General features: G+C 41.6%; 3 protein-coding genes and 1 long non-coding RNA gene across 6 annotated transcripts; 1 reads left to right on the top strand and 3 right to left on the bottom strand.

Annotated features, from left to right (window-relative positions):
• Nucleotides 1–16,066: 16,066 nt before the first annotated feature.
• On the bottom strand, nucleotides 16,067–36,048 carry LOC125331829. 2 transcript variants are annotated; one of them, XR_007206229.1, is made up of 5 exons: nucleotides 28,591–36,048; nucleotides 27,752–27,800; nucleotides 19,671–19,856; nucleotides 17,372–17,747; nucleotides 16,067–16,285 (listed from the first exon to the last, which is right to left on the bottom strand). It is a non-coding gene; the product is annotated as an uncharacterized LOC125331829 (long non-coding RNA). The 2 variants fall into 2 exon arrangements; XR_007206228.1 differs by lacking the exon at nucleotides 19,671–19,856 and having other exon boundaries at nucleotides 28,591–36,043.
• A 50,549-nt stretch (nucleotides 36,049–86,597) lies between these two features.
• Nucleotides 86,598–211,175, bottom strand: EEFSEC (eukaryotic elongation factor, selenocysteine-tRNA specific). 2 transcript variants are annotated; one of them, XM_048315533.1, is made up of 7 exons: nucleotides 210,879–211,175; nucleotides 177,452–177,659; nucleotides 174,757–174,853; nucleotides 173,014–173,178; nucleotides 143,885–144,526; nucleotides 129,816–129,972; nucleotides 86,598–90,112 (listed from the first exon to the last, which is right to left on the bottom strand). In XM_048315533.1, exons 1-7 carry the CDS (start codon nucleotides 211,147–211,149, stop codon nucleotides 89,928–89,930), a joined length of 1,725 nt encoding a protein of 574 aa, XP_048171490.1. In that variant the 5' UTR covers nucleotides 211,150–211,175; the 3' UTR covers nucleotides 86,598–89,927. The 2 variants fall into 2 exon arrangements, with proteins under 2 accessions (XP_048171490.1, XP_048171491.1); XM_048315534.1 differs by lacking the exon at nucleotides 210,879–211,175 and adding an exon at nucleotides 197,676–197,776.
• Nucleotides 211,176–216,642: 5,467 nt separating this feature from the next.
• Nucleotides 216,643–233,400, top strand: RUVBL1 (RuvB like AAA ATPase 1). Its single transcript, XM_048315966.1, has 11 exons — nucleotides 216,643–216,869; nucleotides 217,612–217,698; nucleotides 218,303–218,435; nucleotides 222,339–222,490; nucleotides 223,753–223,842; nucleotides 224,683–224,832; nucleotides 226,174–226,237; nucleotides 227,346–227,544; nucleotides 229,285–229,387; nucleotides 232,415–232,506; nucleotides 232,811–233,400. Exons 1-11 carry the CDS (start codon nucleotides 216,729–216,731, stop codon nucleotides 232,968–232,970), a joined length of 1,371 nt encoding a protein of 456 aa, XP_048171923.1. The 5' UTR covers nucleotides 216,643–216,728; the 3' UTR covers nucleotides 232,971–233,400.
• A 22,064-nt stretch (nucleotides 233,401–255,464) lies between these two features.
• Nucleotides 255,465–267,637, bottom strand: SEC61A1 (SEC61 translocon subunit alpha 1). Its single transcript, XM_048315836.1, has 12 exons — nucleotides 267,551–267,637; nucleotides 266,233–266,300; nucleotides 265,499–265,564; nucleotides 265,331–265,409; nucleotides 264,371–264,502; nucleotides 262,890–262,999; nucleotides 262,540–262,693; nucleotides 261,565–261,725; nucleotides 260,726–260,923; nucleotides 260,226–260,417; nucleotides 258,558–258,634; nucleotides 255,465–257,794 (listed from the first exon to the last, which is right to left on the bottom strand). The coding sequence occupies exons 1-12, from the start codon at nucleotides 267,555–267,557 to the stop codon at nucleotides 257,608–257,610; spliced, it is 1,431 nt and encodes a 476-aa protein (XP_048171793.1). The 5' UTR covers nucleotides 267,558–267,637; the 3' UTR covers nucleotides 255,465–257,607.
• Between the last annotated feature and the right edge of the window lie 3,411 nt (nucleotides 267,638–271,048).

Here is a 271,048-nt window from a genome sequence, read left to right as displayed (position 1 = left end):
TCAGCTGGCATGACTCAACACAGCTTATTTGAACTCACACAGTGACACGCTGCTCCTCTGCAGCACAGATCCTGGCTCCGTCTACATAAGCAAGAGCCTGTGTTTGCTCCAGAAAGGTAAGATAGGATCTAGAGAGATGACACTACTAAAACGAGGGTGAGAGGGTAAAGACAGACAGCTGAGACAAGGCAGACAGTCCGTGACAAGCTGGAATTAATATATTAATTAAAAAATTTTTTTCTTTTCTTTTCTTTTTTTTTTTAAAGGAAGAGACTCCACTGATGGGACACTGATGTGTAGTTGAGACTGGAGTTCTCTTTGTCAAGAGCCCACGTGGAGAGCCCTTGAAGTTTTTGGCTGTGCTCATCCAAAAGGAGTTTTAAGATGAGTTGCTTCCAGCCATTTTTTTTCTGAGAAATGATCCAAGTCTGGAGCATCCTGCTCCATCAGAGACCAAGCTACAAAACCTTAACTCATGAGGCACACTCTCCTCCTCCCCTTAGCTCTTGTGTGCTGCTGATGTGTGTGGGCAAACTCCATCAAATGAAGAACCTTCGGGCTGCTCTCCGGTGATCCTTGTGCATGGGGAATATCTGCCAGTGACATGACATGGGGGCCCTGGGCCCTCTTTCCAAATCCTCCACTGCTTCACAGGCCTTCTTCATTCACAAAACTCCAGGACCTCTCCATGCCTCAGTTTCCCTGAGTATAAAGCTGACGAAAAAGAAATTCCCACTTCCCCACGCTTTTTCTTTAAATTATGATGTCTTCCTTTTACAATGGCAATGAACAGACACAGCCAAGATAAAAATCACAGAGTAAAAATATACAAGAAAAGGCAATCCTGCTCCAGACATGGCTTTGAACACAGACTGCAGTCAATTTGAACTGGATCTGTTCATGTTTTTGCCAAAACATGAGCACTTTGTAAATAATACTGTGATTCCCTGCTTCATAGGTTTGTTTTAAACCCACGGTCATCTTGTGTGGAAGAGCAGTGTGAGCATCAGCCTTTCCCATGCGAGGTAGTTTATACTGTTAAATCAGGGCACATGGGAATAGGCTCACGAGCATTTTACCTGTAGCTTCCACTGATTGCCCTGTTTCCAGTCAATGCCAGTCTTCCCCCTTTGGTTACATGGTGATAGTGGTCAGGGGGAGGTTGCTGGCAGTATAGAAACAGCCAGTATACAGAGCCAGAGATAAAGAGCTTTATGAAATAAAAAACAATACAGAAAATCCCCTTGCATTCCTGAATCATCAGGAATTGACTGACTTAGCTATACGAGTATGAAATAAATAAAGACGATGTTGTTCATTTTGTGTGTGTGTCTAATCCTATATTCTCAATAAAATGCATTTAACCTTGTTCCTTTAAAAGAGCTCTGGACAATCAGAATCATCTTTACAGAAGACTGTGCCTGCTTTTAAATTAGCTTTTTAAAACACAGCCATTCCCTCTTTCTCCTTTTCCAATTCCCATTCACACTTGGCACAGATAAACACAGGCCAGAGCTAGGAACTCTCCGAATGTTTAAATGGAAACCACACTCCAGAAGAGCAGTGCTTTTCCCCCACAGCAAGTACACAGTTTGCTGTCTGCCCAAGCCATCAGAGATTCAAAAGCTTCATTCGTCAACAGCCCCTCAAATACCAAAAGTTTAGATAAACCAGCTTGCAAAACAACTACACCAGTCCCTCATGACTTGCCTGGGAGATGGTTTTACACTCTAGTAATACCACAGAAAGCACCTCGCTCCCTCAGAAACATTCCTATCAGGTGCAGGTCAAATCTATTTAACCTAATTTTTGCCTATCCTGGCTTTACATCCAAAGGTCAAGTCCAGCTCCCAGCTGCATGGGGAGCTGTTCACAGCACTGACCTCCATGTCAAGCACAAACTTGGGAACTGGTGTGGAATTTGACCTGTAGCATTTGTTAATAACCTCCTTATTAATCATCCTTGTCACTTCTCCAGTGCCTCCCCTCTGTGGATGCAGGAGCACCTTGTGAGCTGTGGTGAAAGAAAATGATGGTATGAGTTAAGAAGGGTATCTCCATTTTCCACCTGGGAACAGAGGAGCACACGGGGCTATGTAATTAATGCTCAGGAGATGTGGGCTTCTGGCAGAACACATTCCCACAGCTGCAGACACACAAAACCTGCTCCCACCGTGATCCTGAACGCACAGGGGCATCCTCCTGCAGCGGGGCTGCGGTGTGGGAGAGGAGCCACAGTGGTGCTGTGCTGGGTGGCTGGAAATGATACAGGAAAATGAGCACGTTTGTGGTCAAGGATGGCATCTGCTGGGTGGGGGAATCGCAACACAGAAACCACCAGGGAAAAAGTTTCCCTCCTGCAAATGCTGGAATTGAACCACCCTTATCATCACCGGGGCTGCGTAACGGTGCGCTTGAATGATCAAATTACTGCTCTGTCTGTGAGCTCAGGTTAAAATCCCAGCAGAGATGATGTCTGGCTTTAGCACAGGGTTTTGCACTACTTGCAGGTAGCTCAGCTCAGGCAGGCAACGCTGTGCAGCTCCGCTCCCGGTGACACTGGCACAGCTGATGAGACTGATGCAGGAGGAGGTGTCTTGGTGACGTGAGCAGGGAGCCAGCAGCCAGGACCTCCGTGTCTAGGGCCCCTCCTGGGCTCTGTCTCTGAAGCCCTTGAGCCAGCAGGTTTGAGTCAGAGCCCTAGACAGACCCAGGTAAAAGGTAATGTTATATCCAAGCCTGTAATCCCAATTTTGCCACAGTGAGATCCCATCCTAACCCCTTTCAGTCCCTTGTAGCTTTGGAAAATAAGTATTATTCACTTGACATATTTCATCCTCACATTCAACAGCAAAGCAAAATCCACAGGGTGAGGTTTTCCCTTTTATTAGACCAGCTGGAAGCACTGGAGGGGAAAAAACAGACAAGTTATCAATGTCTAAGCTCCTCTTCAAACAATGTGTTTAAGAATATTCTGAACTGAGGTCTGCAACTGAAATTGCTACTAATTTAATAACATCCTAGACAGATTTCTTACACTCTTAGTTGAATATTTGTAGATCAGTACTGTTTTGCATGTCTCAGGAAAACAGCCCCACAAGTTAGCCATGGGGAAAGTGCAGAAGGAACCCTGGGTGGTCACACATTATATTGCACAAAGCCGTACTGGGAGTGGGAAAAAAAGAACTCCTTACATGACAAAACTAGTTTTTCAAATAAAAATGCTTTTTGAACAGAAAGTTTTCAGTTACATTTTGCTTCCTTTTCAAGAAAAAAAATTAAAAATTAAATGAAAGTGTTTTCTCAGTACCAATTCTGCTTTTTAGATAATATTTGTTTTTCAGTACTAAAAAATGCTTTGCTTTCTTCTGAAGCACTGAAAAAATAAGCATCTCTTTATACTTTTAGGGCAAATGCAGTATTTCCACTGCCCTGGCAGCAGTTTTCAGTACAATACAGTTTTTAAATGGGGGGAAAAAGCATCTGCATACTTCAGCAATGTGTATTTTCAGTAACACTGACTTGACACTTCACCTTGGAAGCCTCAGATTGCAGCTTGGGGCAGCCCAGATGGCAGAGCACCAACAGCAGAGGTGCCAGTTGGTACAGACAGGCTGGATCATGTATCAATCAAATTGGTCTAAGTGTTCAGATTGAAACACTTGTATTATAAGACATGGCAGGGAGGAAAAGAGCTCTGGATATCCCCCAGTATTTAAGAAAGGGCAGATGATTTGCAGGGAAGATGAGGCAGAGTATGGGCAGGGATCCCTGACTCAACTCATGCATCACTGGGCTCTTCCACAGCTTCCACGAGCTCCTGCTCAGAGCTGCTTTAAGGTGGAATTAACTAGTAGTTTTTCCACCCTGAAAGGTACTTTTAGTACAGCAGGGCTTGCAGAAACCCATGCTTTGGAGAATGGGAACAGTTGTCTGTTTTTAAGGATTGTTATGGTAAAACTTGGGCGACTGGATGGGTTTGATGGGCAGGGGGCCAGGGAGGTGCTCGGAGACCTGGACTTCATGGCTGACTGCACGTGCAGTGGGGGATCCCAGTCAGGTGCACACACTATCTCTGTATTTCACTTTCTGCAGCAGTAAAATGAGAGCATTTCTCAAGACCGTTAAGAGGTTAAATTCACAAATATTTGAAGTTTGCTTTGAGATCTCCAAGGGACGGGACTGCAGCATGCCAAACCATGGCAGCACTGTGCACCTTGGAGGCACAGTGAATGTTAGCCAATTAACTGCAGATTATTATGTTTAGAGGAATTAAAATAAACGCCTGGATTCTGACTTGGTGCAGCCAGGAGGGTGTAACAGTCCCTCTGCTGTGTCAATATCATCCCCAGGTCCATTAGTGAGGGGTCTCTGTGGTGCAAAGAAGCCAAGCCCCTCACCAACACCATTCAACAATTGGTCATCAACAAAAATTGTCCCCACCAGAGGCTGTCTGAGGAGAGCTGGTGGCATTTGCCTTTTATCCATCCTGATTTTGAGGCTCTCATTTCTTCTCACCCCCAATGTTTCCCTTCAATATTCCCTTCAGTACTGTGGGTGAGGTGAACATAGCAAACAGCACATCTGATCAAGAACTCTGTCACCCCTAAGTATTTGCTTTCCAGCCTGCCTGGCCACAGTGGGAGCAGTGGTCAGTTTCCGAAGGACTGGATATCTCTGACTCCGGGAGCGGGAATCAGAGCATGCAGATAAGGCTGTCATCAGAGATAACAGCAGTCAACAACCCTCAGTGTCATTATCTCAGCAAAGGGAAAAAGCAGGCAGCTCCCCTTAATATACAAAGTGCGGTGGTTATATATGTCTCCTTTAAAATGATAGATGGAAAGGGATAAAGGGGGAAATCTAACAGAAAGCCTTCAAAGCCAGCCTGCTTCACATCCTCGCGCTCCCAAACTGGAGCATGTTTCCATAAAGGCAGTAAAGAGCCTCCCCCCAGCCCGCACCCACACTCGCCCAGCGAAGTGGCTCCAGCAAAACAATTTCACCGACACGGATCCGAGCGAGGGCTGTTTTCCCTTCCTTTGGTTAGTGGAATTTCTTAAGATGGAATAATGAAGCAGTGATTGTCAAGCACGCCTTACTGGAAGGCAAACAAATTGGCTGGATCAGACCTTTTAAATTAAAAAAAAAAAATAGAATAAACGTGGATTTATTCGCAACAGTTTGATTGCTGTCTGAAGCCATTACACTGTTAAGCTCCTTTTTACCTTATAATCAAACTCCAGGAGCATAACACACTCCAGCGTGTCACTGCGCTGTGTGAGGTGCCCCAGGATTTACCCGGCTGCATCCTCCCCATGGCACACACAGACATGTGCAGTACAGGACCCAGCACCTCCCTGCCACAGCTGGCTGCTTCCAAACAGGGACCTGCGTGTCACCACCACCAACACGGAAACCCCAACACGCTGCAACTGCCCCTTTCAAACACACAGGCCAGTTTGCAAAGCCCAAGACGAGCTGATCCCCGAAGAAACACCTTAATCAAAGCCCAAGAGGAAGTAGGGCAAATAAATGAACAAAGACATAAGGAAAAGTGGCAAAATCCTAAATAAAACGACTGGGTTTGATTTCTTTATGTGCATTTCTGAAGTGAGAAGAAGCACACAGAAGGGCATTTAATTAAATCAAAGGGTAAAGGAAGGGGTTGCCATGCAGCTTGCTATTATGTTACAGTTCACTAAAATGAAAACTTATTTTTAAACCTCTGGTATTAATTTGAGATTATTCAGATACTTAATTAAAAGTGCAGCATGTGTTAAATATTATTTCAACAAAGATTATCATCAAAACCCTATGTAATAAGATCCTTCAATGCTTAGAGCGATATTTTATGCAAATTTTCTGTGCCACCAAATGAAGGTCTCTTCAATTTTTTTCCTCCCTTCTTCATTTGCTGCAGCAAAATGTTCCAGGGAGGGGGAAAAAAAAAGGTTTCTAGAATAACAAGGATACTACAGATAATGCAGTGCAACAAATAGCAGCTCGGTGGTAGTCACGTTTCTGTGCCCAGCTCCCATCCTGATACCACTCGGCAGTAAAGGACGAGATCAAACAGGCTCCCATTAGAGCTAAAGGGCTGAATTTTGCTCCCACCATGGTTACAGATGGTGTAAGCCAGGAGTAAATTTGCCCTGGCAAAACCCTGTCAGAGTGAGAAAGGCAGGAATTTGCCCTTCATGCATCAGGAATGAACCAACAGTTCATACCTGGAACATATAAGATAACAAGGTTTCCAGGGCAAAGAATATGTTTTCCTGTGTGGGATTTCTCCTGTGGCCTTTTCTCCTGCGGATGAAGTCAGTGAAGTAGATGGGAACTAATCCTGTAAGACCAAGGTTCAGCGCTAAGTTTTCAGTGTCGTTTACAGAGTTCCATTTTTTTTAAAGGGAAAAAAAAAAAAAAGATTAAATACTTGCTCTAAGTGACACTATTCTGCCTGAAAACCAGCAAATGAAACCCTTAAGAAAATAATCAAATACTTACATGGACTTCCCTCTTATATAATGGCTGCATCAGTCCTGCCACAAGCAAACTTCATTTATTGATTGGGGCCAGCATTGCACTGATTCCCTAACAAACCCAGGACTATTCCTGAGCAAAGACCTCATTGTTTAAAGTGAACGTAACAGTCGCGAGGAATTGCACGTACTGGTTTGAACATATCAAACACTGATACTCCACAATGCAGAACAACTTCAAAAATAGTTGTTCTTGCTATTCAGCATGCACTCAATACACTGATTTTCTAAACATTGGGAAGGACTTCCATTTATTAGAGGCTGCTGTCAAAATACATGAAAAACAACTACTTTCAGTTTGGATAATAGTTCAAGCCATCATCAAAAAACAGAATAAAAATCTTCCAGAGCACCAAAAGTCAAAAATAACATTTTCAGTGTATTAAAGAGTCTGCCCATATCCAATACCCCCACCATCATACACACACACAGCCTCTCTCGTGGATTCTTCACTTTCACGGCTGTCGCACAGTTTGAAAGCCCACACTGAAATGACGAGCCATGTATTCTGCTGAAATCACAGCCCTAAAAATCCAGGGACGGGAAAGGCTGAAGCTACATCATAGCAACTGTTAGCCAGCCTTGGACTGTGGCTGGAGGTGAGCTGCACCAGCAAGAGATAGTAGAGAAGAATAATTTTAAAATATCAAAGTCAACAAATCAGAGCAGCAGAATGCCAGCCGCGGCTTCAAGCTGAGAGCCAGGAGGGGGATTCCTCTGTGCTGGATAAGGATTATTAGTGTGGCTGTTCTCAGAACAAACTGCAGGAAAGGTGCAATAAAGTGCATTTAAGACGAAGAGAAAATTGTGGAGCTGAGGAGCAGCGCTCGTTTGTAACCATTTGCTCGGTCCTTCCTGCGGCTCGGTCGGTGCTTCGGCGGCAGCAGCAGCGGCTTTGGCTGCAAACTCAGCCGGGCAAGCAGCTCGCCCTTGTACTTGCCAGAAAAGTTCAGAACTGGCCACTGATGCTACCAACATCAGAGTAACAAATCCACGTGGGATCTAAAAGGATTTTGTTTTAGTTTGGTTTTTAAAGAATCTTGTTAATAGGCAAAGAGAGAGTTAGAAAAAGTAACAATCACAGGATTTTAATACTGAGGGTGCATGTGCTGAAAATAGCAAAGTTAGAAGCGATGAAATAAGAGATGTTCCATCGTGAAATCTACCCATAGCTGTATCTTGAAACAACAATCTGAGCATAACATGATATATCATCTTGGGTTTCATATGGACCCACATGCAAACAAAAAGCTGCTTTTACACGAACTTACATATTCTATATACGTATTTACTCAGATGTTCTTTGGGGGGTATTTTTGCACAAGCAACTCAATACTGTTTCTAGGTATCTTAGTGGTTGGTCGTTTGGTTTTTTGTTTTTTTTTTTTGTTTTTTGTTTTTTTTTTTTTTTTTTTTTTCTTTTTAATAGGTCTTTAGGTTTGTTTTGTGTTTTTTTAAATTACGGGGAAAGTTACCTAGGACAACACGCCAGAGCCTCCTCACTCTGCACTGCAGTTATACACGCACACACAAAGAAAGAAAAAGCGAACAACCGCAAATAACCTCCTTCTCGCAGGGGGCTGTTGCCATGAGGAGCAGGGCCGAGCGGGGCTCGGGGCTTTGCGCGGGGCGCTTTGCGCGGGGCCGGTGCGGGCTTTGCGCGGGGCGCTTTGCGCGGGGCCGGTGCGGGCTTTGCGCGGGGCGCTTTGCACGGGGCGCTTTGCACGGGGCGCTTTGCGCGGGGCCGGTGCGGGCTTTGCGCGGGGCCGGTGCGGGCTTTGCGCGGGGCGCTTTGCACGGGGCGCTTTGCGCGGGGCCGGTGCGGGCTTTGCGCGGGGCCGGTGCGGGCTTTGCGCGGGGCGCTTTGCGGGCTTTGCGCGGGGCGCTTTGCGCGGGGCCGGTGCGAGCTTTGCGCGGGGCGCTTTGCGCGGGGCCGGTGCGGGCTTTGCGCGGGGCGCTTTGCGCGGGGCGCTTTGCGCGGGGCCGGTGCGGGCTTTGCGCGGGGCGCTTTGCGCGGGGCGCTTTGCGCGGGGCCGGTGCGGGCTTTGCGCGGGGCGCTTTGCGCGGGGCGCTTTGCGCGGGGCCGGTGCGGGCTTTGCGGGGGGCCGGTGCGGGCTTTGCGCGGGGCGCTTTGCGCGGGGCCGGTGCGGGCTTTGCGCGGGGCGCTTTGCACGGGGCGCTTTGCGCGGGGCGCTTTGCGCGGGGCCGGTGCGCGCTTTGCGCGGGGCGCTTTGCGCGGGGCGCTTTGCGCGGGGCGCTTTGCGCGGGGCGCTTTGCGCGGGGCGCTTTGCGCGGGGCGCTTTGCGCGGGGCGCTTTGCGCGGCCCGAGCGCGGGCGGCTGCTGCCCCCTATGGGCCGCGCCGCGCACTGCCCGCCCGGTGCCCGGTGCCCGTCCCGCAGCAGCGCAGCGCGGCCCGGCCGCGGCACAGCGCACACGCTCGGCTCCGAGAGGCCGCTGAGCCGCCGCCGAACGCCCGTGCTTGGGCCCGCCAGGCCGGACAGAGCCACGCTGGCAAGAGCGGCTCTGCTCACGGCACCGATTTCCCAGCGCCGCTCCCGCGAACTTTCACTGTCGGAGCTGTTAAACAAAACTGCGGCTTTATCGCGGGCTCTTTGTGCTTTAGCTCACTGCTGTATGGTTCCAAAAAGGGATGGAGACCGTGCGGGAAAAGAAGAGGGAGCGCGAGATTCACACAACAGCAGCGGACTAGATATTAAAATAAAATTTTTAAAATTAAAAAAAAAAAAAAAAAAAAATAGGGATGGGACTTTTGACCACCAAAGTGGTGGGGGGAAAAAAAAGAGCACGGCAATGCACAAATATTGACTTGTGAAGCCCCACACTTTGGTGCAGTCATTTATCACATGGGCTGAAAGCAGCACCCTTGCCCAGTCCCTTACACAAATGTGTCCACACGAACGCTCACCTTCAAGGAGCGCAAGTGTTCCTCTCCATCCTGTCATCACTTCCACTGGTTATGAAAATCTGGAGAAAAGCCACAAAATTAAGTTAAACCAGCAAGAGTTTAGAATCAGATTTCCAAATATAGTCATTTTAAAGGGTGAACTTGCTCGTCCTAATAATGCATAAAATATTGGTGTCAGTCCTGTTTCCACTGAAGCCCTTATAAATATGCATATACAAATTGTGTATAAAGTGATGTCTAAGTAGGAAGAGAATCATGTATGTGTGTGCATCCAGACTGTATTAAAGGTAATAAATATGCATGTTCTCTCTGCACAAACATGCATATTGGGGTAAACACTGAAACATACAAGAGAGTATATATATATTTTTCAGGCACTTAAAGTAGTTAATGAGACCAGGCAATGAAAACTTACAGAGTAAAAGTTAAGACTGTAATTTAAAGCAACTAAGATTAGATGAATCTTTTCAAAAAAGAAGTCAGACATCAGCCTGTCAACATATCCTGTCTCTCAGGTAATAGCTGAGAAAAATAAACCAAACTGTGGGGTTTGTACTAATCTGAATATGTGGGGGTGCTTCTCTGATGGGGGCACGTAACTGCCTCAGTCCCAGAACAGAGGCAGTGCAGGATGAACTGTGAGGCCAGTCAGAGCTGAACACTCATCCTCTACCCAACACTGTATTTCATAAAAACCAAGCCAAGTTTATTCCCTTCCTTAAGGTCTTTCAGCCTTACCTGCACCAATCTGTTAGTTCATAACCACTGCAAGGGTAAAGGCTGCTCCTAATTCCTGCGTCTGGTGTGAGGCAGAGGACAGAGCTGGTTTTAAAAAGCAAGTCATGGTGAGAGCATACGGTGTGATGAAAACTGAACGGGGCCAGTAACACTTTGTGATACGCTTTGCAAACTTTATCCCATCTTTTTCTTCTATTGCATTTAGAAATAAATTAGCTTGCAGAGAAAGCAGGCAGTGACGGGCAGCTGGCCTAGGTGGCATGGGGACATTTATAATAAAGTCACCTAGTCAAGATTTCTGTCACATGAAGGTCAGTGTGCAGTGCACAGACACTCCATGAGCAGGTCCTGCGGATCATGTTTTTACGTTCCTAAAAGAATGCGTCTCTACAGTAACTGACCATTTGTTTGCTTGTATGGAACTCATTAACGGCTGGGTCATACTTGAAATCCCAGAGTTTATGGCATATGCAGGGGAAATTATTTTTCAGATGATCTCTTCAGTCACTTAGAGCCACCCACATAGCCCACACCCCACTGCCAGCCAAGCCACCTAACACTGATCAATCGGTGTTCTTAAACTACCCATGTCCATAAGCAGCTTCCCATGGACCAAAACGATAGATGTTAGTCTTCATCAAACTTAAAGGGATACCAACACATCTAAAATATATTTGTCCTTTTTTTTTTTTTGACTGAAACAAAACAAGGAAGAGAAAATGTCCAAAACAGCAGCATGTTGATTACTGACTGACAGCACAGTGTGGCACCAGGTACCCGAACCTGCTGTCCAAAACCTGCTGTGTTCCTACCATGACTATTAATTGCACTGAAAACCCCTTCAATTATTGAAGCCCTCAGTTATCCAAAATTCTCCCCTTCTCCACCATTATGTTCAGATAATTGAAGCTGTGTGGAGCACACTTGCAGCCAGTAAGAACAGCGAGCATTATCTTTCAGCTGATACAAGTATCAATAGCAAGTGTACAGCATATACTACAAAGGCTTTATTGTGCATATGTAGGGAGATAGAGATGAGATATGGTTCCGGGAGGCAGTTTGTCTAGTGGTTACAGTACAGAGTTGGGTGTCATGAGACCAAAGTTTTAATTACTACCTCTGCTACCGACTCTGTTACTCAGATAAACCACTCGCTGTCTCTGCATGCCAGCATTTCACCCTGCAAAAAAAGGGCACTGTGAGAATTACCCACCTTTGTCAAGCACTTTGATATCCTTAGATAAACAGCTTCTTATGTGTAACTGCTGAGTATTACTGTCCATTTAATTGCATTTCTAAAACTCTTTGGAAAGAAAGGACTGAAAAAAAATAGCTGAAAACATTTGAGAAGCATAACTTTAGTTGTCAGAGACTGGCACAAAGTTCAGCAGACTTAAATCAAGGCAGACCTGGCCCTTTAAGCATAGTTTCCCGAATGTGACATGACCAGTGTGAACAAGCCGTACCTGTGCTAGGTACAAACTACCAAATGCATGTTCATATGTACTGCTGCAAAAATCTTTATGTCTTACCACAAACTAGTACTAGTACCTGGTATTTGAACAAGAATAATTCAGCATTCATTAAAGCAATAATCTTTGTGCTCAGTATGCTCTGAACAAAGTAATTTTGTATAGAGAGTCCCAAAACTTTCCGCATAGAAGGATCGGCACCAGTGTGTGTCCTCCCCTCGACTGGAGCCAAGCGATGCACAGCACATCACACGCTGGCACCAGGAAAGGTGCCAGGCTCAAAGAGCACATCTTAAACCGCGGTGCCATTAATGCTTCCAGCACACAAAATGCACAAAGATAATAGAAAACAAAGGTCTTTGAATAATGATAAACCTCCTGATTGCAGGTGAGGGACTACACAAGCTCATTGTACAAAGCTGTAACTGCACGTACAGTACACCCGGATACGGTGCAGACGTATTTGTAATCACCATCCACCAAACTCCTTAAGAGCAGGCAGAACACGACCCTGTGAGGTAAGGAGAAGGCACCTGATGCTCTGCTATCTTTCTGCTTTGTCTTATAAGCATCTGAAATTCTGTTTTAAGGCTTTTCTGAGTGGCGATTTCTATAAATCGCCCTTCTCAGCTGGAGTGCTGAGGTGAGGGGAAAAAATCCTGCGCTCACTTAAAGCCTTTTATTTCTCTTGTAACATGGACATCTTGGAGAGCAGATTAGCCAAAGAAGAAAAAAATAAAAAGCAAATGGAATACCGTGACCTAATCCTTCCTCTCAGAAAAAGAAAGGGGAAAGAAAGCCTCTTGTGATCTCCAAGGAGGAACTTGCCTTGTAAACTAGTCTCCTGTTTGAAACGGAAACAAGAATGTGAATCCTGATACAGAGAGGCTACTAAAGGCAGGGAACAGCTTAACAGACCAGAGATTTTCCCTTTCAGTGCAACACAGGGTATTACACTGGTCCTGCCTACATTAGAAAAACAGGCAGCAAAACTTAACAGGTTATAAGATCCTTTGGCCACAAAGACATCCAAATGCGGTTATTTTTATACTCTAGGCAGGAGCATAATCTGTGTCCAAGTTTATAAACTGTGGGCTTGTAGTTTATTAAAAGGATTCTATTACTGGCTCCCCTCTCTTCAGTTATTGCATCCAACCCCCGTGACATGCAGTTACAGCCCTCTCAAGCCTGCCCCTCTATAAAACCAGGAATGCTGCCCCTGCCCCCTACTCCCCTTAGGGAATGGGGGGCAATCAGCATTAGAATAACTAAATATTTGAAGAAGAGATCCATTTTTACTGGCAAACATTATTTGGAATAAAAGTTTGCACTTCCTCGAGTGCTTAGATAAAAGGGCACGAAGGCAGGCACATGGGCTGCCATTGTCCTCTTCTATCAGATAAGAAAGCTGAGATCTGGGGTAAGCTCATGGCAAAATTGAGAAGAACCTCTCAAAACCTCCCAGACCCCTTTGCAGCACCAAAGGTCCACTGAGCCCAGTCTCTTCGCCAGCTTCAGCAAGCCAGATCACTCCTAACAGCCAATTCTGGAGGCAAATTTAATTTCCCCTCCTGCATGCACATGCCCGTGGCTAGGCTACTTTCACCCTCCATTTTTCATTGTCCAGAAATACTTGGAGGGGTGAGGTCTTTTGCAGTTTCTTTGAACTTCTCACTCCATTCTCAAGGAGCACTGTGAATGTGCTCTGAGCGCTGCAGTGGCATCACTTCTGTTCCCTCTGAGCAGAAGATCCAAGCATCACTGGCTCTGACACACAAACACAACTGGCATGAAAAGCTTCCAGGAATACTCACATGTTTATGCACTTGTTTTACTCTGCAGGAGCACAAACACCAGTGAAAACCTGAACGGCGAGGAACATATGCAAACAGAACATCATTGTGGCAGCAGCCAGTTCGTCTTTTAAATTCCAGGTATTATCTTCAGACTTCTTTTTTGGCATCCTTCCCCAGCTCCTATCCAAGTATCCAATGTCCAAGGCTTCCTAAAACATGGTGGCAGATGCCATTCAGATAGGAAACCAGAAATTCCTTCCTGATCCAGCAGATTACGTCATGCCTCTGAAATGCAAGATCAAATCCAATCCAGCTACCTGTCCATCTCCAGACTGCCTATCAATTAGCATTAGACACTAATTTGATTAAATTGGTATGTTGAAATTTTATTTGATTCCACCTGAGGAGTGTAATTCCCCTTGCGTGTTCTCTGTAACCCACTAATTTTCCAATGGAATGGGAAACACAGGTTGGGATTTGGAGGCTGTTTCTTCTACTTGTTAACATGTGAGCTTAAAACCACAGTAAAAAATAAATCCATGTGATTTGGTAGAACGAGACTTGCCAGTTTAAGAGAAAACGGCTTTCCACAGAATAACCCAGATGAGGAAAAAAAGTATACATTTAACTCTGAAACCTGAAGTGTTCTTTGAGGGAAAACGAATACATTTTAGCCTTAAAGGGATCACAGACTGCAATTATATAATTCTTGTCAACTGATGTTAAAGATAGGCTGGAAAGAATGTATGCTGAGGCCCTGCAATAAAACGAGCTCCTTTACTCCTTTCAAATGTTTGCAAGCCTTGGAGGTTATCCAAAGGTCGAATACAGGAAAAGTCTTGGTGAACAGAAAACATAATCATGAGCTTTTTTAATACGGGCTCTTTTTGTAATAAAATAAAATTATGGTAAGGGAAGGGAGGGCGGGCTCTGTCTCCTCAGATCTAAGGCCAGGGGGGCTGAGTTTTAATCAGAGACTGCTGTTCTCCCCTCCTCTCTCCTCCCCAGCCTGTCACTGCACAGAGAGAGAAGCCAGTGGAAGTGCATGGGCACTGGCTGTGCTGCAGAGGGGCAGGGGCACAAGCCTGCACTGAAACCCCTTGGCTTTGCTGCAGTGCAAGGACATATTTCCCAAGAGGGAGATGGATCTTCATTGCCAGCCAACTTGCACAGGGCAGCAGCAGATCCTCAACAACACCCTCCTCTTCTGAGGTCTGTTGGAGAACAGCTCCATACAGTGCTGAAAGTAATCTGCTGCCCCTTCTGGGGTGCACCAGGACAAATGGCACGTTTCCCACAGAAGCACCCCTGGAAACTGGAAGTAAGGGATATGGAGAATATCGCATTCAGCTGCAACTACACAGGAGTTTAGAGATGGGTTGTCAATACACTCATGGATTTTGGGGCACAATCCAGGCCTGCAGTCTTTACTCTTTCCCAAAGTGATATGGCTTTAGTCATGACCACCTGCAGTCAGGGAGCTGCTTTCTGTTTCACTTGGAGTACCTGGAGGCACTGCCTGGACACCCCACCTGGGCTATGGCCACAATTCACACACAAGTGCTTGCATCACCTCCTGCATTTGGTTCAGAAACTTTCTATCCAAGTACAGATTTGACCCCATCCCCTCAGTCTGCTAAACATAAACCTGGAGCAGCACACCATGAAGTACCTGGAGGGAATTCATGGAACGGGCATTTGCTGAAGGCATCAGGCACTTCTGAGTTGTGATCATCATCCATTGGAATAACCAGGAGGGGCTTTGTTCTAATCCCACACTCTGTAACACTTTATCACCATTTATCTCTTATGGTGACTGCTCCATCATCCAACTGTTGCTACAAACCTGTCTTACCTGTACCTCACAGGCTGAGAAAACAATCTTACAACAAACAATATTTTTTCCTCTCAAAAATCAGAAGCCTGTTTTAATGATCCATCTCTACTGCCTGGGGAACATCATTCATGCTGACAAGTCCACCACTGTTTTGAAGATATTTTTTCCTGTTTCTTGAATTTCTTCTGGACTTCCTCTGTCTGGCATCACACCATTATCAATCTGGATGGAGACACCTTTCCCATTCCATGCTTCATATGAATAAATAGAATTAGGGAAAAAAAAAAAAAGAAAAAAGAAAAAAGAACATACCTACCATTCCCATCTAAGCAAGAAACCCACTTCAGAGCTGGAGAGAGTTGGAGCAATGTGTTACCAAACTGACTGGTAAATGCACCCACTCTGTTAGGATTTGAAACTATTTCATGTTACCAGTGCTCCAATGGACAATCTCTCAACCTACAGACATGAAAACTTGACCGCATATTTAAAGTAAATTTAAGCCTTGGGGGTGTCCTGTGCAAGGCCAGGAGGTGACTTCGATGATATTAGTGGGTCACTTCCAACTCAGGATATTCTATGATTCTATGAAAGTATTTCTTTTTTATGTCATTTCATGCCTGTAGTATGTTTTCTGTTATGAACAGCACATTTTGTTCTTCCTCATCTTTGAGGAAGAGATGCAGAGCTACCTTTCACAAAACCAGGACACAAAGACCTTTGACAGACCCTCAACACTATTGCATGCAGAACATGCCATATATTTATTTTTAATCGTATAGTGGTTCACAAATGAGATGTGATTGGCAACCCTATTGCATTGCAGGCGTGATGGTACAAGCTCCCCATTAGGAGGTATGTCCCAGAACGTCACCTCTCCGTTTCATTTCACCTCTCCCTCTTTCATCCAACCTTCTTCCCGCTGAGTGGCATTCCTCGGCTTTATCCACATGCTCCTCCTCTTCCCTTTGAGCTGAAAAGTCAAGAGAAGAAATACATGAACACTGGAAAAGGCACTAGAAAACAAACTGCTGATATTAAAAATAAAGGTACCTATTCACATGAGAACACACCAGAAGTCAGACACCAAACTCAAACAGACATTGAGAAGCCCTTCCTGAGTGAAGCCACTTGCCCAAGCTGAGGGATAAGTTAAGATATCCTACAGAAATTCCATGTGCTCAGGACAGCTCTGGGGCCCCGGAAACAGTGATAGCAGTAAGCTGACCCTGCACACCAAAATGAAATCAGAGCCCAGGGAGATGAGATCCAGATTTTCCTGAAAGCAGGAGGTAGATGCTCAGTGGTGCTGCAGGCAGGCAGCTCTTCAAACGAGCTCCACACATGGGAACAAACATGTCCAAAGGCCTCACACCCAACGGGAAGCTGCTGGGTGCTGAACGCAGCTGAAAATCTGGCGCTTGGAGTGGCACTAAGCCCTGGCAAATCCAACTCCCATCCCTGCTGAAAATCTGTCACCACATCGTCAATGTTAAAAGACAGGGTTTTCAAATGGGAAAAGTGCATTTATCACCCTCAGCAAACTCACGAACAACACAAGCCATAATTGCTCAAATGTCAAATAAAAATTCTCGGCTGAGCAAACACCACACGTGGACCTTTTTTGATCCCCAAATATGAATGCTTCAGAACAGGATGAGCATGTGGCCAGCGGGGCTGGAATGGAGAGTGCTTTGTAACCTTAACTATACCAGGCATGATAAAGTGCCCGCTATCATGAAAAAAAGCTCATCTAAAAGACAGAGGGAAACCAGATGGGAAAAGAGCACAAATTCTCAGCAGGAATTTCAGATTTTTTTTTTTTTTGACATTGCTTTCAATTTTTCCAAAATAAAAATCTCTACCCATTGCTTGATGCTAAGTAGAAATATGGTCTGATCCACCTGAGGCGTTCTGAGGGCAAGGCTGAAAGGTCAGGGCTAGCTCTGGTGCTGGAGCTGCAGCCTCCCATGCCTCAGGATCTGTGAGCCCAGCCCAGGGGAGCGAGTACCCCCAGCCCCTTCCCCCATCAAGCACGTGGGGCTGCAGGAGTGCCTACCTCAGCTATTGCTGACTGCAACACCTTGGCAACTTCTGATACTGCAATTCTCTCTGCTGCCCTAGCAAATGCTTCAGCAACTCTTTCTGCCACTGGGCTTTCCGATTCTCCTGCCACAATTGCCGCTGCTCCTTCAGGAGTGACCACCTTCCCACCCAGACCTATCCCCACTGGGCTTTCCACTTCTGGCATTGCTACTGCTTTTTCTGCTCCTTCCACCTCAGTTTGTGACTCTGTTGCATCCTTCCCTGCTTCCTCTGGTGCTGTGACAGCCAGCAGCTCCATGTCCCCTGGCAGGTCACCGGCAGCCAGCGCAGCAGGAGGACCCTTCCCAGGAGCAGTACAGGCTGGCACAGTCGTAGAGCTGGCCTGGAACCTGTTGGTAGAAACAGAGTATGTGAAGCAGCACAACTGTAAAGAAATGTGTTTTCTGGTGTCACTGCAAGTGGACCAGTGACAGGTCCTGGAGCCAGCAAGGACTGCTTTGCCACAGCCTGTCTTGTCCGTAGAGGCCCAGAGCAAGGGACTGGGACCAGCAGCACTTGTGCAGTGCAGACTGTCATATCCCAGCCCCCTGTTCTCCTGTGGGTAGCAGCCACTTTTGCAGCTTGAACTGAGGCCAAGCTCACAACTGTATTCCAAAACATCTCAATGCCTCATATCAAGTGGTTTATGTAGCAAAAAGGAGAATAAAAGGAAGGCTGACTCTTTCCCTTGATCCATTTTTGCTTAGTATTCCAGGAAAAACCCCAACATTCTCTACAGAGAAAACAGCATAAAATCCATGGAACATGCAAGTCAAAGTGTTTTTTCACATTGCCATATTTTCCAATGAAAAGAAACTGAGGGTCATGCCCAAAGGTAGGGCATAGCAGGCTTGGGTCAGATAGACATGGTGTGTCTTGTCCCAGAGCTTCTGTAAATGCATCTCACTTCTGCACCAGCCTCCCTGCTGCAGTCTGTGCTCCCCATCCACACCTTGGGCTTCAAAATCTCTGCAGTCACACTAAGTTTTCAACTGGCATGTTCCTCCCAATGCCGTGGGAGGTACAGGTAAAATTTTGACAATCCAGTTATCTTTTCTGGTAAATACCCAAGGGACACTGGTAGAAGAGATCCATAACTGTCTAATATGTGTGTACTAATCACCTTTGTATTAGAAAGGTCCTCTACCAAGTGTAGCTGCTATCAGATCAAAATACAGGTTGCAGTGAGGTAAATGAGTAATTCCCATAAAAAACTGTGAGAGGTGTTGTACTGTAGATATTGCTACTCCTCCCCAGTAATTCCTACTCCAGTCTAGAAGTCCGGACAAGTCTGAGTGGTGATGCTGGAAGGACTAAATTGTATGAATTCAGAGTACAAGCTTAGGAGTCAGAAAGAGCCATTGAATCTGTCCATATCCACTGACTTGGGCAAAAAAAAAAAAAAAAAAATCTCCATTTGATTAATTCCCACATGTTTTGTCCCATCTCTCCTATAGAGACCAGCACAGGCACCGGATTAACACAGAAGTAACTTTTTGGCATCAGACTACACAGCAATACAAAGAGATTCCTGCAGCATGGAGGCATCCTCACGCTGGCTGTAACCCAGCCAGCACACCACCAGGGTTTGGCACAGCTCACAACCCCCTGCACACCTCCACGGGCAGTCCCAAGAAAAGGACAAGTAACACTTGACAGATGTGCTGAGAAACTGAGATCGGCGGGGGACCCTGATGCAAGCACACAGAGGATACTGGCTGTTCCCAGCTCACACATGCTCCATAAACCACTGGCAGGGAACTTGGGCAGGCCTAATGAAATAGTGATGACACCACTGTTCAATGCTGCTTAGCATCAGTAATTAGAAAAACAGGAGGGAAAAATAAGGTGGAGAGCTATGAAAGGACAGGATGGAATAAACAAGAGTTGCTAGGGTTGTTAAAAAGGGGAGAATAGTAGAGAAAAAAGGTAAAAGAAGAGCAGAGGAGGTATAGGGGAAAAACTGGAGAAGAGGGAAACAGGCTACAGATTGTCACTGCTGAGAGTTGTGCCCAACTCCACTTAGAGACAAGACCAGGGGTCGAAAGCCACCTGAAGCGTCCTGTCACACACACCTACATCCTTGTGGACACAAGTCAGTCACTTGCTCACTGAACAAGTTACCTGCATATCTGCTTCATTAAATAGTAACCCTGTAGGTCTGCTGACAAGAACATACTTCTCTCTCCTTTGGTAATTAGCCCTGAAGGCTGGTCATGCTCACTGGCCATGAAACGCTGCAACAAGCAGCCTTTTCATGCCTCGAGCTTTACCTTTGTCCCTGTCTGTTCCCGTCAGGCTGGTAAAGGCAGGCGCGATACCCGCCCGACACTGGTGCTCCCCAGCTGCATTCATGCTCTCACCCCGCCCAGAGGGTGCCGGCATCTCTCAACAGGGCAGATATGAGCTCGCTGGGACAGTCGTGACTGTAGAAACCGAGAACTTCCAGCCTTTTCCTTCTGCTTGGAAAAAAAAAAAAAAAAAAAACAAGGGCAGACTCAGGAGCAGCAATCTGCTGCCAGTCAGCTTGAGACAGCTGCAACTCGATATGCTGGGAAGAGGAAGAGTCTTACGAGGCTCCAGAGATACAGGAGAGGAAGCACAGGGTTTTGTGTCAGGAGCTGGACAGGAACTGGAGGCTCAGCCCTTCTGCACAGGCTGGGCACACTGTTTGCTCAGCAAACTTCTTCCTGGGGCTGAGCAGCTGTCTCTCACTTTTGCCACCAAGGGCAGGACTTTGCTACCCACTGTGTGTGCCAGCTGTGGCACAGCTCTGGCCCCAGCCAGTGACATAGCCATAGGAGCAGGAAGAGACCCAAACCAATTTAGAAAAACATAAAATGCCTCCTAAAGTTCCTGCAACGTGGGTTGAGTTAAGCTAAAGCTGACATGAACTCTGTGTAAGGGATTAAAACGGTTTTGGGTTTTTTGGTTTTTGTTTTTCTAAATTACTCTCCTTGTCAAAAAACAAAGGAGGCAGGTTACTAACACTTACCCCTTTCAAACCCGTTAGGAGCCTGAAAAGAAGCATGCATAGCCCAAAGCTTTAGCTTTATGATCACATTTCCCCTCCAAAATATTTTGGAGATAAATTCCAGGCACTTCAGCCTGGAGAACTTCACTGGAGAGCAGTGCAAAGATTAAAACCAAACATATTGCCAGTAATTCCTGGCAGCCTGTTCCAGCAGTGAGACCGTGGACCTGGGAATGAACCTTCAGCTGTGCTCTGGCTCCAGATAAGACCTTGAGTAAGTCCCACCTGCCTCTCTGGCCTGCAGTCGTCTGCAGGGGCGATGTCTGAGAATTAGCAAAGGTTATTCCTTATTTTATGGTGTCTGAGGTCTGGTCACTGCTAGCATGATTTTTCAAGAAGTTTGCTGCCTGCCTGCACAGTTTTTGTGTAATGTACATATTAGCATTTTGACCTACATTTGCATGGGGGCCAATTTCACCTCATAACCTCCAGTTTAACCTCATAAATTCCCTCTAAGCCACCAGAACATTATCCTGCTGTTCCCCCAGGAGAGCAGGCTGGCAGGATTTTGGATCAAGCCACCACTCAGCTGCACCATACTGTCAAAGTCCATCACCCTCTGCCCAGGTGACTCCGATGGCAGACCTGCACACTAAGAACAGTCCCAACCTGACCTCCTTTTCCCAAGCACTTGCATACCTGGCTCAAGGCTGCTATGTAGGTGAACTCCCTTGTGCTATACAAGCCCTGTTCCTTCCACCAGAGACCATTTCAAGGTCTGTTTTCTGCTCTGCAACAATTCTGTTCATTCAGGGACACAGTTTGCAAAGCCCCTTGTTAATAATCTCTCCCATCGTTTGGCACTTGTGTAATTTGCCCCCATCCCAATTGTTTATGTCTGACTACTGTTCATTGCTTCAAAATGAGTTTGTAGCTAATCCTGTGTCTACCAATTAAATGTTTGATGGAATGACATCAAAATCAAAACAGACAGAAAAAAAATTTTCCCTTTGGTATGCTGACCACATTGTACAAAACTCACTATTACAAGGCTCAGGTTGCTTAGAATTTTGCCAGACTTTAATCTTTTGAATTAAAGCTTTCGATGCTGGTTGTCTGCCCTGCTGGAATTTAGGATGAAAATTTCAGCTAATGCAGTTCTTCCACTACAGGAAAACTTTTTACGCCAGTTAAAAAAAGAGAAAACAACAAACAACTGATCTCTGATGCAAGCTTTTGGTTGAATTGTCTCAGTGCTATAATTTGGAGCACTGCTTTAAATTTTGGCAGAAAGGTCACAATGGTGCCAGGGAATAATTTTTTACAGGAAGAGTAATGCACCTTTGGCCAAGTTATGAGCCCCCGAAAAATCAGTTTGCACATGCTCTGTAGTGATTTGTGATAGTTAGGCAGCAAAAATATTTTTCAAAGTCCCGACTTCACAATCTGAATATTCTTTTTGTGCAGTTTTGGTTTACTTTAATATAATCTATAAAAATAACCAGTGACCTTTAGTGACATCTAAACAGGCTCCTGGTTTCCTTCCATGGTTTGAAGCCTTAAACAATAGCCCCAAAGAAATGACTCAGTACCACACACACATGTACTTGATGCCTGGGAAATTGCTGGTTGTTGGGCAGCAAGAACAAGGAGATTCACACAGCTCTAATGCATGGCAGATTCAGGGAATTTGGGGAACTCAGGCATCAAAGGCCGGGGATGCAGGAAGCCAACATCCCCCCAGCCACCACTCTGCACTCCAAGCTGTGTGAGGATGCCCACAAGTTTTGAGTGAAAGATAACAAGGGTAAAAACCTTTTGGGATTCCATGGGATGTAGTGAATCCACTCACTGAGCTGCAGGCACAACACTTTCCATGTGCTGAGCTCCCAACTTCTTAGCACAGGCTGCTGAAGTCTTTCAGTGTGGCAAGTGGAAGATTTGTGCTCCCAAATCAGTATATTCCTATAGTTAGGGCAGGAGCATTAAATTACCCTAGTTCTTAAAAAAGGAGGGAAATTCAGAATCCTATTAGGCAAAATTCACCTGACAGCAGCTTTTAACGTGTGTGTGTGTAACCTCAGCCAGAAAGAAACATTTGGCAGCTCAGCTGGTGGAACTGTTGCCTTTAGACCACAAGCAACATGTGTGAAACCTGAGAGGAAATAATGCAGGTTTCTGAATAAATCAGGATTCTGCAAGAGGGGTCAGCCTTCTGGCTGACAGTCACAATATGGCAACCACCAGTGTCCAAGGACAGTGGGCAGTTTGCAGATGAGTTATGTCATTGCTCTGAAACCCCTGTGTCCTAAGGACTTCTTGTCTCTATACCTGCCAAAGCTGCTATTTACCCAACATAGCCATAGCATTGGGTCATTAAACAATACTGATGGCAATGCCCAGAGAATTCCAAGCACCTATTGTACTATCACCGAATTCCTCCTTTGATCACCATGGTCAGAAATATCTGATTTTTATCACTCTTTAATAGCTCCCAATCAACTTTAAGAAGTTACCACAATGCTCATGGTAGAACCTTTGTCAGACCAGGCTAATCATTGACAAACCCAGAACAGCAGATCTCACTAGCTCCCCATTGTCAGTCATATATGACCTTCTCCATGGGCTTGAAACTCCAGGGACAAGGTTTGAGCTTCCATGTTGAAGATTACTCTGCCTGTGTCAGAGCAAAAAGAGCTGTAAATGTAGAAGCCTTTTTCTGAGCTTTCTGCAAAACCCACAGAGATTAATAGGAAAGAAAATTTGAAGTGCATGTGAGCAATCTCAGAAGGACACACACTTCTAAGCATGAAATAGGAACTTCCACGTTCATGCTGTTATTAGATCACTCAAGAGAAACACATCTTTCCTATACTTAAGGCACAACAAGACTCTTCCTTGTACAATTCTGCCACCCTTCACCTGTGTACCAGACAATGCTTACAAATAATCTGGCAACGATTCCCAGTTGCTGTTATAACCTAGAGAAGCCTGCACTCTTCCCCCTGCTGAGATGGTCTAATTCACACATATCTAACCCCAAGCAGCTGCTTATTCAGTATATGCTTAGCACTGACAGCTTCTGGTTCAGATTTGGAGGGCTCGTGCGCCTCAAAGTTTGCCTGAGCTCTCCAACCTTGCTGCTGCATCTAATAAAAGACACTATCTCTATGTACAAGCCTTGTCCAGCAGTAATCAGAGAAATGTATCTTGTCTGATTCCAAAATTTGTCAGTTGAAAGGAAATTAAAACCCAGTGCTCTGACGAATGCTTCTGCAAACAAAATGGTCAAAAGAAAGGAATCTGAAATCAAGTTTATAAATTAATAGAAGTTAATATTGTTTTACAAATCCCTGTTTTCCGTATGCTGCTAATGTTGCTCTCGAGAGGCTTATTCTTGAAACCTAGGAAACCCTCAAGAATCAAAACCATTGGAAGTGAGTTGAGACTTCTCTTGGTGAAGGAGACACACATCAACACCCAAGGCTGCTTGTTTCAGTGAAAACAAAAAGGGCTATCCCTGGTTTCAGATGCATTCTGTGAAACTAATGAAGATTATAACCCAGTTGCAACATTTTAAATGAATCACAATGTGCAGATGACAGGTCATTTCATCAGAGGAAAGAACAAATTTGCAACAGCCACTTGAAGAGGGAGAATTTTTAGGTAATCATAAGTTATGTAATTACATAATTAATGCTCTAGTTTGTAGGTAGTCAAAACATGGCAATAATACATATAACAACATGTCTAATCCAGCTCCATAATGTGCAGTTGTAACCCCAAGTTCAGATAAGAATTTCTTTCTTTATTACCTACCAGGTGATGCACACCCTGGGAATTCCTGGATTGACACTGAAGCGCCAGGCATTATCTAGAGGCAATACAGTGGATTCAAGGGACAGCTGTCCAGTGTATTGGCCAGTTTGGGTTAAACAATAATGGGAATTTACAAGACTTGCATGTTCCTGAGGAGTAAGGAAAAAAAAAAAAAGGAAAAAATCACATGTGTCTAAATGAAACTTTTAGAGTAGGCATATTGGTAGAAGCTACCTGGGGAAGATGAAATAAAAAGCATAGATTGTGTTCACCTCACCCAAGAAGCAGCTGTGTATTCTGGTGGAAGTGTTGGTTTCCTGCCTCTAACATGTGCACACATTCATGTTCCTCAGTTGCAGGTCACAAAACTATTAATCCAGTTAGTTGATTTGTATAGTTCATGAAATCATGAGGATTTTCACTCTCTGGTGTATTTTGGGCATTCTGCAGACTTTTCAGTGCTCTTACTCATGTCAGCCACACAACCAGATGATAAAGCTAAATTAAATTAAAAGAAAATCTTTATTTGATACTTCAACAAAACCACTGAGCTCTAAAATACTGAAGTGTTATTTAATGGCCACTTTGGCAGTGTGAGAGCCAGATGCAAGCCGCTCTGTGCTGTCCAAACTCAGCTCCCCAGGGATGATGCTCTGCATGACACAAACCCTCCTAGCAACGAGTCTGATGGCACAGAGTAGCTCCACAACATCTGAGTCCTTGACCCAACACCCAGCCAGGGAGAACATCCATCTCCTCTCACTCTGGGTGGGACAGAGGGGCCGAACTCCCCTTCACAGCAGCCTTATGTTCCATTATCCACTGAACTGCATCCACCTCTCTCTGCACTGGCTCACAGAGCTGCTCTTGGGCTCTGTCTCTTCCTACTGAAGCCACTGGGCATCTTGTAAGGAGCAAATGGGAAAAGGCCTTGGACTATGCTTATGCTGTATGGCAGCACAGTCCATATAGAGCACGCATATAGAACAATTGAACCTTTTCCACAAAGCAGCTGTCTCAGGCTTAGAAACCAATGTCTCTTTGCTAGTTAGCCAATAAAAAGATTTAGGGTTAATAAAGAATAAATATCCATTCTCTCAGGGAAACCTTTATATGGATGTACCAAGCTTTTCATTCAGTGAGGTATAATTACCGAAAATGCCACAGATGCAAGCAGCCAGACTGTGCTCAGACTCTCAGAGGGACACCTGAAAAGCTCTCCTCTAATCACCACACAGCATCAGAGAAGCAGAGTTGGAAAAATTCAAGCAAATCCTTTCTGGATTCTCAAATGAAGCTCTAATACAATCCTACCATCTATTGAAAAATTCTGGTTTTGAAGGAAAAGGACCTGTCTCCCATCATGAAAGTTTCCTCGAACATCTGAGCTGAGCCAAGTGCAAATGAAGCCTTGAACCTATGCCCAGAATGATCATCAGGAACTGAAACTTTTGAATTAGGACAATATAAAATATGCCAATAAAAATTTCTTTACTGCAGGTCCTGTTCTGATGTATAAATCCTGCCTCACGTCCCTCCCAGCCCAGCTAAAACCTGGGCTGTGCAAAACCCCAGGGAGACCCCACTCATAGTATTTCTGACACAAGCCAGGGAGCAATTGAAATTACAAAAGACAGTTCTCAGATCAAAGAAACCCACCTCCATTTGCATGGACTTTTAGATAAACACCAAAAAAAAGTTAAAAGTTCACTGAGGGACTGACCCTTTTCTGCAATCACCCTCACACAAATCCTATATTTGCCATTTGTCTTGATGGGTGGTAAGGTCTTAGGGCAGGCACCACAGCTTCCTCTGCATTAGTTAAACACCAGCACCATCAGCCTCTGGTTCTAAATGGAGCCTGTGAGTCCTGCCACAGTATAAATAAAATTCATAACCTATCCAAGCCCTAACATGACTTCATGAGGACCCTCCCCTCATTTATCCATGCTGCTCTAAGTTACTGAGGTCAAATTTAGTGAGGTTGGACATGTGAAATGGACTCATGCATGGTACATCCAAATGATCAGAGACTGGGAAACAAGATGAATGACCAGGTCATATCAGAACAGAACGGAAAAATTTATAACAGAACTCATCTCTCTCTCATTCCTCCGTTGCTTTAATCACCAGATGTTCTCCATTCAACCACCTGCTACCCTCTCTGAGATTTAAATTAGGCACAAAGTACTCCCAGAGACATGATCACAGCACTGAAAGGTTATAGGAGAAATACACTTTTGCCTTGGCATCCTACAACTGGTAAGAGATATGAAAAGAACTAAAAATCCTGTGATGACAAGCCAGCTTCGGGCACCCTAACTAAGAGCTCAGAAATCTCACTCTTTCCCTTGTATTAGAGAGAGCAGCTTCACAAAGACTCAAACCCTAGATTATCTTCAGGGTTATTGTGAGGTGACTGTGAAGCTTTCTCGTCAGGCTGCCAGTGGGGGGAACAAAAAAAAGCTTTCTGAATCAGGCCCTTATCATTTATACCACATTACAATCCAAAATGAAAAATGACTTGCTCCAGATTTGATAGAATAAAGCATCTTGAGATGCCACAGAAGTACCCAATTTTCAATAAAGACATTAAACCTAAGCTTCAAAAAAAGGGAATAATTACATCGTTTTTTGCTTTGAGTTCTAATGTTAAAAGTGTCAATTTATAAAACTAGGTGAACAACCACAATTCCTAAGCAGACTGCAGCTAATTAGACCCCTTTTGATCTTTTATTTTGCCTAGAAGCTTATTTAACAACTTTACACAAAACTCAAGGTTTTGACACACTAGTGGACTGGGGGAGGGAGGAGACCAAGGAAAGAAAATTTTTCTCTGCTGCTTGCTGAGGTGGGAGGCTGCTCTCTTCCTGAAGCACACTCACTCACAGCAAGCCTGGGAAACCTTCTAGCCATGAAAACAAACGCCTCTTATTTGAGCTGTCTTGATGGAGACATGATGCAGAAGAAAATATTAAAAACCAAATCAAAGCACAAACCAAGTTGTAAGAAATGCTCCAGCTCTACACACACAGTTTGTGTGTGAGAGTTACTGGTTTAGATGGAGGATTACAATGCAGAAGACCAAATGTTGTGACTCCAGAGCGCTGGGAGGGGTTGCCTTCACCTGCTACTGCAAATAACTGGGCACTGACATTGCAGTATTCCCCAAAAAGGCTGTGCAGTGCAGAGAGAGGAGGGAGCTGCAGTTTCCTACGTGAGCAACATCCATCTGCACTGCAGAGGAGGGGTCCAACAGGGTCTGGTGGGAGTAGGACAGGCAGAGCTGGTCAGAGCAGCAGAGCCCATCCTGTGCTGTGTTGCACAGAAACAAATCTTTGAGCAAGTTGATTCCACCTTGGGGCAGTGGCAGGCAATAGACAATATCTCCATGTCCCTTCTGGCCCTCCTTCCCATGAAGAACTGACATTAAAATAGCCATGAGGGCTGGGTGACACAGAAGCCACTAGGACTTGGGCCCTTTTCACTTCTGTGACCACATCACATACCCCTCCTTTCTGTAACTGGAGAGACAGACATCCCTAGCTCCCAGGAACTCACCACAGCAGCAAGGTCAGGAGTGTTAAGGGCAAAAGCTCCTTGTCCTGTCCTGAAATGAAACAATATCATTAGACTTGAAGGACTCAGGCTGTAGGGCTCATGTACACAGACAAAAGCAGAGGACACAAACATCCTTCCCCCTCAATACAACTGGGAGACCATTCCCCCTGTGGATAATCCCCGCCCTGCCCGGGCATACCAGTGGGTGTCTCTGCAATCTTGCCCAGAAGATGACAGTTCCACAGCATCCACATATACTGCAGCAGCCTTCCCACTCCCCTGGGGTGAGGGTCAGCCCTTAAAGCAGGAAGCCAGATGTGGAGAGGGAAGAGTAACAGAGGGAAGGGAGAGAGGGAATGAGCTGCTTCAAGCAGCATAGCTGTGTCTGCAGTGACATGCTCCTGTCTGTGAGCAGATCCCTTCAAACAGGGATCTGGATAAATCTGAAACAACCATAACCATCTTGATTTACTGATTTAGCTGTGTTAATCCTCTAACTAACAAACCTGGGGCCCGGTGCAAACCTCAGTCCGATGTTAGTAGCAGACCTCTGATGTTTCCCTGTCACCACTTCACTGTCCTCAGTCTTGAGGTGGGAAAATCTGAGCTTACCTGATAGCTGAATTTACCTAAGATTCTTTGTTCAAGCAGGAATAAACATGCTGATGGCAGCTCTCAGCCCCCACTGAGCTGCTACAGCCTCCCCACACCCACAGCCAGGTACACCCAGAGGATTCAGCCACAGCCCTTGGCTGTGTTCCAACTCCCCCACCCCAGGCTCACAACCACTAAGAAAGCTTTAAACATTGCCAATTTTTGGAAAAATTGTTCTTCCTCACCCCGTTCCAAGGCTGTCCTGGCTTGCAACTTCACTTCCTTTTCTCCTCACTCTCCTGCAGGTGCATCAGCTGAATGATGGCTCAACAGAGGAAGGGAAGAAGGAAGTGATCAGAGGTGGTACCTGCACAGCAGCAGAGCTATTTCCCCCTCATGCTGCACATTGCAATGTTAATGACTTCAAAGAAAACCATCTGCAAAGCTAAAAGCTTAATGTAGGAACAAAAATCAATACTGTGCTCACTGAAGTCCCCTGATACTGAAGACTCTAAAGCATCATTCAGGTAGACAGCACTGGGCATTCCCTCCTTAATGACTGCCTGCAGACCATTAGAGAGGGGATGCTGCTTTAATTTATTCTCTTTGTCATTCTAATATAGATCTTCCCTTTTAAAATGGTGTTTGTACTTTACACTGCAGTCTGGGTTCAGAAATAGAACAAGTCCTAAAAGCTGGGATCAATACATCCCACATCACCTTTCAGAAGGGAGGCAGAGAGCACAGTGGAGAGGGCCAAATGCCCTGCTGGCATAAACAGTGAGATCCTTGATGCTGCTGTTTAAAATATGAGTCAAAGTATGGACTCAAACCTAGCTAACTAAATGAAAAATAAAAAAGGGAATTAAACAATAAAAAAACCCAACCCAAGCCAAAAAACTATTCATCTTTTTTGCCCAGAACAGCTCTCTGCAAATAAATTCAAACCTTTTCCAAATGTTAATAATTTATAATGTATCACTGCTAATAATGCTGGCACACAGTACTGTTGGGATGCAGAAACTGAGCAGGGAGTCTGACCCACCCAAGGCAACAGGCCAAAGAGAGGAGCCAGCCCACCTCCCTGCTGTCCATGCTGCCTCTGGCACAGAAGAATCTCTTCTCCTTTCCCAATACTCCATGCTATCCAGACACCTGAGAATTTTAAGTAATTATCTGTAACTAACCACAAGCAAAACAGTAAACATAAAGGCTCCTTTTGCCTGCACAGGCAAATGCTGTTTTAAGGTACAAAATCTTAAGGTTCTGTGAATCCACAGAAATTATGATCCCTGGTTCCAGGAAACTTCAAATGCTCTGAGTCTGGACTGTCTCTTTTCAAGAAAGGATTATTCCCAAGGTTTTCTTGTTTGTTTTTTTATGCCAGACTCCTGCCCTCTGAGCAGAGGTGGAGCATAGGAAGGCATTTCCCTGTGCTGGCCACAGTGGTCTTGAAAATCTTCCTAAAGGAAGCAAGCTTAATAAACAACAGCAATCAGTCCAACAAGCCTCCTCCTTGGCTCCCAATAAACAAAGAGCAGAAGGAAGTAGGTTGAAACAAAAACCACACACTCCCCCCAAAATACTGGAGGGAAGATTTTGAAAAAGTGGCCTGTCAGTGTTTCATTTTGCTCTGTACATCAATGAAATTTCTAAGAATTTACGTGTTGTGGGGAAATTTCAGAATGAAAACAGATCCGTGCATGCAAGTTCCATGCAGCTGCAACAGTTAAACAAGAACTAGCTCTAGACAGTTTATGGACACTGGAATGATGTTCAGGTATGGAAGATGATCTCCAAAAGTTGCAGGGACAAGAGAGAGGTTAGTGCACAGTGTGATGATGTATGTAGGTCACCCCTGGGTGCTCTGAGGTATCCCTGTAACCCAAGACCATTCATGCATCCTTAGAGGAGAGAGTGCCACAGGCACAGAAATTTAACAATAATTTGTTTTTTTCTGCTCTAATTGATACAGGTTTCTCAATCTGACATTGCCCTAAGGGTCAGAGATACTTTCTACTTTTATTACATACAGATGCCAGATCCATATAGCTCCATTCCACAAAAAAGAAATCCCCAAGGATTCCAATTGTTTTAAATAAAAAACCTAAGCAAATGAAAAACAAACCCTCTCCTGCCACCTACTCAACAAGCACATGCAACCCTACCCAAACACACTGCTGCTAATGCTTTGCAGTAACACTTGCTCAACACCAAACAAAAGCACCTATAAGTCACCAAGTCAGTTGGTAAAATCAGATCTAATACATCAAAATATTTCAGTTTCACCCAAACACTCTTGGTTAGTTAGTGCTAAATATTCATTCCGTCTCTTAATCCTTCTGCCAGGCAAGCCAGATTTCCTGCTAGCAAACAAAGTCAAGCAACGTGTCTAAGATCACAGAGGAATGTTGCCTGGACCAAAGTAATAACCAACATCTCATCCCTCAGTCTGCCCTCCTCCAAAAAACAAGGGTCCACTCCTTCCACTTCAGTACATTTCACCTTGGCTTTTATCCACTGCTTATTCATCTTATTTCCTCTCTCCTAGAATCCAAATAAATCTGCATGGTGCTAACTGAGCTCCTACAAAACAAATGGTGGAAGAAAGGCATCTCATCCCCCTAATTCACTGAACAGCCCAGGCAACCCAGGACAGCCAGCTGCCATGTGTTCCCTGGGGCCTGCATGGCCCTCAAGGGGACTCCTTTGGGGGAGCACCCACCATTTCCTCAAGGAAGCCCCTGCAGCTCACTGGCTGTCCCTGCTTGAGCACTGGGGCTAGAGCCTTCAGTTTTGGCTTGCTGCGCTGTCTCCTGGGTTTGATCCAGTCCCTGAATCCTTCCACCCGTTCTTGGGAGCTGAGGTTCACCAGGGAGCATCAGGACACGTTTACAAAACAATGGCTGAAGAGTGTCCAGAAAGTTCTATGAGTACAAGTGCTTTTGTTTCCACAGGAGAAATGTCCACAGAGTTGCATTTGGGGAAAGGGCAAAGAAACATCTGTGTGCTCACAGCAGCAGCAGCAGCACAGGCACAAGCTGCAGCTGCAAAGCCTCTCCAGCTTGGCTGGTGCTGTCTGCTAACTGCTGGCATAAATATAGTAACGGGGTTGCACATATGGCAGGCTGTTTAATTTTAGAAATCAAAACTATCGAGTGATTAAGTTAGTCATCCTTCCTCAATTTGGGACCAATACAACACTACCAGAGGCAGTGGTCATAACCACTGTGGTTTGCCAGAGAGAAGGAGAGCGCATGTGCTCCCACGGCAGTAGGGAACACCAGAAACCCCGTCCTGCTCTGCCCAGCCTGGCTTCTCAAGGATCAGACAAAAGGAAGAAAATCCAACTTAAACCAGCCTTCAAATGAAAACTGAGAGCCTGCAGATTTGCACACATGAACATGCACAGCCTGCAACATGTTCTGGATGGGGTATGGCAGAACTGCTACTCTGAACATGGTGCTTCCAAAAAGTGAGATGAAAATCACACTGTGCCAATTGGTCTCTGGAAGTGAGATCTCACTCAGGGATTTGAATTTCCCGAAGGAAACTCATGAGGAGGGAAATGGGAGCCCAGTTCAGCCAGCATGGCTGTCTGGGTGCAAACATGCCTGGGTCAGCAGTAAGGGCAAGCCGTGTGCTGGGACACTGCACAGCCCCTTGTCACCAGCTGGCCAAGTCCTACCGTGCTCAGCAGCCCAGCCTGTGCCAACACACGAACCCAGCCCTGGCCAGGAGGGGCCTTGATGCACCCCAAAACCAGCTGCTTCCTCTGCAGAGCCTGTGGCTTATCCCCAGCTGCAGCACCAGTGGCACCAGGAGGATGCAGCCCTGCAAACCCCGCCGGTATCTTCCCCTTCCAGTGAAAACCAACAAATGGAGAAAGCAAACAAGTCATGGAGGGATTTTCTGTTTCTCTAGACAAACATTCTAAGAACAGTTCAAAAGAGGCTAATTAAATTCCAAAATCCCTGTGCAAATACATTAATAACGATTTTGAAATGAGCAGTTAACCAAGGAAGTTTTCAAGGTGGGAAGTGTTTGATACAGAAGAGTGTGTGAGGAAGAGCTGCCCAGCCTACATTAGAGACAATCTCTCTGGCCAGCACATGTGTTCAGGGGAGTGGGCATAGCAAATGCTCCTGGGCCCAGGAACAGCAGTGTCCCCAGGCTGCAGGGGGACAGAGAAGCCAATCCCCTTCATTCCAAATCACCAAGAAGCCACGCAAACACTAAATGACATGGCCATGAGTCTGAACTGTCACTGCATGGCCTCACCAAAGAGCTCCTCTTACCCATTTCCAGGATGGAGGAAAAGCAAAAGACCTTTTTTTCTGTTGTGCTGCAATTACAGGAAATTTCCAAACATCAGATAAATCTTTTTTGCCTTCCCACAAAATCGTAGGCAAATCAAGTCTGCCTGCCCTGTGCATGAAGCATGAAACAATGAAAAATGGATAACTTGTTATAATTGCTCATATGACAGTGGAAAAATCCAATATTGTTGCATGGTCTGCACTCCTGCGGTTCATGGAATCTCTCAATGTTAAATGCCATCATTCTCACAAGCAGGAAGGACAATAGTATCATTTTTTGTTTAATGATGGCAAACCAAGGAAAGAAGTGATGTGAAAAAAAACACAGAAAGGGAAATGATGAGTCCTTGTAAAGTCTGTGGCAGAGCAAGGACTTAAACCCACTGGCTGAGGCCCAAAGCACCAGGTCACTCATCTTAGTCAAATCTCCAACCATGGTCACAAGATTCTCTCTCCTATTATTCTCCTTTTGTTCTCTACATGTCTTTTCCCAGCAAAATACAATTATGTTTTTTTCAGGTAAGATCTCATGAGATACCGATTCATATGCTTGTTAAAACCCAGATCCATTATACCTCTTTTTGCTTTCATTCACTAATTTTATTGTGCTATAAAATAAAAGATTTTCTGGTGAGATACATTCACTGTGCCGCCACTACTGCTAAAGGCACAGAGCTGCCATCATCTTCCGGAAACAGGTTTGTTTAGTTCATAAATCCTGCTTTCAGTATTCTGCTAAATACAAAAATTACACATAGGATAATAAATTCCAGGATCATTCTTCCTTCAGATTTGACAAATAGAACTGCAGTTCTTTCCCCAGCCCAGAGGTACCTCTTTTAAAGAGCAGTCAGCAGTCTGATAACTTTAGATAAACCATTTAATTTCCAGAAGGAGCCTTGTCTGTATACACACAGTCTACTGGGTGTTCTCCTTTCTCCCTGACTGCTCCCTGTTGGGAAGCAGAGGCTTTGGTTGAATAACTGGCAGTCTCAGCTTTCTGCATCACAAAGCTGTCTCATTCAAAATTTAAGAATCACTTTCATGAACCACAAGAAACTGTGTTGTTTACCTCAGCAGCAATCCAAGTATGCTGTTCTACAGTCTCTCAGTCTAGGAGAAGAGGCTCAACATTTTTCTTTTCTTTGTTTTTATGAAACTAGGAGGGAAAGTGGGAAATAAAGATAGAATAAAAAATGACCAAGAATTATGAGGAACTGTTTTAGGAGGGAAAACAATGAAAGAGTGGAAAAGATATGCAGCTCTGATTCCTGTTAAAATGTTCCAAGAAAGAAGGATAACTTAGAGGTAAATCCAATTGTTAGAACTAGAAGAGAAGGAAGGAAGTTAACTGCCAAATTCAACTAGATCATGAGAAAAAGCCTCCAAGCAGTTTGATTCATTATGCCATGGTTAATCCTGCTCAGGGAGAGATTTCACATTTAAAAGCAGCTCAGATAAAAGAAACCAGAGGTGTGCTCACCACACATGAGCACACATAAGCTACCTTTAGCTAAAACTTGCACTCTGATAGCAGCAAAGGCAGGACAGGACAGCTCAGTGCAAACTGGTCATCAACATCCCCACAACTTCAGACAGAAGCAGCCCTTCAGAATACACACATTTTTGTGAGATCTCTGTCTAACAAAATGCATGGAAGAGTCAAGATGGCAGAAGAACTCCAGGATGCCAAATTTATTTCCTTGTAACCATCTAATTCTCTTTCAAGCTTGCCCTAGGGCTGAGGCAGCTGAGCGCAAGAACAAGCTCTGCCCAAGGTGCTCAGGGCAGCCATTCCCACTCACACCACTTATGTCCCCCTTTTGAAATTTCACGTGGGTAAATCAACCTTTTTGCCCAACTGCTGCAGCACACACCTGTCCTGCTAATGTGGAGCTGCTGGTCATCCAACCAGGAAAGCCAGTCACCTGGAGAACGGCTTGCACCATTTGGGTTTGCACTGGGGCCCTTTGCAGAGCACACAGAGATCCTCCAGAGATAGCAGCTCACTGCCAGTGAGGGAAGGTGGGCAGCAGAATTTCTGGGGGTGTTAATCTGTCATAATGGCAAAAGCATGTTTTGCCCATGCTAATGCTTCTTTTTGTCCACCTAAAACTCTCTAGGAACAGCCAGTGTTAAAAAGTGCAGAATAAGGCCCCATAAAACCTCCTGTCTGCAATCTAGGGACTATTAATCAAGAACACCAGTGCTTTGCACAAAAATATTGTTAGGTTTTGTTGTCTGTACCTTTTCATGCATCCTCGGGTAAGGATTTCCCCCCACTGTTCTCAGAGCAGTTAACAGGACTGAACTGCACAGAAGGAATGGCCACAGAGTGAAGATCCTCACTGCAGAGATTTTACAGTCTTTTCCAAATCAATGACTAGAGACATACTAGGTTAATCCTGATTACTAACAGACACCTTTGCTGCGATTATATTGATAATAACCACTTAAGGCTTCTTATGTCACGTGGACCTCATTTCATTCTCACAGCTGTGTCTGGTGGTTTTGCCACTTCTCCATCCTTTTTCTCACTTGTCCATTCTTCCACATACTGCTATAATTGAGGAAAAGAAAAAAGGAAAGAGCTAGGAGTAATTATCAGAATAGAAAACTCCCACTACCACTACTTCTCCCTCCAGCTGAGGATTGCACTCCTGTTGGCTCTCCCTTTCCCTAGCTGAGCTTGGAAGTGCTAAGCCACCCTTAAAATCGTCCTTGTTAAAACAGGTCTATCACATTGTCTGGGATATAATGGAGTTAAAAAAATCACAAACCAGCAAGGCCGAGTTGCCAGGAGAATGGTGCTATGCAAACATTTCAGGTACCTGCACTACACAGGTGTTTATACACCTTATGGGCTGCTCCTAGAGGCAACAACCTCTGGCCAAGCACCACTACACAAGGGCTGGGATGACAGGATGATCCAGCAGTGTGGTGAGTGTGCAAGCACTCAGCTAGATGTTGTGGGATAGCAATGGAAAGAGCTGGCACATGCAGAGCATCAGTTTTTGGGGAACAGAGACAATTCCTTGGCTGTGCTAAAGGTTGCCATACCTCAGTAAGCCCATTTGCAAGCTGGCTTTCATCATAGGCAATACAGCAACGTCAAATCCCAAGAAACACTCCACTTGCCTGCAACACATTGTAACGTGGAAGAACACAGAGGTTACTTGCAACAGACACCAAGCACAAGGAAAGCATCTGCTTTAACCAGCTGTCCTTTTTGCCAGAAGAGGTCTGATGTCAGAGCTGAGATGCCTGAAGGTCAGCAACATTGGTCAGTGGGCCAGAGCAGGGCATCCTGGTTCCCATCCTCTGCTTGGAAGGGTGGCTCTGTCTCAGAGTCAAAAGCAGGTGAACCAAGATCAAGATTTTGTTCCTCATTCAACACTGACTCACGCCATAACCTTGAACAAGATCCTACACCACACTTTCCCCATGTGGGAATGGTACAATTTATCAATTTCCCTGTGCTTGTGTGCCTGGTGCAGCCGGTGCCCATGAGGTACTGTCAGGTCACTGGCTCAAGTGTGCCAGGCAAGAAGAGAACCTGGCTGTTTTAATACATCCTGGCCTTGCTCCACACAATATTAGAGCCTGGGTCAATGCATGTGAATTTTTTCCAGCACTCCATGAGTTTTTCTGTATAGCAAAGTTAAAGCAAGCGAGAGAGAGAGAGAGAGAGAGAGAAAGAGAGAGGTTCCCATTTGATTGGCTGTGACTAGCTGCAATTAAAAACTATAATTTATTACCCTGGATTATGAGTATAATTTCAATGCAGAGAATTAAGGTTTTCTTCTGAGATGGAAATAAAGATTAATTTTTAATTTCCTTTCTCACTGCACATTTAAGAGCAATGGACTCCATAGAAAACTACAGGTCAAAATAGTTTTATGGAGGAATGACAATGTTCCATTGCCGAATAATTTAATGCTCTTGCTGCCTTTTTAATATTTGACTGCAGCTCCCTCATGCGAAGCAGCGGCAGCAGACGCTGTACACATTTGCTGCAGCACTCAGGTCAAAGTGACTTTGAAACAACAAAGTTTCAATGCTCAGGACGTAGGCAGCTTTTGGAGTTCCCTGCTGCAGGCAGCTGCCTTCCACAAGAAGGGAACAGACAGCCCTTGCATCTGGGCAGGCAGCTGGTCTGGGGATGGGGAAAGCAAGGATGGAATTAAAGCTTGAGGAGAGAGAAGGGCACTGGAGCCTGAATGGGATAGGTGCACAGCAGGTGCCTCGCAGCTGGGACATGGACAGGCAGGTTCAGATAAAGCAAGAGAAGTATTTCCACCCTGGAAAAGCTGCCATAGGACAACAAGACTCTGTGGGTTTGCCCGCACACAGACTGTGTTATTCCAGCCAGCACAGCACATCAGCAGAACACAGGGGAAAACTGGGAACCATGAGGTCATGAATTCACTTGGTCATGGACCATGACTAGGTCACTGCTTGCCAAAACTGCTCCCAGCCCCTGAAGAAAATAGCCTGGGAAAAGCTGGGAAATCCACACAATCACACAGTGCTGCTAGGTGACCTGTAAAGGAGAATCCAGTGCAACACGAGGAAAGAGAGGGAGGCTATGTCCATTCATTCCTCCCAGAACAAGCACCTCTCAGGACAGGATTTTCTGCTGGTGTTCACAGCAGGATGATACCAGCACATGCCTTAGGCCTAATATTTTACTCTGGGCAACTGGCAGTGAACAAAAATGTCACTGAAATTCAGGAACACTTTAAATCCTTGCTCTGGTAGTAGAATTTAACAAAAAAAAAAAAAAACCAACAAAACCCCAAACCAAACAATAAAACCCTGCCATACTAATTGCTTGGATTCCAGTTAATTGAATAACCCTGTGCTGACAGAACTGCATCCTCAATGGCCTGGTAATATATAGTATAACCTTTCCATTGCAGGGTTTTTAAAATTTATTGGCATCTTATACCTGGCATCTTGGGTTATAAATGCAATTAGATGCCTAAGTGATGCAACTGCTGAGCACTGTGCAGGGTCACCGGGACAAACATCCCCCAGGGACACTGTGGTGACAGTGCTTTCAATGTGGACCAGGTCCTCTGAGTGCTAAAGGTCCCCAGCTGTCTTGGTGGCCTTTAGAGGAAGTCTGTTTAAGGAGGGGAATGAAGACTTTTTGTGAAAATCTTTTCCCTATGTGAAATCTGTTCACAAAGAGATCTTAGGGGAGATTTGGACAGAATAATGAAACAAGTTCTCAAAGTTTTGGCAGTCTCTCTCCCTCCAGGGCTTCCAGGAGGCATATAAAGTAGATTCATTTTCAGTGCAGAACAACAACACAACTAGGAGCCCAGTTTAGGACAAGTAACACCTGTCTGTTACTCACAACTTGGCTTATAAACTGGTCCTGTGTGAAATGGCAGTTTCATGAGGCATCTCCTCAAAAAAAGAGGACAAAAAAAATCAAATGATGCTGTTGTTCGCCCAGAAGTCTCTACATAAGCTTTATCTCAACCTTTTCATGTTAAGTCTCAAAATAGAAAATATAACACCCACAGACACAGCTTCCCATAACCTTCACTGCCAAGGCAGCAGGACTGCTCTGAGTCTGCTGCTCCTGCAGGGACAGCTCCAACCATTTGATGCAATTCTGCTCATCAGTTCAGGGAAAGACTCCTCTGAGCTCTCAGGAAAAACCAAGATGAGCAGTTATTTGGAAACCCTCTAGAGAAAGCATAGAAGCTGAAAAAATTAAGGTCACTGAATGGGGAGTGCTTCTTCCTTCTAGTCAGCACTGCTCCCCAGACAAACCTCTTGCTTTGTGTGAGTTTGGAAAAGAGCTCCAGCCAACTAGAGTGACCAGAGCTGCCCCAGCACTTCTTGCAGCAAGGATGCTGAGTAACAGCTAGATTGATTTCTACCCCAGGCATTTATCACATCCTGACACCTTACAGAATTCCCTGTAGATTTCCAGTTGCCTACATTATTTTCTTGCACTGTCTGTCCTAAACAATTGTGCCCAGACATTGTTCTCTTTAATCAATCATGTTTCTATTCCCTCGTGGCTGCCCTTCAGCAGCAACTGAAGCACTCACTAACTACAACAAGTTTTATTCTGATGGCTGATGACTCACAAATCCTGCAAAGGGGATACACATGAGTCTGGATGTCACCAGACTTTGTGCGGGTCCAGCTTTATTCAGCACAAAGCACATAGAATTTTGGTGAGTTTTTCAGAAGTACTTCCCCCTCCACTGCTGCAATGCTTGTGGCCACCTTTGCCAAGCATCCCAGATATTTGGACCACTTGGGACTCCAGTTTTGGAGGTCCAGGGAAACAAAGGAGACCGGGAACCATGAGCTACAATGGAGCATCTTTCTCACGAGCATTCATCATCAGCCCTGTCTCCAGCAGCCCACCCCAGTATAACCATTGCCTGAGTGCAAAGACTGGTGTGTGTCTCCGGAAATGGAGTTTAGATGTTTGTCTTATCTGAACAAGTTCAGTGACTGAACACGCTGCACAAAGAGCGTGAGTAACCCTGACAAAGCAACTGCCGCCTCCTTATCACGGCCTCCAAAAGGACTGAAAAGAATCAAGCATCAGAGACTTATCTCTTGAGAGATGTTCAGTGCCCATGCCTGGCTTACCAATCAGCCCTAACTCCCTTTTTCACTAGGGTTCTTTTGCCTTGTTTTTGGCCACACAGGACAGCCTTGCCACTTCCTGAGTGTGGAGGAGTCATGAGGGGAAGGGGGGTGTGGAGGATGGGCCCCTTTGCCCATGTTATTTTCTTGTGTTTCTGGACAGTGGGATGTTTTTACCCATGACAACTTTACCGTTGTGATAACCATAACAAACGGCCATCCTGGTACCACAGAAAGGTTCTGAAGGTTTGTGTGATGACAAAAAAACAGAAGGTGAGGACAGGTTTTCTTGAAGCCACATTAATCTGGGGTCCCTCTGACAGCCTATCCATGCTCAATTGGGGGTCCTGCTGCCAGCGTGCCAGTTGTGTGAAGGAGAAGTGCTCACCCCAAGATGGGAGAGGGCTCCTGGTTGTGGCCTACTCCCAACTCCATATGCGCCTTTTGGGTTAGGGTGCTGCTCAGCAAAAACAGAGCCATCACAAGGGTCGCTCCATGTTAGTGGGACGCATCTGCCAACTGGCATTTCTACATTTTTGGTGCCTGGATCTAATGGCTCAACGCCTTGTGTCAGAACCTGCCTGCAAGAAACAGGTTGGAGCTGGTCCCAAACCAGCCCCATTGGTAACACTGTTGTGATAGTCATAACCCTCAACTGATCTCCTACATTAACAATGTTCAAGATGGTAGAAAATTGAAATGCAGAAAACATCAGCTCTAGAGAAGGAGGATTCTGATTTTCACTCATGTCTAAATCTCAACCAAAGTGTGCTAAACCACAGAACAGCCTATATCTACACCTAAAATTGTATTTGATCTCCTTTCACTGCCTCATCTCAAGTTCTTGAATTTCTACAAGCAGATGTGTTGATTTATACAGACCTATAAGCTAATACACACTCTTGAGACCACTCTGAGTTTTGATATTTCTTAAACAAGAATATTTTTCTTATTGTCCCTTCATTCTGAATGCAGTAAAGGTGTAAAACTAGCATCATGCTTTATCCTTAAAACCAGCAGCATCTATCTCCTCAAAATCTCAGGATGTAAGGCAGACACCATGAGAAGGATGGTAAAAACACCAGAGAGAGCTATAGCAATATTATCACTGATTTACAGGGCAATTCTTATTTGTCATTTGCCCACATAAGCCTGGGGGCACAGCAGTGTTTGAGGACTGGGCAGAGCCAGAAGAGCTGCAGCCTGGCCCAGCTTTGTTCCTACGTTCTTGCACGCAGCCCTGAGCAGGTCACCTTACCCCTCATGCTCACCCTCCCTCTGCTCAGCTGTCTGCCCTGGCTAGGACTGTCTCAAACTATTTGTAGCAAGGTGTATCTCCTCAAGCATATTCTGTACCTTGTTCAGTGAAGCCCTACTCTGACCTAAGATCTCTAAGCTCTTCTCTGAGACATATATTCAGTAATAACATGAAACGGATGCTAACCGGTTGTGCAAATACCTCCGTTCATTTCCATATTTTAAAATCCTTCCTCCAGAAAACCCACATAATCAACACAGATGTCTGCCTGTAATCATGCAAGGCTGAATTCACAACAGATGATGTTTATGGAGAAGTCTCACCAAAGGAGCTTTGCACAGCTAAAGTTCTTTTATCAGGCACTCCCCAAGCAGCCCCCCTCTCACGCTGTGCTCAGCTAAACAGATACAACAGGGGTTGGAGGGGAGTTTTCAGCTGGCAGATAATAACCAAGACTTGGACCCTTTTTTCCAAATCTGCAGATTTCAGAGTTTTGGCACACTGGTCATTACGAGCTCAACTTAGCTCATGGCTTCACCTCAATCCGTACAGGACACAGTGGATCTCCACAAGACTTGCTCAAACCTCTCCAGCAGCTGTACCAGAACCTGAACTATAATAAAAATTTCTCAGCTATTTGTCATTACGCTTTTTCTCTGGGAGGATAGGGACCAGGCAAGGCAGTGCTCCTCTGCATCTCCAGCCCCATCAGGGCTGCCCATTCAATCACAGTCTGCCACTTCCCACATTTGATAGGGTCACTTAAGGAATGACTCCAGAGCCTTGCCCACAGGGTCTATGCCACAGGCATGCTTCAACATAAAACGGCCATCCATCAGCCTTTGCTGCATAGCCCCAAAATAAGTTTTAAAGTTTGGATAACTGAGAACTTCTATTGAAAAAAAAAAAAAAAGAATTCAGCAGAGGCTGTAGGTAGCACTGGCTGGCCACTGCCCATGGGGTACCCATGTTCCATGGAAATCAACATGAGAAGAGACTTTATCGCAGCTCTGATCTACCAAACAGAGCTCTGAAGAAAAGGACATCTTGTTTTCAAATGTTTTCCTCTAACAGGCATTGAATGAAGAGAGGAAAAAACCCCAACAAAAACCCCAAGTTCTGATGAGAAAGATAAATTCTCAAAAACAGCAACAGACGCACAGAGCAGATACCAGGGGAAAAATGCCACCAAGATCCGATTAGCCCAGTGAATCAGCACTGTGGACAGTATCTTTAAACCAAACTACTCTTCCCTTTTCCCCTCCCACACTCTTCTTCCCATCATTGCAAAGTCCTCCCAGCCCAGAGCTCACACCCTGGCCAGGGGCCTGGTGCTGTCAGTGCTGGCTCACACAAGCCCCTCTGTTGAGGCCAATGAAGGCAATGCTGGTGTAGGCACTTGGGATAGCTCCTCTCTCCACAAACACAGTTGCTGATGCCTGCTTCCAACTTACTTTTAGACTGCATTTGGGATGATTTCTGAGCTCATGCAATTGGAAGGGATTGGGTTGGCATGTAGGGAAAATATCTTTATGTGAAAGATGAGAAATGTCTTCTTTTTATCAAAGGAGGACACACAGTTGTGAGATGGGTGACGTTCTGATGCATTTTCAGCCAGGGTGCACTGCCGATATCAACACAGGTTTCCTCCAGGGGCTCTTGGAAGTGTCTGAAGAAGAAGGAAATAAACCTTCTAGAAGGCTTGTTGATTTCATAGCCTTAGGGTTTGGAGGCTTGAGTGAAGAAGTGTCCGATTCCCTACTCCTGTGCACTGGTCAGTGATGAAGATATCACCAAGGTATCTCTACACCACCCAGTCTGCCATGGGCTGTGGTTCTTGGCTGGATGAGGAACCTGCACCAGGCTCTGTGAAGCCATAAGTACACAGGCAGATTGGCTCAGAAAAGTTGTGATTCAGCTACAGCCGAGGCAGATCTACCTCAAGTGCTTTCCACCAGCTGAAGCAAGAGAGGACAGCAGCATCCAAGTCAAGCAGCACTGGCCAGGCTGCCTCTGCTCTCAGCCTCTCCCTGGGAAAGGGAAAAACTACAAAGGGTGTGAAGGAGACTGAGAGAATACTGCTCTTCCATAGCACTGAGTTTCTTGTTTTCCTAGAGGGAACAAGTAACAGCCACAGTGAACCATAGTAGTGACTGGAGCAGAAGCTGTGAGAAGAAAATTTATCTCCAGAATAACCGATTGTGGTCAAAGAGCGAAGAGGCAGGAAGAGGAGTGGCAGGAGGATCCTGTCCTGAGCTGACAGAGGAATTCAGTCAGGTTTTAGCTATTTACAATCCCCCTGCTAATTAACTAGCAGACCTTTCAGTGACTTTTCCCAGCAGTGAGACAGTTCCCATACTGTAAGTTGCGTCATATCACTCCTGTGCCAGCCAGATCGAGTCATAGTTTCCAGAGCAAAGGGGTACCATTTTGGTCTCTCCAAACTCAAGAGACAAACCCAGAAACAAAGCCTGGAGCAGACAAATACTGCAGCCTTTCCAAACCACTGGCAGCAGCTTTACCATGTAAACATGAAGCTGGCCTCTGTTTGCCAAACTGCAAGGGGGCTGCTCGAGCCCCTGGCCACAGAGTGAGCCCAGTGCCACTAAGCAGAGCAGCTCTCCCAGGCCTCCTTCTTCTCTGTTCTGGGGCCAGAATCAGCAATATTTCTGTGGAAATAAGCCCTAATAGTTGCTCTGGGTCCAGCAGGAGGAGCTGGCTAAACACACATTTTTGTCTTAATGTAGGGCCTAAATAAACAGTCAAATAAGAACTCAATTTAAAAAATCCTGTAGTTTAAAGGATTCCCTCAACTCTCAGTATTTCTTTTATTCGCATGGCAACTGATACGAGTCTGATCTGCAGCCCAAATATTTTCTCCTGCCTCCTTTTCTTGTGTCAGTACAGTTGGCTTGTACAGTTTTTACAAATACTGTAACACATTTATTCTAAGTGATTGGTGGAAACACATTGCATTCTTTAAAAATACACATCAACTCCACTGAGGTACAAAGCAGAACATCTAGTAACTGAGAGACCCAGAACTACTCAGAGATATCCTACCCATACATCTGAAGGCTGCAGTGCAGGGACTCAGTTAACTCTTAGCTTCAGGCCATGGCAGAGTCCATTCAGGCAGGCAGGCGTGCACAGACCACTGCTTGGTTGCCCATACCAACCCAGCAGTAGCCCAGTTACTTCTGCACACTGACTGCACAGCCAGCAGAGTTCAGCCAAATGTCATCAACCCCAGGTTTCCTAATAACCATCCTCCTTTCAGGCCCTGCTGCTACTGCCATGGCATTTGGCACTTAGTGCAATAGTGTGGTCGGCAAGGTGGTGATCAGCCAAAGGTTGGACTCAAAGATGTTAGAGGTCTTTTCCCATGTAAATGATTCTATGATTTGGCAGGAACAGCAGTTTCTGGTTCCTCTGGTTAATGAAGGCCAAGTTCAACCACAATTCACTTGCCATGCAGGAGCTGGAACCAAATGGAAAGACCCTCACTTTAATTATTTGGTTTAAACAGAGACGTAGAAAACCATCATCTCAGTCTTCAGGTCACCCCTTGTGATTTTGTCATCTGCTGGCCAAACTGCCACGCTGAATCCTCTTAAATTCCTACACCATGGTAATAAAGAGCTTGCAAGACTCCCTTTTATTTGGCACACCGACCAATTTATTTAGCAGAGTTTGGATCACTTTTCAAAGGGTCCATGCTCCTGTCACCAAAATATACATTTCTTGAGACCTTTTAAAAGCTTTGTAAAATACCTTGCTCAGCACCTCCACCCCTTGCACGAGTTCCACATCCATTAAATAAGAATAAAACAGCTTGTACCCAAGCTGGGAGCAGGCTCTTTCAGGGACTAGGAGGAAGGCAGTAAGGACTTTGCAAAATTGTCAGATATGTGCACCTGCTTATGAGTGGATATTTTGTCCCATATTTTTGTAGTAGAAAAAGAAACCTGAGGTTTTACCTGACAGCTTCTTACAATCCGGCCAGTGTAAGGTATAATACAGTCTTTTTTTCCCTTGTTTCTCAGATCTCAGGAGCGTTTGCCAAAAGACTGTCAACTTGTTAAAAGTACATTAATGCAAATTCCAGAGCTTTCAGTTATGTTTATGCTAATAGAAAGCCTCCCGCTCTGTGACAGGCCCAAGTGAAGAGTCAGTAACAGGAAAATTAATTCCAGCTGTTGAAATTGATTTAAAACTAGCTTATTCATAATAATAATAATAGGGGGGGAAAAAAAGAATTCCTGAAATAAAAATAAAAAAGGGAAATACAGAAAGCACAAAATCATGTTTACGGCATGAAAGCAGAAAGGGTTCTCCTATTGGGAAGAAATCTTCCAAATTTAATCAAGCCTGGTTAGAAGAAAGCTGTAGCTTGTTATCAGGTTGTAAGTGTAGATTAACATGAAAAGAATTAGCTATGTGCACAGCCTGATTTTGCAAAGGAAACACAAGGGTTTTGTGCATGTATTTTGTTTTATATTCCTTATGTCTAATCCACATGCAAGGAGACCAAATCCAGGCTGCGACAGGACAGGTAATATTTTAGATGATAATGGTTGCATACTGAGAACTCCAGAGCTCTGGGTGGGGAGATTAGCTCCCCACGACTGCTGCATTTATTCAGTGCCTTTACATACATTTCTGCTGACTTGAGTTCTGAGTGATTTCCATGATGAGACAACTCCAGTCTTGGGATCACATACCCCAACTTTGCTGGGGTTTCAGAGTTCAAACCAAGATCTGGTGGTGAAACTGCTGGCTGGCCTGCCATTTTTAGAATGGTCTCAAATGTCCATATCCTTGATTTAAATATCCACACCATTTTTATCTGAATTTTTCATTTCCCATCAGTGATCCTCCTAAGTCCTTGACTGTGTGTACGAGTAGCCCTAAAAGCTGAAGGAACACAACACCTCGGAAAACTCAGCTTTGACATGGAAGGGGAGGCAGTCTTTAAAAATTTGTTCAGAAATAGACTTTCACTCATTCAACGCCTACAACTAGAACCAGATTTGAAAATGCAAGGTATTCTCATTTAGCCAAGAGAGGAGAATTTCCAAAGCACTGGTCTCAGACTGCTGCAAGCCTCCCTGAGTATAGGATCTGCCTCTTTCCTAAGGAGCACTTCTGAAAGACCTGAGGTCTTATTTAGGGTCCTACATAGATGCTAAGCCTTATCTTTTGCCACAGTGGCATCATCTGATTAGGTCCATATTCCTTGCTGCTTTTGAAGGGACTGATCCAGAGTTCACTGAAATCAATACAAACATCTCTATTGCCTCAGCAGTTTTCACATCCAGCTTTAAGTGACAGTCTTGCACTTCATTATTGAAATGGCCTAATAAACTCCACAGACTCTGTCTTCACTGTCCTCCCCTCTTAGTTCCATATCCCCACCTTGTATCTATTTGCATTTGCCTTCACTTTACACTCCACACATTTTTCACAGGGGTGGACGAAGGGGTAAAGACGAAGAGATGCCATGACTTACATGGATCCAAACCAACTTATGACACCGAGGAATTCACATGCGTGGGTGGATGTGAGGATAAAGTGTTGGACCAAATTCAGCAAGAACGTTGGGAGAAGCCAAGTCAACCCCATGGTTATGCAGGAAGTTAACAAAGGATGCCAGCCCCAACCCTGTAAGAAAAGAAATGGGCTGATGAGTTTGCAGGAGGTTGCTTCCTTTAGAGGTGAGGGGGGGGGGGGGTTGGAAAGAGGGAAGAAAGTTTCTCTAGAAATCCTCCTAGAATTTCAGAAATTTGTCCCTTTATTGTCAACTACAGAGAATTAAGACAAACCTTAGAGCATTCCAGAGCTCAGCCAAACAATGAAATGGGCAGATTAATTGCTGAAAGGGAGACACTGTTGGTTCAGAGACTGACAGTGCCCCTGACTCATGCCATCAGAGGAAGGAAACAACAACAATAAAGAAAGCAGGGGCTATTTCTCAGAGTGTACCCCATGATTTCTGCTAGCTCATGCCGGGAAAGAAGGACACTGCACATTTTCAACTGTGTGGGCAGCTAGAACCATCATTTGAACTTAAAAGGGCCATTCACTGCTTTATTTACCAACTATAGCGAATGTGTGGGGAAACAAAGCATTGCAGTTTAAATGAAAACCTGATTAATAAAGGAGAAGGAGGAGATGTCATACTTTGCAGGACTGAAAAATGAGGGAAGCGTGTGGAAGCAGGAAGGATTTTCTCTAAGGGCTGGTATTCCCCTCCACAGCGCTCACTTGGTCCTTGCTCACACCATTTTGCAGGCACTCACACACCAGGTGGAACAGGCTCAGGGCATTTATGAGCAAACCACCAGGTTCTGGCTTCTCTGTTCTAATGCAAGTCAGGCTTCTACCTGCCTTCATTTCCCTTGGCCCAAAACCAGCAATGCAAACCTAGGAATTCAAATACCATCAGTTTGGGGAGGGGACGGTGGTGTTTGTTTTTAATAACAATCAGCTTTGGGTTGTTTTTCTCTGCCTTCTGGATCCTGAGCCTTTCAGGCATAACCAAATCACACTTTCAAATTACATGGGGAGGTGTGTGGGGGGGGTGGACTTCACACAGGACTAGAAGCATGCCTTTGAAATGAAGTTAAAATTCTCAAGCAGCTATTTAATTCCCAAAGACCAGACACTAAACAATAAAAAATATCACTATCCTCACTGGAAAGCCTGGTGCTGCAAACCCCCTCCTCCTACATATTTCTTATTCACATAAAGGAAGTTTGACTTGAGACCTGAGGAAAGACAATCAGGATTTAGCCCTATGACTTAAAGAAACTGTTACGATACAAAATCTGTAATAAAGAGCAGAACCACAAGTCTCTTTTCTTTCCCCAAATAAACGGCGTTTTCTTGAAGCAGGCAAGAATCATGTGCTGCAAAAACTCAGGAAAAAGTCTGGATAAAAGCCCAGAAGGAATATGCACACAAGTAATGTTAGGAGGGCTTCTCTGCCTTGCTTTTCAGGGCTTTTGAGCCCACTGGTCTAGTCAGGATGATGATGATGGAACACAGGGATTGGAAAACAGACGAAAAAGTAACCATCACCTCAACAGTGTCCTGACTGGACCAGTCTGAAGTGATTCCCTGTGGGAAAACCAGAACATCCTGGATCCCACACATACAGGGTCAGAGTCAAATTCCCTGTGTGCTGCCCTGTTCCACATCCTCCTGCAGAAGGCCAGGCTGGCCAAAAAACCTGGAACACTTCAAACAACCCTCACACTGCCCACAGCTGATCAGCTGTTTCCTCAAAGCCTCCCGAGGCTGTGCAGCACAAATACACCTCCTGCTGGACCCGGCCTTCCATTCAAAAAGCTGCAGCTATGGGAGAAAGGAGCTGAGCTCTTTTACAAGGCATTAAGTTTCATTTGCAATTACTTGGGATTTTATTGCACTACTGAATGTAACAGGTTCCTTAACTGGGCCAGCAGCATTGTACCCATATGCCTTTTTAACAGAGCTTTTCTGTTATTGTTTCCTTATTGGTCTTTTCCCTTTTGCTACACACAACTGGATTTTACTGGCGTCCAGCTTGTGCAATAGGCCCCAGGTGGCTCCTCCAAGAGCCTTATTTGTTAATTTGATGGCTGAACCAGTGCATGAGGAATGAAAAGTACTGAAATGCAATGCCCAAGACGCTACTTCACAGCAGCGGCAACAACCCAGGAAATGTTCCCCAGAGTAAGGCTGCTGGGTGAAGTGGTTCCTTGTCCAGTCCATCGTTGGAAGCAAGGCACTTCTTGATAAAACACCTACTTTTTTCTGCAGCCAACTGTGACTCCAGTAGGATGTAAAAGAGCTATAACAAATCACCCTACAAGAGCCACAATGTGCTGCACAGGGATGGAGCCACAGGGAGAGATGGCAGGGCTCCTGCTCCTGCAAATCTAAGCTTCAGAGCACCTGCAAGACTTAAGTGTACCTTGGAGACAGACAACAAGTAAGAAAATGCAAAAAGCCACAGCATTTCCATAGAAAACACCTTTTTTTGTGAGGCAAAGACTCAGGAAAAACATCCTGGTTCAGTCCAACATCTTTCATTCAGAATGCAATGACCAGGTTTACAAAAGAACTCAGCACCCACCAGCATCAAGAGCTAAGTGCATTCAAGAACTCCAGCTCCTTTGAAAACCTGGTTTCCCTCACAAGATACCAGCAGCTGAAGGCAGATCATGAAGGGCATACACTGGGCTCGTACTCCTGCCGTGTTAAATAATGCATTTCTTTCTACAGTGGATAAGAACTGAAAAGCCTTGTGGAAGGAATACATCTGAAGGAGGGATTGGAACAGAGATAAGCCAATGGTGGAGATGGATTTCTACTTGCAGAATTCCACGTCAAGATTTTTTTTCCATGAAAAACACCCCACCCCTCATCAGAAATCTCAAATTGTCACAAAAAAATGTGTCTAAGAAAGGGCTGATTTTATTCCTGACTTGGGGGAAAATGGGGGAGAGGTTTCCAGTTTTTGTTTGCCATGACTCTTCATTTGAATGTTCTAATTTACACTTGGAGAGGACTTGAAATAAAAATAGCAAAGACTAAAATTACATGTTTCAGTCGTTCAGATCATATGTCACCTGGGCCTTTAAGCTTTATGGTGCGGAGGACTATTTTGTTTTAAGATTTTTGAGTAGAGGCATCACTATCCTGATTGAGGAGATTACTTGTTTTTGCCTATTTTTCTTGTGCTGAAAAATTCTTCTGAGATGGGAAATCATAGTGAGCTCTGTTCTAGACCCAAGTACAAGGAACAATATCAAAAGGCATCACCACCAGAGAGTACTTCCTTTTGCTGAAACAGAATCCCAAAACATTTGCTTTGCCAAGAATAAGAGAAAGAATAGAAACAGGATGCTCTTGCTGGGGTTAGAAGCCACCATTAACAAATGCAACCTCATATCCCAAAAGAGAGCATCTTGTGCAGCTTTACCGACTTAATGTTGCTCGAATCGAACAGAAGGTGCATTCCTGATAAACCACAGCAGAGATGAGACAATTTTGCTTCTCCTCAGCACTTCCTCCTGCCTTACCTCCTCAAGTTTTCCCTCACGTTATGTCAAAGATAACAGTGAAACACAGAAAAGGCTTGATCCAAGGAAAACCTGTCCTGGTACATCCCTTCAGCCCTCCCCACAAAACCCCATCATGTAATTCCTCACCTCTTCCCCTTCCCAGAACCCAGTGGAGCCCTGTCAGCATCTTCTCCACTGGTACCCTGGGCACCTGAAGCAGTGCAAGGCATCTCCACATGCAATTCCACACCAAACCCGAACCCTTCAGTGCTTTCTGGAACACCCAGAGCTATCTTCAAAATCCCAAACAAATACATTAATTGCTTTCAATTTATCAGCCTCAAATCATTCTGTCTAATTACCATTCATCTAGAGTTTGTGTTTTTAATGGTTTATGGGTATTGTTGGTAATCTTTTAATTTCTCATTAAAAACAATATCTTGTACGCACTATGTGTGAAAAGCCCTAATCCGATAAATCAAGCAAGAGTAACACAGTTAAAAGGAAATCAGTGGAACAATATTTGGGTTTATATATTTCTGCCAGTCAATTTGTAATTAAAAGTTGCTACTTTAAAAAACACAGTTGTTGCTGTGAAAGCCATTATCAGTCGGCATTTTCATATGAATACTGCTTTAATTAATTAGCAAAAGTAAATACATTATATATCAAAAACCGCTTTCCCACTGAACCCATGCGTTCCAGAACAAAAGGCTTAATAAACCATACAAAAGAGGGACAAATTAGCTGATCCCACCCTCCCTTTTCAGGTTTAGAGTCTTTTAAAGTTCTCCAAGGTTTTTTTTACCCCACACTTGCTTTTTTTTTTTTAAATACATTGTTTGTTTTTCTTTAGAAGTGCGTATGGGGGAGAAGATGCTACACAAACACAAAACATGCCATTCAAACTAAATTATTTGGAAATCAGTTTAGCTGGTTCTTAGAAAACAGGAGTGTTTATGATTATTAAAACCCAAATGTAATTACGATCACATACAACACAGTCCCTTTGGAACAAATTATTTGCTGAACATTAAGGGGTTAGAGTTTGATTCACAAAAGGAAATGATGTGTCTGAAAAATTCTTTTGTCTGGGGGCATTCCAGAGACTGGTAAGAGCAGAAGAAAATTCTCTATTTTCATCAACAAGCTGGAGAGAAAGTGTGGATGAGTAGTGTGGTTTCAGACTAAGGCCTATGATAAGAACACCTTGAAACATCAATGGCATCTCTTATCTTACAGGCCTTTAACAAGAGACAAGGGTCCTGCCATCTGACTAGCAAACAAATCACTCACCTCATCCTGTCCCTCTCCTGCTGAAGTGCTGTAAGCAGGCTCCATCTGTGGGTAAGGAGCAGAGAGGAAAAAGTGTCTCAGCTGAGCGATGACTGTGGCCAGGGCTGGGCTCCCTCAAGACAAGACTGGGCAAAGGCAACCCAGTGGTGGGACCACTCACACAAGTGTAGAACCTGACCTAAATAAAGAACTCAGTAAGGCTCTGTCTGATGGATAAGAGAAAAAATTTAATTACACTTACCCACAGAGCTGAGTGATGAACAGCAACCTCAGTAGGCTGAGCCCCACCAACTTTTTAACAGCATAAACAAGTATTGGTGAACAGGTGAGGCCAAGGAGTGCAATTACCAGACTGAAAGTGCTCAAGGTCAGGTTGGGTGGGGCTCTGAGCAACCCAGTCTAGTGCAAGGTGTCCCTGCCCATGGCAGGGGCTTGGGACTAGATGACCTTTAAGGTCCCTTTCAACCCAAACCATTCTATGATTCTATGAAGTACAAAAGGACTCAGTGGGAAAAAAGGAATTACTCAAGGAACAATTTTTCCATGAGAGTACTAGAGGTTTTCCACCAAAGGATACCTCCAAAAATAAAAACCAGCACTAAGAAGATGAGGATATTGGACTGGCTAATGGTATGGCTATATAACAACCCATGCAGACATCCAAAATTCCACTAACATAGGGAAAACAGGGGTGCATTCATACAAAAGCAATTTGCAGTCACCAAGTCCAACTCTCTCCACCAAATTTCCTCTCTCATCAAATATCTCAACACTCCACTCAGTCCTGACTCCTAGTCATCTTCACTTGCTCCTAGTCATCTCAGTCACTTGCTGAGATGCTCAGCATGCTTCCTTGCAAAGTAGATGGCAAGCAAGCTTCCTTCTTGAAGGAGTTACTGAATCCTCCTCCTCTAATCTTGGATGTATAAAAGATCTAACAACCAGTCCCAATTCCATAAGTCCTGCATTCTCATGCTTTCTCTTCCCTTGCATGCCTAGACTGCTATTCTTTGGAGAAGGGACAGTTTTTCACTCTGACTCACAGCTTTGCAGTGACACACACCCCAACAGGACTCAGAATTCATGTTTCAGGATGCCTGAAGTACCCAGATGATTTTGAAGGTTGTCCTCCTGCTCTCTCAGTTCCTTTACACCATCACGTTGCAACAGCAAATTTCTTCAGCCTTTTCTGACAGGAAGTGTTCATCTTTACACCTTGCTTCTCATCCAAGGGCTTCTGTACAACCCTGTGTCCCAAACTCCATCCCTCACACATCAACTCCGAGGCACAGTTTGACGAGAGACACCCCTGCTTCCTTGGAGTCCCAGCATGACCTGTGCATCAGAACACTGCCACCTTTACAGGGAGATCAAAGTCATGCTCGTAATCCATTGTTGGCTTCTTGTGAGGGCTGACAGACCAGCCCTGCTATAACCCCACTGCAGTGGGATGATTTCTCATTGTATTTGGGTGATTACTCTCCTGGACAGGTTTCTAGTAGGATTTGCACCTCAGTCAGTGTGAAGTCTCATTAGGAAGGTACCACTGAATCAAGCCAGAATCCCCCCAGAAAAGGGCACATTTGGGCAGACACAGAGGGGTGAGACAGCTTGGGGTGGGGTGCCCTGAGCAGCACCGTGCTGAGGGATGTTTCAGCACAGAGGAGCATGTGCCTCATGCACAGGCATTCTTTTCCCTGCACATAACTGCATTGATTTTTATCATTGTTATATTTGGTTGAGCCGCCCATCTGGAAAGTTCTTGCCTCCCCCAGCCCCCATAAATAACCAAACCCGGCTCTAACCAAAGGCAGTTGACAGAATCAGCCCCATTGCCCTTTGGCAGTTCTTCCAGGAATTTTTAGGGTTTTTACCAGTCAGGAAAAGGCTTTGATGCTTTGGAATCAGGATTTTATGAAGATCACTTTGTAGGGTTCAGCCAACTCATGAAGTGTCAAATGTGGGGCACTCTTTCATCTCATCGCTGGATGGGGAAAAGATCCTCCCTCTTACTGGAATGAGGACTGGAGAGAGGGAAAACACAGAGATGAAGGTTCATCCATAGAGGGGAGGGTTTCTCTTCTCCTGATAGAGTCCACCCACCGCATTCCCATCATACTGATTGCTGCAGTCCTATCTGTCTGCTCTCCAGGCTACATCAGATAAGAGGAGAACTGCTTGTTCACTGCGGTTCTGATCCTGTGCTGAGGGGCCTCCCAGCTGCAAGGCCAGGCTCTTCCTCACCCTCCTTTTCCAGCTGCTGTTTTCAATGGCTGCTGCATCGGGAGGGATGCTGTCAGGAAACCTGCCACATGCAAAGAATGAGACCGTAATTGAGACCAGCCTAGGGAAATTTCATCTTCCACTTCACACTCATAAACACCCACCTAAAAAAGAGAGCAAGAAAATCCCTGTTCTCTCTCAAAATTTATGTGCAAATTCCTATCCAGCCATGCCTGGGCTGTTGAGGGCTTGGCTGCCACTTCCCCCTGAACCAGGCCCACTGTGGATGGCATTCACACACCATTGGCCTTTTTCTGAACATTCTGAACATTTACAGTTCCACTGCCTCGATAATTGTTCAGAAGCTGCAGACACCAACTAATGTCTATTTGGCAGAACTTAAGGCTTCTGCAGTGCTGTGAGCTACACAGTCCATCTTCATCTAGCAGCTGATATCATTCCACCTGCTCAGAGCAGCTGAGCTGCTCAACAATTGTTTGCGTCCTCTCCCATGGATGGGCATGGCTGCATTGCTCCAGTTCACCTCAGTGCAAATACAGCTTCTTTGTCTGGGTGCTCTGCTCTGGTCAGACCACTCAGAAAGTATTCCTTTGTCTGGCAAACACACATCCTAGAAGAAGAGCGAAAACAGCAAGCAGAACATCCTACACCCAGAGCATCCACTCCTCTTCTGTAAAGTAGAAGCCAAAGGCAGTGTCAGCAACAGCCCCAAGGGAAACAACAGAAGAATAACCCTGATGATCTCTTTCATCTTGCTTCATCCATGTTCACAACCAAACACAGAGGCCAGTCCAGGGTTCATCAAACTCATGATCCAATGTGAGGCACACAGACAGCATGAACACACACACACTGCTGGCCAGGGAGGCTTCTGCTGTATCTGCACAGTGTTGCTGAGGTTTAAGTGGGGAGACCTGGCACAAAATGTTTTAGGATGCTCACATGCCTCCAACATACTGCTTTGCAGGGGTACATCCTCCACCACACCAGAGAACATGAAACAGCTACTGAAATCAGCCAAGCAGTCTCAGAGCCACTTCCCAGCCAACAAAATACCAGTGAGGGTCAGTGTGAAATTGGCCTTTGGTGCTCTTGCACGAAATAGGCTTCTGTATATTATGTCTTTTGGGTCTATTACTAAAGGTAGAAGACTCAGGTACTTACAGTGCTGGAATAGGTGTGCCTCCAGCTCCCAGCTCTGTACATATGACCTTGAAAAAGTCATTCAACTTTTCAATGGCTGAGCTGTTCAACTGCAAAACAAGGCTTTTTCAGCTTTTGGCTGTCTTGTCTGTTTAGACTGTAAGCTCTTCAGGGCAGGGACTGTCTCCTATTAAACAATCATAACTTTCACTTAATTAGGGTCTTCTACACATCCAGGGCCCTCACAAAAACGTCATAAAACAAAAGCTTTCTAATAAATTCTGGGGGATTCCAGACTGGGATCCAAAACTGCTCAGTGGTTTTCCCTGCTGAATATGATGCTGAATCCCTTGTTAGTTTGTGTGTGTGAGGGGGGAGGAGGGAAACTATAATTTAAAGAGATTGCATAAAAGACCGTTTAAGTCCTTGTGGCTGTATATTTCTTTTAATTAGTTTATGCACAGTGCATTTGCATGGGAAGCTGCACAGCGTGTGGACAGACTTAATTAGGAGAACAATACGTTCCCTCTTAAGATAATGACTTGAGGATTATGAAAATTATTATTCCAGATCCATCCATGGGTCATTTGAGGTTCAGTATCCAGCGAACTTTTAAAATGCATTGAGGTCAGCAGTTTGGATACTGTCAGTAAAGTCACTTGATTTTACTGTTGCTTAAATGATTAATTATGAACAGCAGCTGCAGGCATCCCCCAAGCTACACAATAGCCCAAGGACTCGCTGCATTTCACACGTGCCATCAGCTCCTCTGGAGAGCCAGATGTGCTGGATGGGGCTGTAAGATCCACTGCAGATGTCTGCCAGCAAAGTCTCCTTGTGAGCTCTCCCCACTCCCTTTCACCCAACCCTTTGCCTTTATATTCCTGGCTGGGGAGGCAAGAAATTTCCATCTCCACTAATGAATCTTTGGAGCTGGAGAACTAAGACAATTAGGTGAGAGTTTTAGGACACAGGTTCAGTAGCCCACATGAGATGTCCCATGTCCCATTTTAGAGCAGAGCACCATAGGCAACTGAGCTGAAGACGTCACCTGAGCGCACCTCAGCCTTAGCCCAGTTTGCTGGGTCTTAAAAAAGGCTTTTTTTCTGCTTCTCTCCAAAGTCCTATCAATTTTCCTGACTCTTAGGAAAGCACGATCATCAGGACAGAGGATAAGAACAGTTCTCTTTGAAAGAATTTCCACATGGACTGTATTTCACAGCCAACTCAGTTCAAATAATCTGAGCTCCCATCCTGCTCCCCCTCTTCAGAAATGGTTGCTGTAGGGTGAACAGACTCCCTGCTGCAGCAGGGCACCCTGGAGAGGGGCAGCCCTCCATCCCAAATTTCCAGCTCTAACTGTCAAGGCTATGGAAACTACTATCCTCAAATCTGAACCAGCAGGTGCAGAACAGACAGCAATCCCATCTTTCACCTTAAAAAGCAAAGCCACGTATGCAGTCGAGGAGGACAAGGTCAGCTCTTTCCACATCAAAATCCATGACTCCTTTAGGAATCACAGCAATCACACCTTGAGTATCCTTTCCTTCCTCTTGCCCTATAATGATAAAGCAATTTTTCCACTCAAATGCAATGACTGTGAATTAAATCAGGCTCTTTAGTAGCAGTGACAGCAAAACTGTGGTGAAACCATTATGTGTGGTGTTGCTTTTAGAGCTGAGGAAACAGAAGTTCTAGAAGCGGATGAAGCATCTTCAGTTGTACCTCCCCCACTGAAAAACTTTGATTTAGGTTGATGAAAAATTGACATTTCGCATCTGGAGGTGAGAGAAAAGTAGGTTTGAAGGAAAAAAAGAAAGAGTTAAGGAAAAGAAATTTCAAAGGATCATTGTGTGGATTTAGAACAACTGAGCTCAGTGATTAAATCCTTCACAGTCTTTGTACATCTTCTCCAAAACTTTAAACCAAGAGAAAGAATGAGATGGCATCTCTGCACTCACATTGGCAAAGGGAAAAATCTGTGACTGGTCCCAGCAGCTACAGATGCAAACATACTCCTGTGCTTTCCTTGCTACTTTCACTATTTTAAGGCTTTCTGAAGCCATAGTCGGTGCTTAAGGCCAACTGTGGAGAGTGAGTAGCACAGAAAAACCATGGTTTCTACAGCAGGACACGAGGCTGTGCAGAGGAGAGGGCACAGCTCCTGTCACAGTGCAAACACCAGGCAATAGCTCAGCAGCAGCTCCATGCCACCACACCTATGGCCAGAGGGTCCAGCAAGGCCCAGGTACTGTGGAGCAGGGGAAGAAAACAAAAGCACTATTAATAATAGGATGAGGAGAGAACAGCTCCTCAACTCTTCACAGTCAATAGACACAATTTGAGAGCATCACCCATTACTCAACCTCTGTTGTTGATAACATAACACCCAAAGCATGCCAGGCACTGTGCCGGGCAAACAGAGATGTCCCTGCCCTAAAGAGATTGCCATCTAATTCTGATTTTACAGTCATATTTCAAAAGCACAGTGAGATCAAAGCCCTGCTCTCCTCCCCCAGGCACTCATTCTCTCTGGTTGAACATATCTCGATTCATAAATCAGGGAAGCAGTGAGTCTCAGTGAGCACTGCCATTCAGGACACAAAAGGGAGCACAGAGATGCCAAAGGTAGTCCTAACATCATGCTAGTGCTCAGGAGAGTAATCTGGGGGTGCAAGAGGAGGGGAAACACAGCAATTATTATTTTTTTTTCCATTACCAGAGCAGATTTTTTGTCTGGCTGCAGCACATGACAATGATCCATGGCACTCTAGAACAAAAAATGTAGAAATTAAATGAAACTTCAGGAACTGTTAGGTGACATGGTCGGAAAATACCTTAAGAATGAAAACAAACATCGGAATAAGGTAGTGCTCTTTTGGGAAAGGACACTGAATTAGACAAGCGATCCCAAAGGCAAATCCCAATGTCCACTGCTTTCTGATTCATCCACAGATAGTACCGGCAGCATCAGGACACACTTAAGCACACAGGAGTAAAGCCAGTTGTCTCCCAAGAACAATCCCCATTGCAATTACCTAAGGGTTCTCCCCTCCCCCAGAAAAATCTGCAATTCAAAAAGTAAATTTGCCCCTGAACTGTTTAATCTGCAAGCTCCAGTGATCTCCTTGCAATGGGTGCACAGGCAACAGATGTTCAGCAACCAAGCTGGCACTTTGCACACCTGAACGTGTGACTGGGAGCAAGACAGAAAGGATGCACATTGCCTGGGAACATCTGATAAGGCCGTGCCCTTCAGAGCCTGCACAGCAGTGAAGGGGCAGGAGAGAGGCTTAGAAATAACCAGAAGCTTTCTTCTTCTATCATGAGTCACTCCTGCTTCAAGAAGCTGCAGCTTTGATTATTAACTGGGCTAGTCAGCTAGATATTTAAATGATTCCCAAAAGTCATTAAGAGCCCAATCAGATATGCAGTGCTTGACTCTAGCACAGGAATGCAGAGAGGGAATTATTTGCATAAACTATGCTTTAGAGAAAACCTCCATGTATTTTATATTTCAGGGTACAGGGGAATCTGATTTAACTGAGTTAAAGAGAAGAAAAAGAAGCTTAAGCAATTTAAGGGACCATATTAAACATGGAAGGGAGTAAAAAATATTAAATAAAAACATCAGCTACCTCAGGGATTAGGAATAAGAAAATATAATGTCAAAGCACTCTTCCTCTCTATTCTCTAAGCAACAGGCAGCTCCTTTAGATTTCCCCTGACTTTTCAGAGAGAAAATTTACACTCAAAGTCAAAGCACTGCTGAAAGTTGCATGCCTGATCAGGAGATCTCATAACCCTGCTGTCCTCTGTCCCAAACTGAGACCAGAGATGCAAGTTGATGCAAGAAGTGAAGGGATGGGCAGACACAGAAAGCCTACCTTTACCTTGTACTTACCTGGCCTCTACTCCAGAGCCATGACACAGACTCTCCCTCAGCAGAATCTCAAAGTACATCTTCGGTGGAACTGTTTTTATAGGAAATATGGTGTGGCAAAAACCCCAGTGGATTTGGTACCAGAAGACAATACCAGAACAGAAGCAACACCAGAGTGGGAGCCATTTCAGAGACAGGCAGAGGGTCACCTGACTTGGCTGCAGCTTTTCTGCTGGTTTGTAACTCACCTCACAACCCTGTACACCCAACCTAGCAGGTAGTTCCTGCCACCTCCAGCATGGAATCCAGCTCCTAGGATGGGGAAGTAGCACAGGACTCTGTGCAGGGGCTCATTCAGAGGAATCATACCCAGTATGTTGCTTTCTTGCTGTTTCGGGTTAAAATCAGAGCCACAACAAGCAAATCTTCAAGACAAACCAGATTCAGGGTGACTGGAAAGATGGACTAAGCTTGGAATTTGTAACAAAAGAAGGCAGCAGGCAAAAGTGGTGCTTGGAAAGTTCTGTGGGGGATCATCTGTTTAGAAGCAAAGAGCAATCAGCAACTTAACTTCCTAGCCCTGCTTTTCAGCAGAAAACTCAGTGTGTTCTCACAAGAAGTCAGTAAACAGCATAACCTGAGGCTGGTCACTGAAACTCTTTATCTATCAGTTCCCTCATCCATATATTGGGGCTTAAAGTATTTTACTTTCTTCTTTCCATCAAGGAATGGGAGCTGGCAGATTGAATGTGCTCATGCCTGCAATACCTTCCTCAGAAAGAAACTGCCATTAGAAACCAAAGTCCTGCCGTGCAGTTATTTAATTAAACCATAAATACAAACGGATAAGTGTCTAATGAGCCAGCTCTACACAGTGTATTTATATTCCTCTGCAAGAGAACAGTGCTTAAACTAGTTGCAAATAATAGTCCTCTCTCCCAGCCTGGTTTTCCCTGCAATCAGGAATCAGGATGCACAGTAGTTTGCTGACAAATTGGTTCATGTTATGGAGATAATGAAGGCATCAAATTACTCTGCACTCCTTCCCCCTGGAAGCAGTGAGGCTCTTGCAGACAGCGATTGCCAGGGTTTTATTTGTGCCTGCATGTGTGTCATTTGTGAGCAGATGAGCCCCAGAGGCCTGTCAGCCAAGGCAGGATGGCTCCAGCCCCGCTTCCTGGCAAACTCCTGGTGCTGCACTGACCTTCTGGCTGTGCACTTGTCAGGCTGCCAGGGAGGTTACCATGGCAAAGAGCCACAGCCCCTGAAAAGTGCTTTCTTCCTCCAGCACCCACAGAGATGCTCCAGGTTGTTCTATGAGAGCTTGCATGGGTACCAGAACCATTTAGGGATACTAGGGCAGCATTTCTCTAGCTCTGGTACACTCAGCTTTCCAGGAACAAAGCCTAAAGCAACAGATCCAGCAAAGCATTTAACCAAGAAGCTGAGCAAGGTCATCTCCAGAAGAAATAAAATACTTTGGCTGGGTCACAATCCTTTTAGACACTGGCTCTGGAATTTTTTCTGCCTCTCTTTTCCTTTCTACCTGCCAAAAGGAGGTTTAACTCCTCTGGAGAGGTTCCTGGAACTCAGGTGGAGAAGGATAGCAGAGAGGAAAACATTCCCATCCTGAGATGTTACTAATAAATATATCAATAGATTCTGAACTGGTAAGTTTTCACTAAACTGGATCCAAACAGCTTTTTAAAACCCCTTCAGCCACTATGAGCACCAACAAGCCAAGCAAAGCTTTTTAGTGATCCTAACAAATGTGTCAGGCTTTACTCTGCAATTGATTCACTTTTGGGAACATAAGTTAAGCTTTAAATCTATATTTCATATATAATCAAGCAGCCAAATCGGCCTTTTAATATAGAACCCAGACCAGCTGCTGTGTCTATCTCAGAAAGCAGGAGGGCCAACAAAGCTACAGCCAGGGAAGTGACAGTTCTTCATTATTATCCTCCCTGATCGTACCCATCTTCTCATCTCCCCTATCAAATTTCTGGGCCTTTTTGATAAAAAACAATTTAAGAGTGCGCTCCACAGGAAGCACACGAAGGTTACAGGTTGAGCAATGCCTGGGAACCCCTCTTTAAAAGGTGCAACCAGAAAAAAGGCCAGGGAATGGGGGCTGCACATGGGGATGCCAGGGTCAGACACTCTGGGAGAACTCTCCTCCCTTCGTGGTCACCAACAGCAACTTCTGCTGCTGGAACCCAAATGAGGGAGGGCTGTTGAGTCTTGCTCTCTTGGCACTCATTGGTGCTGCTTGTTTGCCTCGCTCTCTCCCCTCCTGCATTGCAAAGCTTCCCAAAATGGCCCACTCCACACTGTTGAGTCAGGCTGAGGAAGACTGAGCTTCAACAGTTTCGTATGAAAAAGGACTTGGGTTGTATTGGGGTTTTTTTGGAGGTTTGCTTTTTTTCTCACCAAGTACTTTCTTCAGCAAAACAGTTTTTCCCTGTTGGTTGGGTTTTTCTTTTTCTTTAAACTGTTCACAGAATCTTTCTCTCCTGCTTTGCTGGGGCTATAATTTCATGTTAGATCTGATGGCAATTCCAGTTTTGGGGATTCCCTTCCGAGTGCCTCTGCCCTGCGGTGTGTGATACCCTCCATGTGCTGCTGCAGTGGTCCACGACATCAGCCTGGCTGGAGAACTGATCCACTGTAACAAGAAACACACAGGACACACAAAAGCAGGATTTTTCTCTTTCTTCTGCAGTTGGATAAGCTCCCTGAGATATTTCACTGCACTGCCTTACAAAACCACATGGTCACCATCACAGGGATGGCTGCTGCAGGCTGGGAATGCCCCTGGACTGTGGTGCCAGTGAGCTCTGCAGATGAAGGCAGGGCTTGCCTTGGCTGGCTCGTGCCTTGCTTCATTCTTCTGCAAGTGAATCAGAGTGTGGTGTCTCCGGATCAGTAATTATATCTAATTAAAAAACACAGCTGTTTTGGTGAATCCAGATTTTTCTTTCAGACACCTCTTGTGGGACATCTCAGATTGAAGCTTCCCACAAGGATCAAGGAAATTTGAGGAGCTGGTTTAGATGCATTTCATAGCCAGCTACAGAAGTGACAGAAGATTCCACCCACCTATGAAAGATAAAATGGATTTATGTCCAAATTCACTGTTTAGCCCTCTGTGAATGCTCCACAAATCAGTGTGTTTTCACTTGCACAAATAACCCACAAATCAACATGGAACAGGAAATTTAGTGTTCAGGCTGGCACCTCCATCCATAATTTGCGCTGTCAAGGGGAAGAATAGGAGGAAAAGACCTAAAGGGCATATTTTGTGTATCTGGAAAAAATTGGACAGAAGGTTCTGCCAGTCATTCACAACCTTATTCCACATGGACCACGTCTCTGTTACAGACCAGCAGACTACAGCACTCCTATTCAATGGGCTGCATTCACAAATGCCAGTCCCTGAAAGCCAGATCAGCAGAAAGACGAGGATTTCTGAGCTTATCTCTTACCTCTCGTGCCAATTTCCCACCACTGCAATTTGCACTTAAAATTGGGTTACTTTACAAACTTTCGGCCTGAGAATAACGATGCCGTGCTGAAGTTAACACTTCACTTTGAGATACCAGGTGGCAACACTATAATGCCCTTCCCCTGTGCTGCAGGGTCCCACCACAAATGTATGAGAAAAGAGTATTTTTCCCCTCTAATGAGAAAAAGGAGTTTAATTCCAGTTTATTATGTTGCAGAGGAACTTCATTACAGTTTGAGCCTTGCCAGATTCAGCCTGGATTCTTTAGTTAAACAATTTCACAAGATGTGACAATTTCAGCACTTCCTATGCCCCGAGCAAAACTTCCTAACCTGATATTCACAGAGGAGTGGAGATTGCTTGGCTGTTGAAGGTTTTCACAGGTTTTTGTTTTGGTTTGGGTTTTTTAAGCATATTTTTAAGCTTTGCCTTGAAGTACCTTGGAAATGGGTTGCCTGGCTGATGGCTAACACCTGCAAGTCAGGGTGGTGGCTCAGAGTTTTCCAGCTCAAGCCAAATAATTTTCTAAAGGATGTAAACCATGATGATGATAAATACATGGAGTCAATTAGCAGTGTACAATTTTCTCAAGTGAGCTTGGATTTGGGAAACGTCCATTTTCATGCTACTAATTTCAAACACTTAAAAATAGCCTAGTTGCTTAAAAAGAGCTATTTTATGCCACTCTCTGAAATGCACCCCACTCCAAGAACCCAAAAAATGAGTGAGTACCTGAAATCCCTAAGCGTTTTTTAGAATTTTAGGAAAATTACAGGGGAGATTTTATTTTCTTTTTTGAGTAGGTACTACTTATGGCCACTTATTTGTATTTCCTGTGATTCTACTCTATGCACCTCCATCCTGTCCCTGCAGGGTATTTTGCTTTCCCAGCTTCAGCAGCCTCCCCATACTGCACCAGTGCTGTTTTGGGCCAGGTATATTCATGAAAAGGTCTGTCAAGTTCTTGGGAGCAACACATGGAGGAGTTTTTGCAATGTGCCTAATAGGATCTATTGCATAAAAAACGATGAAATTCACTTCAGCTGAAATAAAAGAAGAAAAGCTTAACCCTGAGGCTTCAACACCAAAACAGGCAGGGGGAACACCAAAACACAGAAAAAAAACCCCCAAAACCAAACAGCAAAAATGAAAAGCAAAAATTACTTTCTTGGTCTTGCTGTTTCCATGTAACCAGCACAGCCCTGCTCACACTTTATCCGAGGCTGAGAGAGCTGAGCACTCAATCATCATACATTGCATATAGTCCAGCATTAACTCCTCTCCTAGGTGGATGATTAAAAGGTACAAAGGCCATTTAATTAGCACCTCATGTCATACCTTATAACTTGCAGTCATCGTCTGGTAGCAACCAGACAGAGCCACAAATGTGCATACACATCCACCCACAGAGGCACACTGTCACCCTGCAGGAACACAAGTTCCTCCTAAGCAATTATATCTGTGTGCCCCCTAATTCTGATCTCTTGAGCATTTAATGCGTTTGCTCTGGGGTCTACACAATCCTGCTCTAATTTTGCCAGGGGCCTTTGTATCAAAGGCCTGAGTTGTGTGAAAGGTGATTTAGCAGAGATGGTGTCGGTGATTATTTTCAAAGGAACTGCTGCAGCCCCACCACGAGGGACACTGCAGCCTCCAGATAGGGGGCCCTTATCATATTTTCTATTCTCAGATAAGATTATGTTTCCTTTTTTCATCCTCCTTCCTGAATCTTCTTGATAACAATTGGGGGCCAGTTTAATCACGGAGGTTGAAATAACCAAAAGGGTTCCTGGGGTAGTGGTGGGGAGGGCAGGGAACAGGGCCAGGTGGGTGGGGAGGAGGGGGAAGCCTCACTGGACAGAAAAGTTGGGTAAGAGCAGCTAAGAAATAAAGCCAGAAAAGGGGGTATTTCAAAGGGAACAGCTGTTAAACTGCAACCAAACAAAAAGCACATGCGGCTAATGTTCCTGTGGTCACCCGTCAAAAACAAAAACAAAATGAGTTGTTCACGTGCCCATTCTGTGGTCTAAACAAATTAGAGTGAAAATGGGACCAGGACAGGGAGATGGATGACCTCGAAACAATGGGGACAGGCCCTTTGTGAAACAGCCCTTTCTGTGCTGGTAAGGGGTTTCTAAACATTAATAATATCTTTATGATAAGATGAATCACTTGGGCACGATGCGAATTGGTTCCAGGGGACCAACTCTGACCCCTGGGGTTTGAATCTACTTGGACTGAACATCAGAGACCAAAGAGAGCAGCGAGTGCCCTGTGTTACTGCCCCAAAAAAGGATTCAGACCTGGAGTCAGAGGGGTGCAAGGAGCTCTGTAGCTCTGGCCAACACTGCCCGTTCCAGGACAACTCAGTAATGTCACAGCACAGTGAATCCCTGGCATATGTCCAGGGAGGTAAAAACCCAGTCAGTACTCGAATGAGACCTTCTAAGAAACACCCATCTGAACTCCTCCACAACGACACCATGTCCTTCAAGTCTAGTCTGAATCAGCACCTAAATGTTGCATCAGAAGGTGCCAGACTTAGACAGTGGCAGTTGAGGGGCAGAAGGTGGGGTGGGGAGATAACATATTTCGGATGGGTTATAAATCAGAACTGTTCATCGCCTGTTGCTGTTTAGCACCCCCCTCCCATCTTTCTCCGTTGCAAAACACTGAAAAATCCCATTGTGCCTTGGCAGCATTACTCCCAAACAACCCCTCAATCATCAGTGTCTGTTGTGTCAGTGCCAACATCCCCACATGCCAAACCACAGGGGACTGTTGGCCCATCCCTGTGCGAAAGGGAACAGTTCCGTCCTTATGGACTGATTGCAGCGAGAGGCAAAGTGTATCAAAGACACCAAAGCACCTCCCTAGGCACGTCCTGCTTTCCTGAGCTTGGAACCCTTCCCTGGGGGCAGCCTGGACAAGAAGAAAGCATTGAGACATTGCCATATGACACTGGCAGGGCCAGCAAGAGCCATTCTGGCCATTGTCCCTGCTCAGAGCTAACACAAAGGTCTGGGTTTCCAACTGCAACACTGGAGGCACCTAGACCTGCCCAGGGACCAGGTCACACATCGTTCCCAAACACGGCTGGGTTGCAGGAGCCCATTGTCCAGCTTTTGGCCACTGATGTCAGAACTCTGTTCCCTCCTGAGCCTGGCTTTTGAGGCTGGAACCAAATCTTGGACCTACCTTCCCGCAGTGACTACCAGTCCCAACCGAGAGCACTTGTCCTTGAAGACACTCCCGTGCAGAGTTCAAAGCCAGGCCTGTGTGACCATGAGGCAGCGGATGGCAGCTTACCACAGAGTTCCTGGTAATAAACTCTATTTGAAGACTCTCAGTGAAAAGTGTGTTCCTAATAGAGGATAACATTTCATGGTCATTATGCGATACACTTAACTTTAAAAGGAACAAAAATGCTGAGAAAGTAATTTTCTGAAAAGGGCTCTCGGATTTCATTACTATGGGTCAAGTGCCTGGGGAGAAGAATTAAAGAAAAACACGAACTTGTGCACAAATTAATTAAAGATATTTCCACTAATAAATTGTCCCCATATCCCAAGGCAGAGCCTTCAGTTTGCAAAATGTGGTAATATTCAAGTTGTGGTTTTCTCCACCAGGCAAGCGGTTCAGCAACATTTAAAATCAAATGGACAGAGTTGGGGACGTGGGGTTTGGGAATGGGAGGGGGTTTGCTTTCTACTTCAGCCCATATAAAATTTACGGTATTTTAGTGCATTTCTAAAAAGAAAAAATGCCTTGTTATCCCCCAAGACCCCAAAACCATGATGACCTTTTAAATTCTTATTTTTCCTTGATGCAGCCAATTTCTCCAAATAAGATCCCCTCCTCCACATTCTTCCACCAAAATTGTGAAGGACTGCTCCTTTCAATGCAAAGGCAGTGCCAGTTGCTGTAACATGAGGAAATCACAGCACAAGGAGAAAGAAAACAAAAAAAAAATCCCAGAAGGAAAAACAGAATTCACTGTCAGCAGCTTTGAGGCATGGGTCTAATACAGCCCAGTGTTAGTGACCCCCCTCCAGCTGCAGGAGCAGCTACACAAGAGGGGCTGTATTTAAGCAGCTCAGAGCAACAGTGGGATGGCAGCTGAGCACCCTCAGTCTGAGCTGTTTTCAATACATGGCCAAGGCTTCTTGGTTGTCTTGAGAAGCTTAATAACATCAAGATCCACTGTCTGGGCAAGGCACCCCCAGCTGAAGGTCCTGGGCTGTGCTGAAGCCAGAATGCATCTCTGCCTGGAAATTGTTGGCTTGTGAGGTGGCTGGCACAAGGGGTGACAGCTGTGTGCTCAGACCTGTCTTCTCATTTTTCCCTGTAACCACCAAAGAAAAGTGAAGCTGAACCTAATTTTCTTTTATTCCTATGATACTCTCCCATTTTGTGGTGGTTTTCACTTGGAGGAAAGGGAGGTGGGAAGATTTGCAATCCTTTAGCAGCCCATCTTCTGCAAAGACCACCACTGCCTTAAAATTACTACTGGCCTAGTGACAGATGGGAAGAATTTGCTCTCCAAAGTAGGTAACCAACAAATCAAAAGAATAGTCTCTCAGATACACAAATACAGCTAAATACTCCTGTCCTAAGAGCTGGGATAGTTTATTTGGTTTGTATTGACCTGATCCCATTTGAACATCCCTGTTCTCACACTGATCAGGGGCTGAAACGGAAGGAAACAGCTTCAAGCTTCTCTTTTCCTTTATTTTTTTTCCCCCTTCTCCCCTCCACCACTTAAATTTCACAGGCACCTGAATCTGATCACAACTTCCTCTGTCCAGTGTAAAGTTTAGTCTGAGAGAGTGCACATACCACAATACGTTGGGATAATATTAATGTATAGTATTTGAAGCCCCAGGGCCTGTATGTTTCATTAATTTCCTCCCCATTAAAGTAAAATGAGGATATCCTGTAGAGAATTGCAGTGAACCATTCGGACTGTGAAACTCGTCCTGACCTTGCTAAGAAAAACAGACAGAAGAGGAAAGAGCAGCTGATCACAATATAGAGCCACCCAAACGAAACACAGGGGCTCCTTGCTCAGCCCTCCCTGCACCACCACCGTGCAAATATTTAGCTTAACAGGATGTGAAGAGCTGGTCAGCAAGCGTTAAAAAAATACGCACTGATTTTTATTTGTTTAAAATGCAAAACATTTCCCCTACATTCTTTGCAGTGCATTAACCTCAGGCACAATTTCCACTCTGGGATTGAGCAAGCCGGGGACCTGGGCTGCACACGAATAATTCAGATTACTGCATCTGTTTGTGTGTGGTTGGGGCATGCATACCGATCCTTGCTCGTTAACCCAGTGCATCCAAGCTCTGCCAAACCCTCGAGGGCTGCCATCCTAAAGGAGCCACCTCTTCCAGCACAACTGGCCATTGTGGTGGTGAATGTCAGCCCATGAATGGCTGTCAGGTTTAGGATGAATCCAGCAGAGCCCAAGGCCTCCTGAAGCACAATGATATATCCACCCTACTCTCTTACCATCCTGTTCTGTTGTTGTACCTCACCTAAACCCTCTGACCCACTCTATCCAGTAACCTTGGTCCTCACACTGCACACCACAGCTCACCTATCCCCCAACACACTTGGCAAGGAATAAAGGAGAAAAGTTCCCCCTTTGGACTTGAAAACCTAGGTGTAAGCACATGGATTTTATAAGCAGGAATGGTTTCTTTGCAGAGGACAAGGGCAGCCATTCAGCCAAGGTTCAAGTTCTACCAGTTCCTTTTTTTCAGCTGCTTCAACCAGCTCTGCCCAAATGCCTGAGCTCCACTGCTCCATGGCAGCTGGCGAGACAGGCGAGGTGGGAGGCAGAGCTGTGACCCTTCTGAATATCACTGAACAAGTGAAGAGACCCAAACAGAGCTCAATGCCTTCATTTTTTGGCAGGCACCTACCTTGCTCTGCAGGTTTTCCTATTTGTCCAGCAGTCTTCACGTCATGCCTGAAGTGATGCCTGGGAAGGCAGGGTGAAGCCTGGGGACCAGCCCTGCCCAGGGTACCTGCCATGGGCAGCACAGCCAAGGAACTTGCACATAAACTTGCAGTTGTTCTGGAAAACTAAGCACCCAGATTGGTCTAAATTACCTTCCACTGACACGAGACACGCTTCAAAAACACATCTGGGAAATGAATTTCCTCTTTGTAGCCCCTTCCAACACCAACACTTTGAAGACCTAATTTCAGTCCCAAGTAATGGCGCTGCCCTGCTCCCAAGGCTGCAGGTTAAAATGCATATTTTGGAGGCAGTGCGTGTCCTGCCCTGGGGGAAGGAGGCAGTTTGAATTACCCTGAACCAGCCACTCTGGATTGCTAACAGACCTGTGTGGCCAGGCTGCAGAGGATGCCCTGTCTGTGTCTGAGAGCACAGTGGGTTTGTGATGCATGGTATGGGGTGAACCCAAATAGGGGCAAATCTCAGCAGGACAGGGAAGGTGTCCCTTGCCCTCCCTACAAAAAAAAAAACAAACCCACCCAAAAACCAACAAAACAAAAAAGTAAAATTCCTCTCCATGCTCCTGCCTGTGCATCAGGGTACAGTCCCAGAGAACTTGACCTCTGTATAACTTCTGCAGATGGTGGTGAGACTCAGGGACACAGAGGTGACAGTACTACAGGGTAGCATGTCCCTCCAAGGCAACAGCCAGTTAAAATCATCCCCAGCATGCACCCCCCTGAGATAAAAGTTAAGACCCACAGAACGATTAGGGAATTTGGTTGACTACTCCCCAAAATCTTAGCCCAGCACCTCACATGTTCCTCACAAAGCCCTAACTCTAACTGATGGTCTTTACTTGCAAACCCATTGCCAACGCACCTCCCATGACAGAGGCTCATAAGAATTACCATTTGTACTTGCTTGAACTTTAAAAGTAAAGCCCATTCCAGACAAACTCTCATTCCCTTATTTCCCAGCTCCAGTTGCCATTTTCCTTCTCCTCAGCTTTCTACCAGCTCCTTCCAACAAAGCCCAACATATTCTTCTCCCATTTCCCTTCACATCTGCCCTTTGCCAGCAACTTTCTTCCTCCTTCTACCCTAGAAGCATCTTTCTCTTACCCATTGCCCAGCACACAATTCAAATGCTTCCCTAGCTTAGAGCTGGGACTAAAGAATGAAGGTCAAATCCAGATGTTGTGATGTTTCTGTGGCATTTGGCTCCCAGGCAGCCACTTGGGCCTGTCTCTGCTTCCAGGGCCCTAAACTGCATGAAAAATTTGACCTCTGGGCATTACAGGAATGCATATAATAATTAATCACAAAAGCCTCCAAGCACCATATACATGCCAGTGATCCCTTTTGCACCATTTAAGATTTGAAACCACGGCTTTTATGCTCATATAGGCTTGTACAGTGCCAAGCTCTCATTTGAGACTGTGAATGTATCATTTTCCCATTCTGCACAGACCCAAGCCTTCAGCCAGCTCTCATCAGGGTGGGAGTGTGTGTCGGGGGGGGGGCATAGTCATGATATAATATGCAATAGTCTGATGATTACTAGTATTTCTCAATAAAAAAGCACATATTAAAAAAACCCCAACACTAGAAAAACACAGCCCCCAGCTCATTATTTGAATAAGGGGGAGGGAAGAAGGTGTGGGGGGAAATTGTCTTAATTAAAATTCTCCCTTTCATCCTGGTAATTACATTCAAACAGGCAACAGCGGCAGCATCGCTGTTTGTCACCGTGCCAAAAAAAGAAATTGATTTGATCACTGGGACATCGTGTTGCATAAAATAAAATTCTTAAAAATCTGCCAGCTTTTTTTTAAACTGTAATTACTTCTAGAACACTGCAAAGAAGGGTGAAAACAGAGAAAAAAAGAAGAGGAGGAGGAAGAAGGAGACCAGTGGCAGATAATACGCCAGTAATGATGGAAACACCTGTAAGCCAGTGGAGATCTAGCAGCTATCAGCTCTGGCTGCATTCCATATCCATTAGCTACAAGAGGCTGCTTGGGCTCCAGGAAAGGAGGGTGTTAGCTCTGACAACTGGTGAAAAGCTGATGAAAACGTACCAAAGGGGCAGTCATGGCGCTGCCATTTGATAAAGAGGGAAAAAAAAATGAGAGAGGAAAGGGAGAAGGAAAAAAAAAAAGCCAGGAGTAAATCAGTCTAATTAATGGCTTTGCTCATTTATCAGGGGCAAATGCTAATTATTCTTTTTAATCAGTTTTCTGCCACAGTTGCTCATTCTCCCTGATTTTTTTTTTTTTTCCCCTGCCAGCTCCGCTTAGTGAGAGAGTCTGGAGAAAAGCAATCCAAACCTCAGGCTTATAAATAAGGAAAGCACAAGAGAAAATGAAAGAATGGATAAAATTGTTCCATGAAATCCTACCAAGCTTGTCTCCATGTAGAAATTCCCAGCACCCTTTCTGGTCTCCTACCTCCTTTCATGACCTACTGGCTAGAAACCAAAATGCAAGTGCAGTCCCTGACAGAGGCTAAAGAACCTGCAGGCAGCTTTTAAAGCCAACCCTCCAAACTCTGAACTGCTGCTCTCATAAAGCACATTTCTATCCCTCATTACTCACCAACACCTGCATGGACAGCTCTTGTTCATGCCAATCTGCAGGAAGCCACTCTCTGTGGCAAACCCAAGAGCTTCTGTTGTTTTATCCACAACGTGCAGGGCAGGGCACTCAAAAGCAGTGAGCAATAATGGTTGCAAATCTCCAGGCACCTCAAGAGCTTGGCTTTGAGAAAGCAGCGAACACACCACCTTCTCAAGCCTCTTCGAGCTGGTTACCCAAAAAAGCCACTAATTGCCACCATAAATCTTGTTCCCATTCATCAAGTGGTGAGCAGAAACTTGGGGTTTTGGTGACCAAATAGTCCATAAACACAGGGACTGAATCTGAAACAAACCCACAGACTTTAAACAATTCAACAAAACCACCCAGCAAATTGTCAAAAGAAGCAAAACCAAAAGCCTCCATGCAGAAGCAAAAGCCAGTCTGCAAACAAATCCCAGCAGAACAAGACTCTATTCATGGCTGTCTGCTTGGACCAAGATGTGATGAGCACCCACGAAGAGACAAAGGTGACCCATGAGTGCCAGGCATGACAGACTGTATTTGGGAGTGTGTGTGAGCAGCACTGCTCTACCAACACAGCCAAGACCTGGGATCCCGGTTTTTCTTGCCTTTAATTTGCAGAAGGAAACGAGCTGCTCATCCCAATGAGTCAGGAGGATCACCCTAACCTCCCCTCCCCTTAAGAGCCACGGTACCCATGGCAGCAGGACCTGGAGGAGCCGGGTGAGCTATTAAAGGAAACTCCGTCAGCAGAGCAGCTTTCTTCAGTCACAGTTTAAAGGTCTCCAATAAGAATTTAATTCAACAATCCAGTTACCGCATAGTAAATCCCCTGAGTACTAGATGTGTGTCTTGATAGCTGCTAAACCCCAGTAAACAAGTCTTTAATCATCCATTGGTAATTAATTAGCAAACAAGAACTAATTGCAACTAGATAGCTTCTTAGATTCAAGACGGTTGTTTTACGTTAATTAAATATAGAGGTCTGTGAGCTACATAAATACATTCTAACCAAAATACATGCAGGTTTCTAAAATGCATTTGGTTCCTAAAGAACCAAACCCCATGAAAATTGTTCAAAGGAAGCAAATTTCAGGGTGGTGCAAAGACTGGCACCTGTGACAGGTGCCCACAAGCACAGATATGTTCATCCAGCTGAAAGCAGGACACCACAAACAGGGATAAGCAAGCTCAGGCAGTCAGAGCCCAGAGCCCACCACTCAGTCAAAGGCTGAAAAAACAAGAAATGATAAATGAATGAGGAATTTGGACCCTACTACACTTCTAGTCTGTTCTATGCAAAATTACTCCAGGAAAAATTGTTTGCCTGGATTTGATGCCAATCCGTATGGCATTAAGTCAGACTTCTGTCACCAGTTTTGAAAAGAACCAAAGCTTTTACCCTGTGTCTCCAGACCTGACTTTATAACCCCTTAAAACAAGCAAAACCCTGGACCAAGCTAAAGAGGTTGTATTAAAACCAGCGAAATCAAAGCCCCAATTTGGCATAACCACACCAAAGATTTTGTGTAATCAAATGAAAACTCATGTCTCCTGCTCCCCCAGGTTGATCTGAATTACAGGTTTTTTAGACCCCTTTGTCTGTCTTCGAGGACTCTGGGATCTTCTCCCAGCTGTGCCACTCACTTGCCAGGCAATATTTACCAGCCATTCCCTGTGATGCTCTAGCAGCTGTTTACAGTGATACTTTGTAAGATTTGGTAAGATGCTGGGGTTATGTCAGCATAGCCTAAGAGGGAGAGATCACTTTGAGTCCAGGCAGGTTACAAACAAAATGAACTTGTGTGGCTCACATGGCTGGGTCTGCAGTGCTGAGGTTCCCAGGCGGGGAGAGACAAGGAAGGACAGATGCCTCCTCAGTGAACAGGTATAAAAGAGAGGCATGAAACTAGGCAGATAAAATTCAACAATTGTGATGTAAACACACAACTGAAAAGCAGCAACCAAGTGGTCTGGGATGCAAACCCCAGATGCTGCAGCTCTTCGCTGCGGGGAGGCTCTGTCCCCTTGGCATGGCCTTCCCAGACACTGTACTACGCACGGTTGTGAGATAATTTCATCCAAATGTGCAAATATGCAAAACAGACCATCCAAAGGGCTTGAGCTGAAATGCATTAATGACTACAACATCCCAAACTCCCCCTGTGCAGCTCAGACAACAGAACATTGCTGCCCAAACTCCTGCAAGAGGCCAGCACACAACTCCTCTTTTATGTCACAGCACGAGGGAGCCAAAATCTCTACATTGCAAACTCTTATCTGTTCATATTTACCCACCCAGCAAGAGCTGGACTTGAAGGGAAGTGGAGGGACAGAAGGTGAGATTTTTCATCTCAACTGGCAGATTTCATCTCACTCAGCAGCCTCCTAGCCCAGTGACACCCCATTTGGGCCCCCACATCCCCCTAAAACACACGCACCGGCATGTGTTTACAAACACACCATTTATGTGTGAGTGTCACATGCACCCAGACAGCATGCCAGGACAGAGATTTAAACAAAAAATATGTCTTTCTCTAAATACTGTATGTTCCCCTGGTCTATTCATTTCATTCTGCTTTATCTATCAAAAATATATTAACCCAAAAGCCTGTTTCCATCAAAGTCTCGATTCCATGAACATTTAAAGATAAGCCTTATCTTATTACTGGTGCATTAACAACAGAAATCTAAAGGGCTACTGTCAATCATCTCCTTTTCTCTGTTTCTTTTTCTTCTCCCCCCAAAACAGCTTTGCAGAGCACAACTGGGGCCTCAGGGGGGTTCTGGCAGACACAAATACACACAGACACCAATAAGCACAACCCTCCCACCCCTGCCCCAGTGAAAAGAACCATGGAAAAAACTGAGGGCTTGACCAGGGCCAAGCATGACATGGGAAGGAAAGAGAGCAGCATCAGGCAGCACCCACCTAAACCGGGAAGGAGCCCACATGAATTCCCACAGACACGTCCCTTCGTGCAGAGCCTCACAGCAGATGATCCCAAAGCAATTTTCAAGAAGTTTGCACAGGAGAAATTAATCACTTGAAAAATCCAAGGTCACAGAGGTCATCTGCACTTCCAACTCCATTGTATCTCTTGTTTTATTACAACAATCTTCTTCCCTTGCCATCCTTAATTCACTACTTTTTCCCGCTACATCATCTTCCCAACACCACATGTGTAAATTTTAAATGATTCTTATTAGAACACTTGCATCAAACTCAGGCAGCATCCAAGTATCTTGGCAGAGATGTTTGTTTGAGCTTTTAAAATGTAAAGGTTTTAGATTACTTATGGAAAACAGTAATCATTTTCTACAGTGATCTTCTGGGGCAGAGCAAACTCTGCAGTGGACTGCAATTCCATGCCTCTGGGGCAATTAAAATATTCACCTTAATTTTGCAGCAATGTGTTTTCCTTCCCTTGCAATTTTTTTGCTTTCTAATTAGAAGTTTTAATTCTGCAATGAGTGTCACTAAGAGCCTGAGCCAAAAATAACACAGCCTGTTCCAAAGGCCCTTTGAAAAGCTTTTATTTTTGAAAGCCAGAACAAGACAGACAATCCAAGAGCGATAAATCTAAGGTTTCTGAAAAGAGCTGAGGATAGCAGGAGGGCAAAGAGACAGCTAGGGATGAACAGCACGCACAACGCAGCTCATAGCAAAAACAAACTTCTTCTCATAGGCAAAACTGTCAACTGCACAAGTAATTCTCTACCAGAGATCTTACCAAGCCTTGTTACAGGCCAAAATAGTCATCACTGAGGACTTTCAGACTCAAAGCCTGATCCCCTCTAACAGCAGCAGCTGCTTGGGTTTGCCATCTTCTTCCCCAGATGCAGGAGAAAGCACAAACTTTGAATGTCTTTGCCCGAGGTCTGTCCCCTGAGCAATATGTGAGAGCACACACCCTCCTGCCATGAAAAGGAATTTCCCAGCCATTTATGTTGGATCAGTTTTATCTTCACAGGCCCAGCACAGAGAATCCACCACAGCCAGAGCAGCACCACAGATGCTCAGGACTGTCCAGCCCTGTGCACAGCTGGAAGCTGGAACCAGACCACAATTGCTACAAATGATGCCTCTAGAAGAGTTTTACTGCATCTTGTGTTCACACCTTTTTCAGCAATTTATCTGTTGTATGCCCTCAGTTCCAGGAAACATCTGATCTTCGGGTCAAAAATCCCACGATAGGAGGCTGACACAAAGAAGCAGCAATGAGAACAGTATGTAAGGATGATGTTCTTCCAAGCTACAGGAATTTCAGGGTGAACAAACCTGATTTTAACTACGGCCGCACATGGTCTAACACAGATTCATAGAATCACTCAGATTGGTAAAGATACTGGGAAACCATCTAGCACCAACCTCTGCTGAAAGCAAAGTTATTTCAGACCTGGGGACTTTATCCAGTTTGGTCCTGAAAAATTTGCAAGAATAGAGATTCCAGAATTTTGAAATGATAGCCTGGTCCAACCTCCGTGGCTTTCTAGACTGAAGCACTGTCCTTTCCCTCAAGTGTACTGACAGGGGGAGATAAGGTTAAATTGTGTGAAAAAAGTTTACAGGTCACTGCTGGAAAGAGAAAAGCATTTAAGTGTTTCTCTGAAGTACTGTTTGTTATATCACATAAACCTGCATTCAGATAAATGTGCCTACATCATCAATCAAGTCATGGCCAGCAGCTCAAGGCAGAATTAAAACCAGGTTATAATTTCTGGATTGTGGGAAAATAGAAGAATGAACTGTAGGTCTTCCAAAAACACTGCACAGGGACACAAAATTCTAACCAGGAAAACACATCAGATGTTTATGCATGTTAGGTGTTTATTTTTCAATCAGGTACATGTGCCCAGACCATGACAGGATGTTTGAACTGTGCACATCAGGTCTTTCACCCTCTGTTTATATGAATGTCATTCACTATCAGGCCTCTGCGGAAGATAAACAGATTGAAGAGAGATGTGGACATATCAGAGTTTTGCATTACTTCCGCCTCTAACTCTGCTCCTGGTGCTATAAGGAACAAAACCTCTTGACTAGAAACATGTCAGAAAAAACAGGGAAGGGAGACAAAGCATTGGTCACAAACCAGGCGGCAGAGAACAGTGCAAATCAAAGACATCTACCAAAATGTTTAGAGATGGGTATTCTTGAGACCATGGGACACCCAGGGCAATTTTTCAGGAGTCCGAAGATGACACACACAAAGTAGCTGCAACTAAGACCAAAAAAGACACATGATCCACTTACCTGGCAGAAAATATTCCACATGCACGCCAGAGAGACTCGCTAAGGGGGCTGCAGGATAGCCAAATCCTTGCTGACATTTGGATCACTGGGCTTCTTCCCCACTCCAACTCCTGTGAAGTCTCAGAACCCACAAAGTCAAGCAGTAGGCTTGGACCTATGCATGGTGCAGGGAGAAGGGCTTAAAGGCGAATCACAAACTGTATTTTTCTTTGATACAACGCAACACCATGGTCAAATTGACAAAAAACCTGGGCACAAGCTTTAAGCCAGAAGTATTTTTTGATGGAGCCATCCTTGCCCTGTTTTTGCAGTGGATCATCCCAAGGTTTCACACACTGTTATAACCAAAGGACAACATCCAAATGCATTCAGTGGTCTGTGCTCATGTTCTACTTTCCCCAGATGTTTCCCCTTCATTTTCCCCCCCCCTCTGCAGGAATACCAGAGTTTACTCTGTATGTGAGAGGTTTAGAGACTGTTGAACAGACATCAGAGTATGCCCTACAAATAAGACATTAAAACCCTGTAATTCAGAGGAAAATGCCCTAATTCTGTTGGAGATCAACCAAGCTCACTCCTGCAGCCATACCAAACCAGGTATAGCAGCTTGGTTGGGGCCCTCAGCTGCATGCTGTGGGTACACTCCTACCCCTGAAGTTAGCCATGAAACTCACTCTGACTGTTTTAAGAATAGGTTTCAGATTACTGCTTCTGAAAATCCCGTTCATGGGATACCACTTTTACCTGCAAAAAGTAATTAGAATAAAGATTCAACCTATGTACCCAACACAGGGCGGACAGCTAAGAGCAAAAGGATATTTGCAACATTCATTTCTATGTTCAAGCTTTTAGAGCACAAACTACTATCTTGGCTGTTATCTAAAGGTCACTCACACTGACTAGAGATTAAGATGAACAAAAGGCAGCTGATATAAGGAACTCTCCCTTTACACATTTTATAACATTGCCTGATAGAATTAACAAGTAAAAGTATAGCAGGACTATGCACAAACCCCCAACATCCCCAATGCTCCAGTGTTACTGTTGAGTAACAACACATGGACCCAGACTGCAAAAGAAAAGAGCAAGTAACAAAACAGCAGCATTTAGTGACAAAACAAGGCCTTAAGCCTATGACAAACAGCAACTTTTGTACCAAAGAGTTTACTGATAAAAACTGTTGGTGGAACAAAGGGACAGAGAAGCAGCAAGGATGGGGTCAAGATAACTTCTTCTGCATGGGAGAACCAATGAATTCACCACTCAAATATCTGCAGACTCAGGGTGGAAAGACCACTTCCCTTGCGTTCCCAGTACTATCATGCATTTCCCTTCAGACGACGATACCATCAAAGCCCAGTGTACTTCCTGTGTGGCACACTGTCCCCTGGCTGAAGGGTTGTCATTTGAAAAGATGAAAACATCAAATACTGGGTATTTCACATGAATCATCCCTAACCCCAGGTGTTTGAGGTGCAATCTAATTCTGCTGCACCATGGGAACAGAAGTACATATAACCCCTACTTTCTGTTTTGTGAGTAATCAGAACATCAAGGCATCATTTGAGCAGTCACATTTACTGGAAGAAAATGCTACAGGACAGCGTAGGCCTGAGCCTCCTTGGGGTGGGTGAGAGGGCAGTATGCTGCTGCTTAAGGGCATGGTTAAAAGGGTAGACCCTCTAACATATTATTGTCCTCATCAACTTAGAGTGGTAACTTACCCCACACCATCCCCAAGGTTCTGGAACGAAGATTTGCAGATGCACACCCCCATGTCACTACCTGGGGCCCACACCAGCCCCATGCATTATTCCCCATTCGCACAGATGAGCCCCAATCCTCCCTTAATGCATTGCACTCAGTGAATTTCCCACATGGCCCTTGAAGGCAACCTTGTGTCTCTGCTCCTCCTTGGAACAACAGCTGCAGGGTAAGAGCTCCGAGTCCCAGTTTCAAGCTTTTTGTTTCAGAGTCTCATCATTTCCCATCCTGAGCTGGGTGGGGGGAGATAAAGGCCGTCAGCCTGTCTGCAGAACAGGCTGGCTCTGTTTGCCCCGTGCCCCAGCCAACAGAGGTTGTCGACTTTTAATGGAGCACTCGGGTTTCCACCGATGCCAGCTGCAGATAGAACGGCCCAGCAGCAAACAAATTCAGTCCCTGGGGGCTGCTCAGATTCTCCTCTTATTTGTTAGTTTACCTGTAAAATACAGTTGGGCTAATTCTTGCTAGTGTGGCTGTAAAGATATGCTTCCCTCCTCTTTGGAGCGAGTAGGGAGAAAAACCAAGCAAGTGCAGGGGGGCTAATGGAGTAAGAGAGCATTTCCCATGGCTTAGGAAACAGCAGGCATTTTCTGCTGGGGATTGTTTGCTGAGCACCCTGTGCAGAGGTGAAGTTGTGCAGCAGTTTATAATAACTAAGACCCATTCATTACACACAAAGGTGCAGGAGGCGTCCTAATATCGCCATGTTCAGATGGGCTTAAATCCAATAGCTCCTCGTGACGTCAGCTGTTGAATTTATTATATGCTTATTACAAGGCCAAGAAAGGAGAAGGAATTATCAGAAAATGTCTTATTTGATTTTTTTAATGTTAACAAAAACATTTTAATCACACCTGAAAGCATCATGATACTGAAAAGGACCACAATACTAACCTGTAATTCAAATCTCCACTTATTCCATATGTGAAAATGACCCCGAATGTCTCCTCAGGCTCCTGTTAGGATTCACCCTTGTCACCAAAGTGTTGTTTAATTCAGCTGCAAAATTTGCTGCTTCTTAGCCCTGAAAGCCTTACAGGCTGTGATTCACGCAGGAGCCATGAGAGAGAAAAGCTGCAGGGCTGAAACTGGGTCCAGGCTGCATTTGGATGCTTGGCAGCTGAGTATTTGATGACAGCTCTGATTTAGGGCTGTGAGTGCAACATACTTAAACCAGGCTGTGAACACAGACTTGCAGGTCAAGATTAAAATGCGCCTACAGAACCAAGATAACTTGCATATCACCTGTGTACAGCATATTTTGCACTAAAGTGGTTCACATTCCTAAACATCCTCTTACACATTAAAAATTAAAATTTTTCTACGAAAAATGGGTTCTAGTAAAACCCAAAAACAAACACATGCCTTGGGGCAGCAGGCTTCACACAGGTCCAGTTTTGCAGCTGAAGCCAAACAAAAGCAGAGTGAAAAACTGAAAATATCACCTAGAATATAGGTGTGGGTAGCTTGATTTAGAAAAAACTTTTGACAGTTTTCCACAAGACATTTGCATAAGCAAGCTAGGGAAAAGTCACCTAGAGAAACTCATTATAGGCTGAGCATGAGACTGTTTGGAGACCATTAAGAGAAGAGTTATCAATGGTATGCTGTTTGAGAGGGTGTATTAAGGATGGTTCACAGAAGCCTGACCTTGAGCTAATTCTATTCAATATTTTCATTACTGATCTCAGTGACTGGATAGATCAGGTGGAAATGAATATGCTAGAGGAAATGACTAGAATTTGAACCCAGCAAACTGGGACAGTAATCTTAAAAAAAAAGAAGCTTTTTAAGAGGGGATGTTGAAATGTGTAAGTACAGAATGAGAAATGGAAGCCTGTATTAACAAACCTAGAGAGAGGCATCGTGATCTGAGCTCACACATTAGACTCAAGGCAATAAACTCCTGATTCTGCAAAACCTGCAGACAGGGAAGCATAAACAGGAAGATGTCCTGAGACACCCCTGAAGTTAAAATCCTGCTTGAATCAGTCAGCACTCATGAGGTCTCTGAGAGAAATGTACTTAAAACAAGACACTGACCATTTGGAGAAACTCAGGAAGACAGAAACAAGCCCAGGTCCAGGAAACACAGCCCCCAAGGGGAGAGACTGTACCAACAAAGAACATTTAGTCCAGAAGAAAGAAGATTGATCACATCCATGCTCAGTCTTTAAGTACATAACGAATGCTGCAAAGTGAAAAGGAATAGAGTGTTCTCTGTATCACAGTGGATAGAGATAAATAATAAATAAATAAATAGGCTTACACTGCAGCAAGGAAAATACTGGGAGAAAAAAATCTGTTCCCATGCTCTCCCAAACAACCCTAATGATAATGAAGTCCTGTGACAGCTACTGACAAAAATCTCTAAAACCCAGTTAGCTGAACACCAGAAAAGAACATACATACAACCGATCCTTCCTTTGGGTAGGGAGACGGACAAGATGACTTTAGGATTTCCTTTTAAACGTAATAGTTCCTGCCATTCTATCTACATCTAACAGATGACAGCTCCTTGCTGAAAAGGTGCAGAGAGATGCTTATCAATCACAGATTCTGAAGAGATCTTGCTAATGGAACAGGAAAAAATGTTTGCTCTCTTAATATTTTTATCCTGATAACAAAGCAAGCCACAGGATTCCAAGACAAAAATGGAGATGTCAGAAACAGAGTGGAAGCTCAGTATAGAGTACTTTCAATAGGATTTGGTGCTGTCTTAGACAGACAGTATTGTATTGTCCTCCAAGCCATAGAGCTCCTCCTCTTCACACACAAATGCCACAAGCTGGAATGGTTGTGGCATTGCTGCTCTGTAACCGACTGTGCTGGTGCTGACCACCCCTCCAGGAAAGGCTGCTCACCTGTGCTTAAGTGAAGGGATTCTCCTATTCCATAATGTGCAAGTCACTCACCTGGATTTGCTATTTTGAGCTCAGAGTGACAGAAACTCCAGTACCACAAGCACAAACAACGAGATTGGCCACAAACAGAAAGACATCTAATTTGCAAGCCAGGAGCCACAGGCTGTTTACACCAGAATGTCTCAGCCATAAACATTTAATTAAATCAGCCTTTTTTCAATCATGGTGTATTTTCTACACCACTGCTCATTTTCAACTTGTTGCAAAGCCTCTCCTGATGTTCCCTTTTTAAGACAGTGAAATGCTGGATTCAAAGTTACTGCAACAGGCAGGAGTCAGGAGCAGCCAAGTGCAGAATGGTGACACTGGGTTTGCTCAGCCACTCCTCAAGGGGTGCCCACCTCAACATCCACAATACCTGCAAAGGTCCTTCCAGCAAAAAACTCATTCCATGGTGCTTTCTGACAATGCTAGCTTAAAGTTCAGATGAAAATAGAAATTTTATCTTTACAAAATTGAAACAGAATCTGCCTTCACTATCAGGTAACAAACTCTAGAACTTGTGTTTGTGATCAACTTTGATCTAGAACTGCTCAGCAAAAAGTGGCGATGCTCGATAACATTCATTAATTATCCACTTAGTCACTTCTATTGATTGGTATAAAAATGACAAGTCCACTAATTAAGTGTGCAATCAGCAGAAAATGACAGATAAAATGCTTCACTGATTATTGACAGCATTTTAAAATATTTACACACGAACAGACATACATTTCTTAACTACAGTCAATTACCAGAGTTATCACTTTCTTTAAAACAGAAAGGGAACGACAAGGGAATTACAGACCAGTGTCAGCTTACTTCCATACCAGATAAAACCATGAGGCAACAACTGAAACTGGGCTGGCCAATCATCCTGATCAATGTCATCACCAAGCACCAAAAAAAGCCAAGGAAAACTGGGTACACCTCTACTATACTGGAATTATACACACACATTCATGAACCATTTGGTTACCAAAGACTTTCTGCAAGAAAATCAAGGAAAGAAAAGGACAGAAGTAAAGAATCTGGCTTTAACCAAATGAAAGATCCAACAAGTGCTAAAGAAGTCCACACTAACTCAGTGCTGCTTAACTAGTGACCCTCCAGAAAGGGAAGAGCTATAACTGGACAAGATTTGCAAATAGCAGGTTAATTTAGCTGTCAGGAAGAGGAGGAAGAACTTACATATTACCAAATCTAGGCTGAAACTGAGTATTGACAAGTGAAAGTTAACCACCAGTAACATACACATTGAACTACATGGATATCTTAATAGAAGAATCCACAACGAAATATTTGGGCATCAGTTTGAACACTCAATAGAACAGGGACCTTGCACAGCAGGACTCTGTGGGATGGATGCTTAAGAAAAGGGACAGATAATATTGAAATTATTAAAACTCTGCTTATCAGTCTTCATTTGGAAGAGCATATTGATTTACTAAAACCATTAGAAGCATAGATAGTTTTCTATATCAACAGAGCTTGCAAAGATTTGCACTTCTGAAGACAGATGACATCTGATAAACAAACTAACAGCAAGAAATAAAGGAAATCATGACTTCTGTTCCAGCAGAACATGAAATCAACTCAAAAGAGCAAATTATAATTGCAGTACCATAATTAGCTTGTGGGTTAGAGTGCCACAAGATATCTTGGAAAATGCATTTCAGCAGTTTTTTAAATGATTGTGTATTTGTCTGGTTAACAGAAAACCCCACACTTACTCTAGACAGAACAAAAATACGAATTTTCAGGCTCAAAGGACATAAGATACCCACCAAGTGTGAGGAGACTGGGGAAACAGTTCCCTTACATAGGTTATTCCATAATTATCCATGGCAGAAGTTTTTGTACTTTCCAGAAGTGTGATGCTGGAAATATTGAATGTTAATATTTAAGAATCTATCCTATCTCCCCTTGAATCTGCTTTAAAACAGAAGAGAAGAAAAATGAGGTAAGGGAGTTTGAGCAACTCAAAATACATCAGGACACAAGGCTCCCTCACACCCAGCAGCTCCCTATGCATGGTGTGTTACAGACAGCCCAGATCAGCAGATGGGATTTCTGGGATGGGGAAATCTCTTCAGGTTGCTCTTCTACATTACAGGACTGAAAATTGGAGCTGCAGAAGTGCCAACACAGCAACTGATCTCCAAAGGAACCGTCCTGCACTGGGGGAGCACAACTGGAGCGAGTGGACAAAGTTGCCAGGGTGAAACACTCCAACAACTGACCTGTTTGTCATTCAGGTTTGAGACTTTGTCCTTACACCTTGTGGATGTGAATCTGCAGCTCTTCCCTAAGCTCAGGCTCCTCGGAACAGACAAGGTCTGATCAGTGAGATGAATGTTTCCTACCTGGAGGAACATTTCCTGATGATCCGACTCAAAAAGCAAAACACACCTGCAGGCAGGAGGGTGCGAGCTAATCCCTGTTGTGCTGCAGCCCTACAGAGACAGCTGATCCTTCTGCAATTCCAAACTGCCAGTCAAAGCTTTAACATCTTAATACACAGCATGCTCTAATTAAAATTTCTAATTAAGGGGGAAAAAAACACCCCACACTAACCAGCAAAACTAATGTTGCAAATTAGCAAGTCTTATGTACAAATTGAAGGTGGTCTTTGCTGCTATTTCATAGATGACTTTAATGTTAGTATTTTAAGCAAATAACTGTGGACAAAGTTACCACAAGTCCCCTTCTGCCTGTTTTAGTAGTGGGGTACAAGCACCAATTCCTACATGAGCTTTCTATGTTAGGGTGGATGGCAATCCATAGACAATCCATTTTAGCATCTGCCTTGGCAAGATGGACCAAACCAAATATGGGCCATGTGGACAAACTCTGTCTGCACTGCCTCAGTGAAAGATAAAGTTATGACAGACATCCTCTTACTTTTGTCCCAGGAAAGCAATGTTCTGAGGAGTCCAGGCTAACCACCCTCAAGGCTGGCAACAGCAGCCTCATCAGTGCCCTTCACCTGGCAGCAAGGGAAACGTGGGAAGAGAAGCAGCAGGAGCCATACTCTGAAGACTCAGCTCTGGTCCTGTGACATCCCACATGTGACAGTGGACAACTGACCAAATTCATCCTCCCACTTTTGTACCCATCAGCTGAGCATGGATTTGCTGCACAAACACATCAGTGAGGGTAAGTTGTACATAATGATGTAGTTTTGAAATACATCATGTATCAAGGGCAAAAATTGTCAAATACTGTCAGCACTTAGTACTGAGAAAGCAAAATGCTTTGCAAGAGTTTTTCTCAATACTGATCTTGCAGCAACTTCAGCTTTAAAAGAAATTGTAGGTGTTAAGCTGTGATGCTTAAACATTTATGGACCTGTTGTAACAACAGAATTGCTAAATAAATGTGCTCAGATACCATTATTACAGCAGTTCTAGGTCTCTACAAATACATGTCAGCCTAAACCCATGCCTCACTGAGTTTTGTGTTCCCGACACTTTTATTTTCATTCCAATCTGGCAACCTCTGTGTTCTTCCACTGTTCTAAATCCAGATCTCTGCCTGAAACTGCCCAGTCACGCCATGCTTGGCCAGATGGCAAATGAGATTTACAGCTCAACTTAGAACTGGATGGAGCCCAAACTGTCCACTTACCCAGTGGGGTTCTAAGCACAGATCAATCCTCACAGTTAAAAACAACAGAAAAACCTCCCACACTGAGGTATAAAGTGATTTGCATTTCTCTCTGAACAAAATGCTTCTCTTGCCAGAGCTCTCCAACAATATTTTTAAAAGGCAAGAAAACACAACATCATCCCTTCCCTTTCTCTTCCACATTCACCAACAATTAAAACCTACCTTAGTTCATCTAAAGAAGAAACAAGTAAGAAACAAATGAGAAAACCCACTTCTCAGATGCTTGATATTTTGGGGGGAATAATTTTAGTTATTCCTGCACTGTAAGTAACTAAGTACCCCACCTGCATTTCTACTGTCCTCACAGAGAGTATGACCAGCACACTGCAGAAAAAAGAATCCCGCACCTATTTAACAGAGGTGGGCACCAATGTAGATATTTCAGTAACTTGACAGTGTCTGGAAGAGCTTCTGAAAGACCTTGATCTTTCCAGGTAACAAAACTGTGTTCTCAGAGAGTGCAGAGTTCAAGTCAGCTTTGGTTGAAGTGAGGCTTAAGAAAGAAAACTAGACAATGGATCGCTTACTTTAGCAAAAACTAAGAAATTTAGGCAAAACCTCTGTGTGGGGTCTAAGTTTCAGCTTGTCCTTATGGAATGCTGTTTTGGGAATGAATTCACCATGAGGGCATCGATCACTCCTAACTGTCAGACTGAAGTTATAGGCACTAAAATATCAGTTTTCACAGAAAACAGTATAAAAGGACTGGTTCCTACACGTCTGAATGGGGGCCACATACAGCCTAATAAAAGCAATTTTGTGGTCCAAAAAGGATGGAGTCTCCCTGATTGACATGAATGAGGCCCTTGAGAAATCTCAGAATGATCAACCAAAACACAAGAAGACTGCACGACTTCCACTCAAAGGAGAAGAAATTGATCTAAACAGAACATGCTAGAGCAAATGAACAGCCTAGCTTTCTTAAAGGATCAAAAGTAATCAGATCAGTTTAGCCAAAATGCCAGTACAAGGGTGTTAGCAGGCACCTCATTCACTACTGGGGTTGTCAGTTTAGCAGCACTTGATCCAGACCTCAAATTACCTTTTGGTTAAGAAATATGAACTAGAACAGGCAGGACTGGCAAGGACTCAATAGGCAAAAAGACAGTCACGTTTTTAAGACTGCGCCTTGTAAAGCAGTGCAGGGCTGAGATTTACCAAAGATCTTACAGTATTTTCTGATTCTGTTCCATGAGTTCCTTTCACAGCTGACTGCAAAATACAGAAAGAGAAGAATTTGACAATCTCTCTCCTGTCCTTTACAAGGAAAAGCATACAAAATACAAAAAGCTTAGATGCCCCTTCAAGGACTCACCTTTGACAAACAAGAGTCACCTTGAAGAGGAAGTGGAAGTCTTACAGACTGATTATACCATCTTGGAAAAGCACTTGTATCAGACACACAAATGAAAATAAAGAACTGTAACACTCATTGAGGAATGCAAACCCAACAACTGGAACTTCAACTAGCACAGCATGCACAGCAGGAGATCAGAGAGAGACTCCATAATCTGGCACTAACAATGGGAAATAAGCAGATCCACTGTACTCTTTTTCCTCATATATTGTCTACAGTGGAGCTACAACTGTGTAAAATGATGGCTTTAACCTATTTTTGTACAGAACAGCAGGAAAATTTGTGGGGAATTCCAGAAGACTATCAGTATTTTGCTTAAACACAACCTCCCCAAGCCCCTGGATTCCTTCTGGATGCCCATCATCTACCAAAACTGGCCTTACCACAGATTGCAGTCATACAGTATTTCCCCTTCTCCCAGGTTTGGCAGGTTAGCTCCCAGTGCTAGGCTCTATCTTAAAATTATTCTATTTATATCCTCAGTAAGTTTGTTTAAAACTCATGTGCTTGTAAATGAAGAGCTTTCCAGCTCACTGTGGATATTAAACTAAAAGGGAAACATGAAGGCTTTTTGAAACTGCTAATAAGGTAGCATTCCTCTGCTGCCTTTCATGCTTCATTTCACAAGATCCCAGAGCACTCTGCAGATGTAAACACAGAGCTGCTCTCCCAGCAGTGAGAGGCAAACAGTGCCGGGGTGGACTGTGGCTGCACCACTGCAACTCCCCATGAGCTCTGCTGGGCTCTCATTTTGCTCTGCCCCCCCGTGGCTGTTCAACTGCAGAGTCCAACGGGCAAGGAAAATGCTATTTCCCAGAAGGAGATGCCTTGTACACATCAAGAACTCCCCTGGTGCAGATGGCTCACTTTTCCATAGTCAGATACTTGCAACCAACTAACACAGGATTTAAGAGACAGAGCTGTTTCCAGCTGAGCCAGAAACACACAGAGAAAGGACATCAGTGCCTCAGGGTTTGGTCAACGGATTGGAGTTGATGGCTCTGTCCCAGGCATTAAAATGCATTGTAGTTTTTAACAGAAGCTGTTCTTTAAGAGCTGGGTTGCAAGCCTGATGCAAACCCTTCAGTCTCAGTTCCAGTGAAAACCCCCTTTTTAGGTGGGGAGACTCAGCTTTGATTCCAAGCAAAGGATGCCACCTACTGAATCCTTGCTACCATGAGCGCAGCTTTGACCCTCCTGGCTCCAGACCTCTGGCATGATCACAAGCCAGACTGCAGTCCCAAAATAAATTCCAAGGAAAAGTAGAGAACAGGCTTGTAAAAACAAAGCTTTTCTCCCTGCTACTCTCCCCACAACCCGAAGATGTATTACTCACCGAACATCTGCACAGCCATAATAATTTCTAGTTTTGCAACACTGACAACCTTAGCAGTATTAAAAAAACTCCTTACATCTTTATTCCATTTTGGATTCATTATAATACAGTCTGACAATATATGCTAGCACAGTACATTCTGCAACATTTAACCCGTGTTCTCAGTTTCCGTTCTTAACTTCACGGCTTAATGACACAGAGCCAGTAGATCACAATATTACCCTGTTAATATTTTTTTAATGCCATTTTTACAAATTACAGCATAATGCACTGATTATGAGGATGAAAGGAAAGTCTCTATGTCTGTCTGGAAACCAAATAAAAAAATGTTTGAACATCTGTTCATCCTACAAATGTCTTTAAAAGCTTTGATTTTCCCATAATCATTTTGTTCCACCATTTCACCCTTTTTCGAATGTGTATCCAACAGCCTCAGGACAGCAGCCAGAGATCTGCAGTAATAGCACATTATAATCAAAGTTCTTAGGCACACTTAGGTTCTCCTTTTGGAATTCTACATCGGGAGAAACACAAAACCAAGCCCCAGATCCCTTCCCAGCTGTGTGTCCTACACAAACCTCTGCAACAGGAGCAAAATGAGAGATGGGGCTTTGTGACAGGGGCTGTCCACAGAGGATTGCAAGGCACAAGGACAGGGTAGGGTGGCAGGTGAAGGCAAAGCCTGCTCCTGTGGGTCCATCAGAGCTGCCCAGGGTCACAGCCTGAACAGAGGCAGCACACAGGAGCTGGTGTGAGCTGCAGGCCAACAGCCTTTCCCACCTCACTGGGCTCCCAGCAACCATCGTGGGAGCCCTGCCATGGATCTCCAGGGCAAGAGCAGAGCCAGAGCAAGGAGAAGCAATGAGCAAAGAAGGAAATGGGAGCGCTGAGAAGGAGGTTAGGTCTTGGACTGAGAAAAATGCAAAGTTAGCATGCTAGTCTGGAAATGAAATGGAAGATAGGGGGAAGATTTAAAAATATATTTACAAGAGACTGGATGAGAAAGGGATGTAGGTACAGCTCTGGAAGTACTGCTGCTCACTCCCTTGGAGCACCCCAAGCAAATAAACCAGGGGACTCCCTGCACTAGGAGTCCTTTCAGCCAAGCAGAGGGCTGCAAATCTAAGTGTTCAGGGTTAATGAGTTTTCAAAGGGATCAAGTTCCATAACAACAGACTTGCTGATCCTGTTAAGGGCACTCCACCAGGGTGGGGGGGGGGGAAACACTCATCAGATAGGCCTTTGTAAAAATACATATCCCCATTTACACGGACAACCTCCTCTCCAGAACTTCTCAAAAGTGGCTTAGAAATGAGAAAGACAAACCCCTGTAAGTGCAAGGATGACAACTCTGGAAGCACGTCTCCTGATCACTCCCTTTTTCTTTCCAATACTCCAAATCAGCAACCCATTTAAAATTTGGCAAGGACACTAGAACTATGCAGATACAAGTATAAGTTCCTTAATAATTAGGGTATTTTTAATTAGGGTTTTTTTAATACCAATAATTCTTAGACTAACCTGGAATGATAGTAACATTGTTCCTTCAATGTCATCTGTTTCTCTATGTTCCATCACTGCAGTATCTTAGGCAGGGGTAACTGTGCAGAGTACAAAACAGGATTTGATAAAGGCTTAAAAGAAAGATAACATTATAAATATTCTTTCCAAAGACTGCCTTTGGGGGTGTTTGGGAAGAAGAGAGAAATGGGGAAGGAGAGGTGACAGGGGTGTGAAATGCATTTTTTCCATTACAGAAGGATACATTTTCCAGCAAGGCTGGCAGCACAAGTCACGTTAAGCCAATAGCTGAAGTTGCCTGCCTAATTCCTCTGGGATCACACTGAAAGCATACCCCATAATCTTAAGGGATGTGCTAAAGCTTTGCTGGGACTCACTCAGCAGAAACTGTTTGGGATTATTACACAAAGCACTAATTCTGTTCTGATTTAAAGGGACACCATTAGCCTAGTTTAGACAGCAGGCTTGCCCTGTCTCACAGCTGTCCAGCTGTAAATATCCCCTCAATAGCTGATAGCTTTGCTATTTGTAGACACTTTGGCTACCTGGAAATTAAAAGGAAAAGACTGGAAAAAAATCAGGATCATTTTAACCTGATGGACTCATGCCCATCAAGGGATATAATAATATGATTAATAAGAATTAATGTAGCAATTATTTACCTCCATGTGCAACTAATGCACTTACATTATACATGTGGTCACCATCTCTAGCTGACTTCAGCAAATGGGTCACAGGCTGCTATTCAGCATCAACAAGCAGGTACTCTTTTTGTTCAAAAGGCAGGAATTAACATTGTCCATACTGCTGAGGCCAAGTCCAATTTCTGTTCCAGACTGCAACTTTCGTACCTGTGCAATTGCTGTTAGTTTTAATGTAAGGTGCCCTATACTTTGTATGCAAGAAGGGATATTACCAGTGCTCTCCTTTTTATGAGCCTAGGACATGAAATTGAGAGAAAGAGCTAAAGCAGCCATGAAATCCCTATTAAACAACTAATGGTTTCTAAAGCATCTTGGAGATACTCATTTTACAAGGCTTATGCAGCAATCTTCTATCATTATTTTAATGAAATAAAGGCCTTGACTATTTCCAGAGGCAACTTTTTCTCTCACACACAAAAGGCATTTTGGTTACAAAAAAAAAAAGGAAAAAGAAAGAAAACAGCTCTGCAATAGAATTCATTGCAGAACAGGCAGAAAAATCAGAAACGTTACATAAAATGTCATTGAAGGCAAGTTCTGAACCTTTGGAACAGCAAACAGAACAATTAAGACTCTCAGCTACACAGAACATTATGTTTAATATGAAAACCACTTCTAGATATAAATCATTTATAAAAAACATCCATACCATCTCTCAGATAGCATCTTACATAGTTGCAACTGAAGGAATGTGAAACACCCATTTTAGGTTTCATCTGTTAAATTGTGCGCTTTCTGTCTCCCACTTTGCTCAAGGAAGCAAGCCTAGAATAATCAGCTTCACTTTGTGGGTCACATGAAATTCACATCTTGACTTGATTTAGATTAATATTGGTGGCAAACTTCTAAATCAAGAGAAACTTCAACACAATTCTCCAGAAAAACAGTGCAATTAGAATGTACACCCAAATGTGCTCATCTGGCAGGTGAGATTCTCTGAGATGTCATAAAGATTCACATCACAAGAGATGACAAAATAAGAAAATTCAAACAGAACAATATGAGATTGCAGAGATTTTGGAAGGGGGCACAGTCAGCAGAAGCTTCCAGGCTCTGTTTGTGAGGAAGAAACAGGTCTAATGTGTTTGGACAAGAAACATGTTCCACCTCAATGCATTTCAGGGTCTGGACTTCCAGGTATAATCAGGGGCTTCTCTTGCTTCCTCAGGATTGAATCATTTTCTTCTGTGTGTCAAAAATATATCTTTTAAAGATAAGAGAGATAGTAACAGGTTGGGCTGAATCGTTCTTGCTGCTTTCATCCTCTTTGGTCATATCCCCCTTTCCCCCCTTAGATTTCTTCTTGGAGGCAGCAGTTAGCAGCATCTTGGTATCTGGCTTCAGCCCATCTGTAAAAGAACAAGAACACACACGACTTACGCACTCAACATCACATTTCATAGAACTAGAAAAAATGAGCAGGCAAGTTTACATTTGAAATCAACCAAAGAAAAGAAGAAAGTAAATGAAATGCATTAGGGAAGTCACATATCTGTGTAAGACTCCTGGAATACAGTAATTTACATAGAAAATAAGAGAAGTCATAACAAAGTTCACAACAGCGATACCACAAATCCAGTGCAGTATCCTGAATCTTTCTGTGTCCATCTACAGCTTTTAAAGTATTAAACACAGGCAAGAATTTAAACAAGCCAGACCAGCTTGCCTGGTCTAAGTCTTTTACTTGGCAGGCCTTTCCTATTATTTAGACACATACCCAAAGTTTCTTGTCATCACTAAGAATATTTATAAAAATATAAGTCATGAAAAAAACCCAACTGGTAAAATACTAAAATTATAGAGAGTCATAAGACTCAGAAGATTCTTGAATTTTTTTAAGTCTATTTTCCAGATCTACCAGGAGCACACTGCCTTGTTTATAACTTGCACATTGTAAATTATACAGGTTTTGTGTTTTTGTTTGTTGGGATTTTGTTTTTATTTTGTTAAGACAAAGTATTTGTTAGGGGTTCCAACTTGCATTGCTTAAGGGCACTAGAATTAAGCTGTGTAGTATTTCAGGGTTGTTTCTCCAGACATTTGTGCCAAACAAAACTATTTGTCCTTTTCTTCCTAAACGGCCAGGGTTTATTACACCTTTATTTTTTCTTATAACTCAACACACTGGTAACAATTTAGGTAAGAAATGCAGGAAAGCAAAGTCCAAAGAAAAGCTGTAAAACAAGAGAGATGCAGCTCCTAAAAGACCACTCCTGAAGAAGTGCTTGCGTAAAGCAGAAGACAACAAACTCCTCGGAAGCTTTTTCAGGGCTACCTGAATATGCTGCAATGTGGTTCTCAGGCATTGGGCCAAAATCAGTTCAGGTACTTTTAACCTGTGGTGTCACATAACCTTATCTCAAACACTTAATCAGCCTCTCTCCCCTCATATTGAAATTCAGCTGCGGATTCTCATATCAGGGCCTGACAAAAAGATTGAGATGCTTATGATTTACTGGAGACAGGAGGTCTACGGGCACAGGTGATTTGCTCCAGCTCAGACACATCCAGAGGCACTCCCAGCTGATGGCAGGGGGACACAGCCCCAGAGCCCACCTTCTCATCTTGCTGTGTCAGGGAGCAAATTGTTCCAGCAGCATTCCCACCGCATGGCCAAGGGAAGAGAAGAAACAAGGAAGTGTTGAAGCAAAACCAGGAAACTGCCTGTTTGCTATTTCACAACCAGAGGCTGTAAACCATCCCTAAGGCCCTGCAGTGGGGAGACTTTTGGAGAGAGAGGGGTCTTTTTTTTGGGGGGGGAGGGAAAACAAAAGGGGAAAAAGGCACAAGGGTCCAAAAGAGGAGAAAAGCAACAAGATTAGTATATAACTAAAGAAATTACAGCCCACACTAAGGTTGCAGGAGTCTAGCATTAAGCAGAATCAACTTTCTATAGTTCTGCAAGATCAGGCATTTCACAGTCATGGCAGCTGCTGGTTTCTCTTTCCAGATGGCAGGACACAAAAAAAGCAATGATTATTTCATTGTGAAAATAATTGAGACTGTTCTTCCTTGATGGCTGAGAAGTCTGATAATGACTATCTTTGCACATGTAAGGTTCAATTAATCAAACTAGGTAATATGGTGTGGCGGGACCACATATTTATTATATGATTTTATTACATTGTAGAGTCATGTTTGATGCAGCTGTTTCGATTTTTTAATTGGATGCTTTCATATAAATCCCATTAATATCATTACCCTTACAATCACTCCATCTTCACTACAAAAAATAATTTATCACTACATGAAAAGCAACTTATTTCCTATTTGGAAAGCTCTGAGAGTATCTTGGGTGCTGCTAGAAAAAAAAATAGCAACAGTCAAAAAACGGGAAAACAAAACAAAAACAGCAGAAAGACTGACCTCACGCAGCCCCACTCACTACCTTTGAAGAATTTATTTAATACTTTATGTTTTCTACTGTTTTGATAAACCTAATTGTAACTGTCCCTGCACAGGGTTTCCTCCGCTTTCCTGAGATGACCATTTATTTTTTGGACAAAGAAACATTTCATTTTGCTTTCTAGTTGGTTTCCCTTTCTGGGTCTTATCACTATTACTAATGTTGCTGTTACTGGCACAGCACTGTTTAAGAAAGATGTTTAACTAAATCCTTTCAGAAAGACACATTTTAATTAAAGCAAACAAATCCTAAAACACTTTTATTTATGTTAGCAGGCTTTGTGAGACTCTAATTTCCAAAAAATGCTAATTGGCGGAAAGGAGAGAGGAAGGGAGGAGATGTGGCATTAAAATTGTAGCCAAAATTTTCCCTTATGGGTATCTGAAGTACCCAGGCTGCCTCTGCAAGCCCTTACAAGGACACGGTGGGGGGGTTGGCCTCTCACCCCACAGAGACCCTCGGGTGCAGCAGCAAGCCAGGGAAGTCTCAGCCATGAGGGTGAAATAACCACCTTGGATAAATTGAGCTTCAAAACCTTCCAGTGACATCAGCTTGGATGGCCCAACACAACTGAAACCCAGCACAGCATCTGCAGTATTCAAACAAAGCATCTCATGCTTGAAAAGCTTCATTTTCAAGAAAAAAACATGTTCTGCATGTGAAACCCGGCTGGGGAAAATGCATTTAAAATGGAGCCATCTCACCTCCTCCACCCTATCACTAACTTCCACATAGAAGTAGTAAAGGTATACCTCACCTGCACCACTTAACACCTATTTGGACTAAATAAGGTATTCCAGGTAAGAAGTTTACAGAAGAAATGGCAGAACGTGGTAGTTCCTACCAGTGAAGTGACGGGCTGACAGCCAAAGGCCGCTCAGGTATTATTAAACTCACACGGTATCTAAATTACCTAATCAGATCCCATGGCCCTCATTCTCCAAACAGATTAGGTGGCTGGCATCATACCCTGACAAATGGCATTTTCTGTTTTTCTGCTCTGGTGCCAGGAGGTCTCAGGGCTGAGGAGGCTCTGAGACGGGGAGCAGCACAAAGGAGCAGGCAGGGAGAGACAGGCACAATCGGGGTTTCATCTACCTCCGTGGATTTCTCGCATTACACACAATGCATACTTTACATTTTACAAAACCAAGGAAATGAAGGGAAATATATCTGTCACCGAAGAAGACATCAGACCTTTAATAGCTGAAATGATGGGTATTTTTAGATGGAGGTCTAGTTTAACTTACTTACATTAAGGGTCTAATCTCTCCTGAACAATAGCTATGTTAACTTGAACACATAGTGAGAAATCTGTTCCATTAATTAAGTGCTGCCTGTACTACTCGGATTTGTAGCAAATGTTAATAGATTTTTTTTTTTCTTCCTCTGTTGGACAATTACTTTATTTTGCCAAGTTGCTAATGGATTAAATTGAAAAGGTCCGTGTGTTAAAAAAAAGACTTTAGCTTCAAAGTTCTAAGAAATGCCTTGCATACAACAATGGAAAATACCTATGTATTAATATTATTAATGGGCCATCCTCAAAGGCACATAAGATATGTGAAAGCTTAGCAAATTCATTCCCACCCATCAAAACCATGTCTGTAAGAAGCGCGCAGACAAGGACTTATGCAAAATGTACTTTTAGCATCCACTAACTCATGTTAGATATGAAAATCTAGTTGTAAAACAGTGTAATCTACTTCACTATTTTAATTTCAACTACTGTTAATAATTAACAAATAAAAATACAGACTCTTTAAAATCCTTTGTCTCAGAATGGCCTGAAGGATTTAGTCCAAACTGATCCATTTAGAAATAATATCAATTAAAAAAATGCATTTTCAAATTCAAATGAAAAGCAATACCACATCAGGAAAAATATTTTCCAAGTCTAAAAACAATTTCATGTGCACAAAATAAAGAATAAGCACAATATTTTATACAATTTTCAAAAACAAAAAGCTAGCAGCTTAGTGATTTGCAGTATCTGACACGGTGAAAGGAACTGCAGCCTCGAGTTTTACAATTACACAAGAAATTAGCGTAGAAACACGCAGATCTTTACTACTTCACATGGATATTCCATACTGTAGAACTCTGGACGCCTTCTTGTGTATAGATAAAATCCAATTTTATCTAGACACAACCCAGTTAGCTCCACTCCCTCCCTCTCTCCAATGAGGTTACTCCTAAGGATTCAAGTTTTGCCCTCCGGTTAAGCAGAGTCGGGCAGTGATCCCGCGGTGGGCCTGGGACAGGCTCCACGTCCAGCCAGCAGGGAATGCCAGCCCTGACACAAATCACAACACCCACACACAGCACCATAACCAGGTTTACTTTTGCTTGGTTTTTACTACTGCTTCAGCTGGAAGGAGGATGAAAGCTGAAATAGTATCCACTCCTCTAATTCCTTTGGCTCACCCAGCAGCAGGGTAAAGAAGCACTTCTACGCTTTTGCCCCATATACATATTTATTTCATCTATTACCTGTAAACTTGGATTCTACTTTGCCTTCTACACTTTTAGCTTCTCCACTAGACATCCTCCTTCACTTAATACTGTCATTCTTTATCAACATCCCTTGTCAGATTTGTTGATTTTTTTTTCTTATTAGCCTTCTGCTCCCCTGCTCCTTCAAAAGGTTGCCAAGGGTGGTCTCTGTTCTTTCTTTCTAAAGTCCAGCTCCTCCTTCCTTGACTCCCAATTGCACTTGCTACTCAGCCCTTCAGGAGTTTTATCTCTCTCTCCCCCTTTTCCAACTTAATATTTCAGATTTCCCATCTCTGTATTTCCATTTCCTATTTTCACAGTTCTCTTCAATATTTAGGAATAGTCCTGTCTCCTTCAAAGCTAACGAAACATTGTGTTTGAATGCAAGATTTTAAAGACTGAATGCCAGACACCCTTCAGATGAGAAGCAAGATAATACAGTATCTCCTTGTAGCCCAGCCAGAGACAGGAGTAATTTTTAAGCAACTGATAAACCCATCATTGAAAACAGGTGTAATAATATAAGTGCAGGACATGCTCTCCAGCAGAGCCAGGGAGAATAATTTATTTTGCTGAACTTCAACAACTCCCTTCTCATGTGCACACTCATAAAAAAAAAGGCCTATTTCTAACTATGCTGGTGAACATGAAAGTATTTCCAGGGATGATTACACAGTTTTCTTACAGCATCAAGAATTGTAATGGGGAAAAAAAAATAATGTTAAAAGATTTCAATGCTCCCAATTAATGAGAACTTTACTTTCAGGCCAAAATTAAAAGTTCATCCTACCCTGCACTGGTACTTGCCATGGTCTGCTGGAAAAGCACTGGCTCAGGATCCTCACCATGCTGTCAGGAAAAAGCACATTGAGGCCACACCAGCAGCTACTCTGGGAATAGAAAATATTCCTTTCTGCATTACATATTAAGAAATTGCTAGGCTATTCTTGACTAGCCAATACTACTGCCAAACCTCCCATTCCATTCAGGAATTTGTGAGCAGAGTTTCAGTGGGAAACTGAACTTGCTTTTCCCTTCTGTTAACAAAATATCCCATTCACTTCCTTCAAACACTGCAGGTAGAAGACTCAGCTTCTTGTTTCCTGTCAACATTCAAATGTTAAAAATTGACTGAACGCCAGAGAACAAGTTAACCTAGCACATTTGATGTTTGAAATAATTTTTATCCGAGGCACACGTAACCTTTTAATATGACAGGCAGACATTTTTCTTTCCTCCTGAGGGAAGGAAAAAAAGGGCAAAACTTGAAAGAGGCAAAGTGTTGGGGATAATCCTCACTCACAATGGATTATTCAGAACAGCTGGTTTGCACAATTTCGGGATTTCCTTAAATTGAACTCTCAGAACCTGAACCCAAATCACACAGTTAGAGAGTGTGCGCCTGCATCAACTCTCCTGCTAAGAGAGAGTACAAAAGCTGGTCGACCTGAAAATCAGAAATAATTAGAGGCCCAAATGGAGACATTCATGCCACAGGCTGATGCAGAAGGGCTGCACTGGAGAGTGTACAAAGACTAGCCTCTCCCTCAGCTTACTGCAATGACGGACCACTGAAAGAAAACAGAAACTTTTTGCCAGTACTGCAGGACTCTAGAATCCTGTACTTCAGCACAATACAATTAAAAATTAATTCATTTTTCTTTTCTTGCAACAGCTATATACATTCATTCATCCTTAAAAAGCATTCATACTTAAAAAACAGAGCTACCTATGTCCAAAGAAGGGTACAAGGTTCAAATAGAGCAGCACTCCCATTTTTTTTCACATTCTGATCAACTTTAAAATAAGAATAATAAATTCATCATTAGTTTCCAGCAAAATTAATAGAAATACCAACGTTGTAAGAACTGATTCTCAGAGTCCCACAATACTCTAGAAAGCACACATTTGTTTTCCAACTAGTCCCCAAACATGTCAGCAGTTCTACAAAACTGTTTCTATGCACCCTAAAAACTTGAAAAGCTCATGGAATATCCCTAAAGTAACACTCTGGAGTTTTGATTTAAACACAAGGCAGAAGCACCCCAAAATGAGAGGATCAGTTTGCCCAGCCTCTCCTGTTACAGTTATCTCTGCCATCAGGCAGAAAGGACAAGAACAACAAAATATAACATCCTGCTGCCTCAACTCTTTACATTAAGCCATCAGTTAGCAACTCTGCTTCTCTTCTCCTCTGCTAAAGATACCCCAAATCCTACTGTTTGTCTTTATTCAAGTAATTTCTCACCTTCAATATTCCAGAAAGAAACAAAACAAAAAAAAGAAGAAAAACAAAAAACCCCCAACCCAAAACACCAACAAAACAAAAACTCAAACCAAAAACCCCCCTAACTGATCAGGAGAAACAAGATCTTTGTGAGCCTTCCAAGGACAAAAGTACTGTGTGACTGTACCCATTAACACTGTAATAGGGAGCTCAGATGCACCACGCCACATCTAGTGGACTGGATGATGGATGGGTCATCTGGAGACTGCTGGTCCTATCTAGCTCAGCATCCCATCTGCCTGTCATGAATATACTGTGCTTTAGAAAGAACAGGGGTGAAACTGGGTCCTGAGCTAACTGGAGCCCAGGATCAGGCAGGAATTCTCTACCTGACATCAGGGTCAACACCTACAAACCTTTTCTAGGCAAAAGATTTAAGTACAGTCCTCTTACAGGAGCCAATCTACTCTGTTCCTAGGCGTTCATCACCATGATAACAAGTATAATATGATTACCAAGACAATTTCAATGTAATAGTTGACCAGAGATTCACTCAAGAAACAAGGGATACTCCTTTCCTTGCTACTCTCAAGAGCTCAGGATTTGAGCTTCAATTACTTTCACAGATCAGGCAACAAATTTTACTTATGTAAATCCCTCCACAATTCTCCAGTAATTCTATTTTGAATTCACACCACCTCTCCCACATCTCTTGTCAGCTCTCTCAAATATTCTGCTAGAGTTTCAAACTCCAGAGAAGAGTCATTTTTCTTTTCTGGCCAGTACAAGATCGGTTATATCACCTTGCCTGGCTTGTGAATATTAATAGGGCTACAGCAAGAAGTTGGCCAGGGAGCAATCAGCCTCCAAGGAGACAAGAAAGGAGACTCCTTCCTTCCAAATGTGCTAAATCCTCAGTGTGATGTTTGGGATCTACGCAAAACATTCATAATTCATTGTTCGATGACAGACAAGAGAAAAAAAAAAATCTTACAGCCACTTTAAGCAGAAGTAGACTGCTCCATGTCCCAACCAAACACTGTTGTGACAGCCAGCCTGCATCAGCAGAGCTATTCCTGCAGTCTCAGCATGGCAGACTGCTTGGAAATCCTTAACAAATAAAACATCTTCCCATAAATTGGGGAACAGCTGCCCTGTACCACATCAGAGAAGTCTGCAGCTCAGTGGTGAGCAGGATTGAGTCTTGTGTATCAATTTAAGTTTATACAGGCTTTTGGACTGAAAGACATCATTACAAGAAGTGGTACTACTGGAAGTAACATGGATTTCATTACGGGCTCCTACTTCACAGGGAAAGAGCTGATCTTCCTTGATGAGGAAGACAGAAGCTGTTTTAATTTAAGAGGCTGACCTGGGTGAAGTTCAGGCCAAAGACGTATTTGGAAAACTCTCCCATCAAACCGGACACAACCCTTCAAGCTCAGTGCCAATTCCACACAATGGCCTGAGCCGCGCTCTCCGGCAGTCCTTAAAGGCACATTTTGTATCTTGGCTTTTGCTGCAAGCAATCAAGAAAGAATGCACGAAAACAAAACTGTTTCCCAAGCACTGTTTGCTGGTGCCATAATTAATATAATCAAACAATTCCACAAATTGCTTCCAATTGCTGGCGTCACTTTCATGTGCAGAGCCAGACTTTCAAAGAAGGGCCCTTCTTGTCCTACATCCTTACACTGGTAACCCTCGCTTCACACAATAGTAAACAAGACCTCACTAAATAGTAGAGGGTAATTTGCACTGTAATAGGTCCCCAAGGCAACATGGACACAATTTGAAATGCCATCTAATTTTTCTTTTTAATTAAAAAAGCAGTTACTATATTTAAACAACAACACAAAAAAGTTCAGAGGGGACAGATTGGAGTTTCCCACAGCTCCCTGGGAGTTTTCTCAAGGTCAGGAAGAGTTTTATAGGCTCAATTGGTACACATTTTTTTCTTTAATTAGTCTGCCATACCCTCTACATGAAGTCAGCGTCTTGATTTTCAGTCTGATATTTTTCATATTGCTAAATGGAGCACAGATTCCAGCATCACACCATAGCTGCTGAGTGGGGTATCAGTGGTGCACTTCCCTGTGCCTGCCTTGCCTTCCCCTTCTCTCTCCTCTCTTCATCCTAAACCTGTCAACCACACCAAGGAGACCCAGCATAACACAGTGTATTGAGTATGCCATTCATTCAGCTTTATACATCTCAATTTCCAGCAAGATGACCAGCCTATATTATCTGATTTCCCAAATTTACAAAATACAATCACGTTTTTAACCTTGTTTTTCAAAAATAAAACGTAACTATTAAACACCAGGTATAAATGGACCACTGTCATCTGAAGCCACGTAGCAGGACAGATTTCTGAACTTGACAAATCCCCATCTTGTATCAAACCACTGGTCTGCACCCATGTCATTATTTAAGTCTACACAAGACCACACACACTTCAGAAAGATATTTGCAGTTCCCACAGTGGGTTTTCCAAAACACATCCTAATCCAACATACCCTTCAGCCCTAAATGACAGCATGGAGATGAAGTGAAATACTTAAGGTCTTCATTTCTTGGCCAGTTGGCCATCCTTCAGCACAAATCAGTTGAAAGTACCAAACCTGACCCCATTTTATAGGCCAACACAGCTGCCATTGCACAGCGCACCACAACCATCTGTTGGCCAAGCCGTCCTGGAGAAACTCCCCTAAAGAGCAGAGGACTTTCTACCCTGCACTCCTGGAACACAACTATGAATTGTATGCTCTACAAAACCTTGTGTTTCTGTGCAGCAGGGACTAACCTTAATACAGGTTACAAGGAGACTCCAGTGCACCACGGACTAGGTCTAGGCTACACAAATTAAGTGTACATACAATACAATGGATCAACTGTCTGAGCTACAAGACAACCACTATGATCATATTTCTGGCCTCAAATCTAACACTGTTCCACTAGCCTAGAGGAAATTTTCAAATTAATTTCTTCATGGGCTTTCAGTACAGTAACAAGGTTGCAATTATGCCAGCTGATGTATCATACCAGCAATTATTCAAACTCTATTTTCACTTGATGGCCACTCAAGGTCCACAGAGCCACTGAGATCATGCCTAAGTGCTGTACTTGCTCTCCCAGCATACTTGCAGGGAGAGGCACCACTCACACTGGTGCTGTGATTGCAGTCCACACATTCTTCAAGCTCCCTGAAACAAAAACTGAATGCATGGAAAATGCCCAGTGCACAACAGGAGCAACTACGAAAAAAAAATGGAACTAATAAGAAATCAAATTATTAATACATATAAATGTAATGTTGGAAGCTTGGTATTACAGGCAATTCAACAGTAGAAAAATTACAGGCAGGTCAACGTGAAATACCCAAGACCATTCAAAACACTCAAAGTCAGAACAGTGTCTTGAAATCACAATTACTGTCACTGGATCTCCTAAGTTCTCTCCCCCTCTCTCCTGGGAGAGTACTAAGAAACATGCAGATATAAACACAATGAGTAGAATTTGGAAGAGTCTATGACAACTATTGTACAGGACAGATTCTCACTACCTTGTTGAAGTAGTTCTTTCTGATTAAATTCTGAGATCAAGAGGAACAATATCACAAACATGTCCCTAGAGAGTACAGTTAGTTATGTAAAAACAGATCTAGGACCCACTAAGCGCAGGAGCTTTCCTAATTTTAAAAACCACAGAACATCCCTTTGGCACTAAATTTCTATCCAGTGAGCTAGTTTCTCAGCCCAGAGCCACACAGCAGTGGGCCAGAAGACAATTTTGATTGTTTTTGTCAGAACTCCAATACCTATTAAACAGTAAATAAAACCAACAATGCTCAAACCAAGGTGAGCAGAAACAACTAAAAACAGGTTTTGCATTAACACAAGGGACTAAAACTTCATCAGCCCAGTGAAAAGGGAACAACAACAAAACCAGCAGCAGCGCCCAATCTCTCCTACAGCAGCTTCTCAGAAACATATACAATGTGGAAAAAGTTCAGGTTAGCAGATCTGACACAGAATCAAAGGCAATTCATTACAAAGCAGCTCCAAATCAAAGTGCTCCATCCGCAGGCCTGTCTGTAATCCTCCCATCTCGCCTGCGACTCGATGTGGAGGAGGCACCGCAGCAGCCAGTTAAGCTGGACCAACTCTGCTGACATATCCCAGGCATCTGCTGCTCAGCACTGGTCCAGAGTTTAAGTTTGGTGATATTCATCTTCCCCTGGGCTGCCTTTTTAAAGCAATCCCGAACAATGGGACTTCAGAATAAAGAATAAAACATTTAAACATTTTTTTTTTTAAACTTCTAGGCAAGGGCCTTTAATGCGATTAGAAGGGGAGGGGGATTGGATAGCAGCTTTTGCTTTTTCATGTTATGTATATTGTGTGTAAACAAATATGCAATTTGCTTTAAAAAGATAAGGTGATTAAATTTTTATCGGGCTTGTACTCTGTTGTCACCACAACAAAGAGAATTAGGAGGAGGAAAGAAAGGCCTTTTTATTTGAATTATGCTCTTACCAGAGGTTCTCTACAGCACAGCTGTAAAGCCACTCAATGTTCTCCAAACAGGCCCTTTGATTGCATTTTATTCAACTTGTTTGCATTTGGAGCAATCGAAAGGAAAAGAACGCTCCACATTTTGATGTCTTAATGTTCCTTAATACCTTCTTTAATTTATATTAAGCTTCTTAACTAGGGTGATGAATTCTTCAAAAACAATAAAGACCTAGTGCAGAAATCTTTCACACACCATGAAAATTGAAATTATAATGTATTCATGGCTCTTTTTTTTGTTATAAAAAACATTATTTAGAATAAAGATTTAAAGCATATGAAAAAAAATCCCAAAGTTGTATGAAAATTACTTGATCCAGAGAAATAGAGGAAAGTTCAAACTAATTATTACAAGGGAAATAAAATGTTGTGGGAGGTAGAGGAGAATAAACAGCATAAGAATTTTGGGTTAGTATGAAGCTTTCAGTCTTTTTAATAAACTATAAATTTCTCCACTATGGCTTTCTACCAAAAAAACCCAAAAAACCCACTAAAAATTTGTATAATTTTGTTTTACCAAATTCAAATGTTTGCCAGTTCTTTCTCCTTTATTATTCATATACTTCTTCCCTAAAATGACTCTTCACAATTCCACAGTGTGTTCCCCTCCCAGTGTCTTTCACAATCTGCCAAGACCAACAGCCAACACTGAAATTGGTGAAGATCATGAAGGGCTAACTCAAACACCCTCAGATGCAGCAGCTCTGTGGGGCACACACGTGTTCCTGGGTGAGGTTCCCAGAGTCAAACCCCATCCACAGGTGGACCTCAGCCACACAGGAGGGAAGGCTGCATGAGAAAAGCAAGGCTCACTGAATAAGTAGAGGCCACTTGAGGGACAAGACTGGACAGGGTTGCTCTCACAGGCACTGTGTCTTCCAGCAATAGTGGACGCTCAAACACCAATTACCTGGCTCATGTAACAAAACTCACTCTCAACAATTCAATATTCTTTAAAAAATCCCTTCTGCAGAAATGAACACAGCTTTCAGTGAAAGTCCATTATGGACTTCTATGTACAAATTATGGACATTACATACAAAGCAGCCTTAGCAAGGAATATCCAAATGGGTGTATTCTGACTTTGCTTCCTAATTTGTCTACTATTTTACCTTTCTTTTTACTCAGAAATTGTACATTCTACTAAAACTACTTTAAAGTTTCCAGCAGTACATATGCATGCATATGTATAGCCACAAGCCCCTCACTTTGCTCCCCCTTATCCTCTGCAAAAGAAATCCAGAGGAAAAAAAACAAGCTGTGGCTGGTACTTCTCTGACCACCAACACAGTGCCCAGAGCTGTGCTACAGTGACTGGCTGCCTGGGTACTACAGCAGCAGAGAAAAGAACTTCTTAAATGAACACTGAACTACATAAAATCCTCAAAATATTCTTGAAATAATAGATTTGAAAGAGAACAGACATTTTGACCTGGAACAATTGTCATATTCCGTTGACATCCACTGACTGCTCACCTATGTTCCTAGAGTCATGTTTTTAAGCAAACTCCAGGAAAGCACAGTTTAAAACCTCACAATAAAGCCTGCCACGTTTACAGAATATTTGTGGAAAAGCTCACTTAGCTGTACCAGCAATCAAGTGGCCACGATAATTAAAACAATTTAAAAATTCACATGCTGCATTTACCATAGAGTAAAACAATGCAGATCCTAATCTAACACCGATGTACCCTGGTTGAAACGACACCTTCCCCTCCTGAACAAGTCACACCATACCAGCACTGAGAAGCAAAACCAGAGCTCAAGAGCCAATATGGATCAACACAGCAAAACTGAAAAACATCTTAAAGTACCAGGAAATTGCAGACTGCGACTAAGGCAGCACAAAACAGCTTTACAAATCCCGTTGTTGCCTTCTGCTACGGTGGGATGTTTTCTTCACAGCTGTCCTGCAAAGTAGTCGCTGCTTTTGCAGGAAACAAGAGAGAAAGAGACTATAACGATAGAATGCTAAAATAAACAGTTATTCAAGCACAGTAATTATTGTGTAAGAGGTAATCACAGCTGCATCCCAACTATTCAAACCCTCATCTACATTTTTTAAGGGAGCAAGTACAAAATTTACATATCCAAAACAGTATTTTATGTATGTAACCAGTTAAGTCTCAACTGTTGTATCTATAAAAGCTTGTGCCTTTAAGCAGAAATGATTCATGAATTTTAATTTGTTTTAAATGTTGAAAAATTCCATCCAAGCAAATTGAGTCAACAAGCCAAACGATGAAGACATGTATCTGGCTTTTATTTAAAAAATAAAAAACTCAAGTCTATAAATTTCTTAGTCATCCACAAATCCTCTAGCAGTGAAAAATACTTTCCAGCAACTAAGTTTCCTGCATTTCTTTTAATTAAGACACTATGCTTTTCACATGCTGTTGAACACTACTGAGCCTTAACTGATTCTTTGTGTATTATTTAACTACAATATTCTACAATGTTTTTATAGAAATAAATTAACCAGTGATTATCAGAAGAGGGGGGAAGATTTGCAGAATGGGACTCTCTGTAAGCTGCTTCAATATTGTTAATTTCAAAAATGCAAAGTCATCAGTCCACTCTCCAAATAAAAATGCTTAAAATTTATATAAGCATTATTCTAGAAGTAATAAATTATTTATATTTCCCTTCTAAATATCAAAACCTAGTTCCATCTTTTCGTGCTTTTTCTCAGTAAATGCAAAGACCAGAAACAAAACTTTGAATATAAAAGTTAATGTTTTCTAATAATTACTTTATAGTACTCAGGCTTCAAATAAACAGCAATGCCAACAAAGTTGAACATAAGCAGTGATATGTTTATAAAGGGACAGGCACAGCAAGTGAGACTTTAAATGAGATAGTACAAGCTACAGAGATAAAGTGACACAGACCTAGCACATATTAATAACTTAATACCTCTATCCATGCCACAGCAATACTTCCATTTTTCTAGGCAAGCACCCAAGGGCTCGGTTTCCTTCCTCATTACACTCTTCCTGGGGCACAGACTGTTCTAAAACCCAGTCAAGTAAAATATCAGAAAACAGGTACAGCCTCTGTCCAAGCCCAGGGAAGCAGATCATGTTTAGGCTGAAGGAGATTAGCTTTCCTGAACCATCACCCCAAAAGACTCTCTTCATCTTTCTGAGATTTCCAGGTGCTGATCACACTGTTTAGAAATGAGATGTAGGCAATTCACAGGGCTCTGATGCACAAATTATTAACAAGAGTCCTGATGAAGGTGGCTGGCTGGAACAGAACAAATTACAGTAACCTAATATACACAATTCCCACTACCAATGCAAAGCTGTTTGAGTGTCTGGATCCAAATTCAGCTGTGAAAGGGAAAAGGTTCACAACTGGTATTGCAGGGTACAACAGCCAACCCAGCTCCGTGGAGCGAGGACCTTGATTGAAAAGCCACTGCACATTTCCAACACACCAACTCACTCTGACTTGCACTGCAAAAAAATCCAACCCCCATAAATAAATACGGTGTTTCTAGGGAGTGCAGTAAAAGGCAGCATTGAAGGAGAGGAAAATTAAATTACAGAAGATGTAATATGACCAGCCAAAACACACAAACAAGTTAAGACTAAATTAGCCCCATTACCAAAACCACAAAGGCAGCATCTTGTGTGATGACTATTGATTTCATTAAGTTTAGGTTCTAATACAGTCCATTTCAGGAGCAGGGGCTGTCAGATCTCAAGATTTATTTTTCTTGACCAATAATTGTCAAACATTTGCCATGTATTAACATATCAATGTTTATGATATCCTAAATTACTCAAAGACAACACAGGATTTAGCCTATCAATATAAATAACTTGTAGACTGACCCAATGAAACCATGGAATATCTTTTGCCTACTGACTTTACCTAGAATACTGGATTTTTGAAAGGGGGCAATAGAAGAAAAATTCACACTCAAATTACATTTTCTCTGGTAGCCCCGCTACATCTTCCTCGTAGCTCCCATTATGTCGCTGCTCCAGTCAACTCTGCACTTCACAGCATCTGAAAAGTCATCCAATAAAAGGAAACCCTGTCCCTTCCAATACCCATCTGTGTTCTCTATTCAGAGCCCTGATGTCTCCAGTTATTGCTCAGGGCAGAGCTGATCAACTGCAGGTTCTATGACGGCAACCAAGAAGCCATTTACAATTCAACAGCTGTTACTGATTTTGCAGCAGAATCATGGCAAATCTGTGGTTCAAACCCTCCCTCCTTATGAGGAGGGGGAAACCAACAAGAACAAGCAAAAAAAAAAAAAAAAAAAAAAAAAACCAAGAAAAGGGAAGGAGTGCGGAAGTGTCATGGATAAAGGCCTGTCCGATAACAGCTTTGTCTGTGTAAAGCTTGGAACATAGAGACTATTACACTGCCTTAAGCCAAGCCCAAGGTCCTATCTTATCCAGGTTCCTTCCTTACAGGCAGGCAGCAGAGGGGAAAGTCTGCAACACACCACAATACTGAGCCTTATTCTCCTTCTAAAGCTTTCCATGCCCTGCAGACTGAGGCACAGTGCAGGGCTACCTGAGGCACTGCACAAGGGAAGATCTAGCCGGGAATCAGGTCTCCATGCAGGTTAATGTGCCAGCACACGCACCAGCTCCCAGTTTCATTAGGCTACTGCAGCTTTCAGAGATCAAAATGGAAGCATCAGCATTCCCTCATCCTGCATCTAGATGATGAAGGAATTCATAAAAGTGTTCATAACAGTTTGTGTTTTACATGCAGTTCATCAAGGCTATGGATCGACAGGAAGTTTATGTTAATAATTATGCTGCTAAAATTCAAGCTCTAGTAAAAACTCCAAGGAGAAAGAAAAATCCAAGTGTGTGCAAAACCTACCAGATGCACTCCCTTCCAAATAGGCTTAAACAGTAGATTTTCCTAAGGACAGCTATCATTGGAAGAAAAATGGGATACTGTGAGGAAGAGAGGAGCCTCTCTCTTCGGAAGGTAACCAGGTGCTTTGCCCAAGAGACAAGGCAGGTGGTTAGAGTGAGGCAGCCTCTTCAACTCCCTCTCTCTCGAACAAAATCAGCCTCCATGTCTTGAATGCCCCTATTTTAGTCAACCCATGTGGTACCCAAGGCTGCTCAGGGTGCAAGAGAAATTATCAGTCTGCAGACAGAAATGAACCGTATTATTTCCTGTACTGGGCAAAAATGAGCTCACCAAGTTCATTTTAGCAGAAGTCAAAAGAACCATAAAACAATTATTTTTAGCATTTTGTTTCATGTCTACATACATCAGCTTTGACCTAGCAACTTTTTAATAAAAAACACAGCAGAAATAAAATAAACATTCCAGATAAGACCTGCTAAACTTGCAATTCCAAAGTATACTTCTAGTGAACTTCATCAGAACAAAAAAAAATTCTTAATGTTAGAAGAGCCTCTCAGTCAGCAGTCCTGACTTCCAATGAAGGGTAGTTTGTGCTCTGCAATCTAAAATTATAATGGACAGGCCACTCTATTCCCAGCTTTTATTCAGTCCTATTTTACTACTTCAAATATATACTACCTTAATTTGTATACTCTTTAACAGTAGTTAATCTTCAATTAAAATACCTAGAGCAGAAACTAAGATAACTGGTTTAAAAGGTAAAAGCTTATTGACAAAAATGTATTCTTCATATTGCCTTTTTTTTTAATTCTGCATATTAAAAATGTCATTTTTATGACTTGGAAAAAATCTTCAGGAATAATGAAGGCTAACAAAAGACTGAAGAGCAGTAATTTAAAAAGCTCCATATGTAGCATCCTGATTACTGTATCAGTCCCATTTCCATAACGAAGGGAGAAGTCACCAAACTGCTGTCTGTCCTTTCTGGTGACAAGGAAAGGGCAAAGAGGACGGCATGTTTCCAAGGCATCATGCTTCAGGCTCTAAGGGAAGAACAAGAAGCCTCCTGCAGTACAAGATGTGGGTGTCAGTGTCCGGCACTTTTCTGGAATACGGTAACCCCAGCTTTGGTGGTCCCTGCACATGTACTTAATTTGGAAGCAGCTGGGTTCAAAAGTTTATCCTCCCTTTTTGACCTGCAAAGGTTTAGTGTGTGGGCGTGCACGAGTGTGTACATCATACCACACAAGCTGAAGATGTGCAGCCATAATATACACGGTGTGTGAACATTTATATGTCCAGGTTTGCACAGAGAACATGCTGCATCTTCCTAAATACCAAAACAGCATCCAGTATACACTGCAGTGATGCGCACTGGATGCAGCATTCAGCCATCCCCAACCAAACATGGCCAGTCTGCAGTTCAAAAAGCTCCTGGACTTTTTTACGCATAATTTCAAAAGGACAAACTACTGAAAAAAATTTAATTGCAATACTACCTACTTAGATAAATTGACTGAACATGCTCCAGAGAAAGTACACTGACCAGTTCTGCAAGCCTGACTAGATTTACACACTACCATGCCCACCACAGGTACACCCAAGTAATGAATTCAACAGACCAGGAGTTTTCTTCATATTTACAGCGCTTTCCATCACAGACCCTTCAGGATAAAAGTGTAAGTGAAGCCAGGGGTTAAGTAAGACAGGCAGGAAGACTAGAAAGCATGAGGAGGCTGGGGATCACTGAGCACAGTAAGTTTATGAGTAACAGTGACAAAAGTAGAGTCACAGACTGGTGGAATATTCACAACTTGGAAGAATGAATGTATTCTCCAGCCAACATCTGAATATTTTCTTGAATTGCTCTAAAGCACTCCACAGTTGCAGACAGAAATCTCTGATCTTGGCACAAAGGATATATTTTTCAACCATTTGTCATTTTACAGCTCAGACACAGAAGCCAGTCAGTGCCTATCAGCTGAGCTTCAGTAACTGTGCATATGCTCCTCAGCACATCGTATTCACAACAGAACATCTTCACTGGGATTTAAAGAGAGATCTGAGCTTATGAATTTATAGCACATTTGTGATGGGGTTTGAGCACTCAGACAGTCACTATCACTGAGATAACAAACAGTAACTCATTAATCCATGGAAATGTGACAGTATAGTTGAGTGCAGCAGTTTTCTCAGCACTTGTGTTATTTTGAAATCTTGAATCAATTGTTTACAGAAGCTCTTCACTTGTGTTCACAGCATTAAGTGCTCTACATACCAGTGACTCTTTAATACTTCCTAAGTTGCAGCATGTATGAAATAGTGGTTTCTTTTATTTAAACGATAAAAACCAGCACATAATGGATAAATAGTTCATGATGAGTGTAAAACACAAATTTTCAACCAGAACAAGCCCTTTGTGTTTGTTGATAAAGTTGTAACTTTCAGTCAGAATTACACAACAATAACCCTATTACAAACCAGTTCCAAACACAACAAGGGGAAAACACTCTGTATGCAACACAAATCAAATAAAGTATGTAGGCATAATGGCATAGAAAATAAAAGTTATTTAACAGAAGAGCCCATACATCAGCAGCAAACTGGGAATTAAAACACAAGATGGAGCCCCAGGGGGAACACTTAACATAAAGACACTACAGACGGCAACTCTATCAAGACCAGACTACTTGACCAATGCCAAAAAGTGCAACTCTCTCTTCAAAAGTTCCAGGGACAAAGCGAAAAGTTAATGTTCAGTATCCAGCTTTACAGGGAAATTTCCAGTTTTCAACAAAGATGCTTTATACAGTGCTTTAGCATCAGATGTGATGCCTAATATATGAAAAAAAAAAGGTAAAAGCTCTCCAAGAAAATAAAAACTGTATTTTCATTGTTATACAGTAATCATAACATCTAGTCAAAGAGAACGTTTCCTATTTTTGTCTCAACACAGTAGTACCCAATTATTTAAAAAAAATCCCTGAACAAATGAAATAATAAATAGTAACAACTCCAATATATTACAGTAAAGCAGATAAATAAAACTCACGAAGCAAAAAGAGAAGAACAGGCTCCCAGTGCCATGCAAGCCCTTGGGCTGACAGGTCTATGGAAGGGATACCAGCCCTTGCTGCTGTGTGAGCAGGGACAGCATGTTTATTCTCACATAAGTAAACTCTGACATAAGTAAACTGTTTTTTAAGTATAAGCTGGGAATAACTCTACACATTTGATGGCTGAAATGAGAGGACAATTGAACCAGTACCTGTTGCTCACAACAAGGTAAACAAAGGGACAGGCAGTGCCTTCCAGAAGCCTCCAAACTGTCACACAACTTGCTCTCAAATTTTTACAGCAGACATTTAGATTGGAAATTAAGAAACTCAGGCTGAGGCAGTTTTGCTTCTTTGGCTTCTATCAGTTCACAACATTTCACCTCTGTCTCAGCTTCCCCACTCAGAAAACGGCATTACTAATGCTACAGTTCTTTATACAATACCTTGGAATACAGAGTCCTTTTTTAACCTGAAGAAAAGCTACACATTCTGTGTAAGTTTACAAAGTGTCACTGTTGATGAAACAGCCTGCTCCTTTTAATTCCATGTTTAAACAACTCCGCTGAGGTCTGAGGATGTTGATTTATTTCTGATTTTACAAATTTTAAAAAAAGGCTTTCAGTGGAGATGTAATTCATGAGTTTAACATTTCATCAAATATGCTTTTGTTAAGAGTGGTTGAGCAGGCACATTACTCAAGGTCATAAACTTTAAGTCAAATCACAGGCAACTGAGCAGCTCCTGTGCTTTTTCTATGGTCTCTGCGCCTCCACAGAAGGCTAATTATTTTACAACAAAACTTGAGAGGTGTATTTTTTACCCCAGTCATATTTGTTCCTTGTTTCACTATTTCTGTTTCCACAGCAGGAACTTTTGCCTGCAGTTCATATTTTCTCATCAGAACCACAGTGCTTGAACTATCTTTACACCAAGAAGAATCATGTTGAAGGTAAATGACATCCTTAAGAAGCATTAGCTTTTGAGTAATGTGAAATTTAAACCACAACAAAAGAAAACGTAGACACAGAGTTCAAAAGTCAAATAAGAACAAGAAGTAGCTCTCAGCTTGCCTAGCTGTGGGTCTTTCAATGCTGCTGGCAAAGAAACCTAAACCAACAAACCAAAAACCTACTGTCCTGTCACAACACAATCAAAAGGTACCAAAAAGAAAGAGTGAAAAAACCCAAAAACTACTAAGTTGTATTTGCTAAAAACTTGATCTGTGTCCTTACAACTATAAGATGTATATATAATTATGGAGACTTATTAGATCATCCAGAGAACATCTCAATTTAGGATGGGATATTTCCTGAAAGTATACCTTTGGTTACCTTCCCAGACTCTTTTACAAATCTTAGGAATTAGACAACATCCAGTTTTCTTCTGAAGATTAATCCAAAATAGAGAATGAATGCAGGGGATCAAAACACACTATTATGACAAGCAATTAAAAAAAAATAAATTACTAAATTACTAACAGTCAATGCCAACAGGCTTCTGGCTGATCCAGTAACTAACCTGAAAGACAGCACACTGCCAGAGCTCCAGGAGATGGACCTACACTGGTGCTAAACCAAAACTCCAGAGTCTTCTTCACTGCACTGCCATGAATTTGCTGGCAACTTATCTAATATCTCTACATCTTTGCTCCACTGCTTTCTAGAGGGAAAAAAAGAATAAACTCCATCTGATATGAGACAGGCCCTAGCTGGGAGGACCACTACCAAATGTCAAGGAAAGGACTTGAAACAGTTACAATCCATTATACTCGTATTTACAAAATGGATATAGCAATAAAATTCACATGTGAATATACAAAAATTCAAACTGTCCAGCTTTGCCCAGAATTTTGCTGGACAAGAACTCTCCATATAATGTGCACACTGCCAGCACTCAACAGTCTTCTGCAAAGAAAAAAAAGAAAAGCCTTAACCTCTGTGCTTGTACTGAGATAGGCACATTGTGCTGAGTTACTTGAGCACATAAGCTGTTTGAACTCATTTTTACAATGAATAGTATTTTCTTGATACCTATGGGTTTTTTTCATCAATGTAAAACTTGCAGAAAAATGGTCCTGCAAAAGTAAACAGTTTCATATTCTAAGCAACAAATCAGATGGCTAAGATGTCCAGAAAACCATTATTATTACATCAGCTCCATTCTTAGGACAAGCCCCAAGATGTGCTGACATGAAAAAACAGAAGTCATGGAAATCCAGAAACAAAAGTTTCAGGGCATTGTTTTGTACAAAAATAGATATTCCTATTTTTAGAAGAAAAAAAAAAAACAACCCAGCAAATGTACTGCTGAACTATGACTGGTCTGGAAAAGGGAGTTCCCTGACTATATATATTGTCAACCTCACCCAAAATAAAGTGAGTTGGCTTTTTTTACATCTGTTAGGACCAAGTGACCCTCTTAAGGGAGATAAAGTCTATTTTAATCTCTTCAGTTGTCCTGAAGCTCTTATTTTATCTTTGTCTCTTCTATAGACTAGTCTTCCACAAACACCCCTGAACCCAACCTTTAAGTTGTTTCCTACCCATGGCACTTGTCTGAGTATGTCTGAGGGACCAACAATCACATATGCTGGAAAAGGGGCTCCTGCACAGAAAAATACTCACACCCTCAAAAAACTTGGGATGAGACAACAAAATGCCATGATACAATACCATGTGCCAGAGGTTTGCTGTTCAGGAAATCTGTCATTGAAAGTAGTGTCATAATACACAGCTGAGCAAATGAAAAAAGAAGTCCCACACTTTCCTTCTAGGCATTACAACTGTCTCTGTTAAGAAAAGAAGGGAGATCAGCAACTGTACTGGGATACAAAGAGACCAAAACATGTCATAGTGCTCCAGGTGCTAAAAACACTCACTTTTCAGGAGCTGGAACACATGGGAATCATACATGGCTCTCCCAGGGCAGCCAAAATGCACATGCTGTCTTGAGTCAGTGCTGAGCAAAAGCCCTTTCTGAAATCCATGAAACCTCTTTGGACACAACACAGTGAAATCAAATGGCAGGGAGGGATGCTCAAACTGCAGCTTCATCTTCCTGCAAGTACTACATATAGCATTCCTTTGTACAGCCTTGGCTGCAAGCCCACTGGCTTCCCCACTTAATGCTGAGACGAGCTTTAAAGCTTTTATATTTGTGGAAGCACATTGAGAAAGTGCCTGAAAAGTGTCAGTACATGTCTGACATGCCACCAGCCTATACCATCTTAAAATCACATGCAGCCTTAAGAAAAGACTGATAAGTAAGATTCATATAAAACAGGTCTAACAAAACCAATTTAATAAAAGAAATTAATTTATAACTACTGCAATCTTTCTCCTTTCATGATGACCAAATACGGGTACACAGCATCAGCTTTCAGCAAGGCTGGGGGAAGGGGAAAGACTCGTTTAACAGTTGGTCACATTTAGTCAGACAAAGCTGGAAGGAGGCAAAAGGGTAATAATTTAGTGATGAAGAAACTCCAAAGACCTAAGAAAGCATGGCAGCCTCCAGAGATGGGGCTTGCCAAAAGGCTATTCTGGGGACAGATAGGGCTACAAAGCTGCTATTAAGCTTCAATCCTTAAAATAAACCCATAAACTCAGAAAATATTTATCTGTAAGGGTGGCAGCCCAATAAAAGTTTTATGAATGTTTTAAAACTGCCCCGTCAGGGGCTAGCCGCTCAGTCACCTCCCTCCCTCCTAAAAAACAACACAAGCAAGAAAGTAGGCCCATGTGTCAGGTTCCCAAGCAGGAATGACAGGACAGCCTGAAAAACGGCTCTGCACCTCCTGCACCCCCTCAAGAAGCCAGCAAAGTACACACCTCCCTGCTGGGAACGGGGCCCTGCCACAGCCTTCCCCCTGCTACCACCAGCATGGGCATTTCTGCATCATCACCCATTCCTACACACCTTCTCCAACATCATCTTCTCCTTCCTGTTACCCACTGCATGTTGAGGAAGGGGGGAAAAGAAATCAGTGTATATAGAAATAAGGAACACCATGGACTATGGGAAAATACAAACCCAATCTGGTTTTAAAGTTAAATTTCTAAAAGCTTCTTGGATCCGGAGATGGTAGTAACGTACAGTTTGTGCTGCCCAAATGAACCAGTCACTGTTAATTTGGCACCAGCTTAGAGATGGACAGTGGGCTAAGTGTAGAGGATCAAGAAAAGTCCACTCTGGACTTCCACATGTCCCATTTTTGTTAACACCCAAAGGCTTAAGAGAAAATTCAGGCAGAAGTAATGCAGACAAAAAGAGTGAATTTAAGTAAAAGAACATAAAGTTCACTTACAAAACTGTGTGAAGCCTGGAAATACCAGACAGAAGAGCGATGCTCCTTCTCCCTCTTGCCACATATTTTTTCCCCTCTCCTATTCCCCACCATCACCAAATCTGAAACTCCACACAAAGCTTAGCCAGAGGAAGCTTGGCACATTCCTCAAAATCCAGGGGAGGAATAATCACTAGCAGCAAAATCAAAATGGGATGAAAGATAAGAACGAGCAATGAAAAATTGTTTGCAGCCAACCAGACTCTCACTGCTCACATGCAGAATTTGCCATGACAGTAATTAGGTCCAATTCAAAACAGCTTTCAAAAAAATGAACTACAGTTTGTTCACACTTGGTCCACTCTACCTAGGCAGCACCATCCTACACGGTTTCTTCAATTGCTTTTCAAGTAAAATGCTTATAGACTTAAAACCAATACAAAGCCCCCAAAGAAAATAACCCAAACCTCTGTGGCAGAACAGAGGGTCTGAAGTGTGCTCATGCAACGGAGCACACACAGCTCCCAGGCTGGTGGTGCAGATGTGAGGCTGTGGCCAGCCCAGGGATGGTTGGCAGTGCAGATGTTTCCTGTCACCAGTGTCATGTTTGCGCTGCTACAGATTTATTTTTTTAATGTATTGTGTTACTCCATCTATCTTAGTGAATTGCCCACCTTGTAAAATTCTAATTACATTATTTTCTTCTTGTTATCTGCATTATCTGAAATTATTTATACTATTATAACCTTGGTTTCAAACACTGGTTATAAACATTGTTGCAACAGTTATTAGATGAGAGTTCCTATACATACACACACTGAGATGAATAATTTACTTTACAACTGCTCTGAAATGCTGGAACATGATTTTGTTTCCCCAACATGCTTCTCTAGCAAAAACAAAGGAAAAAAAAAAGAGGAAAAAAAAAAAAAAGAAAAAACCCACCACAACTAGAGGGACAAGATCCAATCTGTCTTCCCTTGGGATCTCAAAGTAGCAGCTTTCCTGAAGATGGCACAACACTGTCCTCTATTTGAAGCTTTGTCGGCCACTTCTTTCTGGGGGCGCGGAGCAGTTGCTGAGCCAGAGTTTGGCAGGAGTAAGTGCTCTGTTAGATTAAATTTCAGCATGATGTTCTTGATATGAATCGGAGCACCATCCTCAAAGTGCAACGGGAGGGTAAAACGCCAGCCATCAAGATGGATGGTTTGTTTTTATTTTTATAGAGGTTTTCTAAACCTCAACTTTCACCTCTTAGCCCCCTCCCCCTCCTGTTCTCAGTCACCTCCAATACTCCATCTGTCCGCTTCATTTAATAGAAACCTATATTTCCTAGCTAATGGAGGCATTTGGCTAAGAAGATAATCTCTTTGTGTTCGCTTCAGTTGTCACATTCCTGTTATCATATTAATACTGATTAAATACGAAACCCAACATTGAAGTCAGACCCCACACATTATTTAAAAGCGACAAGATGTTCATATTTTGGCACTTTGAAACCTCAGCCAGCATGGAAGCGACCTCCCCCTCCCACTCTGAACACCCTTCAGCTGGGATGCCACCCATATGGATTTGTACAGGACAGAATACTTTAAGAGCACGGTCCTGCTTGAGAATACCAGACAAAGTTCAGGTTTCCTGAGAAGCTCTAGGAGCACACAAACTGATCTCAAGGAAACAAAGACATGGCAGGTCAAGCAGCACAACGCTGGGGGTTACAAGACAAGAAGGGTCAGTACAGATCTCTGCTCTCTCAAAAATGTCCAGCGGCCATTAACAGCTTGTGTTTGTGCCTCAGTTTCCCCATCTGTACAAGAGCATATTTCACAAGCTGTGCTGTAGGTGTGCAGCCAGTTTATTAATGTCAGTTTGGGTCTGACATTAATAACAGACTGAAGGTGCTGCAGAAGAAGTACGAATAACCAGACATCAAATCAGCAAAAACTAATTCAACAAATTCTGGGATTTAAGCCAACTTCATAACATGTCACATTTTAAAAGCAGCCAGGCCCACATGTGATAAAGCACACTTCTAACCCTGAGCAAAGTCATCCTCAAATTCCAGAACAACTCTACTCATCAGAACTACACTGCAATAAGACCCAGATGAATTTGCACCATTCCTTTCTCGTTTCTCATGTGACCGTCATCATTCTCTGTGGAGGAAGAACACTGGGATACAATAGCTATGAAAATGAGCCTAATGAGATGCATGCTTTAACTCTCTGTATTGTTCAACACGCAATCATCACTAATTTTTTTAATAAAAAATTATTAACATAGCTACTTATTTATTTGGGGTTTATCCCATTCAATTTAATGGACTACCACTGCCAAGTCAATAGAAGCACAAATTAGTAAGACTTAACCTCAAAGTTTTGGTGAAATTAGTCACGTATGTCACTGATTTCTCAGAACTGCAATTCAGTAAGAGCCTGAGTTGCATGCTGTTGTCATCTTTGTGTGCAAGTACCAAGTCTGAGAATGAAAGCACAGTAGTTACGTACGCTACACGTGCAAATTATTTATGAGTTCCTGAAGACAGACCCAGTGTTCCAGCCACTCTGATTACATCCACCTTTCCTCGAGACCAGGTCTGAGCTGCACACTCCATTCAGCCAGTACCTTTCCTAAAAGGCCATGTGACACCTCCTGAGCAACTTTGGAGCAGATGAGGTTATAGCATGGTCAGGAAAGCTCCCCTGGGATGTCAAGAAGGCTAAGCTAACCTTCTGAGATCCGTATAAACAAACAACCGAACATGGAGAGCCTTGAACCGAGGGACTGCTGTTTACCTAACCCCTGAACTGCAAGAGACATCAATCCCTGCCTTATTAAAGAAATGCATACGCTAGCCAGGCATGCCTGCTTGATCAGCTCTCTCTCATTCACAGCTTCTCTGGGGTCGGAGGAAGTTCCAACAGGCCCTGTTCCATAAATAAAATCCTTCTGGCTGGCGATAACTAAATTGTATTAAGACTGGCTCAGACAGCTTCAATTAGAAATAATCGGCAGGGGTGGACTGAAATACCCTCCATCAATTTGCTTACAGATGGTCTTTTCCTCCTTTTCCTCCCCAAGCCAATCCTAACTACCTGGTTCAATGAAAGTAGCAGGGAATCCATAACATGCTTCTACTTTTTCTATGTGTAATCCATATGTATGTGTGTCCTGAAATCAAAACCTAATATATGAGTAAAAGCTTTAAATACAGAGAGAATCAACAGGTCTTTAACAGAAGATTCCCAGCCATCAGCAAGCAAAACCAGGAAACTTCAGAGTCTGAAGAACACAGACCCTCCCCCACCATGTTTACAAGATTTCTCTCATTTCTCAGCCACCCGAAAAGCAATCATTTGTGTATACTACAAATCCATCCTTTCTTTCTGAAGATTAGTGAAAATAAGGTTATTCAACCAAAATCACTTGCAAAACTCTACAGCATAGTCTTCTTACAAGTATCAGTATTTATTAAAGCTCAAAATCTTACGGAAAAGACATTTAAGATCTTGTTAATCTACCTATAATTTTTTCCAAATGCCAAATGAAACTATTTTTTTTCTGTGCTTATAAGAAATAAGTTCTAAAAGAGACTCACTCTTGCTTTTGCCCCAGCATACATTTACTCTGAAATCTAATCGCATATTTAAAATTAAACATTAGTGAATTGCACAATGCTCAACTGAACAGAAATAGTCAAGCTGTTGTATTTTCACAGATGTGAAAAATTAATTTGATTTTTCACAGGAATAAATTAGCAAATATTAAATTATATACATATTTCAGTATTTTCTCAAAAAAACTTTCTATTTGACCTTGGTCACTGGAAAAATGTTCTTAAAAATATTCAACTTCTCTTAAAAGGAAGAGTAGCTCAACAGAGAGCCTAGGTCAATAAATCCAAACTTAAATCTCACTTCAAGTAAAAAATAAAAACACTGATAATTTACTGAATAAGTCAATCTTGCTCTGAATGTGCACAATTTCAAGACAGAAAAATAAAACCCACAACTAAATCCAATTACATTATGTCCGCAAACTACTCACTTCAGAGCATAACAAGGAAAATATGAAAAAAAACTAGGGGAAAGAAGTCTGGGATTGGGGAAGCAGGCATCCATTTCCACATGAACTCCAAAGGGACTATAATCTTCGTACATCTTCTAAGGAGGTACTTGTGAGAACAGTCAATTGTAATGAGCCATGAAAAGAAAATCCCCAGTTCATGATATACAGCCTGCTCTCATGTCAGCAGGAACTTGCATTCTTTAGCACATTTCCAGTTCTGAAAAAACATCTTCTTCTCTTAAGCCTGGCACATGCTGCTTGGCACAGCCCATGTTACCATTGTGGGAGCTTGAAAACATAATTCATTGCAATCATAAAGAAAACAAATGCATATTCTTCAGGCTGCATTCATGCTGTAAAACCAGTCCTGATGAGCTGATACTTCAGCAGGCAAACAGTCCCTTGCCTAACACATCCATGCATCAACTGGCCATATTAGGGAGACAGAATGTTGTTGTTCTTTCACAGATAGAAAGCTGAGAAGGTAAACAAATGCACTGAGGAGTAAATACATACCTGGCAGCAAACTCGTACTGAATTAAAAGTCCTCAGGTGCACAGCAAAAGCCTGCACCACACAAACAACGTTCTTCATTTACATACAATGGCATAGTTCAGGATAGAACAACAAACTAATCAAAGGGATGGCATAGATCATATATATACATTTATCTATTTACCTTATTAAAAAATCCTTAAAAAGCAGCAGAGGCTGCTCAGGGTTCTGTGGGAAAGGACAGGGAAAGGGGCTGCAGAAGTTAAGAAAAGGCAAATGGCCAGAGAGGAAACTGAGCGGAGAGGAGAGAGTAGAAATGGATTAGGGTTAAACATCAAAAAAAAAAAAAAAAAAAAAAAAAAAAAAAATCAAACTGGGTAACTCATCAGTTGTAAGAGGAAAGAACAGGTTCTCCAAATCACCAAGTTGTCTTGATTTGCTACTCTGGAATAGTTGAGGGGGATGAGGGGAAAGGGTGAGGGAATTGAGGGCTCAGAGGTTAAAAAAAATATTGTCATAAAACCCATAGCACAAAAGCATGCAATCTGGAATTCTTAGGATTGAAGTTACAACTTCAGATATTGTACGAAAGACTTTTCTAAGCAGGATGATGGTCTTCTCTACTTTACCTATAATTTTTATTCCATGTATTAAGTACTTTTAAAAGTATTTTTTGCAGATTCTTTTCTTTAAATGCAATAATACTGTAGCTACAGGCAGGAAATGCTTTTGTTGCTTATGTATAACATTATACAAAATCATGTTACAGCAGAGCCCCCCCTATCAAAACAGGTCTATTGAAGCTCCAGTTATTTCCTATTCTTTATTAAACACTCAAATCCCTTTGTGAAAACACAAACCAAAGACTGCTTTACACAGACTTCCTTGAAATCAATGCATACTATTAAGAACAACTATTTTTTTTTGTCCCCAAACTCAAAACATGGATCAGGCTCTCAAGGTTAACGTCCTTGTCACACAACAGTTCTCATCCACTGCGCACTGGCCACTGTTGCGAGTCAATACTTCAAATACTCTACAATTTGCAAACCACAAAGCTCTATGCCTCCAGGAAGCCCCTGTGGTGTATGTTTTTACTCAGACTTCAAAAAGCTATTAGAACAAACACTGGTGGAAAGGGAAGGTGAAAGGCCCAGGGGATGAACGATCAAAATCAAGTAAACGAGCACAAACAGTTTACAGAAAGGGAGAGAAATTTCATGGCAAGGAGGCAACCTGAATGCATGAATGACCCTTGTGGAGACTTTTAATAAGATCAAAGATATGTAAAGGCTTGGAACCTGAGTATTTTCCACCCAGATACTGCAAAGCCATGAGTGAGAACTGTAACATCCAAAAACTAGCATCCCGTTTTGCACACAAGAAAGCAGAAATAAAGATGAAAGAAATAATTCCTTCTTTGGTATTGTATAAATAAACTACAGACCTGGCAACACAAAATTTAGATTCATGGCTTCTACTTCCTTTCTCTACGTAAACAAGAGGACTCCTGGAGAAAGCTGCCCGCTACAAATAGGACAGAGCGAGCTCCTCCTGACCAGCTCATCCTGAGACCCTTGGTCCACCTGTCTACAGAGTATTTCAGTCATCTCTCATCAAAAAAAGTAACCCTTGAAAGTAGAATTCCACCTTAAACATCAAAAGAAGCAATTATAAATTGTGTAAATCCCCTGCACATTTTTGGGAGAATTTAAGGATCACTTTAAAAAGTACCATATTTGGGCAGTTTGGTCATGTACCCGAATCCACAGGGATCCTCTGAATCCCCCACATTTAGCTGTACTGACATCAGCTAAGTCCTCAGCAAGAAAAAGGGCCCTTCCTTCCCAGAAGGACAATGCTTAACTGAGCAGCAGTAAACCAACAGAAATTTTTATGACATCTATGTTTTTTCACTCTTCAGAAGAAACTGTAATTTGTTCCTTCTGTAATTTTTTCCAAGGCACTCACTGAAGTATCCCAAACCTGCAAAGGCAAGTATATGAGAACAAAATTAAATATATATATATATATATATTCCCATTTGTTCTAGGAGATACAAAGTATTACCAAATTATTATTTTTTGATGCTCTAAGGTTGCTCAGCCAAACTGTAGAGACACTTAATAAAACTCACTGTTAGTTATATTCTTTTTCAAGAAAAAAATATATTCACACTTGAAATTACAGCAAGCATGTATTGAATTTGCAAAATGAAACACCTAAAAAGGACAACAACAAAGAACAGACAGAAGGCAGCACATGCATCCTGCTCTTGTGTGCAGGATGTGTGGTACATTAAACTTCTCTACTATTTCATGAAAGTAAGAGCAATCATGTTGTTCCACGCCCTGTTCTAATCCAAACTGTTTGCAACTTCAGCAGCATAAAACCAGTGAAGCCAAAATTAAATGAAGAATTTGGTCTGTAAGGAACAGGATATTTGGGTTGTAGTGACTGTGCAAGGCACCTCCACTTAAAGTGAAAAATATCCAAAATAAAAATGCAGCAGAAATTTTAAAACCTGAATATGGTTCTATTCTGCAGCTGTGTGTTTATGGAACCATCACATATGCAAAACAGGGTAGGATTGCTTTTATAGGGGAAATAAACTCATTCAATTCCTCATTTTGAATATTTAATTTTGCCTCCCACTCACATGTTGGATTTTTTTCCCTGTTTTTTCTTCAAAAAAGGTAACCTTCAGCAAAGGAACCCCACTGAACAAAGGATTTCCGAAGCACGTGAGGCAAGACTCACGACAGCCCAACAGCAGCAGTTTACATAACAGCAGCATGGGGCCAAAAGGCATTAGATAATTTGGAAATGGTGCCCAAGTAAGTTAATGGTGGTGTGATGGCAAATACAAGCACAGAACAAATACAGGCAAATAGAGCTGCCTGTTTGGGCATATCCACTGCAGACATGTCCTGCCAGAGAGCTGCACTGGGCAATGGGCTCCAAGAGCTTACAGTCGCTGTTATAATTATTCAAAATTCAGCAAAGTAACAGCCCTAAATATGCAAGATGCTTATTTTCTCCCAGGGAATGCAACTTTCCACAATAACTACATTCCCCCAAAATAACAAAGCCTGGATTAACTGGAAAGACTTATGACCACAAGAGACTCTACACAGAAGTAAGGTTATTATACACAGCAGCATTCCCAGCTCTCAGTTTTACCACAAATCTCAAGATAAGTGCACCTCTTTTGAAATCCCAGATCCTAAAAACATGCAACTGAGTGCAAATCTCAGTTTGTTTAATTTATGTATCTAGCTCTTGTGGCTTAGGAGAATCTTATATATGACCTGAGTTTATCTAAGAAAAGAAACAATCCTTACAGATTTTTTTTTTTTTTTTTAATAAAAGGAAAATCATTCTTTGGGGGCTTACAATCATTGAGTACTTTGGACAGCTGACTACCAGTGTCACTGCCAACTGAAACAACTGTTCAGTTTCAAAAATACTTATAAAAACCCACAGTCGGCTCCCAAGCTCTCCCCACACTATCAGATCCCGATTTTATCCTCAAATTAAGATAAACAAATGCTATTATAGCATCTTTCTATTTTGCAACGGGGATTTGAAGCTTAACTTCAGGGTAACTAGTAGAGCAATTGCTGTTCTTGGAAGCAAAAAGGGAAACTTAATTAGAATGCACTTGGAGCAGACTATTTTGGCAGCTCAATTCCCAACAGCCTCCATCTGCAGAGGGCAATCTCAGGCACAGAGCTAGACTGGATTTTCCCTTCAGCCCTTCCTTTCAAGAGCTCACAATATTGCAGCACTAGAACATCCACAGGTCAGAAAATTCGCCTCTACCTTGCACATCCCTACAGAAGCCTGAAAATGCTGGTAGAAATATTTGAAGACAAAATAAGCTATTACTGGCATCCAACTTCAGGGACCAAGAAACATGGGCAGGGGATGCAGTAGCAGATGAATAAAGAAAAGAGGCAAACAGGAGAGAGGTGAGAGCATTAGCAAAAAGTCAAAGTGAAGGGAGACTCAATGGAGATTGGAAGCAAATATTAAGAAAAAATGTATGCAAGTGATTGCCAAGTGGGGTTTCTTTTGGTTGTGGGTTGTGGTTTTTTTCCGTTTCCCAAGTGGTAAAATCTGTAGAAGTTAAGATACCTTATGGTCAAACAAATCCCATCTGCTGGAATTCTTTTATTTTCTTAATAGGATTTTTTTTCCCCATAAATAGCACAAATAATTAATTTCATATTTACAGCAGGACTCCAGTGAAATGCAAAAAATAAAGCAGTTGATTACTCACTGAGGAGAAAAAAACCCCTCAGTACAGGGCAACAGGTCAATTACAAAGCACCACCCAAAACCAGCAAAGTTTTCCTTGTGTGTGTCAGCAGGGGGAATGCAATCACTTAATTAGAGCTGGTATCATAATGCATCTCACAATAAAGAGCTAATTAAGATATTCTTTTTTGTATCTGAAATTTTAAATGCTTAACTTCACCGCCTTGTTTTTTAAAGGTAATTTTCTTCATAGATGGAGGCAGCACCTACATCCTTACTGCTTTCCACATACAAACAATAAGCTCAGAAGAACACGCTCTACAGAGTAGGACAGAAATAAACTAAACACAAACCCAACAGGCAGCAAAGCTCAGTTTGCTTTGGGGCTGAGCTCACACTTGTGCAAGTGTGAGGTGCTTTGCTGCTTAGGGGAGCAAAAGGAGTTCAGTACACACTGCTCTTTACTGCCATGGAAGGATAGGTGAGAGAGCAATAGTACTTCTTCCTGAAGGCCACCAACAGCCCTGCCCTGGAGCGGAGTGTGATGGTTACTGGTGTGATGTGGTGAGTAGGGAAGAAATGCTGCAGTAGCACCATGTGCTGCAGAACCACCAATGTTCCTTCTGTTGCACTAATGACGCTTCCATTAAGCTCCTCTTGCACAAGAATAGAAAGGGTGGGTGGCAGTAAAATAAAAGGCTCCCTCTCGTTCTTTTCAATGACCCACAGGATCACTGTGTAGCCTATACGGTACCCAACACAAGGGCTTACACAGGAGCTGGACTCTTTTCTTGCCAACATACTCAAATGCTGCTACGTCACCTGATGCCTGATAATTCCATAATCCATGTCTGCTTGATCCCAGAAAAACAACCTGCTGGACACACACTCCAATGGAAACTTCAAATCCAAAGAGTCATAACCTCCCCTGGGAACAGCATCTGCCCTTGTGTGCAATGACCTGCTGCCTGTGAAACCAATCTTACTATCAACACATTCCCCCTTCAGAGCTCTGAGTTCAGAGATTCCTGCAATTCTGTCACTGCAGACAAGACCAGGATCTCCCAATCCTAACATGAACGAGGCAGACAGGCAGTTAGTAAATTAACATTTCCTTGACTTCTGTTTTCATTCAGAAGGAACGTGCACAAATCTTGACTTTGATTCCACAAGAACACTCTAAGGCCAATAAATCTGGTTATTCAGCTTCAAAGGTCAACATGGGCTCACACGATGTCACTACTCAAAAGGTAGGCTCGATTCCTTCAGGCCAACCTTTTTGTGTAAATGCAGCACAAACTCCTAGTTCCTATGTGGTCACCAGGACTTCCACATCACTACAGTTTAATCTGCTCAAGAGGGGATCACACAAGGAAGTGATGCCTCCCTGGCAGCAATCCTCTCCCAGCCTCTGTCCATAGTACACCAGCCAACTTTCACAAAACGGAGAGAAGGAGATTTATGCCTGAAGTACCCCTTAAGGATTTTAGGTTTTGTTTAGTTTAGAGGGTAGGGGAAAAGAGACTGTGAAAGAACAAGCAGAGCTAATCTCCAGCTTTTAAATAAAACACAGCTACACAGATTTCTTTGCCCTTGGGCTTTTGTTTCTCCTCTTGACTGAAATCCTGCTCAGCCTCACCTGATTCTGACAGGGATGGCAACCCACCAGACCCTTGCAGCCAACAATTTTTTATTTTCCTTTATTAAAACAGGAGCCAGGCTGGGAAAACAAGGACATTAAATGTGCCTAAATTCCATTTGGCGTAAGAGAAGATTATCCTATTCTAATGCAACACAAGCAAAGAATTCCAAATGTCAAGATCTCTCACAAAAAAGGTATGCTGCTTAGTGACAGGATGTTTAATTATTCTCTGTGCAATGAAAAAGTTTCAACTGCCCCATTCCTGCTGATGTCAGTAAGGAGTACCCTCTAAATCACAGAGTTGGGAATTTGACATTTATCTACAGTGAACCATTTAAAGTTTGTCTCCTACAGTTGTTAAGAAAAACCCAAAACCCTGAAAGTAACATTCCACAAATGCCAGCTATGCTGGGGTGTTGAGACCTACCTGAACAAAGTGACATACACTTTGAATAGTAATAAAAACAACCTGAATATCAAAAAAGAATACAATTAAGATAGGTCTTAAGGAGGAGATTACAGAAGACAACGTGATACACACATTATTTTACTGTTGCATTTTTCAATCTTCATATACCTTTAATTTCCCTCATGCTATTCAACCTCTAGTCAACTTCCTTGCTTAAGTGCTAAAAAAATACTGAAAAAAAAGTTGAATCCCACTTTTAAACCCTCAGTTTTAACTGGAATTGAAATTATGCAAAGTAGTGCTGTTCATGTACAGCTCTTACATCACAGCTCTCCCACTATGTCATTAAGTACTTTGCAAGCCAGTGTGGGATCTCATCCAATGAAAAAAGTGGCAAAATAAAAAACCACCAAAGATGCACCAAATCCACAATATGCTGAAAGGGAAACATATTCTGCATTTCTACCCTTGATTCCACACATAAGAATACAAGGAATTCTCAAGAACAAGGCACTTTGCTTAATTCTGACCCCTCTATGTCATGTTATACCAACACAGCTGGATCCCAGAGGTGCTGTGTCCTGGGTTAGGGAGCACATCTGTGCTGGTACTTCAGAACAGACTTTTATGGCACATTCAATCCCTCTTACCATGACAAGCAGTGGAAACACTGAAATGGACTTGTTCTCTCAAGTGCAAGGCAAAAAGTTACTGAACAAAAGACAAAGTCATAAACCAGTTTGTCTTCACCTGTTATAAGAAACTTAAAACTCCTGTTATCCTGTATGGCTAAAAAGAACAGCAAAGCTACAAAGCTTGTACTCCAATATTCTCATTTGTATCTCTTATGAAAAGTGTCTTTTATTACATTTAAATTTCCTCAATTCAGAAATGTGTTCAGCTCTAAGGAGTGTTAGATATGCACTGCTTCTTTCACATTAAGAAATAAGGTGGCTCTTAACTAAGTCATGTATAGCAATTTTTAGTTAGAAAGAGGAGAATGGCAATCAAACACATTGCAGTGCCTCAGAAAGGATGAACACTTCACTAGCAATTAGACAGAAAAGAAAGTGAACCACGCCTGAGATATCACACATGCTCCAATTAAATTTAAAAAGTTGCTAAGTTTTACAATAATCAAGCACAAGACAGATGCAATGAGCCAAAACCAAAGAAATGGGCATATCGAAAGTCAATCTCTTAGAAGATGTCAAGACACACATCAACAGATCATGATTTTGCAAACCAAGAAGAGTTTTACAGGGTCAGTTCTTGGGTGAGAGACAGTTAAATAAAATCCACAATTAGCACTAGGTTACTCAAAATGATTTGCTGAACTTTCCTCTAAATTTCTTATCAGCTGGCACAACATTCCTTGGTGCGAGGTATGTTGAAATAAGCATTTTCCAAAGACTGTCATTGTTAGCTTTTATCTTCTTTAGAATAAGACGCTTAAACATACAGTCCCTGTCTCCCCAAACTTGTTCTTGAACAATACTTTTCACTCATTTACCCTATACAGTCTTCCATTTACAACTACAACAGCTGCCACATATCACCCACCTCAGCAAGCAGTGCCCCATCAGTAGCTCGCTCCCTCATCCACACAAAGAATAACTTTAAAAGCAGTGTAGTTTAAATTGCCTTTCAAATCCTGTTTGCTTTTTAAGCACCTTGTTAAACTAAGCAAAACTCTCTTGTGAGTTTAGAGATTATGTCCCCCTTCTTATGCATTTGATCATGCAACCAGTCTGGAAAGGAAGCGTCATCCTGTCAATTAACAGGCCTTGAAACTTTGCCCTCAGTTAAAGCACAAACAGCTCCACAACGGAGCCCTACAGAACAGCAGATCTACCAGCAAATACTGGCTTTTTTCTTTCAGATGATGGTGCAAACATTCTAGAAAGTAGGTTGTACCTTGTCATTCAAGCAATAAAAGCATGCCTGGACACAAAACCAGAAGTGAGATGAAAAATAAATCCTACTTTCACCCACCACCCTGCTGCCTGCCCATTTTACCCTGCATGAGCAAACATCCAGGCAAACGACACATGAGTATTGTCAAACTGCAATTCATCATCTTCCTCTGCAGAGATGATCTGGCAGTGCACGACATCTCTGCTAAGTAACATCTTTCAATAGCCAAGTTACATTTTGCTTTATTTCATGTTATTAAGCTTTGCTTCCACCTCCTTGGACCACCCTAAGGGATTCTTCTCTGTTATGTTCTTCAAATACTTGCAGATAATCATATCTCCTGCTCAGACATCATTTAACCAAGTTTCATGCATTTCTTTTCATCTTCTTTCCCTCATAAATCAATCCCTTCAGCCTCTCCAGCATTCTTGCTGCTCTTCCTTGAATTTCTTCCAAACGACTGACATCTCTCAGCGACTGAGGAACTTCCAATTGCATGCTGTACTCTAGATTTGTTTTTTGTAATCTAAAGAAAGATAATTACATCTTTTCAATAAATATTAATGCTCTAAGCCTGGAACAAATCTAAATCAGGAATTTCATTATTTTGGGTTTTTTTCCAGAATGGATAGTAATTATCCCCATTTCACAGAGCAGAAGAGCAGAGAGAAGTATCTGCCTTATTGCTGCACACAAGCAGTGCCAGAATAAGAAACAGATCCACGTTCTGCCATTCCCAGTTGTGGTCTGCCAAGTTACAGCCCACAGATGACATAAGACAATGCTCTCAGGCTGATCTGTAAGCAAACACAAGCCACTTCCAAGTGAGTCTGGAACAACACCAGGGGAGCCCAACACTTGCTCGTGCGAGTGGGTGCTGTTGGCACCAGTGGGACCATGCAACACCCTAAGGTGTGCCATGGTCTGTCATTACCTTTAGTAGTCAGGACACAAATCTCTGACACATCTACTTAATTTTTACTGCTATGGAGAGGTTTGTTTCTAAAACTAGCCATCAGCTATCATCAGGTCAACTGGCTGAGCAAGCTAACTCAGCTCCAGAGTTCAAGACTGGTTTTAAATATGAGAGGACTGATTGAATGCCAGGCTGAGGCAGTACAAGGCAGTTTTTAACCTGGACATTTCCTTCCCTTCCCTCCCACTCTGATACATTTCCAAAGGAATCACAGAAAAATTACTTCAGAAAAATTTTTAAAAAGCTCTTTGCAAAAAAATCTGTAAGAGACTGTATGAGAGGAGGCAAGGATGAAGCATAGGTTGGGGGTTAAGGGAGAGAAAAGTCTGACTAGTTAAATTAAAAAAAAACCCCAACCCACAAACAGGATGCAGACACATTAAAAAAGCAACACTGATCTAACAAAGGAATGTGAACTGCAGTTGACTCAAGCAGCATCACAGCAATGGCCCTCCCCCTACACCCAAATCGCTGCAACTCTTAAAGATACAGGTTTTTAGGCTCTTTCAAATCCTGTGCTTCTTTCCCATTCCTTGATACTCTTAACCTGACTTAATTTAACCTATTGCCTTTTCTTTCCAGACAACAAGAGTACCCAAGTTTGACCCAGACTAAAGCAAAGCAAACTAAGTTGTATTATTCTGCCTACCTTAGAGAGGTATTAAATTCTAGCATTCTGCTACATATCCTTCTCATTGAAAGAACAAACCATAAAGGGTCCTCTGTTTTCAAGGTCTGCTGTTCAACATCAGATGAGTGTAACCAAGATTAGATAATGAACACCTTGGTGAAAGCTATCATTTCTTCCCACTAACTCAACAGACAGAGCAAAATGCCATTATCTAAATCTATATACTATTTTCTTCATGTTATTACTGGTTCACAATTACAGCTCCTGCTTACATCCACAAGGGTGCCAAAGACTCCTTATAAGGCTTCTCCCTGTCCCAGGAAGAACCATTTCCTCCATCCAAAAATGTAGAAATAGCAATGTAAATGCCATCCTCCTGTTCTTTTTGTTCATCAAATTTTTGCCTCCAGGAGAGAAAAGTTACTAAGAACATTACATAATTATATTTTAAAGCAAGACATCATCTTGATTTTCAGCTCTAAGGTCATCTATGCATCATTTCATCACCTACCTGAAGGGACCCTCAGTGAATCCCTACAAGCTCTTCTATACCAGAAAACTAAAAGCAAACATGTAGCTGGTGTAACCTTTTCTTTAAATGTGTATTTTTGCTAATTAGGCTCTCAGACCTATTTGAAAAGTCTAGCATTTGGTGACAAAACTAGAAGTACAGCTAGGATAGAACACATGAGATATTTTATATAGTCAGAAAATCTTATCTTGTAATAGGAAGAAGAAAGGAAACTTGCAGAGGGTCAAAATTAGAGCAGTTGCATCACACTGTAAGTTAAATGGAAAATAGACCATCTTCTGCAAGAAATCAGGAAACTTCACCTTTCTCTGTAGATCAATTGCTACGTTTATTGTTTGCTGTCATAGAACATAATAATTTCTTTTCTCCACTTGTTCAACAGAAGTAATCTTTCTCATCTCCCTAAGAGGATGGGGGATTAACTAGTGACAAATGGGTTGAAGACACAAGAGAAATACAAAAATACTGCCTCGTATCTTTAAAATCTTATCCTGCAATCTGAGTTAAATGCAACACCTATTATTGCCTTTTGAAAAGGCTCAGAACTACTCTCCTGCCTTAAAAGAAAGAAAAAAACCAAAACAGTAATGACACTTACAAACTCTAGCACCCATCATCTCCCATGCTCTAACCTACAGAGGCATAAATCCTTCCTGTAATTCACCAAGGATGAAAAATACCGTTGTACATAATATTATAAAACCAGGAGACACGAACAATAAAAAACTCTCAAGATGTCCAAAAACCCATTTATCAAGCAGTTCTTGCTTGAAGGCAAGTTAGGTAATAACATGCAGAACAGCCAATTTAAGGAACTTGCATCCAATATACTATATTTAATAAGTAGCTACAGGTAAAAATGATTGCAGGTTTGCTTTCTTTTACTTGTTCACATACATTAGGAGAGGAGAGATTACCACAAACCTTTCTGGGCACAGCATGATTTCTGTGTTACTGCCACTTAACAAGAAGTCATTTTGAGACCTGAGTTTGTTGACACAGGGGATGTGGCTTCAGGCCATTTGGTCTCACACTGTAAGTCACAGCCTCCATCACGTAATTAGAAGAGGTACAGTCCCCACCAGATCAGTGCTCCAACCGGGTACGAGCCGATTTCAAAACTTCAGGAGATTACTGGTAGCACTTTACCTTGCAATATGGAAACATCCTCTACACTTGACACAGATTAGTATTTGTTAGCTGCTAAGCACCTACCTGGAATTCGGATTTTAAATTTACCACTTTGTCCAAAACCACCGTCTATTATTCCATCTTCTCCTGTAGACAGTTTCACTTTCAGACCCACAAAAATTTGGATGTTTGTTTCCTTTTTAAACAACGAACGACCAATCACACTGTAATCATCCATCACCTGCAAAAAAAAAAAAAAAGGATTTATAAGTTTACAATCTAAAGTGACAAGACATTATCCATGATACATGCTAAGTTTGGCAACTTCTATCACTCTGCCTCTGACAAACCATTTATCCCCAAATGAGCAAAACTCTAGATGAGTCATCTAAACTGCTGAGTTTAAGGCAATTTGTGTCTAAAATCATAGAAGACTTTATGACTTAACCTATTTCTGCTTCTACCTCCCTTACCAAAACATCGGAAGAATAAAACCCGCATCAGAACATGCTGTAAAGATCAGTTAATTAAAATCTGTTTTCTGCTTTGAAACCTTTCCATGAAAGTCACTTAAGTACCTATGCTCACAAAAAAGTTTATTTCATTATTTATTCTACAGCTAAGTACATTATCACCTACATAAACATTCTTTGTCTTAGCTCCAGACCTGCACTCCAACAGCTACACTTCCAAAGAATGACAGTGTTTCTAAATAGAGCCTTTTAAATATTCACCTTTACATACATACTGATTTGTTAAACCAAGAGCCTTATGACCATTGTATCCAATTTTAATTTCAAGGTTTGTAACCCAGTGGGAAGAACCATTCCAAGTTGAATTCTTAATTAAGCTATCAGGAACAAGAGGCAGTGAGGGTGGTGGGTAAGGCAAGATAAACAACCCTCCCTTAGGCATTACAAAGTATAAGGTGCAGTCAAGTGAGCCTAATCCTGTAGGTGTGAATATCCTTGTATACCCGACGCCTGGAGTTACTCTACCTTGTAGATGAGGAAAGAACATTTATTTATCAGAATAAATATGGGGATATTACTGAAATCTTTCCAAGATTATTTTTTGTGGTAAAAGTTGCAGCTCCTCTTCATATCTTGGGAACCTTTTTTAGCTACACCTAAGGGTTTTAAAGACCAAAGTGACTTAGAACAGTAAAGAATTACAACCAGTTTTGAACACTTCCTTTCCTCCAGTTTAAATGCACTCAAAATATTGATGACTCAAAGTATTGCTGGTTTATTAAGCAACTGTCCTCCCCTGAAGCCTCCTCCATAAACTATAATGCATACAGAGACTCAAATCCCTAGGACTGTTACTGTTTTGTTACACATATATGCCTCTACTTTAATGCCAATCTCAGTATGGTAGTAAATCTAGCATCAGAAATTTCATTTTTGTTTTATTTTAAACAGAGCTTCCTTGCTCAGCTATAAACAGCCTTGAAAGGGCTGTGCAGTATTAGAGAGCACTGGCAGGACCTCTCCCTGTCCTGACCAGATGCAGGATGAGAAATATCTGCAGCCCTTCTTGCTTTTGTCACATGGACATGACAGCAGGACAAGCAGCTCTGCTCTGGGTGCAGCCAAGGCTGTAGGCAGAAACACTCAGATGCCTCAACAACATTCACTACCCGAACATCCACTCCTCATCTCTCCCCAAAATGACACATTTCTGGCTTTTTGTTGTGTTTGACCTCTCCCTCTGCTTCAAAATAGCTTGTGAACCACTGATGGCAGTATCACTGCTCAGCAACATCTTGGCTGAAATGTAAAACTGAATAGTATCTCTTCCTAGAGCCCCTGATAATAGGTGGTGTGGTAGAGGGGGCAGAAGCTTTCAGGCACACTCACCTTTCTTTGGGTCTGAAACAGAAGACTAGAAGAAAAAGAAGCTGTTAATTCCAACCTGAAGAAGTACTTACATTCTCAAAACCTACATTTTTTCCAGTTGCAGTAGCTGGAGAAATTCAAGTGTTACTTCACCCTATAAATCTTTTATTCCTAAAGCAAGAATTTCAAAACTGTTCATCCCTCTTGTTCCACTGCTGGCTACATGTTTCTTCCCCCCATGCTTGAAATACAGACAGTACAATATGCTCCAGGGAAGATCTCCAATATATCTATTATTTTTGCAGTTATCCCTCAAATGGCACAGGAAGCCAACTTTAAAGGCCACACAAACATCTTTTATTTTTCCAAGAGCACTTCAAAGTTATAGTTAACTTAATTAAAAATGGAATTACAGGGTGAGCAATCATACTAGGCTAGCATGGTTCAGTTTAGAGCCTCCCCAGCAAGGTTGACAGAAAAAACCCCAGTGATTTCTGTGAACAAGTGTTACAGGCATCATGTACCTTAGAGTAAACCAGCAATGATAACCTTTAACTGATTATTAGAACAGAAACAAAATCTATCACCATTTAGCTATGCCACACTCACTTAAAACCTTTGAATTAAAAAACCCTCATCTTTTATAAAGAAAGGTGCTTTTTAGGGTCTTGCTCTTGTACATTCAGTATAGCAGAGTAACCAAGGGCTCCAGATGCACTGTTCTTTTCACTCTAATGGTCAACTCCTTAAAAAAAAATCCCTCCTTTAACCAATCAATACGTTCTGTAGGTATCACCATGATTCCTTGGGCATCTCTACAGGCCATTAGAAACAAAACCACTTTAGTGGTGCTGAGATAGTAAGTGATCAGTGACTTGCCTGACTGGCTATTTGGAATAAAATCTTTATGACCCAAGGTCTCAGTCTCACACACTAAATACTACACACCCCATCCTGTGCCATCCATGCCCTCCGGTGAGCCTACCATCAATTTATCCCTGACAAAGACAAAATAACTAGAGAATGCCTGTCCTAACAGGAACTAAGATAACTGGATCAGTCTCTGCATTAAAATAAATGAGTGTAGCAGAGAATTGCTATGAAGGAAAGCTCATTTTCTGAACTTTAAGATTACATTAGGAAAAAAAAATAAAAGAAAAATTAAATTTTTGGTTTAGTTGTGCTTTGTAAAAAGGCAGAGAAATACATGTTGCTCTCTCTAACTGAAACTCAACACTTCCAATTACTTTACCAGCAATTTACCTCCAATCGTGGGATTTTAAGTTAATCCCCTTTGAGTTCTCAGAACATCTACAATGGCAATCACTTTGCCTATTAGCTGAACAGCCTTTTGGGAGAGCTTTCTGCTTTTCTCTCAAACACTTTTTTTCAGTATAAAATATTATGAACTTACAAAGCCAAACGCCACAAAGACAGTAAGGGATACGCAGTCTGCTCTGAAGCAGCAGCAAGGGGCCTAGCAATGAGGGCAGACTAATTTTATTAACTTCAGGGAAACTTCAAAAAGCTTTAGGGCTTTAATGCCAGACAGAGACGACCCCAAAAGTCAGTTTAAGTGCTGCATAAACAAAGGATTAGGGCAAGAAAAAGCTGAAGGCTCCTTGCATTTCTTGTTTATATTGTCATATGACCTAGTAGGAGTGGGAGAGGGCTGCCTCTCTGACTTTAATCCCCCATGGTGTACAGTGGCGTTTCAGTTCACTGACCTACATTATGATAATATTTTTTTAAATTTATGGGCAGAGGTGCAGCATCAAACTCACTTAAGGACTTTAGAAAAAGAAAAGGGGCGGGAAGGGAAAAATACCCAGAAGAGAAATTTTCTGGCTGGTATAGTCTCCCCCTCTCACTTAGGTTAGATCAGCAGCTTAGAAAGGGATTTCAAGTTCAAAGGGAACGTCTCTGTTACTCTTGTTTTATGGCTTAGACCAGAGGACACAATAGCACTGAGTTTATGAAATATCCCTTCCCAGTTGGCTTTTGTGTTTGCACAAAAAAAGTAAACAGTGCTTTATAACCATAGGTGAAGTATGTGCATCTCTGGCACATAACCCTTGTGCTAAAACCGAGAAGTTCACATAAAAAAATAACCAACTCGCACTCCCCATCTCAGGAGTACTTACTCTGCCTTAGACTGTTTGCAAAACCACAGTTCATGTTATGTGCTAGAATTCAGTGCAAACCATAGTATTAATTCCAAGGAAAAACAACTCCAGGATTCCCCCTGGAGCAGGATAGCAAGTTACACTGTCCAGCCTGTTAAAGGTCCTCCTTTTTACAATAATTTAGAAATGACTGTCATCTGAACACCCTCTCAAACAATCCATCACACACATTTTGAGAGCAAGTAACTCTCATCTCTTAATGTATCTGTAGGAGAACGAAAAAGTGGATCAGAACAGAAATACACAAGTGGTACCAGTATGAGAGGGAAATAAGGAAAGGTGTAAGACAGAGAAAGTAAAAGCACTGAATATTAAATACTAGAAAATATACAGAGAAAGAGAAGCAATAACCTTTTCTGATTTAATAAAAATTATATGAGTGTAAAAAGAAACATTTTTTAAAAGCCTAAGGATTATTCTCAGCAAACTGATAAATGGTTCATTGAAACTAAAGCAGAAAAACAACAGGAGAGGAAAAAGGAACAAAAAGAACCCATGACTAACACAGAAAATACAAAGCATTTTTATTACTTTTTTGTACCTCAGAAAAAGTACACTCGAGACATCTTCATCATGATCAGTGACAGCTCATTTATTTCTAAAAAACAGTTTCAAGCAATTTCCATTTCTGCGTCAGAAATGGGAATATTTTTGAGGCAGCAAATTCCAGTTCTTTTTTAAAACAAAGTTTCATACGTTGAGAAAATTATGGTACATGAGGCCACAAAAAGGGTGAAGGAGAAAGGAACTGAGAGAATTGCACCAATGATTGAATTTCCAGCTTTTTTGACTCTACAAAGACTCCTAGTTTATAGCTGGTTACTGAGAACTAGGTGAACAACTTGGTACAAAGAAAGAATTATTTGGTCAGCCACAGCTTTTTTTCCTCAAGAGCTTACTTACAGAAGCATAAAGACTTTTCTTTCTGCAACTGCCTCCAGCACTAGAAGCCTTCAGCTTCAGGTCTCATTACTGCTGTTTTCATAGAAGCCATCCCATCAACATCTCCACATATCCATTAACTTGGTTTTCAGATGTTCGTCCCATCTCTCACCAGTCCATGTTTCCTGTATCCAAGACACATTTTCCTTTCTCTGCCTTTCTGAGTAAAGGGACAATCGTGTTTGGGAATATTTAACAAGCAGCCATGAAATCCCCCTCTCTTTGCTGAGCATTGTGCCGCCACTAGAGCCTGGTAAAACCTTGCCTGGCAGCAAAAAAAAGGAGTGATGAGTACTGAGTCAGGACAATGAGTGAGAGGCGCACAACCAGACTGCTTTAGGTTCTAAAAGCTCCATACCTCCCCAACAACATTCTCCAGGCACATACAGGGTACCAACAGGGCACTATTCATTCATTATGCACCTTTACAGTCCAAGTTTCCTTCACCTCTATTTAAAGCTTAGAAGGGTTGAATCCCAAAACAAACACAGGCACTGAATTCCTGACATGGTCTGAATGAACACATTAGTTTTACCAAGTAAGAAGAAACTGGTTCGTGTCATGATTTCATTTTTTATTAATCTATGCTGCATTCCTGTTATGTGGGAAAGGCAATATCAACAGATATGGAAAAGAGGAGGCTCAAGAGTGTTACTACATCCTACACCATCTATCTCCAGATCAGCCAGCCTTGGCTTTCTACACAGATTAAAAACCCTGTGATGTTTACTATCCAAGAAAAAAAACAAGAAACGGGCTGTTCTGTAGACAAGATGGAATGTACAGGTCTTGACCTGCATTTGTAAGCACGACACAGAGAGGACTGCCAAGCTGAAGAGGGCTCCTCTTCCTGGAGAAGGTTCTGAGCAGCCAGGAGGACTCTGGTGGTACCTCCATGACTTAAAAACATACAGGCAATTTCTTAACTATTTTCAAGTATTTTAACTGTGGTGATTTCAGGTTCTTAGATCCTAAACATCCAAAAGGATACATCAGTAGGACATGGCAAGTCTCATTTGGAATATTGCATAGACCTGGCACGTAGCAGGAGGTCAGGTATAGTGACAGTAAGTTAAATTTCTTTCTAAAGGAAACAGCCCACAAATAGATTGAGGAGGGCAGGGGGAACAAAGAACAGAGGCTTACAAAATCCATACTGGAAATTAAGCAGGCAACAAGGACAGGACAGGCCTGGAAAGAGCTGCCTGAAGCAACTGATGCTGAGGAAGGGAGATAGCTGGCTCTTGACAGATTTGCATTCCCCTCTCATGACACAGCATAGACATACAAATATCCTGAGTCTGTCCCCTCCCCTAAGGATCTCTAACTCCAGTGTTGGATCTGCTACCTCTATTGGGTAACAGCTTCCTTCTGCCATTTGGCTAACAAGGTTTGTGCTATCAAGGAACAGAAGCCTCTGCTACACAGTCAGATATTTGCAATTCCAGCCCCAGTGAAGGTGTACAGCAAAGGCATGGCCATGCTTCAGTAATACGGAAGTTTAGTTTTACTTTATCTTTTTACTTTAAAAATACCTAGGAAATTAAATAACTTAGGTTTTATATAAATGTAAGTTGCAGAATTGGGCACTTAAGAAATGCCAGATGTCCATACAACCTTATCCCTGTTCCTCTTTGATATGCCCCATGATATAGTCTTTACATGACCACATCCAAAAAAATTTCAGAGGAACCTTGCCTTATTAAGTGCACAGGGTAGAGGCACAGGGGAACAGAATTAATGTTGCATAGGCAACTGTAAATCTGGTATTTCCTAACTTTCAAGTTCTTGATTTTGCAACCTACGTAACATTCTTAATTTATTTTTGTATCCAATAAATAAAATGGTGTATTGGTTGCCTTGCTGACAAACTGATTCCCCCACAGGTGACTCTTACACAACCTCAGAAAAATCAAGACCAGCTGTCCACACACTTGCAAGACTCAAAAGCATGTCTGCATTTTAAATTTAATAATATAAATAATAACCATAGGTGTTACTCAAACCTTGCAAAATTCTACTACCCAGTCACATGGAGCAAGCCATTCTTTTGCTGGTGAGTGAAAAAAAACCATTTTTTTTCCTATGGGTAAGAAAACAGATTCTGCAACTTACCTGGTTCACTTTTATGACAAATTTATTGTACTGTGTTAATCCATATGCTGAGTTAGGCTATATCAGGAAACATCACCATCCTTTTCTCAGCAGTGTTTAGCAGAAATGGTATTTCTGTTTAATGGGCAGTAAGCCCTCCCTTCCCCCTTCTCCCACCAAGCTTCTCAAACTCTTTTACTCAAAAACGAAACAAGAGGCAATAAATAAATGCATCTTTTATATTCCTATTTAGCAGTGCATTTGAACTAGTGAACGTGCTGTGCACTTTTATTCACCTGATTGCCTTAATCTCTGTATTACTACTGTATTTAGCATACCATCAGCAGCCAAGCAGAACCAAACAAACTCATGTTCAGACTTCAAAGCAGGAAAAATATTAATTGTGGCGTCTGCATGTTTATAGTAGATGATGGAGTGACATCCACCACTTCTCCCAGCTAGAGTCACAGAGGGTTCTGCAGACAGCCCAGGCCACTGCTTGTGCCTGCAGGCAGCACTCAGATTTCACAGTCTGGCCTTGTTACTCGCTTTGTGCCCCTATCAGCCTGCACAGCCCACCTCAGTCACCCAGAAAGCATCATTACCTGGCTGATGCAGGGTTTTACTTGCTATGCCCCTGGCACTACACTGTCACTATAAGAAAATAACAGATGCAACATTAGCTCCAGTAAGGCAACGAAACATCCTTTACCTAGAAATACGTTTGATGGAAGAATCTAACTATCCAAGAAGGTAAAATTTAATTCTCTTCATTCATAGCAGCACCATGCAACCACGCAAAAGAAAATTCAAGGAACAGTATTTTCTGTCGCACATGTTTTAAAAACAGTCTATAGGTACAACTCTGTGAAACAAATTCTAGTATTACAGTGGAAAGGATTCAGTGAAAAAAATACTGGTGTTGTTTATGCATGATCCACCACCGAGGAATGTTTCCAGACAGCAATACTCTGGTACTCCCACATTAACCTACTGCCTCCTCAAGCAAAGGTAATGTCCACAGAACTGGTCACATCCCTTAAATTAATCACGTCAAATGTTCCTATTCACTCATGGGCAAGTCCATTTTTCCTCCTATGCACCCTCCTTCAGCAGTCTGGTTAAGTTTGTGGCTGAGCTACTACAAACTTGGCATGTGCTCAGTAACTAAATGTTGCTGCTTCTACTCATAAAAAGCCATAAGGAATTAAAAGAAAAAATATGGCTCATAGTTTTTAAAAACCCACCATTTTCAAAACTGCTGCTTTTGAAAATGTCTAGGTCCCCAAGGGACAATCTGGGTCATTGCTGGTCATCAACAAATTTAATACCATTTTGTCACAGTTCCTGCAGATGCTGACTGGTACTCGTCTCCACAATATCCCATCCTTCTTCTGAAAGGCCAGAAAGATCTGCGAAGTGATGGAGACAAAGACCTTCCCTTTGACCACTCAGGTAATGCACTTGCTCTGACAAAGCTCTTCCTATCCTGCTGTAAGAAGAAGAAAAAAACCCAACGCTTTTTAAAGATGCTGAAAGATAAGCTTTCTCTCCTCCATTCAGGCTTCAAAAGAGATGCACTGATAAAGATCTTGATAACTTACCCTGCTTTCACATCTTGCTCTTGCAACAAAGAGTTTCTCCTTGGGGACACTTAGATCACAGCAATATCCAAACAATTAGTTACATGCTCTTATTAAGCAATAAGCATCCCTAGAAACTAAGCATGCTGGCTATGTGATGGCCTCAGCCCCCCAGAGAATGAGTACAAGAAGAAAACTCACTATCCAGAAACCCACAAAACCTGTGAACAGAGTGGCTATTAACAAAACCAGGACACCATGCACCATGATTACCATCATGTAAAGCCTAAGAGCAAGGCAAGTAATGAGAAAGATACATTAAAAACTTTGAAATAGAGAAAATTCTTCTAATTGTCAGAGGAACACAGATAAAGTATCTTTAGAAAGGACAAGCAATCTGCTACACTTAAAATGGGAAACCATTCCAGCCAACACGTGTGTATTTTTCACTACACAAGCCTGAAGTGCAGAAGGTGCAGCTCACACTGTGCAAGGCAGAGTTTTCCTTCTCCTTTTGTTTCTGCCACAGAGCTACTGATTTACGAGTACCCTTGACAATAGGACCCTGTGGCAACCATCCTAAGATAAATCCTGCTTGTGCAAACATTTTCAAAACAGGCAGAATATCTGAGTCATGCAGGAAAGCATGATGCACTCCTATGGTTCACCTTTTAGTTGAAACTCTCTCCACTCAACCTGTATGTTCATGGAAGCTAAAGAGCGAATAATGTGACAAATACAAAGGATTTATCCCAGGAACTGAGTAACTGTTTCATGAGTCAGACTAGAATTAACCTGCAATGCTGCACAGAGGTGAAATTCAAAGAAGGTATTTCAGAGATGATGTAGGATTAATACAAGTCTCTGCCCACAGAACTGTGAAGAGCTGAATGGTGAGCAGCTTGTCTCCAGAAGCGAAGCACAAGACCAAGGACAATAGTTGCCGCTAATCTTGGCCATTTGTCTCCAACTCCAGGAGCTGCTGACCTGCTGCAGCTCAGCAAGCCCACACCCACCACCAGCACTGAATGCCAAGTCAGAGGGACAAAACCTCCTTCACACTCGTTTACCCTTTTTTTACCAAGAATCCCACATCACACTCCTTAGAGCCACACTGGAGTTCACAATAACACTCTCTTTTACCTTTTTATCAGTACAAGCCACTTGTTGCCAGCCTAGCTTTTTCCTATTGAAAGCACATTTGTCAGGCAGCCAAGGGTTTGCAAAAATAAAGCATCCAGAGGGCGACAGTCTCTGTCTCCACATAACCACACCAGAAAGATGCTCTTGACAGAAACTTCGTCCCACTGAACTTCTCCCCTCTCTCAAGTCCTCTCTGCAAGAGGAAAGCTGGACTAGTATTTCATATTGTTTTTGAAACCATCAAGTTAAGCAAATACAAACCTCTGCCACTGCCCTCTTAGTTCTGATGGAATAGCGTATTTTGATTTTCCTTAAAACTTACCATACTTACTTTAACATAAAAAAAACCAAAACAAAAAACCAGTCTAAAGCAAGAGGGAGCATTCACACATTTCCATAACAGCTCAAAAATATCAAATTATATAATACCAGATAAAAACCATTACTGCAGTAGAATCACACAACTTTTTCATAACCAATATGCAATTCCAGCACCTCAGACAACACTAACTTCTTGTATACTAATTTGTCATAGACCACAGTAATACATATTCCCCTTTACCCTCCTTCCCCCAAAAAATCAGTGGATAAATAAGCAAGGATGCACTACAGACAGGCATACACAAATATTTTGAAGAACAACAGTAGTCAAGTTTGATTCTTTCTCTCCCAGTGCTCCACTCCATCTTGGCATTAGAGAAGTAAGATACCAAAAGGAAAAAGTGAGCAGTAAAAAATGCAATGACAGGGTACTTGAATTTTTGTAGAACATTTCCATTACTTCAGCAGATGAGAAAAAACAGGAAGCTTAGGCATAAGATTTCATGTAAAATGTACTACTTGAAGACTGTTCGCTAGCTTAAGTATGATTTTTTACTTTAAAATATGGTGTAGTAAATGCCATAGTTTCCATGGACTTGATTTCTATGTGAAACAGGAAAACTGTCACACTTCCTTGTAGAGAGACAAAAAAATGCTGGAGAATAAGTATTCTTGTTTTATTAAAAAAAAATTAACCTTACAATCCAGAAGGGTGCCGTGCACAAGGGGCACATGAGAAAAATACTGTGATGCTGAAACGTAATGAATTTACAGTTCTTGCTATTCCATCAGTGCTCAGAAAGTAATCAGAATAGGAACAAAAAGCCAAACCATAAATGCCTGATTTCTCCTGGGTAAACTGGTAGTTAAACTGCAGGGAATTTATTTTAATTCCAGCAGCAAGCAGGGGGGCTTGGGAGACCCCACATCAGATTAGCAGCAATGTTTTACAAATGGGCACTATTGAATTCCACTGCATCCCAGTTATGGGAGCATGTTTCTATCCCGAACCTGGGAAGGCGGACGTTACATGCCCCTGCCTCCCTCTCTCCCAGCCTTTCAGGAAGCTATGAAGCTAATTTTCCCCAGCAGTATTCTCTGAAGGAAAAGTTCTGTTCTTGTAAAGGTAACATGTATTTTTTAATTATTATTATTATTATTATTTTATGCCTCCCCAGGGAAGGTGAGGAGGGGGGAGCTTCCTTGCTCAACAGAGAAAGAAATTTTCCTGTATCAGTGCCAAGAATAGACACCCTAAATTCAGCGATCCTAATCTCCAGCCATCCATCAGCAGCAGGGTGGGACCAGCTGATTCAGATTTTCTATTAGCTGGTGACTTTGTGTACAAAAATAAGTCTCTGTACCACCCAATTGTTCCTGCTGCTGTGCTCTGCAAAGCAGACTTAACCAGCGGCTACCTCGGCTGTAAGTACTTCCCCAGCAGGCCCTTTATACCTGGCACAATCCTCTTCCCACCAACTCTTCCAAGTCCCTGAGTGCTCCTGGGACTTTACACCATGAGCCTTTCTTACATTATTTGCTCCATCATCCCTTCAGCATGCATCAGGGAAAATGCCAGCTCCAAGCATCTGCAGTACCACAGAAGGCAAAATCTGGGTGCAAACAAAGCTGCAGAAACTCCTTGATGGCAACTGTCCCTTTACAGGACCAATGAGTATCCATACACACAGTGATCAAGGCACATATATAGGGCACGCTGTGAGACAAAAGCAGGGTAAAACAATAAACCTCCCTGATCTACATTTTAAAAGGCACAGGAAGATAAAACAGTTCACTAACATAGCCTAATAAATTACTCTGTTGGTCAAATATTAAATAACCCATGTTCATTGGTTATTTTTTGGGCCAGAAAATAAAGTATGTGTAATTGATTAACATTATTCCATTATTTACACAGTAAAATCAAGAGCAGAATATATAAACTGGCAAACAGTTTGAAAATAACACTAAATAAAAACAATTGAAATTGTATGACCAGAGCTAACAGCAAACTCTGTTAAACCCCATCAGACAACTCACACAGTTGGTACTCGGCAAGTTTTCAAGTGCCATAGATCAGTGCCATGTATGGGGAGTAAAAATAAAGAATGTGGGACCAGCTCACCTCAGTTAGAGAAAAGCATATGTCTCCATGGCTCACACAAACTTCTGTTCCCATTCTTATTGTAAGCCAGGTCTCACTGGATCCTGGCAGCATGAGCCACACACAAGTGAGTCAATCTCTAGCCAAGATAAATGCTAATGTTTCATGAGTTCAGAAAGCTCCAGAGCACCAGAAGAATGACAGACATATATTTGGTCTAGAGCTTCTCCGCAGCATCGAGCTCAGAACACTCTGGACTCCTAGTTCTGATTCAGTATCTCCGCCAGCTAGAAAGAAAGGCAGCTGGACACATCAAACAAAGGAGACAGTACGCCTGCTACCAAAATTGTGAGGAGTGACTGCAGATTTTGGGTGTTTCAGATAACTCATATAAATAAAGATAAAATTTTCAGAAAGCTACAGACATCTCCCTCCTAACTACCTCCCTTCCTACTGACAAAACCAGCATCCAAAAAACCAACACAATGCCACAGGTCTGTTATTCCTTTGAAATAAAAGGCCTCCAAAATCAGAAGTGGAAATTCAAAGGAGAAACTCATTTTCTGGTTTGGTTGGGGGTTTTTTTTGAGCTAAAAATGCAACAGAAACCTCAGGAAAAAAAGGAAGAAATATGAATTGGCTATTTGATCAATTAATTTAGGGAGGCATTTTGAAGAACCTCACTAATCATGTCCTAGCAGGAATCTTCCTACTATTAAATTAGTAAAGCAAACAAACAATATTCAAGAAGTTTTGCATTATACTTTGCAAACATGGTATCATATGCCAAGTGTTTAGTCTTCTATAGCAAATTAAGCAGAGATGTTATGCAATCCTCAACTCAGCTTTATAGAATTTTGAAAAGAAGAATGCTAAACATTTTGTTCAAACTACGAAGTTTGAGTTAGGGAAAAAACCCTAAAAGAGTTCTTTATCCAATATTTAATAGATCACTGATCATACCAATACATCAAGTAAACAAACGCTGAAGTTTGCATCAACTCTGTTCATTAAGGGGTAAACAATTAAGTCATTTATATATTGTACATCTCCACCTAAACTACTCATCATGAAAAATTCCACTACGCTATGTACAAACAAGTGATTCCCCACTGTTGACTGAAGGGTAACTACCACCAAGGCCGAACCTATGCCATCAATGTAACACCAAACCACTACAGAGAGCACATCTCTCCACACTGATGGCAGAGTACAAACAAATCCCCTTTCATTTCCAGTGTAGCTGCTAACTCTTCCACCAAGCACCTCTGTCTTCTGCCACACTGAGATGGGTCAAAATACAAGCACTATAGCAGATGATGATGATGATGATGATGATTACTACCTGTGTGACATAGAAACAACATGCCTTAGGCACAGCTTAAGTTCTCCGTGTCATGAACCCAATTCCAACGTCAACATGCTATCACTTGTAAGGCATCCTGTAGGAAATTGCTTTTTTTTTGCATGCTAAAATAAATGCTCTTACTTATTAAAATGTAAAAATACAAAGAGATAATCACTTGTGTTCTTTGTGTTATTTGATCAAATGCTACTTTGTGTTTTCTACTGTCTTTATATTTTCAATGTACTGCAGACTGTGTAGAAGACGTCAGTGAAAAGCTGGAAGTTTGGTCACTTAGAAAGGTGCACAAAGCCAGTCTCTGGGAGGAACACACTGATCAGACTTCAAAAGGATCAGTGAAAAACCAGCCTCAAATTACTCAATACTGGATTGCACTGAATAAACCAGTCCCTTTAAACAGTGATTTCTGTTTGCAAGGAGACCAGATGTAATACATCTGGTATACGAACATCAGAAAAACCTGTGTAAAGGCTCTGGAACACAGCAGTGACAATTCTGTAGCCCACCAACATATGTACTTACACAGGACAAGTATTTCTAGTTCCCGTGTATAGCATTAGAGAGACAGCTTACCCTTTCCACTTGTCCTTCTTTGTGCTTCTGTTTGTACACTTTCAGCTTTGGAAGGAAAGTCTCTGTGTAGTTCTTGTCTTCCATGCCTTGGAGCAGTACCCCATGGAATGCCAGCCTGCAGGTATTGGCATGAATATCCGTATCCAGCTTAGAGCCGATCACAAGGCACAGTTTAGGACAAGTGACTGGTTTTTCAAACTCCAGCAAAGCCCACTGCTGTTTTGGGAGCTGGACTTCTCCTGCCTGGTCATTTTCTTTGTTCTCCTCTGAAGAAACCAAGTCCTTGGACAAATATTCCTCTTGATAAAGATAATCTTTTTCAAAATCAAAAACATTTTCTTGAATTTCTTCATTGAAGTCAGCAGGGGCTGGACTGAAAAACATCACTCTTCCCATAACTGTTTCATGACCAACTGTGATGTGGAACTTGGCCTTAGTCTGAAGGGCTCCTCGAAAATACTGAATTTTCTTCAAGGAAATTATGGCAGCGTGGATGGTGTGAAGTGAATCTGGGGTGCAAATTAGGCCTCGTTCCAGCAGTTTGGGATCAAACTGGGTCACACAGACACCCACTCTGTCACCCTGCATTGCATAAGTCACAGGAGTATGGAACATCTGCATGGACTTGACCTTCTTTGTCACCTACGGATGAAAGGGGAACAAAAAGAATGAAACAATTAATTGCACATGAGTGCATCATACATGTTTATGTCACATGATATGTACTTATATGGTGATGTATCAGCCACATATGACAGCCTGCTGTCTTGTAAGATGAGTGACCTTCTAGGAGAGTCCACAACTCAAAAAGTAGAAAGCCAACAGACTGAGAACTCCATCATTTAAAGTTACCACATATTTGTACCCCCTACCTTATTCTTTTTGTGTTCATGAGACTGGAAGATTGGCATGACCACAATTATGTTGATATTTACATCATCTATGCTGCAGTGCCCTCAATACTATCTGCAAATAATCAGACATACCCACACCATGGAATAGCTTAAATATACTCTCTCAAGCATCTGCAGCATCAGAAGTATAGCACTACAATACCCATTCATGCATCCATGTGCCTGTTTTCCCAGCCCTTCCATAAAAATCCCTTCACACACTTCCTTGACATAGTTGAATTAAACTGTAAAATGTTCAGAGCAAAAAAAACTTGTAATGTGTTTGCACAATGAACTCCTACGAACCATCCCTGCAAAATAATTAGTAATATAAAAGCCTACCCTCTCCTAGTCTATAGTTTTCCATATACTAAAAAAGAAAATCCTCAAGGCCTTCTTAGGAAGATTTGAGTGTTCATATATAGCTAGCATTGCTGTCACCAAAATGTGGGGCTCCATATCTCAGGAACATTGTAGGAAAAGTGAAGCGCCAAACACTACTTATACCAAAATTTCTCAGATGCTATCAAACTTTGACCTTAATGAGCTTGCTACTGTAATATTTATTTCAAGAAGAGGACAAGAATTAAATAGCTTTTAAAGATCAGTCTAGGCTGAGCTTGATCAGACTAAACCGGTTTAGTTTAACAAGGATTCATTTTGGCATTTTTTCTTTTTCAGTTCAGCAAACCATCACCCTTAATAAGTATCCCTATCCCCTCAAGTTGCATGTAACCAAAATTTTTTTCTGGTAATACAGCCACCTGTTGCATTTGTGCTAATGCTGGGTGCTTGGATAGGTAACCACTCTGCTTCAAGTCCCTACATTAGGTAGCTTTTAATACTGAAATTATATCTTTGGCAATAAAAAAAATATTTATCTCCTAAATAAATATTATATACTTGGACAAAAGTCCTTATGACAGTAAAGTTATATACAGCATTTTTAAAAGGCTGAGACCTCAACATTCAGATCCAAGAACTGAACTCACCATGAGAATGCTCAATTCCAGAGATAACTTTTTTAGTATGCTTTTATCTATATAAAATAGATTATACTGTGAGCGTATAGAACAACAACAACATTGCTAGGACAGATCTCAACTCTCAGTATAGTTTCTTCTTCCCTCTCCCTTTACTTAGCATCAATTCTCCAGTTCGTGCCAAGTGCTACTGTGCAACTCTCAGCATTCAAGCCTTTATTTTCTTACTCAGCTGGAACTGTTCTTAAATCAATCTCCAACCACTGCATGTCCCTTAGTAGCCCATCTTCTAATCCCAGCTCACCCATTTATCTTCTAACTCCTGAAAGTAAAAAAAAACAAAAAATGCAAGCACTGATGAAGAGAATGCCAAAACAAATGACTGGACTCAGCAGTGCTGGGCTTCATCCTCAGATGTCACACAGTGTCAGAGCACAGCATTTAGGTTGGACAGTTCAATACAGTCTAGGGAACTTAATTATTTTAATCACGGAGCTATTTACTCAGTAATTCATAATACTGAAAATATCAGCTTTTTTCCTGCATCTTAGCTGCAATAAGTAAGTGGAAATAAAACAATGTTTTTCACCTTCTCCTTTCCTACGAAGCCTGCTGCTCTGTATGGAGGACATCTCACTTGGCTCCAGATAATCTGTCTATGCCTATTCCCAACATCACTGGACTCGGAGGAGAACAAATTGCATAAACTTAGATCAAAATAGAGGAGCAGCTGGAAAGTCTTCTGGCTGAACTAATACCTTCAGTAACTGAAATATAAAGAGGCCTCCAAATAAGTCAGCAAAAAATGGTCACAGGCAATATACAGAAAGCTGTTAAAAAAAAAAAAAAGAGAGAAAAAATGTAGCAGCTACATGCCTTCTGGAAAACAACAAAAACCTTGTATTCCATTTGGAAATCATAATTATACAACCAACAATACCCATGAGTTTCACCACTACAAATATTGTTTGGGTTCCCTGAGCCTCTGGCTGCTAACCAAAACCAAAAGAAACACCCTTTTACAGATTATAATGTTATTGTTATAACATTTTTCAAATCAAATGCCACATCAATGCCTGTGAATTCTTGAAGAATCCACAAAATAGTATGAGAAAGGAGATCAAGAAGTATGTTCGTGTAAGAGGAAAAAACCCTCACTAAAAAAGCCTAAACCAAAATAGTTCGTCAAGATATTAATTAAGGTTAAAACAGACTTAAAAGGCCATTGTAAATACTTGGTAGTTTCAGTTTCCAGCATTTTTGTCCTCAAATATATTCATTATCCCTTTAGCTAAACCTCCTCAGCAGTACTACCCATATAGATAAACTGGAGAGAAACAATTTAGCATTTACCTCCAGCTTTCTACTGACTTACATAATTGTATTTTTAAAGGTTGGAAGTACAGGAGCTTGAATCAAACCTTTCCCAAACCCTTCCTTCTTTCATCCACTCCCCCTCCCTCTCCAGTTTCAATCATTGTTACAGTTGCAACAATGGCAATACAAGTAATGTTTACGGACTCCAAGAAGAAAAACAAAACGGAAAAAACCCAAAGTTTTCTAAACGTGTTTCAGAGACATTGCAAGCACTACAAGAATTAAACTGCCATATGAAAAATAACAGCCCAACCCATTTTCAAAGACTTCTGTGATTTCACATGTGATAATACTGGCAGTAAATCTTTCCTCTTCTACAACCATGGATGGGGTCAATAAATTGGCAAGAACTAAGGAATCTACCAGCAGTGTCACTCCTCAAAACAAAACTGGAACCAGAAGATGCACAAGAGAACTGTCTAGTTTTCTATTTTAAATGAAGTCACAAAGACTTTATTATTAGCATTCCAGTTATTATATTTATATATTATTATATATATAATTATTTATGTATTATTATTATATTACCCACCTAAACAGATGAATGAAAGTATTACAGAAACAGTCTACATATATTAATCTGAAATATCTTTAACAGAATTTAGATAACATTTAAGAATAAAAAATGTGATTATAAAACACATTGCGTGCATATACTCAGAACACATCTTTGTTTTTAATTAAGTATCCATGAAACTTTCCTCAGTGTTATGCCTACTCTCTCCTCTTAAATTAACTCAAATGATTAGGATTGATGCATTCGACATGCAGCCCATAAACAACGATCAGAAGGAGAATGAACAAGTACTTTTGAAATATTCACTTCACATGATTAATCTTTTTTAATTGTGATTTGCAGTTCTCAACCATGGCGTACAGAGCTGGCTTATATCAGAATATAAGGTGTGATCTGCCACATTCCTCAGTGTTCAACTACATTAAGCAATATACAATTGAAAAGTATCGCTTCCCATGACAGAAAGTTTGCTGTAATTCCTATGTGTAGGACAAACATTGCAGTGGAGTATGAACACAGAAGTATTTTCCAGTGTTGGATGAGGCTCCTGTTGATACATTTGCTCATGGTCTTCACAGTTTCAAATGCCAGTTTAAGAACAGTTTGGATCCTGACTAATTCTCTTTCAGAAAACATTATCCTAATTTAAAATACATTGAAAATTTGCAGAATCATATAAAGATGCACCCACCCCACCCCCCCACCAAAGCCGGTCATCTGTGCTGCCCCCAGCTCTCTCCCAGGAGGGAAGCCCTGCACATCCTGGCTGTGCTCTCCCCAAGCTTTAAGAATCACCTGATTTCGGTGTAGCTGTGTTTGGCTTTCAGACAGGTCTGCTTGTCCTCAGACATGAGGAGAAAATGACACTGCATCACTCAACCTACTGGGAATCACCACCCCATGCTGATCTATCCAGGGCCCTGCAGATTATTTTAAAAGCCCATCTATATTTGTTCTAATTAGCATCTATTATTGTATCTGAAGTTTCCATAGGCCTATCAGAGAAAGAACACATTTGAGCCCATTCCTTTCTTCCCCTCCTGTTCTCAGTGCCAGAACTGTCAAAGGAGCACACAGCACAGTATCTTAACTGACCATAACCTCTGTTCCAAGAGCATGAAGTTTGTAGGAATTCGAATCTGACCAGAACAATGCCAGAGTGTGACTGGGGGGTGGATTAGATCACCCAAAGTGAGTTGGAGTTGCATCTCCTTCAAAAGGTCAGACATGGAACCAGTACAGAAGTGAATCAGGGAGTTGGTCTGCACCCACTGGATCAAATAACAAGAGCCAGAGTAGCTTTAAATCATTGATTTCCTGTTTTCTGAGCAGACCATGAACATCAGTACAGTATTTCATTCCATTTCACTCTGACCCCGACTGACAGAGACATTTGCCCATGGTTTAAAATACTCCAAATGTAGGATTTGTCTTCAAGAGGCTCAAGTACATAAGTAAAATTCATCTTTGTTTTGTCTGGCCTTTAAAATACAAACCCAGAAGCACTGAAAAGGATGCAACTGACCTCCAGTATTAGATTTGTTTCTCCTATGCATATCTAGTTTCCCTATGTAAGGGATCCCTACAAGCTATAACACAGTTCTAAGCTTTCACATATTTTCTTCAGCTATACAGCAATGGATTTTTCAAGCAGGGAGCTGGGGCTGGATCACTCAGTCCACACCTCTACCACCACCAGAATGAGGTAAAATACTTCAGAGCACGGTCCCGATCAACAGGAATTTGTAACTGAGACCAGCTATCACAAGTATGTTTGGCATTTCTTTGCATTTATTTCAAGCACCCCATTTTAGTCCTCAAACTGCTGTCTGGAGAACAACTTCTATCTTACATTGTCCATGAAAATTGCACAAAGCCCATTTTAGCAATCCACTCACAGTGGGAAAATTAGGTCTACAGAGACAGAAAGTGAACAATGTTGAGATGAACTTTAAAGTGACAGGCTTTACTGCATGTGAACCATGTAGGTAAACATGGAGAACTTGGGTTACCATTACAAAACTTGCCACAGACTTTGCTAAGAAATTCACTCACATTTTGTTTTCTTATGGCACAGGGGAATTGATTATATGTCAACATATAAATCAAGAGCCTCATGCTGAAATCTTACATCATTTGCAGAGATTTGCTTCCCTTTTTAAATTTTAATTTGTATAATCGCAATAATGTTCCTAAAGCATTATGTAAAGAACCATAAAAAGGGTGAGAAAAACGTTTGTGTTCAAATGCAGATTGAAAAACGCAAAACAGAAATCAAAAGCACCCAACAGTTCAGCCCTTGAGATAAACAAATGTATCCAATATAAGAGAACCCGTTATTTTAAGACCAAAGGAAAAGCCCACTAAGATTTTCAAAGCAGTTTACTACGGACTAATAGAAAACAGGATACAGAAAAAGTCCACTAATGACTTTTTGCACTGATATGTCAGACTTTTTTTTCCTTTATTTATCCAACTTCCATTAAGTTATCAGCCATATGCCATTGCTCATAGCTTCTTTAGATAAAAACCTAGCCATCCTGCTGCCTCTCAATGCTGAGTGCATCTTTCTGAGATGAGATACAGCAACCATGCTTCCCTGCAATGCTGATGAGAAACTGCAAAGTTAAAATAATTAGTCTCAATAGTGTGTTAGAGAAAATAATGATTATGAGTGCAGTATTTATAAAAGGAGTATTGCATATACATTATAAAGAAAGACCCCACTTCAAATACTGAGGACCCCAACAAGTTTAAAAATAAAAATCAACTTCAGAGCCCAGTCGCTAAGAGCTGCATCTTTAAACTTACATCCAAGAATAAACTGAAACTAAGAAAGCACCATTTCAGCCTCGAGCTTTAAAAATACACCAAGTGCAAGCCTGGCAGAATCAGCACCCTAGCAAGAAAAAACACTCTTGAGAAGCACAAGCTGGCCATACATTGTAACAAAGTGCCAAATACACAAAACACTACGTTCAGTATCATCCAGAAGTGCATCTTTATAAGCAGAAGGGGAGCAAGCAAACTCCCAAGTGCATGACCAAAATGCATCCCATACCTGCTGCTTTTGAAAGCAAGAACTTCCTTCCTCCTATTCATCTACTAGAAACTCAAAGAATAAGGTACCGCGTTTTCTTTCTTCCAGTATCCTCTTTTGGTGGTCAGAAGATACCAGACTACACTGGCCTCTTGTCTGAAAGGCTACCACAACTTTTAGTTTTCAGTCAGCCTGTGTTTAAGCACATCAACTGAAATGAAGCAAAGCTCCAATTCAGACATAAAACTGCTCCCTACATGTAAGCAGATCTTTTTATAAATTCTCTTCTAAACACAAAGAATGTCAAATTCTTTGCTTTTTTGAGGATGGCAAAGCCAAATCCCATAGATGAGCAAGCAGCCACATATTCAGTGAAGCTGGCAAACCACTCCTGCTCAAAAGCATTGAAAGGACATACAGGCTGTGAAGGCACAAGAGAGCAACAATGAGCCACCAGAATTAAGAAATCAAAAAAACCTTTTATTTTAAGAAATTATGTACCAAGTATTTTCTAGATTCTCTGAGATGCCTTTGTGGTTCATGTTGTAACTCATGAGTTTGACAACTTTAACCGGGATTTCAAAACAGCATAAAACGAAGGTAAAACAGGTAGTGTCAATAATACAGGAGCTGTCAATAACACCATAGAACAGCAAATCACACAATGCAAACTTTGCCCACTGCTCAGGTTGTGGAAAGCCTTCTCTCCTGGGCCAACATCACAAAAGCAGCTAGGACCAGCCATAAAGAGTAGAAACCTCAAAGAGTCAGAAATAATTCCAAGTTTGTGGGTTCCAGCAAGATCATGTGGCTTAGTAGCAATTTTCTGAAAGACCTTGAATATTTCTAGAATCTATTATTTCTCCATGGCCTCACTTACCTCCATGTGGGAAAGGAATATAGCATCTGGAGAAAAAATTATTTCACATTGAATGATTCTTTTAACTTAATTTTTTTAAAGTGAGGTTTATAAGGGCATTCACCATATGACCACTGTGGTGCTTATGTAACACCACACACATGCTATCAGATTTTATTTAACATATTCCTCCTTCTGGATAAAATAACACCGTTGCCTGAAGAGCCTGCACTGCAACACCGGAATAAAGCAATATAAAAGGGGATACGAAAATCCATTTAGCTTATTTCCTTTCTCAGCATCTAAAATATGACTATGCACCCAGTAAATAAAGAAGCAGGTCAATGACCTTACTCTTATGATACTCTGCTTTAACACCATAATTTTAATTTATATTACATGTATGCTATATTTATGCAGACAATCACAAATCAGAAATTAGCAAGTGTTAAGATTAGGATTCTGCAGGTAAACTTAAGTGACCTGTGCTTAAGCAGTCTCCTCTAGCCTTTAAATATATAATCCCAAATTTTTTCAACAGAACCTAATCTATCCCATGTATAGGCTGGACAAATCTCACTGAACAAAAAAAACTATCCTCTATTTATTTTCTTCTCATGACTGAACTGCCCGGAATTCATTATTTACTGTAAACCATCAAATTCCCACTGTATTACACGTAGGCTATCTTATTGGAGTATTTATTTGGTAAACTCCAGTAATCTTGTCACCCTTGTGATATAACATGGCATTACACCTCACTGCAGATAAACTCAACTGCATCATTTGTCACGATCCAAATTCCCAAGGAAAGAAAACCAATGCCCAGTTTTTGAGAGCAAAAGGCTGATTTTCCAGAATTATTATAATTTTATAGCAATTTTCCAGAATTATTATAATTTTATAGCAATTTTCCTCATCCACAGCAAAGCTCCCAATAGACTCAACCACTCCAGGCAACTTTTAACTCACACTGAACCCCCTGGACCCATCCCATCCGTCCCCAGCTGCCACATGAGAATGCTGTGAGAGATGTTGCCCAAACCTCACTCAAGTCATGACTCTTCCTGCCTGTGTGTTCTGCCCCAGAAGACAATCGGGCTGCTCAAGCACCATTTGCCCTCGCAGCATTTCCCAGTAAAACACGTCCTTAACACACTCGTTGGCTCCCACCCCTCACCTCTGCCCAGCATTCAGCAGGAGTACCAAGCCCCACTGCACTTTTATTTTCTCTCTGCTTTGCCTCTTGTAGATTTGGGTCAATCTTTTCACCCAGGAGAGGACCACATCCCATTTTAGTCCTCAGGCCAGAAAAGCCTAAGAGCCATACACATCAAATGCCTGGTAGGTAGGGAATAGATCCCTACAGTCCCTAGATATGTGGAAAGATGCAGAAGGCAGACACCTACCATAATCCTTTCATCTCCAAATGACTAAAATATCTCATAGCAGGTTTTTTGGTAACAAGAAAGGAATATTAAGATGTCAAGTATCCTAAATTAAGTGGTACTGCTTGTGCCACCTATCACTACAAATGACAAAGTATGCATTTTAAAAGCACAGTATAATGCCAGTGAGTTTAGGTAGCAAGTATCTATGCAGAGAATGTCAGACCCATAGTAAAACCACGACACAGAAGCAGCTTAACATTTACATTCCAATTAAAATTTCTGCAACTTACCAAAAATATTTCAATAAAACATTTTTCAAAGAAAAAAAAGAAGTCAAAACCAATGCAAAATTACAGGTTAAAGAAAGCCTGTCTGGAATTTTCTTCTTCCAACAGAACAAACTGAATTATTTTTTCCAAATAGATTTAGGTTTAGAACAATAATAATACTTTTATCTGGAGACTTCAAAGTCACATGCAAAAGAATATATCACAGTAAACACAGAGTTGAAGGTTTTATAGAAGAATTTCTACTGGCATTTTTTTCCCCTTCTTCTTTAAAAGAAATTTGTTTACTACCAGTCTTTGAAAAGCATAAAAGGGAGGAAACTATAGGGAAAAGAAGTAAAACTTTTACGTGTAAGGAACATTTGGAGCTTTGTGAGAAGGCTGGTTTTGATAGAATATGCGACATGTAGCCCAATGTGAGTAATACTATATCTCAAATAAAAATCAGCCCATGAATATACATAATCCAAAAGGTAATTCTCCCAATCTCTGAAATGTAATGGAGCCACTCTAGATCACTGAGGCATGAATATTTACCGTATTCAGGCTTTACTGCTCTCGATCTGGGTTCAATTTTGCAAATTAAAATGAAGGCTCTGTGGATAGAGAGATTAAAGAAGAGCATCCCAAAGCCTGCCTGTTTCCTTGGTGTGGTAGCAGTGATCTGGTTACCCTTCTGTTGGGTTATTTCTTTTTACTTATTGGAGTAGGTCAAAAGCAATTGAGAGTGGAAAAGGAGGTCATTATTGGGTCACAACCTTGGAGTTAAAGGCTCACTAAGGAAAACAAACACAGAGTGAACATAAAGCTGCATTTAAAAATAAAACCTGGAATGAAAAATAATATTTTCAACTCTTCACTTCTATTTTGACAGGTCAAGGGGAGAAATAAAAAAAAAGTTGTTTTGCTCATTTCTTTCTCATGAACGAAGTTCTCCTGTCCTTTCTCTAAAACAAGCTTGTTAATAGAAGCCATGATTTATACAAAATGAAACAAAGGTGATGAATAATTACTGAGAGATCTGGTAGGCTTCATTAGCTGTGGCAAACGTTAACATTAATCGTGATGATTTGTACATTTTCTAGGAAATGCTTGGAATATAAATCCAGCAGCACTCGGGTGCAATACAGCAAACAAGCAAGCACAACACGCACAGCAGTACAAATCAAATGATATGGTGCTACTCCTGGTGAATTCCTTCTGCTAATTACAGTCAAAACAAAGGCTACCTTTGCTAGGAGAAGAAAAGAAAAAGGAATTAATTACTATCAGACGTGTATTTTTCACCATACTTTTTAGTTTACGAAATAAAAAACAATTGGCATACAAAATCTTTATAGCTTTCCCTCGAGGCAGGATTTTTTTAGTGGCAAATTTTAAAGAGTTCAACTGGTAAGCAATTTTCTATTACAAGTCAGTAACAGTGATTAAGATTAGATGAGTAAATTTATATCCTCTGGACTGTAGGATATTTGCAAAATCTAAGCAGCTAAGTCTAGAGTAAAGAAAAAATTTATTTATCCCTACCACCCTGGCAAATAACAGTAAGCTATTAAAGGAACAAAGCAGTACAGCGCAAAGTTTGATGCAGCAAAAATAAATTCTAATGCAGAGATACCTGGTAAAAAAATGTCAAGTTTACAGTAATGATCCTGATTACTTCATTCAAATACAGCCAAGGGAAAATGAGGGTAAAAGGTCAGAAAAATGGATGAAAAAAAGTGGGGAAAGAATGAAGATATTCCCTCTTATGAAACTGGACATAAAGGCAAAATGCAGTCGTCATCAGCTAACAAAAACTGCATTTACTATACAGAGGTGCTATGTGATAGCTTATGAAATAAAAAATTCACACTTTTTTGCCTCTGAGCTACATCATGGTACCAAAGGGTTACTGTGCTTTGAAACCTTCACCAACAGCCTTACTAAACATTTAATATTTTTCTTTCTGCTTTCTTAAAGGCCCCAGATGTGTTCTTGCAGATCAAAAGAGACCAACTTATAAAGTTAAACGAAATCAAGGGCTTTTGTTCCGAGGCATCGTTGCTGAACTAATTATTCCTGGATGTTGTTTAATGAAATAGCGGTGCCATATATTAAAACAGTTAACAGGATGAGTTGCGTGAGTTATAGGAAAGGTCTGATCTGGGATTATAAATTTTAGGTTTTCTTCAAAGGAGATGAAACAAACTACTCACAACTCCCCAGTCCTTTCTGTCACTGAAAGACTGAAATAAAAGAACCCAAAAACGTATGAAAGTTGAAATATCATTCTACGTATTTACTCTTCCCTGAATGATAGAGAACTAAAGATGGGGGAGTTCAAAAACCTCCTGAGATTCTTTGAGATGGAGAAATGAAGATCTAAGTTATCCTGTCTATTCCCTGAGTGCTACAAAGCATAAGTTAAAATTAATACTGGTAAGTCCTAGAAGAAACTTCATTTTAGACATACACGTGCAGAAAGGACTCCCATCTTAAAGCAACCCAACACAAATAGTTACCAGAGCAATCAAGTGTATTTATGATCAGGGGAAAAGGCATGGGGGTAGGTAGACAAAGAGGTATTCCAGCATTAAATTATTAGCAGAACTAGATCTTTTACATTATTCTGCAGCCCCTAACTGCACTACTATTTTTGGTAAAATGCATATTTAACTATACAATTACCTTACTGAGAGAAACAAAAGACCCTTAAGATCCCCAAGGACATCTCAGGCTAGGAAGGCAACTTTTCACTCTTATACATTCAGACAATAAACACTTTACTTCCCTACTGATAGTCTCTTCTGTGTTTGTATTTTACAGCCTGACACAGGCCAACCCAACACTTGACACCTAATTAACAGACCTAGGAGCTGGAGGTCCTTATATTGATCACACTAAATGGGATTAGTGTGAAATAAAAAGTTCAAAGGGTCTTGACCAAACTTCACCACAGCCCAGCTGTGACAGCTGCTATGAATTTGTGTATCCAGTGCCTCACGTTTTTATTAAGAGGGGTCTGGTGCACAAGAGTCTGCGGTAGCCTATGAGATCATGAAGGTTCACTAACAATGTCAGGCTCTGTAACTGTAGTGACTGACTGAAGAAAAAATCCTCCTGCTTGTTTGCATAGGTCTTTTTGATTAACTCATGAAAAGGGTCCCTCACCTCTGATACAGCAAGCATTTACAATAGACGTAGAGTTGTGACTTCTCTGCCTCTCAAGGATTTGTTAACTTGCTATGGAAGAGCTGTCCAATTTGAAAAACCCTAGGTTTGACTATAAAAGAAATAATTCCTGATACATGCTGCAAGCACACCTAGTATATTCTGACAATGACAGCCAGGAGCTGTATTCAAATGATGGAAGTACAAACTATTATCTTCTAAACACTTCCAATCTTCTATTATCTATTTGCCTAAACCTTTCAGCTGTAATCAGGTGAATAAATATTTCTATATTTTCCACACAGGCACTTTCTACTGGCAGTCCTATTGACATGATTTTTAAAACCTTCATCAAGATCCAAAGAAATTACAGCTATCATCAGCATATTTTACTATTTCTGAGTACCTATGCAAATTAATCTCTTATTTAAAACAGGCAGACTCATTTTCCAGTACCAAGTTATCACAGACACCTGTAACAGAAACACGGAAAATCCACTGCAACTCAGGGAAGGGAACTGGCCCATCGTGCAGAGATGTGCAAGTACCACTGAGGTACAGAGAATGCTCAACAGCATTCTCTTGGCTAATACAACATTTACCGAAAGATTCAGGATAAACTATGAACAAAATGAGATTTTGCTTTTGTTGGTGTTTTTATTTATTGTTTTGTTTTAGAACACACGCTATCAGAGTATTTTCTGACAAATAGGACAAATATCGGCGCTGGGCACTTATAATATCAATGATAAGGAAACAGGCATCAGTCAGGAGAAAGAGCTGTCAATTTATAAATAATTTTAATCCATTATGGGTCTTTTAAAAGGAAGCTAGACGTGGTCCATGATGAAACCTTAAAAATAGGCTGACTGGGGTTACAACACACATGTTTAACAGAGGAGGCAGCTCCAGAGCCATCCGTAAGAACACCTAACAGCAAAGCACCAAGCAGAGAAGCTCAGTAAAAGTAATGGGGGCAACTTTAAACCTATGAAAGAACAGTAGCCTGTTAATGCTGGCACATAAAGGTATTTCACAGAGTAAAGAACAAGTCTTTAAGTGGTATTGCAGCACACCAAAAACCAGCTTTTCATTTCCTTTATATTTTTTTACTATGTATCTCTCTTCTGCTTGATTTCTTTCCTTGCACAATCTGTCACTTCCTGTCCTTTAGGTCTCAGGACTGTAGCTGCCCAATCACACCTGCTGAGACAACTTTCCCTAAAATGGCCAATGACATTTCAAAGTAACACAATTAGGCTTCAAAATTAACATTCCAAGACTGGGAGAAGATTTCACATGTGAAATGCTCTGTATGCACTCAAGACTGGAAAACTGCAACTGTCACTCCCTTCCAAGTCCTGAAAGCTAGAACCTTTTCTTATTATAATAAAGTTTAAATTACATGTAATCCAGAGTGTGCAGGCTACAAAAAATTCTGAGATGACTGAATCCAGTCCAAAGAAGCTTATCTAGCCTATCCAGCAATGCAAAAATTTTTCATTATTGGAAACTAGATAGTTAGGGTTGGGTGTTTGGATTTTTGGGAAGGCAATGTCTTTTTAAAAGTTTCATACGATTTTTTTAAGTACTTCTTCATGATCAGGCTTCCTTATTTGCAGATTTTTTTCATCCTACTCACTAGCTCTCATAGCTCCAATACAACAAAAAGCACTGTGCCTTCCTCTGTTATCAGTTTATTTTCTCTGTATTAAAAGATGCATTAATGTTCATCTACAGTAAATGTAAACATAGAAGATACTCATATCACAGTGAGACTGCAAGATTCAGTTACTTGGAGACTGAATAAAGATGTAATTTGGGATGCACTGTCCCAGTCCTGTATGAGTTTTTTAGCACAATGCAAGGGGCTTGAAAGGAAAATATAATTTCACTGGAAGTGACTGAACACATTTAGGAAGTAAAATGTCTACTAGAAAAGCCTATGAATAAGTCCAGAGTGAATCTGAAACTAAAAACTGACCGCTATCATTTGAAAGAAAAATGTCAATGTTAGAAACTCTTGCTACTACAGCCAATGCTCCTTAGAGGAAATTAAGTCAGCAAGTTGGTACAACTGGTGGAAGTTTTATCACTGTCTTTCAACAGCAGGAGTGCAGGAAAGATAATTTAAACAGAGATGAGGCCAAAGATAAACAGAAAAATAAGAAAAGCTTTTAACTTGGCCAGTAAGCCAAGTTTCACAAGTTTCTCTAAGGAGATCCTTGCTTCAAACTGAAGAGACTGAGCTTCAAGAATCAGTAAAACAAAAATGAGAAAAAAATATACATGCAATGCTTAAGCATACCATTTATATCCCACTGGCTCTAGATTTCATGTGTAACATATGTACATTTCATATTCCTTCAGAAAATTAGATTTAGAGGAGAAAGTTTTTTACATAAAGTTTGACAAAACAGCTGCCATTAGTCACTTAACATTTTCATTTTTCTTTCTTAAAAGGCAAAACAGTACTGTACCACTGAAACATCCTCTGTTCAGCCATCATAATTTTTTGTATACCCTTTGGATATCATATTTTAAAACTATGAAAGTTGTTTTTCCCCTTTTCCTACAAAAGGTAGGTACCACGTTGCCTTTGGGGTTTATTTTATAAAAATGGGATAAATTGCACACTGTTTACAAAACATCACATCCCTTATTTTTATGAAAGTATTTTTTTAAATCCCAAAAGGATGCTAATATTTAACAAAAAGCATAAGGTTAGCCTGTTAGAATACCAAATCTGACAAGTTATCTAAGGAAAATATGAACATTTATATATATATATATATATATATATTTTTATATATATATATATATATAAAGTTATGTAAGGCAAAATTTCTTCTAAAATGACTTATTTCAGTCGTTTCAGAAGAAAAACATGAAACCCCAGTACCTTACCAACCATGCAACAATAGAAATGAGGTTGCAATGAATTCCAGTCTAACCCTCAATAGTGGATTCCAATTACCATGCTCACAGGAGAAGGAAAAATATTGACAAAATATAGCACCATTTTTTCTGATAAAGTAGTGAACGCTGCCACAGAAAACATCACACATGTAAATCTACGAAGAAAATCAGGTTCCCACTGAAACTTCACTCTTTTTAGTCTTCTTAGACCCCTGGTACATGAAGGGATGAGCTCTCACTCTGCACAGAGACAAGGGGATGAAAAAGGGATGCTAGTATAAGGTTTAGCAGCAAATAAATAGCTTTGCTGTTAAAAATTTTAGTAGAAACATTATTAGTTAAACTTACTGGGCTTTGTGGTTTAATACACATTCAGCACAAGTCATTTTTCTACAAGCCTTTGGCTCCATCTACTGACTTTTAATATTAAAAATAATTGATGAGGTTGAAAATGTTCATGCTTTTGGAACACCTACATTTTTGTAAGTGTGGTTCAAAAGGTACAACTAAATACCCCAAGTGTGTGGTCTTGTAAATTTGTCAGTTAAAATTACCTTGAAGCAACAACATTCCAGCTCTGAGGAGAAGGTACCTGAGTGAGCCTTGGATGTACAAGGGATAAACACATCTTGCTTGGAAGACTGGCTGGAATCAGATTTAAACAACAGGTAGACATCTGGATGTTTATGCCACAGAATCACCCAGCAATTAAGTACAAACCTGAGAAGCGAGATTCTGAGCAGACTAATAAAAACAATCAAAAATCTATAACACAACCCTTGTGAGAGCTCACTGGAGACATTTGCTCAACACCTGCCTGTGCTGGTTTCAGCTTCTCCCATTTGCAGAGAGATGTCTGCTTCAAAGAAACTAAAGCTTCTTTTATTTATGAACAAATAAAAAAAGATAAAAAATAACCCTGCAGGTTCAAAAGCACAAATATTTGCCTGTTCCAATTCTGATTTATTTTTCTTTATTGCAGAATTCTGATCATTATCAGAGCACTACAAACTCAATCTAGGTAGAACTGCCACATGAAAAATTGCGTATGAGAAATGCATCTAATGTGTTCTTTAAATATAACAGGGGGAAAGTCTTAGTCCCAAAATAAAACACATTTACAATACTTCATTGGCCATTTTTTACAATTAAGCAACTAAATCCATCATTAAAGCACAGCAGTCTGCTTTATACAAACACTGAGCTCTCACGGCTGCAAATTATTTGAGTGGTAACTGGGATAATCAGCATCTCCATGAATTTGTTTTCCTTTGTGACTTGAACTTTTAGTTTCTGTAGAAAAATCTAACAACCACACTCTCACGACCATCCCCTAAAAAAAAACCCCACAAAAACCAAAAAAACCCAACACACTCAACTTCCAAAACTTGCTGTGCCATCTCTGTGCACTCTGAAAAGTACCTTCCTGGTACTATCAGTGTAAGAGAGAAACTCAGCCTCTCAAACCAAATCCCACTTGCTGCAATTGCTACATTTGGAGAAGATTTTTTTTTTTCCCACATGCTGTTCTTAGTTTCTTTATCAACCTACCGGAGTCTTAGTATCTGACTTACAAACACAGGTAAAAAAACAATAGATGGAATAAATTACGTTGGCAAGGGGATTTAAATACAGAATTAAATCTTAACTAGGTTAAAGCTAAGATTAAACAGAATCTGAAACAAATCCTAGAGCTCACTCTATCACAAAAAAAGGCTCATCTTCATAGCTTTCTAGAAAAAAAAAAACCAACCCTCTTCTGAAATGAAAATATAAAAAACCTCTTACATCTAGCACATGCCACAGATACTGTAGTTTCTAATAAGTTTCTTTTAAAACTATTAAATGTTTATAATGTCTCCTTCAGATCCCAGGCTGAACCTAAGAAATCCACTACTTTCAAAAACTTAAAACACAGGAATCCAAATTCTGAACAAAGATTACCAACAAATATTAATTGTCCACAAAACATTAGGAAGATACAAGACTCATTTCTACATGGCCATGCTCAGATATAGGTATGGCTCCAATAGGTTTAAAACTATATTTATAACAATATTCACACTGGGGAAAATTATCACCACACAACTGAGACATAAATGAAAACTTAAAATATAATCACATTTCAACATAAATCTAACCTGCAAATTTGATTCTTCATATGTAGGAAAACAGCAAGAAACTCAGCATGTGTACTGTAAAGCACTGCACATAACTATAAAAATTTAAATCACATCAGTGCATTCTCTGTCCAAGTGTATCTAAATCCTGACTCAAATAAAAAGCCTTGGTTGGTGTCAGCATCACTAGATGACACAGAACAAATGAAAGGCAGGATTAAAACTTCACGTCCGAGCTGATCAGAAGGGACGTTGTCCATCAGGGACAACAAAGTAATGTACAAGAAAAAGCAGTAATACAATGTTTGATGTGCAGCCTTACACTCACTGTGCCAGAAAACGTGAACGTTATGGATTCAAAATAACATTAACTCAGCCCACTCCTCATTCTGGATATCTAATGGCATGTTTTTACAACTGTTTGTAATGTACATGTCAGAAGGACTAAGTCTTTCTTGTGAGTCACAGTATAACCACAAAACTATGCCTGAGCATTAAGTTTTCTTCCCTACTCCATTTAAATCTGACGTAAAAACTTCTTTGCCTATCTCTCTCCCCATATATGCACCTTCAAAGCACCTCGACAATATTGAATACATGCAATACATACAGAACCACCCTTGTTTAAATAAACAAAACAAACAAAAAAAACCCAAAACCCCCCTCCTCATGAAAATTTTAAAAAAACAAAAAACTACAAACAAAAAACCAAACACCACAAAACCCCCACAAACCCAGTGAATAGAACCCTTACCTTCACATTTTCATTTGTGTGTTTTTACTAGAGAATTACTGTCATTTTTAAAAAACACTGCTTTGTTTCCTGCCAAAAACATCCCTTTAAAAATTAAGAAAAAACACCTCAATGTTTCTAGTAATCTCCCAAATCAGTTCAGCATATACATGTTTTACAGAGGTAGAGGCTACTGAAGCCACAACTGCCTTCCCTAAACATGTTCTCCTTAATCTTATTAACCCCATTCTCTCTATTCCTAATAGTAAATCTCAAGTTGAGAAAAAATTCCCCCCTGCCCCAAAGACTTTAAAATCTCCAAGGACCTCTCCAGAAGGGCAGCCAGAGCCTGTGATCTCAGCTCTGACAAACAGGGATGTGCTGCCTGCACGGATCACGCATCTGGAAAGCGGATTTAAAAATGGAAGTTCAACAACCTCCTCAGAAAGGATGAGTAGGCAGGAAAAGTGAAGATGAAAACAAAGCAAAGACAAGTAAGAAAGACCTGAAAAAAAATTTGTACTACAAAAAAGTGTTTGACCACAATTGTATTTTCGAACTTCTGACTAATCTGTTAGTGCTTTCTGCAAGAAAGGAAAGCATACACTGTGATTTCTAACAACCTAGGAATTTTCCACTTTTCCTACTATTTAGGGAAATACATGCCCAAAAAACATTAACACACCAGAATAAATTATGTTGAACTTCAATTTTATGTAACATCTCAGACTCACCAGAGGGCTCAGAACAAGTTGGGGCCTTGCTCTCTATCCTATGTTGGAGAACTTTCTGCACCTCACCCATAAGTGATTAAAGACCTACCCTGGGGCGAAGATATCTAATAACCTCCTCTAGAGCCCAAACAATCAAGCAGCCTTTGACTAGACTAGAAGGAAGCATTAATATGAGAGTCCTTGCCACCTTAATACACTTTGTACACACAACAACTTTTGCCCAAACAGGAGCACCATGGCAGCAACAGAAAAGGAACATTTGAAACAGCAACACATGTTGTACAAAACATTATTCTTGTTCAATCACCACTTGACTCCAACTTTCTCCTAAAACTGAATGCAAAATAGTTTACAGTGGGATTCATTATTTTATTTTACTTTATTTTACAAAGATTTGCATTTAGACAAAACCAACTGGTGTTGCTCTGTGCTGTCTCAAGGCCAAACTGGACATTTATTTTAGTCTTATTGAGCATTTATTCCAATCCTTTAGAAAAAAATACGTATTTTCAAGCTTTCCTTCTTCTCTGTGGTTTTGAGTGTTTGTGGTATACCTGCATATTCCTCACTCCCTCAAGACTTCAAATTATTGGCAGCTAATCTCCACAAGCAGGATCAACATCATCAACTGGGCAAGAAAATACCACATGAATAATATCCATATTTCAAAAATGAACTGAGTGGTAACAGTACATATTTTTTCCCTAAGCCACCATTTAACTTTTTGCAGTCCTATGTACTAGGTGTTGCACATCAGACAAAAACCTCCTCTAGGGATGCTTAGCATAATAGTCTATTGAAATTCATTATATAATTAATATATTATTAAGGAAAAGCAACTACAACACAACAATTGAAATGAAGAAAACAAAAGCAAGTAAGTTAGAGGAATACCAAGAAAGAGCAGAAAAACTTCTAGACATTCTGAAGCCTCACACAAAACTTACATGACAAACAAATTTCTGAATTGTTTTCCATACCTCTAACCCCTTTCTGCTGAAGAAAAAACCTTGACAGGTGTATATATACACCAGGGTAATTTATTCCAATGAGTTAATCTGTTCTCATGGCTGATTCCTGCCACCCAAACTGCACAAGCATTAAGGCCACCTCTGCCATTCTGTTGCAGAATCTATTACACACATATATTGAGAGAATATATCTTAAATAGAGGCTGCCTAGAGAGAAACAGCTCGACTACTAAATCTGACTTTCACAAACACACGACGATTTTTAAGTCTACAGTTTTAGTATTTAAAAATGTATTAGCTACAGAGACTCTTTAAAAGGCTGTTTGACCTTTCCTTGTTAAAGTGTGAAATGTTTATTCTTGATTATTTATTCATCAGAGGAGAAAGAAAGGGAAGCCAATTTTACGTCATATGCCTTGAAGCTAATCTTTACTCCCATGAAGAGCCTGGGAGTTTGTAGCTTTCATTTCAGACAGCTGCAAATGAAAATCTGTATCTAGGCATTCGTATCATGTTCATCACAGTACTATCTGGGCAGCTAAACTAATTATATCATTCCAGCTGATACTGTAAGTATTGGCTCTCTCTAGTATTAACTTTTCCAATTCAAGCTGCACCAGCTATTATAACATGAAGTTATGGGAATATTTTAGTGAAGAGATGCATCTTACATTTAGTTTCAACAATACATGTTATTGTCACAGGCGTACGATGACAGATTCAGGTGATGAGCTGAATAAACCTTTAAAGAACGAAGTAAATTCTCATGTAATTTTCATAGCAGTATCAAAGAATAAAATGTAGAGTTCTCTAAGTTAAGTCATCTCAGAAACACACAGTAAAAGGCATGAAATCCAGAGGACTTGCTATGGTGTCATAGCAATACTTCAAGAAAGTATTCTGGTAATAGAGTAAATAGAGATTTCTGGGCACTTACGCACTAATCCACTTTCTTCTGTCTCTTGGTCAAATTTAATTTCAGCAGCATTGGTTAAGCAATGTTTTCAGTATTCAGATCCCTTCTTTGCCAATGGCCAGAACTGAGCAGAACTTTATAACATACAGACCACAGCTTAGTTATTGTGGCACTTGCTGAGATGTTCTGCTTCTAAAAGCCTCATCAAATGAGGAACTGTACTATGTATGGATGACCAAGGAAGAAGAGAGGTTACACTCCCTTCCTTCATTCTGGTTACTGAAATTCTGCCAAGGCCTCCTGCACTTGAATTTAAATATTTAAAACATGAGAGTTCCTCTCTGCCCTAACTAAGCCTTCTCATAACACTGCAGTCCCAGCAGGAATGCCATGTGAAGGCTGTGTGTACCATACAGGAGGTTACCTGCCCAATTACTACTCAAGCATCCCACTAATATTCCTGCTCAAACAGTTTGTGTACCTGCACGTGGGTCTGCTTTCAACTGAACTGCATTGAGAACAATTCTACCTGATAAATTAAAAGAAAGAAAAATAAAGTTAATGACCTGGCAGCAGCAATGCTTAAGCAAACAAGTTATGCAAACACAATCCAGCCATCCTTTCCCTTAAGGAATTACCATAAAGTTAAACAAAAAGGCATTTGGATGCAACTTGTGATTACTACAGCAATGTCCATTAACTTAGTTTCAAAGTGATCTTGAACCCCAGGGCACACAAAGCTAAGAACACAACATTTGATCCCTGGAGCTGCAATGGCTCAACAGGAAAGATGTTACCTACTAAGTCCCAGGATAACATGTGCCTTTTTGTTCAGCTGCATCCCAGTCATGGCTTAAAATTGCAACAGCAGATGAGAAAATGGAGAAAGAAAAAGGTTTCTTCAATCTATGGTGTAAGTAGAAAAGATCAATCACTTTGAAGAGCAAACTCTGAGACTGGAAAAGAAGCTAGAAATGGACGAAAAAGAACAGGCAGGAGAAAAAGTAGAGTGAGCAGAGAAAGGAAGTTGAGACAATATAGAAAAATCTAGATGTCAAGAGTAATCTTAACAGCTCACTAGATGTTTAGTTTTCTTTTCAACCTTGTTTTGGAGTAACAAACCTGCATATTTGTTTATCCTCGTATGTTGCTATACCAGAGCCAAATTGCTCACTCATGTAGCATACAAGAGCATCATCCATTTTTCCATTTGTGGCACACTTGAGCACTGGGATATGGAGGCTTTACCATCAGATCCTGCAATCCAGTTGGTAATTCCAAAAGAGCTACAGAATGCTCAGCATGAGAGATTACACAAGGATGTCACATCTGCCAGCAGTCTCCAAGAGTCCAGGGAGGACACGAATGTGGCAAATTAGTGGGGAGAATGCCTACATACATGGGGCAGCACGTGCAGTCACTAGTGGAACTATCCCACTTCAGTGCCAAGACCAAACTCTGAACAACTCTGCCTGTATAATTTTCCTGTCAGTACAATGGTTCCTTCTTCAGATCAGTTTCTTTACCACCTTGTATTTCTGTCACAACTTTCTTCAGCTTTTCTAACAGTTCTCATGGGACAAAATGTATACTGAAATCTTGACAGAAAAAAAACGTATCTTGACTTATCTAAGAAAATCGGTCATTATATCAAATAAAAGTATGACATTCACATCACACAGTATTTTCTTCTATTTAGAGTCAAGATCATCTTGCATTATTTTTTCATTCTAAACCCCACTGAAGAGCATACCAGTTCTCAGGCAGAAACAGCTCTCTGCACTAGCTAACTATTAAGGCAAAATTATCTGCATGGCAATGGCACAAAATAACACACTCCAAATTAATCTCACACATTAACCATTACCAGTCAGCATTGCAGATAACCCTGCACAAGCAAGCAGTGCCATGGAAATACTGCAGAAGTTAAGTCTACCTTGGAGAACAATATTGTTTCCAGCAATGCTGCACATTCATGTGGAGCTTTGATCCCAACAGTCATTTCAAGATTTAAATGGGTAGAAGCAATGCAGAAGTTACAAATCTCTTCCTTTTCAGATTCACTGTAAGAAGAAACTCATATTCTTTGCCTTCTAATGGATGAGAAAAAGTACCCCAATGATTGATCTTGTACCCCAACTGTCTCTGTCTGGCAGGGAGCACAGGGTATACCTAGATCTCCAAGAAAAGCTGCAGATGAATTTCAGTATTTGAAGAGTTAATTGGCCAGCACTGACTAGGCCACTTTTCTGCCTACAGAGATCACATTAGACACACAAGCTCCGAAAATACAGTGTATGGTTTGGATTAGCACTGCTCAGGTTGGCTGCTCTCCCCTGGCTTCCTTCCCTTCTGCTCTGACCAAGTAGAAAAAAAATTAAAAGCCCCATGATACATATCAAGATTCCTTTCTATTATGTATTATCCCTGGTCCTGAATAAAACAAACCTTAATGCACAAAGTCCTTTATCTTGCTCCCTCACTTTACTGTACCTACATGATACTCAATACAAAATTGCAAGTGATATGAACTAAACATTGTACTTCAGTAACAGGTAGTGAATGAATTGCAACATACAAATCTCTTCCTGAACATTTTTATTCCTGAGGATTTTTTGTAAGTCTAAAGTTTTTTCTACAATTTTATATGGTTTTAAATACAAACTTAAAATGAGTTTTGTGCTTTGCTTGAGGTTGTGTTGGCTTTTTTTTCTTTTTTTGAGGGCTTGGTGTTGGTTTGGTTTTTTTAAAATGTGAACTAAAACAGAAATAAAAAACAAAACCAAAAAACCACACAGTAAAAAGTTACAAAACCATACTTGAAAATGAGGGAATTGATCTTCAGAAAGAGCTCAGCATCTGCTACTCTTATTCTCTTAAGAGATCAAGCCAAAAAGATTTGAGAAGTTTTTATTGCCAGATCTAAATTTCATTCCGCAGGCACAGGATCAGGTCTTTAATCCTTTACTTAACCACAAAGAACTGTGCAGAGCACTTTAGTTCTTCCAAAACAACTGATAATATCCTAAACGCTGAAAGCAAAGTACTTTCCAGTATAAGCCAAATCCTGCATATTTTGCTTTTAAGTAATGCCACAGCAGATGCAAAACCAGTAGGATTCACACTGATGTTTTCTAGGAAAGAAGAAAATCTCCAAAAAAACATAACCCATGCTTTAGAAGCAGCAGACAAATAAAAAAACCAGTTTAATTCTTGTACTGAATTAAACCGCATGTATAACATTATGTTTATACATTTAATTTATTGCTTTAGGATTTAAGATTCTTGCATTTTTTCACCCACATCTTTTAATATGCACCATGAACTGCCTTTTCACAATTTTAGCAGCTACATTTAGGTGATTCTCCCCCAACCCAATTCTATGAACTGCCCTTCTTCACAGCATTCCAGTGAAAAGAAAATGTTCAAGGCAAGGAAAACTCGCTTCCCAGCAGAGGAACTGTTGCATCTTAAAGGCTGTTTACACTGGTATTGGGCAAGAAAAACCCAAGCAGCATAGGAAAAAACAGATGTAGAAACAGTATTCAGACTCTCAGAAAATTCAGCAAGGGTTCTCTTGATTCACAGTGCAAAAAGTAGTCAACATTAACTGCAATTTGGAAGGGGCATATTAGGAGGCCCAGAGTGCTCAAAATGGTAAAAGCAAAAACTTCTTTAAGATTGCACTATGAAAGTCCACACACAAATGTCTTTGTGATCCACTTCAGTGGGGTTTGATCTAAGTTTGTTTTCTGAGATTTAAATGTCCTCTGACAAGGCTTAACTGTGCAACTCTGATAAAAGTCCTTAAATAAACTAAAATTATTTCTTACTACATATATATACATACTAAAGCTCAGTAATCAGAGGTTCTGGGACATCAGATAGACTGAAGTACTCACGTGGACAAAAGCAGATCTCTCTGTTACAATTTTAATAGTTACAATGGTTTAAAGGAAACAGTCTTGCAAATACTATTTGAGTTATTCTATCAGACAGTGGAGAATTTTTTTGTTGTATGACCCACAAAAGCTACAGAATGTTTGCCAAAACACAGACCAAGGTTATCTAGCCAACAAAAAAAGCTTAGAAGAAAACATCTCTTTTCATATGGTTGAAAGCATATGAAACCATGAAGCTTCTCAGCATCACACTTACAAAGTGATGCTTCTTGAAAAGTTCATGAAGTCAGTATAATCTGACAGTCAACAGGCTCCTGCCAAGACAGAACCACTACTGGTTTAAACTAACACTCTCATTTACCAGGATACCTGACTACATAAACAGAAGCAAGTTTCTCACGTTTCTCGTATCTGAGTCTCACACGACCTTTTGAAAGTTCACCTGAGTACTGAAACAATCCAGATGATTACTCTCCAAATACGAGGGGAGCATTTCATAAATGCGCTTGCAACTCTTGAGACTGAGATGCTCTACACTGATAATGGCAACTGGCTACTGCCAACCTCCAGGATGGCCAAGGTTGGAGCTGGTAAGAATATTTCTCTTTCCTTTTAATGAGATTTATTACACAAGAAACAACTTTGTGCCATACAACACTAGATACATTATTCAGATTCAGCACAGAGTGAGAATCCCCACATGATGATCCCCCTAGAGAAAAACATGAATGTATCCACTCAGCAGGAACACAGCTACTCAGCCTTCAAGACACTCACAACTTCTGACACACACGGAGTACAAATGGCAGCACACTGGACTTTACAGAGGTTCCAAGTCATTTATTAACCTCCACCAGCCACTCAGCTTGCATCAACCTGCTCCAGCATTTGTCAGCAATTCATTAAACAGGACAGACAGGAACCTGACTATAAGACAAGGAGAAAAGTTTCTACTACTTACAATTCCTGAAATAGAGCCCCAGCAGTGGTCTTCGTACTTGGCTGCCATGTACATGCTCTGGCTTGTGTACACCCACAGCCCCTGATCACAGGAAAGGCAATGCCAAGTGGACTCTTTCAGGATAACCAGATCCATGAGCTGTGCACATCTCTCTCTGCCTCCTCACCCAACTCAGACCTAACCTCTTCTACAATCTTTCACAGCTCCTAAGACAGAGGGAGTGATTCTTACAAACCAACCTGGAACATTTTCCATGCCCTAAAACATCTTTAGATGATATATTAGTATGTCTTTGTTTCACCCAATCTTCCAGTATTTCTAATGTGCTTGCAACTGTGAAATCTAAAGATAGAATCATGAACTCTGATTTCCCCTCTCACCTGGATAAGGAAGGCAAAAGATACATTTCCCCCACTGAAAAGAAAACACTTTCCTTTTTCAGTTAAAGTGTGCTATGGAAAGATCCAGCAGCACTGGAGTTTGACATTCATCCTCACTTGAACTAAAATCTTTAAACAACATATACTTTAGATATCAGTAAAATAAAAACCTATCAGTAAAACAAAATGAAACTAAATTGCAAAAAATCCTTATTATTCAAACTCCCGCAAGTTTTATAAAGCAGAAATACAAGTGTCACAAGTTGTTGCAGTTTATAAACTCGAAGACTATAGAGATTGAAAGACCACTGAAATAATCTTAAGTGACATTCAGAATTCTGCCAACACTATGTTTTTGCTGCAGAAATCCTAAGTTCATGCTCTTCAAGGTGGATTTCAAGTGCTAAGGAGCAAATAGTACTAACTCGATTGGATAGTGAACTGTTTGCTGTGTCAAAGCTTTTTGCCAAACACATATATATAATTTTTCTTTTTGCTATATGGATAATCAACCCCAGATGGCAATTTACATAGGCAAAGCATAAAGGAATCCATGCACTGCTGGTGCTCTCAGCCTCAATCAGAGCAAGCATGGGCGTTTGAGAATGTCACTGTTTATTTTTAATTGCTGTGTCCCTCCTTTGTGCAGGTTCAAGCGGTCAAAGATGTCGAAGTCCATTAGTAGAACTGGGAGGTGATGCCACTTCATTTGGTGAGAGGGTTCTTCAAATTTAAAAAAAGCAGTTGGTTTGTAATGTCCCTAAATGCCCAGCGGGTACCAGCTGTCAATCTCAGTTACCATTGGGTCAGGGCAAAAAAAGGTCAGAGAGAGTCATAAACCACAATGTGTTGTGAAATGTGCTTCCTCCGTTACCTTGTAGGCCTGAGAAAGGTTTGACCTTTCATAGGTATCCTAACCCAGCTCTGCATGATGCTGGCAGGGGTAAGTACAACACACAGCTCAAACTCAGAAACATTGCTTTCCTGTCCTGTGCCTTGGTTTCCATACCTGTGCAACATGAAGGTGAATGTCCACAAGCTGCTAGTGCCAAAATACAAAACTCTGCCCACTGCTATTATCATTCAGAGGCATGGACACACCTTCTATTTCACACATAGCAGAGGAAGGTTTAATGTTAATTCATTAACAGCAATTGGAAAAATAACTAAAACTTTGAGGGAAGTGTTTGTTAATTTGTTAATGCCATAAGAGCCAAGTGATTTGGCTTTTCTTTGCAAATGACCTGTTTATCTGCTAAGTTGTCTGTCATTTCAGTGACTGCTCTCCCAGTCACCTGGGAAGAAAGCCCACTAAAAAAGTCACACTTAAAGCCTTTTCCACTGTCCTTTTAAACACCCATTTACAAGTTATTCTATATTTTTGTTATTTCCCCCTTCATATGGATTCTCAAAAAGCAGACTTACTCCTAAACATATTTCTTCAAAACATTCTTGGACTGTACATGAAAAGCAGAATAGTCATTTCGAGATACAATCTAGTGATGCATTCTTTCTTTGCAAGAAGTAATTACTCTGCCCTGTCTCCCCCATCTCCTGAAGCACAAAATGACAGGAAGTTTGGCCAGTGCTATGCCAAAAAGAAAGCAGTGAACTCGCTATGCAAGGCCCTGTTTGGGCAGGAGCCATCTCACACTCCTTGCACTCCTAACTACTTGTACCTCTTTGGACCCCAAGCACAGGAGGGCCTAGGACTGAGAACAGGACACAACAGAAAAGGAAGGAACACTGGCAAGTGGAAACCAGGAGAGGTTGAAGCTAGAGCTACAATCCCAGCAAGCATATTCCCTGCAGGAATTGAAAGCATGGCTCCCAAAATAGGCTTCATGCTGTAAATAAAAATATGGGCAGTGAGGAACTCCACTGGGGAAGCAGAAGTGTATCATAGAAGTGTATCATACAAATCACTTCTATGCAGAGGACAACAGGATATAAACTAGATGGCCACAGCTGTCACTGAGGAGGCTGGCCAGAAATGAATTGTCAGCTATCAGCCAAATACTTCAGGTGAAATCAGAATGCCTCACTAATCCTTCACTTGTCCAAACAGTACAGTCAAAAATGACAAAACAGCACATTCACTCAGTGAAACAGTAAGGTCCTTACAGAAAATGACTCGTAGATAATACTGGCAGCATCAAAAGAGTCCCACCCAGGCTTGTTAGGCCAAAACTTGCCTGCCCACAGAATGTAATCAGCTGGGTCCACTTTTAAGTGGTAGCTGCAAAATACTCCTCAAGTCTTGATCCATTTTGGGCAATTAATACTAAGGGAAAATCAGAGCAGTGCAAGTCAGCATCTGTGAAATAGATTTCACATGTTCCAAGATATGTCACTTTGTTTTCTTTTAAAGGATGAATATATTTTAAGAAATTAAATAGTAACAACAGTTGAGCAGTTCAAAGGCCACTGAAAGGTCTCTTTGACTTTCTACAGGCTCTCTAAAGAGCCCAATGGCAGCAAGCCACCTACTGCATCCCAGCAGTTCTCTCAGAACATGCTGACATCAATTAAAGCCTCAGCAAACAAAGAGAATGTGCATCAAGCATTTCAATGCCCTCTTTTTGTCATTTCCTTTGCTTTCAGACATTTCTGGAAGCCTACTTACCTGGATTCTTTTGCAAACCTTCCCACTGCAGCATATCTCAAATGAAAGTAACCTCCCTCAAACCTTGTTCAGTCCTTGGGTGCTTCCCATCTTGGAAACATGCCCACCTTGCTTTTCTGAATTTGAAAGCCTAACATGCTAATCTAGATCAGTCTTCATCCAACTAAATAATTGAGCAGGTAACCTTACTCACTGCCTTATTTAAAAATTACTATGCCTCTTCCTGTTATAAACTGGATTATAATAGAGTACAAAAATAAAAATTGAGAATAATTGAGTAATTTCAGATTGGAAGAGAACACACTCTTCTTTGTTGAGTGTCTCTTTCTATCAGGAAAAGCAGGGGGAATGAAAATGAGAGACTCACCTTCAGGGCAGGAATCTCCACATTGTCACCAAGGCTAACAGAGCCAGAAAGAATAGTCCCTGTCATCACTGTGCCTTGACCCTTGATAGAGAAACAGTGGTCGACTGCCATAAGGAAGTGTCCCGAGGGGTCTCTTGATGGCAGGTAAGCCTGAGACTTCAAGACCTGAAAAAAAAGATAAAAGCAGCACCATGCCTGGGTGAAAAGTCATGACAGCAACACAGCAGAAGGCAGGCAAGCAGATGATTGATTGAACGAGCTTGCAATTTTACTGATTTCAGGCATCTCCCAATGAGCTTAGAACTCACCAATGTCAAATTAACTGTGTGTGCCATGGAGGAGACACACACACAGCAGCAGGAAAAGTTCGATTTTCTGCCTTAGAAAGATTTGGTGCTGCACATTTAGCTTGGTTAGCAAAACCTCACTGGCGATAAAGTTGCTGCCAAACTCAATATAAACACTGCAGCAAAGAGAAAAAGAAATAACTGTACATGTGTCATCTCCCCCTCCCCACCCCCTCCCCAAAGTACAATTTTACAGTGTGTTTTGCTACTTCAGCTTTTTTGGATTCTGTGAAAATGAACTTATGTACAGATATTAGTGCCCCATAAAGCCCATCTCTGCCTCCCTCTCAGAAAAACTATAATACTGGGTTAAGTTTTCAAAGTCAACTTCCCCTTCAGATTTCTGTTAGCACCTCTTGAAGGATCAATCCACTAAGAAAAACTACATAGGTACCACATTCTAGAGAAATTCTCTGAGTTTAGGATTTTTCTTTTGCTGACAAATACTATGTTTCTTAAAACATATCATCAGACAAAAGATTTTCATTATAGAAAGGCAGTCATGTACTCAACAATGCTTCAAAGGAACTGGTTCACTCCTGTCTCAAATCACTTTTGATCTCTGTTATATCACCTGCATATACACTTGGTATTGCCTTTAACATCTGTTTTTAAGGTCAAAAACTGCAGCTCAAGCCCAAGCTGTAATGGCAGAACAATGGAAAGTCTCTTAGGAAGGACAGAAGGGATAATAGTTTGAAGTTCAATGGCAGGGCTCACACAGCATTTGCCAGCTCGTCTAATATTGGGTCTCAGTTGACAGAACAGCTGTAATAGGTGTTTCCTTTAAAGGTTTTAACCCTGAGGAACATCCCAGTAAATCTAACAGGAACCAGATGAAGGCAGAAGTAAGCACTTGAGTATCTCCTCATCTCTAGAAACTGCTGTGGGCAGACTGGTCCTGGCTAAGTTCAGTCTAAGGCCATACTACATCCCATCCCCATGCCCATCCTGAGTCACACAAGCCTGGGAGGTGATAGAGCATTCAGTACTCAGCAGCCCTGAGGAACATCCTGCCTTTACACAAGCCTGGGTGCCCAGGGCCAGACATTCTGAGATTTTTTGATGACTGATGCTGCACCTTACTGCAATTTACAAGTACTTTAAACCTGGCAGCATCCAAATCAGAATTTGACAAGTCTTCAAAGAATGATGCCTTTGTTTTGGGACTATTTTCTGCTGTCTGAAGCAACAGCTGCATCCTTCCAGGGCAAAGACATTCCTTTCCCTAAGCTAATTACAGAGAGGGTGACAAGTCTATTGCAAGCTACAAACTACTCTTAGTTATTTCAGGTGTCCTGCCCTTCACAGTACAAACTTCATGTGACATAACTAAGGGTTTTGAACATCTGAGAATGGATACTTTCATGTTATTAGTATGTTCTTCAGCCAGTACCTCAATTAATTCAGAAACACCCAGTGGATTCTCAGACTCTGGGGCTTCTGGTCCACCAGGCTTTGCTGCAACAGCAACAACAGGACACCCAGAGAACCTGAAAGAGAGAAAGACTTTGACCATTAGACCCCAGATCTCCTATATGTGTCAACATAAAGAACTTCCAGGCTCATCTGAAGGCTAGGAAACTCCCTCAAATTCCAATTTATCTGCTCTTCCCCCAATGTGACTGACAATTTCTTCTTGAATTACCAGCAGATCAGCACTACTGGACTTCACTACGAAAGCTTCAGTCCTGTTCCACATTAGCTACTGATTCAATCCTGTAACAGTCAAATGCAAGATTCAGTTTATTGCAGAAGCAAAGGTCTGTTGCTACCCAGTCTTAATGTAGTGGTTTGCATCCAAAGTCATTTTACCTGGAGACTAGCACATTCTTAACTTTCATTAAAACAATTATAATCCTAACTGTAAAGTCATACCCTTCAAAACAGGAGCCAAATGCAAGATACCACATGATGACTACCTGAGTCTGCAAGATCTGCAGACAACAGAAAGATGTGAATCTGCTGAAATCAAAGCCTGCAAAATTCACAAATCTCAAACATGCAAAGGTTCAGAGAGGCACAGTACAGCCAGCTGACCTCAGTTTACCTTTTATCCTACAATCAGTTTTATTCTTCAAATCCTTAACTTACAGCAGATTTTTTTTTTTTTACTAATTCAGTCAGCAGGCTTAACTTTTGCTCCCTAAAATGCAACCTAGTGTTGGTTATTGCATTTTTGCAAAAGTCAGGATTAACCACATAAAACATATATTAAAGTAATGGAATAATAAATACTAATTACACCAAAAAGGGACTGGTTCTCATAGGTACTTAATTCTTGCAACAGAATGAGACCAAAATTATTGTGGCCATCCTCTTGACACCCACCCCCCGCTGATTTTCTCTCAAAAGGGAGCAAACTGGAGGGAAGAGACAGTGCCTTGCTAAAGAAGAAATGTTAAGGTCTGTAAAGGGAGCTCACTCATTGACCCATCTGTAATCAGGCACATAAGGTATTTTCTTTGTTTACATGCCATAAGCCTGAGGCATCTAGGGACAAAGGGTAACAAAAATGTGCACTGAAAATTCCTGTGATTAACCAGAAAACTTTTGGAAATTTATTTTCATACAATTATTTCAGAGCACTGTACTGCGATAAACAAATTTATGCTGAACCAGATGCTTTACTCCTCTTCCCATACACCAGAACAAACTGGAGTAATTGTATACTGCATTTGGAGGCACTTCTAAACATGATCCAGCCCTACTGAAACTCTTACTCCATCACACCAAATTTCTTTAAAAAATAGAAATTCCATTCATAGAGGCAGCTTGCTTTTAGTTTTGGTATCAATTCACAGAAAACTAAGTTTTGATTAGGTAAATTTACAAGTATCAAACTACTCAAATATACAAGTTACTTTCCTCTGCCATTTCCTGACAACACTACAATAATTTCCCCAGCATTGGTGGCAACACCTACTCTACAACAGCCTTCAGCTTTGCTTACTGCTATGGAATTGCACATGCACACCTGTGTGTATAGTGAAAATATATCAACAAGTAAAATATTTTAAAAAGCCAAACCCCTCATTGCCATGCGTTTGGGGTTAGAGGCAATTGTCAAATAGTACCAGCATATATCCTGCTAATAAGAATAGTTTAGAAATAGAAAAGCATTTAAAAACCACGCATTGGGAGATTCAAAGTCAGGCGGGAAAAAGGCTGTTTAGAAACTCCACATGCCCAAGATACAACAGGACAAACACTTTGCAATCACACCCAGGTCAGCTTTCAAAGCACCGTCAAGCATGGACTGCACATACGAAACTTAGATTTGGTTCTCTCTCCTCTGTACTCTGAATCTTGTTCCTTAGATTCTTCAACTCAAAATGTGACCCAATAGTTATGTCCCCCTATATCCCTGAGCAAAGCAAACATGTGCGGCAGTTTCTGTAACCACTAAATAAATGTTGTGTGTATATTTTAGCTTCCCACTTCAAAACAGCCACATTCCCACTCATGAATTTCCCTGCACTTCACTCATCACATACCTCAACTAATGTGCCTAAACAGGGCTGTGTGCCAGCCTCCACTGTGCCAGCCAGAGCCATATGACATTATATAAACTTCCATCATTCTGCTTTCCCTAGTTGGGGAACATTTGTCATCCTCAGCTAAGGAAAATTCCTAACACTTTCTATGGAGTGAAACAGACTTAAAGATCATAACAGAAGTTGCAAGCCCATAAGCTAAAAAAAATCCAACCAAACAAAAAACCCCACCACAAACAAAAACAAAACAAAAAAACCCCAGACCACCAAAAACCCACCCCCACAACAAACACACCTAGCCAAACACACATCCATCAGTTCTTCACCTAGATATTCTGGCTTTGTATTATCCTACCCGAACTCCAAGCAGCTCTTTAAATTGAAAGGCTTAATTACAGGGAAGTATTTCTCTACACATGATACTTGCAGATATGAATTTGGAATTGCACCTGAGTTTCTGTAAATCTTTTCACCCTCTTCTCATCATTTTTGCTAGATGTGCTAGTATGTTTAGAAGCACACTGGAAGGGAAATGTTGGTATTTTTGTTCAACATTTTGTTACAAGTTACCTGTTAGTATTACTGCTCACTTACTTGGTATTTTCCAAGGTCTTCTGCATTTTCTTAGTCATCTTCTCAATGGCACTCTGTCTCTTCCCCTCTGGAAGGAGATCTATTTTGTTCAGAACTACCACCATCTTCTGGCAGGCAATTTGCCCAATTACCAAGCACTCTGCTGACTGTGTCTGCATCCCTTTTGTCACATCTATCACAAGCATCATTAAATCGATAATCTGGGCACCTGGAGGAGAACTCAGAGTTAGTATTGCCACAGCATAAAAAGATTAAGGATCATTTTCTCAAACAGTTTTCATTTAAAATTGTCAGCATATGTACAAATGCCCAGAAAGACAAACAAAACACGTGTCAAAGTAAGCACTGAATGCCACAGCTCTTTTGAAATTAAGACCTTGGGAATTTATGCTATTATAGGCTATCATTGGGTCATAAAAACCAGGGAAGAATATGATAGTTCAAGTCTAAGGCTGTTATCTCACTGCATTTAAAAAAATACTATGAAAATTAAGCTTGCAGCAACACAGGCATGACATTTGCCTCAGTTAAAAATTATAATCTAAGCAGCTAAGCAAGAATCTGATACAGCCAAAGAAATACCCAGCAACACTGCAGGGAGCTGCACTCTCAGAGCAACCCCAACAAGGGCCGACCATGTACTCTACAAAAATATCCACAAGCCTCAGTCCCTGCCTACTTACCAGCATTTTTCTTTCCAAGTCCAAAATTGGATAAAAATGAAAACAGTGATCACCATGAGAGACAGGTTTATCCAAAGTCTAAAGAAATTCTTGAGTCCCTCAATGTTAGGAAGAGGCAATTTAAAACCTGCAACATATCATCATTCACTCCCCATTCAGATCCACATAACATGAACATGTGATTTCAAGCACAGGAACAGAGATCTGATTCCTAGATCGCTTCGTGGAAAAGCTCCTACATTTTAGGCTGAAGTTACCTACCATGCTTAGGGATTATTTTTATTTTTCAAAGCATTGTTGTCATGAACCCATAATCTTTTGATTGAAGCAACCTGAATTTCATGGATCTAAATTAGTTTTCAAGGAAGATCTGATGAACATTGGGCCTTCCATTAATTACATTCAGAATTTTCTTGTTTCATTTGAGGTAAGTGAAATACTCTGAATACCAAAATAGAAAAGTGCAACAGAATTTAAATGTTGAGAAGTTTAAACATAAAGAAAAACAGAAATTAAAGCTGAACTAACTACCAGAAAGTCATATGCCAAAAAAAGCACATTTTGAAAGATGATAAAAGCTAGAAATCATGTAAAATTCCAGCATTCTAACTTAAGTACTTTTAATAATTGCCTTAAGATCAGAAGAACAAGAAATCAATACAACTGTTCCTTGTTCCTTCGCCCTCTCCAGCGTTTCCCTTGCCTTTTTTTGTTTTTAAGGCTTTTACAATGGCTGTGACAACAGCTACCCTTGTTCTTAATTCCCATTCATTCTTAATTCCCATGAACTCAGGATAGGAAATCATTCCAAGGTTGAAGTGCATGGGTGAATGAGCGGGTGGGAACTACAACAAGAAAAAAAATTATGGTTACAAATGACTATTCTAACCTACCAGAGCTTTCATCTTGTAATAATGAATGTTAAGCCCTTCGGAGCACTAGTTGGATAATTACGATATTTCCAGTGCTCCTGCAGAATCTTCTCCAATCATTTCAAATATCTCTGCCTGACAAACTGAAGATAGGCTTTATATCTTCAAAAGTAGTTTGCGTTTTTTTTTGTTTTGGGAATTGTATTGATTTAGAGCCTGCTTAAATTGCAACACAAACATCATCAAGACTGTACAAAAGGCTCAGACTTTATACACCACCCAAGTGCAGACCTAAAGGTCAGAAACCAAGGCAAACAAACGGCATGAAAATAGTTTGAGTGGGACAAAGCACTTAAGAATCAGAATGGATCCACCTCTGTGAATACTTACAGCAGGGCTTAACTATAAACTTAACTATAAACTTAAAATATTTTGTATTACACTATTCTACACAGCTGACATCCTCAATATGAATGGAAATAAATAATTAAAACCAAACAATCAAGTCCAATTCTTTATGAATACTATAAAAAGGATATTCTGGTAACACAACAATGCTGCAGCTTGAGCCGTACCAAACATTATTGTGACTACTAAAGCACAGCGATCCTCATGCTCCAAAACTAAGCCAAAGCAACCAGAACCAAACCTGGCCTTGAAAAGGGCAGCTCATAAGAGTCATTATATACAGTGTGGTATCTTTCCCTCCAAAAGAACACAAAATCTGCACTGAACTGTAATATGTAGTTTCAATAAAAGGGGCCACTTTACCTTGAAACTCTAAATTAACTGCTTTGAACGCATTTGTTATAAAGCAAATGCTTGCAATTGCTGTATTTATGAATCTATTAGCAACACTTTAAAAGAGCCATAAAAATCATCAACCCAGTTGCTAGAAGGTCGAGAATGTCTGCGTCAGGGCATTGCAGAGCAACGAGAAGATGAACAAAGAAAAATAACTGTACAGTCCATGGAAAAACTCCAGAAACACCAGAAGACACACCATGACACTCCAGACAAAAAAATACTTCAAGTCAAGGAGCAGCAACACACACAAGTTCACAAACACTGTTGGCACAATTACTGTGCCTCCTCTGAAGTCCCAACGTGCTGACTGGCCACAGCTCCGAAGAGATGGCACAAGATGGGACAGAAGGCATGGCAGGCAGAGCTGGCACACAAGCAGGGTGGGAAGCTGCTGCCCTTCAAAGGAGTCGTGGAGCCAAGGGAAAGATCATGACAGCATTGACAGAAATACTTGAACTGCATTCTCCCCAAGGCATGAGGATGTTTTGTAATGCCTTGTACGTGTCTACTCGTGCATATCAAGGCAGGAGTGCTCAGGTTTACAGGACCCTTGAGTAACAAGGTAAAAAAAAACAAACCTAAAATTTAGTTCCTCAACTTTCCTCATTGAGCTGTTTAATAAACCATCTTTGACAATTCACCTTCTTCCCAGTCCCCCATCTTCTCCTACACAGTTTTACATTTTGTTTTATTCTAGAACCCATTTCTTTCATTGCCCATCATCCATGCAGAATAGTTCATTAAATACTGAAACAAAATCATCTAGAGAAGTGTACAAGGATTCACCAACGTCACATTTCAAATCAGGAAGACTGGCAGGTTATTTGTGCCAAGATGACAAAACTGTAACACTCCCCCATCTACCATGGAACACCTCATTCAGTACATTTTCTCCTCAAAACATATAAATGGTAATAGCAGACAGAATATGTTTAACTTTATATTCACTATTTAAATAATCTCTAGTAAACAATCAGTTCACCATCATATCAGAGTTCAGTCAACAAAAGGCAAAATATTTCTGAATAATTTTCTACAGCTGAGAAAGATTTAACTAGGAACAGTGAAGTGAGGATGGATTATATGAGCATTCTCATGAATACAATCTCACTTGGAAAGATTTTTCAATTGGGGCATAAAAATGTTACAGAAATACTCTGTGGAGACTTGAAAAACAGTAACAAGAATAAAACAAGGTGAAAATATTACTCACACCTGCACTATATGACAACAAAATGCCAGCCATGGGTTCTTGTGCAAAATGAAACAGAAGAACTGAAAGAACAAAGAACTGAACTCCTCAAAAAAGGAGACAAAATATGGGCCTACACAGTTAAGAACAGTGATAGGGAAGACGTTGTGGATGATTTGAGTATTCCTCAAGCCTTCAGAGCAAGAAAATGGCTTGAAATTACTTTGAACAAAGCAGAGACACATGCAAAGGACAAGTCTGCGTACAAGGAAGCACAGCAATCAAAAATATTTTATCTGCACTGAAGCAGGTCACATAGAATCAATGAAAAAGTTAAACTAAGATACTCAAATTATTTCTACTACAGAGAAAATGGGTGTAACCTTTTATTTGCCACTTCATCTATGAAAGACACGTTCAAGAACATTTAGAAAGATAAATCCTGACGTGTGATTTCTCACTTTGCTTGAAAATGAAAGATCAATTATTGGAGTACCCTTTGTGTGATGACACACAGCTCAGATGAGGCCCTGTAAAAAGCAAATGAAATAAACTAGTTGTCATCAGAAAACACAAGGGGGTGGAGAAAGATGGGAATTATATTTCAAAGATAAGCAGCTGAACCACAGCAAAAATAAAGTAGATAGTCTGAGTGAAGAAAAACAAACAAGAAAGATAAAACATGAACTGAGAGATTCTGGATGACAGCCAGATACAGGAAAAACACAAGACCAGCAGCACAGCATCACAGAGACTGCAAGTGCCAGTTAAACCTGGAGGCAGCAGCACTCATTTGTGCCACAAAAGTGACAGGGAACACAAAGCTCAGAAAATAAGAAGAACACCTTCACAGACAAGATAAAGTCCAGCTACTGCTTTGAACATACAACCCATGCTTGCTCCTGAATTTTGAGGAGTATGAGATTATAAAAAGTCATCAAGGAAGTAATTTATTACTCTTTACTGAGGAGATTAGTTGAATCACAGATGTCAGAGGTTATGACATATTTCCAAAGAGCAGAAGGCAGCAACTCAAGCTTCCCTAAAGTGGCCACCAGTTCAATTTCTTCACGGGAAGAGCAAAATGATACCACTTGCAACATCATTCCTAGCTAGCTCTCACTCTTGGATCCTGAAAGAGCTCACCAGCTGCTGCCTGAGTACACTGAAAAAAGAGTATGCATTTTAAAAGTATGTATCAATGAACTTTTAGTCTTTAGGAGAAAATTCACTGCATTCTCTACATTTGCATTATTTAATATAATATCTCTTCAAACCTTTGCTAAAACAGGAAAAAAGGCCTACCCAGAGTTCTAGGCAACAAGGCTGCAGACCTTCATCCCCCCTCCATCAAATTCACTCCTCATAAATGTGTTTAGTGTCACACACAATTAGTAAAAACCAGCTCTTACACCAGCGTTCACAGGGAAACACCATGGGAGTACCCAACACATCAGACACATTTTCCAGAACAGTAGAGCACTGTAACTGCAATGCTTTATTCTGGAACAGAACATTACACCTTAAATAACAAACCTCCTTCAACCTCAATCACAGAGGCTGCTGTGGTTCTGTGTGTTACATGAACTCAGAGCACCTTCCATTCGTGCAGCCTGTTGCATGCTTGTAAACTTTATACACCAACTCCCAGACTGAGCTGTGACCCTACAGCAAAATATAACATTAACACTAATTCAGAAAAAGACGACATTATTAGATCTAGGAAAACAAACAAACAAACCCCCAAACACTTCAGCCTCATGTATTAGTTTATCAGCTCCAAAAACATATTGCTATTTTATTATACATGCACTGAGCCCATTTTCAGAACCATCCAGTTATAATCTCCAAGCACTAAATTAGCTACCAATTCCTTACTGAAAAGCCCACCCCAAAAGGCATTTTCAACAAATAGGCAGAATCTCAGTTGTTTTGTCTTTACCAAATGTAGATCAAGAATAGGAGAGCATTTTTAAGTTGTATTATTTTGGCAAGCATAACTAAAGCATTGCATTAGATTCCCCATAATACATCAATATAAAGCTGATTTGGCTTCAAAAGGTAAAACCTGGTGAATGGAGGGAAGAAGAGGGGATCAGGTCCCTGTGTGAACAAAGGGGAGGTTTTGCATGCCGCACAAACATGGAACACAGGCACAGATTCTGACTGGTGGCTCCTTTAAGCTACTGTGTCCTGTCCTGTTTGTGGTAATCTTTTTAGCTGACTTTGCACAAACAGTGCAACTCTTGTTCACAGGCAGCAAAAGGAAGCAGAAAATGGAATTTGAAATGTAAAAATAAAATAATTGTGGGCCATGAGCTATAATTTGATTTCATGCTCTACAAGGAAATGAAAGAGGACTTCCTTAAACATACTTTTTTTTTTTTTTAAATATGCTTTTTACCATGTTAGGATTTCCTCGAGTGCAGAAGAGAAAATAGGATTGTTGAAAATGTACCGTTCTCAAGTATCATTGCTACTCAGGGGCAAAGCTCTGTTTTAATGTGCACTTCCCATTCTGGGAAAGAGGAAATTCTTCAATTAATAAACCGGGTGGACTGAGGCGAGTTTTTAAGGTTTAATCAATTTCATCTGCACACGGGATAAAAAGACCAACTATTCTACCATTTTTACCTCCACTATTCCACTTTCAAAAAAAAAAAAAAAAAGAAAAAAATGAAATCAATGTTTTATTTTGAGTTCTTTGAGGTTAGTATCTCCTGTCTCAGGAAATATTGTCTATATCATGCAGTGAGTATCCAGCTTCCCCTTTCCCAGCCCCCTCCCCCCGCCTTTTTTTTGTTAAGAAACTTTATTCAGAAACAACTAAATTATTCCCTGTTTCCATATACAGTTACACCCCGGGAGATGTTACAAGTCACACAGGATTTTGCTAGTTACCTTAAGAAGGGAGGCACTGTGATGAATAAGGAAGATGTTTTACAGGATGTGGAATCTCCCAAAATTCAAACAGAAATAGGAGGTGTGAGGCAGGGAGAGGCATGCACTCAACTGGGGTTTTACATGAATTTACATTAATTACATATGAAGACACCTTCTGTAAAGCAATGCAAATCATGGATCAAAACCGATACAACTCCTGTTAGGAAACACTTTGAAAAGAAAAGGAACTCATGGAGTTCAAGCATCCCACCATCATTTCCGAAGCAGCCATCAGCAGCTCAGAGCACAAACAGGGAGCTGTGCAGCCTCAAACTCAGGATCCCTTGTAACATCTCTGATAGAAAGCATCAGACTGGCAACCCACAACACTTCTGAGTGCACAATAAAGCTTAAAATTAGAAGCATTATGTCATTGCAGGAATTCTCTTCAGATGAAAACCAGCCACTATGGTTGGTCTGTAACTGAGAGCTGGAAAGGGAAAGAAGTGTGGCCATAAGGGCATAATTGTAAGAAGTCCATTTCTTGTACGTCAAATAACCCATCTATTACAGTTATTTATCTGTATATGCGAATTCAACTCAACTACAAGTAGTAGGTGATAACTGCTAATAAGAAATAAAAGGTTCTTTTGCAAAAGACATCATACAAGAATCCCCTTGAATATACTTTATACTTCATCTGCCAGAAGAAACAGTGTGCCATATTGTTCTGAAGAGGACAAAGGCACAAATGCCTCTACCATATCCTTTGTCAAGTCATCCAAGGATCTATCTTGTTTGAATAAGTTCTAACTACGTGTCAGAAACAAGTCTGTGTTCTTCAAAGGGAGGAAATGCCTGTAATGATTGAGTATGTCAATAAGCTTGATCATGCTGAAGTAGCATGAACAAAGCTGATAAAGCCTCTATGAAGGTCATGCTAAGAAAGACTGAGGAATATCTTCCAATAACTTATTATATGCTGGTCAAGCTATTGCAATACTGTACACAGGATTAAGCTTATATTAAATGGATGAGTTATTGAGAAAAAAAATCACAAACAAACCTTAAAGTGAAAACGCTCTCAAAAAATGCAGTACAACACAGGAAGAAAGAAGGTTATCAAGAGATCCTTTGCAAGGATTTACAGAATGTAAGGAATCCCATGCTGTCTTCAGCCTCTTCAGAGGAAGGCCAAAAGCACCAGCCTGAGAAATGTCTGAACACCTTGGTAGTTTCCACCACTTATGGAAGAGACACTATTCTTAAGACAAATACTGGATGCCCTTATTGCAATCTGACTAGATTCACTGGTTAAACACACATTAAATTTACACATAATTTTGTAAAAAAACTAAAATTATAGAGAAACCTCCCTCCAAAGACTTCCAAATAGAAATTCACTACTAAAGAGAGATTGCTATGAACCTTTTTAATTAAGGTAACAAATTAATTTCCTACACTTGTCCTCCCCTCTCCCCAACACAAATGGAAGCTAAGTACACCTCACCTCCTCCCAGCCTGAGCATAAGCTGGAGCAGCACAAGTAATGGCCACTGCTAAGGATACATCCTTCTACAGCCAAGGAAAGGCCGCAACTAATATCCTTCACTTCCATGGTAAAGACAAAACATGCAAGGGAAAAAGGCATTTTTCCCCATGTGGTTTCAAGCCAGGGCAATCACACACTATTTTGTTACTGTGCTGATCTACATCACTACCTGTACATAGGCAGCGATCTAGAAGCAATTGTCACTGAAGCAGAGCAGTGAAAAGGCTCTGGCACCTGGTCATGGAGGCTGTAGCTCCTTGAGCTGGGAAGTTCCTGCTCCCAGCTTTGCTTCCCCAGCACTGTGTTTATTTAGGCCTCCCACAGTTCATGGAGGGTCTGATGAAAGGCAAAGTTGAAGCTCAGACCAGTCGGCTCAATCCAGCCACAGCGGAGAGCTCTCCCTGAGACTGGCGAGGTGGCCCAGCTGCTGCAGGGAGAGCCAGAGCCGGCACAAGGGAGGCAGCAGGACCAAAGATCCAAGAGCTGCCAAGAGAAAATGGGAAAAAGCAAAGCAAACCTCCTGTTTCTAGGGACAGGATGCTGCTGCAGGCCAAGAGGTTCATTGAACAGCAGCCTGAGGAACTACAGAGAAACTTAAAGCTGAATAAACAGTCCACATCTTGTTAGGAAGAACTGAAAGAAACTCAAGTACATGTGTATATACACAAAACTAGTGCTATTACCTCAGAAAATTCTGAAAAGATACAGTCATTATATGCTGTTCAATGCAAAATTGTTTTACGTTTAAAAGCAGCAAAAAAAGGCAAAGTACTAGACTTGACCTATATCCAACGTAATATTGAAATAAAATCCTGCGTTTAGATCTGGTCACTTTCTGGAGAAGGAATCTTGAGGTAGCTTCAAAAAAGGAAACAAGACAAATGCACTCAGGTCCTTCACATACAACTTCACTTACAAAGAAAAAAATCCATGTTAACAGCACACAGTGACAAACACAAATGAAGTTGAGTGAAAGATGGGAAATAAAACACCTCCAATAAAAGAGCACAATCAATTATGTAATTTTAAGTAGCACAACTTAAACTTAGTGCTGCTAAATAGCATCTGTCTTTAGACAAATAAAAATACAGCTTTATACATTAAGATTTTTAAAGCTACATCCAGCTAGATGAAACTTCATTTTTTAATAAAACATTTATGATTTTATCCCGTGTAAGGAGTATTAAGATGAAACTTAAAGAAAGGGACACTTTATTCCATCACTGACTTTCTTGTTTGTCCCTATAAAACATTCATTTTGACTATTTCCAAAGAAAAGGTAACAAACCACATGAGTGACTACTAGGGTCTGGCATTTAAATTCCTGTTCTTTAAATAAATATTTCTGTTGAAAACCAGAAAATCACCCCAAATGAAAATCCTATAGACAATGAGGGGAGAGCAAAGCAAACAATCCTTGCCTTGTAACAAGAAGTGCCATGTAATACATAGCATGTGTAAAAATGGAGGTAAAGTACCATATGAGAGAAGACGTCATCCTTCTTCCATATGCACAAAAGTCCTTTTCTGTAATATTACCTATTACTAGATCTGAATTTCTATATTGACAGGGCACAAACTGGACAGAGTCCAAAACAGACCTCTACTTATTTTAATGTTGAAAACATTAACTATGGTACAATTCAAGAAAGCCTACATATCTTGGAAGAGCAACAATCATTCTGAGTAGACACAGATGACTGCTACAAAAAAAGGTAGCATTTGCTGAGTTACACAACACCATGGTATTTCAGCTGCATTAATTTCTTTCTTGGCTTGAAGTCGAAAGTGCATAAATTGTGAATTAGTTAGCAAACATTAACTTTTTAAAGTGTCATTCATATATATGTATATGCAAATACAGACACCAGTAAAAGCTGAGAAGTTAAATGTTTAGGATACTGCACAAAACTACAGTGCAGTTACTTAGCATTTTAGACTGAATGTCACTATACAGCTCATCAGCCTTGAAGTACAATCGGGGCATACAGTAAAAAAAAAAAAAAAATTTCATACACTTGAAAGCAAAAGAAAGCACAGAAGAAACCAACTGAGTTATTACTATCCATGTTGTAAACCTGGTTTGTCCAGGGGTTTTTTGTTTGTTTGTTTTTTTTTTTTTTTTTGCACTACCTGCCTATATTACACCTAGCAGAAAAAAGGAAAAAAGTTCAGTTTCGTATTTTGGAATTCAGGTTATAAACTATTTCAACAAGAAACAGTCATGTCAAGTTTCTAGGTTCCCAACCTCATACAAAAATGGCACCTGTAATTCCACCAACTCATATCAAACCCAAACTTAGAAATTTGCAATGAAGTGCCCTGCTCCTTCTGGCTGGAGTTTTTTAGTTCACAAAACAAGGTTTCTGAAACAATGTGACAGTAAGTTGTGTAATAAATCAACACTTGACATTCATGCTTCAGGAGAAAAGGTGCAAAGTAGAAAAAAATGGATACTTGTAAAACCCTGCTTTGACCTCCTCAGACGATATTGTGTGCTCAGGGTTCTAGTAAGCTTTCCTAGGAGCCTAATGAGTGATTAGGTCAAGTTTCAGACTTGTTATTCAGAGGTATTTTGTTTTGGTATCAATGCCACGTGTGTTTTTGCACTGCTCTGAAGAGTTAAATGTAAGGTAACATTACACTTGGGCCTTATATAGTGACCATAAATGGTCCCTGATGGTCCATAAAGTCTTTACTATAAACACTGAAAAGCAAACAGGTCAGAGGACCAAGAACAAAAAAAATATCCTTTTTATAGTCTTGACCCGTATCAGCTTTATGTTTGCTCTCTACAAGATCTCCTGCCAAGTTTCAAGAAAAAAAAGTAATTATACTTGCATGTGATAATGTTAAATACATTGCAAAAAATATAACTCCAAGTATGACCATTCTGTCCTTTGCATCTTTCAAAGATTACAGACACTATCTTTGAAGCTATTTCCAAGACCTGAAAGAGAAAACAGTGGCTTAGAGGTATAAAAAGAATCAAACCTCTGGAAGAACTGCAAAGGCACTGAACCTGCACCAATGAGGACATGAGCCCATCCCCAGTTCTGATCGACTTCCACACATGTGGAGCCTTCTGCTCCATCTCTCATTACTCAGTTCACACCACACAGAAACAGACTATTCCCAGCTTCAAGAATGCTGCACCTGAGGTTTCTCCACTAACTAGAGTGTGGAGACAAATATCGAGTGAAAGCCTCTGTAGTACCTACAACCATGGGAATTCCTGCTACCTCCCTGATACTACAGGATCCTCAGGCCAGAGCCGACAGCAGCCTATACCAGTATGCCTTTTACTACAAATGACAAGTCATACAAAATCAGGTTCATACCGGAAAGAGAAAAGCAGTACAAAAATTACTGGAATAACTCTATATATTTTCCAAGATTGTTTCAGGGAGAGATGCACATAAACAGCCACCAGTGCACGTATTTTCCTTCAAAGCAGTGAGCTGTTTCAGTAAGTGAACTCCTGTATTAGCTTTTCAGACAATTTAACACGCTGATTTCCAAGAACAGACCAACTGAAATGTTTCCTAACCAATCTGTTCATATTTCTATCCATATTTGAATCTACTATAACATACAGGCCCCGTACTGGACTCAGAGGGGGCAAAACCAGACTCATGAACAATAACTACAACGTTTCTATAAATTCTACCCTCTATCAGTACTATTTCACACTCAGCTCTTCAACTTTTCAAGCTCTTTTAACATTTGTACAAGATGGTATCTTTCCATTAGCATATCTAGGATTCGATCACATCCATGCCCCCATGTTGTAACACAAAGAGAACCAGCACATCTCAGAAATCCTTACACAAGCAATACACAACTTCAGTACTTGATTATCTCAGGATAAAAAGAATGTGCTATGCTTAATGACCAACAAGTTCATTTTTTTCCTTCCCAGAGGACTGGAGAACTGTTACTACAGGGCATCTATTGCCTCCCTCTGGGTGCTTTGGAGAATTACTGAATTACAAACATCTTGGAACATCTGTTAGAATTTCTTCAAGCATGTTTTAATCAGTTTAATATTAGATGTCAAGGAGACTTTTTTGCTATCTTTGTGTTAACTTCTTCAAGTCCTAGCCAAAGGATATCTCACTGTAAATTCTTGTTCACTCTTCTGCTGTATCTTTGAAAGATCAGTCTAAGGAAAAGTTCCATGCAGCAGTCATTGGAGATAAGGACCATCACACAGGTAGACAGACCTGAATATACATTTAGATATGCAACTCCAAACTTCCAAAACCTATAAACAGCAGTTTGCATGCAGCTGAAAACGAGTATAGATATGAAAGTTGTACCTGAGAGATACTGCTGAACCACCTTGAAATTCTTGACTCCAATAAACTTTTCTCTACTTAAATTCAATGTTTTAGGCCAACTACTCTGAAAATCATGAAATGCACTGGAATCCCCAAGAAACACACAAGTTATCACCTTGATCAGAGATTTGCTACAGGATTCTCTTCTCTCCACCCCTCTGTCAATTCAAGGACATTAATCTTGTAGTGCACCTGCAGCTTTAGATACCTCAACCACCACCAGTAATAAATTGATTTAAAACCTTATACAGATCAAGAGCATGTTTCTACAAGACTGACAAAAATAAATTTTCTTAAACAATTCTGTCACCAAGTCATCAAGTCCACAAGTAAAACTCCAATTCATCAGATTCTAAATCATTATTCTGCAAAAAAAATAAAGTGTTCCATACCAAGCTGAAAAAAAATTATGTGATTCTGCTCTTAAATTGTTGCAAGCCCTAAGCTACCTTGTCTCTGTCTTTGAAATAAAGTAAGCAAATGTCTTGCACCCTGCACTAAAGGAGCTTGTTTTGTATTAAAATCCAGTCCTATTATGCTTTTTACAACACTGTATGCAACACACTGTCCTAACAGAAGAGTTATGGTAGAGTATGGGAATATTCCTGCACAGGTCTCAGATGTGCTTCATCTGAGAATGTGAAACAAGATTTTTTTTTTTTTTTTTTAAAATTAACAGTTTACATTTTGCTTTTTTTTTTTTTCTTCTCTGCTGTCCTCAAAAACAAAATAAAATTGAAGATTGCTAGGGGCAATGAAAAACGCATTCTTTAATTTTCTCTTCACCCTCCACAATACTGAAATAACATCAGTCAGGGTTATAAACATCTGTAATTGCCAGGGGAATGTACAATACATTCAGAAACTCCAGGCCCACATATCCTGTAGCTCTGCACTTCACAAACAAAAGGTTGGGGAAAGAAAGAGGGGGTGGGGTACAGGGAATAAAGGCTTAAAGATTAAAGTCACAGGCAGAGACAGACGGCTCCGTTTTTTAATAACTGAAAACACGAGTTGTGCCTGAATGTGCTCATTGTTTTATGGCAGGGGGGAGAGTCTCCGCATGCTGGACTGGCTGGCGACAGAACTGCCTTTGCATCAAAAATAAGATTTGCAAAAAAAAAAAAAAAAAAAAAAAAAAAAAAAAGACACCAAACCCATGCCCTAATTTCCCCTCTTGCAATGGTTAATGATGCTTTTAGGTAGCAAACAACAAATTATCCCACCTTACCTTTATTAAATTGGGGAAAACTTCATGACTGGAAGTATTACCTGATGGAAACAGTGTAAGGCACAGCTGTAGAGATGGCTGAAGGTTTTATGCTGTGAAGGAACACAGACTATGAACAAGAACAGTCGTACATAACAAACAGGCACATCTAGGGAACAACGAGCTTATAAATCTAATTCTGATAGGTTCTTCACACAATAAAACCAGTGCTGCAAGGCTGAATTATGGTATAAGCAGATTTTTATATGGTTTCAAGAAGTTTAGCTGTCATGAGGAAGTTCTTAAGTCCTTACTTTTTAAAAGCATCAGCAATACTTTTAGTGAATGAAAAGTTTCATGAGCTGGGTTCACTTCAGTCAATAAAAAATGCCATTAGTTTAAAATATTGCACTACAGCATGAAAAAATTGCAAATATTTCTTTTAGGTTTTAAAGTAATTTTTCTCTCAAAAATTTAGGAGTACAAGCACTTGCACACTACATGGCTATTCAGTATCGATGATGATAAATGTGTATTATTTTTAAATTCCATAATACTAATTTTTCTAATCCAAATAATCTAATACTTATCATGATCTATTTCAGTGGAAAAATTTTTTCGGGTTAGATCCCACCAGTGCCCAGGAACCCATCTTAAGGTCAATGCAATGAGGACAGTTCCACTGCTGGGTGCCAATGAACCACAGGTAAACAAGCAGCCTCAACAAACATACGTAAACAAAAAATATTAAATCATTCTTTCAGTTTTATTCTAATCTAGCCTCAGATGTTACCATAAGAGAGCTTTTGTTTTACTGCATTTTTTTTTACCTGCCAACTTTGCTTTAAATATAGACAGAAAGGAGATAATTCAGCAAGACAACAGGCTCTTTCATCTAAAACCATGAAACTCCCAGTCATAACTTCTTGGGGAAGCCTAAAATAAGGAGCAGGGAGGCACACAACAGGAGTCAGTGAAAAGTACTCTCCTGCCCAAAGCAAGCATGCTGTGCCGGGAGAAATCAGTGGCCACAAATACACAACTCCTCAGCCAAAAATGTCAGACCTGGAATGCTCCAGCTATCATCCCCTCTTTGTTGATGCAACACTTTTGCATCATCAGCCACTGGATGTCTTGTTGAGATTAAAAATATTGTGGAGAGTTACTGTCTGTTTAGCAAAGAAAAAAAAAAAGACAGAGTCCATGTCAGAAAGGGAGGGGAAGGGAAAAGCCGAAACATGAGCTCATAAGCCTGATGTGGAGGATAAAGGCAGGCTTTGTTTTACCTCATTCATACCAAGTATGAACAAGAGACTCATCACTGTTTTGAGCTTGAACTGCAAAATTTGTTTTGTATGCAGCACTGCAAATTTTTTTTCCTCATGTAACTCAACTACCCCTCTTTCTCAAAAATAACTTTTGCTGATGCTCTGATCAAGCATTTAAGCCTAGATGAAACCTGTATAATAACAGACTCTCATTCTGCCCACACTACACATTCTGACACTTCAGAAGCACCTACAAAGGCATTCTTACATAGTAAAGACCAGCCTTGGTTATACCACTGATGTTGCCCTGAAGTTCTCATGCACTCAAACAAAGTAACTAAAATTAAAATATAGGAATATTTAAAAGAAAAGAAAAATCACTTGGAGAACACACTGGCTATCTAGCCACACTAAGAGTTAGGCAACAGTTACTAAATTGGAGATACTTCTTTGGGCTAGAAGTATTAATTCTTTTTAAACTTTCAAATGCAGAATTCGGTTCAAAAATACAACACAATGTTTAAAAGGTACAGTCTTTGGAAGATTAGAGGTAAAAAAAAGAAACCACCAGAAAATAAGCCTGTCCTCTGAAAAAGACTACCCACCAGTGCTGTCCCTAAAAGAGCTCAAGGGCAATACCAAAAGGCAGCACAGGAAAGCAGAGCCTGGATTCTACTTTCGTGCTCCTAGGAAAAGGCAAAGAGGGTGGTAATTTACCGTGTACAACCAAATTGTACATGAAAGTTTAGAACCAGCCAATTAAAGCTAACATTATGGAATGGAACTGAGGTCCGAGTGGAATGCGTTAGACACGCATTCCAGACAACGGCTCCAGAGTCCGCCTGCGAGGCGCATACTGTACAAAGTACAAAGGGTCAAGAAGTTCCTCTCAAAGAGAGCCCCAGCTCCGACCAGGAGTCAGGACAGCTTGCCCAAAACACAGACGTGGTGCCCAGCTGCAGAGTGACACCATGGCTACAAAACCAAGTCATCACCTGCATTGACAGAATGCTATGGAGGGAGTTAGAAAATTTGTCAATCAAGAAAGGGCAAATCTCACAACAACTGAGAATCAAATGGACGGGGTAACAAGGAACAAAGAAGACACTGGATCTGGACACTGATCTGGACACTGGAGGAGAGGGTACAGTCCCCTACAACTAACAGCAATAAACATGCCTATTTCAGTTAAAATCTCTTACATATATCTCTTTCATACACTCAACCACAGCTTTGCTTCTCTTAAACAGGTCAATGTAGAACGAGTAGAAGAGTTACTACTACCTAGTGGGAAGTTGGAAGACAACTACCTCAAGTTATCAGGACTATATTACATTTTGCCTTAGAGTCTTCTGTACATTGGAGCACAGTGAACCCCAATTTTGATGCAAGTTTCTTGATTTCTGTGACAGTAATGAAGAAAAAAGTTGTGTTTGTATTCCTGCTGCAGAACATAACCAAACAGAAACACAAAGAGAGAACAATTATGTTACTTCTTGTGTCATATATTTCAACATACAACTCCATACACATGCGAACTGGGAAATTAATTCAACGTCATGATCCAAAATTCTGTGAGACTTCTATAACACTAACACTCTAACTTCCAAACCTTCACCATCTCCAAACACCGACAACAATTATAATCTTTACAAGAACAGTATTGGGATCAAGGATGAAAAACAGATTCATGTAGAAAAGGTAAGCTTGTTCTCAAGAAAGACACCCTGCAAACAATCTCAGTTTCTATGTCAAGCTTTAATTTCAAGCACCCACATTACTACACCGGTGCAGCAGTACAGCATGCAGAAAGAAATATCAAACAAATCAGTCCCAAACATATTAAACATGACAGTTCTGAGAAATAGATTATTTTCATTCTGTGCAGTGTGCACAGATAATTAGGGCCACAGTAACCAGCAATACTTTGGAAAACTAATTTTTCTGGACACATTCTAGGCAGCAGACAGTTATCCTGACTTGCCCATGCTAAGTATTAGGTGCTTTGCTAATTTACAAATTTCAGCGTAAGGGTAGCTGCAGAGTTAATGCTACCATTAAATTGTTCTGGCTAAGGTTTTAAGACTTTATACTGAACTACCAAGGGAAGTTTTTATATGCAAAAATCACCACAAACTCACCACTTGAAAACCAAAGTCAAAGCAGTGATCTGTTAGTTTCTTCGCAGTTCACTCTGAGTTTTCAGTGTTTGTGCACAAAGGCTGTAACTTCTGTTTGTCTTAAATTGGATTCACCACTCAAATTTCATTAAAGATTTATTTTGTATTTAGTTCTCTGGCCCTCAGTCCATGGCAGACATCAGGCCCTGCCTAACAATTCACTACCTAAACATGACAATAGCAAGCATTTTGCATAGTTTGTCATTCCACTAAGTCACATCACATTGTGCCAGAGACCCTTCTCCGAGGAGGCCATTATCGAGCACATGGTACTATTTCATACCTCCTGCCAGGGCAGCACAAGGGCTTCTGACAGTGTATTTATTTTTATTTAAATTTTTGCTGACTAGGATTGCACAAGATACACACCTCATTTCAGAGCAGTCCTAAGGGGTCAACAGCCATGTAAATCTCCCATCCCAGTACTTCAGGACAAAACAAACTATATCATGTGGATATGCTATCTAAATTGCCAACACCACAAAGCACTCCAGAAATTGCAGGGTGTATGGCATTTGTGGTTCACATTATTACATTCTCCATATAATTAATAAAACTCCACTAAAATATAAAAGGTGATGCTCACCGTAAAGGAGGAAAGCTGTACAAAGTTTAATTACTAAATAAAACTAGGTACAATACTTGCCAAGATTAGAATTTATACTGTGTTAAGAGGGGGTGGAATTTAATGATCTATAACCACACAGAGATAAGAGACAGTAGCAATGCCTGAGTAAATGTTTTCCAAAGTACTAATAGGAGGCAAGGTGAAAAATCTAAGTTATCAAGATTTATAGCCAGATGACTTCTTAAAAAAAATTTTACAGCAGAGTGAGTGCCGTAAAGATATTCCAAATTTCACTGCTAAAGTATTAGTTTAAAAATAAATATTTTAAGTGCTTTGAATTATATACTTTATTGTTTAAAATTAGATATTCATGTGAATGAAGTTTTACAGCCAAGGAGCAAAATACAGACCTGGTCTGACTTCATATTGGTTTGGACCTTAATCCTGCAGTCTCCCTTACTGAGTTCATTCCTACAAGGCTACATGGATTTAGAACACCCAGCTGGGCACTGAACTGGTACTTCTACAATGCTGCAAGTGTGCATGGCACTTCACAGATAAACACAAAACAAGGCCCTAGGTTTAGAAAGCTCACAGACTAAATTTAGAGCCATTGCTCCCTAAAATAATGAAAGTACTTTAATCTGTGACACAACCATGTTATGTTATTGCTTCAAGTTTTATACTTAGAAAAGCATAGATCTTGTGACGTGAACATATAGAAACCATCAACATAGAAAACCAGGCCCTTTATCTCCAAAAGCCCTCATAAATAAAGGAAAAAAGTTTTCAATTACATATTTTGAAGAATTTCCAAAAGCAAAGTTGTTCAGCACAACCCTACACAGAAATTTCATAAGACAGCTCAAACACTATATAAACCAGAACATGATTATCTAATCATAGATATTTCAGTATAATTCAGAGCAAGTCCTTCCAGCATTTTCTCTAGGATGAGTGAACAACTGAATAAAATACAAGTGTTGACACAAAGCTACAAGCATTTTACAAGCAGTAGTGGCAGTTTGTGTAAGCTAAGTTTGTGAGCACTAACACCTGTGGGTTAAACAAAACATCACTCAAGTTCAAAACCTTCAAAGAGAACAGAACCGTGACAAAGGAGGATCATCATAAGCGAAGTACAGCAGGTCTCCCAGTTCTGCATCCTACACCCACCCTCCTGTTTCATTTGATGATTAAAAACCACTTTTTTCTCACAAATCGAAATTTAAATTTTCAAGCTAAAACAAAAGCTGACAGCATCCCCAGGGAAGTGGGAAGAAAGCCTACAGAAAACAAAGTCTGCTCAGAATACACATTGCTCTGCCAGGCTCATATGACCAGCTCTCAGGAATGCTGGCACTGCTCAAGTTATTCACTGGAAATAAGCAACAAGCAAGAATCCTGGATAAATAAGAAAATAACATGGAGTGCAAAGCACTACTGCTGCTACTCCAAAGCTGTAACAGTAAATTTGCATTTAACTGCACATTTCAAGAGAACACCAGTCCCAGCAAAAATCCAAAGAGTAGCAAGTGCAGGCACTGAGCCATCACTCTCTAGCTTGGATGGGGTTCTAGAAAAGAAGTGCCCAGAAGTCCAGTAATGTCATCTGCCCTTGCCAATCTAACCTCTGTGACTGAGAGAAAAAATTTCTAAGCATGAATACAAAACAGGATCAAAAGTATATCAAAGTATACAAAGAATATTTAAAGATTACACACTTCCCTCTTCTACAAAACCCCTTCCGGGATGCTTTTGCCTTGTACGAGCCTTTTTTGTATTTTTCATTATTGCTTTTCACATTTTGTTAGGTCTTGTTTCCCATTCATATCTTGTAGACTCAGAGAGCACAATAGATTCTAAATTGAACTTCCTGACAGTAAGAACTAGAATTACAGAACAAGGGATGGAAAACTCAGAATGAGAATTTAATTTCAAATGAACTTAAATAAATATACTTCATTTGTTATCTAACCAGTTTGGCCTTCACATCAAATGATGGAGACAACTGCTGTTGAAGAATCGTATAATAGTAACGGAAGAGAAATACAATGGAACTTTATTAAGTATATTCTTACTGACAATTTACTATAGACTTAAATTAAATTTTGTTAGAAGATTTCCTTAAAGTACTTCCAATAAATTATTTTTATTAATTATGTTTAAAATGTCATAGTTAATTTGCTTTTGAGGAAAAAATTATCTTGCCATTTTGCAAAAATATAACATTGAAATAAAGCATATGAAGAGGGAAAAAGGTATGTAGGTACATAAAATGAAATAGTCTAATAACTGGTATACACGGAAGAAAAAAAAATCAAATAGCCATAGAAATGGATACTTAATTTTTTTCTTCCCTTAATAAAGTAATAACGGCATCCATTTACATGCTTTTTACCTCAAGGGTCCTGTTAAAAGCAAGGTATACATTGGGCCTGGGGAGTGACCTGAGACACCACAAGAGGGGAAAAAAGGTTTTAAAACAGTTTTCTCATCCGTAGTTCCCATGTTTTAAGCATACCTCATGCTTCCTGTTACTCAGAAAAACAAGAATTCAGCGTACAATGAGAAGATTTGCCTGTCTCTGGGACCTAGATTCTGTTGGTCCATGGAAAATTGAATCACAACATCTCAAAGTACACAAGTTTTAGGAAGGGCTTTACCAGCAAAATGAAAGCTTTGAAGTTTTCAGTCCCAAGAGAGCAGCAACAATCTCTTCCCTCTGCAGAAGCACTGGGCAGGCAGAGAAGCCTATTTCACTGCAGCTCTGTTAATAAGCTGGAACTCAGGCTTGGATACTGTTAAATCTGGAAGCAAACCGATCAGATAACTTTAAAACATGTAAACAGAAAACATGAAACAAACAGAAGTGAAGCAATGTGGGTTATCAGCAACCCAACTCCCTCCACAAACCACCGTAACTCTCAGCCCAACAGTGCCCACTTCAATTTAACCCCAGTTATGATACAAAACAAACAAGGGCAGTTTTTGAAAGTCGAGATCCTTTTCTTCTCCCTCTTATTCATACAGGGAAGGACACCATATAAACATCAAGAAATTGGTTTTCAATCCCATTTCACACTACGTTGTCCCTCCTCTTCTCCTTCTTCCTTGACATCCCTTTAGGTAAATAAGATCTTTTAACTCATATCTGGAACTGCCAGCTTATGAACATAGAGAAAAATCTATTCCAAGTACAAGCTTCCAGAGCAGCCTGCTACAGAGCTTATTCCCCCATACCTGAAAGAGGCACACCATGAACCATTGATGTTCAGCAGACAAAGCCTTTGCAGATGGACTTCAGAAAGGAATTCTAGAAGTCCAAAGCGGTGTGAAAAAGAAAACAACAAAAAAAAAACCAAATAAACAAAAATCCCAAAATCAAGCCTTGTTTTTTTTCTTTTTTTCATAAAAATCAGAATAGATTATCATTTAAAATGATGCCAAGGCTATAAAGCCCTCTCTACTACTTTCTTTCGTGTTCTTACATGGCAAGAAAAAAAATCTGCTGAAACTGCTTGGCATCAGCCAAATTCAATAAACCAACACTATCTCTAACTGTAAATGCATCACTAAGATAAATGAATGCATAATTGAAGAGTACTAATCACTCCTTAATGAAATGCTGAAATCACCAAGAAAGAATACAGCCTTGGTGATTAAAGCTCAGTTTTTTTAGGTGATCACAGCTAACAGAAAAAGAGATTACAACTCATGCATTTGAAGTATTTTACAATTATTGTTACCACTTAGCAGAAAAACATTTTTTCCAGAATGTATTTAATTTTGAAAAACTGGCTGGATATTTTGGTGGCCTATTACAAAATCACATTTGCCACCGATAGACTATGCCCGAGCTTCCCATATTTCCATCATGACTTAACCACAGAACTCTACTCTCATGACAAGTTCTCATAAATGGCCTCTTGCAGCTGCGCTCACTTTGGCTGCTTTTACTGCATCTATACTGTACAGTGCTTCTGACCCAGAAATTAATTTGTTACTGCTAGAGAACATCAGACTCCACTTCAGCATCCTCTTAGCAGAAACAGATTTTTCATTCACAGAACTTACTTATCCCACTTCCGAACAAACAGTGCATAAAGGGGAACTGGGACAAAAGTGTAACTCTTTCACATAAAGCTTCTAAATGGACTAACATCCTCAAAATGAGTGCATTTTGATGATTTCATCGTGTCATCCTGAAAATTTTCAGCATCCAACAACAACAGTAAATACAAGTACACTTGAGATGCTACAAAATTGTTAGCTCTCCAACAGAAAGTGAAACTATCATACACTACTAAAATAAATATTAAACACTATCACCTCAAACACTCTTGTAACTATTTTGTTCCAACTGTTCTTACAGGAGCTCATAAGTTACTGCAAAAAAATTTAAAACAGTACACAAGCCTTGAAAGGATACTGTCAACTAATTTAAATTTCACATTAGTCATTTCTTGTTTTACCTAGGATTGACTCAATTATATGCAAGAACATAACAAAACATTCCATAAACCTGACATCACTTTCTATGTGATCTGTTCTCTTCCTAGCTTCACTCCACCATTTTCTTAATGGGACAAAAATAAATACATTCTTTACAATGCAAAGGAAAAAGAACAAAGTACAGTGACCAAAATAACTTTCATCCACTGCATTAATTTGAGTGCAAGTCTTAAAAAAACCAGCATTTTCTACACAGTAAGTTTAGGGCTCACTGGTTTCTTGGTGCAGGGTAAGTAAAGAAACAGACGGCTAAATTTATCTTCACTTTGCTTTGTTTGGCTTCAACAAGCCAAAAAAGAAAGCATTAAACCCCACAAAAGCAGTGTTGGGTATTACTAGAATAATCAACTATTTTATACTGTAAATAAAGTTTAAAAATAAAAGCAAGCACATTTAGGGACATACGATGAAAGTACTCCCAAACATCCGCCTCCATGTAATTTGTTAGTGAAGACAGTTCAGTAATGAAAACACATCTGAGACAAACTTTCTGTAAAGACTGAATTTTCAGTCACTTGTTTTGGTTTTTTGGGATTTTTTTAAACACAATTTAGCTTCAGTTCAAAACTCTTTTGTTCCTTTAAGCAGAAAATTATTTTTTCTACACAAAGCTTGGTACAGTTCAATTTAATCAAATACACTTTTTTTTTAAATTTCCCCTAAAAGCTCTGTGCAGCACCACAGACAGGTGAATTGCTTCCCACAAGAGACTCCAGTTCAACACCAATTTTAGACATAAAAAACCATCATTGCTGGATATAGCAATACACACCAGAGAGAGAAAGGAAAGAGCTCAACTACAAACACATGGGCAAACACCACCAGCACCACAACTTTGTCACAGCACTTGAAATAATGGGAGAATCTCAGTTGTTCATCAGGCGAAAAATCCACTCAGAGAAAAAAATGCACATGATGGCCCCTCCCACAGGGTGAAAACCTATCACACAGCAAGCAAATCCAAAGAATAAAATTACTTCCTTAAAAAAAGTTGTCAGGGTGCCTAACTTGTGACTTTTGAATTTTTAGCCATACACAAGAACAAATATTAACAATTATTTCCATTTTTTAATTATTTGCTTTATTTATAAATATAGAAACAAACAGGTATCATTTCAGTGAAAAACCTTGCTTTTCAGGCTTTAAGGAATTTTTTAATTAGGCATATTATCATATTATTTGAAGTCATAATATAGCCAGACAGGGGCCAGGTTTCAGTTTCAAATGCCCAAAGCTAGTCCCTTAAGTGAACAGCACTGCTGACACTTGGTTGCTTTTTGTTGATAGGCTTTTTAATACTCTAAACTGAACACTCATCATTTCAGAGATCAGGGAAAGACTCTACTGCTGAATGCTTTTAAGAATGACAATGCTTTGGAATTTCTTTAGTCTATAAATACAACCTAGACACCTAAAATTAGGTACTATTTGAACCATTTTCCGTATTTTCTGATGAAATGTGTCTTGGTCAGTTCTTCTGATGTCTTTAAAGGACACTTCCTAAATTAGAGTACAAACTCAAAATGTTTTCTACTTAACACACAGTTCATCTTCTTTTTCATAAATCTTCAGAGTTAGGGGACAGTACAGTCCCAAAATTCTGTACATACAGAACTGCACAATAAAGCCAAACACCACAAAATACTTATCTGAATCATTCCATCACACAGCAACGCTGCTGCACACGTACATTCAGATTTTACAGGATGGGGCAATCTACCTCCACAAAGTTGTCTGTAATTCTTTTCAAATCTATGCTTACGTTCCTCCACAACCAGCACCACCCACACTGGTGCCGTCCTTCAAGATGCTGAACACCTCCAATAAGCACTGTGAGGGTTAAGAATAACACTTGCTGATGGGTCCCAAGCCTTTTGCAAGAGATCATTCACAGAAACCTCCCTCAGCCCACATTTACTACTTCTTCTCTCCTGTTAGCAGGTGACCAACACTCAAGAGCCGCTGCTGCTGCCGCGCTCACCTGACGGCAACAGCCCAGAGCCAGCAAGGAGCGAGCTGTGCCACAGCCGTACTTTGCACGTGCACTCTACGCCACACTCTAAATCATTTCACACACTGGAATGTCAGCGTGGATAAGCACTGCCAGAACACGACACAGAATCGCCCCAAGTCAACCACAGGTTCAGGTAATCATGACCTCTCTTTCTACAACATAAATGCATAATTTCCGCACCACTCTTTGATGAAGGGACCACAGACTTAAAAAGAGGAAACAATTACAGTCATTAGAATTTCACCCAAGCGTGAGATTTAATCTCAGGCCATGGTCTTGCCAATGGCTGTGGGGGTCTCAATGGAGACAAAATTGCTCTGTGGGAGAAAAAAATGCCTTGATGATGACATTAGTCAGCAAGAGAGACTGAGCTTTGTCTTCCATCCAACAGCACAGTCAAATACAAGGAAACCAGTTTCCCTCCCCCTCTTCTTGATCCTAAAAAAGAAAGCTACGATTTTGTTTTTCTCTCTGAAATGCAGTTTTTGCATACTTTGGAAAACTTTCTTCCCCAAAGTATTACTGCTGGAAGGCTTATTTTTAATATAAGCGAAGTCGATGTAAGCATGAATAAACATCTATGACAAAAAAAACCCATTTCCCATGCCTATCCTTATTAATATGACAGGATAGTTCTATCAACAACTCTCAAACACTTCTATAGCTTTTCTTTACCCAACAGGTTCTTAAAGACCACTTCAAATTTTACATATACAGGAGAATCATATCTAAAGTATGTTCACCTGCTCTACAATGCATTTAATGGAAGCAAGACAGGTAAAACTTGGCTGAAAAAAATTAAGGCAAAGTTTAAAAATTAAAAAGAGCTCCTGAGATCCAAGAATACCAGCTACTCTCATATGCCAATCGTACACTGCATCCCAAATAAGACAGAAAACAAAGGAAAATGTAAGCACAAAAGACAAGAAAGTGCTACAGGCAACTGTATTAAATTCATTTTTCCAGTACTGCAGAAAAGAACAGTTCTGCAGTGGACAAAAGAGTCATCATCATTCTTCTATAACATGAAGTAAAAAAGGAGTTTCTCAACAAAACCATAAGCCCAAATGAATCATCTCTCCTCTGGAACATGAGGTGAGCGAGCCTGGATTCTTACCCAGATCAACTTCAATAAATCTCAAAATTCAAACCTCAATTTTTATTCCCCCTTATCATCTTTTACCTCCAAGATGCTCCTGAATACAATTTATTCATTTTTATTTAAGCTACCCTCTCTATTCCATTTCCTCTCCTTCTACTATTCACCAATTCCCTCTGCTGTTACATTAAACATTTATATATAGATATAGATATATTTATTATTGTTTGTCTGGTCCCAACTACCCCTAGTGCTGGTAATGCTGATAATTACAATCTAATGTAGGATTAATCATCTTAAACTTGAAAGCAAGATTGTAATTCAATTTGGAAGCCAACACTAACCATTGCATGTTCACTTGAAGAGATTAGATAAATTGTGCAAGAACATTTTGGTAAAATAATTGATAAGGAGATGGGAAATAAGAATTATTAGTATTTACTTAGCCTGCAACACTTTCTGGAAGCAAACAGTTTAAAGGAAGCACTTCAGAACAGCTACCTAATCTGAATTTTACAGATAGCACATGGAATATTTTCTCACAGAATGCCCAGTATCTCCACAATCCCAGCTATCGTATGAGCTCTTTAAGTCTCTTCACTGAAGCTCTCATTCAGCTCTACCCTATTATGAGCTGGGAACCACGGAAAACAATGTGTTCAAGAACCCAGCTAGAAATCACCACTGCAGAACATCTGTCCTTGCTCTTCTGCTTGCCAGGCCAACCTTAGGGTTCCCAGGCAGAAAATGACTCACTACCACAAGGAAAATCAACTTTTTACTACACTTAATGGGCTGTAGCAATGACAGTGTGCAGGTTTGGTTTGCTCACTTAGTGAGATCTATTGCGCATCTGCTTCACAATTATAACCTCGATTTTTCTATCTGCATTTTGTTTTTCTAGGGGTTTTCATAAATAGTACTTTACAACAGCCACACAAAAATATGTATTATTATTTCTAGTACAAAAAAAACAAATAAATATATTAAGGAAATTCAGTTCATGGCTCCATCAAGCTAACTAGCTATTAAAAATGGGTTTATACATAAGCAACATATTCAGCTTCTATTTAGCATCTACTAATTGAAGACAACTTCTAAATCAAGAGGAAGAACAAATACAGTAGAACCTTATAAGGCTGGTTTGTCGATTAGCAGACCACTGAATTGCTAAATTGGACTATTTAGTAAGCAAGCATATCCATCATCAGTAAAAATGCTACTTTGAAAAATGTGCTTTGAATTTATTTTGACAAGGGTAATTTTAACTATAAACACGCTTCATATTTTACAGTAAGTTGTTCTAGATTTTATGCAGTTATTTAAAATACTTCACTACATTAGCTGATATTTTAAAACATCTAAAAATTGATTAACAAAGCTTCCCCACTCTTCCAAACAGCTTACAAAGTAAGTTAAAGCAAGAACAAACATGAAGCAAAAGTGAAATGAAACGTGGTTATTCAATGAATGCTTGCACACAGTATGATGGAACAAAGAAATTCTGTTTTTAAACCAGTAGGAAAAATGATCAAACAGACTTGAACAGCACCATTACAGTGCTTGGTTATTAAGTTTTCCTGAGAAGCTGTCATGGTTTTGTGTCAAAGTGTCAATCAGGATAATTTTGTTGTATACAAGCAAACAAACACAACCACTCAGAGGCTTTGTAGAAAAATTGTCATATAATAGTAAGGCACAATTTAACATTCAAAAAATAAAACCTCTCCTGGTTAAAATCTACACTTAAGTTGAGAATTCCATTATAAATCACACCTTCCAAACAAGAAATGCACAATTATTTTTACTTTTTAAACCGAACACAGAAACCAGTACATTTCTGACAGAATTCTAAGAAGAAGCAGAAGAGAATGTGATTATTCACTACAACTTCTGATATCAGGAGACAATGGGTCTCTTGCTCCTTGTAAACTTTTTGACCCAGAAAATGAACAGAAGACTCCTCCTGCTTTGGTCTCTAATATTACCTAAGAGTTATTGTGTAAGTTTAGGAAGTTGTTGAACATGTGTAACTTTAACAGGGAAATCAGCTTCAAGTCAAAATTGCAGACAAGGGCATAGAACAGAAATAACAGCAGCAGTCCCACTGTCACACCACTCACAAAACCCACAGAAAGGAGAAGCAATGCAATACACAGAAAGTTAGAACCATTAAAGTTATGATATAGACAGATAAAAATTCCACAAGACCTTATTTCAAAGTACCCTGGTACCAAGTTTCATTCTACCCAATCTCACACAACAAATCCTATTTCACACAGAAGTGGTTCAAAGCAGATTTAGCACAACTAGCTTGCTTTTGCCCAGTTATTAAAAGACATGGGGAAATGGGGAAGGAAATAAAGGAACTGTGTACACTAAATTCCATGGTTCCCACATCAAACTAGTTGGTTTTTTTCCCCTGTTACCTGTGTCTCATGTCACATTTAAAACAACACCCCATACGTTTTTATTGCTTAAGGTATAAAAACCACTACCCAAATTATAGACGAAATAAGACTAACCTTCCTTAAAACTCAGAGGATGTTTTCTTTAAGAATGAGAAAATTAAGCCAGAGTTGTGTTCCAAATCTTCTACTTAATTCTGTTTCGATTCACAGCGAGGTCACTCCCCCCATGCTGACCTGTTACCCTGAGTACTTATCCCTAAGATCCTACATTGTAAGCAAACACTGCCCTCTTGTGCACTGCAACATCCAGGAGACAAAGTTCCACTTCGGAGGTTGTGGAGACCATGCAACAAAATTTTTATACTGGTTGCCTTTCTGCACGCATAGCTCCTTAATTTAAAAAAAAAAAAGGTGGCTTTCATTTTAAAATGTCAATAAAAATACTCCTTTGTGTTGTCAGGCAACTATCAGGCACCAGCCAAATTCTAGTGATTAGAAAAAAAAGACAGTTTCAATTTCATTTACAGAAATAAGTTTATTTGAAATTTTAATACAAAGCAGTGTCAGCAATTCACAAGCACCATGACCCCAAGGAGTCTAATACATTTTAGAAAACACTCACACTAGTGCTAGCTGAAGTCTCTTGACCTGTGAGTACTTCCATAACATCAACCACTACATCAAGGTTTGTGAATCGAAATTACACTACCCAAGAGTTGTATGTTGTTTTAATTTTTTCCACCAGGACAGGGTTCATTATTATGTTACTCTCACTTCAAGCTGGCAGCCAAAGATCTCAAGCCTCTACAGTGACTGTTCTGACCAGAATGACAGCCACTAAACACAAGACACTCTTCCCTCCAGAGGTTTCTCTTCATTCAACATCTGCACTCAACAGCAAGTCATCCACATATACAACTATAAAATTCTACTCGCTCACTCACCTAGAAAAAAACAAGAACTGTCACATCTTCACAAAGGCCTCAACAAACAAAAGCTCACATCAACAGAAGTATGTTTTCACTGCAGTAATGCAAAGGTAACCCCGAGTTTACAAATCCTCTTAAAAGCTTACAACAAACTCAGCAAAACAAGTAATCTGTGATAAAAGGTGGGGGTTTTTTGTGATATGTTAATCTTACAAATAATCTGCGTCTGACTGAATTTGAATGCGGGTAGCAAGACCACATTTCCCTTGATCTCCCAAGCCTGTTTTCATTGTACTCATTTGCATCAGCAAGACATGCTTTTGCTATGCTCATTTCCCCCTCCCCAAGCTCTAGTGCAAGTTCAAAAGTCTTGGCCCCTCCAATGTATCAGGTATGAATTAATACCCTTCCTTAGCCGAACACAGCAGCAAAGTGGAAACAGACACTTGCAAGGCAGTTTTCTTTGAAAGGAACTGCAGGGACAAATGGTGACAATGAAGCTCTAGTTATAAAGTAAAAAGGTCAAAGGTTCAGACAGGCATAAGGATTACAAAACTACAAGTTTGTCAGAGTTCCCCCCAGCCCAGGTTTAGACAACCAGGGTCAAGCAGTAGCTTTCCAATTAAAACCCTATAAGGATACACTGTCCTTTGAACTTCATAAGGGGGGGGAAAAAAAAAAAAAAAGAAAAAGGGACAATTTTCTGATTTAGAAGTTCTTTTGAGGACCCATCTTGAAATCAAACAGATAAAGGGCAGCTGAAAACAGCTCACCTAAAGCAAACACTCAGTATCCCTTGGCTGCCTGTGTGGGGGAAGCTGGGATGAGGTAATCATGTTCTCCTGTATTAGTGTGCTGACCCTTTGTAGGGCATGAAATTAACCATCAGCAAGGAAAAAATCTGCTACTGCTTAAACTACTTTGCTACGCAAAGTGGTCTTAAAATGAAATACGGGGATTGAATTTCTTCTGGCAGATTAACTTGTGTAACCTCTCAGCAGGCATCCCTTCCTGCTGAACTCATTTGAGAAACTATTCCAGACCCTACTGGGTGCACAGGTCTGTGACAAACAAACGTATAAGCAACTCTTATTTTATTTCAATGACATTAACATCAGCTTTGTGGAAGATAAGGATCTGAACATTAACAAAAGAAGAGAAGCTTAAAAAACCCCATAATGCTGTGACAGAAACTACCCCATCTCAGTGTGAAATTTTACCAAAAATACCACCCTAAATCTCTACAGCAACAGAAGAATGCAGGAATGACAAAAGTATCAGTCCTGCGTCTTGCAGTCATTCCTTCAGTGCACAAACCAAGTGTAAGGCTGACGTGGGTGCTTCTTACTGCTCGGGACAAGCTAAGAATTGGCCCTTAAGGTTCAGTCACCCAGGCTTGCTTGCTCTCCATAGCAAGTCAGACACAAATGCCTGTAAATACTGGGTTTGTTGCATTGCTTGAGACAAGATCCCGCTAAAGCACAGGAAAAGTCTGAAATTTTATCTTACATTAAAGAGTTCTGTTCTTATTGTTTGAAAGAGTAAGACAAAAAGAAATACATAGCACAGTCCAAGCCATACAGCTACCCACTAAATTAATGCCTTCCTGCCACAGACACACAAGAGCCTTAAAAGAATATAAACCAGTAGGGTTTAAACACAAGTGAAAGGCATGATGTAGTGCACCAAGTGACTATTATTTATTCCATTCCAACCTTGACTATAACCTTCCAGTTAAAACTTAAACAAAATATCTTGGGTGAAACTGTCTGCAACATTTCCAATTCCCAGCATGCAGGTAAAGAAAAAAAAACCAACCCAAAACAAAACACTTTTGATTTAACATTTGATATGTTTTGTTTTCAAGGACAAGCTTCACAAGAAAAATGTAGCCACACAGAATGAAATACAACTTCCATTTTTCATTCCATTTGGTTACTGCTCAAATATTCTGCATTCATTTAATCCTAAGGTATTATGCCTGAACAAGCATCTTGTGAGTGACTCTGAGAAGTATTCACAAGGTCAAGCACTACCTGGCATAGCATGACAAAAATGTAATACTAGATTCTGACATGAAAAAAATCCACTTCAGGAATTAGCTACATACAGAAATATGTTAAAGAGTGGTAAACAGTAACATTTAATCTGTGAGCAGATTTATGAGCCATGTACAGCAAAGGAATTAACCCTTAGAGCACTCTGGGAGCACAGAAAAGATGACAGTTACACAAGAGAGATAACCTGGGACACCACTGGTGAAAATGGCACTCGAGAAGAGAAGAGCCAAAAAGTGACACCTCAGAAGGAAACCCTTGAGCTCCTCACCTCATGGGAGACCTGAGTGAACAATGCTGGTGCTACCTGGCCACAGCAGACAGTGTTTCCATGAGACGGGATCACCCAAGGGGAAGACAACTAGTTTATCCCACCTGCAGTGAAAAAAGAGCTTCAAAAAATAACATTTTCACAGCTGTAGCTTCTCCTGCAAACCCTGCATGCACCTGACTTACACAGAGGTTTGAAGCAGCCCTCTCATCTGCTGTCATTCCACCTTCCAAAACCTCACATCCAGCTCCCTTGCCCACAGGCACCCTACCTCCAGTTTTTCTGCAGATTAACTTCCACCTGTAGCTACCCTCAGAATTTGAATTCAGAACAGTGATAATTTAAAGAGGTATGGGAAATACGAGGTGCAGAATAAACACAGGAGGATAAAGCACTTTGCACTTATGTCTTATTTAGAAACCATACATAGAGAAAACGTGCAGTAACAGGGAAATCACAGATTCCATCAAGAAGAAAAGAGTAGTGGCATTCCTGGTTGCAGAGAAAATGATTGGAATGGTGAACCCTTAACGCTTAGTGACAAGGAAGTAGATGAAAATAACCTAAATTTTTCAAGTATCATTATCTGGGAGGGCTCACTTTCCATTCCTGAAGTGGTGAAAAAGTTGGCATTATTGAAACACACATGAACACCAAAGAATGCATCCTGTTACACAAGACATGCTACACTTCAGTTTGAGTTTCACCAAACCACACCAAATCTGTAAGCACCTAAAGAGTCCCACAGGCACAGATCAGGTTTTATCATCAAGGTTTCACCTTTCCAACCTGGTAGTAAAAAACAAAAAAAGCATCCACTATCAAGATACATCTATGTTATCAAGCAGAAAACTGAAGTTCCTAATTCTTTAAACTATTAACACAATACTGCATTTTCTCTACAACCCTTTCTTAACACACAGAATTGCAGTAAGTCACACTAATCAACTGTTTTCAATAAGAAACATAACCTTGTACAACTGGAACTAAGCGAGTTTGATGCGCTTATGTGTCTGAATTACCACCTGTAAAGAATTATTTTTGCTGGGAAGAAAACTCTATCATGTCATCTAATCCAGTCCATGCCTTCATTCTCCCTGCACAGCCCATCAATAACCAAATCTGAATAACTTATTCAGCTGATGTGGACAGCTGTGACTAAATACTTCGAAGATCTTCATAAAAATTACAGTAAGCAATAAGAAGTCTGTGTATCAAACAACGACCTCAAATAAGTGTTAAAGTTATTGAAAAACTGGTTAAAGCTGATTTCTAAGTTTTCCCATGTCCCCTTCATGAGGAAGTTTACACCACTGAGATTAGTTGCTTCTGGCAAAAAGGAATGTCTGACTACAAGTGACTCTTCAGTACATCCAAGAAACATTTGCCAAAGTAAACTTTGCTCTTTAGAGGATAATAGGTGCTTACAATTACTGACAAATGATAAGGGATTGTCAAGTACAAAAGATGACTACAAGACCGCAACTTTCTGGAATTAATCACACAGCCACTCCTCCCTTGCAGCTGTGAAGCACAAGTTGATGATACAGAGCACTTTACTGCTGGTGAAACTGACAGATAAGTAAATATTTATTATCCTACCCACAAGAAGCACAAACAATAAAACGCAGTTACCGCTAACGAAACTTACAAATAACACAACCGTTCAAAAGGGGGTTAAATTCATATATCATGAAAAGTAACTCAGCCTAAACCTCAGTCTAGCCAAGAAGAAACACTGTCCTACAAAACTACCACCAAGTTGTCACTAAAGAGACACTGGCAGAGGAAACGCAGAGGAACTGACCTTGCAGGCTGATCCCTGCAGTTGCATCAACCTGTGACTACTTTAAACTTGTGCAGCTGTGACTCCATCACATCCTTAGTCAAGCACCAACCACCTCTTAACACTTTTTCGAAGAAATAGAAGATAGAGATAGAACAAGGTGAACTAATTTAAAATGAGTCCTAATGCAAACCAGATTAACCTTCCGGTACCACCTACGAAGACTAAAATGTAGAGTTACCAAAATCCACGAAATTATTTCTAAGCCTAAAATTATCATGTTAGAACTCCCTGGTCCTCCAAGACAACACGAGCATGTCCAGCAACTACATCACAGCTCTCAACTACAGGCAACATAAACTCTGGCAGCTTTAACAGGTGAGAAAATAGAAATGTATAGAGCCGTTCAATGCCATTAATAGGGCCTCCATACGAAATAAATAAAACTTTTTTTTAAAAAGCGTAAGAAACCTGAGCACACTTGACCATCCAACCAGCACCCCAAGAACTCACATGTACAAAGTGCTTTTCTATGAGCACTGGTTCTTTGCTTGAAGAGTAACTACGATGAAGTGTAGCAAAGTCATAAGGCCCATGAAAAACCTGACACCCCCCGTTCCCTCGGCTGGGCGTAGCCGGAGACCCCGGCTCCCAGCGGCGCCGCTCCCACCACGGACACGGGCGAGCGCAGCCCCGCGGGGCGCGGACCCCAACGAGGGCTGGGGCCCCCCGGGAGGCGCGACAGCCACCGGGGCGGGCCGGGCGGCCACCCCCGCGCCCCCCTTACCGCCGATGATGGTGCGGATGAGGGAGGCGTGTCCCGGGCAGTCGACCAGCGTGAACTGCAGCTCGCCGGGCCCCGGGCCCAGCTGCGGCGGCAGCGCGGTGCGCAGGCAGGAGAAGCCCAAGTCCAGCGTGATGCCCCGCGCGCGGCTCTGCGGCGCCCGGTCGAAGGCGGCGGTGGAGCCGGTGGTGCTGAGCGCCCGCGCCAGCGCCGTCTTCCCGCTGTCGATGTGGCCCAGCACTCCGACGTTCACGTTCAGGACGCGGGCGGCCATGGCGGCGCTGCGCCCGCCCGGTCCGTCCCCACAGCGCCCCTGCGGCAACGCGGGCCCCGCCGCCGCCGTTCCGCCCGCCGGGGGCCCGCGCGCACGGTGACCGGCGGGGCCGGGGCTGGGCAGAGCCGCGCTGGGCTGCTCGGTGCTGGGCTGCTTGGGGCTGGGCTGCTCGGGGCTGCGCGGGTCGTGCTCTCCGCGGCCGGGGATGAGAACCACTGGCCCGGCAAACGCCCCAGCTCACCGCTCTGCCCCTGCCAGGCAGCCCCTATAAGGAGAGGCAATTTCAGCAGGTTACTTTGAAGGCCACATGCCCAACAGCTGGGCCCTCTCCCCGGTGTGTGCCCGGCCTGAGGGAGAGCTGGGAGCCAGCAGCCCTGGGAAGGGGGCACTGTAATTCCCCTGAGCATCCGCACCTTTGCTCTCATCTCGCCCACGCTAATTAGACATTGCAGGGCTGCTTAAACCCGCTCACTGTCACATCACCCCCTCCATTCTGCCCCCAAGCACACCCCGGTGTGACCAGGTTTGATTTCAAAGGCGCATGGACATTTGCAAACCCACGTGAAAAAGAAGGTCATTTACTCCCCGTAGACTTAATAAATTCTAGGCTTACATAATTCATTTTCCTGTAAAAGCATATTTAAGTTAGGTAAGATGCTGCTTTAAAAATCATATCCTTAGTGGATTAAGAATCCAAGATTATTAACAGTGATGAACAGCTCTCCTGGAAACCACTGCTACCACCACCAAAACAGACAACAACAGGTAGAGGAACACTGGAGAAGCCTGAGGGCATTTCAGAGGACAGGATAACTTCACTGATTTAAGTCGCCTGACTTTACTGATAACCCAGGGAGCACAGGGGCCAAATGCACTACAGGATAAAGCTTAACACCTGTGCTCGGCATTTCAGTAGAGACTAAGGAGCCCAAAGTACCTCTTCAAATGATAACAGCTCTTCATAAATGAAGAAACCAGGACCGTGTCATGGACTTCCCATAGGTGTCAAAGTAGACTAGACTTGTCCTATATTCTACCTTTTTCTTCTTTGAGAGCAGTGCTGTTGCTTTTCTGCTCACTCTGTGCAGTAGTACATACTGCTCATAGTAATAACATTCACATCTGAATAACTAATGAATGAGCCAGAAGTGTAAAATGACTTGCCTAAGGCTACTGTCAACATCATGCATTTGGTTTTTAGGCTTTGATTCCAAACTCCAGGCTTTTTCTTACAAAGAAAGCTGCTTTATATAACAACACTTTCAATATAAAAGAGTTTGTTTTAGAGCTGGATGCAAATTACTCCTCCTTCCCAAACATATGGAAGTCAAGATGACAGAATCAATGACTCAATGAAAAGTGGGGGGAGGAATTGCATTTCTTCCTAGCACTCAGTGCTATTTGAGAGACAACTGTCTCCGTAAAGGAAAGATGTGAACTCACAAGGAATACTGAGCTAGCCTGGCTAATCAGCTTCTTGAACAGAACAGTTCAGCCTGATGGAAGCTCTGTCATGGGAGCCAAATTAAGCATAATGTCACTTTTCAGACCAAGTTCCCAGGCTTTGAACAGTTTCCTGTTAAATCATAAGGCTCATATACACTTCCTTGTGCTGAATCTGTTACATCAATATGCACTTGCAAAGGGAAGGGAAAGTTTACATCAATTCCCATAAGGCCCTAAACAGTTAGAATCCACAGAGATATCCTTGTATCATATTACCCTTTACTTCTTTTCTTTTAGCATTATTAGATGAGTTCAGAAGGAAGAGGTGGGAAAAGGTCTGATTCTCAACCAGAAAGGTATTATCCAGAGATCTGGCCAAAATATCTAAAATAACAGCCATTTTCAACAAGCCTTGACAAAGTAGAAAGGTCTAAAAGTTTCTACAACTCTTGAGAAAATTGGCAGTGATGCCAAGGAGGTCCCATTTCAATACTCACAGTGTAAGAGGCCGCAGCAAAGCTCAGGCGAGATCCATTTTGGTCTGCCAGCCTAATGACAAGATACGTTTTGCTCAGCCAGAATTTAGAGGGATACTGGACAGAACTTAAGGGATGAAAAAAAGATAATTCTTTCTGTTAGGGATAGCTAAGGAAGGAGGATAAAAATCCACAGGAAAATGGATTTAATTCCACTGTTCATATAACAACGGTGGCCCTTCTTTTACTCCTCAGTGACCTGCAAGAAGGAGGAGTATCAGGTAGAAATGAGGGTTTGGTTTTCTCCCTTTAGACACAGAAAAGATTTGCAACTCTCTAGAGAGGGAAGCAGTTGTTCTTATGTAGAGGGAAGGAAAAAACCCAATGCCTACAGCTTTGTTGTTACCACTCAGAACATACCTCTCTCCAGGATTTTAGAGCCTGTGGATCTGATTTTGCCACATATCACTTGAGGACATATTAGAGTGCACATAGTACCTGTGAAATGAATGACTTAAATCACCAATATCAAGAAGAAATCTGATAAAGACAGACATAAGCACTTTCATTCAGCATTTAGAAAGGTCCATTCTGTTAGCTTACAAAGTTTTTGAATTAATTACAAATTTGGAAATTAAGATGTGGCATTCAGTAAGACACATCATTCCTATTGCTTTGAAGAGCAAAAAAATCAGCTTCCTTTGCAGGGAACAAAACAAGACACGATCACTACATAGTGATCAGTCTACACCACTCCCTACCCCCACATGAAGGTCTTGGTATTACTAAAAGGGAGAGGGGAACCTGGCAAAATGAAAGAATCCCACCTTCTCCGGATTTTTCTGTATCCCTCACAAAATGTGTAGCATTTTACTATTTTCCTTGTTTTCCCCTAAATACACCATTCTCTGTCCTAGTTGTTCTCTCCTATATGAAATTTCTTCCTTAAAACATGTTCACTTTAATTGCTAAAGTTTATGGACTCATGGGAGAAAGGGCAGGAAGTCAGACTTTTGGGATAGGGTAAAAATGTAGAGGTCATTCACACACTCACACACACGTACTCTCTCTCACTCCAAAAATAATACACTATTTGACAGTTTCAGGATTCAGCATGTCCCACTGAAATTTGAAAGCTTATGTGAAACTAGGCCACGTCCTGTAACCTCAAACATTTAGTCTAGGAAAACAGCTCTCAAGTCTCCAGCTCCCACATCGGGTATCGCATGACGTCTGTGCCAAATAGGAGACCTCAAACCAGGGGGCAAAAGAAACGTTGGTAAAATGAGTTGATTAAACTTGGGGAATAACAGTTCAGGCTGTTAGTGACAGGTATTATTTTTCTGGTTAGCTGGCTAGTGAAATGTTAAATTATACTCCAAGCATCCATAGAATGGGCTGGGCAGAATGGTCGCACAACCTACTTACGTTCTATCTGGTGGCCTGGACAAAGGAGAAAGAAGACTCATGCTTTGCAATTGAATTATTTTATCCTCCCCCTCTAATATGTTAACTATTCAAAAAATCACAAAAATCATGTAAAAGTTGAGTTTTGGTATTTCCTCATACTGATGCACCACAACCCAAGACACCAGCTATAAAAGATGATTTACACTATAGAAGCTCAATTCTAAACTTTCCAGTAGTTCCAGTTGTACTCTGCTCTTCCTGGGGAATAAACAACTAATCCTGTGTGGTCTAAAGGATTATTGTTTCTTTTCCCTCATCTGAATGTCCTCTTTTGCCCCTCTTTAACTGCAACTTCAGGACAACATTCAAAGAACAAATGGAATGAGTGAAACAATCAATACAATGAGCAATGCCAAACCTGGCACAGTTAAGTAATACTTGTGAGCAAAAAAGAGGGAGAAGCCAGCCTCACATTTATCCAGCAAACTATTTTTCACTTGTTCTTATTTCTATTCTACTACAAACACAAACCCAAATAATTTTAGTCACATTTTCTGCAGGTCAATATTAAAATTGTACCTTCATTGTGGCAGCAGATTTTATTTACTGAACAGCAATGGTCACTAGCAGACAGAAGTTTTAGGCTCTAAATTCTGGGTTTGAGACATCTTATTGCTGTAGAGAAACAATTAACACTCTGTTTGTTATCCACTTTAAGCAGGAAAAATCCCTAATTAGTATTTCTGAAGTTAAAGAACCTTATGTAGCATATCTGATTTTTATAGACATAGAATATTTCTATCCTTCCTCCAAGTTACAGTGAAGATTAACAGCAATTTTTTATTCCTGCCATCTACATTCTTGTATATTGAATTTCAACAAAAATAAATAAGCAAATATTATTAAATAGACTTTGAAATGCCATAATCTCAAAAACAGGCCTTGCTACAACATCAAACAAGATAACATGGACCATATGGACAGGTTTCAGTCTAAGTTAACAAATTATTATGTATTTCACCCTTTGGAAAAGGAGGGTCATACTTAAACTGAACCCCTTGATAGCAACATCACTGCCTTCAGAGCTCTTACCAGACTTGCTAATTATCCTTCCAGAACTGGCAGAAACTTGAACTCTGACCAGACTTACCCACAGCACTTGCGGCAGTTTAATGCACTGGAGAAATCAAAGTTGTATATTTGCTCTTTTACAAAGGAAAAAGTCAGCAATTCAGTACCTATTAGGCATTTGTGTTCTGTGACTAATATGACCCTGAGAGGATGTACCGTGTCTAATGGCATACATGCTTTTCTAATTATTTAAAGAATGGCTCATATTTGTTGGCCAAAATTCTTAGCTGAACAGTTGTATAGTAGGATACCCTTACAAAGGTGTTGAACCACACATGTGTGCAATTATATTGCAATTACAATTTTAAACTAGAATATGTAAATATAAACTGACAGAAAAATTAACAGAAAAAGAAAGCAACAAATAGCAAAGTCTTGTCTTTGCCAAATGACATTTATAACAAAACTAATGGAAGCTCTTGAACAAAGAGGGAATGAATAGCATGTATGTGGTTCACTGGGCTTTTGCAAATTGAACCGTAACTCCCATCCTCCCTAAAACTTCTCTAGAAGCTTGTGCTGTCACAGGACTGCTTTTGCAATTCCCCTGGCAGTGCACGGGAAAGCCAATATGCCACCAGGCATCAGTCCTGCTTCATACCACATTCATCGACAGGGTTTAAAAATTGCAGACACGGCCAGGGTTTTATAATCCCAGACAACTCTATATATCCATGGGAAGAATCCCCTGTCTTCTTTGTGGGAGAGATCACAATATCTACCAACAAGGAGAACTCACTGGAACTGCAGGTTCCCAGATCCCAGACCCTGGCACCGAGTGCCCCGTCCAGTGTTTCCCCGAGCACCCTCAGGGACAGTGACTCCATCACTTCTCCCCTTCCCGGCCCAACTCCTCCGCAGCGCCCGCGCCCGCCCGGACCCTCCGCACGCGCCGCACGCGGAAACGGGCGGGCGGACCCTAAAAACCTGCGCCCCTGCGGGTGACGGGCAGGCCCCGCGCCCAATGAGCGCCGAGAGCGCCGTGACGGGGGCCAATGGCGGGGCGGGGGCGGGGCGCGTCGGGCGCGCGCCGGGAGCCCCGGTAACGCGCGGGCCGCGTGCGAGGAGCGCGGGGCGGCCGGGCCGGAGCTGCCCCTGCGCTGCCCCTGCCCCGCCATGAAGATCGAGGAGGTGAAGAGCACCTCGAAGACCCAGCGCATCGCCGCCCACAGCCATGTCAAGGGGCTGGGGCTGGACGAGAGCGGCGCCGCCAAGCCGGCGGGGGCCGGGCTCGTGGGGCAGGAGAATGCGCGGGAGGTGAGCGCGGGGCCGGGCCGGGCCGGGCCGGGGCGTCTGACAAGTCCCGACAGCGAGTGAGAGTCGTGCCTGGGCTCCCCCGTGTCGCTGCTGCCGTGTGAGATGCTATGGGGGCGATCGGGACTGTACTTGCTCCGTTCCCGCCTGTGCGAGGACGGTGACGGTCTCCCGGGTGTCGGGCGTAGAAATTGGGGTGTTACAGGCAACGGAACCAACCAAAAGTTAACAGATTTGGTGCAAGTAGGGATTCGAGCATCCGTTTCAGTGCGGTGTTCGGATAAAAGCCTCACAGAATCACAGAATGCTTTGGGTTGGAAGGGATCTTAAAGATCATCTCATTCCAAGCCCCCTGCCGTGGGCAGGGACACCTTCCCCTGGACCAGGTTGTTCGGAGCGCCATCCAGCCTGGCCGTGAAAGAGGATCTGTAGAGGATCTGCGGCTCAGGCAGCGAAGATTGATCTCCTGCTTTACTTTCCAACCTCTCTCTGCGTGTGGGACTGCGGGAGGGAAGAGGAGTCAGAGCTCGCAGATTGAGTTATCTTGTCTGTGATTTTTAATGTCTGTGTTAGATAAAATAATTGTAGAAATCACGTTTTTCTGATCTTGTTTTTCTTTTTGTGTGCATGAAATTGAAATCTTTACTTTTTGTAAAAGCTATTTTTTCTAAACTCATTAGGTAGTGTTGGAACAAAAGATGCTATAGCAGTACTTGTGTTAACAGTGTAAATACTTAACTTATAGGCGTGTGGGGTTATAGTGGAGCTAATCAAAAGCAAAAAAATGGCTGGCAGAGCTGTGCTGTTGGCAGGACCTCCTGGAACTGGCAAGGTACTATTTTTCTATTTTGTTATGAAATAAAATATTTCCAAATCTATTCTAATTTGTTGTCAAAACTGTTTTAGGGTAGTGGTTAGAAAATGTTTTCATCTACCAGAATTTTTTTTCAATCGGTGTATTGGTATAGTTTCCTACTTTATACTTTTACTTTTGCCATGTCGTCGACACTTGCAGTATCCAGTGGTGTGTTCAGCATCTTTAGTGTGAACCCACCTCTTGTAGGGTAGTAAACACATAGGTAACACAGGCTCTGAAAAAGTTTTAGAAGTTACTTTTATAGTTAAAGCCAGAATAGTTTTTGTTTGGTTTACTTTTTTCCCCATGCTATTTAAGGCTTTTTGCATTCAAATGCCCAGTATTGGCTCTTTAAGGTTTTTTAAAAGTCTTTGGCCAAAGTCACCTGTGTTGAAGGAGGGTTGTTATATGTGAGAAATGTATGTCAGACAGAATAGTCTTACTATTAAATTGATAGTTGATATATAGAAAGTGATATAATGAGGAAAATTAACTTTGTGGAAAAAGAATCCTTAATTCTCTTCAAAATTAATATCTGGCTTTTGTATTTGGTTTTGTTTTTTTTTTTTTCCTTTTAAAGACTGCTTTGGCTTTAGCTATTGCTCAGGAACTGGGAAGCAAAGTTCCCTTTTGTCCTATGGTTGGAAGTGAGGTCTATTCCACTGAGATCAAGAAAACAGAAGTCCTAATGGAAAACTTCCGACGTGCAATTGGTAAGTTTCAGGAAAAGAAGAATTAAGTATTTGCATGATGCTTACTTTGCTTTTTTCCAGTCACCTAAAAAATAAGAAGTTTCCAGTGGTCACAATGTTCTCATATTTTTGTATGCTTATTTTCTTCAGTCCTAATTTAGTGAATCTCTTTCACACTTAGTGGAGTCAGGTTTTCTGTTTACAAACTGTAACTTAGTTATTGTATTATGGTTTATACTTCACCAAATTATTCTCTCGTCCTCCACATTCACCTCTCCGTTTTGCCTGTGACTGAATAAAGCTGAAAGAAAAAATAATTTTTAATTTCTTACGTTAGCAGAAATACTTACAGACAGAAATTCTCCTCCCATTTTTTTTGTTTTAGTGATTTCACCCTACTAAACAGTCTTAATCAGGAGCTCCCAAACAGCAGCATTAGCCTGACTTACTGTTCCAGCAAGCACACACTTCAACTCAATGTCTTCCTCAAGTCTACGGTGCATTTACAAGTTTGATGTAAATTGGCTTTATTTGCAACACAGCCTCAGTGACTGTCTAAAATCTCTTATATGATTGCTGCTGACAGCTGATAAATGCAGACAGAAGTGGCCCTTATTTGTGTGAGGATTGGCTAAAGAGAGCCCAGTTGATTTTAGTCCTGAACGTATTAACAGTTCATTTTCCTGTTTCAGTACCATGTTTCCTCTTGGACTTCATCTGGCAGCAGCAGGGTGAAGAAGTCTCTCAGTTCTTCAGTGAAACAAAAGTATTCCTTTGACTTATAAGAGAGCAACTTTCAGTAGTCTCTGGTCTTCTGGTTACCATGAAACTGGCAGGGCCTGGGGGAGGGAAGACGGAGACTCAGTAGTCTGCAAAATTTCCTTGATGTGATGAAGTTCCCTGTCAGAGATTTGGAAACCTGAACCAACAGATGAAACTTATGCCATCCATGTTGTCATTTCTAGAGATAGCAGTATTTTAACTCTCTGAGGTTTAACAGCCAGCTACATTGTTAGTTCCCTGCATTCCCTGAATGTCAATAGAGAGACACTTCTAAACAAATATTAGTGTTAATGAAAGATGGAACTTCTTTTATTCCTTTCTGTTGAATTGCATGTCACATTTTCATAACAAAGCCTTTATTGAATATTTTTATGAATGTAAGAAAAAATTCTATGAAATATTTTAAAGGACTAGTAATCACCATTTCTTGTAATGAAACACTTTCCAGTTGGGTTTTAATCTCAGGTAGGTTTTAGCTTCCCTGCTTGATAAAGAAATACTTTACAAGGGTGCATTTTTAAAAAAATGATTCTGTGCAGTGGCAGCTGGGTCTGGGTGCAAGGGAACCTTCAACTCACCCATCCATCAGTACTTGAAGTATTCATTTAGGTATTACTGAGTTTTGGCTTTTTGTATGGTTCCTTGGTAGCAGCTTCTGTGTACATCATCATTGCTCATATAATGGTTTTACTTTCAAGGGGTTTAGCCACCTGATTTAATTATCAGAGATGTTAATACCAATTTTTTTACCTAATGGTTGGGGTTTTTTTCTTGGAAATTACAGAGTCTGACTGGTTTGGACCCATCACTTTATAAGAAAGTAGGAGTTACTCTGACTTCACAGAATTGTTATTGTTTAGAGTCTTTTAATAACAGACTTGACATAGTCTCAAGGCCAAGTAGTGTTTGGGATGCAGTAGAGAGCTTATAATATGTAAGAAATATAAAAGGACAGAGTGGGAAATGAGCAGATCGAATTGCTGTATGGGTTAAAAGAAATTTAACCTGGGATAGATTAATCCAGTATAGGGCTCATTAGCAGCTGGTGAAGATGATGATAGCAGCTAATGTTAGAGCTCAGTTGCAATCAAAAATAACTGCTGCAGTAGCCACTTCAATAGTATGACTGTTCCTTGTGTTGCCAGGTTGTACCTGCCAGTGAGTCAAGCAAGCACTGTTTAGCTCCATGGAGTGCTGTTGAACCAAAACATGAAATAGCCCACAATTGCTGCCTTGGATTTGTGTCTGATTTGGAAGTAGATCTCTCTAAGAACTCTTTTGAGAATGAAGTTCATAGTTGAAACATGCAGATTAATTTGAAATCAAAGGATAATCAGCAGCAAGTTCAAAGCATCAATTACCTTTGTTCAGATCATGTTCATCTGTAAATATTTTCTACAGACACATCTCTTAAAAGCACATTAGTCTGGATTAGAGGCAGGCTTCTGAAGCAAATCCCTGCGTTTGCCCTTGCTGACTTGGCTTTGACTTGTGTTGGTGAACAGAATGAGCACGTGAACTGGATTCTTTTCAGATGTAATGGAACTGGAAGATTCATTGCATGCTTCAGCAGCATACAAATTGTACCCTAAACACAAACAGGCTGCCAGGTTTTCAGAGCAGAGTAGAACTTGTGCTGCAAGTTTAAAAGCAAAACAAAAAGAACACGCAAACCTGGTCCAGTTTGTGACAACAGCAGTTTCAATGTGCAAATTCCCATATTGCTTCACACTCCTTGCATATGAGCCAGTGTGATGCAGCCTCGTCTAGGTCAGTTTTATAACTCAAAGGTTCATTAATTTCTGTCTGGTGTTTTGACATACCTGAAAAATATTTTTAAAATTACTGAAATTAACTTCATACACAACTTTTTATGTAGTCTTAAGTAAGAGGAAGCAATCATTTCTTACCAAGAATTTGTCATGTTATCCACAGTTACGCTGTTTCTCGCATTTCATATCCTGGTTTGGATTTAGGCCCAGTAGAGGGAGACAGACTCGTATTTGTCAGTTCTTTATAGCCCCTATCAGCAGCTCAAAATTACTGGTGAAGTGTCTGATCTATTTCAAAGCAAAATGAAAAGTTACGGAACAAGGAAAGTTATAGAGTCACAATACCCTCAGACTGGGCAGGATGACTTCCTTATATCTTGTTCCAGCCCATTCATTATTTTTCGTATGGCATGTGTGTCTCATAAAATACTTCATAGAGTTCTTCAGATGTGGATTCTTTGAACTTCTATGTAGTTAGAACGTACATAATTGTAGTGGTGGTGGTGATGATAGTGGGTTTGCTTTGAAACGGTCTACCTGTAAATCTCATCAGCTCAATATTATCAATTTAAAATAACCTAGTTATTTAAACAGTAGTTGTGACTAGAGCAGAAAAACACAAACTAGAACCAGATACTCTAATGATTGCTTGTCTGTCTGAAAAGTAACAAAGTGAGGATGTAATTTTCAGCTATTTTGAAATAGTTTTAAATTTGCATTGTAGCAGTTTCTGCTAGATTTTGTCTAGCTCAGCTTTTGCTATTAACTTGAGAAATATTTGAAATTATACAATAACCCCTTAGTAATTTTATGATGTTCTAGCACAATACCTGTTAATCAATTTATGTAATATTTTTACCTCAGTTGCTAAAATGTCAAGTTTTTTATGGAGTTACTTTTTTTTTTTCTCCTATCTTTTTGTTAACTTTGCAGGGCTTTTCTGATGGTCCAAAAATTGTGTAAAACTCACTGTTAAATTAATGTCACTAGTTTCAGAAGATGATCTGTGTTTCTGGCTTAGCACAGGGGAAAAAAATCAAGCAAATTCCCTCTTTGTGGGAGGGAAAAGAGACAGAGGATCCTAACATTTGCTTCAAAAACTAGTAATAATGAGTTGGAAAAAAGTAATTTCTAAAAGTTTAATGAACTTCTTAGCAGGTCAGAACTTGGGCTGAGCTTTCATTCTGATGCACAGGATGAGTATTCTCACTTAAAATTGAAGAAGAGAACAATAATTCATCTTTCTGCCTATAAAAGTAAAATTTTACCATGAAATGTAATGCAGCCTAACCATATGTTACATTTTTTTGACAGTAAAGCAGCAGACTCCTAAGTGTATACTGAAACTATTCTAAACAATTTCTTGCAGGGCTGAGGATTAAAGAGACCAAGGAGGTTTATGAAGGAGAAGTCACAGAACTAACTCCCTGTGAGACTGAGAACCCTATGGGGGGATATGGCAAAACCATCAGCCATGTAATTATAGGACTCAAAACTGCAAAGGGAACCAAACAGTTGAAGGTACGTGTGGTAGAGTCTCAGAGATTTCCTTAAGTATTTCGAGTTAGCAGCTTCTATTTTTGGCACTTCTTATTTCCATTTCAAGCTCTTGATCTCCATCTCTGTCAAGTGGGGCTGCCAGGAGGCTGCTTTCTTTGGCTAGACAGCTTTATCCTGACTGTTCATGTTTATCTGCTTTATGTAGAATATTTGGATATTGGTCTTGTCTCCTACTAATTGAAATAGGAGATAAACCCATCATCACTTGGTTAGCAGCTGCTGTTATTTCTCTGGCAGCACATAACTGTATGTCTTCAGTGAGTTAAAGGTGAGTTTTAGTAGGAAGAGATCTTGATACAGTTTTGCTGATCTCTAGTACCACAAAAAATGGGCTGAGCTGGCAGTCTGAACTTTGTTCTGTCTCAGTCTGTGATACACTCTGACCCTGGCTATAAATTCATGTTCATGGTAATAAACATACAAGAAAGGCCTTGTTTGGTTTTGTTTTCCTAATTGTCAGGAACCAAATTTTTGAGGATTTGGCTAGGGAAATATTGCTTGTTTAAGTATAAATTGTTCTTTCTGTCACATCCTTTCTTTCTGCATGGGGTGTCATGCTCTAGTGAATATTTGATAGAGAACTGGAAATTGAGCTGGTGTGTTGCCAGCTCAGGCCCAATTTCCTTTTGTTTTCTTGTCTCCATTCAATTTCCCCGTCAGACTAGGAGAGAACTAAAAGCTGTCTCTGCTGTTAAGTATCATCTTTCATTTGTTCACTCTGAAGGAAATGAAGAGCAAAAGTGAATAAACATGTACCAAGAGAAACAAAGGCATCTAATGTATTCCACACCCACTCTCCCTCACAGAGCTCCACAGAGGATAAGGACTCAAGAAATCAAGGAACATAATTCAATGCTATAGCCAGATTTTTTTTATAAAAGTTTTCCTAGAAATCTAGAGAACTACTGTTTCCTAGGTATAAATACATTGTCACATTACTTAGAGGTATGTTTTGTAGCTGGTACCATTATGTTTCTGGCACTGTCACTTCCTTTTGGATAGCAGATTTTTTTGGTAAGACAGTGAGTTCTGTGCATCTTTCAGATTTATTCTCTATCCCTACTCCAAATGTTACAGCTTTATAAAATCCTAGAGGTGTTGTCGGGGTGAGTTGCAGTTTAATTTTGTCTGGTGGGAGTGAGCTTCAAACTGAATTTCTTTACCTTGATTACCATAACAATATGGAACTGTTTTGACCAACTGTGCTGTTTGCTTGTCTCCAGCTGGACCCGAGCATTTTTGAAAGCTTGCAGAAGGAGCGAGTGGAAACTGGTGACGTTATTTATATTGAGGCAAACAGTGGAGCTGTCAAGGTAAAAGAAAAGTTCTGTACTTTTATGCAGGTGTATGTTTCTTGTAGACCTTTCTCTGCCTTTGTCAGAAGGCTCTCTGATTTATTAACCTTAACTGACACAAAATGGTTACATGGAAATTTTAAAAAGAGCCCAGTGCTGTCCTTATCTGGAGAGAAAAGTCTCTTTTGCACCCAAAGAACATGGTGATCCGGTTCACAATTAAGGTCATCTGGCAAGGAAGCTATCACTGATGCTGTCTGGATGAGTTTTCTTTTCTGTAAGATCAAGGCATCTCTTAGGGAAGAGGGGAAAAACCAAGCAACTTTAGTCATTTTCAGGCTGACATGTGCAGCGTATTTAATCTTTCTTTTATCGCTCTGGTATTTTCTCCACAAGATATATACATGTAGAAGGGAATACTGCATTACTTAGCATTCTTTTCATATCTGATTTAGAAAGTAAGTGTATAGTGATACTTGCTGTTTAATGGATGAGCATAATATTTTCTATCATATAATAAATCACCCACCTACAAAGGAGTCTTGAACAGTTCTCCCAATCTCTGGTTAATCTGCTGGATTTGTCCTTTAGCAAGAATTGCATACGGTTAAAAGAAGGGGAGAGAGAAATGGAATATTCTTGCCACTGAAAATATCAGGCGTTTTTCAACAGAGTGTTTGAGCTTTGATCAGTAGATAGGGTATGCCTGTTGCTAAGCAGGGAGTGGGATGTCTGGATTGTCAGCTGAAGCTTGTCAGAACTGGAATTGTGAACTAACCCCGTTATCGAGTTCATGTCACTCAAGGTTTTGGAACTGAAATTAATTCTATACCTGGATTTCTCTTTGCTGTTCCTCAGAGGCAAGGCAGGTGTGATATCTATGCTACGGAATTTGACCTTGAAGCTGAAGAGTATGTTCCCTTGCCAAAAGGTGATGTGCACAAGAAAAAGGAAATTATTCAGGATGTCACCCTGCATGACTTGGATGTGGCCAATGCTCGACCTCAGGTATCTGACTTCACAGATGAAGTCTTTTCAGAAAAATTATTTGACATAGATGTGATGTTACGAGAATAATTGAGATGTAGGAAGTTGAGCTAACTCACTCACCCTCAAAGATTCCACTGTAGGAAAAGCAGTGGGTGTTACACCTTGAAGGCCAGTCTAGCTCTTCCCTCCTCAGGGAGGTCATGCTGCAGCTGCCTGCCTTCAGGGCCCTGCCATGGAGGTTAAAGATGCAGTTGCTTCCTGAAAATTCATGCACCTGATCATGGAATACTGGTCAGAGTAACACTCTAGCACTACAAAGAACAGTCTTGGAGTTGTAGAAGAGCTTCCACGTGGTTGGGATCCACCACCTTCACAGTTAATGCATAATCTAGACCCTGCTCTCTTTCCCTCCACCACTGTGCCCCATCACTTGCAGGAAAAGAGTGATGTGGGCTGTTTCCTCTGACCAGGAAAAGAGATTATTGCTTTCTCTCCAGAAGGAAAGCTGCCTACAGGTGTGAGGTAGCAGCAGCCAGACCTGCATCATTTCATTTCTTGGAAATTCTGAATGCAAATTAATTTATTCTGCTCTGTGTTTATGGTTTCATGGCTGTGAAATGGCAACTGCAAGGACTGAGGTACTAAGTATTTTTGTCCGCTGTGGATTCCACTGATGTCCTCCCTTTGTTCAGAAATGTTTCATAGCCACTTGTTAAACTTCTTTGTGAGTTTCAGTAGAGCTCTGCATGTATTGCAGAAAAAAAAAATAGGAGAATTACTTCTTGCTGTGTCTTGTTCACTCTTGAGAGAATTTTGTCTGTGTCAAAAACAAAGTCATTAACAAGTTTAAAGGCTGGAATCCCTACAGTATAACAATACAACTCTTTAACTTACTCAATTTCAAAATAAACCTCCTTATTTACAAAAAAAAATTTATTTGATAAAAATAATGGTATTCAAAAGTCATAAAATTTAGAATAATTCTTCCCATGTTGACAGGCTGAACACCTACTGTGCATGCAGGCAATCGAAGTCTCTGTGTTCCCTGACAAATTCATTCCTCAAGATTTTCTCTGTGACAGTTTTTTTAAGAGAGGATATCTCATTTTGATTTTTTATGCTCTCCAAATGAGCAAGGCTGAACAAAGGATGAGGAGGTAGATAGGTGATTATGTTTAGAATACTGTTGTGGTGAAATGGCCTAAACCTTGACAAAGACCTATTATCAAAGACTGCTGATATAAAATGTCAAGTTAACTGTAAGAAACAACTTCTTTGACCAATTCCTGATCTATAAAATTCCCCAGGTATGTGCTTTATACATGACCTCATAGCTGATCTGTAACTTTGTTTTTCTAGGGAGGGCAAGACATCCTTTCTATGATGGGACAGTTGATGAAGCCTAAGAAAACTGAAATCACTGGTATGAAACCTGTATGGTATTTTGAGACCAATATAATCTATGTGTTTTCCAGTTAGAAAAGGATTAGAAAATAGAGTAACAATATTGAAATGAATGCCTACATAATACATATTCATAAATACTCCGATTTCACAAAGCAGTGATACAGTTGCTAGAATTGCAGTGGCTGGAGACAGTGCAACAAGTTCATGCATATAGTGGGAAAAATGTATACACTGCTCTGCACCCATCTTCCTGGGGAGAGGTCGGAATGGCAGTGCCATCCCCCTTCCCACAACATTCCTGCCACAGTGTGAGATTCAGGCTTTCAACAAAGAGCCAAACTGAACAGCAGTAATACACAACGTCTAAAAAATGTTGTAGCAACCATACTGAATTTTGGTGGAATAGAAAAATGGCACCTCTGGAACAGCTGTCTAAGGACCTGATGCTCCACATGCACTGCTGCTCTTCCTATCTTAACTACAGGTGTTTGGAGAAAACAGTATCTACAGACAGATGTGTTCTCCTTTTTGCTTTGAAAGAAATGATGCTTCACTAAGTGACTATCTAAATTTAAATCAAAATCTGTTTCAATACCTAACTCAATGGCCATCTTTTGAAGTATTTTGTCTGTCCCAGAGGTTGCTTTGCTTATTCTAATACCAGATTTATTGATGTAATATCTGGCATAGCTTTGAGAGTAGTAGGTTCACAGAAACTTATATAGCCTTTTTTTTTGTTAAACACAACTTCTTTGCTGAAATAGAATAAAAAGATTTCATTCTTTCAGTGATGTTCTTTTCAGCTATGCTTGGAAACTTCAGTAAGTTTCATGTTTTAAACTGATGTTTGACTGACTTCTTCACTCCCCACACCAAACTCCACAAACCTCCAACAATCAATTCTTCGTAAGTGTGAGAAATGCAATTTTTAAATAGTTTGTTGCACAGATGGCTCCCCAGTACAGTATGAAATGCCACAAAATTTTAGTGTCGCAGATATTTTCCTTGTGGTAGTAAGATAGCAAACCATGAAAAAGTTTAAGAAGAATTTTCCTTGCTTCAGTCTTTACCTACTGACCTATTGTTCCCTAGCAGAACAACCAACAGTTTCTTTTTGTTCTCAGACAAACTTCGAGGAGAGATAAATAAGGTGGTGAACAAATACATCGATCAAGGCATTGCAGAGCTAGTGCCAGGTGTGCTCTTTGTGGATGAGGTTCACATGCTGGATATTGAGTGTTTCACATACCTGCACCGAGCTCTGGAATCTTCTATTTCCCCCATTGTCATCTTTGCTTCCAACCGAGGAAACTGCATTATCAGGTATGACATCAAAACTTGAATTTTCCAGTTTGCATTGGTCCATAAACCTTGGAATTAGCTGTATCAGTAGAGTTACAATCTTTGAAGGCTTTTGTCTGTGACACTGACACCTGTGATAATCCTCTGCATGAGTTGCAAGGTGCATCAGCGCTCAAAAGCTGCTCATAAGCTTCATGATGGGACAAGCATTTAATGCCAGGCTGACTGAAATTCCTCCTTTCCCCTAGCACATCTCTCCTCCTCTAACAGCTTCTGAATTGTTTCACTTCCTGGGTGATCTGTAACAGTTACCATTCTTATTGTATACCTCAGTACATCTGTTGCCTGCACATTAGTGACATCAAAAACACCAGAGCTACAAACCTCTAATAATCATTGTTTCCTGCTTCTGGATTATTTTGCTGTTTACTATCCTAATTCCATCAGACTTCAGCTTCTTGTTCTTACTCTTATATGTGTCACAGTTCAGCCTCTCCCTTTCCCTGCTATGTTGGTCTGGCTTTTTGTGATTCTTCAGTCTTGCCAACCAACTTGTTTTTCATCTTCATTTCACTTTGTGCCTTCACTTTGATATTTTGCACCCACAAAAAGCATTCTTTGCATGTTCAGTAAAAGTGCTCTCCTATTTCAGGCTCTTCTGTAAGTTCTGCTACTAGTTTGTGGTCTAGGTCTAATTATGTCTAAACAAGCTGTCATTAACAATGATTGCTACTCTTTGAATTAATTTAATTCAGCTGTATAACCAGCTTTTCCTTTCCCTCATAGTGGTTCATCTGGTATTAATCTTCCTCTGTTTGCATTGCTTAAAAGTGAAAATGATAAGCCCTTCGAAAATGTTTAAGGTGGACATTACAGCATTCTCTTTGCAAAGATACAAAAAGACTGTAAGAGTAAAGGAAGTAGAGATCTGTCAGCATGGATTCACTGTGGATCTTGTTATGAAAAAGCTGTGATTTAAGAAAGGAAGTTTTCCATATAACAGTGGCATCTAGTATTGGAGGACCATGGCAAGAGTTGCAGTGCCTAAATACTAACACTGAACTTAGAAATATAGTTCTTTACCAGCACTTCACTGTTTTTACTGCGATCTCTGCAATGGTCATAAATTGAATCTAGGTATCTTTCACTCTTGACTTCACAGCAAATTATGGTGGTCTTGGGAAACCAAGAGTACACGTATCTGCAGGCTTTGCTGTTGGGTGTTGTACATCAAACAAATAAAATGGTTGGGGATCTAGATCCTGCCCTGTCCTTCATACAGAGACCTGCACTTCTCAGTTTGCTGGATTGCAAGCATGGAATGTAAACCACTGAACTATTCACTGGAGGGACTGGGGAAAGAATGGCTTGCTCAGCAACAGGGCATGTTCTCCAGATGGATGATAGTATATATAATTTCTGCTGATCCTGCTAAACAACTTAGTAAGAATGATTTTTTCCTTGCTGGAAGATACCTTGGAACATTAGATAAGACTGTATTGTGAGATAAAAGGCAGGAAAGCACCTCTCACTATTTTTGAATGGCATGTTTAAGAGCTCCAGCAATAGTATTTGTTTCCTTGGGGCTGTCTGGAATGAACGTTAGACCAGAATATTTCCTGTCTCTGACCCATGGGTGTGTGTCTCTGTGGACACACAACAATTGTAAACTAGTATAGTCACTTTCTACTTATTTTAACCCAATCAATGTACTGAACTCAAACTAGTGTGTGATGTCTTTCTGTTTGGTTTCTCCTCTAGAGGCACAGAGGATATCGTATCTCCTCATGGAATACCATTGGACCTGCTGGATCGAGTAATGATTATCCGAACCATGCTCTATACACCCCAAGAAATGAAGCAGGTATGCACAGCGTTTTAAAGAACTTGTTACAAGTCCCCAAAGTTGTGCCCAGCTTCTGCCTGTTCTGTTACTGTAGAGCTGTCTGACTCTGTGGTCACCAGGGCTTGTGCCAGAAAGCTTCCTGCTTGTTAAAAGCCTGCTTCTCTAGGAGCCAATACAGTGAGCTGGTTAAAACTGCACCCAACTTCTCTGTCTGACTTCCAGCCACTGAGGAGTTGCTATGCACATCTGGGGCTGAAAGTGGCACCTCACTTGCGGGAAGGCATCAACTGTCAGCTGAAGAAATCTCTTGCACTGGTGTGCTTTCTATAGTTTGCAGATTTCAGCAGGTAGTGCTTTTTCAGGTGGTGTAAGTTGAAGTGTCACATAATGGGATCTTGAGTCCCAGACCTCGGGCTTTTCCCTCACATGAGATACGAAAGGGATTGAGGAATACAACCTCATGCGCTGCATTTTTGCCTTTATGCCCTGTACTGTAGCTTTAACGTACTGGGGCTGTCTCCTAAAACTGGGAGACTTTTCATGCTCCTCAAGTCAAGTTTGGAAATGTAAGCACAGCAAGTGTTGCAGAGATACCCTTCCAAATGCCTGGAAGTTTTCCTGTGGGGCCATCACAATGTATTGTGTATCGATTATAATGCTTGGTGCCATTATGATGCATTGTGTCAAAGATCCCCCCTCATTAGCGTCTCAATGCCGGGAAGTGACACAATGCAGAAGACATTAGGGTTTACCATGTCAATTCTTTGTATTATTTAAGAGATAGTGTCAGTGGAGGAGAGCATTGTCACCAGATAATGGTCTCCTGCTGCTGAATAAGTGCCAAGGTGAAGCCAGGCATTTATCGAACTTAAACGCAGAGGCAAAGCTTCATTTCACTTGGTTTGAGGAGCTTTTCACTGATGCTGTTCTGAGCTGTTCTCAGGATGATTTTTTTGTACCTAAAGGACACTTTGAAGCATTAGGGTGTAGATTGCAGTAGAAGCAGCCCAGTGATTTAACAATACAATTAGGTTTAGTCTCTATACAAAACAAATTTTCATGTGTGACTTTTACTCAGCCTGGCGGTATTAAAGACTGTGTGGACTTCCCTGTAGTGTAAGTGAATTCTGTGTAGTTAGTGCTGTATTACCATGCAGATAAGATTTTCAGAAGAGCGGGGTAAGTGCTGTTATTTCCACCCTCCCCAGGGCTGAAGGAAAGGAAATGTTCACAGTAGCATTGCCTAAAGCTAAAAATAGAGTCCAGACTCTGGGCCTCATAAATCATTTTCCCATAGTCAGATAATCTCATCTTCCCTTAAATTAAGGCTTTTGAATGGCAGCTTCTCATGGGAGAAGAGGAGGAGCTATTACATTTAACTCTGGCTTCTAACTGACTACAGCTGGGGGGGAAGGGGGATAAAAACAAGGCACCCATAAGTTTAATTCTCTATTTTTGCTCTCATTTGTCTTTCATGTTAGGAAGAGGTTTCTGCAGATGATGTTTCTGTGTGAGACCCTTGCCTTCACAATTGATTCCTTTATCAGCACAGAATCTGGTCATGTATCTACTGAAAGTTTGTTCATAACCAGTTCAACATACTTTTTTGTGCATGTTGATAAAGTAGAAATCGCATTGTGAAGTGCTGCTCTGAGACAAAACACACAGTAACCTTGGTGAAACCAGAATAGGGAAAAAATTCACTTTTATGCTTATTCTAGTCAGGTGTTGTTATAATCAAACTTTTTTGCATATGTGCCTCCTGTTGGATATTAGAGGTTATAACTGAGATGTTTTGTTCCTAATGTATTTTACCTGATAAACACTTGTTTTCCTATTCCATAGTAAATCCATGTGTAAGCAAGCTGGTGGGTTAATGGCTTGGGCCCCAATCCTTCAGTAGTGTTCTACCAGGTTGCTACATAAAAAGTTCTTTTAAAAAACATTGTTAAAGATGTGGCATTTGATACCTTGTTGTTTGTAGCAGAGGAAGAACAAAGTAGCAGTGTGTGAGTGAAGGGAAGGGGACATCTGGGTGATCTGCAAGTAAAAATCTTGAACCTGAAATTGGGATTTGCAGCAGCATTGCCAATAGTCAATGTACATATCTCAGCACCAACTTTCTGCCATTTCAAGCCCCTCTCTTACTCTGCTCCCTACCCTGGCTCCCTGAGCGCATTTTTATGGCTTTAATTTAAACGAGCTCTTCTTGATATCTTGTTTACAAAGCTGCCAAAGTGAAAAATACCTGTATTATATGAGGCTTGCAGTTCCAGAGTTATCTCAGCACTACAACACAACATCATTATCCAGTCTGCCCCTTATCACTCAGCTGGTAATACAGACTACCGAGAGACTTGTGCCACTTTTGTTACAGCTTTATATGCTCAGGCTTATTGGTGATATCTTCCTCCCCAACTTTGTAAAGATCTTCAAACTGGTACAAGCCTGAGACTGTTCTTGAAAGATTAGATTCTTCTTAGTGATTTTTTTTTTTCTTGAAGGAATAGGTGAATCATAGAAAGTAACTTTTTGATTTATTTTACTGTCTTCTTGTCAATTGAATAAAAAGTGTGTTGTGAGCTGCTATGGGAAGGGTGTAGCTTTCTGTAGGGCTTTTTGGAGGGCTCTGCTGTATAGCATCAGTGATACATTGCAGAATCCAGTAACTGGTGTGTCCACAAGACTCCAGCTGCCACTGATTTCTCACATGTATTTTCCATTTTCTTGTTTAAGTTCTCATATTCTGCTCCTTATTAGTAGGTAGGCCTTGCTGACCATGCAGAGTTACTATGAAGGGTTAGCACTCCGGATGTGTTACTTCACCTTCCTTTTGCGATAATAATTTTTTTAACATTATATTTGCCTGTTCAAAGACTTAAAATTCTACAAATTCTTGTTTAGTGGTGAGTTATACCAGGGTAACTCTCCACACCATCTTGTTTTGTAGCATGTCATCTCAAAGCTGACAGTTTATAGATGCTAATTAAAGTAATTTAGCATGTTAATTGTTTGGACTCCTACCTCACTTATTCTTCCCAACAGATCACAAAGCTCCGTGCTCAGACAGAAGGGATTAATATCAGTGAAGAAGCTCTAAACCACTTAGGGGAAATTGGTACCAAGACAACCCTAAGGTAAGTTGGGCACACTTTTCTGTTAAGCATGACTGAGTCTAAATCCACTCATGGTAAGATAACTCACTGTTGGAAGCAAGACAAACCTCTCCGTTACAATGACATGGTGTGTTAACAATCATTAAAAAAAGAGTGGTAATGCTCCTCTTTTCTCCTTTAAAGAATGCATGTGCTGGAGTGCTTGCTGACTTTTTCTTACTGGTGGCAGAGCTGTGTTTCCCAGCAAATGTCCCACCCCTCCATAGCTTCAGTTCCCTGGCATGTGCTGAGTTGTAATTGCTCATCTGCCTCTGTTTGATCACAGGTATGCTGTGCAGTTGCTGACCCCAGCTAACCTGCTTGCCAAGATTAATGGGAAAGACAGCATTGAGAAAGAGCATATTGAAGAAATAAATGAACTTTTCTATGATGCTAAATCCTCAGCAAAAATCTTGGCTGATCAACAGGAGAAGTACATGAAATGAAAAGCTTATCATGTTAGATGCTTTAAAGTAGCTTTAACCCTTAGCCAGGGCTGGCTTAGTTATTGAATGAGAAATGTTAATGGTTTGTCTCTTTTGGGACTGAAGAATATTTAAATGTTGGACTGCTTTGTCAGGCCAGAATTAACTATCGAGTGTTCCTACTTCATTATCAACAATAAGATGCTCCATGGTGTGTGTGTAACATCTTAGTCTCCCTTTTATCGGTATATATGAAATGAATAGCTCTTGACCCATCAGCTTTGTCTTTAGATTTCGTTACAGAAGAGCTCTAACTGAAGTTGATGCTTAAGAACAGTCTATTTTCGTTATGAATCCTGTTTTAAAATAGTTTCCTTTTACAGATGAGAGCTGTTTGGTTTTGAATCAAAGTTTGTCTGAAGTGCTTTATAATAAAAAAAGGTCAAGAATATTGGAAGTGTGTGTTCACTCTGGGTGTTGGCCTGTCAAAGGAACAGTCAAAATAAATTGGAATTAACAAAGCCAAGTATGAGTAAAATGGATCTGCAACACAAAAATAGATTGCAGCAAAGGGAAAAATAGATTAGGACTTTTAAAAAGTGTTTACTTCTTCGTAGGGTTTGAGTTTTATTTTCAGAAGACTTCCTTGAAGAATGCAGAAATACATAATAGTTATCTTGGCCCTATTGAAAGCCTTTCCCCCAGAGTAACTTAAACTTTTCTTGGGTTTTCCTAAAGCAGATTAAATAAAAATTGCTTTCCATCATGATTAGCTTTTTTTTTCCACTATCCCCACTTTCTTGATCACTCAGGATCAGGAAAAAATTTCAAATTAAAACCAAAATCCCACTCTGCACAGACTTTGGATGAACTTCAGTTTAGTCTCATGTTCAAAGTGTGCTTCCTTGTTTTGTAAAGCATGGATACCTGATTGCTTCACAGCACTCTGAATAAAGACTTAGATCCTTGTAACACTGAAATACAAATCTCTGTAACCACATAAATGGATGTATTGGGGAAAAAATGAAGCCTTATTAAGTGAATAACCTCACTAGGTTCCTTATTAGAATCTTTAGGGTTTAAAACTCTATGTACACTACTTAAATAAGCATTTCTTGGGGTAGGGTGGGAAGGGGAAAAATAGTAACTTATCACAGGAGCCCAGTTTTAAATGCCCTTTTTAGCATCTGCAGAGTGAAGAGGGTAAGTTTTCAATTAATACATTTAGCTCATCAGAAATTTAAATCTGTGTTCCTGAGTGAGACACTGTCTCACAAATACCAAACAGATACTCAGCCTTCCATGAATCCTTCACAAGATGTCAGTGTCTCAGTAATACTACATGAGGCAATCACAGGCCTTTTAGGGTTTAGGGGGTTTTCTGTTATGTTTTAAAGGTAAAATCCACCTCTGTTATTCATTTTGCTTTCCTGAGAGAAAGACTTTGTGGTAATTAAAGAAGCTAAAATTATCACAAAACCATAGCATGCACGTTTGTATAAAATATATTTACATGGCTTAATTGCTACAGAGCAAATGTAACAAAGCTCCCTTGTTAAATCAGAGAGTTCTGCCTTCTAAAACATGCAGGAGCTCAGTCATCATCTCTTTGGGGAAGGAGTCCAGCTGCTAAAAATCTCTGTCCTCACCCCTTTATGCTCTAGAGGCTTGTCTTCCTTGTGCTGAAGTGCCGTTAGTGGAAATTGCTAATGATTTTTCAGCTCCAGAAACTGGACTGGACAGCAGAGACTGCTGGGGAGAAAAAAGAGCTGGAAGCAAGCTGGGTAGTTTGGATTTAATAATGTTTTGATCACATTCTACCATCTTAGTCATGTAAAAACCTGTCTCATTCTTCAAAGTAAAATTCAGTAGCCTTGTCAGCCAGCCCTAATTAGCTTTTGTACTTTAAATAATCTATCTACTCCTTTCTCTACATCTGCAACTAAACAATAGTGACAGATACATTTAATGAATGATTTTTGGTTTATCTGTGAATATTTTTGGCCAAGGAGCATTCCTGCTTTCAAACCTAAAAATCCACTCTCTTACTGACTCCAAATGAACAAAGATTGCAATTACACCATCAGACTAATTTTCACAATGCTTCTAAAATCTCTTTTTACTGTGGCTGGATGGCACATCCTGTTTTAGTGCTATGGCAGCATAGAAAGAGACAGTGAATTAAGCTGCTGCATGATCAAAATTGAACTTTTTTTTTTCCTGTTGCAGTTTGAAAGTCCTTCTTGGCAATGATGAATGTAGTTATTCAAGAATATAAGTACCATTTTTCTTGGAGTTTTTTGAAATATCTAACTGATCAATTTGGAAAGAAGTTTGAATAAGCCCTAAATAATTCTGAATGCCAGAGCAGTTCAAAGGCCCAATCAGCGTTTGATGGCATTGGCTTTTTAGTGATAAATTTGTCTCTGGTCACTCAGCAGCAACAGACCTACTGGGGCAGTGAAGGGTGGTTACCTCCTGGAATACTGAAATCTTAAGACCACTGTTCCCACTTACCATCAGCAGGAAGGGGCAGAAACTCTTGGTTCTCCTTTAGCAAGCCAATTGTTTCTTTGCTTACAAAATGTTCTTTATAAAAATTCAAGCTCTGTAAAACTGGGGGGGAAATATCTGTGCTCACAACTAGTAAAACAAGTGATTCTCTGTAAAACTCAAGCTGGGTAGCCTGCCAGACCTCAGATACAAGCAAAGACCTGGGGAGAAGTGAACTGTGTGCCGCACACTGCAAATAAGCAGCTCCATCCGACCCTGGTTTCACAGCAGACTTCATGACTGATGGTACCTGTCACTTGAGACTGACTGCAGGTACACAAGTGTACTTTGAGAAGAAAACAAGATCTCAAAATACACATGGAGGGAAAGCAGCAGCAATCAATCTAAATCAGTTTTCCCAAACCTTGAACAATTAAAAAAAAAAACAACATTACATCATCATCAAGATGATGATTACAAAACCATCCTTCCATCTGCCAAATCTGTGGCAGAGCAGGGGCTGCTCCCAAAGAATCCCCAGAAAGGAGCAAGGACCCTTCTAATGGCAGCAGCAGAACTCAGTGCAGGGTGTGCTCAGGAGGGGATGCAGTTTCCTACAGGGTTTGCTCCTAGAAGGGCCCCACTTTTCCCTTCTGCACTTTCATGTCTGTACAGCAAATAAGCCCCTGCCCCAGTTCTGTAGGGCCCTGTCCCCAGGGTGCCACCTCTCTGGCCATTAAGTGCCTAAGGAAGACGTAGAGCTGTGGTACAAAGGGAAAATCCTTCCACGCTAAATGGTGAGCCAGTGTTTATCTAGCCTATTAAGTGACGTCCAGCAGACTTACTGGTGTCAAAGCTTTGCCCATGAAAAAAAGTCTTTCATATTACTGATAAAAATAGTTCTGTTGAAAGAATCACTGCACCATATACAATAGGTGCTGCTGAAAGATCTTCAGAAAAAGTAGAAATACTTGTGACACGAAGCTGCCCCTTGAAGGAGGAAGGCACAGGCAGCAAGGAACATTCCCACCAAATAAGTTTGGTTATTCATATTAAACGTGAAAGAACAAATTATTATTTTAATTCTTTTCTTCCTGTTTTCCACAAAGGTTGCACTTAATGCATTAATCTTCTCAGCGAAGTTTTTACGACCGATTGCCTACACACTATGAGAAGTTTCTCCATCCATTACTCGCAGGGAAACGGGCCCTGCTGTATAGGAAAATATTTGTTACATCTTATCAGGGTGACACATAATCTAACAACAATTACAGCAAGCCCATATTTTGTACTATTTTGGTTTCAACGTGAAAAATAGTTCTAATATTAAACCTGGGGTGGGTGGGGGTTATAGTAACCAGTTGAATATTATAAGCTGTGATTTCCTTTCGATGTGGAGCGGTGCCACACTTGGATCCTGCTCTGAGACAGGGGATACACATAAATCCAGTGTACGTGCCTCCTATGCAGATGCTATGGTCTGCTACTACCTGAGAGTTGATTCCCCCTCTTTGTACACACCAAGGGCAGAAATCGCTGTCTCTTTAGTTTTCATGTGGCCAAAAGCATTTAAAACACAATTAACCTTTGTGAGAAAAACAGGAAAGCTGACCCAGCCAGGAGACCATCGCTGTCAAGAAAACTCAAGACTATACACATCCTGAAATCTTCCCAATCTCAAAAATTGGTCCAGATGCCCTCAATGGAAAAAACTTTGATTCCCTTCTTGCATTGGCTTTTACCATTTGAAAGTGGGGTACCCACAAACAGCACCAGGGCAAGCACAGCAGCTCAAAGCATGGTAAGAGTTTTGCTGTGGCTCAGCAGGCACAAGACACAGGTACAGTCTTGCCTCAGGCTGCAGGATGGCCAGATGATGTGCTGGAGTTACCCCAGTGACCTGATTTACACCCTCCAGGGCCAGAAAAACACTTGTTTGGGAAACCCTTCCTCTGTACTGATGCCTGTGCACACAGGTGGGGTGTGAGATACATCAGTGTTCCTCAGGGTGGGAAACACTTCAGAGAGGTGAAGGTGATGATGTTTTTTATTTCTTTTGACAGAAGATAACCTGGTAATCAAGAGTCATTACCAGCAGGAGTTTATTTAAAACTCCACTGTTCTCATCCAGCCTCAAAATGCCCTGAAGCAAACAGGAGATTTTCCTGCCTCACATTTTGATATCTTTAAAAGGAACAAACAAGTGCTACGCTCTGCACCAGCTCTGGGAGCTGGGCATAAACACACTTTGGGCTCTCAGTTCACAATTTGTCTCTCTTCTGCCCATTAATAGCTTTGGAGCCTGTGCATCCATGTACATATTTAATTGTGCATGTCCAAGTGAGTCATTGGCACCAGCAAAGCAATAGCACTGATATCCTGGGAGTTACAGCCACAAAATCTATTTAACAGCAACATTTTGATGAAGTGAGCTGGCCAGGGAAAGAGCAGAATTTTTTCCCCTTTAAACAATAAAAATTAACAACTACTTTATTTTTATTACAAAACATTGTAAACAACCTTCACTTGGGGTTTTATTTTGGGTGCCAGTTCAGGATTTCCAAACAGGAGAGGACATAACACTTACCTGACCTTGTACTGTGCAGCCTGCACAGCACTGCTGGGCTCTCAGCCCCGACCTCCAAACCTGGCACCAGCTCTGCCACTGCCCATCTCCGCTGGCTGACGGCCCCACGCCTCTGCCAGCAGTCAGGGGAGCTTGCGAAGGTTTTCTGATGCAAAACCAGGCAAACAAGGGGAAAGAGGAGAGATTTGAGCACGTTTCAGGTCGGAAACCAGGCATAGGAAGGGGTGCAGGGACGGTGAGGAAGCAAAGAGCACGCTCACATCTGCGGCTGATGCGTTCTTTCTCCCCCAAAGAAAGCTCACATTCCTGAGTCTGCAATGAAAAGTGGGAAAACGGCACAACCTGAGGTTTTACAGCCTGCTCAGCATGGCCTCTGATCCCACAGCCCCGTGCAGATGCTGTCTCCCGTGGGAGGGTGCAATCCACAGGGGTTGTTGAAGGCAGCTGTGATAAAAACAACTTCCAGACCGAGCTCAAGCAGCACAGGAGACAGTCCGAGAGGCCAGCTATGGGCTCCTGGGCTTTGGGAACACAGGGGTGCCAAGACCATCAGGTCTGCCCTCACCCAGCCTTTGGCAGAGGCTGCTGCTGTGTGAGCAGGGAGAGGGGATGGCACTGGATTGTTGCAGTGGGGATCCTGCAACACGCATATATCAAACCAGGAGTCCCGTGGAAAGGAAATATATATGGACAGACAGATTCTTGATAGCTGTTTCAGAGAGATGTTTATTTCTCCAGCCGCATGGCCGGGGCTCTGCTGAGGAACTGTTCCAGTCACGGGACCAAGGGTCCTTCTGCCCGCGCAGGGAACACAAACCAACCAATGGGAACGAGGCTGAGCAGGGACAGGGTAGCCCCGTGTCTGTGCCCTCAGGGCCCCTCTCCCAGGGCTACACGGCGGGGGAGGGACCCCAACACCTCACCCGTTTTATTTTAATAAAAGGAGAATGAAAACAACTGGATAAACATAACAAGAACAGTTTCAAAACAAAACAAGCCACCCTCCTGAGTCTTTAAATGTCCAAACAGATTCTGTGGAACATCTTAGGGCTGACAGAAGGGAGACAGAATTCTCTGAGCATGCTTTGTGGGGAAACTGAGGCAGGAGAGGGTTTAACTTCTTCCCTCCCCCTTTTCATCCCCCACTCGGCATTGGAAAGGGATTTTTGGGGAAACAATTGGCAAAAGCATGGTTTTGTGAGGGAAACCATGGATGAAAAAACGGATTGGGAATACACTGGGGGTAATAGGACATAGGGTAAAAGGGAAAGGTGGGATTAGGAAAGGGAAACTGTAGGGGGGGCTTACAATGGAGATACTGTCTAACATGACTACGATTTTTTGCATATATACTGCCTTTTACAGGAACACCATCAGGCCCAGTGACCTGCGATGCTTGTAACCCTTTTCTCCCTAGTACAATATTAAATTCCACCACCTCTCCATCTCCCAAGCTTGGGATCCATTTTTCAGGGTTATTCTTTTTAATAGCAGTTCTATGCACAAATATGTCTTGCTGGTTGTCATACCTTGTTATAAAACCATAATTTTGCTTAACATTATACCATTTTACTATCCCTAAGGTCTTAGTTGCTATGATCTTTTCCTTTTTCCGAGTGGCTGCTGTTTTCTGTCTCGCTGCGTCTTTGCTGTCTCTTTCGGTCGCTCCCGTGTTGGAATTGTCGGGGCTGCTCGTGCCTGCGCGCTCTTCCCGGGGTCGCGTTCGGGGCTGTGCGGGCCGGGCCGGGCCACGCCGCTCAGTTCTCCGTGCGTCGCCTCCTCTGGTCGCAGCTTCGCTGCCGCTGCCGGGCGCTGCACACACGTCTCGGCCGGGTCCCCGAGCGATGACTCCCCCGCGCTCCGCTCCAGCGCGCGTCTCGGCCGGGCGCGGCTCCGTTCCATCGCCACCGCCTCCAGCCACCGCCCGCGTGCCGCCCCTCTCGGTCGGGCGTTCCCGGGGCTCGCTCCACCACGCGCTGCACAGGACCGGGCGGGCACTGCCGGGTCCCGCCGCTCCCACCGCACCTCGCTCCGCCACCGACACTGCGGCTCGCGTGGCTCCGCCCGCGCGCGGGAACTGCCTCGCTGCTGCTCTCAGAGCGCTCGGTGCACGTGGCCTGGGCCGCACGGTCCCTGCGCCACGCTTCCCTTCACCAGGACACAGCTGACATTGCTCAACAGTCTCGGTAACTAAATAATATTCACGAAAATATTCTTCCATCGGCATATATTTTGACTCCAATATTAACTGTGTCCAAACGGTTTTCCAAAAGCCCTTGGTAAGAATTAAATCCCAAGAAACATAGAAAAAGTTCTTAAACAACCATGCCAGGAAGTGTTTCAGTTCTTTTTGAGCTTGAATCAAGCTAAAATTTACAAATCGTTGTTCAAGAATCATTTTAAGTTTAAGATAAATGTCCATATGCGGCTCTGAGAGCCAAGAGTCTTCCCACGGTTCCTCCATAGTTTAGATATGGAATAGCAAAGCAAAACCAAGAACAGGAATCCAAAGTTTCCAGGGTTTACTCACACAAATCAGTCGCTTAGGGATCGGGGATCGTTCTGCTCACAAATCTCCACCATTTGTTGCAGTGGGGATCCTGCAACACGCATATATCAAACCAGGAGTCCCGTGGAAAGGAAATATATATAGACAGACAGATTCTTGCTAGCTGTTTCAGAGAGATGTTTATTTCTCCAGCCGCATGGCCGGAGCTCTGCCGAGGAACTGTTCCAGTCACGGGACCAAGGGTCCTTCTGCCCGCGCAGGGAACACAAACCAACCAATGGGAACGAGGCTGAGCAGGGACAGGAAACCCCGTGCCTGTGCCCTCAGGGCCCCTCTCCCAGGGCTACACGGCAGGGGAGGGACCCCAACACTGGATGACAGTAAAAGTCATTTGCCTGTTCAGGACCTTTGTCAAGCAAGTGCCAGCAAGGACAAAAGCAGCATTCCCAGCACATGCCTGATCCCCTAGACCTGGGGCACTGTCCCTGCAATTGTCACCCCCCGGTACACTGAACTCCCCTGGCCACAAGCAGCTCTGCCTTACAGGGTGCTCAGCACACTTGTGACTGCAATGGTTGTGTTCTGGGTCAATGATTCATCCCCTTGATGCCTGGCTTGCTGTTTTCTGCCCTGGATATTATTCCCCCTCAAAAGCAATGGTGGTAACCTGCAGGGATCAAGCACTGGTGCAAGGGGCGAAACAGATTTTACTTTCAGACAAGTCTGTGACTTCCAGGGAGCCCATCTGAAGCTACTGCTGCAGTACAGAGCTGCAGTACAGAGACCAGCACTGCCAGATCCCACAGACCACAAAACACTCTGGATTCGCTTGTGGAAGTGGAGATACTGCCCAAGGACAGCAGCAACTGCCACAAAACCCCAACATTCAATCACAGGACCCCCACGTAAACCCACTGTGCCCCTGCAGAGGCTGCTCCACCTGTCAGAGCTGCCAACCCCCACAGCTGCTGTGGGGTCCCGAGACACACACCTCATACCCAGGTGTGTTCAGGTAACTGAACTGAGCCCCAGAGCATTGCAACGAACATGAAGTAAAGGAGAAAAGTTTTTTTAAATTGTCTATTAACCTTGTATCTGTCCTGAATGGGACATCCATTGTTCAGTTTTCAAAATCATCTTGGGCTCTTGAGTTAGAGGTCCCTGCTCTTACAGCTCCAGGCTATGGACTGCAGAAAATGTTACCAGGAAAAAGCATTATTTACTCATTTTAGTGCCAGCAAAGCATATCTGAATCATCTTTGGAGAGGATACATGAAGGGTTTGTCCTTTTAAGCATCCTCTGAAGCTCCTGCATGGACAGACCGAACCAACTGTGCGGGACCCATTTCCCCTCCTGTGTGTCCTTGGTAAGATCTGCATGGAGACCAGAGCTCTGCTTCCCTGCATGAGCTGTGCTTGTCCATTCTGGGTTCAACTCTTCCATCTGGATGAGGGAAACATTCCTCAAAGACAGTTTTTGCCACCCATTATCACCAACATTTATCCCAGCCATATGGTTCACACACCCACCAACCACTGCGTGCAGAAGTTATCTGCTTCCACGGAGAAGGCAGGAAGTAATCACCGCTGAATTTTTGGAAACCAGATAGAACAAACTACTTCTTTCGGAGATGCTGCCTAACCCTCCCTGCTTTCCTTCTGATCCTGTGGGATTTGAGACTGTGGACCACAGATACCAGCACCCCCATTTTACAGACAACCTGTTTGATCCAGATCTTCATATAATCCCCACTTTTATTAGGATAAAAACAAAAACAGATGCAGATTAGCAAATCATTTGTAGGGACAAGAGAGCACAGAATGAGAGAACTGACTGCCAAATGCTAATGCTAAAGAATTCAAGCCCAGGGGCTTCATCCCAGGGAGGGACTGACAACCGCAGAGCAGAGCAGGGCAGCCTGGAAAGCTGCTAAAAACCACAGGAGATAACTGTGTTTGAGGATGTTGCTGCTTATCCCTTAAATTAAAATAGGCATGTTCCCTAAATACAGCAAAATGAGCCCCCTCAGTGCTTCTTGCAGATGTGGGCACCTTCTGCTCTTCCCAGCCCCCCAGTGCAGGGCTGCCGGCGTCTTTTTTACATCTGGGGTGGAACACACTCCCCCAAACTGCCCCAGCTGCCTCCCCCCACACATGATTGCTTGGAGGGGCTGACGGGTGTGCAGTGCTGGGCACCTGCAATGGGATCCCTGGGCACCTCCTGTGATGGCCCTGTGTTGGGGAAGATGAAACAGGAAAGCCTTGTAAATATGATTGCCTGACAAAAGATTTTGGGAATATGAAAACTACAGGCAACATCGAAATGAAAGCCACTTTTGAAATACCAAGTCTTAGTTACTGAACAACTAGAAAACAATGGTATGGCCACTGAAGTAATCCCCTCTTGATGGAACAATACCCTCTGCTTGCAAACAGGTCCAAGGGTCAGAGCAGACCCTACTAGCTCAGCAGAAGGGGTCCAAAGAGTAGTTTTTAGAAGTTAAGATGTAACACTCTATGGTAATATAAGAACTCTTATAGGCTGTATGTAAATGCTATAGGATTTGTATCTTGTATTAGATTGGTTAGTGACAATTAGAATATTCAGTACAGAAGATGATTTATTGTATTGTAACCAGGACTTCAGAGATTCCTTACTACCACTTCTATTCATTCTCTCTCTCTTCCACTTCTACTCTTGCTCTTACACCCTCTCTCTCTCTCTCTCACCCGTTCACTCTCTTGCTCTCTTGGGCCTGCTCAGAGCTGAGTCTACCAGCTCTGAGCAGTGCCCCAATACCCACGCCCTTTACAATAAACCGGCTGTGTCCCAAGACCTGCCTATAGAGATCTCTCGTCTCCATCCGTCACCGTCTATGTCCAGCCGTCCCGACTGGACCCCCAGAACCCCCGTAACCTACAGCCCTGGGCACAGAACATGTGGGCAGTGGCTCCAGGCAGCACAACACTGCAGCTTGGTCCATAATCAGGGCTTGAGAGAGGCTTTGGGCTAAAGCACAAGGAGCCCCGAGAGCACGTGAGGCAGGGGCAGCCACGCTGCAGCCTGGAGACAAGAGCGTCATGCCCTGGAAAGCAGAACTCCTCCTTTGGGGAAATAAGGCAGTTTCTGCACAGTGCTGCTAATGATGGCACTGTGGATTGAGTCTGGCTGGATGTAAAGGATGGACCAGAGCAGGACCTGAGAAGGGTCCTGCTGCAGGGAAAGTCACAGGACTTGTAACCACATGTTTCTTCCTCCAGGCTGCAGAGGCGAAGGGAGATCCCTGCCCAGCATAAATCCACGCACAATGGAGTCATTCTGGTTTACACCAAGGACTACCAGCACATGGGGCTGCTTGCCAATCCCTCCCACCATGACCAGCTCTGCCATGCAGGAGGACAGTGGCTTTCAAAGTTGCTGCTGTCCAAGGGTGGGCCAAGGATCCCTCTCCCTTCACAGAGGGGCATCCAAGCACTGAAGGCCAGGAAACACGACAACAGCTTCAAACCTGCCGCTGGCTCCCCGCTGGAGGCACAGGCACCTCAAGCAGCCAGCATCACCTCCAACTTCACTTTTTGATTAATGTTCTTCGAAACTTTCCTTGGCTCCCTGCGCTCCCACTTTCTGTCACCCTTCTCATTACAGATGTATCTTTGCATCGAGGAAAGCGGGAGGAAAAATTGTTCTTTCAGGGTGACAGCTGAGCGAGGGCTATATTATTAAAGGTACCAATCATAGGTGCCGAGCTATCATCGCACGATGAATGCTCTTGTCAGGAGCCCACGGTGGCCGGGGGGAGAGGGAGGGAGAGAGGTGGTGGGACAGCGGCTCTCGCTTCCCCGCTCCTCTCCTCCCGCCCCCCGCTCTCCCTCTCCTTTAATGTTGGCCACCTCCGCTCGCCTGAACTTGGACCTTCAGCGGCGACAATTTCTCTGGCCTCGACAGCACGATTAATTTCTCCTGCCCTCGGCGGGGCCTCCGAGTGCGGTGGAAGTCCAGCTGGCCTGCTGCTGATAAGATGTACCTTTTGATTTGTTTTGTCTTTGATTGCCTTTTCTGTCACCTACAATGGCTGGCCGCCTGGAGACCTCCACATCGCCTGACTGACGGATCTATTTATCTATAGGCTGCTCCCCAGCTTCTCCTCCCCCTCGCTCCCCTCCTCCCCCAAACCACCACCTTGTACCACTGAAGTCCCAGTCTAATAGAAGCCGTGAAGGCTCATCCACCATAAAATACATCTGCCATCCTCCTTCTCTCCAAGATAAAAGCCTGTCAGTGTTACTTTCCAATTCCAGGCAGCTTGATTAATGGTGAAAAGCCACTGCAAGATCGACTTCTGGTTTTTACAAGCGCTGTCAGCCAGCCCAGGGTTATGCGAAACACACTCATAGAAAACAAAACAAAATGAGAAAAGGTTGGGTGGGGAGGGAGAAGAGGGATGGGAAGGAGGGGGAGAGGGTAACCAAATCATATTAGGCTCAAGACTAAATAAAGTAGGAACCTGGAGCCATCAAATACCTGTCAGTCGGGTGCAGAAATACACTCTGCAGCTCATTGTACCAAGGCAAATTATGGCAATAATAAATCATTGTTGAAGGAAGATTGTTGATAAATTTTTTTTTGGATGGTGGCATTCAATAGGGGTTCTGGGACACCTGCCACTGGGCTTGGAGCGAGAGCCAGAGCAGGTTATTAGCCTGTCACTCAGCCCTCCTCCTCACACCCTGCAGGAATCACAGGCAGTGGGACTAGAACAAAAAGTCTGGAAAGAGAGATATTAAAAAAAATTAATTAAATAGCTGAAATGCTCCTACAGGAAAAAATAAAAAAAGGGAGGGGGTCAAAAGAATTACAGCCCTCTTTGCAAGGCTCATTTTTGATAAAGAATATTTACAGTGGCCCAGCCTAGTAGTGCTTCAATCACTCCATCTGCCATCAAGAAGCAGCCATCTCTAGGGCGAGATATGACTCTGATGGAGCAAGGTAATGCCACACACTCTGGAAAAGTCTGGGAAAACATACAGCCCAAAGAAGAAAGTATGGAATATTCCTGAACCACTGAGACTGGGCTTGGATGGCCAGGAGTGGGATTTCTTCAGGCTCAATCCCGTGACAAGCAACACCATGAAGTGTGGAGGTGTGAGTGCTGTGAGGTTGGATCCCAATTCTTTGCTATATGGGATTATCATCCACATCCAATGAGAACCAAGACCATCCTCAGATAAATTGCTCTCTGCAATATCTCCACATCTGAGGCAAGTTTCCTATCTGAGTTGATTAATTCCAGCATTTCTTGGGTGATGAGGTTTGACTGGATCATGGGACAAGGTGCACATTGCCTAACAAAATAAACCCATGTCCCTGCTTTCGCCAAGCATGGGCAGGGCTCAGCAACACTTTTTCCTAACTGGAAGGTCAGGATGATCAGCAGACACCACCTTTCCTGTACTAGTGAGAGAGGAGCTGGCAAGGTAGATGTAATTTCCAATGACCTCACACAGATAAACTCATCTGTTCATTTGTAGGATCCTATTTGCCCATCACACTGGACAGAACCTCTGGCCTGGCCAGGGACTCCAGTTTATTTCTATTGCTTGTTGAGATGCCAAGGAGAGGACAGAACGGACTGAAGGAAAAGGCTGATAAACACAGAGCAGACATTGCAAGGGAGGATGGCAAACCTGAGAGGTACAAGGAAGAAGAGAATGGAAAATAAAACATTTTCAACACAGGAGAAGAAAGTGTGAGGAAGTAATGCCTTTTCCTGGTCTTAAAATCAAGAGTCAAACACGGTTAGAAGGGGAAAAGGGATTTTACCTTGGTATTTATTTTAAGGATCCTTAGGTGCACACGTCCAGGTCAAATGCACCGAAATGTACCCTGCCAAAATGGACCCTCAAAAGATCTGGTGTAACATTATAGGTTTTACTAATTAGCATATCTATCAAAGATTCCCCAGTGAATGAGCCCCCATCCCCAAGGAGCCTTCCCCTGGATGGTTCTATCTTAGTTTACAAAATGTGTTCTGGAGAGGACCTTGGGGTCTGGGGCACACTGATCCCTAGCTATGAAGCTTCTAAAATGTTTAGTCTCTCAGCCTGACAAACAAGTCCAAGAATGTAGGCAAAAAGCACTAAGAATACAGAAGTTGTAAAAAAGGTATAACAGGGGTATAAAAGAAAAGGCAAAAAACCTTTATGGCATCAGAAGAAAGAAAATCTAGAGAATGAGGGAAAAAAAAAAAGAAGAGAGAAAGGCAGAAATATGCTAAGAAAGAGAAGAGAAAGCACAACCAGAGGGGAGAAATAAATCCTCTGTGTAGCAGATGCAATCCCAGAGAAAGCAAGAGGAGAAGCACAAGTGAGGTGGGATGTTTGAAAGAAGGTTGTACCTCACAGGAGAAGGGAAAGAGAACAGAAGAGTAGAAAGGTGAAATGGGAAAAGCAAGAGAAAGAGAGACCCCCTGGAAAATGCAGCAGGCTCTCTGGCAGGAAGCTAATGCCACTAAAAAAAACAGAGGAAAAAAGAAACCAAAACCAAAACAAAACAAAAAAAATGTTGAGTAGAGAAGCAAATCCACCAAAACCCCAGGCAGAGGTTTTACCTCAAGTTATGAATCAAATAATGTATTCAATTCGTATTAGAGGCATCTCCGTGGCCACATGCTTTCCAAATGTACGTGCATGGGGGGACCTCAAATCCTGCACCCCGTTTATCACACTGTTTGCTCAAAACGCTCAGTTCCTCTCAGTTATCTCACCAGCCAAAAGCTGTCACAATTCACTCCCCCCAGAGCTTCTGTCCGCACGTCTGCGGCATCAGTCCCACGTCACCCGGCCCGTGAACTGCCGGGTGTGGGGACACGGGGCTGTCGCTGCGGGGGACAGGCTCGCTACCCCAGCCAGGGCACAGGAACCCGGGGACAATGTCCCCATTGTCCCAGTGCTCCTTGATCTCCCCGGGGCACAGAGCGGTGACAGGCGAGCCGCCAGGGCTCCGGGCCCGGCCCCGGCCGATGTGAGCGACGGCAAACGAGGGGTGACAGAAGGGACCGGCGCGGGGGCACGGCGGGGACGGGGGGAAGCAGCAGCCAGGCCGGCGAGCGGCGGCGGGCAGGGCCAGCACAGCGAGCGCTCGGCACCCGCAGGAAGGCACCGCAGGCTCCCTTTGGAGGGCAGGCACAGGACAATTTTCCATCCGGGTGAAGTTAATGACTTCCACACTTCAGCACTTCTCATCAGCCAGTCCGGCAAGTGGACACGTCCAAAGGCTGCAGAGATCCCAGGGACACGCGGGCTCCTGTCCCCGCTCCTGTCCCCACTCCTGCCCTACTCGTACCCAGCCACGGGGGCTGCACCCAGGCTCGTCCCGGTGCCCGGAGCTCTGCCTTGGCATCGCCCCCACGGCTCACGCTCCTGCCTGTCTGTGCTCTACAGGCACCACCCGCACCCAGGCTTCTAAAACTTCCTAGACCCAGCATAGCCAGGACTTTTGCACTGTGCTGAGTCCCTGGATCAGCCAGAGGACACCCATCCCCACCTTTCACAACAGCAGGATCGGGAACAGGGGGTGTCAGAAACAGGGAAGGCTCAAATTAAAAAAAAGAAAAAAAAAAAAAAGAAATTAGAAACACATGGTAACATGTATAAAAATATATTCATTTTTGAGGTGATAATGTTACTTCTGAACTCCACTGCTTGAAAAAAAAAAAAGCTTCCTCTAAAATGAATAAGTACTTCAATTTATTAAATGTTAAAACAGGTAACTATAACTCCCATTTATAGCTGGCCAACTTTACTGTCAGTCCTTAACACTGTACTCTGTTAACTACATTAAAAAGTATCTATATTGAAATCTCACTTTGTTTTTTCCCCCAGCTAGTTCTTCAAAACAGAGGTTTTTATGTATCTGCATTATTATGACTGGATGTAAGTTCTACTTCAGAGCCACAAGACATAACCTTCTTTTCCGTATACACATTAGCAATATTGATGCCTTTTATTTTCAATATCTTATCCTCTCCTATTTTAGGAATAAAAGTATTCATTTTCTCTGTCAGTGCAAGAATCTTTGCATGAGATGCAATTTCATTGCAAAATATGTAGGCTGTATTTTGACTATGACACAGTAAAAGAAATAACAAGTTTTCCAGAAATATGACTATTTTCCATATATTATCTAATTGCACCAAACACCATTTTTCATCATTAGACAAGCAGTCAAAGTTTAGCTCAAACCTACAGGAAATATTTCACTTTTCCTAAGAAACCCAGGGGTTTTCCTCCAGTCACAAGATTTTCTCCACTCAGTAGTTGACTTCATTAAAAAAAAAATAAATTGTAAAATTCAGCGCCTTTGTCTGTGATAATCTCTTTGCTCTGCAGGGCTTGAATGTCACGAGCATTCAAACCTGGCAGACTGTTGCTTACTAAACCAGACCATAGGAGCAAGATGAGTGTGAGCTTTGAACCTGGCTCAGAGCCCATCCCGCATCACTCTGTATTCACACAGTGATCCTCATGTGCATGTGGTGAGAAAGGCAGAGGGATCTGCGGTGCCATCACACCTTTTCCCTCCCAGGAAGCACAACTCTGTGCCAGCCTGATGCAGAGCAGTGGCTCAGCAGCATCACTGCCACCACAGCCCGGCTGCCTCCGGAAGCAGACAGAGATGGATGGCCAGGACCGCCTGATCAATAGACCTTTTGTCCAAGCCTTTATCACAAACAATAGGAGCTGCAACAATCCAAAATATATTTAGGTAAATACTGGGAACTGGCAAGCCAAATGCTGCCACAGGGGCCAAAGACAATTCCCCAGCACCAGCTTTGCTGGGTCCCAAGTGGGGACTGTCAGGATCCTCAGCCCTGCTTCAGCCTGTCCGCTCCTTTATCATCCCCAACACTCTCCAGGTCTGAGAGCTGTGTGTGGTTTTCCAGACCAGTGACCGCAGGAGTGATGAGTTCAAACTCAGTATTAATGTAAAGAACTATTTCAGCAGCTTTATTGAATGGCTCCAGCCCCTCTGGACATCTGTATTGTACAACTTGGATACAGGCGATAGGCACCTAAGATTACAGAGACTGATAACTACATATTCCTAAAGGGTCCTGTCCCTCTGGATAGATTTTTTTCAGAGGATGAATTTGCTTTGTCCAATCCAGAAGGCAAGATCTTGCCAGGACTATCCACACACATCATCACTTGCCTTCAGAAACCCCAGCCACCTTCCCTCACACACAGCAGGGTAACGCCACCCCACCTGTGCTGGGACAGGAGGAAAGCACTCATCAAATGGCATTTAAAGAGCAACAGAACACACACATAGGAACAAGTGAGAAAATCAGAAAATTACATCCAGGAATTGCTAAGCCTTTTAGACAGAAATGGAGCAAAATAGTTTCACATGGTCAAGTGCTCTCGGTATTGCTGTAAGACGAGAACAAATTGTGCGAAGCTCATCTCACACCCTTTGAAATGTCACATTGGACAAGGTCACAAAGCTCCTGTGCCCCATCTGATTTGGCAGCCAAGGGCATGAGGCTCTTGTGCCTTCCAGCAGACAGATGTGTGTGCACAAAGCTCTGATGCACAGGAAAGAAAGGCCATCTCTGACCTCTGCTGCCCATCTCTCTGGGCATTCATCCTGCTCCTCAAACCCCTTGGCTTGTGCTACCCCTGCCAGAGGTAGTTGGCAAGAGCCACATCATGCTCCTGCCAGAGGATTTATAAGAGAAAGGCAAAGCTGCACTTTATGGCTGCAGTAATGGCTCTGCAGGGTAATGGAACAAAACAGTGTCTATCCAGATGGCACAGGTACCTGCTGAGGGGGCTCCAGGCTGGGGAACAGAGTGCTCCTCAACGTGTTTGCATTTGCAACGGCACATTATTATGGGAAATGTGAGGTTTGGACAGTCTAAGGGTCACTTCCACAGAAGGACTGAAGCTCTGAGATGAGAAATACCTGCTTTGTGCAAGAACCTCCCAGCACAGATCCACCTGTGGAATACAAGAAAACAGGATGGAGAATTTTGCTCAGGTCTTTCAAGTTGTGGGCTGGAGCCTGGGCTAAATAAAGATCCTTTTTCCTGACAATCGGAGGGTGCTGTTTTGTTATGCTCACACAAACTTCCCTGAGTGGCAGCAGTGTAACAGCCTTCAGGCAACTTCATGATGTCTCCAATAACACCTTATAGAACCCCAATAGCGTCAATCCGTCACCTCTGCTTAGGTAAAAGATTTAGATTTGAGCCGATTTTATAGCTATTATGTTTAACAACCAAAACCATAGAGAAATGGTTTTGTCTTCTCTTACAGTAAAGGTAAAGTGTTAAACTTGATGAATTGCAGGCACTCACAGCTCTGATCATCGTTTAATGGATTATGCATAAAAGAAACACTCTCTGGAGAAGCAGAGATATTCTACAAGGGTGAAGTAGGATCAAGACCGTGATGTATCAGCAATTCTGCACGAACAAAAGAAAACATGACCATGATGGCACATGGACCACTCGATTCTCTGACCCCCATTCTCCCACAGTTGTGAGGTCACTGCTCACATGCTGATTTTGGGGTTAAGGACAGAATTAAGTGTATTATTTCATTAATTAACTGTTCACAGTTACGCTTTAAAGACACCTACTTTATATACATACGTCTGTGCAGTTTGGATCTGCATCTCAGTCGCTACAGAGTTAACACTTCTGCCTGGTGCTTTAAGAAGAGGCAATATCAGTGGAAGAGGCAAGTAAAGAGATGGCAGACACTTTTTTGAGCCAGGACTCTGGTAATGATCAGGAATGGGGACAGGTCCTGACATGCTCCACAGCTTTTTTTTTTTTTTTTTTTTTTTAAAAAGGTGGGAGGTTTTTTTAGAGTGTACAATTTTTGGAGCCAAAAACCTCCATGATATTGTAATTAGAATTGGTACCCACAAAATGGGAGCTCACATGCAAAGGAAACAACTCCTGCAACACAAGTAACAGATGAGAACCCACTTCATAAAAATGGAAACCCTTCCAGTCTATTTGCTCTGCAACTAGAACTCTTCTCTTTTCACGTGTGATATCCTTGTCACCATCCCAGTTTAATGGATCATGAGAGCTTCTAGCTATCCACTACAAAAAGGTGGATACCTGTGTTTAAACCTAAATAAAAATGACTTTGATGTACCTCAGTTGCAGAAAGTAGTGTCAGACTCCCTGGCTTGTGCTACTGTGTTCCATCACTAAATTAGGTAAGTCTTATCCCAAATGTTGGCTTGTTTCCACCAGCCTGCACTGCTTAAGAAATAGGAAGCACTGAGATAAGAGGCAGCTCTTTTCTACCTACTTAAGGAAATTAACATGTCCCCCCAATAAATCTCTCCTCCTTTCAAGAGTCACTCAAAGCAAGGCGGATAGGTTAAAAAATGCTCTTCTAATAACTTAAAAATCAACAGTTCAAGCTTTATCCTCAAACATCCAAGATAAAAGTGCTTAGAAAAGGAATTATTTTAACAAACACACTTTCCTATCTTACAAGTTTCTACATCAGCAGAACACAAAGAAAACTTTGTACAGTGCAAAGGAAACAAGAGGTCAGGCTGGGATGCCAAGGTTAAACAAATCATTGATTTCTATAGCACACAGGTATTCTGGGCTTGTCTGGCAGGGGAGATCCAGCAGGCAGCTGCCCCTCTGCATTTTAAGCACCATCCCCAGCCACACAACACACTCACAATTTGTTGTCAGCAGTCTTCAAAATCCTGGAGCTCAAAAGCATTTTCAGATAGTGATTTAGGTATAGGCATATCATAGCACCACATCCCAGCTTCACAAGGGTACATCCCCTCACTGCCTTGGCTCCTGCACTGCTGCTTCCCACAATTCCTTGACGGCCTCTCACCACACTCCCACCAGTTACTCTCTGCAGCTGAGCTCTGCAATCCCAAATCATTCTGTAAGTGACCACATTTGTGGTCACAGGGAGCCCTTGCTCTACCTCCATTAGGCATAGCTCTGCAGCCCTAGGGAATCCAGCAGCAACAATTTCACGTTCTTGCATGGCCAAAAGATAAAGCTATTTAAACAAAAATAAAAGTCACACTTGTATAGTGAAGTTAATCAGGCAAAATGTTCTGCTCACTGTACCCTGTTCCCATATGTCTGGACCTGCATTTTTCTTTTGTAAATCTTCATACCACAGGTATAAAGATGAGACACATCAGAGATGTAAGACCATCAGAGAGCTTCAGACACGCTGGAGATTAAAGTGGATAATACTCATCTGAGATTTCAGATAGCTAATATTCCCCAGCAGTGCTCACACCATTTTTGGAACCATCCACTGTAGCCTTAATATCTAAGAAGGGGAATCTGGGATTTTATATATGTGCCATGTATCCTGATTTTCTTCAAAGCAATATAAAAATATCTTGAAACAGCTTCTTAAAAATATGTATCCTAGCTGTTCTATTTGTTCCCTCTGTTTTAAGCTCCCAGGTATTCCTATTTCTGAAAAATTGGCCTGGTCTTCTTGTTCCCCAGCAAGAAATATCTCTGACCTTGACGGCCCCCTCTGCGATGACAAAGTGTATCATGTTTGTGCTTGTTCAGTCTCCAGCCCCTGTGATACAGCTGCCAAAGCAGGTGCCAAGTGTCACGGTATTTCCTTTCTGCCAAGTGCTGCCAGCTTGGCTGGAACCACGCTGGCAATGGCCAGAGGATTGCTAGAACCTGGCCCACAGAAGAGTTTCAATTTTAGCAGATCCATCCAGGAGCATATTATAAACCAGCAGCTTAAAGTCTAGCTGACTAATTAGGTCCCCAGCTTAGAATATTGTTTCTGGTTTTAAATGCTTCTTTTTTGTCTTCTCTCCAATTCCATAGACTGTCTCACTCTAGGCTTAAGTGGCAGACGAAGACGCTCTAACAGCAACTGCCCCTTGACTCCCAGCATGCTTGAAATATATTAGAAAATATTATAAATATTATAAATGCTCTAAAAGATTATTTTCAGCCTTTCAGCTTAAAACAACATCAATCCTGGCCCCAGCTCTAGGAAACACAAATAAATGTTGGCAAACTCTGCTCCGAACTTTTTACACTGTACGACGCCCATCGGCATCGCAGCGAAGGCAAAGAAAGGACACACATTTGGAAGAGCTTTGATCCGCCTTTCCCTGGTCCCGAGTGCCGTGCTTGACTCGCAGGGTAACATTGCCACCCGGCGGGCAGAGGCTCCCGGGCCGGGCTCGGAGCTTCGGGAGGCTCGGAGGAGCCGAGGAGCCGCTCCGGAGCCCCCGGCGCTGTTCCAGCAGCCGCACGCCCGTCCCTGCCGCGGCTCAATCCCCACCTTTGGGGGCAGGAGGCCGCCGAAAGCTGCGGGATCGTGGCGGAAGCCTGGCGGAGGAGCGGCGGGGAAGGGGAGCTGAGGGACAGCCAAGGCGCACACCGGGTACAGCAGAGGTGTCCCGGTGTCCCTCCCTGCCCAGAGCCCTCTTGTCCACTGGCGGAAACACCGCGCAGCACGCACGGAGCTGCAGGGAGGCACCCGGGCTGCGGGAAGCGCTGGAGCACGCAGCCGGCACTCGGCAACACCTCGGCAGCAGGCCTGGGATCCAGGCTGCGGGGGCTGGCCGAGGACCCGGCAGTGTCACACCGCATCCGTGAGCAAACAGCGCACAGGAACCTCGGGGACTCCCCACAGCAGTGGGAAAACTGAGGGCCACCTAGAGCTTGTTACTCCTTGCGAGAGGACAGTCAGGGAAAGCAGTTACTGGGCCACTCCTCTTCCTCCTTTACCAAAAGCTGGCGGCGAAACCTGTTTCACAAATAAGTCTGCTTACAGTATGGGACAGGGTTATCCCCAAAAGAAATCAAGGGAGCACAGTCATGAAACGTTTAGAGTAAAGCAACAACCTTTACAGTTGAAGCCAAAAGGAATTAATTTATTTTTAAATATAAAAATCCAACAACAAAATGTTTCAGAGATTAGGAAAAAAAGTCCATTTGTTTGCCATCTCAAAATTATATGGAAATAGGCCCTAGGAATAAGTGAACTAGAATGAACCAGACGATTTTCAAAGGCTTTATGAATAATGACAAAAGGGACAAAATTATAATACCCAGCACTTAAATGCTACAGAAGCTTTCATATGAAACCTGCAGGGCAGAAGAAAAGGCTATGCCAAGAATTTTGCACGAACACCACCAGCAGAAAGATGATGTCAGATGTTGCCCTGGTGTTGGTCTCTCACCCAGCTCTCTTGCATATAACTCCTCATATCTAGTGCCCTCAATTATTTCTGTGATCGTATGTCTGATGACAATATTCCTACAGCAACCACAGTCATCAGTGCAAGTTTCCTGGTGAAAAATAAAACAGCAAGGAAGAAATCAGGCTGCTCTTTAGAATGACTTCATACACGACCGAAAGTGTGGCTGAACTTCCTGCATCCAGTACTATACAGTATTTTAAGTAAATTTGCTTTCAGGTACTGGGCTATTTCTGTTCAGGAGGAAGGCAAAATTTTCCCTTACTCTAAGTTTAAAAACTCAGAGGGCAAAAACAGTATCGGGAATATCATCAGCTTTGAGTTTTGCTGTTCCAATTATCGTGCTACAAAAAGACTGGCACTGTATCGCTCATGAAAACAGTTTTTGCTAAACTGATGCATCACTACCCCACTCACTCTCTATTTACTTGTGCAGTGCCATTAGAATTGCAACTCAAAAAAGAAAAGCTTAGGGGAATGGTCAAGGTTCAGTTATTTTGGGAACCCACTACTGAGAGACCTTGAAGCAAATACAGTTTGTCTTGATTTCACACTGATGGTCTGATCAGGTGTTTTGAGGGTATCACTTTCTCAGTCTCACAGGTGGGCAAGGTTATTCTACAAGTGTTAGAACTGTAACAGTATCCAAGCACCAAAAGCCAAGCACTAGCTCCAAAGATGTACTTTATTTAATTATAAAGCAGATTTTTTAGGCATTATTTCTTTTTGTGAACATCCACTGTATGGCTAGCAGATCCTGCTTTGAGGACAGAGCTTTTTGATAACAAAGATTTACCACTAGACAACAAAAATACAAATGCACAGAACAAGTGCTGCTTAGACACCAAAGAGCAAATGGTCTAAACTGCAACCAGTTCAAACAAATGATATGACCAAAAATACAAGTACAGCTCCAGCCCAGCCAGAGCTGCATGCACAGAAGTGGACTCTTTTGTATCAAAATAAAGTTCGCATTGGGCTTCCTGGAAAAACAACCCAAAAAAATCCCCAAAGCAGAACCGTATCAGAACCCTTTCCCTCTCCTTTTAATGCCACTTTTTAACTGTCCCCATTTCATATCACAGTTGTGCTGTGGTGCACTAGTACTTTATGAAAAACACAAAAATGATTGAAGGTAGTGTGACATCATACTGAATGGCTGACAGCAATCATTTCATGGATACTTCATCCCAGTTCTTTTATTCCTTTTCCATTCGTGATCCTCACCCCAGGTGTTTGACTTTCATTGATAGGTGCATCTCATTCCACATTTGCAGATTTCCCATGTGTTTGGTATCTGAGCTCAGGGTATTAACAAGGGCTTCTGGATGTCATCTGTGCTCCCTGGGTGTGTAACAGTCCCACCACTCCAGCAGGAACAGTGACTCACATACTGTCTGCCCAACATGCAAAAATGCACAGAAGGCATATTGAGGCAGTGTAAAGGAAAGTTCCAGCATTAAAACTCCTCGTTCTGGTTTCCATGTTGTCCAATACTGATTGAGGAAAAGTGTATTTACAAACTTGTACACAAATATTTGCATTTGGTCCTAGGCACCTAATTAGTACTGACAACCTAAATTAAAATGGAAAATTAAGTTTTATTCTGGGTCCATTACAGCCTTAACTGTAACCTCTCCAATTTGAAGGTGTGATCTTCAAAAAAGGAATCCCAATACCTTCTGAAAGAGTATTTTCCTATGTGCCACTCAAATCTGTGAGATTATAGGATGGAAAAGTCTTCTACATAAGCCCCTTAGTGGAGTTATCTGACAAGGGTCTCGTATCTAGATCTAGAGGAACAGACAAGTAACATCCATTCTTCCCACTCTTTTGTGGTAATGAGACTCAAAATTCACTAGATATGACTAATCAGATAACATCCTGATTGCTACGAGACCAGAATTCATTATCAAGGAGGGAAACTTCGCCCTAGCAAAGAGCACAAGCAGATTTGCATCTAAGCAGCCACCACACTCATTCCTTTCAGCCACCATTACAACTAGAAGTACAGCCACCAATGGCAATAAAAACTAATTAGAAGGTTTTACAAAGTCAGTTTAACCAAGTTTCAAAGTAGCAACTCTTAGGCACAGGTTTGGCAGAATCTAGATTTACCTGAGTTTTCTGCTTGTGGAGGAGAGGTGGTGGGAAAGGACACACTCTTTTCTTACATAGAAACCTGACAACAGTCTCAAGCCAATACTCAACATCTGACAAAGTCTAGTGCAGTAATTACAAGACAACGCATTTAGAATTAATCATTTAGTAAAAAGAAACAACTGCCTTTCAAATCTGCCATACTGAAAAAAAAACCCAAACACATGAACCACTGTTTGTGCTTACAACTGTAATTATGGAACTTGAGCATCAGATGGAGAGATTTTTCTCACCATTACTGCAAAGGAGCTGCAAAAACGAGTTAAATGGAAAAAAATCCCTTGCAAATATTTATTTAACAAACGTTACTTAAAACCTGTAAAGGCTTCCGGTTACTAAATGTGAAAGGGGCCCAAAAAATTTTCAGGAGTCATTGAATTAAATCCAAGTCAAAAAGCTGACTCTCCTAACACACAATTAAAAAACAATTTTCTTAAAAAAATTTTTTTGCACATCTTCCTCATCAATTTATAAAATGCAAACAGTATGCTAGAAAAGTTTGAACGTAAGGGAATGTACTTTGGAAACATTATTAAAATATGTGTTTCTATAGAATGACACTATCAAGTTTATGATACTTCTTTTCACCTGACTGGCTACACTTTGAGAATGTCCCTCCTCTCTTTCCTGGGTCCATGAGAAGCTAAGGTTAGAAAAGAAGAGCTCCCATACTGCCAACTTCACTCTGTTCCTTTACAAAAATTTCGAAGTACTGATAAATGATGGTGACAGCGAGCAGAATTCCAGTTCCAGAGCCAATTGCCCCAAGGAAGTCTGCCAGCACAGAGAGGGCACCGATACAGAGCCCACCAAAGGCAGCAGCTGTAGGGATGTACCTGTAAAACATGAAAAGAGAACAGAAAAGGGGCATTACAGTTTGCTCAGGATAGTGACAAAAAAAGTCAGTGGCAGAATACTCTCTTCTCTTGTAAGGAACACACAATAAATGCCAGTACACTGGGCAAGGAAATAAAAAGCTCAACCTGACTGGAGGAGAAAAAAATGCTACACTAAGAGGAGAAGGTATTACAGTCCACCATGCAATTATGAGCAAATATTGAACTTATGGCTACTGGCTCATCAAGTCACCTGTAGATGACTGGAATCCAAAGTTTCAATAACATTTCTATAACACAAAGGTCCTATCCTGAAATCTGAAAACCTAGAGACATCAACCCCTGCCTACTTCTGCACCTAGGAGATTTAAATAAGTATTTGTTTTAGAAGCAAAGTCTGCATGAAAACAGTACTCAAGACACAAAAAATTACAGTAAGAAAATACTTCTGGGTCAGTTTGAAGTAGTAAAGTACACTGAAATGCTCATTATTAGCTACCTTGAGAAGAGTATATAAATGAAAAAATGTAATAGGAAAACAGAAGGTCCAGAATTTAAGGCAAATTCTTTAAATGCAAGGCAAAAATAAGCTGTACTGTACAAGTCTTCCACTAATGAGGTAATGTTCTATGTCTCGTGCATTTAACATCAAAGCTGAAAGAATATCTGTGTTCTAGGATCTAGAAAATGGAAGTCAAAGCAAACTTTGCCATGTATTTGCCCACAACACTTTGCATGAACAGCCAGTGAATGTGTAGCTCACCTGTTGAGTTCATGTACCATTGAAGTTTCTCTGTGCCCTCGCATTACCATTTGCTGTTCTTTCAATTGCTTGGCAACCTGTACAGAATCAAGGAATGGAGCAAGTTTAGTGTCATTTACCAAGGCCATGGAATGCAGTACTGTGGGAAAGCAGAAGCAAGACAGTGCAGTAAATGGTGGAGGAGTTGGGCACTTTTTGTATTGTTTTGGTTTTTACATTACTCATCTGAGTTAAAAATATCCAGTATTTTAACTTCAGATAAGTTACAGTCACAGGCACTCTTCTACCTGTCAATTACACAAAGCTTTTTGGATAATTCTAGTCCTACTGAGAAAAGGAAAATTTGGATACTGGTAGGCTCTCATACACATAATTCAATCTGTGTTTTGCCATCTACCTTTCTCCTGATGAGGGTCTAGTAGATGTTGCAGAACCATTCCTTGAAGTGTCCATTCTGTTTCAGTTTCCTGCATTCAGTTGAGTCAACTATTTATTTGTGAGCCACACTAGAAACTACACTTAGAATCCCTTCTTGGAACATTACTCTTAAACTGGATTTCTGCAGTTGCACAGGCCTACAGCAGAGCCCTGCAAACACTTTACTAACAACTGTGGGTAGCAAACTCCAGCAGGAGAACATGAAGGTGCTCATCACTGACTCCATGCACTGAGAAAACACACTTTCACATGATTATGCTGCCAGTTCTCCACTACACAATGAACATATAAGTAATGATTTATCAACTTTTATTTCTGACCTTTATTTACATGAACTTAAAATAATTTTACTTAGTACCAGGAAAAAGTATTAAAGTGTTAAAAACTGTTTGTTGGTTTACTCTGAAATAAAAACCTGACTGTACATGGCTGTGAGTGCCTCCCTGCATGCCTGACAAGCAGCAAGATGCAAGTCCAAAACAAGAGTGCTCACACTGCTACAGTAACTGTGCAACTATATATTTGTTAAAGAATGGATTAAACCATTCCACATGGCTGCCAAACTTCACTTCCCATCCAAAACCACAAAATACAAACATACCACAATGACAGCTATTTTCTGTCTTGTTTTCCAATTCCAATTTCAGGATGATATAGTTCCCGAATATTAAATATCCTGTGGCAAATGGAATTTTTGAGAAGCTAGGCTCAAGTACATCAATGCACTGCACTATTTTCTCCATTATCAGTGCTCTCAACTTAAAAATAACAACCTCTAGTTAATTTTCTCACAAAGGAAGCTCAGAGCTCTCTATGTCAGGAATGGCTGTCTGAGCTTTATCTGCAAGATTTTCAGTGGCAACTGCCTTGCACACAGTGCACCTGTCACATGGAACTGAAAGAGTTTCTACCTCTCCTGTTATCTTTCCTGCTCTCACACTCATCAGATGTTATGTGTTCTAAATTTCCTAATTCCAATGAAAGCAATTATTTAAGTTTTGATATTTTTTTGAAAAAGCAGTAAAAGAAAACAGAGGAAAAAATTACCCCCATTCTGTCTCAATCTTTCCCAATAGCAAAAAAGACACAGTCCCTGTTTACACAAACAATGAATATTACCAACAACATTACCAGCAGAACAGCTTTTCCAGAAGGAAGTCAGTCTTATTCTTACAACAACCCATCTGTTTTCATCAAATATGCTTACATAATTTGTCATTTTAAACTTACATCTTTGGCAGAGGAGCCAGAGACTTCAATCCATGTCTTAGAGAAGAAAGCACAGGAGCCCAACATAAATACAATATAAACAACTGCATGTACAGGGTCTTCCAACACTGAAGAAAAGGACTCTGGAGGTGACAGATAATAACAGAGTCCACCAACTGGATAAGCACGAGCAGGGCCTCCAGATGATGTGTCCTGGAAGAAGGAAGCAAGCAGTCAGTCACCAACCCTCTCACTATTTCTTGCCCATTAATCCAAGTCTTAGAAAAGTTTGTATCACCTTTGTGTCACTTTGCATCATTACTACTGCAGCAGCACACACATTTACATTCCTCACAGCAGGTCTAATATGCTACCATTAATTCAAACAAATTACTAATTTAGGAGTTTCAGTGTGCATGACCACTTATCAAAGTGTCCTAAAAATCAGGGACTATCTCTTCAACCCCACATTTCAATGGTGCCCTTGTAAAGATGTATGCAAGATGAGAAGGAATACTCACAGACCAGGTGCCCAGCAGGCTGACCAGTAAGTTGCCACTGAAGCGGGCAGAAAGCATCTGGGAGATGACATACAAGTTTGACACCAGGGCAGACTGGAGAATAATGGGAATGTTGGAAGTGTAGAACAACTTGATAGGGTAGGTGTTGTACTGGCCTCGGTAGCGAGCAGATTTGATAGGAAGATCCACTCTGAAGCCCTGAAAAGTTTTCAAGAGAAAGTCCCCCATTACATCTGAACATGAACCCATACCAGAGATCATAAACTGCAAGGCCTTGAGAGCAACAGAAGAAAGCTGCAATCATTCTGTGCAACTACAAATACTCTGCCCAGAGGGCTCCTCATGAGAACCCTTCTGCAAAGGGTCTGCAAGCCTGCAGGGCTGTCTAAGCACACACACACAAGAAGGTATGAAAGACTTAGACATCAGAAGAAATCTGAAGCTTCAAGGGGACTGAACAAAGCATCCAGGAACAGAAACATTAAAACTTCCTATATTCTTCAGAAACAAAACAGTATGAGATGCACAGGTCTAAAGACTTGAAAGTATTTCCCAGTAAAAAGCAATAGCATTTGGGTTAGACAATATCACATGCACACATACATCTGGAGCATTTTTGTTTGGTTTTTTGTTTCTTTTTTCAGAGACTAAAGTAAGTCTCAAGTCTTCTGTGTGACTACAGTAAGTGTGGAAACTGATTAAGAGAAGGCAATGTATAATGAACGTCCAGATGCTGCAGGTACAAAAATGAGTCTTGTGAATATATCACTTCCTGTAGAAGGAAGCAGATTTCAGATCTACTTCCATATAGTTTTACAACCCTCATTATTCCAACTGACCTGGAAATAAATGACAATTGCAAAGACAAAGATGGTGGCAATCAGATTCATGAGGTTGGGAAGATTCTGACGGTAAAAGGCCTCACGAAGAGCTCGGACTTTGTCCGTGCGAGTAGCCAGAAGATGGAACAGAGCAATGATGGCTCCCTCAAATTCCATGCCTTGGAAAGGAGAAGAAAAAACAGGTTAGGTGAGTTGTGAGTATCTCCAAGCTTCAGTGCTTTGTCCCATTAAGCATACTTCTGAACCACAGGATTCAGAATGGGAGTTCTCTGAGTCTTCTGCATCTTGAGCGTGCTCTCAGGCTTTTACACTGTCACCCTTCATACCAGCTATGTTATTGCCAAGATTTTTTTTAAAATCCCCTTGTAGTGGCCTAGAAACTAAATCATAACCCAACATGGGATAGTTTTATTGGTCTCTAGAAACATTGACAAGCACCAAGTTCTTTCTTCCCTCCTCCTTATCAAAAAGTTTACAGGGAAGCATCAGGCTTTCTAGTGTCAGTCATGGTGAGACACAAGTTACTGTTTGAATTACAGCAAATGGCATAACCTCACTTCTGTTTTCTACTGTACAGTGGCAAACAAGATCACCTCCAGTGGAGTTTGGAGAATAAGATCTTTAGGGCAAAGTGTAAAAAAGGCAAGGAGCAGAAAGAAACAGCTAATATTTGGTCAGTAAGTTGGGCAGCAACCATAATACAATGGCAGTCTACCACTGCTGACTTTTAATGAAGGCACTGTAAGAAATTCAAGTTCAGTAAATATCTTGTGAGATACTACAAATTGAGAAAAAAATGTCTTTGTGCTTGCACTTTGCAAAGCAGCACTTGCTGCATTAGCAAGAGTCACTCCACAGCCAAGACAGTAGTAACAGCATTTGGCATTAAGAGTGGGGAAAAAAAAAAAAAAAAAAAAAAAGTTGCATTTTTGTACAAACTATTGGTAAAGAAAACAGACTGTGCCACATTACCTCGCCCTGTGTTCACTGTGGTGGGACTGAATGCTTTCCACACAATAGTCTCACAGATATTGGTAGCAATGAAGAGAGAGATGCCAGAACCAAGACCATATCCTTTCTGGAGCAGCTCATCTAAGAGCAGAACTATCAAACCAGCAACAAAAAGCTAGTAAAAAAAGAAATACAGCGTTAGTTCCATGTCTTTTCCATTTTGTTAAAAAAATGTGCATTAAAAGATTAGACTATATATGAAGCAGCAGGTATACTTGGGCCTTTTTTCTCTGCATGTGGGACAGCCTGTCCATAAGGCTGATTTTTTGACCCTTTCAGGGGAAGAGTAAGTAGAGAAGACTAGAAATTACCTGGATTGTGATAAGCAAGCAGATACCAGCACCCATCTCAGATGGGTCTCCATACATTCCAGTCATTACATACACAATAGACTGTCCAATGGTAATGATCATTCCAAACACTACAGAATAAAAAGAAAAAAGTATGTATTTGTCCTGGGTATTTATATCAGTGGGCAATTAGAGAAATAGAAATCACTTCTTTGTAGAGAATCTTGGTTTCAGCTGAGATGGCGTTAATTTTCTTTGCAGTAGCTGGTACAGTGCTGTGGTTTGGGTTTTGCATGAGAATAATGCTGGTAACCGGCTGATGTTTTAGTTGTTGCTCAGAAGTGCTTACCCCAAGTCAAGGACTTCTCAGTGTCCCATGCTCTGCCAGCCAGCAGGTGCACAAGAAGCTGGGAGAGAGGATGGCCAGGACAGCTGGCCCTAAGTGGCCACAGGGATATTCCATACCATGGAATGTCAGGCTCAGCACATAAACTCGGGGGGGTGGCCAGGAGGGGCTGATCACTGCTCAGGAACTGGCTGGACATCGGCCAGCAGGTGGTGAGCACTGTATTGTGCATCGCTTGTTTCCCTGAGGTTTTATTTCTCTCTCTCCTTCTTGTTACAGTTGTTATTGTTATTATTATTTTTTACTTTCTATCAGTTATTGAACTGTTTTTATCTCAACCCACGAGTTTTCCTATTTTTTTTTCTGATTCTCCTCTCCTTCCCACAGGAGGGAGAGTGAGCAAGTGTCCCATGTGACACTGAGTTGCCAGATGGGGTTAAACCACAACACTTGGGAAGGAATACGTAACTCAGGGGATGTTTAAATTCAAGAGCAAGTTAACTCTGCTGTCTGAAATCTGGCACTGGAAATAGAAATACACACAGATAGTTCAGAAACAAACGCACTTAGAAGCAGGTGGGTTTGGTTACCAAAGACTGCTTTAGATACTGAAAACTCTGATGGTGTTAAGATATTACAAGCAATTTATGATTTTTTTCCAGTACACATATCAGTAAGTAGTGTACAGCATCAAATAGCTACAAAACACTCAGTTTTTTCTAGAAGTCATTATCAACTGACCACAGAGACCCCTTACTGATGAGAAAGACCCATGCCTGGAACTGCAAGGTATAAACAGCTACAACCAACATCTTAATCACTATGAAATACTTAGATTAACACTGACCATCACAGTTCAAAAGTTGAGTCCCCACAGTCTCTACATTGCTTCACTTATCTGGAGAGATTACAGCAGCAATGCCAATTGCACTGATACTTTTCCTTTTCACACCTTTTTGAAGCTTAACAGCCAACAAGGCAGAGAGCTGCCAGTAAAAGACTGATGAAATACAAGTATCTGCAGCAGAACACGAACACAGAGCACGACAGAAACCCACAAGTCCAACTCAACCATTCATCCCACGGTAAATTCCCACCTTCCACTGTTAGGGTGAGATACTCTAACCACCAGTGCTTTACATGAGCTGTTACTCACATTTCTGGGCTCCGTTGAAGAGAGCTCTGTCCTTCGGGGTGTCACCAACTTCAATTATCTTAGCACCTGCCAAGAGCTGCATGATGAGCCCTGAAGTGACAATGGGTGAAATGCCCAGCTCCATCAACGTTCCTGCCAGACACAGGAAGAACAGAGAAGTTCAAAATTAGTTTTTATCAACCTTTACATCACAATGGAGAAGACCTAAAACTTGAAACCTCCATAAATGTAAAAGTTCTCAATAACAACAGAAGCTTGTTAGCAGTCAGTTTGATATGTAGTACTCCTCAGTACCTCAAAAATACTATGTTCATTGAAAAAGACTTTTGCTGTCAAGAACAGATTTACTCTGCATAAAACAAAGTATGATACAAACTGATAGCCCAAATGATATGGAATGATAAAGTGAATTCAGGAAACTGTCACCATTCTTAATTCATAGCTGCATTAGAAAACCTCCTCAAGAAACAGAAATTTATATAAACTATCATGAATTTTAACCTTCATAACTGCATTGGAAAGCCTCTACAAGAAACTGAAATTTATATAAATTACTATGCATTTCAATATTCTCTGTGACAGAGTCAAAGATGTCACCCAGGAAACCACAGCACTCAAGGAATATGATTTGAAACACAAATCACAAACTTTGAACATTGCAACAGCAGCAATGCAGGTAACTAAGAACTGTCTCTTCCCTAACCATTTCCCTCAAAAAAAAAAAAAGCTCAGTTTTTGTACATATAATAGAGTGAACACGGTCAGCCATAAACTCATTTTGTCCAGAAAGTTGTGCCTTTCCCAATGCCACACTAGTTTATGACTTTACGTAATACAGAAAAATTACTTTTCATTCTCTACTTCTGTTTTTTTCTTCATTAAAATGGACTGCAACGAAAGTCCAAAAGCATTTTGATTCAAGGTAAAAAAAAAAATGCCCTCCTGAAAGACTGACCATACCTCTGTTTGATGCCAAAATCACTCTCATCCAGTAGAAAGGATCTGCTGAGTCTGATGACATAATGCCAAACAAGGGGATCTGCATTTCCAACCAAGAGATTAAATTAGAGACTTCACAGCATGCTTTAAACATTTCAGCTCTTCCTTAAAAAAGGGAAGGAAACATACCTGGCAGCATACTAAGAAGATGAAGAGTGTGATAGCTGTCCATAGTACCTTTTCCTTAAACTGAATCTAAAGGGAAAAAAACACAAACCCAAAACCCAACAATAGATGATAAAGCTGTCAAGATAACAAGACCTAGTCCATCAAGCAAACTTTCATAGTAGCACATTTGATTTTCTTGTGAAGGGACAAAGTACAGAACATCCTAAAGAAAATAACCTACTGTTCATCCCTTTTATCCCAGATAAGACCAAGGAACGCTACAAAGCTTCATTCAAAATTTAATCCAAATAAACAAGCTTATGTCAATGCAAGGTAATTCTAGTACTTCCACAGAAATGAGTCTTACATTTTCATGAGAAAGAGCTTATGATGAGAAAAAAACAATATTAGAGAGCAGCTTATCTCAGCAAATAATCTTAGATTAGATCTTATGAAGCAGAGACTTTCAAGCTGTTGTTATAACTTACTCTAGTTTACACTTCAATCTGAAGTGCCTTCAACATCTCACCCTGCACTGCTGTGACATAACACAACCAAATCTGCACAACTGCATTTATTCTTGTACAGCCACATCTACAGGATGAGATGCACCACGCATGCACTCCATTAAAAACAACTGTGCCTAAAACTGCCATTCTCCCAACAGGGAAGAAACCCCAAAACCCAAAAATGCCAACTCTAAACATTTTATAGCACACAAATACAAACCTAGGAAGAAAATTTTATTAACTTACCTTCCGTTCTGGCTTTTGAATTTCAGGCAAGATAACACAGAAGGGCTTGATTACTTCAAGAAATTTTACTGCACAGAAATAAGTTAAAAGACAAAGTGAACACACAGATACATCAAACACTGGGAAAAGCTCAAGCTGAATTGAATTTGGACATGTACTCTATATAATAAAAGTCCCAGTTTTGGGGAATTTTTGGTTGGTTAGTTGGGGGGAGTGTTTTGTGTTATTAAATTCTTATCTGTTCTAAATACACAGAGATGCAGCTAGCACATTTTAAGTACAGTATGGACTGGGAACAGAATTAAAGAAAGTCAAGTGTTTTCCCATTTCAATGAGAAGGTTGACAGCACCAAAAAAACCTCTGTCGTTGCTTTACAGGAGTTTATCAATACCCTTGAGCTTTTACTTCATGGTAGTCTCTCCCCAGCCTGATATATGAGAAAAAAGTGCTGTGGGTATTGTATATATATCACTTTTGGGCTCTACAGTTTAAGAATTCCTACACACTTTTGGGCCATACAGCTTAATAACTCCTACCCACACAATTCAGAAGCATCAATTCAAGTTAGTCTACAGAACACCTCACGCCATGATCCCCTTCTAGCCAAAAAGATGCATCCTTAGACCAGAAATCTGTCTTAAAATAAGCATATAATGAAGAGGGGATTTGCAAAGTCACAAGTTCTCCCATAAACAGAGAGCTCTGAAGCTGAAGAAGAGTTAATTCTAAAGGCAAATATAAGGTAGCGCTTGTATTTTGGACTGATTTGAACCAAGAAGAGCACAACAGTGCAGAACTGAAACTACTGGTGCCTTTCCACCTCTTCAGGGAAGGCTGCAGCTTCAGCGGCAACTTAGTAACGCTTTAAGAGCAGCCCACAAAGAGATTTCTTAATTTCAAACGATTCTGTCTGAACAGTTACACTGGACCGCGATATTCAATTTAAAGCAAACCAAGGGTGTCTCCAACATCTACACTAATACACCAATCGACTAAGACGCTTTCCAAGCAGCTTGTCCTCGAGGTACGGGATCCTGCAGACTCCCACTGACCGGATCACTCCGGGCTGCAGACAGAGTTTGTAGCTCCCTCTGACAATGTCTCTGGAAGGGTCATCACATCCCGCCCCCCCCCCCGCCCCGGTACCGCGCCCGGCACCCTCAGCCTGGCGGGGCCGGGCGGGGCGCCCGGCACGGGGCACACAGCACCGGTTCCTTCGCCGGGATAAGCTGCCACCCACGGGAACAGCGCTTTCCCGGCCGGAGGGGAGAAGCAAGAACTCAGCAGGGGCTAAATCGGGGGGTTCCCGGTACTCACTGCCCATGGCGGCGCCGGCGGAGCAGCAGCGAGCGGCGGCCGCGAAGGGAGGGACACGTCAGGCTCCGAGCGCGGCCGCCCCCTTCCGCTTCCTGCCACGCGCCGCGTCCGCCGCCGCCGCCGCCGCGCATGCGCCGGGCCCGGGCTGTGCACCCCTTCGCCTACAACTCCCATTGTGCTCTGCGGTCAGAGCGAACGGTATCCTCCATGGCGCGGGTGACGCGACGGCGCGCCGCTTGCTGGGAGTTGTAGTCCTGCGCCCCCCGCCATCTTGGTGCGGTACGGCACTCGCACCTGTGTCAGGTTGTGTGGAGGAACGCGTGTTTTAGCTACCAGAAAGTGTAGCGCTGGTTTAAAAATATTTCAGCTGATAAATACATAAATAAGCACTTAGAATTTTTTTTTTTTCTGGTTGTATGTTTTTGTATGGGATGTTGTAGGCCTTGGTCTGCAGAAAGAACCTCCTTGCACCTGCCACAAAACACGAGTGTCACGCATCAGATGGCAGAAAGAGTGGCTGTGTCCAAATGGCTCAGCTGCCTTTGGCCATTTAGAAGTGACGTGTGTACGTAGTTCTCTGGACTCTCTGTGGTCAATGGAGATACAAGTGAAGAAATACTCTGCTTACATTACATCTCTGGAGAAATTACTCTGCTTATCTCACACATGTTTTCAGATGAGATGAATCATCCTCCAGAGGTATTTATCTCTATTTATAATAGAGGGAACTAAGGTGACAACTTCAGCCTAGATACCTGCATTTTAGGTGTCTGGTGTCAGTGTCCCGCAGTCCCTGCCTGCCCGAGGCCGTGTGTAACGCACCCAGGTCCAGCTGAGCTTTAATAAAATATGAAACATTGCTGAAAATGTGAAGCTTTGGGCCACGTGTCAGGGAAGTCAAGGGACATCCACACATCGCTGTGTCACCTGGCAGCACCAACAAGGGAAACGTGCTCACGGCGGATGATTGTTTGAGGTGTTTCTTTCCAAGAACCACTCAATGTTCTGTGTATTTTCCAGGCCTTTACAGAAGGAGTTATCAGTGGTGTGAATGGGAAGGTAAACAGAAGTCAAGGGAATGATTAAAGTAAATAGAGGTGCTAATACAAAGCTATTAAAGTCAGTGTATACACTCTATCAAATGCATAATGGTTTCCACAAAATCTCCCTGATACTTTCTAAGCACTTAGGTATGCTTTGTTTGATTATTTGTTCCCTACTTTTCTGAGATTAATTTAAAAGAGCAGCCCTAGTTTCCATTTCTTCTTTTTTTTCCTTTTACAGTTTTTTATTGTTGGACTGTATACCTGCCCTTTTCCAGGCTTCTGAAACCACGCATCTCCTCTGTGAGTTACTAAAGACATCTGCCAATGGGTGTGAGAATGTTCTAATTCTTGTCCAGGATTGCTCATGTCAAAACATCCAGATTATTGAAACTGGTTTTAATCCACCCATTTCTAGTTAGAGATAAAGCAACTGCTTTCCATCTGACATGCTGTCTTGCAGAGTTGATTTGATAAGATTGTTTTGACTTAGTGATGTGAACACTTTACTGGTTTATCACAGCTGATAAGTGGAAAAGGGAGAACCAGCAGTGGTTCTGTGGAAGTCTGGAAAAGGAAGCACAGCAGTGATCAGGGCAGTGATGGTAGAAGCATGCAATGAGATGCCAGAATTTGCACAGTCACACGTGCTTTTTGTGCTAGTAAACTTTGTCTGTCCCATAAGAATAGAGAAAAATATTTAATAGACTGTTATTTACATGGCCCACCTGTCAGACTTCCTGTGTTCCTGTTTTTATTTTTTAAAGTAATTTTAGACAAGAAGATAATTTGGTTTTCTACTGTAAAAAAAAAAAAAGTATAATTACATAGAATTTTCTACTTAGACAGGGAGGATGAAAACTCATTAGATTTTGCCTACATCTCTATTTTGTCCATCCTGGGCATGAACAACTTCACATTTTGGGTTGAAAACGATACAGTCCTACAGGGGAAATTTGCCATTGAAGTTCAATTCTAGGTAGAAAAAAGGGTTGCTGAAAGCAACCTTTCCTTGGATCCTACAGTGGAAAAAAGAAACTGTTTTGCCAACTGCAGTAAAAAAATACACAGAGAGGAGACAAGTTCAGCTCCTCTGTATAATCAGGTGTCACTCTGTAGAAGTGAAGAGCAAAAGAAACTGAAGATACAGTTCCTGGGGCATTATTACAGTAAAGCTATGTGAGACACTGAGTCCAGTTTTGGCCTGGTGTGACTCCCTGACCTTGACAATTTATCTTGGGGAACTATTTTGGCAGCCAATTGCAGACAGTGTGACCAAAAAGGAATTTTATACACTAGGGCTGATTTTTACACTGTTTTGGAAGCACCTACTACTGCAAGAGGACTCAGTGTAGACTGGTGCCAGCTGGTACAACTGGAACGATGATGAAGAGGAGGAGGAGGATAGCATGTAATCAATAAACTGCCCTGTAGAGAACAGCAGCATCTGAGAAGCAGACGTAGACTTAAAACAACTTTTTCTTTTCATGTTTTGCCATCTTCTTCGAACCAAGTCAGTCCCTTTTATGTAACCAAGCTAATCCTGCTTCAGAAATAATGTAATTTAGGACCATTAAAAACATTAGTATTCACTTACTGGCACTGAAGTTTGTTAGCCAGTGTGTTCAACCATTCCACACAGTGCAAATCTTCAGCCTTTACTGCAAAATTATGTATCTCAATATACCTCTACTGCATTACTGCAAAGCTGACATTTAATTACTGCTTTTCAAATCAACCTTAGCTCTGTGGTGACTGACTACAGATGCTGGACCTAATTGTGCTGAATTGTACCCTGATGCAAACAGCAAAGACTACATGATTACTTCAATAGCCAGAGCTAAAAAAGCAGAAAACAGGGGCAGAGAGTAGAAATGGGGAGAGCAGCAAAGATGAATTTTTCTCTGCCTCTAAATGGTTCCCTTTTGTTCTAGCCATTGCTTGCAGAAACCAGCTACAATCTCTCATTGGTCACATTTGTCATGTCTGTGACTTGCTCATGCCCCGTTCCCACACCAGTACATTTTATCAGTGTGTCAAGGATTGCCTGCTGTGCTGAGCAAAGGCCTTTCCTTACCAGGGAGGATGGAGGAGTCCCTCCAGCTGTTGGGATCCTGGTCTCAGAGCACCTGTAGGCTGGAATGGCCAGAGGGCATCACAGAGCTATTGTTTGTACGCTCGTGTGTAAGTGCACACACGCACACACGGATGTTCACTTTGCAAAACAAGGCTAGCTCAGATTTGCAGCATCAGTCTGCAAGAGCAGTCCTGGGCAGCAATAGCCCAGCAATAGCAGTGTTTGGATCCAGTTCTCTGCCAGCACTTGTCTGCGTAACCACAAGGTGGAAGAACTGCTTTACTTATGGTGCCTTCTCAGCTTACATGAAATGCACACAACTGTGTAGGCAAGTTTTATTACCGTCATTATTTAATTGCTGCAGTGCATCAATGCCCA

This window comes from Corvus hawaiiensis, chromosome 11 (genome assembly GCF_020740725.1).
Source record: "Corvus hawaiiensis isolate bCorHaw1 chromosome 11, bCorHaw1.pri.cur, whole genome shotgun sequence".
Lineage (NCBI taxonomy): Eukaryota > Metazoa > Chordata > Aves > Passeriformes > Corvidae > Corvus > Corvus hawaiiensis.
Note: the sequence above shows the minus strand (reverse complement) of the source record. Positions and strands in the feature narration are given on the sequence as shown.

What these genes read in the sequence shown, in the direction of transcription:
- SEC61A1 (XM_048315836.1), bottom strand. An exon ending in GATTTTGGCATCAAACAGAG is followed by an intron (nt 264,503 to 265,330) that starts GTATGGTCAGTC and finishes TGTGTCTGGCAG; the next exon opens with GAACGTTGATGGAGCTGGGC. An exon ending in CACAGTGAACACAGGGCGAG is followed by an intron (nt 261,726 to 262,539) that starts GTAATGTGGCAC and finishes CTCCTTTCCAAG; the next exon opens with GCATGGAATTTGAGGGAGCC.
- EEFSEC (XM_048315533.1), bottom strand. Translation starts at nt 211,149, where the DNA reads ATGGCCGCCCGCGTCCTGAACGTGAACGTCGGAGTGCTGGGCCACATC. An exon ending in AAGACCTTGGAAAATACCAA is followed by an intron (nt 174,854 to 177,451) that starts GTAAGTGAGCAG and finishes TCTCTCTTTCAG; the next exon opens with GTTCTCTGGGTGTCCTGTTG. An exon ending in TGGAGATTCCTGCCCTGAAG is followed by an intron (nt 144,527 to 173,013) that starts GTGAGTCTCTCA and finishes TTTCATCCGTAG; the next exon opens with GTGACAAAGAAGGTCAAGTC.
- RUVBL1 (XM_048315966.1), top strand. Translation starts at nt 216,729, where the DNA reads ATGAAGATCGAGGAGGTGAAGAGCACCTCGAAGACCCAGCGCATCGCC. An exon ending in GGCAGGAGAATGCGCGGGAG is followed by an intron (nt 216,870 to 217,611) that starts GTGAGCGCGGGG and finishes CTTAACTTATAG; the next exon opens with GCGTGTGGGGTTATAGTGGA. An exon ending in TGGCCAATGCTCGACCTCAG is followed by an intron (nt 224,833 to 226,173) that starts GTATCTGACTTC and finishes TTGTTTTTCTAG; the next exon opens with GGAGGGCAAGACATCCTTTC.